Source organism: Nipponia nippon, unplaced genomic scaffold (assembly GCF_047370975.1).
Source record: "Nipponia nippon isolate SJK-2023a ecotype South Korea unplaced genomic scaffold, ASM4737097v1 scaffold_6, whole genome shotgun sequence".
Taxonomy (NCBI): domain Eukaryota; kingdom Metazoa; phylum Chordata; class Aves; order Pelecaniformes; family Threskiornithidae; genus Nipponia; species Nipponia nippon.
In genome coordinates this window covers 68,175,440-68,445,600 of record NW_028262380.1, presented here as the reverse complement: position 1 = coordinate 68,445,600, position 270,161 = coordinate 68,175,440, and the positions used below count along the sequence as shown (strand labels likewise).

Below are 270,161 nucleotides of genomic sequence, written 5' to 3'. Positions count from 1 at the left end.
TGAGAATGCCGCCTCTTCTGCACTTCATCACTTACCCCTCACTGTGGCAGAGCATCTCTGAAATCTCCAAGAAGTTTTGTAAAAGAATTTAGGGACAAGACCCATTTAGGGAATAATCAGGGATTTTTTAATTATTACTATTTTACAAATGATAAAAACCCCAGTTCATATCACAGGCATAGATTTACAAGGGAGAGAAGACTGAACAGAAAAAGCAAAAAGCCATCACACGAACTGCTAAGAAAACAGCCCCAACATAAAAATTACCACCTGAGAGCTAGGAGTTATTTCTTTTGTTTTTCAAAATCCACCTGTCAAAAAAGATCAGAGTAAATCCAGATCTGTTGATGGCCACAGGAGCTCTGCCTGCGATTTCAGTGGTGCCAGCATACCAACCCACAGAGAGATTAAAATCTGATGAAGTTTAACAGAGTCTTTAGGAAGGCAAGTTCAGACGGCAATGGGTTTCAGTGGAGCGTGTGGCTATCATTGTGAGTTTTGAGCTTCAGCTCCCTGACAAATGAGTACCCCGACAAAAAGCTCAAAAGGAAGGATTTGTCAGATTATGGCACCGACATATTAAAAAACCACAAGATTAAATTAATCCTTTCATGCATCTTCTGAACAGGTAAGAGAAAGTGCTGAAGTGTTTTCTATCTTATAAAAGGAAATGAAAGTGAAGACGTGTCTGTCTTTGCTGAAGTTTTTAGTGACTACTGAGTTGTACAGAGATCTGGGAGACAGCTTTAAATCAGCCTGAGTATGAGCAGCAGTCTAGTAGTGGCATCAGGAAGCCTAGGGAAGCAAAGAAACATCTCAGGTAAGCCTGGGAAGCTCTGCATGGCTATTTGTAACTGCGACCACTCTCCTTAAAGCGCTTACTGACACCTCACCCAGAAATTTACGCTATTTGCTGCAGTTACCATTAACTGCAGTACGGACACAGCCAAAGACTCATCGTTGGTATCGTTACTGACTTAAGTAAAACCTTCCACAGATCAGAAAATAATTGCTCAAATTAACAGGGATGAATGAACAATTGTTAACCCTTTCATAAAGGGTAAACCCATGCAAACCAGATGTCTTCCTCTGTCTGTTTTGAAAGCTACCTGCTCAGGAAGAGCTTTCTATCAATTATCTGTAATGGGATTATAAGCACCTTTTCCCCAGTAAGTTCCTCCTCAGAAATAGGTAATGCTGATAAACTTTGCACAACAACTATAAGAGACAAAAGATTTTAAACAAATGAATATTCACTGGATGCAAACATTCAGATTAACATAATCAGGGTAGTAATTAGCACTCCTATACAATAACAGTGCAATATATGATAATGCTTAAAGTAAATAAACTGGATTTTGCCTATGTAAAATATTTCACTGATTTCAATTAAACATAAAACTCTCCTGCATTTTCTGCCTTAACAACTATCCTATATTTTCTACTATTCTAAAACAACTGCTACCTTGCATTTGAACCGCACAGATAGGTTAGCTATTATTACTTACCTCCTGCTTTTTAATGTGGTCATAAAAGCATGAGGTTTGGCCTTCTTTCTGTTGACTCACGGTGACCAAATATTTCAAATATTATTTTGGCTACAGCACAGTTTTGCACACACAGCACGTAAACTGCTTAGCCCAAAAGAGAAAAGGGATCTGCAGGCCCATTTCCTACCACTAGCAAGTGAAAAGAAATATAAAGTTTAATCTGAAAACCCAAAGAATTAACTGAACCGTATCAGATGTGCACACTTACGTACACAAGCGCAATTAACTCTTAAAATTTTGCATGCATAAAGATTGTACTTATTTGTAATCTAGAAAATCCTTCAGCATCAGCTATGTATGTATAAAATATACATTTATTAAAATACGCTGAAGCGATGCCTCACTTGAATACAGATGGATCAACATATTAAGTCTAAGAATATATCTGCAGAGGGTAGTCACATCTGTGAAAAACTCTTCCAATCAACAGGGATGGAAACATCTGGGAGGTGCTATCCAAATTGAAAAATTACGTGACGTGTTGCAGAAGATACTACTTACAATATCCCATTCTTAAAATCAAGTGGCCATTACATCACAGATATGACATGAAAGAATGTGTCTCAGGGGTTTTTTTGCATCATAAAACAAATTAAGGATCAAACTAATTTTTTCAGTTTGCTTCTATCAAGGAATGACCATAAGAATTTCCAAGCAATATGCAGGGGAATATTTGAGTAACAGGAATGGACTAAAACTCTGAGAAAAGGAATTATAACCTGATTTTTAAAATCGTTTCCACAGAAAATTGATGTCTGAACAACCTTGAAAGTCTGGGGTTTATTTCCTGACCCTGCAAATTGCCCTACTTGCCAGCTTTAGATATATAAGCAGTTGGAATGAACACATAGCATCTGCTTACAGATTTAAAAGTTTCATATATATATCATTTTCAGAATCATATCTTGACAATAAAAAGCTTCTTTTCATTCATGACTTCCTAGTGTGATACGATAACCTCTCCAATGTTCAAGATACAAGATGTGACTTTAAAAGTTACACAGCACAAAATGTGTTTACGTTTTTTTAGACATATTGGCCACTTACAGTAATTTGTTCTTCCTCTCTCTTGATTAGTACATATCCAAATGCCTCAGCAGCCCCAACATGAATGTGAATAGATAAGCTAAAATCTGAGAATTTCAGGAGTGGTGAAGTGCATGCTTTCACCTCTCCTCCTTTTAAAAGTGTCAAATGCTTGCTAACACGCTTAGGTCCATGGAAATGGAACATATTTTCTCATTACGTTAATTAATGGGTCTGCTTGGGTGGTATAATTCAGTATAAATTTCCTTTAGTATTCTGTCATACCTAAAAAGGATCTTATTTTTGTGATGTCTTTAAATTTTTATGACTTCTACTCTGTTTAGTCTGTGTGTAATCCTTCTTTTGAAACCTAATGTCCTAGAAAATCTGCAGGTTTTTCTCAAAACTGGCACACTCTCCAGTTTATAGTCATTCCTTTTTCTTGCCTCCTTAGAACTCCATGCGAGTCCTTAAGGTGTAGTTCACAGCTCAGGGAATTTATGATTGCATCGTCAATGTAAACTAAAGCACTGCGATATATTAAAACTGACAAGATGCTGTTCATTAATCTCTGAAATACGGCCAGGTGTGATGTAATGAAGAGAGGCTTCCAACTCAGAGAAGCCTAGCACAGTTCCTAGCTCAGCGTGATGGTGGCTTCCTTTACCTCATCTGGGAGAAGGACTGCCTGGGTGGGGACTCTCACTGGAAGCGTAATTTCAGAAAAATGAGGTTTGGGGAAAATGAGACAGGGTAATCCCTTGCCGTGCCAATGTTTCTCAAACAGCTCAGCTTCTGCTTTCCTTTCATTTCCAGGTTAGAACGCTAACTTGGTCGTACTGCAGTGAACCACAACTTCCCAAGGAAATAGTTTGATGGGCTGGAGGTACACTTTTATGTATGAAAAAGAGGAGCGTTTTAAGTACTGGAGCCTCAACTAGTGGAGAAAGCAACGGCAGGCTCGGAACACAGAACAGCAAGTGCTGCCATTTACACATGCATTATAACTTGATCAAAACAAGGTTTTAATTTCATTGTGATGGTTTTAGTCTTTTTTTCTTTTCTTTAATGAATAGTTGTATGTTTCAACAGGAACAGGGGCAAAATCAGAAGAGACCAAATATTAAAAAAAAAAGCTCAACATTTCCACATTATTAATTCAAACCTCAAAATAAATGGATAAATGTTGTTGCCTAATTTTACTTCATTAACAGTGTATGTGGAATATGTATTGAATAAAAATAAGACTTTGAAACTCATCCTTGCCACAGTAACATAAGAAACTTTGTGAATGGAACTCGTATTCCTGAGTTGAAAAAGAAACAGACGTTTTTCCAAACATGGAAATAAAATGTGAAACTAAGTTTTTAAACACTCCATGATTTAGCATTTTGTGTCCATGGAACATCGAGGTCCACATCCTAAAACAAGTTATGGCCATTAAATAGCTTTGCTCTCTGCAAATGATAACCAACCCGGGTATTGCAGCAGCGCAAAACTGATTGATTTTTACAGATTACTTGATTTGATCAATTTTATCCAGCTACAAATGACAGCTTTTGAGTATGATGAACACAGTTCCTACACTACATCCAACCTGGGAACAAAAAAGGCAGCTCTTCTCGGAAAAATAGGGTTTGAGTAACCTCTGTACTACCTTCGGAAATTTCTAGGAAAGAATGCAGAGCAAGGCTAGTCTTTGCATTTTCTTCTGACCATGGAGCAGTTACAAGGAAAAGGCTCCCCTTTTTAACTTCTCCTTCTATTTTTTGTTATTGTTGTTGTTGTTATTACTATATTAAAATCTCTCCTATTTATTCCAGAGAAGAGTACTGCTAGCTCCTCCTGAGCTCCTCATCCATGGACAAAGTGAAAAAGACAGGATAGAAAAGTAAAAAGACTGTGGAACTGGAAGCAGACAGACTGACGGGAAAAGATTAGGGGTCTGAAAAATGGCAAAGAAAAGTGAAATGGAATGAAGGATTATAAAGAAAGAAGGACCGATAGGATAACGAGCCCTGAAGAGAAAGTTAGGGATGTGAACAATAACAGTCTTCCTTATATTTCATTGCTGTGAAGTATTTGTGAATATGAAAAATGTAAATACTTTTTAATATCTACCTCTACCCAGGCATCTTACAGACTTTTTTTGCTGATATCACTATGGGACCTGGCAGTGGGTAGTACCAGTGGCAAAACCAGCAGCCATAGAATCATAAAATCATAGAATCGTTAAGGTTGGAAAAGACCCTTAAGATCATCGAGTCCAACCGTTAACCTAGCACTGCCAAGTCCACCACTAAACCATGTCCTCGAGCACCACATCTACCCATCTTAAATACCTTAAATATTTAAATACCTCCAGGGATGGACACTCAACCACTTCCCTGGGCAGCCTGTTCCAGTGCCTGACTACCCTTTTGGTGAAGAAGTTTTTCCTAATATCCAACCTAAACCTGCCCTGGCGCAGCTTGAGGCCGTTTCCTCTCATCCTATCACTTGTTACTAGGGAGAAGAGACCGACCCCCACCTCCCTACAACCTCCTTTCAGGTAGCTGTAGAGAGCCATAAGGTCTCCCCTCAGCCTCCTCTTCTCCAGGCTAAACAACCCCAGCTCCCTCAGCCGCTCCTCCTAAGACTTGTGCTCTAGACCCTTCACCAGCTTCATTGCCCTTCTCTGGACACGCTCCAGCACCTCAATGTCCTTCTTGTAGGGAGGGGCCCAAAACTGAACAGAGTCCTCAAGATGTGGCCTCACCAGTGCCAAGCACAGGGGCACTATCACCTGGTCCTGCTGGCCACACTATTCCTGATACAAGCCAGGATGCCATTGGCCGTCTTGGCCACCTGAGCACACTGCTGGCTCATGTTCAGGCAGCTGTCAACCAACACCCCCAGGTCCTTTTCCGCCAGGCAGCTCTCCAGCCACTCCTCCCCAAGCCTCTATTGTTGCATGGGGTTGTTGTGATCAAAGTGCAGGACCCGGCACTGAGCCTTGTTGAATCTCATACAGTTGGCCCCGGCCCAACAATCCGGCCTGTCCAGGTCCCTCTGTAGGGCCTTCCTACCCTCCAGCAGATCAACACTCCCGCCCAACTTTGTGTCATCTGCAAACTTACTGAGGGTGCACTCGATCCCCTCATCCACATCATCAATGAAGGTATTGAACAGGACCGGACCCAGTACTGAGCCCTGGGGAACACCACTCGTGACTGGCCGCCAACTGGATTTGACTCCATTCGCCACCACTCTCTGGGCTCGGCCGTCCAGCCAGTTTTTAACCCAGTGCAGAGTGCACTTATGCAAGCCGAGAGCAGTCAGGATCATTGGCAGTCGCAGTTTCCACCTCTCTGTCAAACCGTGTACTGCTCGAAGCCTCTTTGTACACTCCTGTGTTGTAGTAGCAGCAGTTGCAAGTCCCTTATCTAGTTTGCACAGAGCTATCCAGGCTCTTAGATAAGTCTATCTATTCCCTCTTACCAGAATCCAAATCTTAGTAAAATATGACCCTCCTATGTCAATTATTAGAATGTATGCCTTCCTCTCTCAACTGTTTCTATCCTACCATGCATGCCCCCAATCATTGAACCCTATCTTCAAAAAAGAAATTATGTAAGTAGATAGATATGAATACACTGGAATTAGTCTGCAGAAGAATATTATACCTAAAATCTTAAGAGTCTAATGGATTTACTGTATCTATGCTCAGGACTTTGAACTATTTTTTGCAAATATTCTGGCATTTTACTTGCAGAAGTGATGTAGAGAAAGAAAATTAAGCAGATACTGATGAACATTCCCAGAAACTGAATCACGTACTTAACAAGAAATCAGATTCTCAGAATTGTATTCATCCATTGGATTAGAAATTTCTCTTATTAGCTATGTTACCTGTCAGAACTAAGTTTGAATATGATATCAAATAAATACTGCACTGATTTGTTGGTTGATTAACTATATATCTCTTATTTAACTACATTAATTGAATTAAATGTATAAAAAAATATTAAATGACTCACTTCAACCACTAAGCTCGAGAATATCTTAAATCTTGAGAATTACTTTGAACTCATTCACAAATAGACAAAAAGGTGAGGTATATCAAATTGAATATCCCCCAATAAGAAATCACTAGGCAATGGTCAAGGTACTGTTGCAACTTCCTCAGTTAAGATGATATTCTTGCCATAAGTTAACATTACACCCGTTCTGGACCAATTCCTGCCTTGTAAGATAATATGGCACAAGAATTCTTGCTTTTGCTAGGGTGTACCACTCGTGTGCAGTTATCCCACAATACTTTATGCAGAGCCACCTCAGTCTTTAACCAGAGTGTTTTCTATTGCAGAAAAGGCATTTGCTAAAGAAAGAAATATTTCTTGTTAGCTAAATATTTGAGAAAGCAGTAATTGTGTAACAAAAGTACTCCAAAACCGACACAATATTCACCATATTTTGACATAACATTTTTTTGCAGCATTAGCCAGATTTACCATACTTCAAGACTGAGGATGAAATTTAAATTCTCTTGATGCCTAGCCAACAATCTTCATTAAACTGCTGAAACTTGTAGGCTGGTGTCTATACTAATGCTACATTCATTAAAAAACTCATTAGACCAAAGCATGATGATAAATGTGTGGTCAATGATTTCAGCTAAAGGTGGACCCAAAACCATTAGTGAATTAGTTAACTAATCCCAGGCACTGTAGTAACTTGGATCCAGCATGAAAATAACTGGTAGAACAAATCTTTAGATTCAAAGATACATACTCATACTCTCCATCAGGAAAATATTAAACTGAAAATTTTGTCCATGAGAATGAAAGTTATAGAAACTGGCTGTAGCCTTGGTTGCAATAATCAGGAGCCACTTCCTCAGTTTCATTAGGTTTTATTTGATAGACTGTAGATTTTTTTTTAAGCTAATATGAGTCTGTTATCCTTCAAATACAAATCTGATTTCCAATAAAATGATAACAGAAGCCTATGAAGTTCATGTTAATTGCATACAAGTTTTTTTGTAATTGTTCATAGATGTTGATATCTATTAGAAGGGATTTAGTACAATTCCATTTACTTTAAATCACCATTATCAAATGATACTGCAGGAATTTGAAAGCTTAGATGTTACTACTTAAGGTCTTTTTAATATTTTTAAAACATTAAGATTTATTCGGTTTTTTGAGACACTAATCGAATATCAAATTGCAGACATAAGAAATAATGCAAGAGTTATTCTGAGCCAAGCTTTACACTCAAAAGTTCACTGATTCATGGTAAATGAAATCTACCTCTTGTATTCTTCTATTATGTATGTATTTCTACAGTCTTTATACCTCCCCCACAGCAAAATGATATTCTGATGGTTGCATATTTAACACCAACTATCTAAAAATAAAGCATTAGGCAATAACTCAGGATACAACAGATTACTGTAACAATTCATGCTCGTAGTCAGGAAAGGGATTCACTGTTGACGGTCTTGGAGACTGTCAGAAATACCCTTCATCTCTTAAAAATGTGACTGCTGCCCCAGATCCCAGATGGAAAAAGACAAAGCCCCTATGAATTCCAGGTCTCTTGCAACCACGAGTGACAGAGCTGTCTCAAAATCTTTTCAAGACTACAGTGTTTTCAGTATCGTTGGCCAACAAACCCAAATCTCAGCCACAAGCAGAAATTAAGATTTAACTAATCACGTCTCAATAGCTACTACAGCTATTGTACAGATGCTTTATTCAGATAAATTAATAGCAAGTCAACACTGCCTCCTGCACATAAAACCTACTGTTAATACCAGAAATAAACAATATTCCTCAAGAGTATGGCCATTAAGACTACCCTGTCTCTCTTCTATTTCTCCTTTGCACTTGGCTACAAAAAGTGTTCTGGGCTAATTTTTAAGTTCTAAAATTAAATAATTGGTACCTCCATATCACCTTCCACCCAAAGTTTCAGGTAACTTTAAAAGGGCTAATTAATTCTCTAATATTTAATAAATATTAGTCACATCTTACAGAAAAGAAACCAAAAAGAAAGCTGGCACAACAAATTTGAACCTGATTTTCAGTGCTGACTATTCTACCCTCTGAAAACACACTGTTTCTGTTACTGGAAGAATATTAATATAGATATTGAAAAACAACCTCTAAGTTTGAAAAATATACACTAAAACGGTCCTCAATAGATCAGGAAAAAAAACTTGATTGGCATTATCCAATAACTTTTTCTTTCTCTGTGTTATCTTAATCATTACTCTATACTCAGTTCTGTATGAGCTTCCACCACTCACAGACAGGTTTTGTGGGACAATCCCTCTTTATCTGAAAAGAAACCATTTTCTCTGCAGAAGCCTGTCCTGCTCCACTCTGAAGGTTCCCCAGAGCACAGCCGCATGATTTATGGAAAAAGGTTTGAGATATTTATTCATGTGTGCTTGCACTCCTCACTACTCTTTGCAATAAGTTTAATATGAAACCTCAGGTGAACCAGAAGGCTTTTCTAAACATCTGTGCAAGTTTGTCATACCTATGCCCACAAACTATTTGCCTGTTGAGATATCCAAAAGCTGTCATGGTCTTAAAGCTAGCTTCTACTGAAGCAGAATACTTCTCTAAACAGAGTGGGAGGTTAACCAATTTCATTCTATCTGCTTCTATTCTTTGATTTTATCTCTTAATATTAATATTCTTAAGACCACCCATCAGCTAACCTGTTTAACAAAACTTACTCCCCAATCACAATTGCAGTGAGGTATAACTTCCTAAAAAGATGCATGCATTTAAAGGTAATTATTTAATTACATTCTTATATCATGGATCATTATATCTCACTTTTTTATATAAATACTCAAAACAATATAGTGGATATAAGTTCATGTTTAAGATGGTGTGACACTATAGCACCGAGACTTGGTTCAACAAGGTACTTGACACCAAGTAGTTCTATTCAGATTAATTTCCAAATAGTAATCCTCAAATTTCTTACCTTTAGGACTAATTAAAAAAAAAATCATCCTCTCTAAAATTTGAGAATTAACTTGATGTGATTAAAAAAAAAAAAGTCCTACGCAACATACAAGATTTACTGAATTATCTAAAGGAGTGCGAGAGGACTACTTGTGGTGGATTTGGTAGTGTTAGGTTAATGGTTAAACTCGATGATCTTAATCCAACCTAAATGATTCTGTGATTCTATTTTTAAAAACTCTGAGGGAAAAATAAAAAAAAACAAGTGTTGTATCTCTTTATCCTACATTGTATATGCTATTTGTTTCAAACAAATTCCAAATGAAGGAAAGCTAAAATGAAGCACTGCTGAAGTTCTATGGAGCCTCAGAAGACTGTAAAGAAAAGGGAGTTCACGTGAAAGATCAGCTATGAAAATAGCTGACATTTTAATTTGGATAGCATACTACGGTCTAAAGCATACGACCACATTCTGAATGTATTACTGCTCTGAAAACGTAGCCTCTGTTGCACGGAAGGAAATACAGGCTTAATAATGTTAGCTCTCAGGGCAAAATTTACGACTTGTAAAAGCACACAATGCATGCTATACATTGATTAAATAAAATTTTTTCCATACAATTTTATTGATGTATTGACAACACCGTGTCACCAAGTCTCCTAAAACGTGCCACCTAGTGGAGCATATGGATAAGTTCGACAGTATAGAAGCAGCAAGCCCTGCACCGGCACAGGCTTTGCCGTCTGGTAAAGCCTTCTGCTAACCTTCCAGCTCTCCTCTGGAAGACCAGCTCTGCATTTACCACTTCTCACACTGCCCATCACCCATTCTCCTTAGCCCACCCTGCAAACTTTGCTCTGCTTAGAATTAGGATTTAACTGAAAGACTTCTAAAATACCTACTGCTCATTACTAAAAACATGTACCCTAAACCAAGACCAAAAATTAGTTGAGCACAGAAAACGCATAAACAGGTAAAATGAAAAGCAGCACATTCTCCATTGTCCAGCTAAGAATGGAATCTGCACGAGATGTTATTCCAATATAGATATCCTTGATTTTTTTTTCCCCCTAACCAGCAGAAGCGTACAATTGAGAAGATGAGAAAACAGCTACCCACAGCGAAACAACAAGACAGACACAAGCACAACACCTTAGTTTAGGAAAATTAATCTGGAGCGTGAAGAAGAGAGATGAGACCAACCAACATCCAATTTCAGCTGTCTAGATAAGAGTAACTTCTGAGTCTAAAGACTACTTTAACATGCAATTTTCCAAAGAATTACTTTATTTAAAAACCCCAGCATTTCAGATATCAGTACCAGCTAATTGCTCTTATAAATTTACATTACAAACCCAATCACCTTCACATTTCATCAAAAACGATTTGATTTTTTTTCTTGAATTTGAATACCAAAAGATATGGATTCTTTCAATCTTACATTATAATTTCAGAGTATAGGTTTTTTTCTAAAGTGTAATCATATTAAGTTATAGGAATAGTGCAGCATAGAAGGCACTATGGGAACAAACAAAAATTACATGACTTTAAAAATATGCAAGTTATGAGTTGTATACTATATTCAGTTAAAACGATGAAGTTCTTACTGCTGAATTTCTCTTAGAAGCATACATATAAGACATATCCATAGGTCCTAAAAGACTCTGAAAGTTGTTGTGTGCCCTTACCTGTTTTCTACTGCAACAGAACTTGAAGGTGCTAAAAATAACTGATGGCGAGGTGTAGTTTCACCGTATGCTTTTCTTTCGCTTAAAATTTTCTGAGTTTAAGTATCTTTATTTTGTGTAGTGGAAGGTATGGTACACAATAAACCTAAGAAATTTCAATAGAAGTAGGAAAAAAAGTCCAGAGAAATATAAGGTACAGTTACATATTGAGATTCTCTGACACCTGTGCCACCATGCATTTTTAACAAGACAAGACCCATATAGACCTTAGAAGAATCACTTATAGACCATTTCCCCCCCCCTCTTCTTCAAAATTAGTTGTAAGTAAAAGTGACGGTGAAGAAACAAAGGAACATAACCTACCCTCCACAAAGCACTGCATGAAACCATTTGGGACTCTGGTCTAACACATTACTGTTACAACTGTGTTTTTTCAGAAGATGTGTAAGTATGTATATACGTGAGCGTGTGCATGTGCGTTCTCACGCGCATCTACACATTTACGTAAGTATAGACATTTGCTTTACCAGTCAGAGATTTATGGCGGCGCACAGCTTTTTAACACAGATCCAAGACAGCGCTCTGTTAAACTCTTCTTGTTTATGCTTCAAGAAGGAGCAGTTTGTGCAGAGAAAACAGACTAGGTTTGATGATAACAGGGAAAAACAGGCATTTGAGAAAACATCTGTGTGTTAGGATCACAGGGATGAATATTAAGCATCTGCTGAGGAAAATTAATGTAAGTCAGATTTTATCATCATGCCATCTATACTATGGTAGAGCCCAAACACTCCATTTGATTTGCAGCTGCATTATTCCAAACAAATAGAAAAACAAAATCCTTGCCACGCAACCAGATAGTCTAAAAGACTCCACTGGGTGAAAAGCCGGGGAATGCTTTCACGCTCTGAAGTAAAAAGAAAACCCCTGCAAAAGAAGGTTGGTTTTGTTTGGTGACCACCCCCTGCCCCCCGCTCCGAGATACAGCATGTTCTGGGCAACAAAAAGAGGCTACCTTTGTCATTTCTTGTAAAAAATAAATTCAGATGGCTATTTTTTGCTCCTGTCTTCAAAAGCCTATGCACTTTTCCTGCCAGGACCCTAACTTGTAGATTGGAAAGGTAACATGCTTTCACTTTAGGCAGATGCAAATACGAATAAGATATTCCACAGTAACGTGGCAGCTGCAAAATTACCCGACTAGTCTCAGGAGCATTAATTTCCTTTGCTTCCAGGTTGCCAAATGGTGATTTCCTCCTCTTATAAGAATATTCAGTGTTTTGATAAGTATAAGCAGATCCACAGTATTTTGGAACTTCATGCATCTCTATTTTCTCCCACGGGAAGTGACACACTCCTCAGGTTTGTGAGAGCTAGAGAAACTTCTAAGCTAAAATGAAGAGCCACTTTTAATGAGAAAGAATCACCAAATTAATCATTACATCTCTAATGGTTTCCCCATACACATTTGCCCTGAGCTGTCCAGTACTGTCAGTCCCCACAGTCAGCGTGTGCTTTGAGAGACACGTGCATGTACACTGCAGTTACTGTGGACCAGAGCATCCATTAGTAATTAACGAGGGATGAGCAAAGCAACTGGTAACAGTTAAAGCAAGTGTTTGCAGACCACTTTGAATGGGTTGCTCTGCATTCTTTTGGGAAAGCTGCGATTGGCTCCATATGACTGGCAAAGGTGATGACAACATGACTTATGAGCAACCTGCCAAAAAAAGTATTTATCTAGCAATATATTACCTGTACATAACCAAAGATGCTCCTCTAGAGGCACATCACACGGCAGTTAAACACATAGTTTAGGAAGGTGATTATAAAATCACCTTGATACTCGTGTAAGGAAAGAACTTTTACAGCCACGAGGCAATCGCAGATAGCAGAGCTGTGAAGAAAGTAGTGTTGTTTACTCACTTCCCACCTTTGAAAACAGATCTCTCAGACCTCGCAACCAGCACAACACGCCAAACTTATTAAGCAGGTATCAGAGAAAGTGATAGAACTTTCCAAGTCCAAAGGAACAATCGTGTTCGTGTCCTGCTGCATGCCACATTACCACAAAGCTCTCCTCTTGGCTACTTCTGATCTTTTCCAATCTATCGTAGTCTGGATTCTCTCTTACTAGTTGCACTTCTGGTTGTTTCCTCTTTCAAGTTAGTTTCCAGATGTTGTTGCTTACCCATTTTTTCTCTGCCACACTGCATCCTTTGCCTGAACTTCTACACCATTCCCTTCTGTGTTTCCCCCCACCGTTCAACTCACCATCTAAGTCAAGATTTTGAAATCTGTTGTAAATTACATTAATTGGCAGTTCTTTCCTGCAGCTGTGTGCATTTCTTAAGACCACATACTTACAGGGCTTGGGGGGGGTGTCTTTTTTACCTTCTTTGGACAAATTTTATACTGAACCAAATCGCATCTGGTTCCAACACCAGCTGAAGAGTCACGCTGGTGCCTTTCAGGGGTCCTAGCAGGGTCAGGTTTTTAATTATTTTGTACAGTACTCAAATGGGAGAGAGAGATCCACTGGAAACTTAAAAGGAAAACTGGTTTATGCATAACATGCTTGAATACTTCATGCTATCATGGGTAGCTCACCAATCATTTCCTACTTGCTAACTGCAAAAATACATTAATGAATAAAGAGCTTTAAAAAATGTGAGTCATGAGGTTGTCTGGAAAAAAAGTGAGGCTGCATGAGCATGGACAAAGAGTTTTATTAGCCCTGCGGGAAAGTTTCTCTCTTTATTTAGAATCAACTCGACCTAGATAGCTTAAAAAAATAACTGTTTAGAAAATAATTTAGGTTACCTTAAAATTACAGTATTAATTTCCACAGTTCCCTTTTTAATATGGCCTCAAAAATTAAAAAGAAAATCCTGAAAATATTCAAAGAAAATATGATTAAAACCTAGAAGTCAGACCACAGCATTGCAGCAGGCCAAAATAAAATCCTGAATCTGTCCAATATCTTTGAGTTCTAACAAAATCATTCAAGAAAAGATGCACTGTTTCTTTACATTTGCCCTACAAAATCAGTAAGAAAGTAACTGGGAAGAGAAAATTAGTAGATAACACTTTTCAGCTTAGATATTATAGTCACGTTTTCCATTTTAAACCAGAAAGAAACCCTAGCTTTGTTGGAAAATGATAAAGTGCCATCAAAAGATTTTCATTTATACATATACCTGAACCAGAAAGCTCAAAACCACTGTGGCAGAATGTCTGTAACTAGTAAGGTTGACTAGGAAGGCGCATGTACTCTGACCTCTAATTCGTTTTCCCCAGTAAAGCTGACCAGTCTAAAATCTTAATTGCAAGTCCAAGAGACATCTACAGTCATGCAGGGCAACTAGAATTGTCTCCACCTGCTCTTTGTGTCCCACATATTTTCCAAGAATGTCTTCCCAGAGTAAAAATGGGTGCAGCCTTCTCCTGTCCTATATCCCCAGCCCTGAAATAGCTGAAGACAAGGAAGTAAAAGATATGGAGAAGCTAAGGGTCATACAGATAGAAGCAGAGAATAAACCCAGTGACAGATATATCTGAGGTCCTAGTCCCAACGTAGCCTACTGTATTCAGTGATCGGTGAATAAAACGAAGCCCTGCTCGTTGCAAGATCTGTGCCCCCTGTCCCCCCTTCCCTTCCCCTCCCTGGTGTAGTACTCTGGGTCTCTCCTCTACCCTTTCTCCTCTTCCATTCATCACTTTCCCTCTTCTGATCTCTTCCCTGAACTTCTTGTTCTGAACATATCAGAACATTTTTCATAGCATTTGTTAAATTTTCTTTCCTATCCCTCTCACCCGCGTAACTGGAGATACATCACCCCTCCCACGCCAACTTCCGCTAGTAGCTGGTTGAACAGCAGCACACGCTAGGGCTGGCTTGGACGTGCAGATGTGCTGCCTGGCCAGTCAGCACACGTTTGCTGACTGACTGACCGACCGCTGGAACAAATAATACAACTGACTGTCAGGTTCAAACAATTTCCACAATGATTGTAGGAACATAGTATCCTTCAAACCTCTATTCTTCTGCCAAATCGATTTTAGATTAGTGTTTAAAAAAATATCACATTTGTTAAATTGTGGAAATAGTGAAAAATGTAGTACATACAAATTGTTGTCTCCATGCATAGAAAAATACATTTCATAGACACTCTCGCTGCATTTCACGTTCTGTTGGTCTTTACTATACATTTGAAGGTAAACAGAGTGACAAATAGCTTTCTCTTCATGTCCAATAGAAGAATGATGCCTGCCTTACTTCAATTCTTACAGCTCTTTGAGCTGCGAGACTCTGCTGGCAATCTTTTCACAACTTTTAAATGACAGTACACTACCCAATTTGTAGTTGAATACTAAAATGCATCCAAACTAAAAATAAGTCAATCTCAATTGTTTTCGTCTGTTTTCACAGCAGATTTCATACACATTTCCTCCAAGAATACATATTATAAAATCAGGCCAACCAATGCACTATCAAAATGAGCACATATGTAATCGATTTAAATTTTCCTACAACTTTTTCTTTCACCTGCTGTGTTACCAGGTTTCTAAAGCAAAGTTCCTGCAAACAAGGAGCTTGGACAGGGTCTTCAGTTTTAATTGACAAATGCTTGTATGCAGTGAAGCTCCACTGTTTCACACCAGCAGATCTAAGAGATGTTGTGCACAAACAAAATATTGCACTTTAAAAAGTAATGTTGTTACAATTAAATTAACATGTAGTAATACAGAAATTATATGCATTTTTTAGGATTACATACAAAACCCTGACAAGTGTGACTTATCCGAGGCTTGTCACTGCCCCAACATGGCTTTGCAGTGATTCACCAGCCTGCTAGCCAGTCTATAATAAATTAAAGAGCTTTGGTTGCATCCAATGTTCAAAAATGCTTGGGTTCAATTATCATCAAATCAACTAATAAAAAAGATAAATATTTTTATTTTTTAAAAGAACTTGCATTATCGATTAGACTGTGTGGTTTAAATCAGCTCTGGAATTTGGACAAACAAATAAGAAGCGTTTTACACAGTCAGCTGCACATCAAAAGTAATTTTGCAACACAAAAATTTTCTGGCCAGACCTGCCTTTTAGACAGTTATAGATCCCAGTGGAGGCATGGGAAGACCAGAGTTCAAATTCAGTTTACTATGGCAGTTCTCCCAGCTCTGAATCTTAGCCATGTGACTGGCAATGCTTACTGTCACCACAGGGGAGTCTTAAAAGGGAAAAGTGGTAGCTCCGACATTCAAAGAAAAAGCAAATACTACCATACATAACTCACATAAGAGCAGAATGTTTCTCGGTAGAATTTCAAGCTATTTCTTAGCATTGTGCAGGTATCATTGCTTGGGAATGACAGCAGACACAGAGTAAGTATTATTGCACAGGAAAGTCCATTTATCAGCTTATGTGCTCAGACCCTGAATAAACTAGATACACCATGAGGAAAAGGTAAGAGGTACTACAACTACGCCTGCATTAGCAAGCGGTGTGGTACAATAGAAGTGGGTCTACTGCAGTAACTAACATTGAAGTCTCTACTGAAGTAGCAGCTACTGTACTGACACCATCGAGGACCTGACATCCCTGCATATATATGGCTTTTGAGGGTTTGTTTCGGAATTGCTCTAGTTTGGGGTTGTGGATGGAACACCAGCAGAGTCTGGAGTGTATTAGGTGCACTCCTGGAGCACACGTTTCGCTTGAAAGGAATCCAGTTTTTGTCCTCTGGGAGTTCACTGTGATACAAACCAAAAATGCAGCAAGTGGAGACCACTGTGAGGTTTGTTTCAAAAGCATGCTCATGATCTGAACTGTAATATACCCGAGGTTGAAAAGCATGAAAAAGTGTTCCAGGGTAAAAAAACCAGCACCTATTACAATAATTCTCAAATCACGGATGTATATCATCACAGCAACGTACCCATGCAATGGGTTGAATATGTCTGTGCCTGTCTTAATGCCAATGCAATATTTGCCATTTGCTTGAATAAGTGGCATTTAATTTTTTTTTTTTTTGTGAACTTTTCAAGTCCTTTTTTCCCAAATTCGACTTTATTCCACCACTTTTACCAATTGCTGTTCTTTTGTATTTTTTACATGAATTATAATTTAGGGAGACTTCTGTTAGCTTCTTTCAGTGAATTATTTATACTGTCTTCGGCATCATGAACTTAAACATACAGACAACATGTTTATATCAATATAACTTGAATATTGTTAACCGATCTGGAGTCAAATAAGAAAAGGGAGCCCTGGCATTGCAACTTACTATTGGTCAGATTTACCACTATAATACGTTTCTTATATACCTATACACCAATAAGCAACTGTAACACAGAGGTTAGCTACAGAGAATTTTAAGGGACCAGGCAAAGACATAGCACCTCTCCACAGAGGAGGAGTGACAATAAATCTAAATTCAGGATACTGCCATTATACTGTACTGGCTGTTTGTGAGATCAGCCAGTCTATACTAAATAAAGCAAGTGTCTAAATCTGGCCAGTGCACAATAAAAGCCAAGATGAGTATAAATGCTATTGTCATAGAAGCTTGTTGAGAAATCAAAATACAGCGTAATAATGCAAATGGGGGAGTGCGATTTGTGAGGAAAAACTGCGCAATTCCCTAGTTGATTTCTATTTAAATTTTTGAGGGAGCTAAGTATACAGCTTTCTATGCCAAAACCACACCAAATATAAGCAGATTGACAAGATACTTATTTTGTAGCAGTTTTGGGGAGCAGCCACCAGTACTGACCCAGTACTGACCCAAACAACCTCTATTTAGATTCCTCGGTTTTACTCATTCATACAACTGGAAGTAATGACCTCTTCTCAGCTTTAGCATAATGGTGGTTAAGCATTTAATCCGAAGCTCTGGCAAGTTAGTAAACATAGCTAATCACAAATTGGAGGAACTGATGTATTCACAGGCTGACCCTGCAATAAGAAACATCATATACTAACTCTTCTGCCACTTTTGAAACTCTACAAACTTATAAATGCAAAATCATAACCTATAATAGAAGATTACTTCTATTACTTCTAACAAGACAGGCGCTTTCCATCCAACAAATTATTGAGATTTTGTACAGGTCTTTTCATAGTCAAATTTATCTAGATACTTTAAAAACAAATGGAAATAATGTTGTCATATGGCAGCCAATTTGTACAGCATACAAACAGACTTGGAAAACTCTCCCTGCAACGATCTTCAGCTTTGCAATCTTTTAATAATTCAACATCCTTCTCAACAACAATACAAATGCTATTGACACATCTCCTTGTGAATAAGTGTCTCCAACTCTATATTGTAGAGTCAGTGACAGTTATGACAATACGGCTTTGGTATTTAAAAGTGTTTTCGCTATCAGGAGAAAAAAAGCGTTAAGCTGAACAGAATGTTTCAAGAGTTTCAGAGAATACAGGGATTTTTCCTCTTTAGGTCACTCTTCCCCTCCAGCCAGGCCATCGCTACCTGGTGTGACAGTGATTCCCGTAGAAGGGATTGGTCTTTTAACAGTAACTAGCAGACAATTGACCATATCAATAAAATTATTGCTGTAGTTGCCAGCATTTGTGAAAAAGCCAGCCAAGAGTTCAAAGACTGCATAGGCATAAAAAAACCCCCAGAGATTATATTTCTTCAAATGACTTTTCTAATATATTTTAAATCTACGCTGCTGACGGCACTACAGTTTAAGTATAAAAACATTTAAACTTGTTTCAACAAGCTAACTCCAGGACGAGAAACAATTCTGCTGAGGTATCAGCAAGCATGGTATTTGGTTAATTATCTTGCCAAAAAGCGGAGTGATTAACCTAGCTAAGTGCCAAATATGGGGAACGTTGTACAAACACTGCTACGTGTATTGAACCTGTTCTGTACAATCACCAGACTACAGGACTGTCAGCCTGCTACGTGCAGAGCCTAAATTCATATGCAAAACAATGAAAAAGCTGGTCTACACAAGATACGTGCACAGAATAAAATCATGAATTTTGGCAGGACATAATTGTAATTGCTGAGTCAAAACTGTAGTCATATTTCTTAAAACAATTTAAGAGAAATATTTCTGACATGTAACTTATACATAAAATCATAATTAGGCTATTGCTCCCTATGCACTACTGTCGCTTATTTTTAAAACCCTTGCAAAATTTCTTTTCAAAGAGAAAAGTAGTGTGCCATTTTTACCCCTCAGATGAAGAAAGTTCACAAATCTCAAAGTTCTGAAAAAAAATATTACAAACATGTCAAATGGTTTCTTTGCATTTTTTTCATCTAAATGAAATTTTCAACGTTCCCAAATTGTAAAAGTTAGAAGGCAGTAGGTTCATAAGGAAGGCTACTTCAAGTGCTTCACAGCTCTAGCTATTTGGGTTCCATGCAGTACAAATTTTTGTCTGTGGCGAGATTATATTTCGACGATACAGCTTGGCAACTGCACTAGAAAAAGCTACAAAGATGAGAAGGTATGTCACCAGATCACAGGCCTCCAAAAGAATAGGACTATTACTCTACCACAGGTAGTCACCTACCAATGTGATGGCAAAATAAGCATTTCTATTATTTTTAACAAATCAAAAATGTCCCGTTAAGGAAAATGCAACTTTTTTTTTTTTTCGTTTCTTGTTAAGGTATTTTCTATAAAGAAAACATTACTGAGAGAGACACACCAATTTTTTCATTCAGAAAACATAAAAAGAAGAGTAGGTCATTCTCCACATATTTTAAATTCTATTTTCAGTGGGCAAAATATAGTTTACATATAGCATACTTAATATTCTTTCAGATTAGGAAGATCCCTACTTGGTATCAGCTCTTCATAGTTCAACGGCAACAGTCAAACTGAGCCTCCGTGTGACCAAACAGGCTCACCAAGGTATTCATAAACGAAGGAAAGGCAAACTTGTTAAAAAGTTAACAAAGTTAACAGGAGAACATATGTTGATTCATTCCCCTGGTTGCACCACAGCCAAAGGGACTGCTGTCCTCATGGGGAGAGTGTAAAGACACTGGTTTTATAAAAGCCCAGAAGGCTAGAAGTGGATAGCAACCAAAAGTGATGGCTTGAAGCCACCAGTACATTTCCTTCATTTACAAAAAGAACTTCAATATGTGCTTGAAATACTTTGTTTTAATTTGTTAGCTGTTCTGCAAAGATCTCTTGATAATACAGAATGTTTCCACAATAAATGTTGGCCAGAACAAGTTTACTCTAGAGTTTTACTCTATCACTGAGCGTTTACAAAATAAAATAAATTTAAATAAGTAAGGTTGGCCAAATTCAAACCACAAATCAGAAAACCACCAAGTAGGACCATCCTCCCTGCCAAAGCTTAATGTGACCTTATGGGAGAGCTGTACGAGGTTAGAGTTGGTTTTTATGTAGCTTCATGTAATATTTGGCAAACCGAAGGGGCTGGGCCAGGACTCCTGATCCTTAAACAAACATTTGATGTAATTTTTTTTCCCTTTTTCATCATAGTAATACTCTGCATTCTGCCCTCCTATGACCTCAGCCCCTTTTCCCCAGGGTGGGTCGGATTTAGAACCTCCTTCTTCACTTACCAGTGCCATTTGAATCAGCCCCTACCAGATGTGTTTCACCTCCACCCACAACAGGCCCTGCAGGTCCAGCAAAGTGCAGAGAGGGGAAGGACCGCAGGGAGAAGGAGCTGTGCCCTGGCAGCACATCAGTTGGATTGCAACTTCTCACTGAGTTTATTATTCATAGCACTGGTGGGAGGGCAGGGGGCAGGGTGACTCACACAACATCTTGTCTAAATTGAAAACCAATACCAATCCACACCCCCGCAACGGAGAAGCAGAGCTGCGGTGGGTCACTGTGGTCAGTTTTGCTTCCAGTGGACGTCCGGGCCCCAGGGACTTGCTGCTCCAGGCTAAGCAGGTCACTCGCTATCACTAAAACAAGAGAGAACGGCAAGTTTATCTTTTCCTCCAACCCCTTCAAAGAAGCGATCTCCACTGCCTGTTCGCTCTGAAGGAAGCTGGAAGTAGTGAGAGCCAATCTGAAGACTCTCAAATTATCTTTTAATTTGTATGAAACATATAGAAAACTGTATAAAAAACCCCAGCATTCCAATTTAGTGCTACTCTAATAATATGTAAAATTACAAAACCACCTTACGAGCATTGATTCAACTAGAAAAAGGAATGTTATTTAGCCTGAACTCCACAATGTTTCAAATGCAAGTGAACAAGAAAATTATGGTCCTAACTACAGAGTGAAAGAGTAATGTAGTAAGGCAGAAATAAAGTGGTACTTTCTTTCAGGTACTGCTATCAAAAAACCAATAGTTTAACTGTATTGAATTTAATAGTAAAGCATTTGCCTAACAAAGTAAAAGTTAACACACTGTTCCAATCATTAATTAAATTTAATTTAACTTTAAATTAAAAACTCCAGTGTTTTTGCCACCATCAGAGAACTTCACTACTTCAAGATACGTCTGTATCTTCAACAGCAATTATATGACTTTTTTAACTTGTCCTGCTGTCCTGGCTTTCTCTCACTGTTTAACAACTCTGTTCTGTATAATTTTGTCTTCAATTTATCCCCCAGTGTAATTTTGGATGACCAAATACCTGATCCTGTTGTCAGTGCACCCTAACCTGAAGAGGGGTAAGGGTGAATTAGAGAACTACATAACCCCGGCACCTGCAACAGGTGCTCCCAGCTGGATGGGTAACTGGGATGGGGATCCATCGGCACTAGTCCAGGGCTGCCAGGCAACCTGCTTAGTTGAGGAGTGCAAGGAAGTTCCCGGGATGCTCGAGGTTGTTTCAGTCCCTGGAGCAAAGCAAAGGGAACGAGGACAATAGGAAATGGTCCTGCCTATATGCTGCTGCAACTTCGACCTCCCAAGAGCTCCTTCCTGCCTGGGATCCGAAAGGGAGGAGATGCTCCACGTTTCCTGCTCAAGAGTGCCACAGTGGCCCCAAGTGGTAAATAGGGAAAACTTCAAGCAGAAACCTGCAAGTCTTCCTACGGCAGAGCCAAATCCTAAATTAAAGGAATGTGTGACAAAGCTGCCAGAAGTGTGACACTTGGCAGCTCTCCCAGCTGCCTTCTACTACTTCCCTTCTAGCCCCCAAAGTATCTCGGATGTGAGTAAGGGGCACTCTTAAGTAGCTGCTGGCCCTTTCCCACTGCAACTGCTTGGAAGAGGACTCTTGGCTTCTTCAGGCGTCACTGGGTTAGGGCAGAGAATGTGGCTCCTGGGCCCTCTGCCCGATTCCTATTCATATGGTGGAAAGCAGCATAGGAGATGGCTGGCTCTTTCTGAATTGAGGAAAGCTTCTAACAAAATTAGGCTCCTTTCTTCACAAAACTACACAGAAGAAAATGAAGCATCAGCCAAAAATCTCTGCCCTTGCTTTCTCCCAACCCTGATGTCAATTGGAGTTAACTCCCACTGAACTATATACCAGCTAAGGACAGGGATATCGCACTCCCTCCACATCTGTTTCACAAACCAGTGTCCACCCCGAGGTACCGACTGTGCCTTCACAACCTTCTTTCAGAACCTTCAATCCCGACACCTTGGAAGTGCGATATGTGGACTTTAGCTGTTTTCCCTGTAGGTAGCACACTCACTCTTCACCCAAGTCACAAAAGCCATAATTAGAGAAAAATCTCTCCCACCTCACCCTTGCTTATAAACTGTTTCCATCTGGCTAAAATTAAGTTAAAATTCTTTCTTCTCAGCTTAGATTGATATTTCTAATATTTCATTTCCAGAGGGGGGAAAAAACAGCAAATTACCAAAGTGTTTCATATTATGTTACACCCTCCATTGAACTGAACATCTCACTGACTCCTTTCCACGTAAGGATAATTGTGTTTTATCCACTAACATTAAAAAAGTGTAAGTATATGCCATCTTTTACCCCCAAAGTAGAGCACAGTACAAATATGCAGGTATTCAATCAACACAGCTAGCTACAAACCAACGGAAAATGACTATTTACGCATGCAAAAGACACCTCACAGAGGAGCGGAATAAAAATGGAAATATATCATACCTAAGTCACCAAAAGGATAATTTAATTATTCAAAATACTATTTCAGTTGGCACAAATACAGACACACAATATTTATAAAATGTTTGAAATGTGTGGGCAATGCTTTTGTATCTTACTAATATCATGAGGGGGCACAGGCATGTGATTATTGATCCAGAGGAAAAAAAAAAAGCACTGCATTATTTCATGTTAACTCTTGCAGCTCTTCAGAACATCCCATCCTGCTACCGATCTGACATTACTCTCTTGAATCTGAGGTATCCGACATACGAAATAGCCCACCGTGACAAACAGTAGCTCTTTATTTTGTAATTTTTTACAGACCAGAAGATACAGCTTGGTCTAGGGATTTTGGTTCTTATCCCTACTGAGTCATTGGCTAATGGTGTGAAATCAGCAAAGTCTATTAATCCCTTTAGTAATCCCTATTAGTAAAAAACTACCTTTTGTGACCTCTGAATGAGATGTAAGATATCGTTATTGCTGAGGTGACCTGAGGAATTTACAAATAAGTTTAAAATTGACAGAGCTATGCTAGGGAAACAATTTTATATTTCTAAACAATAGACAGATAGACAGATATTTATACAGAAAACAGAGATTAGATATATTGAGACCCAAATCCATTCTTTGAGTAGCCTTTGAGTTTCCTAACAGGGAAATGTACAGACTCTAGTTTAGTATGGAAGACAGTCATTCATCTGCTGGAAAGAGTAACTATGGAAAATCACATATCTTTCCTTTTCTAGAATTTTGGGTCTCCATTTGGGTCTGAATGCCAGAAACCAAAGGTTTCTATTCCTACCTGTCATCCCTAAAGAAGTAACCATACAAAGAAATTGTACAGAATTTTTATATTCCTCACAGTTCTGTAAATGCAGCCACTTTCCATCTTCCCAAATTCAGAGACTTCACGCAAAAGTTAAGGCTGCTGTTTTCCAACGGACTATCTCCCACTTAGCGACACAAGTTCCTTCGGAGCATAACTCTGCTGAAATACTCAAGCTCTGTTTGCCTGCTTCTGCATCTCAGGAGCCATTCCTTTTTGAGAGGGATTTCAAAATGGAAAATTGGCCCGCAATCAAGATGTGACCATTGGCCCGCCACACAGTGTTCAGAGCCTAGCAGAAAGCTGCCTCACTGGAACTAGAAATTGGAAACTGGAAATAGGGAATCATTTTCCTTATGTATATATTTCTGCCCTTAGTATTCTTTGAAATACTTAATTTATAAGCAGATGATAATTTTTAAGTAAGTATATTTTTTAAGGGTAGGGTTGGGATTTTTTTCTTTCAGAAATGGAATTTACTCCCTTTTATAAAAATTTATAAGATTTTTTCAGGGAATGGGATACTGAGGAGTAATGCTCCAAAATAAAGTGAAGACTACACTGGCCTGTACTCAGGTCTCTCATGAATTGGTGTTTAATGTTCAGTGGCCTCCAATGTAAACTTTATCATATGGGTGAAAAGCAGCGTATCAGCATAAAGTACAGATGCTTCCCATGAAATCACTTTGTTTCAGAACCTTGAAAAACACCATAGCTGAGATTGCTACTTACACCACAAATCACCTGGGCATGGCAACCCCAAAAGAGTATGAAAGCATGGTGATGATTACACAGCCTGTTATTGTATCACAGCACATGAAAGACAGGGACAGAGAGCAGTAATTTTTTACAAGTGTACAGAACATTCAAATCCAGTTAAACACAGAGATTTTGTAGAACAGGATCAGAGAATTAAAACTGCTATTCTACACATCCCAGACAAAAGTAGCTCAGCGACACAGTGGTACCATAATTGCACTGGGGGCCCTGTCAGAAAATTATTGAATAGCTGAAGCATTAGGTATTTTTAAATTTATTATATTTTGTGACCAAACTGGCAACTGCAGAGGGGTTGGGACTATATTACAGTGTAATAAAAACCTCATAAAACATTTAAACAAACTCACACATCTGCAGAGAGATGGGAGGTATTATGTAATGTAAGTCATTGCTAAAGTCACCTCTCACCCTACTAGCTGCTGCAGGAGCAATGTTCAGTATAAAGCGCCTCTGTGGTTTCTCACTCTCTGTCTCGCTGACCTCCTACCCCCAACACACACACACGCTCTCATGCGTGGATGTTATTTACAAAAGTGACATCCTGGTTTTGGAGGTGGTTTGGTGTTTTTTTCAAAAAAAAAAAAAAAAAAAAAAAAAAGAACAAACCTGGAATGACTTTAGTTTCAAACAAACAAGTGTAGAGGCAAAAGAGATCCAAATCTCATTTCATCTTATTCCCCATAGTAAGGAAGTCTTGGATACAGGTCTTCCCTTTAACCCATATCTAACAACCTCCAGAGGATTTCACTGGATTTAATAAAGAATATTCCATGGACAAATTGTTGACCTACATCCTAGGCTGGCATTCCTACTGTGTTTGTTCTTAGAAAATTTAACAACAGCTCTACAGCATTCCTTTTGCAGATTGCCAAAAAGCTTATGTCTCAATTATATGCAAATGTAGATGATAATGCGTGAGGTAGGATCCACAATTTCACTCAAGGGACTACCTCAAAACCAGGCCAACAATCAACAATCCTCCGTCCAAACCACAAAAGACAATGAGAGATGAGTGCTTGGAATGTTTTAAAAAATTATGGCCGCCAAATTGTTTGAAGGCAGTCAGGAATGTATACTGAGGACTCATTAGAGTTCCTCCCTGGCTGCTCTCTTCACTGCAGCATATTCAGATCAGCTCCCAGAAGGCCCTTGATGAAATATTAAGTTACTGAGCTGGAAAAAACAAATATCTTCAAAGTTTCATTTCTTTCATTCTTGATTTCATACTGACCTACTCTGAGACATGACACAACATGGGATAGGGAACACTCTGCAATGCAAAACAGCATAACCACCACCTTTCCTACTATTGAAAATACGGTTATTTTTGCCAGCTGGAAACTGAGCAGAAGCTTTGTAAAACTCTGAAATCCTTTGTAGCCTGGTGGTTTATGTGAACAGATATTATCTTCGAATACTGAAAACTTCCATGCACTTTGTTGTTAATTCACTTCTTTTCTCTCCAGCTTTTATCTTCTAACTTGAAAATCACGTTTTCGCTTATAAAGGTGCAGACCAACAGCACCAACAGCCCAAACTCTGTAAGCAGTAAAGCCACGCTGTAAGTGGCATTATATGCTTATTCCTCCTCTCCTAGCAACATCTCGATAATAAGAGTATTCTAGCACAGGATAAAGAGAAGGGGATGAATGCCTGAAAAATTCTACATGTAATGGTGATTTCTAGGCTGCTAACTTGTTCCTGAAGAACAACTCAAACACAACAATTCTTTCCCACTTTGAAAACATTTTTCAGAGCTATCATAAGATAAAACAAGCCATGTATTAAAAAAGATGCTGAAGACATCTAAACTCTAAATAACTTACCTACGTCTCTCCCAGCTACCAGATCAATTTGAATATACGAAAGGATAAGCTTGCACAGTATCTCTTGTTTACCAATCTACTGTAAAATTAATTTGTGATCATGGATTGAAGGACTTCTGAACTTTTTAATGATATCTTGAAAGACACCTTGAAAGAGGAGTTCCAGCTTTATCAGCTTAACTAATGAAACCAGATTAGCTCTTCTCTGAGACTCTTCCTCTTAAATCCCCAATAGTTTGTTCTTTCCAAAGTCAAGTGAGCTCTGTGCTTCACTGAACAGCTCTCCATTACACCATACAGTGTAATGGAGACACCTGGGTACAATAGTGTTTGAATATGAGGGGCATTCACTACATCTGCTTTTGGGAGTTCTGACTGAAGACTTTTCAATGCCTGTGATTGGTAAAGCTCAATTTCTCCTTCAGTGGTTTTGAAAGATCAATGTACACTTCAAAATTAGAGTATAAGACCCCATAAAATAAGCTCCTGGTACTACAATTTTGGGAGCTAGCCTAGCTGGGCTCTGTAGGGAACGTGTTATCTCTGCTCAATCCTTTAGGCAGATCATTGCCAGTATGGTTGCCACAAGAATTTAAAATAGTTCTAGATTAGCCATAGCTTCACCAGTTTATAAAGGCATTCAAGGAACCAGTATGCTGGTTTGGGAGTACAAAAGCTTAGCAGTACTGTTGCCATCACGCCTTCTTTCCTAATCACCTCTTGATATGGCTGCTAAGAGTGATTTTATGTCAATATTTCATGATTGTCTCTCAGCAGTCCAGCAGATCCAAATTAAGCTTCTGTCCAAGATACATATACAAAACCATAGCTTTAAATGACCTTTGTTGACATTAAAAGATGTGAAATGTCAGCGATGAATTAGCTACTTCCTAGGGTCCATAACATTTTTCTGTACAGAATATTTTAAATACATCATTGTTAGTCTTCTAATGTACAGAACAAAACAAGTCATATAGACATATATACGCGCACATATATATATATATATATCCCAGTACCCTACCTGAAAGCAGTCGTGGTGAATGTTTATGGAAAAAAAAATAAAAGAAACCAGCAAGCATAAGCGATACTTCTCAGACACGCTCCCCCACATCTAGTCATGTGTGACTTAGAGAGTTTCTGGGCTATTCGTGTCATCCTCCTTCCCTTTCTAAAGGACAATTAAAAACAATTTACAGCTCATAGACTACTTACAGTTCTATAGAACAACTTAGTGATCTATTTCCTGACTGGAAACAGGAGATTTACAGTTCATTATCATATATATAAAATCAAGGTCAACAGATAATAGAATACAAAAATTCCCCCTGAATTCAATGGAGATCATGAATGTATTATGGTCCTGTAAAGGAAAGAGCTTTGAATTAAATACATACAAAATAATTATAAGAAGTATAGTTCAAAATATTTAACTCACAGCAACTTAATTTAAAAACCTGATGTCAGCTGAGAAGTCTTTTGTTAGCTTCAGCATGAGATGGATCAGGCTCTAAAGATTTGGGTAGCTGATGCACAACACAACTACTACATCTTAATTAATTCTAGAGTAATATATGTTCAAGTTATATCAAAGAATTGCTAACATTCCTAACAGACAACAATCACAGTGTTTTCTTATCTGTGGATAAACTGGTATTTTTTATTTCATTAAAATGAAGTTAAAGTAATTAGTCATTGACTTCCACTTTCTGTTGGAAAGGCCACTTTTTAAAACTTTCACTGCAAGCTCAGTAAGTTCTTCATATCCCATGTAAGTAAAATGACATCTTTAGTAGAGCCTCTGGTGGAACTGTTTATATATTTTTCTAGTGTAGAAACAAGCTGCTTCGATGAATTTTTCTTTTCATTATTGTTTCATGTTTCATCCCACTTCCTGGCTCAGGCCTGAATACTCCGTTTAAAAATCTTTCTCACAAGTTGCCAGTCAGAGCACACTTCAAAACGTTTGCCGATTTTTTTCTACCTGCTGTCAAGTACCACATATAGGCATATGATGCAAATGCCTGCTTGTTAGAAAGATGCATCAAATGCATCAAAGAGAGACCTTTTTTCAGCTCTAATTTAACATTTGCTCAAGAGTGCAAAAGTACCGATAATTTGATGTTCGAGTATGTTCTAAAATGATTAACATATATTTATCAACAAAAGCATGTGTTCATCTTTCTAAGACAGAATATCAACGAGTTGCATCTTAGAGCAATGCATACTCCAATGTTTCATAGTAGCACGGTACATGTTGTTACCATTCCTGTACTGAAAAATGTATAAATAGCATTTGTAACACTGAGGTTAATTATGAAACACCCTCAGAGCTGCCAGAAAAACAAAAATCTGAAAAGTAATGTGACATAAAAAATAAAAACAAATACATAGATACTCAAGGAAAATACATTTTGCCTTAAAGGGTTTAATCTCCTTTAAGTGAGACATTTTGCACCCTGTTGAGATTGCAGAACTCCTAACTTCCAAGCACAGACTATACACAGATTCCTTCCAAACTAAATAACATAAGCTACATGTAGAAAATTGGTCAGTAATGTTTTTTATTGTGCATTCAAGAGCAAAGAGAGACTATGCACAAATATCGCTGTCTTACTATTAAACGCCACTTACAAAACTATTTTGTAGAATTGTAGAACTCACACAATGTAGTTTAGAAGACATTTTACGGTATTCTTGGAGGAAATAAATCACTGTTCTCAGTAACCAGTCTTGTTCCACTAATGTGCAATGAGCAGCACAAGGACGCATCACTGTTGTACCTGATCTCCTTGGCTGCTGCAAATTATAGTAATTCTGTTGTAGTCAGTGAAGCCACTTCAGTCAATATAATTATACCAGTGTAAACCTGGCATCAACTGTGAGAAGATTAGTCTAGCTTAATAGTCCTTCAAGTAGGTATAAATTGATATTATCTAAATTAGTATATACAATATTAATATACTTCTATAGGCATATATAAGATAGAAATGAGGACTGGAGTTGATGACTTAAAAGGTGTCTTCAATCCTGTATCTCTATCATTACCAAAAAAAAAAAGTTTCTATGACTGTGATTGTCAAATGAAATTCTTAATCAATATTTAATGATGTTGCTTTGTTTGTGAGTTAGCAAAAATGACAAACAACAGGAACAAAATTAATTATGAACTCTAATTTAGGTGCCACCTGCTTGGTTGAGAACCAGACAATTGGAAGGTTTCTACAAAAATGTCTTTAAAATTACATTAAAATGGAGAATGCTATTCCTCCATAGAGTATGGAAGGAGGATAAGTACCCCACAGAATAATGTATTAGTCTATTAAATTGCAACTTGAAAAAAATGCTGTAGAATATGAGATATTTCTATTAAAGTTTTGTGGGTTTTTTTTAAATCTCTTTCTGCCTTCTTATTGCTAAGCAATAGAAACATTAGAAATTCTAGACTTCATGGCAGCATGTCAGCTTATATTAGTTGAGGACACACCCTCTTGGGAGAAAACGAGTCCTGGTAGCATCACCAGTTCAGTCTTGCAGTTTCAATAACCCTTCATTACTCCACTTAATCCAGATCCCAAATTCTGAACTGTTAGAGAACAGCACTTCACAGAACTGAAGAAAGGAAGCAAATCTCATTTTAAATAGAAAGTATTCAATCTCACTCCACCTACCACCAGTAACTGGAGCTGTTTTCGGCAGCTGTTGATCATTGTGCTTGTATGCCACACCACCTCTCCTTTCACCAGCAGCAAGCCTTAGCAGAATTTGTGAAGAGGTGATGCAGGGGCCACTCTGCTACACACACAGGAGAACATCTGTCTAGCTTTTCTACCTGCATAAAGTATGCCACAGTAGTGTCCAGCAGCTTATCAGCAGGCCTAATGTCTGCTGAGTACGTAAGGAAATTAACATTTTAAAATTCTCCAGCTATTAGTAACATTACTCCTCTATAAGATGAGAGCCTGACAAGAGCTTTGGAACAGTTGTGTTGAAAGTGGGAATGAGAAAAGCCTAGAACTGCAGAAGCTCACCCAAATATCAATTATACCTAAAACTTTGTTGATATTAAATAAGATTGTGAATGAAAGAAATGTAAGTCCATGTTCTGAATTCTTCATTCATATCAATTAGACTAAGTAGTATTGACGCACCAAATTCTGTATGAGTGATACAGCTAAATCCCCGCTGATTCAAGCATATAATCTCAGTCAGCTGGGCCTTCTGCAGCAAGAAAGTAGTTTTTTTAATTATTGAGAGACTTATTCTATTTGTACATAAAAGAGGCAGGACAGATGATAAGTTGGTAAGTTCAAGCTTATTTAGTTTTTTTTTCTTGGACCATATGGACTATCTGCATCAAAAACTCATATAGCCAGGGGCTTAAAAGATTCTTACTTGGTGATTAAATGGCTAACTGCATTCCCACTGCCCTTTAGAAGCATGAGAAATCCAGGAAAAGAGGGTGGAGTAAGCTGAAGAGAAGCTGTTAGCTGCTGAAGAACAGTTTATCCCAATTCGAAAGAAAAATTAGAATTATTTCCAAAAAATGGGAGTATAAGTGAAAGCCACAATCTCTGCTTAATCCATTTGTGTGGGATTTCACAGTGAGGAATGTATTGTTTACCTTTCAAGAGAAGCAGCCATCATTACAGTAATCTCAGAAATATATGAACTCTATTAAAACATATTTTAATAGCAAGACCCATAAATTACCACTCCTATTCACAGAACAGTTTTGTACAGAGTCACATTATGAAGGGGCTTTCCTCCTTCCCTTTTAACATATCTTTCTCCTACAAATAGAGCTGTGGAGACCATCCCCAAGATCCATCCTTGAGAAGGATCTTCTGAGCTTAGTCTTCTGCTCATTTATAGACGAGGTCTCACCAGCCACTGTAGTAACATCACCTTTCCTCAGGGCTTTAAACCAAAAAAGGGTCAAGAAAATTCAAATTGTTCCCCCTTTCCCAGCTTATCAGAGCTTGCCAGACAACAACACTGAGCCTGAGTCACAATAAACATAAAGATGTATCATCCCAGAGCTTTCTCAGAGAAACAGAGCCATATCACAGAAGGTACTCACTGAAACAGCTCCCAAAACTTTGCTTTGACGCTCAGTGAAAACCACAGTCCCAAACTGGCTACCTCAGTTCCCTTGGCAATGTTTGGTGAGAGACAGGCACTTCAGGAAAGTCCTCAAAGGGAGCAAGTTGAGCTTGGAGCCGTGTAAGACTTGTCTACAGCAAAAGCCTTGGAAATGGATTTGCTTTTCTCCTGGAACTAGAGTCTGTTTACGCAATGCTAACAGAAATCCAGCCTGTAAATCTACACCACCAGTATCTGCATTGTGGTTTCCAGTACTGATAGCTTCAGGATTGGTGTGTAGACAGAGCCAGCCCAGAATCTGAGACGGCGGTGTAGTTATGCTCTTAAACACCCAACTCTGGCCTACAGGAAGGAGTACTCCTCGAGAAGGACCCTGCCCTGGGGTTTCACTGGACAGTGGAATTCCCTCACCTTTCACCCTCACCCACCACCAATGCACAAGGCCAGAGTTTACTAACCTTGCTGATCCAGAGTTATTTGTATCCACATCCATCACTTGCATGGCAGGTCAGAGAGGACGCAAGAAGGAGGAAAGCAAAGAAAGGAAAATAGTTTCTTGATTTTTCATGTTAAACTGACCCACTTGAAGGAAACATTCATTGGGCCAGCACAGGGAAGGGAACACAATTTTTCCCTGATCCTAGAGACATGCCCAGACAACTAGAGTGTTTTCCTCTGCTCTTTTTCCTAAATGCACACCTGTGACTCATAATAATTGCTAATTAGAATCAGATGTGGGTGATTCCATAGATATCAAGAGGAAATGAACCGGTGAAAATACAGGTCCTATGGTTTTTTGATACAGCCAGATAACAGAGTGGGCTTTCTGAAGATCAAAAAAGTGTATTAGGAAAGAGAGGATGGCTCTTAGACAGCATTTAAGCCTCTAAATTGACTTCATGATCTAGGCCAGAGCTTTCACATAGATACGGAAATAACTTAAGTTCCTGGGGCTTCACAGGGCTCAGATAAGCCCAGTGAAAAATCGCTGTAGGTTTTTTGGCACATGTACCTCTTGGAATTTTGCTCACCTTAACTACATTCCAAAAGATGGAGAAATTGATCCACTGTTGTTATACCTACTTTATATAGCATTTCTGTCAAGTTCTAAGTTATCACAGAAGAAGAGAGAGCTTTAAAGTACCTGAAGGGCCATGACAAATCTAGCAAAACAGAGCATTTTTCTGGCATTCTTAGGTTCACCTCCCATGCACAATAAGCACACTGAGACCAGATCCTCTGGTCAACTGAACAAAATTGATTTGCCATTAATAGAAACTCTGTTTTTTCCTGTCTTCTGAAGCCAAAAGAGCGTTGTCTCCTCTCCTCAAGAAAGACTGTCACAAACTACACTGATAATAGCCTGGCCTTCAGAGTATCTTACATTAAAGATGCTGATATTACTTTTCGTGCTACTTTTATAATTATATTTTCATATTGCAGAAATTATTTTATTTTTCTCTTGGCTTCTTATTTCCCATATGGAACTTTCTATAAGTGATATAGAGCTTCATATGTGCTATGCACATGCAACTAATGGAATAACAAGAGACTCTCTCTTTTTCTATCATTAGATTAAAACTGATCAGACATTTCATGTCAGGAAAGGAGTTAATATGGTGCGATTTACCAGCACCAATCCCTTGTCTTACTCACAGTTTCTCATCATAGCCCCTTCCTCACCTTGTATCAGGATCAGGGAGACAGCAGGTATAAGAGAAGGCAGACTTCATTAGCTTTCTGCCACGTAGGGAATATTTTTCCAATGAAAACTCCTACTCCTAAGTTTTCTTTCTATTGTAAGCCACCTCAGCAGAATGGAAAATTTAGTCTTTGGTTTTGGTACAGTTTTGACAACGTTGTCCATAAATGTCAAAGCTAAGCACCTGTAATGTTCTGCACATTTTATACTCTCTGACAGAAAATCTGATGCCATTCTATGACCTGTACTCCTTATTTCCAGAGCAATAAATAGAACTTTCCACTTGATAGGAGTAAGTCTTGAGCGAAGGCTAGAAATTAGGTCTCTGAGATGTCAATACAATATATTAGATACAGATTAATGAGATTGACCTTAGTCTTTAAGTTAAATAATTGATGCACTTGCAACAATCCTTTAAGACAGTTCCGACAAATATTGTGTGCATTATTTCATGTTAATTTTAGTTGTACTACTGACTTTTGTGAGACTGATTCTGCTAAACACATATGAGTAACAAAAAAAGTAAACTGTCGTTATTTAGATTAGTATGCCAAGACTAAGCAACTTTAAGTGTAAACTGAAGCATTCGGTATCACAATGCCTTCTGCATGGTCCTGCAAAGACACAAAATAATCACACAAATCCTGAAGCTGTAATTTGTAATTAGAAGTGAAGTTCTACAGAAAAAGAAGCCTGCTTGATTTTCCCTCCCTATAATAACAAGAGGAAACGGTAAGTGTGTGTTTAGGGAACATTAAAAAACAAGTGTCTGCTGAGTAACAGTCACAAATGTACTTCAACTATTTTATTTTCTGTTATTTTATATTACAATATAAATAATCTGGAAAATGCTATGTTTGGACTTAATGAATAAACCACTGTAGAAAGTACAGTTCATCATCAAACATAATTTTCATTACACACATTACTTGTATCTTCTTGCTTATCAGCCATCGCATCCCTTTACTATTATTTACACAGAATTCTTTGAGAACGATACAGCACAATGGTATCATGCTGTCTCATCCACTCATAGAGTTAGTGAAAATGTTTACATTACAGCAGTTTTAAAAAAAAAAAAAGTTTTTGTCCTAACCCTTTGAGTGGAGGTGTCCTCAAGCATGCTATCACTGACAAAAAACCCTGATTTTGAACGCTATTTTTTCAGCATTAGCAAAGTGTAGCCTAACAGTGCCTTTACTGTAGTCTTGCATGAAAGTAATCACTTTTCTGTACTTTTCCTATGACAAATTTATTTTTCCTATATGCTTTTACTGGCTGGTGCAGTTGGCATGGCTTGACTGACAATGAGCCAGAAAGATGTGAGTGTAGGGAAAACTCACAGCTCTCTCAGCTGTTGGCACAGTGGAGGGTAAGAGCATAGCAGAAGTGATGCATTCAAGCACAGCCCTGTGAGTTAGTATTACCTGCCTGCCAGCTTGTGAACACTACTGGCAGTGCATGTAAATGCAGATTATTCACACCCTTGTAAACTAAGGGAAGGTGTTGGAAACTAACTGCGTAGAAAAACGTAACAAAATGTTGTAAGTATTCATCAACTGTAGGAGCAAGTGAGCGCTGTTATTTGATCCCAGGATTTTAAGAGGTGAAGTAAGTCGATTTGCAAACTAAAATGCATCCTGAATCACGCTTAAAACAAAAACTTTTATTAAGGATATTAACAGCACATCTAATGTTTTATTGTGTATTGTTACCAGAATAGAATTATGGCCCTATTAGGACACCAATTTTGTGTATTCTTAGCATTTGGGAGACCATCTTTGAATCACGGCCATAGTTGTTGAGTCTTATGGAGAGCATCTTAATAATTCCATCTACCTACTCTGAAGGTGATATAACGCCAAAGGAAACACCAAAGTTAGTGGTACTGCATAATAAATTCGTATGACAACAACTCATCCTAAACCTCCAGAGTCCCAGTTCACTACTTGCTGGGCATTAGTGATTTGAAGGTATCACTACTTACATTTTCAAGTTTTAAGACTACATTCAAGAAATACTGTTAATTTTCATTCATGCGTATGAAGCAGAAATCATAAAATATTTCTCTACTAAACTGGTTTCTCTGCTTTCTAAACAAATCCTAGTTATTATGCATTGGCCTTCAGAAAAGTAACTTAGAAAAATCTCAGGAGTACTGAAAACACACATTAAGGAAGTATTCTCATACTTTGTAAAAAAGGGGGGGAAATCCTATTGTCAGATGAAACAACAAGTAGCTTTGAATCAAGGAAGTTGAATAAGAATACACCTATGTTTTTTATGATTTAAGAAAGCCCAGCAGACTTGATAATAACACAGGGCCACATTACAGGAGATAGCACAAATATACAAGCAAGGTAAGCTGCTTATCCAGTCCAACAAATGCCTATAAAGTTAAAGTCGAGCTATAGAATCCAGGAGAAAAAGAAAAAAAGCACGCTGTAACCAGAAGAAGATACAGTTCAAGAAGAATGTATTTCAGTAAATGCTAAAGTAGACACGGACAGACAAATACATACATTAAGATCAAAAGCAGTTTCTTTCTGGAATCAGTGATGACAGAAAGCAAAGATGAATACGACACTATCTCACTAGCCTAGGTTTAGTTGTAAGCAGCACTGGCCAAAACCTGCATTTAATACAGTATATTTAAGACCCAGGAATGTATGTGGTTGAAGAGGAATGGCAGAGAAGAATATAAAGGGATCTTCTGCAAATACAGTCAAGTAGATACCAAAACTAGAAGTGGAAAAGCTTTAGAAACTACACTATTTGTGATATTTTTGAGAAGTGGGAAATGACAAGTAAGTTCTGTGGCAAGGAGTTTATTTTAATGGAACAGCAGTAAAAGAAATGACACAGTGGAAGCATTTTGTGTGGTCCTGTTCATATTTTCACTGGATGGACAGAGTGCAGATTCCACCATAAGCTTTTATTAACAGCCAAATCCGACAAAATGTGATTTTAAGCTAAAATATATACATATATAAATTGTTTATTATTTAAATTTCAAAACAAGCATAGCATTCAGACTAAGAACTAAGCTCTTGCCAATTTTAGAGAACATAACACTACGAAGGTTATATATCAGTCTAAACATTTTCTCAGTGTACTGTGATGAGAAAACAGTTAGGGTCTTTCCCTTCCCCTTTCTTAAACATACTCCTCCCTCAAAAGTTTGCTTTTTGGGGTTAGAGAAATGCAATGCTTAATTCTCAAATCACAATGTTTCTACTCGCAGTTGGCTTCACATTCTAAGCAAATTTTGCCAACAGCAAAATGTTCAAGAACTTAAACTGCTGAAGAATGTACAAATGGCAGCATCTGGTAAAACCACAAGGTCCATTTAGTTCAACAACCTGTTCTTGATAGGAACCCCCTGGGAAGTATCCACCAGGTCCTTAGGTATTTTCAAGCATTTTCTAGTGCTTTGGAGGGTGCTCTGAACAGCATCCCCCCCACTTCTTTGTTTTTCCATCTTCGATACTTCGAACCTAACACCCCTTCCTTTTATCACATTTGTTGTCCCCTGTAGTCACTTCGTTTCTTCAAACTTTTGTTTCCGTTATCCCTTCCTCCTTTTCCAAGGAAAAGTTCTTTCGTCTTGCTATGGCTTGACACCATCCTCCTCCTAAAAAGGAACTGGTATAGACCAATGCCAGGAAGCAAATGCCTAGGGAAGAGTGTAATGGTATTTCACCCAGCACCACAGAAATCTCCAACAACTTATGGCCTGTCTTTTATATTTCATAATCTTCAATGGATTCTTCTCCCATGAATTTGTTCAGTCATGTTTAGAAACGATGCAAGTTTTAAACATCTACCACCTGCTGCAGGCAGGAGCTGCACAGCTCAAATACAGCTTTGAGAACAATATTCTTTTATTTCTTTTGAACTTCTCATCTGCTGACATAACTTGATATCCTCTCATTCTTGACTGAAAAAGACATTGAAGGAAAAAAAAAAACCAAAATCAATCCCTACTCACTCCATAGTATTCATTATTTTAATCAGTTAATTTGACAGTGCTCAGTTTTTAGCAGACTGCTTAACAGGTGTGTGAAACAAGAAATTATATTCAATGGAGAGATTGCCTTGAGGTAGCACTCCTCTATCCCAACTCACCCATCCAGATGGTAATAGGAGCTAACATGAAATAGATAGGGTAAGACTTTCAATGCCTTAATTATCTTCCAGGGTGAACTGACATCTTTTCTTTCTTTTCTTGCTGGTTGGAGTGCTTCAGGACCACCGGAGCACAAAAAGGCTCCATATGATCAGATATGGCTTTGTCAAGTACTTCCTTGCCTTCAGCAGAGCTTTTGGCTTTAGGAGGTTCAGAAACTCCTGATAGTCCTAATGTGCAGTATTAAGTCATGTATTTGAAGGCCAGATAGATAAAGTACATGAGGCTTGCACCTGGAGACAATAGAGATGGTTGGAACATCTATCTAGCAAAGAGAACCTTGCACAACAGAAGATAAGGGCTTTTTAACAGTTTTAAATAGATTGGCAGGTCACAGCCATACACCAGTAATCAAGAACCATCAATTAGCCCAAAAAGGCCTGCAGTAATGAAGGTAAGCCTGGGTTGAAACCCAGTGAAAAGCTGGGGGGGTAAGAAAGAAGAAAGAAGAGTTAAATAATGACAGAGCTTGAAAAACAAGCGCGTGAATAAGTCTGGCTCACACAAGTAGTTAAAGAGAACTGGGCAGGAGGAGTGTACTTAGCTTCTTTTATTACCATACGGCCTGCACGCTAGGGAAGCAGATTCACAGCATGGTGCTACAGACAGTGGTAGGTTAAAACTGTCTAAGAGAGCTAGCTCTGTGACAGTGCTACTCTAGCACAAATCCCTGGCGTAAGCTATAAACAAGTATAAAAGAACCGAGATATTTCCAATACAAATGCGCCCCTGACAGACTATACCTATATAGAAAGCTACTTCAACTAGTCTGGGGAAGCAAATAAATTATTTTAAAAACTCTTGGACTCTATAAACCCCAAATAAAAATAGCTCTTCTACTGTACTGAAGCTTAGCTAGTTACTATAGAGAACGAATTTTAAACGAAATGGGAAGGTCCACACAAAGTGACAAAGCATATTGCCCAGAAGACAGTATTTGGTGAAACGTGAAACATTACCCAGGGTTAATTCCCTCACAAATCTCTTCTGAGTTTCTAAAAACTTAGCCAAATTGCAACTCCTTTAGCTGAAATTTCCCATACCAGCTGTCTGCCTCAGGCTGAATTTATTTTGGAAAACTCCAGCCAAAACTATTCAGCCATTTCAGAGAAATATTCTCACAATCTTTTATTTGGAAACTTTTAGCACTCTAATGCTTTACAGTAGAGTTTCTGAAATTAGATGGGAAAGGAGAGAGAATAGAAGATACACCTATAAGCATTTATGAAAGTCTGCCCAGTTTTGGCCAAGCCTAAAAATGCACACCCCGCAGAACAATCCTGAACATGATCTGGTGTGAAGCTATAGGGCAAAGTCAAGCTTTTGCTATAATAGCTGCTTCCAGGTATTGTATCCTTGGACTGGGTTGACTGCTATAACCAAAAGCAGAAGAATCTCTGCCCTGCGCTCACAATCTCATCCTCTTGTTACTTCAGCAGGATGGGAAGAGAGCTGACAGGCAGAGTAAGTATTACGCAATATGGGGAGGAAGCACGTGGTATTAGCTGGGACTAGCTGGGAAAGGAAGGAAAAATCTTCAGGATTAGGGAGGGAAAAAAATGGGAAGATTAGGGGATTTGGGGGGAAAACTGAGGAAACAGGTACTGGGTGAGAAAAATTATGACCAAACAGGATACAAAATGCTGCAACAGTGAATCTGGGAAAGGAACAGAGACAGATGAGAGCTTTGAGGAAGGAGAAGAGGAGTGAGGGAATAACTAAAGGCTAGGGCGGGAAAGCACTCAGACTTGGAGATGGGTCTGGGTCCAGTTTGAAGACTGGGGAGGAAACAAGCACTGCAAATGCAGGGTCCAGAGACGACGACTTCTAGAGCAAGAAATTTAGGGCTGCCACTAGAAGCCAGAGAAACGGACTAAGTGAATGCAAGCTTTTGTCCCCAATGTAAGTGAATTACATTGTTTTTAATTCAAAGATTTTTTTTTTTTATTTTTTTTTAAATAGGCCAACTCTTTAGCGGAATAGAATGGATGATGCAAGCAAACCTCTGCCTTCAGCAACATCTGAAAACACCAAGTACTTTAGAAAAATCTGAACCAGGGTTTCAGAGTAAATCCTCCAAGAAACAGACAACTAGTGATTGCCTATGAAAATGTTGATGGATTCCAACTTTTCAGAACAGCAATCTGTCTTAATCACAAAACCATGTCCTCCCTTTCTGCAAGACTTCACCTCATTCACTCTATATTTTCCAAATTTCCAGATGCGCCGAAGGCAACAGATTGCTTTCACTGTGCTCTTTTGATTCATTCCTAAAACAAGGTGGGGAAAAAAGAATAGGTAATTATATAAAGAACACATCATAATTTATGGGAACAAGAGGATTGCACAAACCATGTAGATAATCCTAATTTTTGTCAACATAGATAAACCTAATTGTCACTGCAACTTTTGCAAGATACTTGTATCAATCTTTTTTTCATTTAATATGCAAGACCTGACTCTCTCCTCACTTACACTGTTCCACTGGTTTAATGAGGTTGTCCTTGCTTTATGTTAACATGAGAGCACAATTAATTCTGTGATCTGGAAAAAATGAGAACTACAGTATCTGGAAGAAAGCAGTCTAAACAGATATTTGATGGGAATGATATACTCAGAAAAGAGTATTTCTGAGAGATCCAGGGATGACACAAACACTTTGTTGGTAAATACCAAAGACAAATCATGTGCTTTTTTTTCAGGTATACCCAGATAAACTATTCCTTTTAGAAATACCACTACTTGATAACAAGCCTTCATAAAATTGGGGGGGGGGGGGGGGGGGGGAAATCATGGACAGGGAAGAATCAAAAGCAAATTGCTACTGGAAGTAGAAAAGGGAGGTTAGGGAAGAAGACAAAACCTAATAGAAAAAAAAATTTTATTACCTACATCACTGCTTTATTGTGTGGGGTTTTGAGAAAGCCACATTGAATAAAAGTGTGAAAATACAGTAGGATTGGGTATGTAGGAACCAGTAAGAAGATGTGGTACATGTGCTTTCACCGAGGTTTACATATCTTGAGACTTAGTTGAGAAGGAACACAAAATAAAGACTCTCTCCTGGTTTTTCCAATACATTGAAGGGTAGAAAATCGAACATAATGAAGGTATACATAACTCATATTGAAAGATTAGCTAGCTCTGCTAGAAGATTAACAATAGCCTATAAGCATTTCCACACACAGATTTTGGTTTAAATCTTTGCCCCTTTAAACTACCACTCACATCGGTGGTTTTCCAATGGAAAATGTACCTTTAGAAAGTGCCGTAATTCTCCACTGTCACCTGCCAAATAAGGGGAAGCATAATGTTTGAAATATTTAAGACTAGTCTTAATTAAAAGTAGAAGAATAAGCTCTAAGACTGAATACAAGCTATCACAAGATCCTGGCCTAGCAGTAGGTGTTATATTAAACATGACATTGGGTTTAAAGATTAAAAAAAAAACTTAAAAAATCAAAAATCACACCAAACAGAATATAAGGATTAAAGACAATTGAAAGATTAGATTGTGTGGGCTTATTTGTTCACGAGTAGAAATTCTCTCCAGAGATGCGTGGTCCAAGATTAAAGATTCTACCCTGAAGCGCCAGAATGAACACCTATTTATTTCACAACTGATTTTCAATGGCAGCAGAGCAGCAACCTGAAGGAGCTGTATAGAAAACCAGACAAATAATATCTTCATGAAGGAGCAGTAAGAGTTTATAGTCCACCTTTGACTTGACATTTCTAATCAGTTTAAACAGAGTGAGAAACACATTTTTAAAGGAAATGCACAAATGCAGAAAACAAGACAATTCCTTTCATGAGGTGTTTTCTAATTAAAATGCCTAGACATTACTTTTTCATAATTTCATTGCTTGTCATGATAGTGCTTGTTCTAGGGTGAATGAGAATCAATTTTACAGACTGCTTTCTCCTCTGCTGTTTTATATTACAAATTATATGAAACTCCAGTACAAAAATATGGTAAATATTGAAATGAAACAGCCATTAGCTATTTGTTTGGTGAATTCTGTAAGCTACATATTGTTCCCCAGGCAATATTACAGTCTTATACTCAAGAAACCTAGGTAACTCCTTTTGTTAAATATTCCTTTTAGTTTAGTAGCACCTTCAGTTAGAAGGATATGAGTTTGCATTACAAATCTCATTTTGTTTGAATTGATTAATTAGCTAAATTTATATTAGCTTCAATTTTTTTACTCAAGTTATAAACATTTTTTTTTTTGGGGGGGGGGGTTATTTCCCTTTATTATTAAAGAATAAATTGATGAAAACTAGAGAATTCAATTGTTCTTACTAGCTTGGTTTCAGTAACCAAAATCAATTCAAGGAATTGCATGAATTCCCATATATTTCTCTCAGTGAGCTTTTTACTGATATGTAGTATCAAGCTCTCTGTAGAGCCCAAACCCAGTACTTTTCCTTCTCAACTTGTGTTAGTTCAACTGCCAAATTTCAGTTCAAACAAGCAGCAATGAAAAATTTACGCACTGCTAATGCTAAAAACATACGTCCTAGCTCTATATGCAGCAACAGCAAGACAACTGCATCAAGGGCCACCCTCACCTGTAAGCCAAGTCACTCATCACAACCCATCCCACCAGCAGTTACTACCTTTCAGGTACGCCAATTACACGTGAGTCATCTCATACGTTGGAGATCAATTCCTAACTCAATCAAAAGCAAGAGGTAAGATTTCAACAAGCGATATGTTCAATGCTACATTTCATGTGTCCGGAACTTACTCCTAAAGGAGTTTTGTATATTGAAAGAAGCATTTGAGAAAATTTTCAAAACTGCTTCAGGTCGGCCTATTCTTATCTGCATCACTGGGAAGTCCCTGATCCCATTTAATTTACTTGAATTAAAGTATTAAATATTGGCTTAACTGTTCCCTACTACAATTAACAGTGGTAATTCACTTCAGTGGGATCAGAGTTCAGATATTTAATGCTTTCAGTGATCCCAAACTTACTTTCTCATTTCATATATAATTATGTCTGGATTATATCCTCTAGCAGCATCCAGTATTAGCATCACTTTCATTACTTGGTGTTTTTTTTTTTCCTCTCTTCCATTAAACTAAATCACTCTAATATTGTTGACTGGCTGCAAGAAATGTTTATTCTTTGGTGCAAATGGAGAAACTGTCACGGGTAATTGTTAGGCTGACGTAAAACAGCTTGTTGAAATGTCAGCCTGGAACTACAGCAAATATGTCACGTGAAGGATTACTTAAAATTTACTTCAATGAACAATGTTTAATGATGGTTTATACAGTTTTATAAAAGCACCTTAACACCTTTCTGATCTAAAACAGAACACTTAAGTATTCCAAACCAACAGCAGACCACCCAATACCGTTGCCTGGAAGCCTCAGCAATCCTGTCTTTGGAGGGCAGTGTACATACTCTTAATACTACGAACATTTTAATTGCATTTAGATTATTATCTCATGCTCCAGCAAAAACCTATTGCATTTAATTAAAGAAGTAATGTGGTAGTTAAATAAACAGCTATTTTTGTGTATACATGCAAATGAATGCAAAGCATTCTTGTAATCAATCAGTGTTTAATAGCAATTTACATGTAATGACAAAATCTAGGACTAAGAGCCCAAAGGTTAGCACTGATTAAACAACTCAGGCTCTTGAAGCACAACATTCTACTGCATGTTATAACCACGTACCCTTCAGAGCCCCAAACCTGCATTTCCCCCATGTAGGCCAGCATGTGTTGATGTCAATCTGGGGTCGCTCCAACGAGCCCAAAGAATTCTGATGCATTCTATTTAAGCTGCAGAGTTAGATGGTAAATTCAAGAAAAATATCCACTAAAAGTGATCTCTGTAATTCATTCACATACCAAAACACTGTAACAGTGATAACGACCAGTTCTTCTTTCAGTTAGACCTGGCATAGCAACGAACTCACTTTTTGTATTACTAACCCAGATCCATCCTGAAAATAGGAGTTATAGAAAAACTCACTGGTCATTTTGAAACAAAGACACATATTTATGGCTGACAATGTCTAAAGTCTTCAGGATTTCCTGAGAAGTTTACTACGCTAACTTCTGACTCTCCTTCTTCCTTTATAGGACGTAATATGATTCAGCTGTAATTACTAGGTCCAGTCTTGTCACCCTGACTTACTGCAAGTGGCACTCTGCTCTGTAGCTCGCCCAACTTACATCACAAGGTGGTGGAATAAATCGCCTGAGGACCTGTTTCACTTGCAGTTCGTGACTCAAGACAATTACAATTATTGCTGGCTATTGCTTTGGGAGAGGTGTGGATTTTTCAAGCAATGGCCTGCTGCCTAGAGATGCGGCTCACTTCATATTAGGTGAAGTGATGATTTGCCTTCCCAATAACCGGTAGCTCTCCATGGTCCTTCAGTCTCTTCAATCACTTCATTTATTACACACAAGCTCATGCATTTTTTTGCTAATCAGTACTGGCAATCTGGACATCTGGCTCTCTCTCTAGCGTATAAACAGATTTCAAGCCTAAATCATGTTTCAATTACCTCCCTTAAACTATTATAACACAGATGAAGAAAAACAAGACTCAAGAGTAAGACTCACTTCAGTTCCTTATCTCTTATACTTCGTTCATGTCAGATTAAGCCTTTGATTCTCAGAAAACTACCTACATGCCAACTGTTCAGTCAACACCTAGTCAGATAGTCTTCATGTTGGGTTATCAGTAACTTGAGCTTGAATTACAGCTCCAAGCACCCCACAGCCTAGTAGCGTGCCTATTTGTGAAGACTAGGGCAACTACAGAATTAAGCAGCAAGTGATGCTTTAAGCATCATGTCTAAGCAACTGAGGGTCTGGGCAAGAACCATCTGAAGTCTAATGTACAGAGTAGCTATACAAAAAAAATTTAGAAGTCAATAGAAGTCCAGTATTCTACATTTACACCAAACAAAGTGTGGAAAATGGCATGTACGCAGATCTTTGAGCCAGACTGCAAGCTAGTATTGATCTCCTGTCAAGTATCCCACACAAAATGTAAGGTAGCTTATCCCTCTTCCACTAAAGAGTATGCTATGTCTTTTTGGTAAGTTAAGAGCAAGCACCAAGGCAGCAACTGAAGACCTTCAGTAGTGTACCTATAGACACAGTGTTGGCAAAAGTATTTCCCCTACAGATTGAACTAGAACACCAAAACCCAAAATATAGTTTAAACTTTAAAATGGAATTACATATAGAAATTGCATTACTTCAAAATTGTCTTTAAAACAGTATCATTATCTGAAAATCTGCTTCACAGTGAAAGAAGATAGACAAAGGAGCTTCAAGGCTTCAAGTTCCAGCTCTGCCAGAGACTCCCTATGCGAGCTTAAGCAAAATATAAATGTTTTGCTGTTCTCCATTTTAGAAACCAGGAGCAGCAAATATCTCTTTTCTTCCTCTCCTGTCATCTGCCTTTTTTGTTTACACTGCGGTACTGAGAAGACACACAGACATGACTTAGTCAAAACAGAGTTACTCTCATTCATTTCAACAGGAGTTCCTCAAGACCCTGGTCACTCAGTTACCTCCCTCTTCTTAGTGTCTACATAGAGAATTAAGCCAAGGTTTAATTTAAAAAAAGGCCTTTTCACTTATGCTAGGAATCACATTGCTGTTCTGCAAGGCCAAAAGGCCTAGTGTGGTATCTTCCACAAAGTTTTAAAAACCCTAAATTACTACTATTTGAAGTGATGATTCAGATCACTGACAAGTCATGATTTCTTAGAACAAATACATCTTCCATTTTGTCTCTCATTTATTTCAATATTGCCTTAATCTTATACTACTCAATATTTATCACATGTTTCTCATACAAGAAAAAAAAAAAAGAGAAAGACGACTTAGCAACGCCATCTTAGATGACAAAACAAAAGGTATGGAAAACACAATCCGGTAATCAAGGAGTGATATTTGCTATATAATACAGCTAATCATAGCAATTCACAGATAATACACTAATAGTCTGCTATTTATCCCTTTTTATGGTACTCTAGTTTTCCAGTGAGTCCACTTAGGATTATCAACTGCTGCCTGCTTTGACAGCAAGGGACAATGCTCCAGCTACAGCTATAGGGGGAATAATAAAAAAAAAAAAAAATCCACACAACACATGTTAAAAACAAGATGATTCCTACCTTTCATTTCTCATCTACCCTATAATTCTGCTTTTGATACTGCAATTAAACATGAAAGTTCAGGATATATTTTATACCTTGCCTGAAGTTAGAAAACTGCCAACTTTTCAGCCATGGTGCAACTTGCAATTCTCTTTTTCTTTAATACTAACAAGTGAAGACAACGTAAAAAATGCAAAATTTGAAAGACTGAGATAAAGTCATCATGAGATAACACTACTAGTCAGACTACAACAAAAATTTGGAAACCTAAGACTTAAAAGTAACTGTAATTCAATATGCAAGAGGACCTAACCCAATACTCTGTTGAAATGAATGAGCACTATTCCATCAATTTTAACAGAAAACAAGTAAATTAAGTGTTCAACCACTTATCAGAGTGCATTTTCAAAAAAGCAAAGCAGGCTTTAGAGATAGCGTTCCAAGTCTTAACTTGGAATTTTTCTATAAGTCATTGTTAAACAACAAGAGAAAGTTCATGCCTTACTAGCTTTTATAAATATCTCTGTAGTTCCCTCCAGTTTTCACATTAAATTATCAAATATTTTAAAGTATGACCACAATAGGCCATTACAGAATAAAGGTGGCCTCCTGGCTACCTCTCCTCTCCCTGATAGCATTACTCTCAGCATACAGCTCTAAAGAGTTTTATAATGCCTGAGAAACAAACAATTCTGAACTCCCTTGGTTCAGCTTCTTGGATAGTTGCTACTTGATAAAGTAGCTGATTTTGATACTGCTACAATAATAACACAAAATCATCCACTATAATCTTAGTCCCCAGCTGGAGAAGAGCACCAGTGTAAAGAAGGCATCTGTCTTTATAGATGAGGTTTGTAAAAAAAAAAAAATTGGGAAATTACTTATGGGTCTGCTGGGAAAGTCTTGTGATCTGGGGTAAGGGAAAACAGTCAAAGCCTCTGAAACATCTTTCACATAGGGACATACCTAAAGTATACTGCTCAGAGCATTGTTTTAGTAAAAATAAGTTACTCAGGAAGCATTTAACCTTTATTAGCCTAAAGTATTGGCCATTATTGAATACCAATATACACACACTTCCCCTCTCTAAAACCTTTAGATCAGACATGTCACTGATTTGAATTCAATTCTAAACTTTGAATATCTTCAGTTAGTAGTTTGCTTGCTAACAACAATGCTGAGATTGTATGTTTCTACTTGACAAATAGCAAAAAAGGCTTTTCTGAGCATACACCTTGTAAAATTTTTAAAGTTTTATAAAAGCGCTCTTTTTTCCATGGATCAAAGTTATTTAAGATCAGTTGTCCTTGTAACCAGTACACCTTGCTCTTTCATATTTGGAGAAGCAAGCCAAAATACTCACAGAACTACCCTAAAGTTTAGGCACAGAGTTATAATTCTTAGCAAGCCACGTTTATGAATATCTGATTATTTTTTCCTCATCACTTTGAAGAAGCAGTCTTATTTGCTCATCATTAAAAAAAGTATGCTTTAAGCTGGCAACAAGTTGACAACCTGTCTCTTCTTAACATCCGCTGAAGTTAACATTTGTAAAACCACCTTGTAGGGTAAATAGGTCAATTGTTGACTTTATGCTTTTTAGAGATATAGCTCTGTATTCATTTCTACTGAGAAGCTGACAACTTGGACATACTAAAGACTACAGATTCCCAGGACTTGTCTCCTTCCAAACAGCAGCCAAAGTGTGCAAGTGGGGAAAAATAAAATAAAAAAAAAATCAGTTATGAATGTAAGGTATTGTTAAACGATGCAAAGGAAATTTCTTTTTCGGACTGAGCGGGAAGTGAATATGAGAGACAAGTATATCAAGCTAAAATGTTATTCCTGTTTTCACTAAAAATCTGCAATTCATGGTCAACATCAAAATGGTTCTAGTATTCCATCAGCAGTATTTATACACGAGTCTAAGAATGTTTATTTTTGTGAATTTTCACTGCAAAGGTAACTCATTCTGGCTTTTCTTTAGGTTTGCAATTTTGGATCTCTAGCACACATTAGCAGTTAACTGTAATTTACAGCACTTGTTGACACCTTCCAAAGCAGCATGTGGCTAGGCAATATATAAGCTCTAACTAAATTAACATTTCAAGAACTTTCTCTTCTCAAACTCAGTCTTTGGAAAAATCTGCATGCTCAACAATTTTGCTGCTTAGTCACGTAAAATTGCTCTTTCAACTGATAAGATCCCAGACAATTGTGTGCCTGAAAAAAATGAGCAAGAAAAAAAAAGTAGCAGCTAAACACAACGTAAGTGTAGTAACTTCCTTCAATAGTTTCCAGATCAGTTTGTTTATACCCATTCAAATACCAAGTACTGTATTAATACACAAAGGCAGTAGCTTGCTTTAATTTTCAGACACAACCCTCTAGCATCTCATCACTTAAAAATCAGCAGCCTTATGTGACTAAGCACCAAAAATGTTAAAAAACAAACGTACTTGCAGAGATGTTAAATACCAATGCAATGTACCTACAATTGTAACAAAACAACATAGAAAAGATTTAAGACGGATTAAGAATGGCCACTGCACTTGTTTTCAAGTAACACTGAATATCAAAGAGCGAGACACAAACTGTAGTAATGAGTTTGCATTTTTATACTGCCTTTCAGGCATGGTCATATGTTATTTTGCCAGCAGCAGTTGAAGGAGTTACTAGTTGTATTCTCCCTCTTAATCTACTCCCACCCTCATCATCATGACTCACTGTTCACTCCCATGGTCTTACCACAGATCACTTGCTTCCACCCAATACTAAGAATATACTTATTTTAAAGGGCCAAGGAAGGACTAAGGATCTAAGTGTTTCACAGATGCAGTTTAGTGAACAGCCATGGAAGCTCCTGAAGAGGCTCAACCACGGAGATGGTAATTTCTGGCAATAAAGTAGAAACAAAATATTGGAATGTGCAGCTTCAGACTAGATCTGCTGTTGACAGAAGAATAAAGTATAACTACAGCCTTAACGTTTAAAAAGCTTTGCGCACCTTAACATCTACTAAAAAGACTGCATTACATTTAATTTGCAAGTACAATTTCCCTCCCCAACAATAAAGCTTAACAACATCCAGTTTAACATAGGTATCGTAAGTTCTTAAAACCAGTTGAACACCATCTGTGATTTCAGAGTAGCAGGATAAGTAGTCAAGCTAGGTTTCAGCTTATTCAACTACACTGTCAGGAATAACAGTTCTGAATTTTGGAGACAAATACTGGCACCTATCCTGCATGGACACAGGAGCCCTGAAAAATCAATAAAAGCAGGAATAGCTCTCTAAAGATCCAAAAAATGATGCCTAGTGAGGCAGGGCAGAAACAAGCAGAACAAGACTACACTGACAGGCCTGTTCCTAGTCTGCTGGATAATGTTCGTCATAGAGCAGTATTACTTTGACTTCATTAGCCTAAAGATAATGGGTGCTGCTTTGAAATACGTGCCCTTAACTTGGACACATTTAATAGTTTATGGAACCCTTGAACTCCTACCTGAACCATCTTTGGAGATGGTTCATGCAGAATGTGTTTGTGTCCACTTCCAGGACTGGTCTTTTGTGAACTGATGAGAAAATAAATGCATATATTATTGAAGTACGTAATAAATAATGTAGAGTGACATATAAGAGAAAAGAATACTTAAAATATTTTAATTCGAAGAAACTTTGAAGTGTTACTAACCAGAGTTCAGAACTACCACAGAATTATCTGTGATAGAATCATTAAGTGGGGAACAATGACTTGACAACAAAGCTAGGATGGATAACTGCAATCTTACCTTCCTGGAGAAAAACAGGAAAATTGCATGCCTAATAATCTCCTTTCTTAAAAACCTATCAATAACTTATCAACAAAAGAACTGGATAAATCCTTTTTTGTGTGTGGTTTTTTTTTTTTTTGTTTAGTTAGGGTTTTTTTTTGACAGAAAAATATGAAGCAGTATATCAAAAGTACAAACTCTACTTCAAATAAGTGTATAGGAATGTGCAACTCCTTGACACTACATAATAAAATCTGCTGAACTGACAGACTTGGTGCAAAGCACAAGTTCAACCAGCTTCTGCTGAACAGGAACTGTGTTGATACATCCTTTACATGGAAAGGTAAAGTACTATTAAGGTCCTCCTGAAACGATTGAATCCACATTTAAATAGAGAACTTGAGCTAGTCATGGACTTCTCTACAAGCTTCATGATCAGGAAATGCCCATTTTAATTACCCTCCTAAAGACTGTGGAATTCAGCCAGAGGACAAAACTGTCCAGTAAACAACAGCTTACTTCATTAAGTATATAAAGGATTTCAACAGCTGAATCTTTATCCTTTGACAACCTTCCCATTTTCCTCTATTTCACCTTCTTTCTCCTCTGGAGGATGCTGTATCTTTGTTTGATGAGCCTCCACTATTACTAGCCTTTCCTTGCTCACAGTTAAGAGTGTCAGAAGTTTTCCTCGGCTGAGATTAGTCTGGATTTACCATCAACTTTTATGGTGCTAGGAGGAAGAATGGGTTTGACCAGTACGGAACATTTTAAAAGAAACCCTTGTACTTCAACAGTCTCTCTTTCTAAAATCTACTTAATCTTTTTAAAAGGTGAAATAACTAGTAATTAGATTATGAGACATTAGTAGAGGTGTTAAATATTCCTACTTATAGCAAGTAGACGAAGTATACATTTTTCTTGCAATGTTCTTTTCTTTAAAACACATGTTAAAGAAACTCCATGCCATGAGTCTGAGATTACCTTGTGTTACACGCTTCAGTTCTCGGTACTTTAGAAGCTGTATTGGAGCTTCAGATTCATTCCTAGTGTTATTGTATGATGTTGGAGCATTCCTAACTCTCCTCCTGTTTTGAGCAGCTATCACATTTAGACGATCTATACTCAGTATATCTATATTAACATATATACACTATATTGAGTAATTTGGAAAGGTTCAGTTTTCTTCATGTCATTGTCATCTTCATTTCATTATCAGTCACTGGACCAGGCTCCCCAGGGAAGGGGTCACGCCACCAAGCCTGTCAGAGTTCAAGGAGCATCTGGACAATGCTCTTACTCATATAGCTTAGTTTTAGGTAGTCCTGCAAGGAGCAGGGAGTTGGCCTCTATGATCCCTATGGATCCCTTCCAAGTTGAGATATTCTATGGTTCTATCATCTACTTCACAGTTACAAAGAAGGCTAAATCCATGCAGACAGTTATTAAGCAGGAAAAAAACCTATATAGAAAAGGGTACAACACATCAACATAAGCAATGACAGGAAAATACTACTGGTAATGTCTTTAAACCATATCTGTTCAAGAAGAATGCTCTTTAAAAAGAGCAACTTTTAGGTAAAGGAATGAACAGTAACATTATAGAACGAACTATTTCCATGCATCATTAGGGGAAGAAATCACCTGAAAAAAAAGAACTGTATTATATCAAATCAATTATTGATTCCTGGTCACAAATACGTTCCTTTAAAGTGCCCAGTTGTTTTTCCCTCTTAGATAGTACAAGAGCACTCAAAGACTCCAAGCACAAGTAATGCAAAATTACAGACTACAATATACTGTAACACAAGATTATCTTTATTTCAAAATCATACAAAGTATAAACATGAAGATATAATTACACTGAAGTAAACCCTGCTCTTTAAGTATTTGAATACTTAAGCGATGATACTGCCATCAAAAAATGCTTTTATTATTTCCTATTAAGAAATTTTATCTTATGGAGCGATACATCATGAAATCAATTGTTGTACATCTAGGAAATTTACCAATAGAGCTCTCTTCCACCGGGGTGTACACTTTGATTTGCCTCATGTGAGTGTCTCTTCCATTTTGGTGATTAGCTAGAACAGCAATCTGAATCATAAACGTGCGAATAGGCTTCTTATGAGTATCTGTTAAAGGAACATGAATCCAGCCACTTGGTTCCACTAATTCAAGTTGCTGCCAAAAACAAGACAAAAAAGCAAAACATTCAGAAACAGTTAATATACTAATATAACTGATCACATACTAAACCTGTTTAATGGAGCAGAGTCTTGCAAATCAGATTTTAGTTACTTTTCAGAATGAATTTGAAATAGTACAGTTGAATACTCATAGCTAATTTACTGCTGGTGTAATTGGATACAAATTAATTCTGTTGACTACAGTTGTGCTTGCTTTTGCCTTTCAGATCTACCCCTCATTTTGTGCCTTAACCTTAAAATAAAAAGCAATACAAAAATATACAGACGTGAGTATAAATTTAAGAAAGTCAAAGCAGTACTATTTGGATCTTGTTACTGAAGTACTATTTGGATCTTGTTACTGAAGTACACTGCTCAAAGATGACAGAAAATATGCACCTCTAAATTGTTTTACCTAGGCACTCTAAGCTAAAATATGCTAGAATGAATTATGTAGGAAACTAAATCCACACGAAGTCTGGGTTTTCAGAAATTCCTTAGATTATTAGGGGGACTGGGGAGGAGGAAGAGGAAGCTGACAGAGGAAAAAATACAGGATAACTCACGGACTTCATCTCATCTATGTGTCAAGACAGATGCCTGGCCAATTAATAATCGCTGCACAGCCATTTAGTCACATTCTAAGGTCCATTTTGACTTGGCTTTTATACAACAAAGTGTAATATGAGTATTTTTTTCTTTTTAATTTTAATCCTACAGAAACCAATGTCAAAGCAAGCAAAGAATTGCATTTCGTTAACTCTAAACCACATCACTGACACATCAGCATGCTGAAATCAAGCTAGATGCTATGCAGAAGTGTGGTAACAGCTTTTGTTTAAAGCTAGTTGCCCAACTTCAAAGCACAGCTCAAAACACATATGGAAGAGCACACAAGTAAACGGAAGTCTTGGGGGGGGAAACAAAACCCAAAACAGTTGTCCACAAGCAAGTGGATTTCACACAGCTAAGCAAATAAGACTGCTGTTCTTAGCAGCCGAGTTCCTCTAAGGAAGATCTATGCTTTGAGCAGCTCAAAATTCCCATCTTTCTCCTGAAAATACTGCATGACAAACATCCTGTCAAATACCTTGCCTTTGCTGAAGCTTTCAAAAGACCTATCTGAGATCTACTGTTTCAGAGGCAAACACCCTGAGGGAATGACCCAAGAAACAAGGTGGTTTGGTGGGTTGTGTGTGTGTGTGAGTGTGTGTGTGTGTGTGAGAGAGAAACACACCTCTCACACTTCCACCTTAAAAAAAAGAAAGAAAAAAGAAACCCAAAATCCAAAACTCTCCACTTCTGCAGGCTCTCCAACAAATAATTTCCAAAGTATTAAATTCACTAAACCTTAGCAGCAAATCTTTTCACTCCAGGAGCTAGACACTTGCACAAACACACATTCACTTATTTATTGTAACCCTGTCCCTTTCAAAAAACCTACAAAATCTTTTTTTACATAGGAAACTTCAGGTAACAGTTGGCTTTACAAAGTGATAAAAATGATGTACTGTTGAAGCAGCTTTACAAAGGGGCAATTTGTCATGGTGAGGTAGTAGTCAACGGATTGAGCAAGTATGCTTTCCATCTCCACAGTGAACAGAAAGGATGAGGATATCAGTAATATTTTATTCAACTAGTAGTAAGGTAAAGTGACCATGATTTAGAAGAGAATTAAGAGGTTATTGCTAAACTTGCATTTTAATATTATCCTCACAGTTTACAAATCTTGACTGATGATTCAAAGTGGAAAATTTAAGTTCCAGAGCTATAATATTGGGATTTTTAAGCTTGGATCATTATGAAATGGATTAGTTATTACAGGGGAAAAAAAAAAAAAGTACCACTTTCTGTAGGTTGACATCATTGGTTTCATACAGATCCAATATAGTTCAGGTTTGCATGCTTTATTGGGAAAGACATTGCGAAGAGTGAAATAATGACTCCACCTCCAGAACCAAGAGAGCTACCAAGGGATTGGCAAAATTGGACTATTTGTACAAAAGAAAGTTGGATGCTGCTTAAGTTCACAGAGAAAATAATGTCTTTTATTAAGAGAATTATTAGGGTCATAAAGGTAAGCATTGGAAAGTTAAGAGTTGCAAAGGTAATTTTACTAATGTAATAATATACCTGTGTCTTATTACATAAATAAACTTTTGATTACATATTTATCAATGCTTTATTTCATCCCTGATCAATAGGAGGTGGTCATATGCTTTATTTATAGCATGTTATTTTTCAGTCCTGCTACAAAGGCAAGCAATTTCTTCACCAGCTTTTCTACAGAGATGGGACAAGTAATTTCTACATCTGTAAAACAGGCAACTGAGGCATTAGGTTAACTAGATTAAAATACTCCCTGATTCCAGATGTCAAATTTCACGTACTTTGAACCTGATTTTTACTGTCCTTAGTAACATACAGTATTTTACATGAGGTTTAACTCCCACTGAGTTAATTTGCAGTTGTAAGTGTCTCCATTTCTACAAATTGATAAGAGTTCTCAAACCAGCCACTAGAACACAGAGCATGAGCAGCCACCTAGGAACAGTTATTTGAGTGCATCATGTAAAAAACTCATGACTAAGCACAGATTCCACACAATTCATCAAGCAGCATTCAATTGTCTTAGCCACAAAGCCTTTTTTTTTTTTTTTTAATTCCTGAAATCTCTGCTTCACTTGCTCCACATGTTCCAACTGCTGTAACAGATGAATACACATCCTTTACTGTACAAATCCTGGACTCATCCTCAGAATAGACCCCTTTCCCCATTCCAATCAAATAGTTGCCTCTTGGACAAAGCATGTGACACTTGCGATGAAGTTGGAGGCTGTACTACAATATATTAAGTATAAGAGGTCTGAGTTAGACTTAAATGTTTGAAAAAAGTGAGCTCTTGATTTTTGCCCTCCAAATAACATTATAAATAACATTATAAATATAAATAAATTACTGTACTGTGGCATTTTGTGTGTCTAACTTTTTTCATAGTTCAGTAAAATGATTAAAGCCTTGAGACCCACTCAACTACTGAAGTTTAAATACAACAAAGCCTAACGATTATTATCTGAACATCCACTAGAAAAGGAAGTAGTATTTTGCCAGTATGACACACACATTTTCTGTGACCAAAGGAATGGTACAAACCAGACACACACACGCTCCTAAATTCTTCTCCTCCAAAACTGTCATGCTCTTTCAGATGAACTGAGACAGTTTCTTTTTCCAGAGGGCCCAGGTCCTTTACCAGGCAGAAGGAACAGGACATGGGAACAGGCAGTGGTGGTACAAGATAAAATGCTGCCCACTCTTAGTTCAGTGTCAACACCCAGATCCAGCCGTTACAATTCCTAGAAGTGGGATGAAATATGCAGCTCTGCTCTGCCTGGAGCATTCCCAGTGTGAAGAGAATCTAAAGGAAACTTACTGTGAAGTTTTAAGAAATTCCTATTAAGCCCATGCAAATGGCAATCTTTCAAAGCCTTGTAAACCGGTCTGGAAATTTGGGTGGATTTTTACAGGGAGGCAAAAGGCACATCCTCAACACAAAGGCTGAACTATTGCCAAATTTCAAATCCTTGCTTCAGAGCTTGGGGGCACTGGAGCATCAAAGAAGGACACCAGAATATTCTCACACAAGCAAAATAGCATACTTTTCACTAGCCTTATTCTTGGAACAGAACTGCTTCGGCTGAAACTTTCAAAAAAAATTCAACCCAAAGCAGACATCTGGCATGGAAAAATCTGTCTGAACTGAACTTTGGCAAAAGTTATAAAGTAACTAAGAGTTAAGCCTTAAAATGGAAAGGGTCATGCAACCTTAAGTACAGGTGGCACTAGCAGCTCTACCTATAGTAAATATTATACTTTAAATCCATTTCAGTTGACTTTGCTGTCAATCCTGTTCTTTAAAAGCACTAGCCACTGTATATACATATGTACGTATATATACGTTTCACCCCAACTCTACAGCATAAGTCCACTATGAGATTAAGTTTCCTCCTGTATTTTTTCCTCCTATGTAGGTCATTAAGAATCAGTCACAATTAACTGGCTTCCAGGAAAGTTTTAAAAAATCAGCTATATTATTAGTTACCTGAGTGACATTAAAAATTGGAAGTTTCTTTCTGCTATATGTTTTACCAGAAAAGGTTAAAAAAAGGAAACAAAGGAAAGAATCAATGCAAGTTCAATATTAGTAACTCAGGACAGTTCCTGCGGCTCTAGACTAATGTTACATATAATATACTAAAAGCCTAGGTTTTTTTGGTTTGTTTTTTTTTGGTTGTTGGTTGTTTTTTGTGTTGTTGGGTTTTTTGGGTTTTTTTTGTGTTTTTTTTTTTTTTTTAAATTTGCTTCTAATGCTATAAATTCTGTGACAATTGGTAAAGAAGAGCAAGAAAGTAAAAATAAAGGAAAAAAGGGATAAAAATTGAAATAGAAAAATCACTCACCTGTCCTTTGCTGCTGTTATATACTCTTATCTATCTCTTCTCCTGCTTTCTCTCCATTGCTTTCTTATTTTTCCTGTCCTCTGCGTGCTACAGCTTTACCTATGGACATATACTCCCACTCCAGTAATCCATGTTATTTTGAAAGCCAAAGCAGAAATAACATTCTCAATGGAAATCTCCTCTCCAGCCAATTTAATAGCCTGTTTCTTCACTTTATTGTATAGTCCAGAGGTTCTACAGAATTCCATACACATTTGGCAAGGCTACTATTGCAACTAATGGGTGTTCTACACCATAGAAGATGCAAATGACACAAAATTAATTAAAAAAAAAAAAAATCAAGGCCAAAACAACTTGAGGCTACACTTCAGAAAGATGACTGAACACAAGACCAGAGCTCTTAAGAGGCAGCTTGTTCTACACTGGTATTGCCGGCCTCCTTATAGGATAGGAAATTATTTATCTAAAGAAGGCTTTTCTATTATACTTAATCCTTCTTAAATTGAACATTGACCTCTTTTCCATACTCGGCGATATTCTGCTTAAATTCTGTGGTGTCTTCAAAGTGGCATATAACTCAAACTGCTACTTCTACTAGGCTTGCAAACCCAACCCAAGTTGTTTGCTATATTTACAGTGAAACAATACGTGATTTTTGTTGCCCTATGAAGATATCTTTTGTGAAGGTACAGAAAGGAAGAAAAACACTAAGTAGTTTCATATTCAGGGTCATTACAAACACATCCCAGAATGTATGCTAGACAGGGCTCCCAGATTGCAGGGGAATAAGTTTTTCTACACATATATAGGAAGAAAAAGCAGCCTGTTTTCTTCCCCTGGAGAAAAAAAAAATCCTCTTCTGCACACATGTACTGACAGAAAGCTGAGAATTACTGCTGCCATCACAGTTTCAGCATGGTACAACATGATTCCGAGATGTTGGTACCTCATCACATCTCCATTTAATCATCTGTACTACTAGATCCAAATGGCAACACATATTTCTAAAACAGGCTGTGAAACCAAACAGTATTTGATTTTACTCCTACTTTTCTCGTAAAACTGTTAAAGCTGCTTCTTTTTATTTTAGTGACTTAGCCACCTTTGAAATTAAAAGTAGTGGCTAGACTCTTCTTCACAAATATAATTTTGCCTTTCTACGTGCTTAACTAGTTCTCGCCATACAGTCATATAAAAAACCCTAAGATTTTCAAAGTAGGTGTTTTCAACAAATAATGTATTCTTCCAAGCAGAAGATTATAAAACTAAGTTCCAGAGGAAATAAATGCTATTTTCCAAAATTAAGTATTTATCAATACACAGACTTTCTCCAAGCTGACTGAACAAATATGGGAAAGGCTTTTCCCTGCTTAGCCATTGTTTTTTACAGCTATCCAAATATGTTTTCACAACAACTGGCAAGGAGAAATAAGGCTGGCTAAATTTCCAAAATTCTCTTTCCGTAACTGCCATCTCATACCATCCAGCTACCAGGATTCAGAATCAGTAGACCTCTGCATAATTCCAAGTATTGGAACTGTCAACACATGAAGTAGCAGAGCTTGGGCTTCAGCCATCACTTCACTTAGGAAGGAAGAGAACCAGTTAATAGCAGTGATGCACCAGTTCCAGCAGAAAAATGAAGCATGTCCAAAAGAAACTTTGCAAGTTCCAAGTGAGTCAAAGGAGGGACACCACATTAGCAGCTTAACAAGAAACACAGAAACATGCTCAAAGGACCCACTGTGAAAAGCACACTTCTTTGCTCTAACGAAGCAACGACCACCTAAGGAGGTGGCTCTGTGGTCTTAATCCAGTCACCTACTTAAACGGTCAAGAAATCTAACTTCAGTCCATTAGGTAAGAGAAGTTTTCCATTCTTCCAAATAATAGTTCCTGAAGAGCCTAGAGGAGCACAGTCCATCCCACAGGAAGATTCAACTATGGATTTGGGCAGACAGGAGACTAGTTACAGAATAAGCCATATTAGGCAGTGAAGCCTGCAAATACTAAAAGTTCCTATCATATATAAGCTTTTTGTTCAAATGAGCTGTAAGAAATAACTTTTGGGAAGACTAGGAAGGTTGAAAAAGAGAAAGGTCCAAAAGATCCTTGCAAAAAGTTTTATAGAATCTCCTTCTTCAGACTATTCTGCTCGAGATTAAAACAGTAAAAATTAACCAATGCCCAGGTGTTAGAAAGTTGTGTCTGATTAAAATGAAGACAACTAAACACACAAGCCAAGCTAGAAAGAGTAAATAAAGTTTACTAATATAGATTACCAAAATAAATATTTGTCACAGAATATATATCTGAGCCTAGAAGTGGCACAGAAGTCAACTAGACCACAGAGACCCTGAAAATAGACTAGAGAAGGGCTCAATCAGCTCAACATAACAGGGAAACACTATAAAAAATGAAAAAATATATTAGGCCAAATTTTCATGAATGTACTAAATTTGACTTCATTTTGCACAGATTTGTTTTCAACACATCTTGCCGAGTTTCTCTTGGAATCATTTGTACCCATATAAATAATCAAATGCATCAAGCGTGCCAATTCAGTTTATGCAATTAAACTGTTTGTAAGTGACAGTGTATATATGTCCAGAATCACCCATAGCTTGTCTTCATTTCACTCATTTCTGGACTGTTGAATTAAGTGGTAAGAAGTCTTGCAAAAATTAAATATTCTTTAGAAAATGCTCTGTAAAGCAACACTCGGGCTTTATTATGTCAAGCAAAAGAAGCTCACCATCACCTTGAGGATCTTTCACTGTGAACTCCTGGTAAAAGGCAGACATCTAAAAACTGTAGTTATAGCCTCTGATGGGGAAGGAATCAGCTAAGACAACGTTATCCCACTATGAGGATCTCATCCTTTAAAATATGATCAGCTAAGTTTTAAACACACTTGACAAGTTGTGAAAGAGCAACGGACTGAGGTGCAAAAAAGATTCAAACCCTTTTTGAAGATTATTTTTTGAAAAACAATACTCTGTAAATAGCATAAAACCATTAAATTGGAGGCTAGTGTAATGCTTGGAACTAAAAATATAATGCTTCTACACAAGTATCACTGAAAACTTGCAAGTAGTTTTTACACGAGACATGCAACTGCATGGATGGAGATCTGCAGATAGATCACTGATAAAATGCAAAAAACAAAACAAAACAAAAAACCCAACAAAAACAACCAACCACTACTGACAAACCTGTCTGAACTCTGATTGGAAATTTATGCAAACCATGCCCCCCCCCAGCTCATTGCCATCATTGCCAACTTGAGCATCAGTGAGTTTGTCATGGCTATCCAACAGAAACTGTGATACAGAATTGCCAGTGGGCATCCCCTTTGGGCATCACCTCAGCGACACAAAAATATGTTTGAAGAACTGGAATTCCTCTAAACAGTGTCATGTATAAGTCCTATATTGCCTAGTGGTCCCCTACATAAAAAACAACCTTGACCCATTTGTATTTCCTTATGATTTAACACCTAAATTCCTATGGTTTCTTAAAACAATGCAGGTTCAATCATAGCAGCTAAACTACACCACCTCCAAGAATCACAGTTACTGTAAGTAAAAAGCTACTCTGCAAAAACGCATTGATAGGTTCCCAGTGTGGGTAACCAGCAAGTCATATCCTTCTTGCATGGTGGGCCAAGGATTAGCATCTATGATGCTCAAATAGGGATTCTTATACTGCCTTTCCAAATTTCATGTTTGGATTACATAAGCAGCTCAACATGTTGGACAATGTCAGTGGGTTATATCCCATTGCCACCTTGTAGATCACAGATACAGGCATGTTTCTGAAGTAAGCAGATTAGGTCAATTGAGCTACGTAACCTAAATTTCATTTAGCAGAAGTGATTCACCAGCCAACTCATGAAATGGTTTCAGTGACTGGTCCGTTTTGATACTCTTTAGAATGAGGTGTCCCGATTAGAATTTCGCTATACGGTAAAAAAGCAAGGATTCTGCTGATAAAACAATGCAATCTCTTCCCAGATATACTTCATTGATTCAGACAGAATTTCAGTACTACAACAGGAATAAACTTTGGAAGAATACAGCATTGAAATTTAATCCATGAAACATTAAACAGGGAGAGTCAGGTTTTGCATTATTATTGCCCTCATAGTTTGTCTTTGAAATCTTCTGAAATCAGATAAGGAGCATGTAAGAGGACAACGATTAAGTCTTAGACATGAGGGGAGTCTCTGGTGAGTAAGTACACACAAGACTATTGTCAAATGGGAGAAAATGGGGTACAGTTGCACATGCTGTGAAACACCAAGAATTTTATGACATGGACTCACAGAAAAAACATCTGTTTCAAAGCATTAAGTGATAAAGAATCATCAGTACTGATGCCTGCAAAAAGGTCAAGGCTGTGCTGAACCGCCCACATAAAAAAACTCCTGACAGATGAAGTCACTTTGGTGGAAGACCCACAGGTTGATACACCGATGGCCTGGACACGTGTGGAGGGGCCCCTGTCCGTGGTACTTAAGCAACCACCACCCTGCCCATCACACTGACACTACTGCATCTGCTCACAGGACTTGCCGGTAACACTTGTACAGTCAGGTACCCGCAGCCTGAGAGACAAATAAATAGCCTGCCAAATGCTCAGCTACCGTGGATTTGTCAGCCAAAACTGTCTCACTCAATTGTAATTTTAGAAAAAATTGTCTGTTAACTCTGAGTGCCAGAAAAAGAGCAGGCAAAAGGAAAGAAAAAAAAAAAAAAACCAGACAACAATCTTTGAATACTTGATACTCTAGAATTTGGCTGAAAACAACTCTTCATTCTATAAAAATGTATCTGCAAAAACCATCAGGCATTTGTCACAGATTGTTTGCTAGGAAAGTCTCTCTGGAAAGAAAGGAACACTGTTTTCACATTTGTTGTGCCATATACACTTTTTTTTGTGAGGGACAATGCATAGGCAGCTCAAAATTAATTACAAAAGTATATGTCTCAAGATGTATATAATGTTTCAGAGAAGGCCAAAAATGTTAAATAGGCTTAGACAGTTTGCTCTCAAGTCCCACGTCTTTAAAATCCTATTTTTTTGTTGAATGAGGTCACTTGAACTTTTACATAATGGAGTTTATGCTTGACACATCCATAAATTAAATCTCATTAGAGAAGGACCGCCTCTCTGTGTATGTGTTAAGTGGCAACCATCCTATCCTCTGGAACTTAATAAAAATATAAAAACCTTCTCCCTGTCCCATTGGAAAGCAGAGTGATCAAAGCAGCAAATACAGAGTGACAATGCAGTCTAGCATGGAGTTTCATATGTGCATGTATGGAAATAAGGCCTAAAACTCCAAAGCAAACCTTCAACCCACAGCAGGAAGTCATCTAAGTTTAGTTTGGTTTCAGCTAAAACAGATTCCATCTTAACAGGAACTGTTGCTCCAGAAGAAATACTGCCTCTAACTGAAATCAGTCATAACAGCTGTGAAATTTTGGATCCCTGATTTAATGAAAAATGGTTTTCATAATTCATCTAAGGATCAGTCAAGAGTAGAGGAAGGGAAGGCAAACATATCCTAAGCTCATTAGCATTCTCCTGCTGGGACCTACGTCTCATTAACCAGCTGTCACAATAGACAGGAATGCCATACCTTTGCAGGTGCACTGCCATTAAACTTTGAGAAGACTCCTGGTATCAGAGGAAAGCCTTCAGACCTACAGGGACTTGGCTCCAATGTGAATCTCAGTTACTTCCCTTGGGCTTGGCAGATAGTATGCTGAAGCTGAAAAAGCAACAAAAAAAAATTCTTGAGCTTATGCTCTAGAGTGGTGGCCTGGCTGACAGTGTCAAAAATAGGTAATGCAGCCCAAAACAAACTTTCTGCTTCAGTTTGCCTACTTCTGGTACCTAAGTTGTTTAAAGTCTAAGTTGCAGACATACTGGAACAGACTGCATCTGGACAGTCTGGTCCTAAAAATGAATGGTAGAAAAGCTATGGTTTGCTGCAAGTCTTTAAACTTTCTAAAATTCCAGCATTCTGAAAAAGGGATGAGGGTTTTCTTCATTTATTTATTATTATTTATTTTAAAAAACAGGGTACTATCCAACTAAAATTATCTGTAGCTCAGAGTATTATAGATGCAGATGGGAGAAAGGAGACAGTACATTTAAAAAACAAAAAATTACTAGAAAATATATAGCCAACACTGCACATTAGAGAGACGGGCAAATCTCATTTAGTGAAATCAAACATTTTGTACCTTTTGGGAAGCACTTCAAATCATAAAAGCTTATCTCACTGCCATGTTTTTTTCATTTTACAGACAAGTAACTAAGGAGGAGGCCCATATACACAAGGTACCAGGTAAGTATCCTACTAAGTAGGAGTCTGGCAGATGATGACCAACTGATACAAGTAATTTTTGGTATGCTGTGTGACGATACAGAATAGAAACAGAAGATTCTCTAACTCAATCTAAGGATCAACTGTTGTAAAAATGGAGCAAGTGACAGCATAAACACGGCAAATGGGATTCATAGAACTGTTTCTTTGAAAACCCTTCCAGTAACTTTTACCTGATGACAGGAAAGAAACACGGAGACTGCTTTACAAAAAAAAAAAAAAAGTGTAAACGCAACAAAACAAAACACCCTAAAATTTCCCAAGTTCATTCCAACAAATGGCACTATCTGCATTCAAACTTTCCAGTCACAACACAAAATAGTGACAGAACTATCAAAAAAACCCCATCTGGTTAAGTATGTGGACTAAGGTTTTCATAACAAAGGAAATGGGGCACAAAGTTCTTAAAAATTACTTAAGATGACACATTACTAGCCCTTTTATTTAAATTCTTATCTTAGTCATGAGTTTGAGTTCCACTCTGCCCCACCAAAAGCACTGAAAAGCCCTAGGATTTTCCAATTCCTGTACTAAGATCTAGAAACCTTAGTCCCTCTTCAAAGCAGCATCCATCCAAACTAAGGATATCGTCTCCTACGATTTCCAAGTGAGTCAGGATGCTCTCAGGGAAGACAGTAGCACTTCAACCATCTATTGAAGAGAGGTAGGGGAAGCCAGGAAGTAGGATAGCAGAAAGTGAAAGAGCAGACCGCTATACAAAGAGAACAGAAAACAGACTGAACAAGAGCAGTGGAACATGCTACAGCAAAGAAGTCTGAAAATATATTAAAAAACACCTCTGAAGTTCAGGTTAATGTACTTTACAAATGGGACTGCTGACCAAAGAACAGCACAAGGCGTTAATATTGGCAGCTGCCTTTTAATGAAAGGTAACAGAAAACCACAGAATCCTACAAGAAAGGAGAGAATAAGCAGAATTTCCTGTAAGCAAAGAAACAAGTGCTTTAAAAGAAAATCCTACAATAGTTACTTGTTAAGTGATGGCCTTATACAAGGTAACCTTAAGGCAAATAGAATTAAGACATCAGAAACCAGGACATAGAAGAGCATAAAGGAAGAGGTTCTATCAATTTTTCCAAACCAGAACTGCTGGGTACAAGCAGAAACAATATAAAAGCACTGTATGGATGCACTGCATAAATTTATTGCAAATGGAAGTTAATGACTGAAAACACTACTGGAAAATAACTAATCTTACAAAGGTGCAGAGGTTTGCAAAATGGATGAAAACTGTACTTCCGATATCTGCAGTTCCCATTTGTTCTAATGTATATCATGGAATGATATTATGTTTGTGTGAATGTGCAAAAAAAAATCAGCTCATGATTTACCTTCAGAATTGTTTAGCCATATCCAGGAAATATGTCTAGACATAGCTACAGTTAAATTATACAAAGAAAGTATTTGAAAAAAAATCAGATTATGCAATGAATAGTGAAGATTTAAGTGTCTGAAAACTAGCCACACTGAGTTAATCCTATATCAGATCATCTTGAATAACTTAGCAGAGATAGCCTAGTGATTACACTTCACGCCTTGCACTTTGCATCCCAGCGAATGCTGGAATGCTTCAGAAAATTAATATGCAAAATGAATAAATATAAGAAAACAGGAATATTACGAGATTTTAAAAAGTCAATAGCAGTAGTAGCAGACAGCTGCTAGCTCTCAAGCACCCTTTATAGGTGAGGAGAAGACAGTATATCTAAACCAAAAGAAAAACACCCCCCTCACTGAAAAGGGCTCTTACTACACATTGAAGAGAACTAGATTTCTGATCTTCTACCAGAAGACAGGCCCACAAAACTACATGGCTCTAACATTTTATCTGTTACACAAACATGCAGTTCCTGAGTGACTTTAACTGTTAGAAAAAGACTGCAATAAATTATACTTGAGAGCTACCAAATTAAAAATATCCTACTTATTCTTTACCAGCAAGAAGACAAGTTGTTGCTTTGTAAGACACAAAAACCACTGGTGTTAAGTGAAAGCATTTCTCCTGGTTCCACAGGAATGACTTGTTTCTGAGGAAGGAAGGAATGAAAGAGGGTTGACTCTCCTAAAATCAAGGAATTTAAAGACCCTAAACCTATGTAAACAATCCCCAAACCTTGCATTAGTATAGCATACAGACAAGTAAAACATTTTTGCATCTAGATAAGCACTCAATTCACTTCCATTAAAAAAAAAAAAAAAAATTAGTGAAGGCAAGCGGGGCAAAACCTGATAAACTGTAACATTACTCAAGTTCATTACAGCATGCCAGATTTCAATAAGCAAAAGCAGAGTAACATTTCACAGGATCCAGAGCAGATGTAATGCTCAACCCAAGGAATATTTACTCATTGGAAACAAATGCAAGAGACTGTTGTGAAAACTATTTGTGTAAATTTAAAATGTAATGCAATGTCTCATCTGAGAAGGATCCCAAATTCATAAACATGTCTCACTGGAGATATATTTTCATATGAATGAACTTTAAAAGTGAAGAAATAGGAGTATATCTGTCAGAGGTTCAGCTGGGTAGTTTTATATGAGCCAGAATACACTTCCATAAATTCACAAAGCTGGAATCAGGACTGTTGCCCAATGGAAGCATTTAATTTTACATCTACACACAATTTCTTGTTCTTTAATGTACTGGAGCAAATGCAGTAGAGTCTTTACCTTTCACTTGTGCTTTCTTACAAATCTATATGTAATTGTGTCCAGAAAAATGCAAGCCTGTGTTTCATTGTTTAATGTGGAGGTCAGACTCTGGACTCTGCTTCTCTCAACCTGGATGAATTCTATTTCTTGACTTCTTTCTCGGAGTCAAAGATTCCTCGAGTCATCGTTCACTCAAAGAATGTACAGTTCAAAAAGATATTCAGGTGGACACATACAGTGTTGGGCTAACGACTACCTTACTGCAACAGCATGTCTACTATAAACAGCAGCCTGGAATAGTCTTAATGCTACATTCAACAGATGTAAGAATATCAGCTCTTCAGCATAAACTGTATGAGAATCAAAATAAAATTACATGTATGCTCCTGAAGAATGAGGGGGCAGTGGAAAAAAAAAAAACACCAACCAAAAAACACAAGAATGACATAATTGAAAGCTTGCTTACCAATGGGCCTATTAAGTCCTAAATCTAGAGCTACTGTTGGATATCATCTTACTGCTTAGAGATATGAAGTCAGTAAGAAGCTGATGGAATTGGATTACAAATGTATGTGACTTATTCTATACCTTGAAGTCCTGCGGGTACATATGCTCCTCTGCTTAATTTAATTCTGCTATGCGAGTAAATCTTTATCTCCTCATGACAGACAGTATAAATAATAAGAAGAAAGCCTAATAATTCCACAATAGAAGTTCTTATCCCAGCAGTGCTGGATTTACCCAAAGCCAATTTATGAAAACCACTCCATTAAACATGGTGACCATCATAATCACAACAGAGACCTGTTCAAACAGAGCTTGTAGAAATTATCCAAAAAATCCTTCATACACACAGTTGAATTTGACCTCTGACAGATACAGAGGATCAAAAAAAAAATTTTAAGAAAGGAGCATAATAAGTATTAGGGGCTAGACTCTCATGGTTCACTCAAAGACTGCGACTGAGAACAGCATTCATAAAAAGCCTCAATAAAAACTGTATTTGTTAACATTCCTTTAATATGAGACATAAAACGCTCCAGAATTCATTCTGAAATAAAACACGACTGTGAGATAAACCTAGTTTAGGAATTGGATGAAGAAGGCTAGAGAGCATGGGTCCTCAAGTCAGACACATATGCTACATTATCACTCTCATTCCACCCTGTGGTGTGTGTTCCTGCAGAAAATGGGAAAACCCTGGGAAGGGTTTTTCTGATTCAAATGCATGCTCTCTGTTATCTTATTCTGTCGTAAGACAGAGAACAGTCCTCAGAAAGAAATAAATTATACTTCAGATCTACAGAAACATTTCCACGCACTACTTGAGATAAGGAACAGGATAAAACCACATTTTATTTCTGCCCTCCACCCCAGAAAACTTATCAAAGAAAAGAGGTGTAGATGTGGTGCTTAGGGACATGGTTTAGTGGTGGACTTGGCAGTGCTAGGTTAACGGTTGGACTTGATGATCTTAGAGGTCTTTTCCAACCTAAATGATTCTATAGACACTGTCTAGCAGTGTTCTCATCAAAGCTCCTAGCAGACACGTGATCCTTGACCAAAATAACATTTCAGCAATCAAGGGAGCCAGACCTAACTCTAGAAAGGACTGTCATGATGATAGCTCTGAAGCAACTGAATCTCTTGCTCAAGAACTCTGTATTTGTTCTAGATGCCTATCACTTGCCAGGTAGCATTTTCTTCTGAACGTCAAGGATTGCTTTAACTTGTCGTGTGAACAGCATTCCTGTCCATAACTACTTTCTTTATGACACTGAGAATAATCTCAGTTTTCCACTAAAATGTTAAGCTTCAGGAATTTGAAAGAAAAAAAAAAAGGATGATTGTAATGATAAAATCCCCTCATGTGCCTACATGATATACATTTGTTTATCTACTTTTACCTGAAGAAAAAGTCTGTCTTTTAATTTTTAGAGATACAGCATAATATATTCTTACTACTGTTGATGCATGCTAACACTACTTGTGAATTTATGGAAATTTTTGGTTGGTTGTTTTGGTGCTGGCCTGACATAAAGCATGGCACTGCATTTATGGATTTGTTTGGGGGTTTTGTTTCGGTTTTTTTTGAAATCTTACTTAGTAGCAGCACCTGATACAATAGTTACTACAAATAGTTAAATCTGATTGAATTTGTACTGACACAAATAAAGACACCAACACAGAAGCCACACATAGTCAGAAAATAATAAGCCGTGGACCAATTGGCTCCTAATTTCTTCTATATTAGGGCCACTTCGTCCCCATACCCCATTGCTAAACTGTTAAAGAAGAGTGGTTAAGATAGTCATAGGATGTTCCCAGCTGCTGTTGCCTACAAGTTGTTTAAGTGAAACAGAAAATAAGGTGTGGTGCGCCAGTTGACCAGCACCAGTTGAGACGCTGGCACAAGACTTTCTCAGTTCTTAGGTATCCTAGAAAGTTCCCATTCCTTTTATATCTTCTTTTCTTATGCTTAACCCAAATTAAATGTCAACTGCTGGCTTTCCTCTTTGAAGGATTTTAACACTGTGTTAATAGTAGCACCCAGAGCGATCAGAATCTATCTTTGATTTGACATTTCTGCACGTATTTAGCACTTCTCACTGTTTGAAATTATCTAGTACTCCTTCTGAGGATTACTTTCCACAATTAAGTCTGTGAAGACAATCAGGTAAATCAAAGCTGATTATTTATAATTCACTGACTTTATCCTCCCAATCCTGATTTGTTTGTGGAAAAAAATAGCTTAAATGCCACTGCAAGATATTTCCAACTGGGTAGCAACCTCTCCGGAATGAGAAAAGCAGGAGTGAGTGAGCAACATCTTACTATCATCTTTGACACAAAAGAACTCGGTTTTAAATCTTTCAAGGAAGATGCTGGCATTCAGTATTGAACTCCCACGATGTTCTTTTACACATGGGATCCAAACCCAGAGCAGATTACTTTGGATTTCTCGGGTCTGGGGAACTTCAAGGATGAGAAAGAGCATGGTTGTAGAATGTGGTAGGGGGAAAGAAAAAGGAGATAGGTAAACAGCCCTCTATTTAACAATTTCCATGCAGTATGCAGGGCCCTTTACTACAGAAAAACACCATTTCCCTTTCAAATACAGGTCTGCTGATATCAGAAAGCACTTCTGCAAGATCTCCTCCCTAGCATGCTGCTCCCTAGAGATTAAAGAAGAGTCCCTTATTCCAGACAGTTTCTTCAATGGTACCTACCTTCTTCCTCTGCTAAGTAACTGTAAGGTCAGGTGTCTGGATTCCTCCCAGAATACTCATCGTTTCCCCCCACACTTCCCCAACAGCCAATAAAAAGATACAGCAGGCAAACAAAGCAAGCAAAGATTTTCAGCTTTCCTTAGCTCAAACCTTGAAGCCTTATGTGACCAGGAGCCTCTTCAAACATCCAAGAAAAAAACCTAACTGACAATCCACACAGCAATTTCCCCCTGGGGACACATGCAACTAAAATTGTTACCAGAGCTTCCCTTCAAATCTTTACAAGCAAGGAAAACTAAGAGAGATGCGTGATGTTGTTACAGCAATTAACACTGTATGGAAATTCAGAGTGTAGGCATTCAAAAAAATCTAATTCTGTACCCAAACAACCTGTTCACCTAATTTCTCCAATGGATTCTAGCACATTTGTTCAGAAGAAGTTATAAAAACAGTAATATAAACTCTTAAGTAATTTGCTGTTTAACATAGAAGAGCACACCCGGGTGGAAAAGCATTATGCTTTAATCTGAAAAAGAAATTAAGGTAACCTATACCTAAGAACCGGCCCATTGCCATATTGATAAGAGTAAAAAGGAAAGACATACACTTTTGCAATTACTTCACTGAAGGAAAAGACACGTATATAGTTCTGTGGTCATATGACATGATCTTAAGCACAGTTGAGGGGGCAGGAATAAAAAAAAAAAACAAACACTAACCCACAAGTGAAGTCAGTCTGTAATATTTTTTTAGACAGATAACCAAAAGCATCATTTCTACACTGGCAAGCATATACTGACATTATTTGCCACTGGCAATTATACTAGTAGAAGGACTTTAGCAGTGTTTATTCAGTCAGATAAATAGATAATTATCTTGAGTATCATGGTAAACTATCACGCTTTACCTAGCTTGAACCTTATAATCTGGTATAGGAGCATTTCCTTTTCTCTTGACTTTTATGAATCTAGCAAAAGACTAGAAACTGTAGTCATCTGTCCCTGCATTAAACAGTTTGCCTACCAGGGTCTCCAACAATATGCCCAAGTGCAGAGAGATTAAAAACAAATGAGAAAATAGATGTTGCTACGTGCTACAGTTTGCAAGTGAATAGTATTACACACTTTGTAAACTACATTTAAAAGGAATTTTGATCAACTGAGGGGGGTGATCTGATCGAGCACCATGAAGACATTGTAGATGAGCCTGCACACTGAAACCCAGTATAAGCTGTAATGCTGGATGTACTTGTACTGTTTTAAAGTGTCAACCAGAAAACATGTTTGTGTTAAAAAGGGGAGGGGGGGAGAGAAGCAGGGGAGGGGGAAGGAAGGAAGGGGTTAAAATATTGAAGTGGGGAAACTAAGTATTTGAGTCTCTTCTGTCATGCTATCAACTCCCCCTCCACCCACCCACCTGATTCCTCACTCCCATGTTCAGTCTTCAAGCAGAATGCTTAAATGAAGGGAAGAGCATCGAGCTCACTCTTAATATAGTTTTTATGTTGCCAAAACCAAATCTCTGCTTGCTTCTCTTACTTCTGAAGCATTAATGATTATCTGCAATAAGTATCTAGTGAGCCTACATTGGTAAACTGTAATTAGAAATCCCTACAAACTCTGAAAAACCATTGACCAACAAATATCGCAGTACACTCTCCAAACACAGAACCTTTATTCCAACAGGAACTTTCAGTAAAAAATGATGTGTGAACAGCAGACACTGATGTTCACACAAGCATACTGCATACAACCCAGCAGGCGATTTTTCTGTTTTTTTTGGATTATGCCCTGGAGGTGCTGGCACAATGGAATTTCAATACCATAATTGCTTATTTCTCTGTGTGCCAGCCTCTGAAATAACAGGTAAAAAGAAAAAGAAAAAAAAACAAAAACAAAACAAACATTCTCTTTTCTAAATTACAGGAATCACAAAATAAAATGTTTTTAATTCTCTAGTTCAAACGATGTAATTTATAACCATGACACAAATAGAGAAGAAGCACAAAAGAAGGGAAAATACAGAAATAACATAACGTTCCCAAGGTTCAGTTTACAAGGACCTCACACAAAGTTTTTTTTTTTTTTGCAACTCTTACTAGAAACAGTATTATTTGCTAAAAATGCAGTAGCTGCCAAAAGCTATGATCCATCTAAAGCAAACATGTTTAAGATGGAAATAGAGTGTTAATGCTGAAGAAAGACAGAATTGAGTATACAAGTTTTCTTTTAAAAGTGTTGAAGCAACTGCAGTACAGCGTTAAGTTTGTTTTTCATCTTTCTGAGCAAAAACCGATTGCATTTGCAGATAAGCGCCTACATTAGAGAGAAGTACATTAAGACAATAACAGAAGTAATCAAATTTCAAACTTTCTAATTAAACCTCTTTTTCCTGCAGAAGGTTATTGGGAATTCAACACTAGCCTTGGTTCACATGATAGAACAATGGGAAAATTTTCCGAATGGTTGAACGCTAACCCTGACAAGTGTGGAGAGCCAACTACAATACATTATATGGTAGCATAACCTGCCACCCACGTTGCTGAGAGAACAGCTTTCAAACACATGCACCGAGCTGTAAAACCACAAAATCCCTTATTACACATTGTCCCTTACTTAAGGTGAAATACACTATTCCCCCCCCTTTTACAAATTTTCGTGCTTTTTTTAAACCTTCATCTCTAAAGTTTATTTAGCAGCTAACTAGACTGTTTTTCAGACTTTTTTTTCCCCCAAATGCCCTTTTTCCTGTTTTGTTTTCTAACCAAAATAAAAATTGTGTTTTTATAGTACACAGTGAAGCCTGTTATGTCTTTCACTGTTGCTTTTTTTTTTTTTAATACTACTTCCACCTGTATGACATTACACAACTTTCTAAAAGGAAATCCGATATATGACTAATTCATTTGTGAAGACTTATTTCTGGAGTGAAATATTTTCCTTTTTTTAATAAGAAGATACATGACTTATCATTAGTAAAGTAAAAAATGGTTCCATGATGCTTTTGATTGGAAGACCAGATATTGTTATTTACTGTGATTCTTTTCCATTGTTATGCAATTTGAATATATTCAAAAAGATAAACTGCCACGGTATGTGTGGTTATAGACTCTGGCATTCATGTAAGTGAACCATTGCTGTAGAATGACAAACATACTCCACCCTCATTACGACATGCTGTGGTTACTAGCCAAACATCTTTGCCTTTTCTGAAAAGGGTACATTATAATAAAAGCAGACCAGCAAAACAAATAATGCAAGGGGACCCGAGATATGGTAAAAGTAATAACAATTGTTAGAAAACGTAACTCTGAAAATGGAAAGTGAACTACTTAATGATTTTAGGAATGCATATAACCTCATGCTACGAAAAAAGATCACTGAAAAATGCTGGTATATAAAACTTTTAGTTAATGACTCCCCCCCACCCCACATGTCTGCTGCTTGAATCATTGCATTCCAAGATAGTTAGAGGATATACACAGTTTCTTCAGGGGTTTTCAGTTGCAACTTTGCTGGCAATGGGAATTTTATTTGCAAGTGTTTCTATTCTACTGACAAGGTCAATTAGTCCAACGAACTATTGGTTGTTCTGTCTGATAGCTCAGTGTATTTATTCAAGCAAGCACTTTTATAACCCACAATTGAATGCAGACAGTTATCCTTGTAAACACAACTGTCCACAGGGATTTTCACTACATTTTGGGCACGTAAAAGAAAAACATGCTTTTCTCCCCTCAGCCTGATAGAACATAAGTTTGATTACAGCTTGAATTTCAGGGAGCGAACGGCGGGGGGGCTACTGTTTTAAATATATATGATCTATTGTACCTAAATATACATATTTGGACCAATTCCTAGGAGCTAAAGAACACAGACATTTGATTGATCTCTCTAGGAGCTCCAAAAATTTGGTAATGCTATCAAAGAGAGACAGATCAGCATCTCTGCTCTATCCAGGCATTAAAAAGAAAAAAAGCCATGGTTTAAAAGCAACAAAGAGATGCTATATGCAGCACTAAGGGTTAAAGGCTACATAAAACGCTTTCACAAAAGCCAGAAGCACAGGGGTGGGAGGGTAGAAATCAGCTGCAGAAGTTGGTATAGTTAAAAAAAAATATATATATGAATAAAGAGGACTGTTCCACAGATCTAGCTAGAATTTTTGTAGGTCAGCAGCATGGCCACGCCATTGACAAAATGTGCGAAGCAGAAAAATGGCAGACCCTAGTCTCGCAGAAGGTTTATTAATACATATATATACTCCCTTCACCCTTCATATGAAAAATCTTCCTGCAAAGAAGAGTCTTCATTTTTACTAGTTAGGAATGGTAAAGGGGCTAGTCTATTAGTACACAGCTCTTCATTATTCAAGTCTTCCCTGAACAAATCCTTCAGGGATATAAAGAAGGCAAGAAACTATCATGGAAAACCACCAATCTTTCATGGCTGTATTCTACCACTTTGGGTATTATACAGATACTACAAAAATTGAAAAGGCTACTGAAACCATCTGAGAAGTCTATAGTACAGGAGACAATCACAGAGATAATCAATAAGGAAATATGGATTCCATAAAGCAGTAAACTTGGTGAACAACACAGAAATATGCACAGTATATTAAATCTCTAATAGCTATTTAATCAATATTAAAGCACCACTGAAAACAAATAGCTTTTCTGAAAAATGTTATCAAGAAAAGTTGAGTCAATAGAACAAGCTGATGAACAAATGGGAACAACAGGTTTCAAGGACTGGAAGGGGCAGTGCTTTATTTTGGCTTAACTGAAGAAGGAACTTATATATAATAAGTGTGTATGGTGCTTTACGTTGGTGGTTTTTTGGGTTTTGTGGGTTTTTTTGTTTTGTTTTGGGTTTTTGGGGTTTTTTTTGTTTTGTTTTTTTTGGGGGTTTTGTTTGTTTGTTTTTAGGTAGATGTAAATTATACCAGTGCAAACCAGGCAATTCCAGACAGAACTAATTCATTGCGGGGGGGAGGAGAAGTCAAGCACTCACAGTCTGGTACCAATGAACATCACAATTACAAGTTTCAATCTGTCAGGTATAAACTGGACACAACACGATGTGGACTTTCACTTGGGATACTGGTTCAATAGCATAGATAATCTGCATAGACTACAAACAAATCACTTCACCTTCCTACAAGATGACTAATACTATTACTGTTCTACAACAGTATTATCATCCTACATACTTCAAAAGAGTGTTGGAGAATATGCTCATCTAAATTTGCAGTTGGTTTCCTATACTGTTCCACACTTGCTATAAGGCCACAATCCTATCCCTACTTTTTTAAAAAATACCAATATGAAAAGCTCAAGTATTTGGCGCTCTCCCTCTCACACACAGAGCACTATCTGCCACCTGCTCCTGTCCACCAGAGAAAGGACTGGAATTTGTTTATAGTATTGTAATTAGAATACACTAGTGGAGGCTTGCATCAAAGCCTATCAAAAATTCCCCCATCATATTGGAGGACAGTTTCCCTGCATTGATATCATACTTTTTTTTTTTTTTAAGCTGAAGTTTTAAGCCATCCATACCAGAAAGATTTTTACAGAAGTAAAATACATAACGAACAAGCCTTTTAAGAAACCTCTTCAAATCCTCCCCCTAGAACTTCATGCACAGAAAAGAGATGAAAACATGTAACCAAACACTCACTACAAAACAGGTATGACACAGCATAACATAAATGATTGATGTCAAATTGATTAGTAAGCGATCTTGCCTTTTCTCATTGGCAGTGGAGAGAGAAGCTCATTCACTTTTACACAAAAAATCATACACGTTTTCTAATTCCTTTTCCATGGTGAAACTTTGATCGAGTAATCATGAAAAAGGTTTAATTCCAGGCGAGGCTTTCACATATATGTAAAATTTTGTGCTTCAATCAGTTCCTAGCCTCTATATTCTTGAGTTCCCTCGAGGAAAGCTCTGTACTTCATCAAGTTCCTGCCTTCCATGGAGCTGTTGCCACTTTCTTTCACATAGCTATTCCTCTGCTTCAGAAGGCAAAGTCAGACTGACAGCATTAAAAATACAGGGCCTCTTTAATGTACCCTTGCCTAATTGAGTCCCTCTGTGGCAAGAAAAGGTTCCTTCATAGATTTGTTTTTGAATGCTGGGATACAAAACAAGAAAAAAATATCTTTCTACATGCAACACATGTCACAGCACAAAAACAATGCTTAGTTTTCCTCTTTTTTCTTTAAGATCCAACAGAACAGATGCTTATTTCTCTTAAAATACCATTTCAGAGCAAGGTAAGATAATAATGCTTAACAATTTTATGATGTGTGGACCAAAATAATCTCCCATTCTTCAGAATTCTTCTAGATATAATGTGGCTCTCGCTATTTGTACACACATACTTCATATGCACAAAAGGCTATTTCAATAACTGCAGAGCAAGCTCCAGTCCAATGTATTACCATTCCAGGGTACAAAAAGCAGGAAAACTGCAATCCTGTTCATAATTTCCACAGTTTGAAGCATATATTAGTTGATTTCCATAAGCATAGGAGTGATGAGCAGGTCATATCATCTACAGTGATGATGACATTGGCGGGAAACAGTGATATTATGTCATTAAATTAGTCTTTTTGTAAAGAGGGCTTCATGTGCACATCCCAGCTGGTGACTCACAAAATACCCTCTCTGCTGGAAGGTGGAAATATGGAGTACTAACTGCATCAAATGGAAATAACCCTGCTTCCTAAACTCAACTCCTACCCTTGACATCAATCACAAGGCCTAATAACTAACCAATACCAATGGATCATTCTACTCCCCTGCTTTGCAGATTTCCAGCACTGGTAAATTTTAGATATAAGGAACAGGTACTGTCTGCATCCTGATGAACGAAATCCATACCCAACTAGCATAACAGCAAGATAACAATCAAAATGAACAAGCTGATGTGATGACCTCACCTGCAGAGCATCCTAAAGACAGCCAAGAACGACTACAGTTTGAAATTCTATAAAACTAAAGCTTACTCCCTGCTCCAGTGCAGAGTCTTTCAAATCAGTGAAGAAGTGGCCCTGTCCGTGGTGCTTGGTCACAACACCATGCCACCAGGGAGACTGCTGTGCTTGTGACAGCTCTGGAGCACCTGGTTACAAAACACCAAGACCAAAAGGGCTAGAAAACAAACTGAAAACAAAATAGACAGCAACTCAACAAAAGACAACAAAAAGTTGAAACAAAGGACTCGCGCTGTTGCCAGCAAAAATGCATTAAGATAACAGGGCTTTCACCCGAGTCTTCAAAATCTTCAGAACTGAGTCCTGTTGAAAAGGTTATGCAGGCTTTTATTCCAGGTAGAAAGCATACAGCAACTGAGTTACAGCAGGCCTCTTCCAAAGCAGTGTTTAATACTCTGTATCATTCTTTGACACAAAGGCTGCTACATAGGAAAAAGACACTTTGCTACTGGAGGTCCTATGTAAGGGCTATCCATCGCTGCCCAGGGACAGATCATTGCATACCTGTGAAGGCTGTTAACCAAGGAAGTTACTCTGTTCCAGCAGTATTGTTTCAGACTGAATGGCTTCCCAAAGAAGCAAAGAGCAAACACCTTGCTTACCTGGGTTACACAAAGCCATGATGCTATCTGTTTGCAGATTTGCCCTACTGCATAAAGAGAGCACATTCACAGCCAGCAGCTTCCTGTCCCCGGCTCCAGTAGGGTATTTATGATCATTCCCTTTTAGGCCTGAACATTAATACACCTTCTCTGCCATGTGGATTACTACTACCCTTAAGAAATCTGAAAAGCAAAGTACACACAGCAATGCCATGCGCTAGCAACGGTTTGGCCCTCTCACAGAGCTTGCTAGTTTTTCTCTGAACTACACAAATAACTAAATGAAAAACATGTCCTACTCCAAACCAAGAATCATGGGAAAGTCCAAAAAGCGTGCTGGAAGAACTAATTCCTGCGGGAATAGGAAGCAAATTATACCTGTCCAGTTGCATCTTACGTAGCTACAGCCACGACATGCAGGCCACATTCTGTTGTTGAGTCCTCTACAGGGCACAGCAGAATAGAAGACTTTGTCTCTTTAAGAAGGGGTTCTGCCTATTAAAGCAACTTTAATTTTGGCATTAAACGCCAGTGGCTTCTCAGATGTGAACTAATGTGAGAAGCGAGTAACTAGTTTCAGAAAGCCTGACACACACCTTCCCAGTGTCTTTTATGTCCAAAGATGTAGAACTGGTTAATACAAGAGTTTACAGGTGTCTTGCTTTGCTATGTAGAGTCCCTACATTATAGGCTGACAGCAGAAGCCGTTGAAACTACTAGGTGAACATAACCTGAAATCCTACCTGCACTTAGCATCATAACACTTAGTCTTTTTATGGCAAGATGAACTGCTGACGACCTAAACGTCTTGGAGAGGTACAAAGGCAACAAGCAGGTGAGCATTATTTGAAGACACCAGAAATCTCTTGCAGCCAACATTTCACTCGCATCCTTTGTGGTGGGTTATTTTCATATCGTGAGAAAGCATAATAACTTAAATCACATACTGAAGAGTCTGGATTCTGTTCCAAAAATGCCTGTATAGACTATCTTGTCCATCTAGACTGTTTGCACCATTATGTAGGAGAACTCTGAGACTGGAAATGAGAAAATACTTGCTCTCCAAGCTTGACAGCTGTGATAAAAAGGCACTTAAGTCAGAGGAGAAGGCTTACTGCACACATCTTAACTGTAGTTCCTGCAGCTGAGCAAGGGAATAATACTGCCAGATTATGATGGCTGTTCTCGGGGGGGGGGGGGGGAACAAAACCAACTTTTATTCAGAAAATAATTTCATCTTAGGTTCCAAAAATGACATACCTACATACTAGACCACAAACTAAAGCTAATAATCTTGTATTAGTGATAAAACCTAGCCTAACATTGCATTGTTTTGAAAATTAGACCATTAGGAAGAAAACACATGGAAGCATCACAGGACTTTCATTGGACTCTATGAGCTGGGCAAGCATCCATGGAAAAATATAAAATGATTTAGCTGGATTTTCCACCCAGTTAATCAGTCCTGAAGCCAATGGAATCATTGTATAATTAAGCAGATTTCTCTAAAGAGCTCATAACAGTTCACACTGCTTTAATAACCTGCCTATATGTCAGAGAAGCTGAAGAGAAAGTTTCAGGACTGAAGGAAAATTTAAGAAATGCATTCTGAGTATCAAGCAGTTTAGGAAATATGAAAATTGATAGCAATATTTAACACTGCAGTGGCGACAAAGTCACTACTATTTTACAGCATCAAAGTATTGTATCTCATTAGTAAGCAGCTTGACCATATTGTCATCTCAGTTTTGAAGTAAAAAAGCAAATGACCACGTGGTATGCATAAGAATTACTGCTTTCATGCAACATATTACATTCATATTAATACACTATAAAAGATACTAGTAACTTGTTTCATTTAGGAGTGCCTTTTTTAACTAAACTACACATTATGTATAGAATCCTGTGTTTAGCAAGATAAAAGCTAAAGAAATATTGCCTGAGAAACTCCAGAAGACTAATATGCTTATTACACATTTTATTGTTTCTCTAGATCTTTAATAACACATATACCCTCAAAAGTGGAAGGTTACCATTGTATAAAGAAACTTAAGTTATTGCAGTTGTATGTATAATGCTGTACTAAACATTTTTATAAAAGCATAATCAGTTATTGGAAGAGTAGACGCCAAGCGCAAAATCAAACTGATAATTAAGGACAACAATGACATCTAGTGGACAGACGGAAAACAGACCCGTAGCCTAACACAAGGAAAGATCCAGCTGCTGTTATTGTTACACGATGTGCAACTCCCAAATTGCTACGATGCAATTCAGAAGATTAAAAGACAGAATTTGCAGCTGATGAAAGTCAAAGTAATGTGATGACTCGTTTCTTTCAAAAGAATATTTAATTTAAAAAAAAAAGTCAAGACCCTTCCATTTAAGATTTAGGATAAAAGTACAGGTCAAAACTTGAGAGAATATCACAAATCCTTGAAAGGATATAGACAGATACATAGCGCCAACATAATAGAGGCATACATGTTTACTACACTTTCTATTCCCACTGCATCTACAACCTTCGACTTGTAAGTTGCTCCTGTTGGGGCTTCAAACGCTGAAAAACAAAGTGAAAACAACAAAAATCCCAAAAGTAAAAATTCAAACCACTATTTAGCACCTCCCTTTTCTCGTCATTCTGATCCTTCTGCTATTCTAATACCTGCCATATAAGGGAGGTAAGTTAAACTTTCCCCATCTATCAGACAGTAGCTGCAGAGCTCCAGAGAAGAGGGATCTGAAACATCAGGCTAGCATAACTCAAAATTTGCAAAGATACCTGCTCATGAATAACCTGATTAGTTTACAAGGTAGAGTTCTACAAAGATCATTGATTATTTTAAATCTGCTTTTACTATTTATCAAAAGGCTAGCAAAACTAAGCAGTTAAAGCAACTCAAATCTGATTTCAGTTGTTCCGTCAAAGAAACTTTTTCTGGCTAGAAATGTCACCATGAAGAAATACTGGTTTTGACTATTACCCTTCTGTAAATAAAAACATTAACAAAACACTACAAATCTATGTCCCATTCGAAGTCTTAAGCATCAAATGTCATATCTACATAAATGGAAATTGGATTTTGCATCTTATTGTTAAAAACAAAAAGACTGCATCACTTCCAAAATTTCTACACCTCAGTGACTGTCCGGAATAAAAAAAAAAAAAAAGCATTGCAAAAGATTAGAAACTATACTCAAAAGTAAAACATCATTCATGAACACATCTGATTGTAATTTACATTAGACTTCCAATTTAAATTGGTATCTTGCTTACTTTGCGCATGATTTTGGAAAAGTTCGTGTTGCAATTCCCCTAGCTCTCACCATTAGTAGTGGCTAGAGTCAGCTATTAGCAAATATGTAACAGATTCTCACTTATATGAAGATTCTCTAACTAGTAGAATACAAAGAAACCTTCGTCTAACTGATGATCAGGCCTTGTGTCCCAATTTCTTTTTGCCAGGTTCTCAAAGTGAGCTTTGAATCCAGTGCTACTAGTTAATAAGAGCACATGCAGCCTCCCAAAAATGAAATCCAGACTACAAAGATATTTATGCACCATATACAGCCATAACTAAAACCTGTAGTTTTAAATTCTGATTCCTAGTGAGACTCAATAGCTGAATGACCCATTCGTGAAAGCGAAAAAAAGACATGAATTCAAGTTAAGTCTAAAAATGCAAGTATTTAAAAGCTAAATCTCCCTTTTGATGTATGCAATGCATAAGTTTTGCAGATATTTTAAGTGAGATCAAAGTTTAACCAATTCTAGACAGCCCTGTTCTAGAAAACCCCACTCTTCATTCCATTACAGGATCTATATATCATCTGTTATAACCATGTTAGTAATGGACCCTGATAAAAACAGAAACCAGCCTAATAAATTTACAAGACAAAAATTAAAAGCAAACATCAAAAACCCAGCCATTTCCCCCCTCCAAGCACAATGCCATATTTTACCTCCAAAACCAATTTTACTACATCAGATGTTCTAATGAGAAAGGACCATTTTAAGACAGAAAGCAAAGCATCATTGACCTACCCGGATTTCCTGGAGATTATGAAAGTTATTTCCTACTCTGACAGAGATTTTGCTCGGAGTGTAACTTTCATCAGATTTGTAGTCTGCATAAATACATAATGTCTTCACTGTTGTTTTTCTTCTGCAAGAAGCAACAAAAGCTATGTAAACATCGTAAAGAAAAATATTCAGGATGAGTTTGTTGCTAGTTTGTAATAACTAAGGATTTAAATGTTCTAAAACTTAATGTAAGTAAGTGTGTCTACTGATTTATAAGGAGCCTGCTGTTAAAGCAACTAGGTATTTTTCCACATTAAGTTATGCACACAGAGTTGATTTTCACTGTTCTCCTTCGTCTGTCTTCAGAAGCGTCAGTATACCAAGAAATACAACAGAAGGCCAAGATGCCAATTAAACACTTGCATGTGATGAAGCATATGTTTAGCTTATCAAATATGGGCTCTATTACTCTACCAAAGAGTTCTCCAGAAAGCAAATAAAAAAAAAAGGTGACAAACATCTAACCTCATCTTAAGAGTTTGGTTAAAGAAAAAGCACTAAAAGCATCCCATGTAGAACAGAACAGGAAAAGGTTTCTCAAACAATCAGTTGTTAAGTCATACAGAACTACTTTAAGAACAGTCATCTACTCTTCGAGTTACACTCAAAGACAGAAAGCCAGGACAAAAATGTCACCTTGGGTAGGTAAATGTGAAACTGTTACAAATGACATACTATTAAACATTCCTTCTTGTTGCTTATTTAGGCATTTAGTAACCATAACATTTGAAAATCTCATTTTCATAAATGCTATCTCACTGGCTTCTTACCAGTTGGGTAACAGGATTAACCCAGGAGTTCTTGCACTTCCAAAATTCCTATCTTGGTGAACAGTAATCAACACAAAGTTATACAAAACACCCTAACCCATACAGAGTAATTTTTAATACCTAAATTGGATGTTCACCAAATGAGGCTGTGATCCATCTGACTGCCAGTAAGTTTCTAGATTATCATCTCGTAACTGATCCACTCCAAATCCTAAGAAAAAGAAAATGTGATAGTCTTGAATATCCTATTTCTGTGATGCAGACATCACAGACATAACTTTCCTTCAGCTGTTACAAACTAAAGTATGTATCCTAAGTTATAACATAAGGAAATATTTCTAGATATCCAAGTTGTGCCTATGCTTTTGTGACACAAAACTGAAACAGGGGAATCTGTCAATCAAAGCTCAGTACTCGAGTGTCATTACATTCTTATCTCCTATGGAAGTCTGTGGGGTTTGAAACCATTCAACATGTCCTGGAATTTCAAATGGCTAAGTAGTAATTCATACTAATTGCAAGAACAATACTTAATTGTTAGGCTTCTCCACCTATTCTATAATGTTAACTGCTGAACTAAAGGAAAATCATTAGCAAAGACCATTCATTTATCATAAAATTTTAGCCAAATACAACATTTTCTTTTCAAGTAGTCTCCTGAAATATTTTTACTTTTTCAAGTTAGTATCTTGAACAAGCAATATATGCCAAAAACAGTATTCCTGAAAGTTAATGTTGTCACATTTAAAGAAACAATTCCAAAACTTTATTTTTCTGTTCCCTCATTATCTGTCATTTTACTAACCACATCCTTTTATTGATTGCCCACACTAGCTGCAGTTTTAATTCAGCAGTTGAACTTTAATCTGCAATAAAAAATTATCTTCACTCTGTTTGAAGCGACTAAACCATATGATATTTTTCTCCAAGTAAGATACCAGGACATCAGACCAAAGACATTCAGCCTGAGCACAATATCGTGACATAAACAGATCATTGACTCCAGGCTGCAGCAAGATACCAGATCAATTCCCAACAGATATTTCTGAAATAGCAACTCAACCACCTCAAATGAAAAGAATACAGATTTTCAGATATGTTGAACAGATATAAGCTATCATTAACTGCACCTCAGGACCATTTACAATAGCTTCATTTTACTTGCAGGATTTTAGGGAGCTACTTTTGGCCGAGTCCAAAGTTTGGACAAAACATTTAGGTCGCCCAGCTGCATGGTTTTTCCAAGTTAAAAATTGAAGATACCCAGGCAAAATGACAAAGCATAGAAACAATTACACAGTGCTGAGTATGTTTCTGCTCACATGGTTTAGTTTGTTCACTGTGCAAGTAAAAAATCCAACTTAGTATAAAATCAGTAAAAGATCTGTTTTGTTGATATGAGATGTTTCCTCATTGTAGGATTTCTGATATAGTTATAACTTTCATATTGCATCAAATATAGACTAGGCCAAAATTATTCGTAGTGGCTACCCATACAGCTTACACTACAGCAGTTTTACTGCCACACTCAGTATGTATGTCTTCTTATCAAAACATAAAACCTAGCATATTCTAAGAAGAAAAATGTACATTCACCTTTTTACATCATTTGTTGTGATATTACCTGGCTTACAGGATGAGAGAGACCAAACTGCTTGTGAGCCTATTTCTCTAACAGTACCAGTCCTCTCTAACTGCTTTGGATCAGCACCAGGTGGTGTCTTGTTTGGGGTAGTCATTTCTAGTAAAAAAGAACAAATGAGTTAGTTGATACATTTTTAGCTTGATGGGAAAAATTAAAGGTTTGTGTTTGTTCATATAGACACCTTAATTCTTTGGTCTCACACATATAATAGTCTACAGAATATGTGGTGCATACATATATGAATACATTTTTGCATGTCTGTACAATCTTTTATTTTTTATATATATAATAATACATATAAATAAGTAAAAAATAAAATATATCTTTAAATAAGAGGCTCCACATACATGTAAATTTTGTGTCCTTAAAAATTCAATACACACATGGAACATTCATAAGACATATTTTACTTGTATCATTCTAATTCACACGTACAGACTTAGTCGGGGTTTCAGAATTTGGTTTTTTTACAGTTTCGTTTGTTTGTTTTAAGAAACTAAGAGACACTGTTGATTTAAAGGCTAGCAATATAACTTCATTTCTCCCCCGCATACACTTAAGAGTGTTCTTAATCTGCAAGTTCAGAAGCCTATTCAGAAGCTAGAACAAGCCTGTCCTCCTGGAGATACTTCTTAAAAACAGGAAATTAGAGTTTAAACAAATCATATAGTCCCTAATTTGGTAGGGTTGGTTATTGCCACATTTATCCATGGTCCATTTCCTTAACTTCACAACTTCATCTGGAGTCATTAACCTGTGACTTGCACTGCTCAAGTAACCACACTCAGCCTCAAGACCTAGACTACTGCCATATATACTACAACATAATCATGTTGGTTTTCATTTACTATAGAGCACCTTATTACTTCCTAGAAAGTAGCTTAAAAGACTTTAAAAAAAAAAAATTCCAAAGAAACATAAGTTACATGCAAGGAACTACATTAAAGCTTAAAAATTAAATGTAAAGCACTCAAGAGTCAGGGAATTAGAGAGACTTCTAATCCTTTGCTTACATCCATGACATCATAGTATGCTCTGCTAAATCTCAGAAAAAGTCCTCCAGCACCTCTCCGCAATAGCAAATGACGTGCTGAACTACGCTGATAGGCATAGGATCCAGACCTTACCCTACAGAAGTGATACAAGGCAGAGACAAGATTTTCTATGCAAGAACAGCTCTGCAGCTACAAACTCTGTTGGACACAGGAAACCTGAATTCTGTAGAGTAAATTGCTGTCCACTCCAAACATTTTCTATTGGTCCTTGCCTAAATTTTAGTGGTTTTTTTCATTTTGCAAACACAGGCTTGAGACAGACTTCCAGCTTTTTTTTGGTTCTTTCTCATATACAAGACTGCAGTCCTGACTACCATAAAATAGAAATAATTACATGTGTAATAAAATCTAAGTACTGACAACAGCAAGTGTCACAAAAGGCCACAAACAGAAAGCCTTGCTCAAACACCATCCTCTCAGAAAAGGGGGCTGAACACTCACAGATAATCCTACAGATATCACGTATATATTCATATAATTCACAGATATACTAATTCTAATGCCATCCAATTAAAAAAAATCCTCATGCTTTAAAGATGCTTTAAAGTTCTTGCCCATGCAGAAAAATTTTGTTCAAAAAAATATCAAACTATTAAAAAAAATATGAAACAGGCAATCCATTTAGCCATTCCTATAACTAGACACTAGCACATAAATCTTCCCCAGTCATGGTATTTAAATGTTGCATTATCTGTTTTAAAACTTTTATCAGGTATTTACAATAGGCTCTGTAAAACATAGCTGTTCTTTATTGAATTAGCTAAACCATAAACTTGTTAATATTTAGAACAGATTATAGACTAGAAGAGAAAATAAGTAACTTACTCTAGTTGCTACTTAATATAACTTTAAATTTATTGATAGCAACTTCAATAAAACACAATGTTACGAGTATGCTAATCTCCTAAGAATTTTAAATGGTCTTGGGAAAAATTACAAAACACTGAGTTCACAGCTACCGGAAAAACAAACATTTTTCACAGAATCACAGAATGGTTTGGGTTGGAAGGGACCTTTAAAGATCATCTAGTCCAACCCCCATCCAACACCAAAATTCAAATTATGTTTATTAAGCATTGGGGAAACTATTTTCCTGTACTCATGAATTTTAAAGTTCAAATCACCTACTAGTCCAAACTCTGCACTATTTTGTTGCTTTTCTGACAGTGAATCAACTAAGAGAGGTTGAGTTGCATTCATTTTAATTCTCAGATTTATATAGAAACCAGTAATGCTGTTTTCCCCACCTCTAAAAATATACATAGAAAATTCAACTTCACAGAGTAAAGCTAAATTATTCTTTCAATATGAAACATCTCTTGAATATCATCACCAGCAAGCCTTCACACTCCTTTATTATTTTGACTTCAAGAGAAAAAAAAAACAAAAATTCCAAATCTGATAGTCACATCTTCATTCCTAGAAAGACCTATTGTCAGATTAATGAAAAATCCAACCTTAAGACATAAGGAGTATGCAAACATCCCATCAAAACCCACCAAAACAAGGTAAATCATAGAAATCACATTGTACACTCAAATTATCTCAGAAAGTTGATTACACATGCTTTTTAGAAAAATTACTAGAATTTTACGGTATGCAGAATCCCTTAAGACAACGATGTTAAGATTTCTTGTAAGCTTCAGCACACACAGGGCCTAAATACCTTAACGCTGCCAAGATTTGCATTGCACTGGTTCACAGAAGTTTGAGGCATACATTCTGGGGGTCTGAAATGTACAGCAAGAAATGCCATCCAGGTTTCCTACTGTCTTAAACAGAGCTTGTTTCCTTCTATCTACTCTTCTATTCTACTCAAGATCCAGATTTCAACTCCAAACCACTGTTGGCAAATAAGTAAGCCACAAATTGTGCATTAGTGATGTGAAAGACTGAAAATCTTTAATGTTTGAGCTGAAGAGTTGAATTAATCAAGTCAGTTTTTCATGACAGAACTTCTGTTTAACCAGCCTAGTAACAATACATTCTGGATAGCTTCACTGAAGCTTCCCAATACTCCTAAGAATTTTAGAAGCAGAAAGCTGACAGAAGTACCGTGGATAAATAATACAGCAACAGGGCAGCTCACTCAAGTAACACTTTTGGACATTTTACTAGCAGAAGTACAAGTACCTCACTTTGGACAAGACACAAATACTTAACATTAAAAAGTAATTCAAGTCACCAAATAAAATAAATAAAGAACCCCAACATTTTCTTAGCCCAAGAAGATAATGGAATGAGATCTGTTTTTTCCTATTTTTTCAGGCTGTGTAAAGACACGTAATCCGTCTAGAAGCCCTTCTCCTTGACACGTGCTGAAAAATGGAAAGACACACTGCGTCTACAGAAGCATTGGCTGGAAACATGTCTAATTTTCCAGTTCAGTTATTCCAACAGATCATTAATAGGCTGCTGTTTCCTTATTAACAACATTAATATATTAATGCCTTAAAAACATGACCAACGTCACACTTCCACGTTGCCACTTTCCACTACATGGTATGCACATCCTTTGATCAAGATAAGAGGGCTAAGCTTTTTGTCCCCTCCTTGAACTCTTTATCCTTCAGCATCTTGCTTAGAGAAGTTTGCTCTTTTCCAGACAACATCCCTGTGAAGTAGCAGCCATTAAAGATGATTTAACAAACATACAGTTTATAACCACAGTGAAATGGATTTAAAAGGTTTCACAATCAAAACAGATCATTCTCAGTATACCAGTGGAAGACACTTAAAAGGTGCATACCTGAAAGCAAACCCTTTACTAAGCACACACATACTCTTCTGCAACACACTGAAGAGGAGATACAGAAGGATACATCGTGGTCCTTTCCTCCTAAGGCTCCATGAAAATCCAGGCTCAAGGAAACTTTTGCGGATTCCAAAGCAGTTTTCTCCAATTAAAATTTCTAATTCCACTATGCCAGCATGCACAAAACTGTTTAAACACACACCTGTAAGGACCTTTTAGAGACCAGACTATCCTCAACATATGTCTGTCCAGTCATTTACTTCACCAAAAGAGATTTCACAATCTTTGTGGACAGCCAGCTTCAGTGTTTCATCAACCTAAAAGCCAAATGTTTTGCTTTAACATCCAACCCAAGTATTACCTTCCAAAAACAAGCATGATTTCTTCTATTGCCCTACAGAGAACCCGAAGACTAGTTAATCACTAGCCTTTAAGCAGCGACCCTTTTATAGATGTGAGGGGACTCATCAAATTTGCTCTTAGTTTCTTCTTTTCTAGTGTGCCTATGCCTTTCAAGTTCCCCTCACAAACCAAGTTTTATAAACCTAATATTCTTGCCGAGTCTAGAGATCTACATACTATGGTTAAAAAACAGCCATGCCATTTTAGCTAAGGCCTTACTCAACAGAGCAATCACTTCCCTTGTCTTTGTATTTAATCACACCTGTTAACATGGGAAAATAACATTTGTCTAGTTGAAATGACATCATATTACTGATTAATATTTAATTTATTATGCGCTGCAGTGCTCAAATGCTTTTTGGGGATACTGTTTGCTGTTCAGTAATAGCCTTTCCACTAATTACGCCTTTGATTTTTCCTCCCTGTGTTCTCTTCCTTCCTCAGTTCTTGTTAACCGAGCTTAATTACACTGATTTCCAATCTGCTATCAATCTTGTCAAGATCATTTTGAATTCTGAACCTGAAACTGTACAGTGCTTGCAATCCTTCCAACTTGGCAACATATCTATAAAAATAGATATGTTCACCATTACAGAAAACAATTAAAATCCATTCAAAACAGAACTCCCAGGATAATTCATGACATCCCTGTTTAAAAGTGAATTATTTACAAGTCAGCTTCAAAAGCAATTTTCAACCAACTGTACAAGATCTCACAAAAATTATTTTTAGACCACATTTCAGTAGCTTGTATTTAAAGTTAACCCAGACAATGGCAGAAACCCTGTAAAACTCAAGACAAACCACTTCTATTCCTTCCTCATTAACTGAATTGACTACTATTAAAAATAAGTTTGATCCAGCCTGTCCTTAACAAACAAAACTAGTCCATTTTCTGTTTGTACATTGTTTTTAATTGTCTTCTACTTACTGACAAATTCACCTCCCAAACCACCTCCTCAGAATCTTTCAGGGGATCAGAGCTCAGCTAGCTTTGCTCTTTTTCTTAAGTTGTTATTCTGATTGCATTCCCATCATATAATTTTATTCCATTTTAGCAAGTATCTGCCTACAACTTTCGCAGCAAAACTGAACAAAGGCTGCACTGACTACTCCAGCATTTTTGCAACATCCATGACTTATAAGACTGTTTTCCCTGTTCTTCCTAACAGGAGGGGATTTCGTACCTTAGATTCCCTGATTTTCATACTTGCACTGCTCATTTTGCCTCACAAGCTCTTTTCCCTGCTCTCATTTTCTTTGGATGGACCCCTGTTGGTTTAAGGCCTTTAAAGATCCCAAGATATATCCAGAAACTAGTCTCTTACTATGCTTCCTATTTTTTATTCAGATGGAAGATTAAACAGTAACATTGAACATTCAAATTACTAATGTTTAATTAATACTTAATACTGATAGTAACTCTTCAGTAGCACCCTATTTCAACAATTAGCTCACCTGTACCTTTGATCCCTCAGATTGTTCTCAACACAATTTTAAACACCTATGATTTTTATTCTGCCTTCAGTATAACCCTATTAGTGAAAATTACTTAAGTCTTTCATCATCACAAACATAAATATATTTCACTAAAAATAAGGTAGAGAATTACATTAGCATTTTTTATACATGTATCCCTAATCAATCCAAACAAATACATACTAAAAGAATGCATCTTTGTACAAGCCCAGACTTCCCAAGTTACCTAGTAAGGATATGAGCTGTCGTTTAAAGCATGCAAGCACTTCTTTACAAGTGCTTATATTAAGTGAAAGCAGTCTTTAAAAAACACCGTAACCGGAGGATGAAGCCGGTTTGACAAATCAAGCTGCCTTCACTCAGCCCTCCTTGGCAGCCCTCCCCTACGGCTTCTCTGTAGGAGTTTTAATTACGATTTTAAGTCTAATGAATTAGTTTTACAACACTGTGCTACGACCGTGTCCCCCTAGGCCTACAAAACGCTTAAATATTGGAAATAAATCAGCAACACCTACTCACGAAACACATCGCCTGTGCTTCATCACCGGACCGCGCTCCCCTCCCCGGCTGGGGGGGTCAATGCAAACACACAGGCTCGCACTGAGGGAGGCATCCGCAGGAGGTACCCGGTTAAGCAGCCCCCAGCCCCTCACCGGTGGCCGCTCCAAACGCCGAGCTGCCGTGACACCTGGAGGCGAGACGCGGGAGGAGGAGCCGTCCCCCCGGTCCTGGTCCCCGTCGCCGCCTTCCTCCTCCTCCTCCTCCGCCCCTCAGAAGCAGCGTCCCCACCCGATCCTCGAAGCCGCGGCAGCGGGTGAGGGGGCGGCCGAGGGGCAGCAGGGCGGGCGCCTCGCGCGCCCCCTCAGCGCGGGCAGGGACCTCCCCGCCCACCCCCCTCCGCGCACGCGCAGAGCGCTGTTTAAAAGCGAAAGGCGGGAGGGGGGAAGGGGCGGAGCCCGCCCGCAGCCGGCGGGGAGAGGCGGAGCTCGGCGCGCGCTGGGGGCTCGGGGCGGGGCTTGTCGCCCCCGGCGGCTCCCCTCAGTGCCGAGCCGCTATAGACCGTAACGGCCCGGTCCCCGTCGTCCCGTTCCCCCCCCTTCCCCCGCCTCACGGAACGCCCCGGGACGAGGGCGGGGAGCCGGGACGGCGGACAGACCTCGCGCCTAGCGCGCCTCTCCGGCGGCGTCACCCGGAGATGGCGTCACCAACCGTCGCGTCCTCAGCGCGCGGACTGATACCGAACGCCCCGCGCCCCGCCCCTCTCCTCCCCGTGGCGGGAGGCGCCGCTCTCTCTCCGAACAGGCGCATGTTCTCTATGGTGAGCCCCCCCTTCCTTCCCCTCTTCTCTATGGTGCGCGCCCAGGCCCCTCCCTGCGGGGGCGGCGGCCATCTTGGCCGGGTGGCGGCGGCCGGAGCACGTTGCGTGCCGGCCCGCGGGACAGGGGACGCCGTTCCCCGCTGCGGCCCGGCCGGGGAGCGGGGCCGCCTCGCTCTCTCCCCCATCTCCCGGTAAGCGGCCTCCGGACCGGGCGGGTGGGGAGACACCGGCGTTTTGGCGCGGGAGGGGGGGTAGGAAAGGGCCCCCCTCCCCTTGCCGGGAGCCGCCGCCGGCTTCCCGTGCTGCCGGCCCTGCCCCCGCCGCCGGGCTCGGCCTCCTCCCGCGGCGCCGGGGCCTGGGGCTCGCCCTCACCCACCCCGTGGGAGCGGGGCCGGCCGGCAGCTCCTCGCCCGGGCCTCAGGGCCGGCTGCTCCCGGCCTGGCCCGGCAGGTGGGCCGGCTGCGCGGCGGCGCCCAGCCCCCCTGAAGTCGTTGCCCCCTGGCTCCAAGGGAGCCGGGCCGCCCGCTCCTCTGAACCGGGGCCTCGGTCCCGGCCCGGGCAGAAAGATGGGCCGGTGTGGGGCGGGAGGCCGTCCCTTCCCGGCCGGCGCTGCCCGCACATGCGGTTCGTCGTCTCGGGCGAGTTGTACGTCATCTGCCCGTGCTTTGCGTTTGTCACGTCAGGCGCCCTGTGCCGCGCCGCAGCAGCAAACCTTCCCTTCTGCTGCGGGAATCGCCTTCGTGCGGGCACCCTGCGCCGGCCCTGGCGCGGCGGGGGCCGGGGAGGGGAAAGCCGCTGGGTTTTTCCTGTGAAAGCAGGGATTTCCTCTTCTGGAGGAAGAAAAAAGCCATGTTTTGCCTTATTTTGGGGAAAGTTCATATCCATGTGCGTGCTTGTGTGGTGAGGAGGTCAAGACATCTTGCAGATTTGATAAAATAATAGGGCGAGGCTGCTTTTTACAAGGTAAGTGGAAAAGGCAAAAGAAAAACCTGGCAGGGCTTTTCTCTAGGACCATGGTAGTCTTTCCTCTCTGGAATGCACTTCGTTATTTCACCTGCAAGTTTCTGTGACAGTTTTCAAGCTCTAATTTAAGTTTCTCTGCTACGGTTTCCTAAACTCTAGTCCTAAACGAGTGGTCGTGAAACACTTCTGTAATGTTCATGTGGTAGATTGCTAATTTATGGGTTTATTCTCATTTCACTTCATGTTAAAAGGCAATACTAAAGACTGAGTGGTAATTAATACTATTCAGCACCAGCTAAACACACCCGCTCATTATGCTGCGTCAGTATATTTGACTGTATGCTTTTCATGTTAACGTTGTATTTATTTTCATATTCATGTTGTGCCTTATGAGTAATATAATGAGTTAAATACAGTAGGGAGATTTGGGGCTTGTTTAAACTTCTTTTTGTACGTTGTCTCAGTTTCTAAAACGTTAAAACCTTAAGCATAGACTAGTTCTTAATTCTTAGTAGATTTTGTTTGTTCTTGTAGCATTTACTATTATTTCTGCTTTGGCACTTACAAATGTAGTGATCTCCCATATGCAGTTTGAAAATCTGTTCTTTGTCTTTCATTTAAATTTAAAATGTTAAGTCTTTTTCTGCAAAGTAACTAAAGTGTGGCTGAATTCTGAACACAGATCTTACCTTCACATCATTTAATTGAATTGCGTCTGTTATGTTTCAGCCTTCGTTTATTTTTTTTTTAATGTTTCTTTGTTTAAGTCTGAATAATTCAATGCAATTACAAATCCTTCTTAGTCATAATTGACTGGATTTAGTAAATTCTAATATAACTGTAATGCCTATTAAAAAAAATGTTCCTAATGCAAGTACATTACATTTGTTCTACAGATTGTACATTACTGTTGCCTTTTGGAATAAGTAGCAAGGCCTGCTTATGTGCTTTTTTTTTTTTTTTCAGTTTCTTCTGGTCTGTCAGTATAAGAATGCTGACTTAAAGTGCTTGTGATAACGTTTTGTGTCTTATTTTTAGACATGTTTTAGTGTTTGTATTAAGTCTCATAATTGGACTTAATGGACAGCTTTTGGCTTCAATAACTGATAGTCAAGGTTTTTGGAACTTTTTTTTTTTTGCTAGCAGTTATTCCTCCTCTCGTTCTTTCCCCTGTGTCCATCGTTCTGGAAAGATTTTCTGTTGTCGCTCCATCAGAATTCACTAATTTAAAATAACACGTTACTCTTGTGGTTAGTAACAAGTTAATATTTTCGTACTTTATTTTTTGTTCCGTTCTTCTTGATTTGGAAGGGAGAAATACAGACATGAACTTAAATGCTTCTGCATACCAGTTTCTCCTGCCCTTAAACTGCTGACTATACTTAACAATTACTGGTATGCTGTATTGTAGCGTCTGCATACTGTATATGTTGCTGACCTGTGTTCGGTGTATTGAGAGTTCTGCTGTCTGCACCTTGAAATCAGACAATCCTATTTGGTACATTAAGTTAAATGCTACCGAAGTAACTGCATATAAATATGTAACTTGAGTTCAGTCTGGTTTTGGACAGTGTTGTTTAATTTGCGCTAAACTGAATTATCATTATTATTACTAAATTATTATTTTCTCTTGCGGACAGTTATCATCGAAGGCATCAGGACAGTCCTAGAAATATTGCAGAAGTGACAGAGGTCACACATATTTTTTTTTCCAAAAATGGTTTAAGAGACACTGGCGAGTTTTGGATACTCTGACACTTCCATCATGTAGATGGGAGCAGGGAGGCACAAGTGTATGTCTCCATGTTGGTTCATTAGTTCTCCCCCCCGCAAGTACTTTATAAATGCTTGGTGTACTTACTTCTGTGGCCCCTTCAAAACTCTTCACCACAGATGGGCATTTTCAAAAACTTAGGCTGTTTTAGTACTTACCAACCATGGTCCGATTCAGCAATGGGTAGTAGTGTAAACTTCAGTCTGGTTACCCCACCAAGACTGGGTGGAAAGCTTGCCGAGGTAGGTGGCAAAAACTAATCGTTTCAAGCTATATTTGACTCGGTCTTTTAGAGCAACCCCCATCCCATTCTCCTGCTTTGGTGCTTTAAGCTACACACCAGGCTGGAAGGGTGGATGGCTGAGGGGAGAGTTTGTCTGGTCTGCTATCTGTACTGCTCAGGCAGTACCCTCCAACGGAGGGCTGGGAGGTTGGATACGGGAGGCGAGCTCCTGAAGCACGGCAGCTTTGTCTCTAGAGCTTGCTTTTGTAACCCATAGAAATAGTTTATGTGCTAGTTAGAGCTAAGATAACTAGCAGGGAGAGCCCTGCCTGGCAGACAGACAGCGTGGTCTGTCTGCTCAGGGTACTCAGCCACACGGGTGGTGTTGGAGAAGGGGCTGACCCAGGTGAGGTGTTTCCCTCGGGAAACCAAAGAGTGAGCGATCCACCCCCAGATGCTCTATGCACTGCAAACTACAGGACTTTTATGAAAAGGACTGGGATATGTCCCCAGAGAATGTATCTTTATTTGAAGCACTGACAAAATCCGGCACCTGTCTCCTAGAAAATTACCCCGATTCAAACATCCTTATAGTTTTTAAGAATAAGACATTCAGTTCCTTGTTTTCTTATGTAAGAAAAGTGTATTAAAGTGAGAATTGCAAACCCATTATTCTGTGCCTGTTGGCCTGGCCTATGGATGTAATTGCAGTGTTTGGCCCTGCTTTGCTAATCTGGTCTGACGGTACAGACCTGTAAAATCACTTTTTAAATTTTTTTAAATATTCAGTCACTTACTTGAAAACATCAACTACGTTATTAGGACTTTTTGGCTTAGGAAGTGTTAAAAGATTAAAGAAAAAAAATTGAAATATTAGAAGTAGAAAGTGCCACAATAAGGTTGGCAGCATGACTAATAATTGCATTCATTTATATTCAATGAAGAATATCTTTAGACATTAATTTAAAAATACTTCGGAAATTGAAAAGAGGAATAAGACTACCATTTTTAAAAGGAACCACTTAAAATATTCCTAACTATGGTAATAACAGATTTAAAGATACAATAACATCTTCATTTCTGACCTTTGCTCCCTGTTAGATGCCAGTCTATTCCTTTCTTTGATATTACAGTAGTACCTGTAGGATTCCTTCCAACTAATGTTCACAGGTGGGGTTAGAGAAGGATGGAATTTAACGTGATAAATGTGGCCTACACCTGTTTTATTTCTGCTTCTTTCAAGAGATTGAAAGTCACAACTTCATACAATAGCCGTATGTAGTAAACAGTCTCTAAACCACTGCAGGATACTTTAGTTTGGTGCAGCAAAGACGAACTGGACATCCAACAGAAAATACTTTCTTTAATAAGAAATTCTGGAATCCTTTTCTTGGAAAGAAGTGCTCATGCGGACTGTGTGTAACCCTGAAGTATTTCAAGACTCCTTCCGAGTTATGTCTTTGAACTACTGATACCTATTGCATTGAATTGAAATGATTTTGAATTGGCATCATCTGTAGGGAAGCCATCACTTTATTTAGTGGTGTTGAACTGGAAATGCGTTGTACTTTATTTATGGTCTTTCTTTGGACAAAAAAAAAAAAATAAATCTGTTTGTCATCTGTAATGTCTTGTAAACTGCCGAGAGCCTTGTAATTCAGTTGTCTTTGTTCTGGAGCAGGAGTGAGTGGAGGGAGTTGTCCTTAGGTGTGTGTTGCTCATAGGAAGGTAAAGTTGTTGTTATTATTGTTATTCTCAGTACTATGTGTTGTGAATATGGTAAAGGAAATATAAATGCACTTTAAAATATATTCCACCTTTTTTTATCTGTCAAGACTTAAATTTAAAATTCTTTATCCTTCCTTCCCTTCTGCTACAATCGTTGACATAAATTCCCAGTACAATCCGGTGCTTGTCAATGCGCATTGCAAATATCTAAGCAAGGGAAGAGACAGTTATGTAGAGGAATACAAGTAGTCATTTCACTTCTTTGAGTGCATTTATTTGTGATTGCAGGAATATTTAATTGTCTAGTACTCCAAGACCTTTCTCTTATAAAAATAATTTTATGAAGAATCTTGCTTATTTTTATTAGAATATAGTATAGTCATTGATACCATGTTAGGAAAGGCAGAGTGCAAGTATAGTTATTCAAATACTAATGAAACTCAAGATAAAAGAATCAAACCTCCTCACGTATGTCTGTTCACATTGCCTGGATTACTTTTCTACGTGCAACTACAAATTTTCACTTTGAAACTGTTTAAATTTTACAGTATTTTAATCATTTAATATAGAACACTGGCATACAGTTTGCAAAATGAATGTTGTAATCAGATTCTTGGAGTAATAGTTGTAGTCACAATTCGACTTTACCAGACACTGTAGCATGAACAAGGGGACTTTACACAAGGCAGCTTGTGAAACTGAAATTTGCGGCAGTATAGATTCTTCTGTTCGTCCTACGACATGCTTTTCTTGGAAACAAATACATGCTCTGATATAATCACAGTTTTATTTTGCAGTGAAGAAATAGTAATGGAGTGGAAAGCTGATGTTAAAGATTTGTGCAGCTATTCACACATCGGTACCCTTACTATTTGTATCTGAGACTTTGCCCTGTTTGCCATCTTGCTTACAAGAGGAAAAAAATCAAATTGTTTTACTTTTTTCATCTTTGAACTCTGCTAGTAATAACTTCAGATAGGTATGTTCTCTGGGCTGTCAGTAATCATGTTCTCTTTTTTTTTCCTTTTTTTTCCCCCTTTTTTTTCCTTTTTTTTCCCCCTTTTTTTTCCTTTTTTTTCTTTTTTTTTTCCTTTTTTTTTTTTTTCCTTAAGATCTGGAAGACTCCCACTACTGCTCCTCATAATTGGTGTATGTGTTTAACCCTAAATTGTGCATTATGGCAGACAAATTAACAAGAATTGCTATTGTCAACCATGACAAGTGTAAGCCAAAGAAATGCCGTCAAGAATGCAAGAAGAGTTGTCCTGTGGTTCGAATGGGTAAGAAATGTACCGTAACAACGTATTTAAAACTTCTCCAGTTGCTTAAATAATGTTCTGCTAGAAGGAACTAGTTTTTTGTAATTGCTAGTTTTTTGTTTATCGTTCATGCTTTGTTTCATAAAGCCTTTAGAAGTATCACTGAAAGCATGAACAATTCATAGTAATAATGCCACTTTTCAGGTCTTCGGATGATCTGAAGCTTCAGTGAACATTAATCAGTTACGTGTTCCTCTGTGTAATTTAGTAGTACTGGCAAGAATTCTGATTCATCAGAAGCCTTCTTGAGCTAATCTTATTCTTTTTCACCAGGAAAACTTTGCATAGAAGTCACATCGCAGAGCAAAATAGCATGGATCTCAGAAACACTTTGTATTGGTTGTGGTATTTGCATCAAGGTAAAAGTTAGGCTGCTTTATTTAAAGTGATAAAATTTCCTTATTATGCTATTATACTTAGTAATGCATACTGTAACTTCAAAAAGCAATTTTGTTTCCCTGAATAATCAGACCTTGTTAACTGTTATTGTTTATAGAAAGTGCAGTACTGTGTCGGTTTACTGAACTGGTTGGGTTGCGGGGTGTGGATTGTAACTTTTTTCTTATGGCTGTAGACACCTAGCAGTAGAAAGATGTTTTTGTAAAAGAGCTAGAGAATATATGCAGTGTGCCTTATTTGTATTGTGGACTGACAGTCTAAATTGCTACCTATTTAATTTGAAAAATGTGGTATAGAACTTCTTTGGAAAGTTGACTGTGTAAATGAAAGTGAAATAATTTGGTAAAAGTTCTTTTAAAATATTTAAATGCACGGCTGGGTGCAGTACAGAACGTAGCATTTTGTTAATAAATTGTTTGTGTGCACTAGTCATCTATACGTTTGTTTCAATTACAGAAATGTCCTTTTGGAGCCTTGTCAATTGTTAACTTACCTAGCAACCTGGAGAAAGAAACAACGCATAGATATTGTGCCAATGCCTTCAAACTTCACAGGTATCTTATTTTTCAAATCAATGTAAAAGAGACAAAATATTCAAGTTTTTGGTAGTCTAAACACAGTGCGCATCAAGGTGTTCTTCGTTATTACCTCAGTAGCTTCCTTTTTGAATGTTAATTACTTTTTTCTTATTGAAAAGTATTATAATGAAATAAAATTCTAGTGCTCATTTTACAGAGCTCCTGTTTAAAGAACAGACTGCTCTTAAATCTTTCTTATGATCTTCTATTTTTAAGGAATATTGATTTAACTTCAATTATATATTGGCAAGTTAACGAAGTAGGCTGAAATAATCGGAAAGTCTGAAAACAGGTTGTAACATTTGCTTTACCACCAAATGCTGGTGTCTGATGGCATTAATATAATGTAAAGTTATCAATGTTGTGTACAGGTTGCCTATCCCTCGTCCAGGTGAAGTACTGGGATTGGTTGGAACCAATGGTATTGGAAAATCAACTGCCTTGAAAATTTTAGCAGGAAAACAGAAGCCAAATCTTGGAAAATATGATGTATGTATCAGCAGTAAAATAGAGTTGGCGTTATATATGGCCATGGTTATATTTTTTCCACTGAACTTTGGTATCTGTGAATACGATAAAATTTGCAAGGACATTGGCACTTCCCCTGTTGACAGCCAGTGACCCTACTCCATACAGAAACAATAGTAGAAGGATGTTGTTAACAAAGGCTTTTTTTGCAATTTCTATATATCTTTCCAGAAAGATAAGGACACTAATTATAACACACTAAAATAAATATCAGAGGTAAGTTTCTGTCTTTAAGTCACACTTAAGGTTTGGGTTGGTTTTTTTTTTTTAATACCGGTCTTTAAAAATGTCAGCTTTTTTTTTCCCCTGCGTAATTTACCTGTTCCCCATCAAGGGATTTAGGTAGCTCATGGTCTGGAGTTTCTTCTAAGTCAACATTGTTTTTATCTGAACAGCTCTGGTGTCTATGAGCACTTACCGTGTATCCTTGTGATTTCTTAGGCTTTTTTGTCTTTGATTCCTTTGAAGATGATCTCTTATAAAATCTGTTGTTCTGATAAGGTGTTGTTGAAGATATTTCCCACTGTACCCTTTAATACTAAGTTCTGAAAATCCTTAGTTTCTTCATGTTGCTAGATACGTAGAAATTTTGATAGTATTTTTTGAGAACCAGACATAGAACAACTTGTCATCTCCTGGTCGTCGTGGGAGATCATAACCCATTTTCCTATGTATTTATACTAAGTCAAACTGTGCAGCCAGCAAGCAAAATAATTTACAGGGGTTTCTTTACTTAGCACTATTCCAAATTGACTGTTATTAGAGAAAAGACACAAATAACGATTGTGACTCTTCTTATCAGACAGTATTGCAGTTATCACCTTCTCTCCTTCAAATTACATGGTGACAATTGAATGCTGATGCTCCCTTTTGTCCTTCAGGAAGGACTTGTAGGAACAAGTGTGTTCAAAATTTCTTCATCAGCTTCTTTACCTGAAAGAGTAGTGTTTTGATAAATTATTCATTTTGTGGCTGCCACTTAAAACTGCAAAGAAGTAATCATTTCCCAGCTACATTTTCGATTCTCTTTCAAGTTTGGTTTATATTATTTTGTGGACTTCTTGTTTCAGGTGGTAGTATTGCAGAAATAGCAAAACTTTTGACTTTCTGAATGTGCACTTAATTCAATTACCATGCTTCCAAAATCAGACTTTCCTGTGACGAGCCAAATCATTATGACCACAGAAACACGTGGTATGAATTGAATCTTCCGTGTTGCTTCTGCTCTACAACTTATGAAGCATTTCCTCTGTGTATTTGCTTGGTTTGGAAATATGGCTGTGTCGCTCTGTTTCCATACTGTTTACCATCAAAATAATTAACTCGGCACCATTCAGAGTAGTACGCTGTGCAAACCAAAACTGTACAGGTTGGGACTTTGTCCTGGGTGATTGCTCTGAATGGTTCCCTCTTTTTTTTTTTTGTCATTTTTCCTGTCTTCTCCTTCTGCTTCCTTGGAAATGTTTGCTAGAAACAGGGAAAATTACCAAATTTTATTGCGTCTTTTGTGCAAGTTGATTTTATCAGTCCAACCCTTTTCCTTTGGATTAGCTGGATGAGATAGTTAATAAGTGCGGTCACACTAATCCACGCTGTCATTTTCCCCATGAAGTTTCACTCGTAGCTTCTCAACTGTTTGAGGACAGTTTTGGATGTCCTAGGTGCAAATTTAAAATGCTTTTTCTTGAAAGGGCTAGTGACACTTGGGGGAAAAAAATCTGAACTTCTGCCCTCCATTTTGCAATTTTATAGTTTTTCTATTTTTTTTTTTTTAATGGAAACTTTGCAGAGGAAATATAACAGTTTGGTAACTAGCTTTTATCCAGGCTTTTTTTTTAATCTTGCAAGCATATTCTATTTGTTGTATTGATCAGAATTTTCAAATTAGATATTTTTATGATGTTTTTAGAATGGTGTAAGTAAACATAGACTTCAATTTTGTCACAGGATCCACCTGACTGGCAAGAAATTTTGACTTATTTCCGAGGATCTGAATTACAAAATTATTTTACCAAGATCCTGGAAGATGACCTGAAAGCTATCATTAAACCTCAGTACGTGGACCAGATCCCTAAAGCTGCAAAGGTGAGAAATTTTGTGAGCTAATAGAAAGCTGGAAGCTTCTCCTGTAATACTTCTCTTGTGTTTAAAGATGTTATTTAGCAGCATAATTCAATGTCGAAAAACCACTACTATTTGAAATTTTTAATGTTGAAATAATGTTGTGGGGGGTTTTTTATTATTTATCATGCAGGGAACAGTGGGATCAATTCTGGATAGGAAGGATGAAACTAAGACACAAACTGTTGTATGTCAGCAGCTTGGTAAGTAATTTTGCAAAGTCAAACTTCAAAGCATTTGAGAAATTCACATTTACTGAAAAAATAAAGTTACCACTAATGTGATAGTAAATTTAAATTATACCAATTTAAAAAAAAAAGAGAAAAAAGTAAAGATGCTTTAGTTTAAAGCCTAGGGCTTGCTGTAAGCATGTCTGAACCAATGCAAGTAATACTTTCTAGTGGCAAAGGCAAACTAATTGATACATGCTAGTTAACAGAATCTAATGCAGTTTCTGTTTCATGGTAGAAAGTGTTTATTTTTAAATCTGGAAAAATTCCAGTTACCATCTGCTGCTCTTGCTTACAACTCTGGCAAAATCTTAGCATCCCCTCTTGTGAGAACCATTCCATACAGAAAATATTATCCAAATAGAAAAACCTTCCCCCGCGCCCCCACCCCCCCAAAAAAAACCTGTATATGGCTAGTAATAATGGCAGTAATACTGACTTCTGAGAATAATGCAATTAATAAGAACATCTGCATTTGAATTCTGAACATCTGTTTGAATTCAGTTGTTATTAAATTTAGGTGTTAATTTAAGCAACAGGGTTCTTTTTGGTAGATCTGGGTGGCAAAGGTGGTGGGGCTGCATTGTGCGACCAAGAGCGTGGTCTCTGAGTGCCACTTAACTTATTAGTGAAACAGTATATTTGTGAAATTTGCCGTTCATAAAGCTGATGAGAAAATGCTGGCTTCACCCGTTTGCTGTAACGTTTGGGGGACTTGATTTTCCTGCAAATCAGAACTCTTCAGCCAGGTCTAACAGGAAACGCTTTTAAAAGTGGTATAGTTTCTTTTTAGGGCCAGAAATCTTTACCAAATATATGGTGGAAAAACAAATAGAAATGTAATCCTTCTGCATGATAAGAAGCAGCCATGCAAATTAATCGGCTAATGCTGCAGAGAAGCCGTCACTTGCTGTGACTCACCAATAGCATTATGATGCTTCTACATAAACTGAGCGCTTACTTTACTTCTTTCTGTTTTTTCCTCTGTATAGGATGTCTGCTGTGATTATACATGTTTCTGTAGGTAATAAAAATATGAATTGTTGTGCTGGTTATAACATATCTAAAATTAACCACTTATTTGCAGACTTAACCCATCTGAAAGAAAGAAATGTTGAGGACCTTTCAGGAGGAGAACTTCAGAGATTTGCTTGCGCAGTTGTTTGCATCCAGAAGGCTGATATGTATGTTTAATTTACTTCTGTTACACATTGCTTCTAAGAATCTGTCTCAGAATGTGGTCCTCTAACTTACATTTATTGTTAGAAATAATACTTTTGTTTGAAATATTTAAACAAATTGATTTAAAAACCAAAGTTTTTACCAACTCAGCAGTCAAGATCTGTATTTGCTCCGTATATAATCTCTGGGTTTTTTATACTTTAATTCATCTGACTGGAAATAGCTAATTTCAGAGGCCAGCGTTAAATTTCGGCATCACAGCTTCATAACCTCTCCCTAATCCCAGACACGTGCATCCTGTATGACAGCGTACCTCACTTAGCCTCTCTGAATAACAAATGGACAGATGCTTCCCCACCTCTGGGAACTTGGGTCCCTCTTCTCCTGTCCTGCAACCAGGAAATCACTGCCTAGTCTGTGCTGTTTCCTGACTCCTTGGCACCAAGAAACCCAGATCAGAAGAGTTACGGGGTTATGGTTTTTTTGGTTTGTTGTTTGTCTGGGGTTTTTTTGGTTGGTGCAGGTTTTGGGTGGGTTTTCTTGTTTGGTTGGGTGTTTCGTTTTTCTCTTTTGGAAGATGTCCTTCTTCCAGTCTCCTAAAGTACTTTTGCACTTTTCAGTTCATGTGAAATTTAAGCTGAATCGGAACTGAGTGCATGGGATTCCTAACTGATTGCTGATTTCTCGTAACATTTGAGAACTTTGTCAGAACTTTTGACAAAGTAATACTTAACTTGAACCGTTTAACAATTTCATGTGACAGTCATCAGAGATTCAAGGCAGGTGTCAGTACGTAATTCTCATCTTTTGTCTCCCTTTCGCAATATAAAAAATGATTTTTTTTTTTTAATTTCTGTGTATTTAATGGTTGAAACGTTAGTATTAGGTTTGAATATGTACAAAGCTTGCATTCACTAAGACTTCGTTCTTTCTTTTGGGGCTAGCTTCATGTTTGATGAACCTTCCAGCTACCTAGATGTCAAGCAGCGCTTGAAGGCTGCCATTACTATTCGATCCCTAATAAACCCTGACAGGTAAATACAAACTTTAAATGTTTTGCTAGACTGTAATAATAGGTGGCTGTTTACAGAGGGAAGAAACATCCAGTCCATCTCCCTAGAAGTGCTGACTTCTCACTATGGTACACTAGTAGATGTTTAAACTATTCTAAGTCAGTAATATGCTATTCCTTTGCATTTCGGAAACTTATTTCCTATAGTTTATGTACTATTTCAGCATTTTGTAATAAGGATGTGAAAATATAGGTGGTTATTTTTCAGCTGAATATTGGTGTTCCATCCCCTTCTCACAAAGATACTATTTTTTTCTTAAAATGTGTTCAGTATTTTTTGCTCCAGTCAATCAATATCCTTCCATTTACTGTACATAAAGAAGCTGCCAGTTTACACTGAAGATGGACTTTCAATTTGTCATTCACAATGTCTGTTTATTGGACAGTTTAAAAAAATGCTTATCAGAGATTGGAACTCTGTCCTTATTTAGTGTAAAGCTAAGAAACCATATTAAATGAAAATGATGTTGATAGCTTTTGCTTATGCAAGACCAGAGTACGACAAAAAGAAAAAAAAGTTTCGTATTGAAGCATAAAAGCATCTCTTTGGCTCTGTTTTTCAGGTACATTATTGTTGTAGAGCACGATCTAAGTGTGTTAGATTATCTCTCTGACTTTATCTGCTGCCTGTATGGTGTGCCAAGCGCTTACGGTGTTGTTACCATGCCTTTCAGCGTAAGAGAAGGTAATTCTGGCCATATTTCTCTTTTTAAACGTACTCAAAAAAAAAAAATCTATGAAAGACGAAAAAGGTATCAGAATGCTAGTTGTCTAATCGTGTGAACATGTCTTCTTCCTGTTAGAGTTCAGTAACGAAAAAACCTACTGTTCTATTTTGCGCAGAATTTCTGTTTTACATGATCCTAAATTCATAACTCAACCCAAAAGTCTTAATTATGAAATGCCCTTTGTCTCTTGCTATGGACATAATTTTGATACTTGCAGGTGTTTTGTAAACAGTGGAGTTACACAAAAGACCCTATAAATAGTAGAGAAAGGGCAGGAGACAGTTTGCACAGTGCAGAGGTACGTAGCGTTCACCCGCATTGACCACACCTGTAGCACTGAGACTCAGTAAGAGCTGTTTTTGTGAGAATGGGTCCGACAGCAGTAGCTGCTTTCAGCCCTGCGCACGTTACTCTCGGTTTTCAGGAAGAGCTTCTCTAGCCTTTCTGTAATTGTAGTAAGATTTTTCTGCATTCAGTTTGCATAATGTACGCGCTTTCAAAGAGGAGGTTTTGTTGCCTCTTTTAACACGCCATTTAAAATCCAACGTTCTCCTTATCTGATTGGAATTTACAGCCAAGAATTGAAATTCATCTTGTCTTGCTTTGTTGTAGACTTTTTTTAATGATCTTTTTTCCTTCCTTCATAGGCATAAACATTTTCTTAGATGGCTACGTTCCAACAGAAAATCTAAGGTTTCGAGATGCATCTCTGGTATTTAAAGTGGCCGAGACAGCTAATGAAGAAGAGGTTAAAAAGATGTGTATGTACAAATACCCGGGAATGAAAAAAAAGATGGGAGAATTTGAACTATCCATAGTAGCTGGAGAATTCACTGATTCTGAAATTATGGTGATGTTAGGGGAAAACGGTAAGTGCAGTTCTTGTTGGAAACCGCTTCTACGGCCCTAAAAAAGCTCCTAAAGCCCTTTTTCAGTCTGGGAGCCAGGCTTTAAAATTCCTGGTTTTGAGTCAGGTTGAACTGCTTGTTTCTTAGTGGAGATGTCACGCCATGAGCTCGCTCTCTAAATAGCGGAACTTGAAGTTATTGAATGTTCAGGATGCCATTGTGTTTGTCTGTTACCTCATTTTAAGAACTTAGATTGGCAGGATGATGATTGGGCTGGTGAGCTAAGCCACAAGTCCGGACTATTGTCGCTTTAGATGTCTCTTCCGTTCGAAAAAGCAAGTAATAGCAAGTGCTGCTTGCAGGAAGTGAATATAGGAATTCTCAAAGCAGTCGAATTTTAAAATGTATTCTTTATGAAGTCTTTATTTTTTTTGTATCAGTGACTTAATTGTTAGAGGTCTAAGTTACAAAAAAGTCTGAACTAATATGTAACTTACATTTTGTTTTAGGAACTGGCAAAACTACGTTTATCCGAATGCTTGCAGGAAGACTTACGCCTGACGAAGGAGGTAGTGCTTAATACCTTAGTTGAAACCTATCCTGAAGATACTGGAAAGGCTCCTGTTTTCATTATAAATTTTATCTTTTTATAGGTGAGGTCCCAGTTCTAAATATCAGCTACAAACCACAGAAGATCAGTCCTAAATCTACGGTACGTTTAAGCCTTATTTATTAAGTATTGTGTTTGCTACGAAAAGCATGTTCGTAGTACAGAGGTAGAATTTCTTTATGCCTGGAACAAAAAGCTCTACTAGTTCTATTTCTTCTTGTTTTCTTGCAACGTGGTGCATAAAACCGAGTGGCAACATCTTTCTTCTAATAGGGAAGTGTCCGTCAGCTACTGCACGAGAAGATCAGAGATGCCTATACGCACCCCCAGTTTGTAACTGATGTCATGAAACCTCTTCAGATAGAAAACATCATTGACCAGGAGGTATTAATTGCCTAAGACAACATCCTAACTTTCCATCTTTAATTCTCTACCTGTACCTGAACTAAATCTGGCCTTATTCCCCCCGCCCCAATAGGTTCAAACATTGTCTGGTGGCGAGTTGCAGCGCGTTGCGTTGGCTCTGTGTCTCGGTAAACCTGCAGATGTCTACCTAATTGACGAACCCTCAGCGTATTTGGACTCTGAACAACGTCTAATGGCTGCTAGAGTCATTAAACGGTAAAGTATACACGGTGGGGAAAGTAACTGAAATTTTCAGTAGTTTTACAATATGTTTACATTCAGCTCTCTCATGTTTTTTTAATTTCTATTTCAGTTTCATTCTCCATGCTAAAAAAACAGCTTTTGTGGTAGAACATGATTTTATCATGGCTACATATCTTGCTGATCGTGTGATTGTTTTTGATGGTATTCCTTCCAAGAACACACTTGCAAACAGGTAAGAGACTTGTTTGGATTAGTAAGCAAGATAAAGGAGGACAACGTAGAAATAAATTGTTTATCAGAAGCCTTAACAAAAATAAGGAGGTGAAGCATCCCTGACTACGGAAATTTAAGCTGCATTTAAAGTGATCCAAGAGTGTCCCAAGGGTTCTGGCTTTTGTTTGGAAGCGAGGATAAGAAAATGGGATTGACCCACTCTTAGAGGCTGCCTAGACACAGAGCTGGGGCATAGTTGGAGAATGTAACCAAGCCCTCAAAAACTAGACCGGTTCCTGGCTTAAACTAGCCTTAAGCAAGTGCACACCAATTCAGTTCCAATCAGAGGGGAACAAATAAGTGGCATCGATTGTAAGGAATGAAAAAAAGGGCCAATTGTAAACTATGCTTATGAAAATAACTTTCAGATGTATTAGAAGAAAGCGGTGTACTAAGGGTACCTGTATGCAAATCTTGTGAAGTGCAAGCCTTGACAGCAATATATAATGTACACTGTCGATGGGTTTTACTCTTTCAACGCTGTCCCTTTTGATATGTCTGCTTTTGTTCCTGTAAATAATTTTGTGTAAATTAATAAGGTTGCTCATCAAAAAGTCTCTGTAGAAACGAGGCTTTTAGAACAGTGTAATTACCAAGTACTTTAACGCAAGCCAGATAAAGTAAACACATTGGTCTAGCAAGGTGTTTACTGTATTTACAGCACGCTGCTAGCCTGGTTTTGACGGTATTCCCTCTAAGAACACACGTGTTTGAATTAAAAAATCATGATCACATAACATGCTGAGAAACAGTTACGATCTTTGTTATATCTTGCTAATGGTGCAACTCTGTTTTTTTTTTTCTTTAAATGTAAGTAAGTTTGCCGGCACACGCACATGTGTGGATACAAAGTAAAAAGAATATAAAGATAGCAGTCTGAAGACTTGTAGTGCTGTGCTGAGACACTGCTGAAAGAGGAGAGTAGTTATGACTTCCTTGAGACATGATTTGACTGAAAATGTAGCACATTCTGGTATGTCAGAGAGAGCTCACATTTCTGTCGCCAGAGCCGAATGAGCTCAGGGCGGAGATCAAAGCTGCCTGTAACCTGCACGGTGTAGAACTTTTGAAAATCTCGCTGGAATGTTCTTCTCTCTTCACAGTCCACAGACTCTTTTGGCTGGAATGAATAAGTTTTTATCTCAACTTGAAATCACTTTTAGAAGAGACCCCAACAATTACAGACCAAGAATAAACAAACTCAATTCAATCAAGGTAAGAGAGAAGCACCTTTACAGTAAAGAAGCCGTGACTGTTTAATATGAAGCCAGGTTTTAAAATACGGAACAAAATGACGACTAACCTGGCAGTTTTGCTGTGCTGGAAAACAGCACCTGAAACGAGCAGTAAGAGTAGTAAGTAGAAAGGAGCTTAGATAAGTGTCTTTATTTCAGGTATGTTCAAGTCTGGTAAAGACTACTTCAAGTAACATTGACCTTTTTTCTCTTCCCAAGGATGTGGAACAAAAGAAGAGTGGAAACTACTTTTTCCTGGATGACTAAATATTGAATCTGAGCATCTTTCTAACTGGCAAATAGAAATGTACATTGGAATCTAAACATTTGTGGATGAGAAGGCTCAATCAGGTTTTGGAACACTTAATCTTTTGGAGCTTAAAATCTTTTGCTGCGTGTAACATCTGAGACCAGTAGCAGTGTAAATCCTAGTCTGAGTAAAACTGCCACTTTCTATATTTTGGTGACACAGCCCTATTTTCAGTGTAATAATTTCAAAATAGACCACCTTGAAATTGTGCAAATGAGTCTCCTGATTTTTCATAATTGAAGGGAGGTTTTCAATTCAGTATCTCCTGCTCACATACCAAGTACTGACTGCACTTCCTCATTTTAAAAATCTTTGAAGCTGTTTTCTGTGTAAGAGAGCAGCTTACCAAGAATGTCAAGCTACAGAAGCGACTCTGTTTTAAAAAGGTTGAATCTCTCTGGATGAGGGTTTCATAAATAAATATCCTCCTAACTTACAGCTCTTCTGCTCCACCGTGCAAAAATTCTTGAATTACCAATTCAGAAGTGTGTATATTTAGATGATGTTGCCACGCACACCTTTTCTCACACACTGTAGAAAAGAGCACACAAAAGTTGGAGTACAAGCAATATAAAGGAAAATATCTACACCTTTTTTAGTCATCTGTCCCTGTGCACCTTCTCAGACCTAGTTACAGGAGAATAATCAACCAGTTAAATAAAGTCTTAAAGAAAATATTAAAATCCTTTCAGTCTTCTGTAACTTAAACCTACATAGTGGAGAAAGGTTAAGGACTCTTTTTTCCCACTCATTCCTCCATCGGCAAGTGCTGGCACCTGCCATCTTCCCATGGAAAGATTAAGTTAAGATGCCAGAATTACTTTTGCCTGAAGCAAAAGCTTTGATCCCTACTAGAGACAAAAAAGAAGGTAAATAAGAAAATAGCTTGTCAAAAATCAATTTCCATATAAAGTAAGATCCTTCAGGGAGACAAGAGGGAAAAGTGCCTATATTTAAGGGTTCCTACTTACTTGTGTAAGTTAGTTTTGCAGACATGTAAAAATAACTTTCAGCTATATATCTTAAAAGTAAGGAAGGGTATTTTCCATGCAACAGTTGTCTGTTCTGCCTTCATTGGCCTGTGAAAAATGTTACGAGAGAGCAAACAAAACAGGGCTTTGCTCTTTATTTACATTTTTGCCTCATAAGTTACAGGAGAAGGCAGTGGTTTGTCTTTTTGGTTTTTTTAAGCCATTATGTGTGTTAGCAACTTGGATATTTTATAACCTTGGCAGTGTAATTAAGTCATGCGGATGAGTACAACTCGCTTTCGACTTGAGTTCTGCATCTTCTGTTAATCAGTCGTAATTAGGGTAAGGTAAGGATGCGGTTTAGCAAATACCTGAAGCTGTACATCTCAGTTCAGGATACGCTAAATATTACATCTAGTCCCCTACTAACCAGTGGGATCCTGCAACTTAAAACATCTTGCCCCAGGGAAAGGGTTTGACCAATCAATCGACAAGTCTCTTGGCAAAACCAGAGGAAACCATACTTACTTTATTAACAGTGAAGGTGGAAAAAAATACTGCATCTGCACATTTCAGTCCTTAACTGTCCTAGAGTAGCAAGGCGGGGCATAGGCCCAGCTTAAATACTTAATTAAGTTAATTTTTAAAAGTAAATTCTAAAAGCATAGCCCTGCCAGTTACCGCCATGCCGACCTCTTCCATTGTTTCCCAAGAAGTTTCTGTAGAAAGCCTTTGTTCTTGCAACAAAGCTCATGATTAAATGCCTGCTGTAGCGCTGAATGGTTATTTCAGTGACTGCTGGACAGATCTGGGCTACGACGAGTTACTTTTTAGAACCTCCCAGGGAAGACGACAAGAAGCCCCTTTTAAGTCTTTGTAAGTAGCAGAGGTAAACAGACGACCACAGTGGTACCAACTGTTAAATCCCTCAGTGCTTGCATAGATCTCAACCTGAAAAACTGAAGATTGCCTCTTCCAAAATCCTGCATATGTTTCTGAATGGAAAAGTATTTAGATGAAAAAAATGGGGGAAAAAAAACCCGAAAAACCCCAGCACAGCCCCTACCACTACCATTTTGAATAAGAACTAGAAATCCAGTTTACGTCCCCCTGTAGTTTGCAGCTTGCCTACATATTAACTAGTTGTTTATAGTTCTGCTGCTGTCTACAAGTGGCTCGATTGGAACAAAACCCATACACTTATTGTCACTGCAACAGTTTCAAAAATGTAAATGTAATTTAGAAAGAAAGTGAAAAGACAAACATTTCTTTTAAGTTGGGTTTTATACATGGCATGCATCTGAAAAGAAATTCTTTATCACATAACTATCACTCAAGTCTCCTGATCAAGGGTGTACAGTCTCAGACATGAATGACAGGGTACCATCACCTACGCTAGTATATACAGAGATATAAAAATATACACAACAGTTAATTTTACAGAGCAACAGAGCTGAGTGAATACCGTGCACGCTGCACTCTCCGAGTTTGGACAGCCAAGCATCCAAACTGCAAAGGCAACAGGAACACTGCAGAGATCGTTATTGGGGGTCAGAAGAAACAGCATCAGAACTCTGACACAGTGTAAAAATATAAGGCAGAAGCCACTTCCTTCTGAATTGTAGGGAAGAGCAGAGCACACCGAGACTCTCCATCTTGCTTTTAAAAGTAGTTCCAGCAAGGAGTTGTACATGCAAAACACAAATTTGCATCAACAGTGCAACAACACAAGAATACTGAACAGTAGCTCAATCATACAAACTTAAAAAAAACTTAACATGTACTTTATGCTTCTGTCCTCACAAAATATCTAGGATTTGTCAGTGCATTAGTGTTAAAGTGGCATTAAAAAAACTTCTGCTATTATAACAGATGCAGAATTATTTTGGAAATGCATAGCATCTACATTTTTATTGTCTTTGTAATTATTCAGTTGGCATAGGCACCATTCTAGTCACACCAGCATTAAGAATTCTTGGTGGAAACAGCCATTCTTACCAATTCATACACAGCTATTCTTGACTGCTTGTCTTGATTTTGATTTCAACAAATAAATGCTTTCTAAAATTCAAAAATATACCCTATGAATATGAAAAGAACTATATACAACATACCTAAGACACAGGGTTAGCTGGCTGCCATACGTGTAACACACTGAAGAGAAACATTCAAGTTTGACAGATTTTTTTTTTTTTTTTTTTTTTTTTTTGAGATGAAAGGCCTTTGGGTTGGAAGCATATCAAAGACAACAGTGCAGTAGGCTGAGAATTCCTTTAGCTCAGTTCAGAACTAAGGCATTGTATGATAAAATAGACATTTATATTTGGTGCAATGTTACCGTCACTTTTAGAATCTAGATCACGTCAAATGCTATAATTTGTCACTCTAGTAAATGTACGTATCCATCTTCTATCGCAAACTCAAACCTTTGTGGGGAAAAAAAAAAATTATCAAACACTAAACCTATATTGTTTTTTTCTAATTTGACAATGAGGAAAAAATGCTAAGCCAAACAAACTCTATAATCCCAAAAAAAAGTATGGTAGGAGTTCACATCCTCCTAAGACTTTATTTGCCAAAAGTTAAACATATCCTTGAACGTTACTAAAAAGAAAGATTAAGATTTTTAAACTGCTACTTCAAATTACTTTTTGTGTTTTAAAATTTTGAATTATCCGTTCATTCTATGCTTGATGCCCCCTCTGATTATCTCCCAGTGTTGCCCTTCTCCTGTCGTTCCTATACGGCCTCCCTCTAAAGTTTCGCTGATACTGGTAGCCGTCATCTCTGCTTCTGCCGGGTGGTCCTTTCCAGGCTTCCTCGTTTCTTTGGAACTGGTATCCTCCCCTGCTGGAATAGCCCCACTCAAGTCTAGGCCTTCTGCCTCCTCCGTAAGTCTGGTTATAAAATTGCTTGGATCTACCGCTTCTCAGCATATCGGAAACTTCACTCTCATCTTCAGAGCTCTCTTCCCTCGTTCTCTGTGCCCTGCTTTCTGCCTGCAGATTGCCAGCACCCTTGGAATCTCTACCTTTATCAGTCTTCTCCTTACGACCAGGAATGCTATTTTTCAGTTCATTTTTCGGTGGTTCTGCCAACAGCGGCGGAGTGTTGGGCGCTGCTGTCTGCCGCTCAGTCCCCTGTGTCTGCGGAGAACGATTTTGCTGCCCAGCTGTTTTTTGCTTAGCAGGAGAAGCCGAAGGACAAGTTTGCTCCAGCTGAGGTGCCCTAGCTGAAGTTTCTTTTGGGGCGCTACATTCGCTGCTTGCGCCAGCCACGGGGAACGGTACGCTGTTCGAGCCGCTGCTGCCGCCAGTCTTCTGAAGCTGTTCTGCACAGTTCACTACAGGAACCGGAGGGCTGCATTCCTTAGGCACGTACATGGTCGCGGAGGTGCTAGCTGCTGCCTCTTTGTCCTCAGGCGACATGACGACGTTGGGTCTTGCTACTGAATTTTCAATGAAACCCTGAACCGGGTACCCATACCAAAAGTGAGGAAAGAAAGGAGGTGCTATCGGAACAGCTCCTAGAAAGTGATTGTGTCCAAAGGGTGGCTGTGGGAACATGCTTTTCCCTCTCAGGGACTCCTCATAGTTTGCATGAAGAGCTTGCACCGGATTCTCCGATTCTACGCAGACCTGTCCTTGACTTTCTGTCACCTGAGCTGTAGGTATAATCAGAGGCAGTGATGGAGACCTGCTATCAACCTGTGGAATTTGACCGTTGGATCTGGCCTCGCTCTGAACAGGAAAGTGCCTGTTTGTTCGTGCAGTTTCGTTTTCATTCTGAGTCGGCAGAGCCTCCTGGAACCAGGGGTTTTGCGGATACACGGGAAGGGACACGTTTGGGTACATTCTACAAGCAGCTAAATAGGCCTGGTGCAGGGGGTACAAGTAAGAATGGGGTGCCCACATGGGACAACTGTATGCCTGCAAGACAGGGCAGGGGGAAACAAACAAACAAACAAAAAAAAAAAAGTATTTGGTCTTTTGAATGTTCAGACAGCCATAATAGCACACAGGTCATTTACCATTTTGAAACAGTTAATTACAGGAAGTAAAGGTTAGTTGTTTTTTACAGTGACTGCCCTAAATTCTAAATATCTAGGACTCCAGGCTGATGTTCTCATTTTTTCTTTTCCTTCCAAATGCAGTTGCAATGGGCAACAGTTACGACCGGTAGGAAAACTTGGTAACAATTTCCTAGATAGTTAATCTGAACACATGATGCTATTAAGTCAAGCTTTAGCTATGCATTTGAAGACACGCATTTCAAATTCGTTTTCCAGAATCACAATTATTAATTGGCAATTTGCCCTACTAGCTCACTTTTGAAAATTCTAAGGGATAACAACCAAAACAAGTCATACCACGCACACATTTACACTTAAAAAAAAAAAAAAAGAGACTACACCAAGACCCAAAGTTAGACCATTTCCCCAAGGACAATTTGTAAAGATTGAAATCCATATATAAACACCCAAACCCACAGATCAGCTTTCTTAGAAGCCCTTTCATAAAGCAGGGGGACATGTTTCCTTAGAATATACAACACGCTTTCTAGCTGCTGTGGGAGTCACGCAATGGACACACACCGTTTTCAGCCGCAACCTTTTCTGTGCTGTTAGCGAACGCGAGCTACGTTCACAACACTGGTCATCCACCTCAGGTGGCGACCCCCTTCCCTGTCCTCTCCTTCCATGTTAACTAACTAGCGCACAGTGGCTTATGGCTACATTGCTCAGAGTTGGAGTTTATAAACACAGGCTTTGTGTTTGTACTATGGTACATAGCAAGGGGCCCAAGAGCAACACTGTAGACTATTTTTATAATACAATGTGCCAAATACACGTATTTCAGGCCATACAGAACACCATGCGAGGCTGCTGGAGGCACAAGGCTGTCTTAAGAAAACATTGGCGTAGGTAGAGGGCAGAGGACAGTCTCGTCTGTGCCATCTGTAGAAGCAGTCCCTGGTGCGAGCCATCCTGAGAAGCCTACCCAGACCTCCTCCCAACGGGAACTAGTCGCTTCACTCGGAACGGGCAGCTGGAAGGGTGTGGATAACAGCATGGCAGGACCTGGGACCAAAGCAGTAGACAGGGTAATGCAGAAAGTAGTTCCCAGGTCTACCCTACTATTTGGTCACCAGCTGAGGAGCACAACTACTAGAACAGGGTACTTTGGCCAGCAGATGGTGCTGAAGCACAAAATGACAGACTATATCCCAGATAATACAAGGTACCAGTAAGGAGAGTTCCAAATATATGTGGGCTTATGAAACAAATGCTGTTTAAATATATTGCAGTGACACTTGCTAATGACTTATGGATCTTCTATTAAGCAAAGAGACTTGCTACATAGTTATCAAATCTAAATTTACTTCGTAAGCTGTGCTGAACATTCCCTCTTTCCTTGCACAGACACCAAAGAACATCATTACTTATAGCCAAAGTCATGTGGAGTAAGCCTGAGAGTTCTCGACACCTTTTCCAAAGTAGCCTGCCTGACAGAAGGAGTCAGAGAAGGTAGAAAAGGAACATTTTTACGTGCAGAAGGGAGAAACTAAGCAAAGAACTAGTCCTTAGGAAGAAATGGAAAATGTTGCCTTTTTGGATGAGCCTCTTCCCCAACCACACATACAGATTTGCACCACATATACACATCAACCGCTATTATAATTACTTAGAAGGTTAAAAGTCAAATACTGTTGTCCTTAACCTGAGCAGAAAGGACAGACGTGCAGGTTACTTAAGGGAATGTCCACAGGGAAAGACATACTAGGTGTTTGTAGTGCAATGGCTTTGCCAGTACACAGACATGGTCAAAGTCGGGGGGCCTTTTCTCTTTTACTATACACTGCTTCCGAAAGAACGCATCTTCAGACTCAACCGTTTACCTGTGAATTTGTAAAGCACCATCTGTTGACTGTATAGCCACAGTTGGAAGCCAATAGTTCTCACTATCACTGCTGAGATAAAATTTATTTCTGTTGACTTGAACTGCAATGTGGACCACTGTTGGGATCCCCGTTAACAGAAGACAAAATAAGAAAGTATTTCAAATTTAAAGATTAACTTGAAGCGTACAGCTGCAGCAACCAAACTTCTGGACTGTAAGTACTACCAAATACAAGCAAATACAAAAACATAAGTAAGTTTGAAGAGTTACCTTCACACCAAGATTGAAGAAAAATCTAAGAATATTCTTATCTAGGGGAAAAAAAAACAAACAGAAAAAGATCTATGAAGACCTAAAATATTACACTTCATCTGATCCAAAAATCAGTCCCTGCAAAGAGTGCCATTTCAGTAGAGAAACACTGATATCAAGTTGCTGCTTGCATGTCTTTGAGTGATTTGAGTTTTTTTTCTTTTTGCCACAGTAAAATATCTAGAACACAACTGCAGTTAAAATGTCAGTTTTAACAGTTTGTGGAACTGAACTTCTAGTTTTTAAAGAAACAGTTCAGTAAACAAACACCACCGTGCAGTCAGACATGATATGTTCTTTATGGGCATATTCCATATTTGTAGCATGCCAAAACCTTTATTTTCCCAGACCAGTAAGGAAATACTCAACAACTTCCAAGCTTTTGATTACAAGAGAAAATCTGTTACTGTAAAAGGAAGCAGTTCTCCAAAGAAAATCCTTTACATTCACAAAACCTCAAGCTATGGTGGGTCAAGCTAAGAACCACAAAATGATCATATCAGATTTCCAGGTGCAACCACTTAAAATACTCACAATGTTAGCACAGCAAACTGAAGAGTAACAACTCTTCAATATTCCCTCCCACGCCTTAAATCATGGAATGACAACAATTAGATCTTTTGACACAGACTAACAACAGGACCAAAGAAGTTGTCTTTATCTACATTTTAAGAACAGAAAACCTATTAGGAAAAGTGGTATAAGACCCAGACTTTCTTCTAGCTTCTCACCTTTAGGTAAGTCTTCCCCAGTATTGCACAGGGAGTAAGAGGGTGCAACGGCTCTTTCTCCCTTTTCACTAAAAGGAAATCCAGGGTATAGTGGATCCTGGTAAGGATTCAGAGTCTGAGGCAAAGGCATTAAAGGCTGGTTAACTGCTTGTAGCGACACAGGAACTCCAGCAACTGGAGCAGATGTTACCTGAGCCTGTGATACAATAGAGTCGGGTCCCGTTGCTGGGGCTGGCATCAGTGAAGAAGCAGGTATTTGGGCTGGAATACCTAAGGGAAAAAACACATTTTTATCTCTCTCTCTCAACTATATACAATCACAAAAGAAAACAACAGCAGGAAAGCAAGTTTCAAAAGACAAAAGAAAAAAAGAAAAAAAAGGTATTCAGGAAGACATAGGAGGAAATTCTTGAGTCGGGAAGTTACAAACAAAAGAAAATTTGGCTAAATGCAGAGAACAGTTTTCAGAAAGAGTGAAACAGTTAAGCTTTCCAGCAATAGCTGAACCCTTCCCATATTTATTTTTAAAATTATGAATACCAGAAGGAAATAGGGAGGCAAAAAAAGGGGGGAACTGAAACTTATATGTGCATCTCTGCAGTCCTCATTCTGAACAGTCATTTACAGTCAGCCCTGAATCTGAGTTCAGATTAACTGGGCTATGTATCTTCTGTCACAGATGCGGTCAAGTATGACAGGATTATTACCATATCATGTGAACATAGTATGCTGATTTGAAAGCTAGTCCTTGTACAGAAACGCAACAGTGGGAAAGAAAATATAACACCTGATCTAATGAGCATTACTGAATCTAAGCTAATTCCACTTATCAGAAGATATGCACAGCATACGGTTTTGCAGCTCATGTCCAAATGCATCTCGTTAGTTCCAGACATACCAGACCCAAGCTGAGTCCTCAGTGAATCCAGGAGCTTATTACACGGGACACAGAGCACAAACACATACCAAGACAACGTGTTCTACTTCAAGCAGATCTTCAGAATAAGCCCCCTCAAAACTCAATGCTATCCCACTCAGGAGAAAAACAGAGACTTGAGTACGCATCCTTCTTCCACCTTCAGGTAGGGAGTAAAGCAAACTATACATACGGGCAAAGATCTACTAGAACTCTCACTAGCTTTTGGCAGTGAGAAACTATATTCCTATAAATGACTGCCTTTGGAATGTGAAGTTACATGAAACAGTGTCTCCTGGAGGCATCTTCAATTTAGCAAGACAGTGAAAGTATTTTTCAGGATTAGCTGTTTCTGATTTATGTTAATATTTCTTCAAACCTGCTGGTCCATAGGTTGTTGGCTCACTTGGCCAAGCTGGCACAATGGCTGGTACGGAAGGCACTGATGGAGGTAAATGCACCTCAGAAAAGACTGGTGAAGGTGTTGGAGTTATGCTTGGTAAGCATTCTGTCAGGTTCTATAAAAACAGAGATCACACAAAATTACGCTAAATCACCATTGTTGGTGACCCCTAATGTGTTCGACTTCTACCAAAAAAGGCTTGACGACTCATTACTATCCAGACTACCACCATCACCATAGCAAAATATTAACTAGTAACATCAGGCTGTATATGTGAGAGAGATCTGAGGTACATTACATCACTGTGTGAAGAACTCTGCACTGAGCTCTATCCAGAATGTGCCTGTACCACAGACAGCCATCAGTGTTATAACCACCTCCACAAGCATTAAATTTAACTATCATCTCCCATCCAAAAGAAAAGCCACCCTCACAAACAATTACCAATAACCTTGGAGAAACCTGAAAAAGCAAAGGTAAAGAATTTAAAGTGAAAAGCATGGTTATCTTAGCAGAAAGATATGAAATAACCCCTCTCTCAGAAGAGAAAGGATATACTTTTACTTTTCTATCAAGGGTTGCCCCTTTTACATGCTTTATGTTGGACATAACAGATTCCTAACTGTAAATACGAAATCTCAGTATTATCGCTATAGAAATGACTACATAATTAAAAGCCAGTATTATAATACATACGTGGCTGTGATGAAGCTCCCCTTTGTCTGAAGTCTCCTGACTGGAAAACTTTGAAATCAAACAAACATTTCTTACTTGCTCAGCAAGAACCGGAGAATCTGTTTTTACTTGTTCCAAAGGAGATGAAGCTTTTGGATAACTCTCATCTTGACTATTCTTCTAAAGCAAAGTTAGAAACAACAGACACAGCTAGTCTAATAGTAAGATTTACTTTTCAAAGAGGCATTCAAAGTTATTAAACCACACTACATACAAAGTGGGCTAAGCACCCAATCACTATTACACTAGTGTAACATTTTGCTCATTGAACGGACAGCAAAGGTTAAAAGCCAACAAGAGGCCACAAATCTTCACTGAACTTCAGAGATCATGTCTGTTAGCACAGTAGCTATTATTAAACGTCAAATCTTCTGTGGTCCCATTACACTGAAAGTACAAACTGTACTAAGCAATTACAAATCCAGATTCGTAAGTGCTCTCGATAGCCCAGATTTGAGAACTTAGATTGCAGCTATAAGTACGGGTTACAGGGGCTCAGGAAAGCTGACAGCAATACAAGCCTCCAACCTTAGAAGTATTTCACTAAAAGCTGTAAAGCAGCAGCAGCAATCACAGCTCTAAAGGCAGCTATTGCTCTGCTAATCATGTATCAGAGAAGCAATAACATTAAAAAAAAAAATTTGGTCTTTTCTTTAAGATTACCTCAGATGAATTTGGCTCAAGCTTCTGACTTAAGTGGATCTGCCTGGAATTTGACTCTGTAACACCAAGACATAACCTAGTAAATGAACCATTACACCATTTATGGCTATCATAACTTAAGCCAGTTAAAAGTTTGTCTTTCCAAAGTTAAACCTTCAAAACAAAACCTACCTCAGCACATATTACCTCAGAAAACTTAAACTTCAATTTTTATCAAAGATCAAAGCATCCTAAAGTAAACAATTGTTGGGGCAGTAACAGAGCAGCTACTTCAACCTGGGTTTTCAAAGCTCTACAGTTCTTTACTGAGGTTTGTTAACCATTTCGGTGATGCTTGAGGGAAGCAGGAAAGAAATGTAGCTGTCTCTTTAAACACATATCATTCATCCTAAATCCCTCCTAGTGGAAAATAATTAAGTTGGTACTTTGCTTAAAACGAAAATGTTTTGGTCTGCATTTCCATATTCAAGTGTTAAGATAACAGAAGCTTAAAGTCTTCTCTACTCTTGACTTGAGTAAAAGATAAATCAGTGTAGGAGGTTTCAATGGTTCAAAAGATCTAGAAAGTTTTCAGACTGATGCAGAAAGTTTAATTTCTCAAGCACCAGCAAACACTCGGTGGGGGAGATGGTGCTGAAAAACAGTCACGGCATCATCTTCATATAACAAGATCTGTACAAGTTCTTCACATTCTAGCTTGTGTTCAGATCTGGTCACCACTGCTTGTCAACCAAACTCATGCATGTAAGTTTAATAATAGCTGCTAAATAGATATGTATTTTTTAAAAGCTTAGTATATGCACCATCACAACTAGACAACAATGTAAATTAAAACAATATTGATCATGAGAATTACTGCCAATTCCCCAAGCACTACTAGGAATGTCTAAATACTCAGAAGGAAGTACAGTTTATTCCCATAGGATTTTTAACCTAGTTTCAGAAGAGGCAATAGAATCCAGAGCATCACAAAAGCAGAGAAAGCTGTACATGCCGCACACTTCAGCAAACTCTATCATGACACTGTAACAAAGAGCTTTCTCTACATGAACATTCTTTTTGGCATTGCTGATGAAACAAGTTTTCAAATGAAAGAAGTAGTTTTCAGATGTTTGGTGAATGAAAAATAAGTAACATCAGTCCTTGTGAGACCATTCAAGAAAGCATTACATGTTGTAAGAGGGACTAAGGAGCACAAGTATCATACGCAACAGTAATGCCTCTGCTGTTGCCAGAGATAAGGGAACAAAAACTTTTCAAAAAACAGAGGGAAGGAACAACTTCTAAGAGGAGGCTAAAGAGTTTGTATTATTTAGTCGGGGGGTGGGGTGGGGGGGTGGGGGTGGGGGAAGTGAAATAAGCCAAGATCAAATTCAGTGTTTAGTTATGGCAAAGCTGACATGACAAAAAATAAAAAACCAAATAAAAACCCCTATTAGCTGCATTTAGCGAAGATTTACTAACTACCTCCTGACAGCTACAGCTTTCATCTACTACTGCCACATTCCACTCCCTCACAGAAGAGGAAAAGCTTAGAGTCAATGAAGAGAAGCTAAAAAGCGTTATATCAGATTGGGGGGAGAAAACCCAAACAAATTTTGACCATGTGACAGCTCTTTCTACTGCGGGGGGGGAATATGTGTGTGTGTGTGTTTCAACTCTTCTGTACACCATCTTCTCCTCTCTTTCTGTACCATTGTATGCTAATTCTTAACCATGCCGCTTTGAATACTTTTACCTGCTTTTCTCTTAACTGACTCCAGTAAGCACTCTTAATACTCCTCCCACTGGCACTTTCTGCCACACTCACTAGAATTTCAACAGGATCTAATTTAGGGTAGCTCTGACAGCCTTTTCGTTTCTCTCATTCCTCTTCCCATTTACTCCAAAAATCCCAGCAAGGAGCCTGCTCTCTTAGCCACATTCACAAAGCAGGAAAACATGTACTTTCTTCCCGAACCACACCTTTGCTACCTTGAGCCTAGCTTAGTTTGGCACTATTACTCATGGTAATTTTCCCCTCATTGCCTAAAAAGATGCCCTGTCTTGAATAAATTCTGAGGCTCATAATAAAAGCAAGCAAACAAAAAAAAAACCCACACGTGATCCAAAAACATTTATTTTTACCTCTGTCCTTCTGCTCTTCCACCTCTGCTGTCCACTTGCTGTTTCTTCTCTCATTATTTGAGAACTTTTTCTGGTTTAAATTATCCACAGTCTGTGTAGCAGCCTGACAGACTGACTGATTCTAAAGAAATTCACAAAAGCGGAAATATGAATTTATATAAGAAGTATGATGACACTTTGCCATCATCTGACATGATACTATTATGCCTTCATGACACATAATACTTATCTCTATGATAGGCAGAAAGGGAGGGGAGGGAGGGGAGAGAAGCAATCTTGATCAGTATTGTTCAGATTCATCCACTCTGTCATTCAAAGCGTCCTTTAAAAGCATTCATGTCATTAGTTTAGATGACAAACAAAAACTGCAGACCATATCTGCTTTAAAATCACATCCTCCTCCAGCAGGTGAGCAAATACAGCATATTGTTAACAACTGCTCAGAGAGAGAGCAACCTCTGCCCGTTGGGCTGCAGTCTTAGTCTGCTCTTTGCAGCACAGAAGAGCTGTACATGTCTCTCGATTACACCAATGTAAGTAATTAACGCTCAAGAACTGAAAGACCCACCGCAGGAAGTCACTTCCACAAAGCAAGAGATGTAAGGCCCATCTTTCACCTACTCATTCTTTCCAGCCTGGTTCTTGTTTCTCTTTGCCCTAGGATTTAAATCCAAAAAGCCCCACAGGTCTCTAGATTAAACCTATGTAGGCAGCAGCTCTTTACCCACAGGATCTGCTTGCTCCCTGGGTGTACTAAGAGTCCAATTCCCTTCCTTTAAAAATTGCATCAACAGAATAATCTCTCAAAATCAAAAGGTCACATTCGTCCCTCAGACACAGACAAGTCCACTGAAGCCAGCTCAACTCCACAACGGTAAAAGAATTTGCATTACTTATAACACCAGGCAAGCTCACGCACCAGTAAGTTCTCAGGCTAAAAAGAAAAGTCACTTATAAATAAAACAGGTTTTATTTGAACCAAATCAGAAAAAAAATCACCTAGTCACCTCTGATACTAATTCAAGCACCACACTGCCATTTTACTGAGCTATTTCTCAGCTAAATTAAACTGTACTCTAGAGCAAGTTCTGTCCTCACCTCTGATCCCACCATACAAGAAAAAGACAACATCTGAGTAAATTTTAAGGCAGTGCAAAGCCTTCCAAAGACAGGAGGAACACAAAGAAAGAAGCCCACAGCTTCAGAAGCTCATGTGTCTTACCATATTTACATGCCTAAAGAACTGTGTATGGAGGACGTTAAGTATTCCCAGGGGAAACTACTACGTAAGTGTCTTCTCTTGAATATATAAAGCATTGGAGATTCACGTATGTCTATGTAGAAAGTGAGTGTGAAGAAAATATCTCTAACTTTCGAATTGTATTGTAATGCAAGGACAGCAAAACAAGAATTGCTAATTAAAGGTTCATGGACAAGTGTGAAAAATGCACTATTAATTACAATGAGAAAAAGCATACATTGGCAAGAGCAGGAAAAGCTTGTTCATCCCTCTGCTGGATCTCATAAAGCGAACGAGATTCTTCTATAGCTTGTTTCTCCCTGCGTTCCTCTGGAGACAGGCCAAAGTAGTTACAATCTCTGCTGCCATGGTTCAGATCCTCGGTTCTCTCCCGGTCTGGTTTTCTGTAAAGGAAAAAATGAAACGGGATCATTTCAACAAAGAAATTCACCAGTATCAAACACAATGCAAACTCATGGTTTAGAAGGAAGAAAGAAGATAATTACATAGCACTGCTTATGTGATTCCCCATATACCAGATCCCTTTCTGTCCACTGCAACTTACCCATACACATAAAATCTAAGGAAGGGAAAGAATGGATTTTGTCCATGATTTATTCAGTTCAATACAATTTTGAAAGACTTTATAACAAATGGTAATTATTAGATCATAGTAAAAACCAAAGGCCTACATCAAGTGATCTAATCCATTTCTGTGCCAACTGAGAAATGACCACCCCCCATCTGCTACCTATGAACATGCAAGAGAAAGCTGGGGAACAAGATTTCTGTAAATACAACAACAAAAGGGAAAATGCACTATAATTTTCAGTGTTTGAAGCATCACTACACAAAATGAATATCACTGTTTCAGCTGTCTGAAATACTTAACCAAACATTTTAGGACACTCATGTATTTAGGTTACAGGTGAAAGAAAAATGCCCTTAAGATGTTGCATGTGGCAGACTCCACAGACACCCCAGCCCCATTTATTCCACAAGGAGTTATGATAGAGAAGAGTGACAGAATAGACCACGAAGAGTTTGGGTTTGTAGCCAAGTACAGAATAGTCTTTTGGACAGGATAGAAGAAGAGTGGCAATGATGAAAACAGAAACTCTGCTGCAGCAGCACAATGAATCAAAAAACCACTACCAACAAATGTAGGCAAAATGCTGTTCTGGTACTCCTTCAAGTGATGTCATAACATGAAGCAGTCCTCTATGACAGGTTCTGCAGAAGCTGAGGGAAGATCTTAGCCGTGCCCAAGAAATGCTACATGCAACATTACTTCAGCCCCAACCAGAAAAAAAAAACAACATCCACTTTCCAAGAACAACCGCAGTTTTGTGTACAGTGCTTCCGGAGAAGATGCTGCCATGCAAGAAAAAAAGTAGGAGCTCATGATGGCAGTAATTTTGAAAAAGATTTATAAAAAAAAAAAATATTTTTTTTTCTTGTGCTTGTGTGTATTCTTAAGAACTTGGAACACTTCTTAAGAATTCAATGGGAACATATTTCAAAAGAGCATGTTGGAAGCATCTGAAGCAGGCACCTGGGCTCCAAGAAGCTCAGCCAGAGTTCAAGATAAGGAAGATGTTATTTGCAGTTTTACCTTACAGTTTGGGAAGGATTCCTGCCTGGAGCTTTTTGCTCAGCTGAGGTCTGATGAGGTTGGGGTCCAGAACCTAAGAACTGATGCTGCCTGGTTCCCACAGTATGCTGAAGTCGAGGAGGTAGTGCTGACTGGGGTTTTATAGACTTGCTCTGATTCTTTGGCCCTCTGCAATCTGCATCTGTGATAAAGACGTGATTTTTTTTTTTTTAATAATTTTTTTTACACTCTTTGAGACAAAACATCTGACAATAAAGATTCTGCCACACAAAGACAGGTACAATCCTACCGGGCTGAGCATTCTGCCCCCATGTTGGGAAAAACTTTTTTATCTTCTTCCCTGGCACAGTGTTCCAGCCCTCCATAGGAGAGGCCTGTGGAAGAGGTTTAAGGCTCTTCAGTGAGACAGCATGCCTAAAAAACAAGGAATTATGGAGGGAAAAATATCTTAAAGACCAGACTGGGGCTTGCATAAATTAATACCACATGTTTACTAAGATCGATGGATCTTTCCATTTTTCAGAACATTGCATTCAAAGTCCTTTCTTCTTTATCATTACACTCAAGCAATGTGTAGAAGAACAAACTTTTTTTTTTTTTAAAAAATAAAACTCTCTCTGATAAGTTGATGCAAGCTTATCCAGTCAAGAACGATCAGCCATTTGTGAAGCGAGTATAATAATGTCTTCAGGGCAGACAGAAAAGGAGAATGATCAGAAAAAGTAATATACACTCAGATAAACTTATCACAAACACTGCAATAGATGTCAAGACTGGAACACATTACATTGGTGGTTTATATCCCAGAGCAATTACTGCATTTTTAATTGAGGATGCTGTATGGATGTCCAAGCATCTGTTTACATTATTTGAAAGGAAGACATTAAAAATCTATAACACAGTTCAAATCAGGTTAAATCTCAATTTAAAAAGGGAACAAACTGTGAGACAATCTTCAGATGTCAAAACATTTTCCTTTTTTTTTTTTACAGAAGGAGATTGCATGAGATTAATGGGCATCCTTCTCCTTCCCTCATTTACCTTGACCAAAACTGTTTCCTCTTCCCCAACTACATTCAGCTGTGGGGGTTTTTTGCCCCAGAAGAGTTAGAGAGAGCTCAAGAAGATGTCTCAAACTGCCCCCTCCCCCAAATCAACAAACAGAAAAACCTCACCCCCCAAACAACTAAAACCACCACCACTACCACCCCAGAAAACAACAAAAACAGCCAACCAACAACACACGAAAAACCCCCACAACCCCCAACAACAACTTTAAACAGTTTGTCCCAAGGTAGGGCAAAGATGATGCTGATCTAAACAGCAACTTGGCACTCTGTATGAAATCAGGCAGAGCTACTCATCCAACAGAGAAGCTAGGTGATTTGATGGACCTTTTAATAGGAAAAGCTTGTCACAAATCTAGCATCTATTTATTAAGCGCAACAAGCGACATTTAGTTAGGATGGTGTCAATCTGTTTGGGATAGAATTTATTTTTGCACAAGATTCAAATACTAATGTAGTTACTGTTTTACTCTGCAAGTAATATCCAGACTGCTTAAGCACTAAAGAAAAAAAGTCTAAAGTGACAATCAATGTAGAACCCCTTTTTCCTTTTTTATTTAGTATGTTGTTTTCTTAACAATTCTGTGGTAGTACTGCTTCAAGTAAAGAAGTAAATACACTTCAGGGGCTGAAATTAACTCTGAACTAAAGTAATGCTGCCATTACCAAGGTTCAGTTTGGCACTCTTTTCCAAAAGAGATTAAGCACTTACTTTGCTCCAAGCTCTTCTACAAATACAACAACTGGCCCATTCTCTGAACAAACTTCTTGAATATGGGCATTATAAAATTTCCCATTATGGTCTAAGCGCACCTATAAGGAAAAAGAATAAGAAAAAAAAAAAAGGTGCATTAGCTTCAAAGAAGATAATGAGAGGACGTAACTCTTTAAAATATCAGCAATGTTAAAAATCGAACTTTTCCTCTGGGCAACAGAAGACCTGAGAAATAAACATCACGTAATTCAGTAAATGTATCAAAACCAAATCTTCAATCCATATTACGTCTTCAAAAAGAAATAAAAATACTATTAAAAAAAACCAACCACAAAACAGAAAGCTTGCCAGGTAACACTACTTAATGACACACGGCTTTCAAAGCTACATGAGAAAGTTAAGAGTAACCAGCATATCAAGGGTTTTCAGCTTTACTGAAACACTTTCTCTTAGAATAAAACCCAAAGCTTTTCCTTGTTAAAATCCATGTAAAGAAAAGAAAAATTCATTACTAACTTCAGTGAAATTTAGTTTAAGAACATAATGAACACCAACTATTTCTGAAGTTATTCTTCAGAAACTTTTTTAAAACAACCAAAAAAAGTTGTTCAGACATGATCATAGTGTTACTTGTCTGACTGACATTCCATGTTCTTAGAACTCTTCTGTTACATATAAAATAAATTTCATAACATTCTGCTACAACATTCGGCTTTCCAGCTGCATTAGTCAACTCCACTTTTCACTGTTTACTTCACCTTCCCTTCCCATGTTTTTATCCCATATATTTACTGTCTTGACAGGTACATAGAAAATTTGAGAGAGAGAGTACATTAATTGCCAGAGTTTTTTCTACTAATAGTATCTGTGCCCTTTAGTAAATACTACACAAGACAGCCTTAGAGTCTTAAATACAAATTTTAAGCCTGTACTATGAAGCAATAAAAAATCAACTCCACATTAGGTTGGTTGGTTTGTTTTGTATGGGGTTTTGGGGGTTTGTGGTTTTGGGGGGTTTGCGGAATTTATTCATTATGCTTAATTCCATTACACAAATAAAAAAAAGTACAAACTTAAAGAGCCCTCATGCTGCATGATAAACCTAACTGAATATTTTCACATGAATATTAATAATTTTAATAGATGGTCAACTGTCCTAGAAAGAACCATATTTAGCCCAGTACCACCAGTTTAGTTAACACACCTAAGGAGATTAATCTAAAATTTGAGTACTACAGATTTTAATGGCAAATCTTATTTCTTCTTAAGCAGCAATACATACTACAAATTTGAATAGAATTTGAAGAGCAATTGTGTAATACACTTTGAATACTTCAAGAGGAATAATCAGCCAAAACTTCAGGATCTTCAGGATCTGCAGTAACTAAAACAAGCTCTATTCCATTACTTGAAAGTAATGAGATTAGAACAAAGCCAATTTACCAACAGTAATCATAGAATCATAGAATGCTTTGGGATGGAAGGGACCTTTAAAGGTCATCTAGTCCAACCCCCTGCAATGGGCAGGGACACCTGCAACTACATCAGGTTGCTCAGAGCCCCATCCAGCCTGTCCTTGAATGTTTCCAAGGATGGGGCATCTACCACCTCTCTGGGCAACCCGTTCCAGTGTTTCACCACCCTCATTGTAAAAAATTTCTTCCTTATATCCAGCCTGAATCTACCCTCTTTTAGTTTAAAACCATTACCCCTTGTCTTATCACTACTGGCCCTGCTAAAAAGTCTGTCCCCATCTTTCTTATAAGCCCCCTTTAAGTATTGAAAGGCTGCAATAAGGTCTCCCTGCAGCCTTCTCTTCTCCAGGCTGAACAAACCCAGCTCTTTCAGCCTGTCCTCGTAGAAGAGGTGCTCCATCCCTCTGATCATTTTTGTGGCCCTCCTCTGGACCCTCTCCAACAGGTCCACGTCCTTCCTGTGCTGAGGACCCCAGAGCTGGACGCAGCACTGCAGGTGGGGTCTCACCAGAGCAGAGTAGAGGGGCAGAATCACCTCCCTCGACCTGCTGGCCACACTCATCTTATTAAATATACTCTTGAAGTTAACCTTGTGATTTTTTAATGCAGTAAAACTGTACTGATCAGATGTTCTATTACATGCCTTTCCTACATGTACGCTGTAAGTCATGAACATCACCAACAATTAAATAATGAGCATATGCACAGTTGGAAGACACAATCAAAGAATATTTAGAAAGTAGCAATTATATTTCAAAATAGTTAACAAGGAGGGAAAATAGGCATCTTGAGCAAAATGTTCATGTCTCTATAAACTGTAATTCAATACTACTTACTTTACATTTATCTCCAACTGAGTATTGCATGCCAGCAGCAATAGAAAAATCTTGTTTTTGCTGATCTGTAAATACATTAGCAGTAATATACTGTTAGTTTAAGTACACCAAAAGAGTTACTTTCCTGATGCAGTAAAAATGCAAACCAGAAGTTCAGGTCCTAAATCTGCACACTGACCCATGTGAGGAAGACCACTGCCTAAACCCAAACTCCCATTTGCACCACTGTTCTTCAAGAGGGCTTCGCTTTATACATCAGCTTGCAAAAGCTGTAACTTTTAAGAATTCAGTTACTTACCCCATTTGGATTGGAGCCAAACATCATATTCAACATTTCTGTAAACTGATGGATTGAGTGATTTAAGAACTTTTTTAGGCAAGACCAACAAGGCAGGATTCCCGTTGCTCTTAAGGTGCTGTATGAAACAAAACAAAGTGCTAAATGGTCAACTACATAATGATATACAGTTTTCCATTTTTCAATCACAGTGCTCAAGCTTTAAACTGAAATATAAAGATGCTGAAAACACATAAAGACCTTTGGAAAAAAAAAAATTCAGTAGTGTTCTTTTAACCATACCAGAACAAAATTAAGAACTAAGCAGCATTAAAAAGGACACTATCCACCTTTCGGCACATCAAAAGCAAACGTTACTTTTCAAAGAAATAAGTAGTTTTTAAGATATTACATGTTAGGAAAACTAGAAACTCAAGATCCTCTCATGAACCTTAAACACGGAAAAAGATAGCAGAGTACAAGTTATTAGGAAGAAAATAAATCTTAACATATAAATACCTTGTTGCCGGAAAGAGACTTCAATCCATTCATGTCATTAACTGTTGTAGCTTTACTTCTGCAAAAGGACAGAAGCAAGCTGCAGTAATATAGTATTAATAAGGCCTGGAAATCAGGTAAGAAACATCTTGGAAGTGGATAAAAATACTGAAACTACCACCCTCTACAGTTTTTTCCCCACAATAAGCATACCACAGAGCATCTTCATCTCTTAAAATGAAAAAGCTAAGTCTAAAAAAAGAACTACATTTCTATATCATATAAAGCTAAAAATAAGATTTCTGTTTCTAAGTACAAGTTTTAGGAAGTCTAACTTACATGTACTGACTTAGCCATCACTTAAGGGGGGGGGGGGGGGGAAAGGAGGAGGGGGCAGGCAAGGGAAACAAGATTCCTCTAAAATTTTTGCAAGGAAAACATAGCAAAAGCAGACACAAAAAAAACCCTCAAAACCAAAAACCACTCCATTAGTTAATTGGCATCAGGCACTCTAACTTACTCTTATTTTCTACACCTGACATCGCTGGAAAATTACTTTCCATAGAGAAAAAACAAGTATTTTTCCCTACGGCAGTTGTAGGCAACTGTCAGCATTAACTTCTCCCAAAACCAAAATAAACTATTACATTTAATAACAACATAATTGAAAAGTTCACATTTATAAAGTGAAAAATATCTTCTGGAAAACTAGGTAGTAAAACAAGCTGAAGTCAGCTTTAAGACAAGCAAAAAATTTAAGACTTCATAAACACAGCAAAGTGTTTGTAATTTGGGTTAACTAGGTCAAGAGTCACACACACTAGCTCTTGCATCATAAGACATATGGTTTAAATCAAAAACATTGAGTTTGATGGTCTCAAGTGAGTATATGACCTTCATTTACAAAGGTGCTCTGGAGGTTAGCAGTATATTTTCTTATGAATCCCAAAGATACAGGGTAATGCTACTGCATATGAAGCCCAGGAATGCTCCAAGAACAGAAAGGAATAGAGAAGGTTTCCACACTCTGACATTTAACTACAATAATTGTTCCCCGAGGCAGAAATACTTTGTATTTTAACTGGAAATGTTCCCTAGTATTTTTTTTTCCAAACAAGAAAGGAAGCTAATCCCTTTCCCAGAACTTGGTTTTCTTTCTGTGGCGATTTCCATCATCTTCCTTTCTGTTGTTTTCAGCTTGAAGAAAAAAAATCAGCTCCCACCGTCTCAAAGAACTTCTTCTGTCACATGCCACACAGACTACAGCAGAGCCTCCAGAAAGGACTTCAATGATGTTCAGCGGAAAGAGGCGACATGATGCACTAATATAGCATAATCTCCATGGCTTCAATGGAATTCCACACAAGCCAGGGTTTTAAGAACAGTATTAAACAGAAGAAAAACTGCCAATATGTAAATACAAAAATGGCACTGTCAAAGACTTACTGTGCAAAAGGAATCAGTAGGTCAAAATCTCAGAGCTAGCTAGAGCATCCAGGTCCAGCAAAAGGAATATAAACCCACAAATATAATCACTTCATAAAGATCAAGGAACAAAATAGAGTACATCTATATCTACGTCTACTATCTACATCTGTATTTCTCCATTAGCTACACCTCAAGCAGGCATTTCAGCCCCCAGATGCGGAAGCAACACAACTTGGATTAGATTCCTGTAACTCTACTCAGTTGCAAGAGTGAGCCAAGTAATTCTCATGGAGTTTACCATGCCAGACTGGCACACTGACAATTCTCCCAAAAGATTCTGCTATTTTAAACAGGAAGAGGGACATGTTGCAATGGCAATATTCCATTACGTAGAGACCCAAAGCTAGACTGCAGGAAAAACAGAGGAACCAGAACCCTGTACAGTGGAGATAAGATACTTCATTCTTTCATAGTTCTAGCCTTACCTCTTTGCGTTTCTATCCTTAGTAATTTGTAAAGGTTTTTCAACCCTAACTGTTAGATTCTCCTACCCACTAGGTATTCAGAAAAACTTATTCAGCATGTATTACTCACAGGCATCTTACGTTAACTTTTAAATTGGATTTACCTGTAGTTGTCATCTTCTGAATCTGAAGCAGATACTTCACTGCTACCATTACTTTCCTCTGTCACACCAACAGCACTAAGTTCTGCTATGATTTTCTTTACATCTGTATCAAATACTTTCTCGTACAGCAACTCATACAGCAGAGCTGGAGAAGGGGAGGAGAAAGCGGAAGGGCAAAATCAGTTACAAGGTAAATGAGATTTTACACCACCATTACAGATGCATTTCAAATTACTTCAATCAAAGCAAGCAAGCATTTTGATGTGTTAAGCGAAACAGTGAAGGCATTAGAAGCAAAACCAGCTGCAGCTACTATGGCTTAATGGGTATGAAGGAAACTACTAGAAAACAGGTCTCTTGACAGGCAGATTTCGCCTTAGCCTTGTAACACTGCGCACAGGCAGAGTTTTCATAAAAAAATGAGAATCCTTGTAGGGAGTGTCACAGTGACCCATCAAACCTGATGAGAACCTTTGGGCATTTCTGCAGTCTAGTAAAGAAAACAATAATTCATGAAGACAGTTATTTTTCACACGTGCAACCCCCATGATTTCTTTGACAAGTTACACATGCAAGGATTAATTTTAGCATAAACAATTAGTTTGCTAACATAGTCTGAAATACAAAATTAAACTAGAATGCTGGCCAAAGACAATGCAACAGATTATAAATTAGTACACCAACGTTTTCTGTTTACATTAGACCACCCAAATTCAAAGAGGCAGCTAGGTCTTCTCCTCCTGGTATATAATCTGCTTTGTCAAGAATCAGGACACAATAAAAATTTATGCTCTCGCAAAATCATAGTCATTGACAATTCAAATGGAAAACTAAGCTACTGAAGAATGACTATAATAAACTTTCATATAGACTCTTTTCCTGAAACCTGATGGTGATCATTTTAAGATTTTTGGTAAAAATACGTGCTTTTAACTAACCAACATAATACTTACACTGGCACAGAGCAGCCTTTTCTGAATACTCAATGGGATAAACAATATCATAGTGGTTTCCATTTGAGAAGCACAGCAATACCTATTAAAAAAAAACACACACAGGTATTTTAGGTTTTGCATCTCACTTGATTTTTCATATGAGCACTACCTTTTAAATTCAATTTAAAGTACCAGTGTGCTTTGTTATCTCTCAAGATCTCAAAGTATCAGTAAAATGACCAAAATGTTTAGTGGATGTCCTTAAAATCAGAAAGAATTTGACTGAAAGTCAAAAAGAATTTGACAGATGTAACTATGTGAGTTAGCACTTGTATATTGATTTTTACAGAATTTTAGATTACTAGGAAGATATACCACACCCCAAATATGGACCATCTATGTTAAAAGTGCCCTCTGTGTTAACAGAATAGCTGCCTTAAATATGTACAAAAGAAATTGTTAAAATTGAATTCTCAGAACATTTCACTGTGTTGAATAATAAAACTCACATGAAACTATTTGCTGTTTATAAAGTCATCTTAATTCAGCCTTTCACAATAGCCACAGGTTTGTTTGGTTTTTTTTTTACCTTATCAGAAAAGCCATTTTCAGTTACATGTGAAGGAGAAGCATTTGGTTCCCGGTATATTATGAAATCTTTCCTGAGAAAAAAGTAGCAGTTAAGAATTCATTTAAAAATTAGTATCAATAAAAACTGGAATATTCAAGTCAAGTTGAAGGAACATACATAGCCACAGAAAACACCTAATTGAAAAGAATACTGAAAAAGACGAGTACAACTATCACTGGTCAAAAAAAAGTCTTACTTTTATGAAAGAATATACTAGAATAAGATGTGCTGGCACAACATGCACAGGGTCAATGACAAGTAAAACAAATTTCCAGACACCGCTTTCTGGAGCTGTGTCTAGAAAGATGATGGCTCCCCAGTCCTGAAGAAATTCATTACACTTTGCCATTTGGAAACCCACCAGAACAGAGAGGAGGTTAGTTTTATGAACAGACAGGAAATAGCGGTAAGTTTCCAGAAGGTGAGCAATGGCTTAGGCTAAATTTGTACTGGCTTAGGCTAAACTTGTACTAGCACACTGATTACATGCACGCGAGAACCCTTTTTGGGCACGCAGGCCAGCTAATGGAACAGCCCATGTCTGTGCTCAGAAACCCTTCTTGCCTCCCAAACCAAGTTCTCGTGCTCAGAAGGGTCCACACCGTGTTTCTGCTCCCAAATGGTGGCCCAGCTGCCACAGCATGCTAAGGAACATGCCAAAAGCCCAACAGACCATCAGCAGGCTGAGGATCAGATATTGTAACCAAATCTCCAGCACCTCTGAAAATCATGCCCTCCACATGTCTGTTTTTTCACATGCAGCAAGAAGAATCTTTTCCTGCATTTTTAAATGGCTAATTCACTGCAAAGAAGACATTCAGAAGGCTGTTTCCCTTTCTCTTTAGATAAAGACTCCAGCAAGTGTGGAGTCGAACACCATGCTGTGTTTGTTAGACTCAAATTGCTGGATTTAAAGTGGCAAAGAAACCCCTCTGTTGTCTCTTCAACTGAGAGAATGGAAACAAACTTTTGGGGAAGCTTGGACTGAACCAGCAGGTAGCATGCTGTTGCAGTGTTGGCAGACACTCATCATCAAGCGTATCAGTCCAGCATAGTTTTTCAAAACGGGTTTAGAAAATTTTTTTATTGCTGCAAACTAAGTTTTGGTACCTCATTACATTTAAGAGGATTAAAAATACCATAAATGAAGAGTTGACCTACTACAGTTAGGCAAATTTAGAATTTACACTCCACACTTATAATTCTTTTTTTATCTTGTTAGATTAAAAAAGCATAAAAAGTTGAACTGGATAGAAAGTGACAAATACAGGAAAATCCACAACTGATACTGACATGACATCCTAAAACCTAAAAAATTATCAATCTTTGCTACTTGTTTTTCTGTTATAATCAATCTCTGTCATGATCTTAAATCTAATTTATCCATAATCCTCCCTTCAAATTCTTTGCTCAGCAACCTATCACTTCCTTCAACTTCTTCCTTGCTTACACAAGCAGAAGCTTAATTAGTCTTACAAAATGATTAAGTATATTCACAGGTGCAGTTTTTGGATTAAAAAAAAAAAAACTTTCTACAAGTAGTCAGAAAAAGCAATTCTGAGAGGAAAAGAATTTTATAGCTCAGGGACCCACCCGCTTCAAGGAGGCAAGGAAAATTTACTTACCGAATTATACTTCTGACAGATCTGAGGAGTGGAAATGAAAACAAACCTATTCACACTGCATTTCTACCCTATGCTCGAAAAGTCTGAAACTCTCTCTCTTCTCCACTTGGCACAAACAGGAAATTCATACTTCTGCTTTCCTTCAGTCCACCAGCATACAGGAAGGGAAGGTACTCTTTCCCCCAACCTGTATCACCATTCCTACTTTCCCCACAGCCTCTAAATTGCCTTTTTAATGGAAGCCAGTCTTCCCAAAACAAGTATGGCAGTAACAACTGTTATGTGTTCAACTCTGCAGTGAAATACTACATATAGTTGCAACTATGCCACAAGCCTCCTCACACTTCCAAAGGAAGTTAAAAAAAAAAAAAAAACAAAAACACAAACCTATTATTAACCTGGATTTCTCTCTGTATTCATTTATCAGCTGTGGTCCTGGATATCAATGTATCATGACTTCAAAATAAACTGCTTCAATTTCACGAGAATACATTTCTCATGGCCAGAAATACAACAAACAGAAGATCACGACCATCCAGTTCCAATCAAGAATGCAATTTTGTTGACTTAAGTTGAGTTACGTCCCTGTACACCCTGGCTCAATCGAACCATCAGACCCTCTCTGTAAGTTTCAAGCCAAGCCTTACTCTGACTTCCAGTTCAGTCCTCTTCCACCCATGCAGCACATGCCACTCTAAACTGTCCCATTAACCACATAAAATGCAAAGATAGAATTTCATGCAATTTCCTGCACTTAGCACTCATCTAAGTACCTGAAAGTAATTTAACTAGATTGTTTCTTTCCTCTTATCAACTGTGTCATCAAGAGTCAAAGTACAAAGAACGTCACTAATTTACAGTAAGCATTTTGAAAAACTGCATTTTTTAACTGGTTTACAAACAGCAGAAAGACAAGATGCTGTACTTCGCTCATTCCCTTACACAGTAATTAGAAAGCAGTTATAAATATTCAGCATATTGTTTCATACTACTTTGTGAAGAAAGATTAATATACAGGATTATATTTAATAAAAACACATCAGCAAAACTGTTCATCACCAAAAGGAGTGTTTGCCTGTGCACAAATACTGAAGGATTTCTTAAGCGTAGCTCAAGCTATATCCCTTGACAAACTCGCACCATTTCATCTATACCGATACAGTGGAAAAAGGAAAATTTATACAGAAAAGAGAATAAGCTACAGCAGTACACCAGGTAGTCTTATACCAGTACATACAACTTCATACCGGGGAGGGGTGAGAACGGCTTTCTAGCATACAGCCTACAATACTCACATCACTTAGCTACATCAGAGCATTTGTACAGAGATAAGAAAGAAATGGGTACAGCCCACAGCTTAGCAATAGGGTTAATATTAAAGCCTTGGTGAGAAATAGGAAGAAAAGCAATTTTAACAGAAAAAATAAGATATGAAAATTAATAAAATACAAACTGTATGACTCTACCCACAATCACTTCTGCAGGTGAGATGCATGACATTATTGCAAACCTGTATTCAAATCCCATTACATGTCATTTTCAAAGCTCATTTTTCTATTTTTATTTAATACTTTGACAGCTGCAATTTTCAAAGCATAATTTTCTGGAGAACTACGGCATAACATACAATTCCATCTTTGCTATTCCAACTAACAAAACAATTGAACTGATCTCAATAAAACATATTTAAGGGTTTTCTTACTTGTACATAAGAGAAAGGGCACTTATTTCTACTTGTCCAACCCATTCCTGTATTGAAAAGAAAAAAAAAAAGAAAATTAAGTTCAATCAAACACACAATGATTATACTTCCTGATAAGTAGATCAAGAGAAGCAAGAAATCACTGTCAAAAAAAAAAAAAAAAATCACCACTGAGCCTGGAGTTCAGCCGAGACACTTTGATTGTATTTGAAGGTTTTTTGAAATAACAGTAACTATTCCAGTTAGGTTAAGGGGTATTGGGTTAGGTAGTGGGATTTTTTTCACAAAGTAGAAACTGATCCGTGTGAAAACTGAGAACTAAAAACAATCACATAAATGCAGATCTATCCTTAGAGAGTATGATTTTGACAGGCGATAGTGTTTTTATTTTTTTTTCTTTTGTTAAACTTAAATGACCAGCAGTTTAGCTTTTCAAAAATGATTTTTTAAAAAAGTGTCAGATTTATCAAGTGCTTTTAAAAACGTTACTCTCTACCTTCAAAACTGTCTGGTTTTGTGGCCCTTTAGCTATAGATGAACTGGAAAAAGAACCTTGAGGCTTAACTCTCATGCCTAAAACACAGAAAACTTCCATACAAATGTCTTGAGAGAGTCTTGTGAAGTGCTCCAACACAAAGTAGACAGACCACTTCCAAACAGCCAAAATAAACTTGTGACAGTTAGTTCTGTTTCTCATGCAAGCAGCTGTATATCAATACCTGAAGACCAAATATCTGCCCTTTAAAGCTGTTAAACAGTGAAGTGTCAGTAACACCATAACCCAGACTCAAATCACAGAAAAGTAACTTGTTTCTTCCATTACCAGCCTAATCACTGTATTGTGCTCCAGTATGATGTGACTAGATTTTTCTTTTTTTTTTTTTTTAACTTTTTTTTTTCCTTTTTTAAATTCTTACTCAATTATAAATGACTGAAATTAACTTTGGGGCAGGAATTTGTAGCAGTTCAATTTTGTTTAATCATTTTTTAAATTCTCCTTACAATTTTCAAATATAGAATAACTTAATATTAACTTCCCTGATCATGTAAAAAAGCTACTGTATGTTTTATTTTTCAAAAAGATTTTTTTAAACATTAGTAGACATGTATGAAAAAAATTTTCTATACACAGTGCAGTGCTCTAAACCATTCACATTGGCGTAGTTCAGTGCAGAATAAGTTCTACTGGAAAACAGATGGTTTACTATTTAGCATAGCATATAACCTCAGGGATGCTGTAGGTATGGCAGGGCGGGGGAAAAAAAAAAAATCATGCTTTGATTTCTAGGACCAGAAAATTCAATAAAATTTACATACAAGTACTAAAAAAAAAAACTAACAGATTTTGCTATGTTGTACTAGATAGTTCCCTTTTCCCCCGCCTCAGCTTACACAAATTGTTAACTCCCTAAGGTCCTGCTTGACTAACCTGATCTCCTTCTATGACAAGGTGACCCACTTAGTAGATGAGGGAAAGGCTGTGGATATTGGCTGCCTGGACTTTAGTAAAGCCTTTGAAACCATTTCCCACAGCATTCTCCTGGAGAAACTGGCTGCTCATGGCATGGAGAGGCGTACTCTTCGCTGGGTAAGAAACCAGCCAGATGGCCGGGCCCAAAGAGTTGTGGTGAATGGAATTAAATCCAGTTGGCAGCCGGTCATAAGTGGTGTTCCCCAGGGCTCAGTATTGGGGCTGGTTCTTTTTAATATGTTTATCAACGATCTGGACGAGGTGATCGAGTGCACCCTCAGTAAGTTTGCAGATGACACCAAGTTGGGCAGGAGTGTCGATCTGCTGGAGGGTAGGAAGGCCCTACAGAGGAATCTGGACAGGCTGGATCGATGGGCCAAGGCCAACTGTATGAGGTTCAACAAGGCTCAGTGCCAGGTCCTGCACTTGGGTCACAACAACCCTGTGCAACGCTACAGGAGGAGTGGCTGGAGAGCTGCCTGGTGGAAAAGGACCTGGGGGTGCTGGTCAACAGCTGGCTGAATACGAGCCAGCAGTGTGCCCAGGTGGCCAAGACAGCCAACAGCATCCTAGCTTGTATCAGAAACAGTGTGGCCAGCAGGACCAGGGAGGTGATCATCCCCCTGTACTCGGCACTGGTGAGGCTGCACCTTGAATCCTGTGTTCAGTTTTGGGCCCCTCCCTACAAGAAGGACATGGAGCGTGTCCAAAGCTGGTGAAGGGTCTAGAGCACAAGTCTTAGGAGGAGCAGCTGAGGGACCTGGGGTTGTTTAGCCTGAAGAAGAGGAGGCTCAGGGGAGACCTTATCACTCTCTACAACTACCTGAAAGGAGGTTGTAGCGAGGCGGGGCTTGGTCTCTTCTCACAAGTAGCAAGTGATAGGACGAGAGGTTCACGGCCTCAAGTTGCACCAGGAGAGGTTTAGGTTGGATATTAGGAAAAATTTCTTCACTGAAAAGGTCATCAAGCATTGGAACAGGCTGCCCAGGGAAGTGGTTGAGTTATCCCTGGGGTTTATTGATCCGTGGAGGTATTTAAAAGAGGTGTAGGTGTCATGCTTAGGGACGTGGTTTAGTGGTGGACTTGGCAGTGCTAGGTTAACAGTTGTACTTGATGATCTTAAAGGTCTTTTACAACCTAAACAATTCTATGATCCTACGATTCCAAATACTAAAATTAGATTAGGGGGAAAAAAATAATAATTTTCCTTCAAATCAGTATCTTTGTAAAAGCCTGTGGCTACTGTTCATAATATCCCTTACACAAGTAAGCTTGTGTAAGTAAGGGATACATAAGTAGCTGTCTTTTCATCACCTAAACTTTTAGACCTTTACTCAAGGCTGTCTTCAAGTAAAACCTCGCCACGCTATGTTTCTTGGCATTTGCAGAGGCTAGAAACGTTTGGATACAATTTTGAGAATAACAGGTTTAAATCAAGACAAAAAAAATTCCCCAAATCATTTCACAATAGAGAGTACACGCATAAACATATATATTCACATAATTCAAAGACCTTAAGCTCAGTCAAATATTTTTGAGGGAAAAAAAATCCAATTACCCATCAACTTCAACAAAAGTATGGCTTTCTATTATAAATCAAGTTTAACATACCTGTGGATTTTCCAAACATTTTAAATACTCTTCAAATGGCCCCTCTATGAACTGTATTTAAAAAAAATAATAATAATTAGTTATTTTTATTAGCGTAGCATATGGAATCCCCAGTCTATGACCCCCTGTACCAATGGGAATGTACCACTGGAAATTTAAGACTATCCTGCCCTCAAAGAGCTTACAGTCTAAGTATAAAGTGAGGTAGAGATGAGTGAATAAATGGTCAAACATATAGGTTCACATTCCAGAAAATAACCACATAAACAGCTTTTGGAGTGATCACACAATCCAAAACAAAAACAAACAAACAAACAAACAAAACTAAAAGAAATCCAGCAGCCAAACGGGAAATCTGAAAGAAAGCAAAGATGCTGTCAAGTAAATGCTTATGGACAATATATCTTAGGCGTGCACAGCCTCACTGGAGAGAGCATGCGTGGGCTTATTCAACTATCTTGTTAAAAGAAATGGGCAGCAATGGACAATCAGAACTGGGAGTCACATTTCTGTAGTACCCAAGTAGTGATAAGATACAGTATAGGCAAATCATAAAGCACTTTTTCCTCTTTTCTGTACCACTTCAAACAAAATGCTTTTACTTTCAGTGAAAGGATGCAAACAATTGGGCTACACTGTAAGTGCCAGGCTAAGAATGTAATCCTTCAGCTGCACTCCTTAACACACATGAAGAGGCCAAATTCATATTTGTCAAGGCCACAGAAAGATGCTGCAATAATTGAGACATGTTAACTTCAAAGTGTTGGCCAAAGATGCTGGCCAACAGAGAGGCTGTATTTAAAAAAATGCTATTTAGGCATAATCTGCTTGATTTAGTTAAAATAAAGGTCCATAGAGGTCCAAACGAAGCAATTGCCGTTATGAACTTAAGCTACAAGCTGGATGGCCTTTTTACCCGTAGTGCTTAAGAAATGAGGTAATAAGGAAAACTGAGTGGAGTAGTGAGATTAAAAGTTCTGCTTTAGCCATTTTGAACCTGGCTGGGCAGTGTTGTTCATGAGAAGCATCAAGAAGTCTAGCCAAAGTTTTTAATTTAGACAGAAGCAATCAGGCATGAAGTTAAAAGGTGGATCAGTAAAACATGATCATAGACAGTAGTTGTTCTGTGTGTCAAAATTAAATGACCTAAAGATAATGCACAGAGGAAGAAAGGAAGGGCACCAGAAAGTTCTCACAGGAAACAGAAGAGTTAAAAAAGAGAATGAATATAAGACAGCAGCAAAGATAACACTTCAAGAAAGGATGAGGGTGAAAATGAAGATGGTGGTTAGACACAGTCACCTGAAACTTTGGTTATAGCAGTATCAATGGAATGAAAGAGACAGAAATCCAAGCTGAAATGGTTACAATAGACAGAGAGAAGAGGAGCTTCAGTGAGTACCACCAGTACATGTCAATAGAGTGTAACTACTAAGGCGGCAGATGACTAAACAGTTCAACTAAGAGATTACAGAAAGAGGCATTTGTTGTTTGGGTGTTTGCTTTTTTTTTTTTTAAGAGACATAAGTTAACAATGCTGTATTCCAGATGGAAAACACAAAGTATAGTAAGAGATATGGGGAGCAAAGGAGATCAGCAGAGCTGAAGTGAGGTACCTGAGGGAGTAGGAACACTAGGAAACGAGAACTGATATGAAAAACCTCAACCTTGTACATGACACGCCTATTCTGAAAAGTGACAAGAAACTTTTAAAAAAGAGACTTTTCAGAAGGACAGCAAAGATGGATAGAGGAGAGGTCATATCACTTGGATCAAGTCTGAGGAAAAGAAGAACAGTGTGACTGGGAGCTTCGACGAGAGCGACCAAGATAGTAAAACTAGCTAGGGCTGACAAAGCAGTTACCTGGCTGAGAAGATGCCAGAACTGAGGAGGGGAAACAGCACACATTTAGAGTCAAGAAGGGTCATGGTATTTCCAAAAACTACAAAATGCAACAAGAAAAGAGAAGTAGAGGAACAGATATTGGAGTGAGTGGGGTAATTCTGGAAAGAAAGATATTAAAAAATCAGCAGTGAAAAAACAAAATAAAATAAAATAAAGTAAAAAAGAAGGGAGAGAGATCTAAGAGTTGATAAGTCCTTAGATGGACTAGGAAACAAACGGTCCTGGCAAATGGAAATAGTCAAGTCAGAGCTGCATTCTCCCGGAGTGATTCACTGTATTTTATGTCATTCATTCTTGACAACTTCCACATTAACAGTGATCAGTCACACTTGAGCATAGGGCACTCTGTCAGAAATTACAGCAAATACACACACTCTTATTCCTGCTTTCCTTCTCTACCCTATGCCAACATGCATCTAAATCAGCCTTTTTATTTTGGGTCTGGGTAAATTTAGAACAGAAAGAAAGAGATGAATAATAATCCTCTAGTAACAAATGCTTACACATACTCCTGTTTTGGCTATCCTGGAAATTAGTTAAATGGTGTACACACTAGAACACATACAAACAGGAGCACCTTTATTTATTATTGTTCTTTTAAAAGGAAGAAAAAAAGGATTTTGTTATGTTAACACTGACAAGGTTGGCCAAATATAGATCAACATCAAAATATTTTATGTCCATGGCTGATGACAGAGAACTTTGTTACACATATTTAGAAAAAAAACCACAGTGGCAACGCATAATAAATTGTAGACCCTGAAACAAACTTCACTGATCTCATCAGTCAAATCCCTTATATATTGTAAAAGCAATTAAATAGCACAATAAGAACATTCTATGGCCTTTATTAAAACAGGCATTATACTAAAATAAAATCCAGATTTTGGTAGCTCCACTACAGATTATTAAAGTTTAAGAAAGCTTGTTTTGTTTTTTAATGAGCATTAAAAACTCTTCCCACCCCACCTCTCTCCAGCCCAAGCAGTATACAAGTCTTTCTGCAGGCTTACGAAAATGAGTTACTACCACACACGTGCCAATTAATTTAAGGAGCACCCACTTTAAAAAGCATCAATTAGTATATAGCTATGATGAATACTGTCACAAACAGCAGAATACACCTTAGAAAAGTGGAAGGAATAAAGTAACATTTTTTTAAATGCTCACAAAGAAAACAAAAATACTTACTGCTTCAAATTTCTCCCTATTTTTCCGAAGATAGTCTACACAAGCCATCCTAACATCAATATGCCGAGACTGAGAGTGTAACACCTGCAAAGGGAGAAACAGAAGAAAGTGACACTGGTTCTTAGGAGTTTTGATGACTGGTCACAAATAATTAATGACTGTTGTCTAAATACAGGCTTGGAAATACTCTAGTTTTATTTTTAAGAATATTTACAATGCATGTTCATTCAGTAACATCTTTATGCAGGTGAAACCTCAATTACTTAATCAAAAATTAAGTAACTGCAGAATTCACAGATTTACTAAATTCAAATGTTCAATTTTATGAGGATTTACTGAGCAAAAGGAATAGCATTTTTTGTCATTCTTTAACCAACTCCTTTGTAAAGGACTTCAATTAATTGAAGAAGTAAGTTACCACAGGAGTGGATGAGGAAATCAACTACCAACAGGCAATCGTTCAAAAGAAATCCAACCAAATCTAAGAGAGCGCAGGGTTACTTTCTCTCGACTTTAAGAGGTGTAGGTGTGTTGCCCAAATACTGATTTGGAAGCCAGGAATTCAGATCCCAATATGACACCTGCATTCAACCTCCTGTTCAAATCTATGCTGGAAAAATATTACTTTCATCATAGGCTCAGAGTTATCTATAATGCGACTTTGTCTGCATCCTCGTGACAACGTAGGAAAGCTCCAGTCAATTTAAGTTGCAGCCTCTCTTGCAATCCTTACACACTACCCTCAATTGAAAACACTTTCAAATTCAGATCAGTTCAGTTTTTCTGCATGAAGAGTAGAGAGATTAGGCCAAATTTGTGCATAAACACCTACTAACTTTGAATTAAAGGCCTTCCCTTTAAAAAATAAAAATGGGATGTTAAAAATTTAATTAATAGTTGAAAAAAGTTCTATATACGCTGGAATGTGGGAGAAACCTTCTATATATATATTAATTATTACAATTATAATGTTGTTATAATTTATAACATCAGAATGTCAATGTATATTCATTGATTATTCCCTTGAAATAAAAAAACCACTCCAGATCAATAGCGTTTGTTTGTCTGAACTTGTAAATTCAGTGGGGAAAAGTAATTTAAAAAAAAAGTGAACTGTGTATAATTAGCACAGGAATCTGGGCTCCCACAATCAGAAGCACCAGAGCTCCCACTGCTGTTTGTTTGTATTTAAGACAAGATGACGCTGTCACTTTTTCCCTTTAACAGTAACACTGAAATGGGGGAGGGGAATTCAACAGGAAGAACTGAAAAGAAATTCTCTAATTTTATAGTAAACTAATTAACAAAACTACAAACAAGGTTTTTCAGCTCTTTCCACTAAATTCCATTTCCTAAGTAGTCTCACACAAAGCAGCTGTACCCAAATGTTGAAATCTTACACTGAAAAAAGCTCTGAGGAGGCAACGGAAGGTCAAAACAGGTAACAATTTCTCGATGACAGACGGCGGCTCTACACACAGAACTTCTCTCACCTCACAAGATAGAAGTTATTTTTTTCCCTGGCACGCGACTGTGTAACCTTAACCTATACTCGTCTGCATTTTAACACTAATTATCACCCACTAATGAGATCCACTTCTCATGCTTTCATGCGAAGTAGCTTTGTTTATGTAAGCAGTTACCTGCTCGGCCACAGCCCTGAAAAGACAAGATCCATCCTTGGCAACTCTCTTTCTGTACAAGCCCTGAGATCGCAAATAGCAGTCCATAGAAGCGTCCCCAGGGGCGTCCACGCCGCTGCCTTGATGACTCTGCTCCCCGCCGTCGGGTTTGCACGCCGCCTCCATGTTTACCGCTTCACGCTGTGGAGAATCGCTGCACCTCTCCTAGCCCCACATGGCAAGGTAAACCCACCGAGCAGCTCTAGGGCCGGGTAAAGGAAGCAGCAGCAGGTGGGAGAGGAGAGCGCTGGCCCCTCCGCACTCGAGGTAGCGGCGGCAATCAGAAAAGCAGCTGGTCTCACGTTATCAACTTGCATGTAGGAATCGCGGAGAGAAACTGCAAAGTTTTACGCCGCGCTGTGGACTTCCAGCTCCATAAAAACCGTCGCTTCTAGGCTTCTCGAGAGGGCCGGGCGGCAGCTCCTGGACAGGGCTCCGGCGGGGTCCCGATCCCACTTCTCCCTCGGGGCGGCGATTCCCGGCGGCTCCCGCAGCCGGCCTGCCGGGCGGAAAACAAAAGAGAAAAGACATGTGCTACCGCCGCCGGGGAGAGGAGGGGAGGGGAAAAAGAAAAAAAAAAAAAGAAAAAAAAAAAAAAAAAGGCAGCGTAACCTGGCGTTTATTTTCACTTTCAGCCCGGGCGCTGCTGGGAGCAGTAGTCCCGGAGGAGGAGGAGGAGGAAGAAGCGGGAGCCGGGCGGACGCAGCACCCGGGGCCGGAGCGGGGGGGGGGGGGCGACACCCGCCGCGCCCCGCTTTCAGGGTGGCCAGGGCTTGGCTGTTAGCCCTGCACCGACTCAGGCTCGTTTCATCCCGTAACAGCTTTTTAGCTTTATAACTAACACCGGGATGCCTGACCCCAAATCCATAGGTATGTGGGGTGTTTGGTTTTGGTTTGTTTTGGGGTCCCCCCCAACACGTTAGATTGTAATATTATTTTTGAAATCCATCCACCTGCAGGAAAGAGGATGGAAATAAAACTGGGATAGTAAATGGAGGCTTAATTAAAAAGGGATTAAAAAAAGCCATAGCCATTCAATACTTCTAATACACTACTTTTTCTGTATACCACTCTTAGAGGTAAGAAACAGCAAACCTTTTTATTACAATTGCAGGACTAAATTTTGCTGGCATTGTAAACAGGCTTTAGAAGATTTTGGTGCACAAAATGTGACAAGAAAGGAAGCTTTCTAAACTTGTAAGGCTTTTTTTTTTTTTTTTTTTTACCATGGTTGTGCAACCTATCTAGGAGGGAGAGCTACAAAAGCTCTCAGTAGCCCTAGCGCTAAATAAAATGCTACCAGTTACTTCTTAGCTTAAATGAACAAATTTAGATGCAAGAAAGAGAGGCAAAGACAGAAGGAACGAAAACCCTGATTTTTACTTTCAGCCAACAGGAATAAGACCAGGGAGGGCTGTGACTTGAGCCGAGACCTGTATATAATACTAACTGATTGAATAAGCAGAAGTTACCAGCCAGGCTGAGTCAGGAGAAAGTGCTCTAGCCAGAAAGGAGTTGGTCTACTGCACACAAAAGCAAATTCCTGGGGAACTCTGTAGACAAGGAGAATAGAAACTGAGAGAAGTGAAAGTAAAGCCCTGACGCATCTGAACCTCCCCGACACAGAGCTGGTTAGGCAGCATGGGGATGTTTGAGACAAGGAGCGCAAGGTAAAAATACAAGCAAGGGGCTGGAGGGAAAGCTCAAACTTCTCACCAGAGGATTGGAAAGGTCATCTATCAAGACTGAACTATAAACAGTTGCTGCAACTGAGTCAGCTACCATATTCACTGAAGAAACTCAGACTAGCAGAGTCCTGCATCTGAGAGGTGCTTCTATAGATAAAAGTGATTTGACAAGATGCTTTTGAGACCTATCAAACTAGTGTCCAGTTACAAAGTTTCTCAGGAATATTCAGTTTTTCCTCACCCTATTTGTCCCGGTTAGAGACAGAACTATCCTCTAACATGTTCATAAATCTGTCTTCCCACATATTTGAGCCTTTTGTCATTGTGATTCTAAAGGCCGGTTAGGGGAAGGGCAAATGCCTTTCATCACATCTGTTAGACTCAAGAATGCCTGTACACACGAGGTCATCCAGTATGTGACAGAATGTAAATGTAGTTCTGATAAGTGAATACACTGAGAAAATTAAAGAATTAAAATCATATCGTTGTCAGTTTCCTAAAAGCCTGCTCTTTTTGCAACTAACTCCTGAAGCTCATCAAGCAATGGTGGCCCACAGATTTTTTTTTTTTCCAAGTACTGCTATACAAGAAGCAATCCATTCCTAAAAAGGTCAAGTACTCGTTGAAGACATCTAGCCTGTACACGCACAGTTTCTAAAGCATAAAGAGAAATGCATCCACTGGAAAACATCTGAAATACCTCAACATTAAAAGAAATGCTCCATCAAGATAAGGATGTCCAAATTATAACTCATGAGTTATTACCACATGTTCTACTTAGCAAGTAGCTTTATTAGCACTTTCAACCAGCACTTCTACCACAAGCAGCAGCTCCAGCCACTAGTTCCTCCTCTGCACCAACCCCTACTGCTCACAAGTGCTTCTGCTGCCCATATACTGAAACAGCTCAGGAAGCTGACTCAAGCTAAAAAAAAAAAAAAAAAAACCAAAAAAAAACCCCAGCAAAACAAAAAAACTTTATTTTTAAACTAAGATTAGTTTTGTGATTCAGTTCACGGCCTGCATGTGCCAAGACCTGGGCCAGCAAAGGGGAGGGCGGGCAGCCGCTGGGGGTGGGGGGCTGCCTTTACTCATCAAACTGCAACCTCGGAGAGAGGAGAGCAGTTTTCGCCCAGCTTCACGCCCGCTCGTTCCCGCTTCAGCCAGCGACGGTTCACCAGAATCCTCCTCCCAGTCCGCCAAGCCTGGCCTGGGCGACTCGGCACAGGCCTGGGACAGGCAGCCGGGCAGGGGCGGCCCCTCGGCCTGCAGCCCGGCGGCCTTCCGGAGCAGGAGCAGACCCACGAGGGCCCCGCCTGCTCGGCGGCCCTCCCTGGGCGAGCACAGGAGCCGCCGGGGCTGCGGGGCCGCACTCCCCGCCCGGAGGGGCCGCGGCGCGGCGGGGCCCGCGCCCTTCCCCCACCCGCTGACTGGCACTTACCGGCGGAGGGGCGGGCGGCCACCCTCCTCCTCCTCTCCTCCCCCCGGGCAACGGCTGCAGTGGCGGCGGCAGCGGCGCCGCCCCCTCCTCGCCTCGCCGCGGCCCCAGCGGCGGCGCAGGCAGTTCAATCTCCCGCGGCGGCCGCCCTGTTCGCGTCGCTCCCCGATGATGCGGCCGCTGCCAGCCCCGTCCCGGTCTCGGCCTCCCGCCTCGCCGCCTCTCATCACTCTTCGCCGCACGCGCGAGCGAGTGCGCGCGCCCGCCCGCACCGCTCCCCCTCCGCTCGCTGTTGGTTTGTCCCACCGGCCGCATCTGTGCGGGCTGCTGCGGATCGTACCATTTGCCGCACAGGGGAGGAAGGAGGCGGCCGGAGAGAATGCCCAGGTGTTGGAGGAGGGAGCGGCGTTTAGCGCCGGGCTGCTCCTCTGGGATTCGTCTCTGGGCGGCTTTAAGGATCCGGATGGTGCCGGGGCGAGCGGCAGTCGCCTCATGTCCCCACCCGCGGGAGGCACGCAGTGGTACAGCCCAGGGAGCGCTTGCCCCCCCTCCCCCCCCCCCAGCCGGTCCCAGTGCTCGGGTCCGCCGCCGCGAAGGGCGGGAAGGGGGCCGCCGGCCTGTCCGCCCTCACACCCGCGGGCTGAGGGCACCGCTCCCTGCAGCAGTTTAGCCTAGTTGTGAGCCCCTCCGACTGTGGGACACCACGGGAAACGTTTTTAAGATGTTTTCTGACAGGTAATTTTTTTAATGAGTTAAAGGAAGAACAGGTGTGGGACAGGAGAGGGGGGAGCCGGCAATCCCAGCCTCGCTGCCTAAAGGAAAAATTGTTAAACTGTGCCCTCGGTATGGGTGTGCAGTTACAGTAAGAGCGCATAGGAATGCTATAACAGGCGTGAAGAAATACGTAAAATGTCTGCAGATTAGTAGTGGGAAGGTTGTGAGAAGAGTAAGCAAGTGTGTAGCAAATTCAAATTTGATATCCCTCCCCCGATAAAATGCTTATTCAGGCGAGGAACTCGTCACTCAAACACATGATCTAAGCCAAAGTGTTTAGGGGGAATTCAATAAATAAATAAATAAATAAATAAATAAATATGTGCTTCAAGCTAGCTAGCATAAGTATTAATAGTGGTGATAAAGCCCGATGCTTAAGGGAACACGGTAAAAAACAAGAAATCTTTTTAGGTTGTCTATTTGCTTAGTAGTCCACTATGAGATTTTTGTCTTTGTTTGAAATGACCATTTTTGGTTGAAATAGAATATGAGGTTATATAAACCGTTAGGCTTACCTGGTAAGGCGCAATTCAGTCTACCTTTTCTGTGCACGTTAAATAGAAGTTAGCATGTGAACAGTACTTTGGAAGACAGTAGGCTAAAAACCAATCCAGTGTAACTGATTTATCCCTCTCTGGTCTTAGGTTTCCAAAGTTACAGAGCAGTACACGTTTAAGCTGGTAGTGCCTTCGTGTGCCTGCGTTTGTGCCGGACAGTGAATCACGCTGAGAAAACCGACCTGGCTGACAGCCAAGTGTTGCCCTGCAATATTTTTCAGTGAGATCAGGTCTTCAAACCATTTTGTTGTGCACTTGCTGCACAAACACCGGCATATGAAAGGGAGAGGGTGAGAAAGAGAAAATAGATGAAGACGAGATGACAGGTTTTGGTTCTGGTGTAGCACCAGGCCAGATCCTTGTCAAACTTCAACCTGAGAGACCAAGAATGTTGGAGTTAGAGTTGTCCCAAACCCCTTGTACCAAATCTGAACAGCCTGTTCAAAGTTTTAGTTTAACCCTTCCATGGTAAAACTGGTTCCCCATCAGATGTGTGCATTCTGACAAGTCACGATTACTTGGTTTTGGACTCTTTTGTGAATGTTAAGAATTTCTTATCCAGGTTGTGTTCATACTGATATCTACAAAACAGTTGTGCCCCTCATGCAGAAGCTTTAAAAAATACATATACAAAATAATTGAACAGTAAGAAAGAGATTCTATTACCTGTTGAAAGGAAAAAATACACTTTTCCTGACATCAAAGGTAGCATAAATAGGTCAGTGCAACATTTAATTGAGTCGGTAGGAAGATTTCTATTGCCATTAGTCGGTGATAGGTCAGGCTTAAATATAGAAGGATAAGAGTATCTTCAACATAAACCATTTTATTTATGGATCTCTGTATGTAGACAAACTTGGTTTTAATTCTGCTGATGAAGAATAGGCCTGGATTTCATGTCTGTCTTGCAGAACAGCAGTGCAATCATAGCAGAATATAGTAATGGTTGCATTACTCCTGCGTACTATTTATAGCTAACTGCATCTTTGTGCTCTATGCACGAGTCAAAGATCATACACTCCCAGTATTGTATACCTTCATTACATCTCAAGGAACTACAGAAATGCAGTCTACTTCAGTTTGAAATTATTATTCTTCAAAAATGTAGTAATCATAACATTTTGCCTTCTGGAGAGTTTTGGTCAAGGCTAGAACCCCAGCCTGATATTTTAACTGCTTTACTTCCATGCGGATTTAATACCACATCCAATTTGAGGTGCTTAACATTCAGGTGGGCAGTACCTAAAAAATGATGGGCTGATGGCACAGTCAGCAGCTTAATATCTCAGCACGATAGAGCAAGCAACAGAAGGGTTAGTTTGAGTTTGTGAAATGAATTCCTGTGAAAGCAACTAATTAACACTGTCCCACATAGAATGAAAAAGACAGGATAGAAGGCCTGCATGTGACATGATGGTCACATTTCTTAGTTCTCTACTAGAAATATTTCTGATGCTGCTGTAGGAGGTATATTCTGAGATTCTGGCCAGAATATCCCATTGCAGTCTCTAATCTGGGGAAGAAAATTTTCCTTGGTTGGATTTTTTTAGATAAATGGATACCATTCAGTGCAACAGAAATGATAAAAAGCACATTGTGGTAAAAGCTGTTCCATCTACCCTTGAGGAACACTTCTTCATAAAATGTCTTGAAGATGGTGGTCTGAAGTCATAGGTTTCTGTAGTCAACAAATATTGAGAGGTGAGGCAAGAAAAGTAATTTTAAAAGTTTTGGAAGTCATGAACGGTTGGATTCTAAGCATAGCTCATCTTGGAGCAGCAGAAATACTGAATCCTGGTATCCCACGGTTTTGTGTCTCCTGTCTTTACCTCACCTATACCCCGTCCTGCCACAACAATAGCACGAGCTTCCTGCCATGTTCCCTTATTTCTAGATGCCATGCACATTGCTCTGGCACCCCATTAGACTTTTAGCTCTCTGACATGCCCTGTAATACGTTCTTCTTCCCTCTGTGCTCCCAAAGTGCTAGCTGAACAAGAGGTAGCAGGTGTCATGCCTGATTCTGAAATACGCTGTGGTTCTGTGCTGGGGGGCTTGACGTGTGCTCATTATCCAGCCAGGAGGCCAAACAGGACAGGTAACTTCAGTGTTCAACAGCAACAGTAATTTGGGTCTTTCTCCTTGATTCAGATATTGATTTTCACGATACTTACAGAATCTTACCATCACAGAGACTTCTGTTCCTCTGTCATATTGATTCACAGTTTGCAGATTGATTCCAAACATGTATGAGAGAGAAGAAACCAACAGATAATCAAGCAGACAGTATAAATGATCCTTTTTTTTCCTTTTTTTTTTTCCTTTTTTTTTTTTCAAACTAGGGTAAAAGTGGTAGTCTTTAACATTAAAGACAAATGAAGGGTTTGTCTTTATGAGTTTATAATGCCTTTCACAGTCAGGTTTGGACTCCAAAGTCAGAAGATGTAAGTCTATCTGTAAACCTTCAATTAATTCAAAGCCACATTTGTTACCTGAGGTATTGGGTGAGCAAAAGAGAACAGAAGACCACAGGGAGAAGTTTGTGAAGTAGTTGGTACCTACACAGAGAAACATTACATGCATTAGTATAGGATTCTAGTATAGCTATGGAGTTAGATGAGGGGTCTGGAGTGCTGTGTGATATCGAAGTATGCTCTGAGGCCAGGAAAACTGATATGAAGCAAGATGGCAGAGCCATATCCATTTAAAAGAATGTCTTTAGTTGTATAAAGATAAAACATGACTAATTGGGTTCAAATTGGTGTAGGATATTACTGTAGGTAATGTGAACAGTTACACTGAACCAAAAAGTGTACTCTTTCCCCAGTTTTTTTATACTAACATAGACTTGTATTGGGTTTGCATGGCAAGGTTTTGGTAGTGGGGGGGGCTACAGGGGTAACTTCTGTGAGAAGCTGCTAGAAGCTTCACCTATGTCTGACAGAGCCAATGCCAGCCGGCTCCAAGATGGACCCGCCGCTGGCCAAGGCCGAGCCCATCAGCGACAGTGGTAGTGCCTCTGGGATAACATACTTAAGAAGGGGGAAAAAAACAGCGCAACGGCAGCCAGAGAGAGGAGTGAGAATATGTGAGAGAAGCAGCTCTGCAGACACTGAGGTCAGTGAAGAAGGAGGGGGAGGAGGTACTCCAGGCGCCGGAGCAGAGAATCCCCTGCAGCCCGTGGTGAAGACCGTGATGGTGAAGCAGGCTGTCCCCCTGCAGCCCATGGAGGTCCACGGTGGAGCAGAGATCCACCTGCAGCCCGTGGAGGACCCCACACCAGAGCAGGGGGATGCCCAAAGGAGGCTGTGACCCCATGGGAAGCCCAGGCTGGAGCAGGCTCCTGGCAGGACCTGTGGACCCATGGAGAGAGGAGCCCATGCCAGAGCAGGTTTGCTGGCAGGACTCGTGACCCCGCGGGGGCCCCAGGCTGGAGCAGTCTGTTCCTGAAGGACTGCAGCCCGTGGAAGGGACCTACGCTGGAGCAGTTCGTGAAGAACTGCAGCCCGTGGGAAGGACTTACATTGGAGAAGTTCGTGGGGGATTGTCTTCCGTGGGAGGGACCCCACGCTGGAGCAAGGGAAGAGTGTGAGGAGTCCTCCCCTGAGGAGGAAGGAGTGGCAGAGACAACGTGTGATGAACTGACCGCAACCCGCATTCCCCATTCCCCGTTCCCATGTGCTGCTGGAGGGGAGGAGGCAGAGAAATCAGGAATGAAGTTAAGCCTGGGAAGAAGGGGGGGGGGGGGTGTTTAAGATTTGGTTTTGTTTCTCATTATCCTCCTCTGATTTGATTGGTAATAAACTAATTTTTCCCCAAGTCGAGTCTGTTTTGCCTGTGACGGTAATTGGTGAATGATCTGTCTCTGTCTTGACCCATGAGCCTTTTGTTATATTTCCTCTGCCCTGTCCAGCTCAGGAGGGGAGTGATAGAGCGGCTTGGCTTGGTGGGCACCTGACATCCAGCCATCTTACAAAGAAAGAGTCCCACCTTTTCCCCAGGCTTGTTCCAGCTCTCTTCTCTTGTGCCTAGACTGTCCTTCATAAAAAGTAATTTGGTGTTGTTTTCAACAAATTTGTTTCATCTGGATCAGGGAACTGATGCAGCTGACTGCTTGGCTTCAAGTACGTTGATGTCAGTAAAAGGTGGACAGGGGAGTCCATGATATGGGTTAGGAAGTGAAGGGACACAACCCTGTTTGCAGAAGTAAATGTGTGACTGCAGCTAGAAAAAGTGAGGACTCTGGCAGCAGTATTTTGTTTCAAAGCAGAAAAAAATATTTTCTGTAACTCAGAATAAGTAAACAGTAGCATATGTTAGAGGAGTGGTTTAAATCAGGCATCATGAAAATGAATCAAATCAGTGAACAGGAAACTTTGATTTAAATGATTGCTTATAATCTTAAATTACAGTTGTATTTTTTCTTAAAGACTGATTTTTCACTTATTGGTAACCATTAAAATGCGCTGATTATAGTCTTTATGCATAATTTAGCATTTCTTTTTGCTAACAAAGAGGGCATGCTATATCTACATACATCTGAGACATTTCAGACTTGAACATAACATTTATATGGATTCTTAATTTTTACATACATTTTACTATTTTAGAAGATTAGGACTGTTTCATTTCTTCTTTTACTAGATAATTATTACGCTTTTATTTGTGATTCATATTAAACTCCTAGTGGATAAATACGGGAATAGAAAGAAAATCATGGGAAAAAAATTCTTTATAGTTGCTTTTAGTTAAATAAGATCACTATAAATGTATTTGAACCTTCTTCTTAAGAAGATTATCTAAGTATGTTTTGCATTGAAAAAGGTTTTATTAAAAAAAGGGAAGTATACTTGTAGGAAGAGAATTTAATTGGTTTGATCACTCAGTCTTTCAAGTGTGTAGAACTAGTAGAGATCATCCTGTCCTTTCCATCTGTTTTTTATTTATGGATGGAAATAATGAAAAAAAACCAGCTGGGATAAGATGCTTGTCAAAAACTGGTTTAACACTTCAGCAAACCAAGATTAATCATTCAGCAGCTTGACTTTCCTTATAGCTTGAACAGAATGTCCATACTGCCTAATAATACTACTTTTGTAGTATTTGTTTTATAAAGCAAGCATATTTAAAATTAAATCAACCAACCTGATTGCTTTTATTATTATTTTATTTTAGAGACCCGGAGAAGTTACCAGGGAAGAACAATTTTTTAGTATTACACTTAAATCGAGCACAAAGTCAGGATCCTCTAGAAATCAGGTACTTTTCTTCATGTTTAAGAAGGCTGTACATGATTGGAGGAGCTTATCTTTTAGCAAAGATAGAAAAAATATCATTCAAATATATAAATCTCTAATATTGCTGCAAAATATTCATTCTTTGACTTCTGATGTGTTTTGAAATGAGCAGCAGTTCATACTACTATCAACTTTGCTTAAAGTAAGTGCAAGTGCAATGAAATATTCATAAATAAAATCAGGATAAATCATGTTACTAATAAAGCTCTAGTGATAAATAAAAATCATGTACAAAGAGATGGAATTTGTATGAGACAATCTTGCTGAGTAATAAGTTGGTGGTTTTTTTTTTTTGCCATTCTGGCTAAAGCCTTCTGGTGCCTATGCTGTTCTCAGCAACAGAATAAGTGAAAATCTGTAGCAGTTAGATGTAGTGGTTTTCCTTATGGTTATAGGGCTAGTGGCCATATATTGTAGTTCAGCTTATTAGCCTTTAGATGGCATTAGCTCCTTGAACATTTTAGGTTTTAATTTTTTTAACGTGTTGAAATGTGAGATGAGGGAGCACAGCAGTAACTTCTGAACTCATATTTTGTTAGGGGAACACAGTCAGTACACTCAATGCATGCTGCCCCCTTCCCCCCCCCAAAAAAAAAAAAAAACAAAACCAAGAAAAAAAAACATAAAAAGAGGTTTTTGACTGCAACCATGAAGGATGCAGCCCAGCTCCAGAGCACAGAGCTGAGAAATGTCCAATTCTGAGCTTGGTCTCTCCCCAGGCATTGTACTACAACAGCTCTGAGGTGTAAATAAAGCAGCAGGGGACTGTCAGGTTGTTTTCCCATCTATTCTGCCTCTGCCAGCTGTATACAGACACAGAAATACACTTTTGTTGGCTTGATGCCATGAGAGGCTGTTTGCTCGCTGAAGTGATACATTAGTGGCTCCCTGTGCTGTGGCTAGATCTAGTTCTATTGTTGATGTGTGAAGTGACAGTATGGCAGTATGTAGTTGTGATTTAAGATTATGAAAAGAAGTATAACCAATAGCACACTGCTTTGCTGAAAATACTGTTGTGTTCCTAGGTTTTGTGAACCACTGCAAGTAACATTTGAAACTATAGATTTTCCACATATTGTGTTGCATTTCAGTAGGATACAGGGCTTCTGCATGGTTTTAAGTACAAAATTCATGTGCATTCTGTGTAAGAGATAGTACTAATTCAGCTGATGATGACACATACGGGCATTTAAACTGTGTATGCCTCTACTGCAGAATGTTTTCAATGATATGACAAATTAACTGAATGATGCATTAACTGAAAAGGAAAAGAATTGACTAAGGCTGCCAGTAAGTTCCTCCTTAACTGCAGACCTTTTAAGCCTTTTTTCGTCTCAGTCTCAAAGCACAGAACTTCTTTAACAAGTGCTGCTAGATCCATTTTGTAGATGAGGAAACTGGAACATCAAAATTTGACGATATGCACATGATCATCCAGGAAGCGTCTGACATATCTGGAAATGGAACCTGGGTGGGTTCCTCATCTCTATTCTTGTGCCTTAACTGCCAGATTAATTTTCCATTTGCTGTACATCTTTATATGGTAATAGTGTTGCTGTTTTCCATGAGATAGTCTGAGCTAGTGTCCAGATTGGAACAATGGCTATGACAACTGTTTTCTCTTTGATAGTGTACCATAAAAATGCACAGTGCTTTAAAGTAAGCACATGTGTCAACAGGGAACACAAAGTACTGAATGCTGCCAATGCCTGTTTCCTTGACTTAAAAGTGTCTCCTTGTGTGTGCATGAAGTTTAGACTCCACAGGATGCTACTCCGTGGATTTCCACTGTTTTTTCTGAAGTCAGTGAGTCTGTAGCTATATAAGTGAAGTCTGAATTTTGCCTTCTAGTTTCAAAGTGAGCATTTAGTAATCAAGTAGACATGAGAGTGTATTTCGTGCTGGCTTTTAGCTCAATGATATACAGCATTGCAGTTGAGTAGGCTTGCATTGCAGCTGCATCTCAGTTTGACTTAGTAAGGTTGCTAAAGGAATGTCTTGTTCTCATGCCATATTTGTCTTGCTCTTTTTTGTAATTTATTTACTTTAGAGAACTGAACCAGACTTAAGCATCTGTTTCTCAATGAGATTTGGGGAGGGGGGGGAGAGCTTTGACCCAGTATTACAGATGGTTTCACTAAAGAACGTAACAGTTAAGTGATTATCCCAAGGTAATTCAGTGAATGGCCCAGCCTTCCTGAAAATGTTAAACTCTTCTGGCTCCTTGTCTTTTAAACTAGTCTAGCCGCTAATCATATTGGCTCCTAAATGAAATGAAACTTTGAGAACTGGAAGTCACTTTTCATACTGTCTAATTGCCCATCTTATGTGGGAAAATGTCTGTAAAAATCCTGCCTGGGAATCCTACCAAATTTTTTTTTTTAATAATGTTAAACAAAGCTTTTTGCATCAAATAGTTTATTATCTGTTGACATTAATTCACAGGGAGTATACCTACGTAAAGTTGAGCACACGTTTTACTGGAACGAAGCAAGAGTGTGCAGCACCTGTGAGGTGAGGTTGTATGTGATCTGCCCAGCAGAAAATAGATGCTGTTTAAGAAAGACAGTTTATGCTATAGCCAGTATAAAAAGAAAGGGAAAAAATTATCTCAGGAAAGCATCTTTTCTTGTATAGTGATTTTTAAATGGCAAGCATTTCCAGTTACTCAAAATTTTCCTTTCCAAGTATTATTCCAAGGGTTTCTTCTCTGTGCCCTTTTCCCTTTCCCATTCTTTTTGTTTCAGCCTGGATAGTATTATGATGACCATGACAGTTTGAGGCAGTAAGTGAGGAAAGGTTTGCGATGAGAATCTGTTATTAGACTAATATAGTGGTAAAAAATGGCCATACTTTAAGGCACAGATGTGATCTGAGGAAAGGTTTGTTTGTCCAGTACCTTATCTGTATTTGTTACTGTGTCATCTGGTTTAATAATAAAAAAAACCCCTTGGCTTTTATTTTTCATTTCCCTGTCCAATGTCCCTGTTCATCCCTGTTTCTATTGTGAAAACAATTTGTGAAAACAAAGGGAGTCAAAATATGTAGAAAGTTGAATAGAAAAGGAATGCTAAAAGGGGTTTTTTACTTACTCACAGGGGTTTTTGTTTGCTTTTGGGAGAGGGAGATGGCTTCTAATAGCAAAACATTACTTAAAAACAAATCAGTAAATGCTACTGTATAAATAAATTGTGCATATAAATTAATGTAAGACAAAAATTATTAACTGAAGATATGCACCTTATCATTTTAAAGTTTTAACTTGCATCTTTGTATCTTTTAAAAAATACAATTTTATTTTGCATGTCAACTTTATAAACAAAATACATGCGTCTTTCAGTTCTGTGGCTTACAGTGTAATAATACCTACTGATGTAAAGGTATTTTACCCACATTAAATGCCAATTTCATACTTCTTTTAACATTCTTAAAATACAAACTATTTTATGTAAATACCTCTCTAAAGAAAAATCCTTCCTGATTTGCTATAAGGTGAAGCTAAAGATATATACACCTAGCTAAAGAATAACCTGAACCAAATTCTAAAAGTTAAAAATACTTCTGATCTGGGAGAAATCAGTGTTTGAATACCAAGGTTTTACACACCTCTAGAAGTGGATTGACATAACCAGCTATTCCAGGATAACAGCTCTTGCTTGGATAGGCTCTTGCAGAACAAAAAATGGGTTTATTCCAAAATAATCAACCTTTTTACAAAGTAGAATTACTCTTCAATGATTGGATTATTGTATGCTGAAATAAAATACTCACCTGAGAAGAGCTGGTTCAACCAAATAACCACTTTGTAACAAATGTTTTGGTTAGTTTCTCTGGGGTAGCTAGGGTAAGATGTTGGCATCCTGAGGTTTTCAAATAAGGGGAAATTAAGTCAGGTTTGACTGAAACAAGTACCTAGCTCATTGTATCACTCCTTACTCATCAAGACATATAGTATGAAATTTCAGAAGAACAATATTTGGGAGATCTTTCTCTAAAACAAAATGTTATGTTTCCGGTGGAGATTGCTTGATTTCTTGCTGTTTAAGCAACGTTCACATTCAGTTCTCTTCAACACTGTCATACTTACTCTGGCAACAAACTCAGCTGATGTGTTTGGCTGACATTGTGCGCCTCTGCTCTGCGTTTAGGCCACTGGAATTCTTAACATTTCCAAAGGGGTTTCCATCGGTTGTTACAGATTCAGGGCTTTTCCTGCTGTGATAGCAGACCATCGTCTCATTCAGATATTAATCCAATGATCAGGCAGCAGAGTGGTGACTGAGTGAGACAGATAGTGTCTTCTTCTACTAGATTAATCACATAATTGTCTGTCAAATTACTCAACTTTCCTCCATCGGCACTGGAACTGAGACTGTCTCTATTTTTGCCAAAGAGTATTCCCCTATCTTTGGCTATATTTTAAGCTTTTCCAACTTGTGCAGGCTATCTCTGCCTATTATTTTTCTGACATCATACATTTTGCTGTCAGTAATCCAGCAACACACAAATAATTTGTTTTTTATGTTTGTAATTTATGCTCTGGAGTTGAGTAAATTGCTGCACTTCAGACCCAATCCAAAGTCTAATGAAGTCATTGGAAACATTCCAGTTGACTTCACTGGGCTTTACATCAGGCCCATAAGTAGTACGTGCCTGCCACTGAGTCAGAACTTACAAAAGACAAACAAAGCAGAACATTTGTTACCATTCTTAGCCAGTCATGGTAAGGAAAAAGAGCAAACAAGAATCAGAATACAGTTTAAATTATAACTATATCAGCTGCTAGTCCTAAATATTGCTTCATTCAAAGACACAGTTTGACAATAAAAAAGATACTTAAGCATCACTGCATTGAAGGATTTGAGAAGAGGTTTCTTTTATTTATTTTTGATTTTTTTCTTATATTTTAATTGGCTATTTAGTGGATTCTACATCATGCTAACATGAGTAAAGCTCTTGTGATTGCTAAATGTTACTATTATTTTCAAAGTCTCATTTTTACATGTTATAGGGAGCAAAGTGCTGCAGCTAACACCAAATGTGTGAATCACTTGATGAAAAAAAAAAAAAACTTAAGAGTGAAGGAAAATAAACGGTATTTATTTTCTCTTCTACAGAATCCAAGTAGCACTGTGAGAAAAGGGGACTCTTTCTCCTCCTAGTAATGCTAAAAATTGCGTAAACTGTGAAACTTTTCTTGAAGGAACTGAACTTGAAATGTTTAAAAGAAAAAAAGCACCACACTATGACTTTTCCCCAGGGGTGCAGCAGCCTTTGTAAGGTAAACAAGCTGTAGCACTGTGCTGTGGGTGCAGGTGGCTAAGTAGTGCTCATCACTATCTTTAATCCCAGGGGAAGGGAGAAAACCTTTTAAATCTCTCTATCAAAAATTGAGGCAGTCAAGCTGCAAAGGAAGCCATGACAAGCTGACTGTGTAGAAGCTGTGTGAACAGTTAATTCAATTAGATCTTTAATGCAAATATATTTGGTATACTGTTGCATTTGCATATCCCTCAGCGAGGGCTTACGTCAACATTTTTAGTACCTCTATTGAAATTAAATTTGTGAAATATATATAACTTCAGCATCTAGAAGACAACAGATTGAAGTACCATTCATTTACTAAATGAAAAAGAAGATTAACTGAGTTTTAGGGTGCCAGAGGAGAATCTGGCAGAATCTGAAGAATCTGGTGGAATCTGCCAGAATCTGAAGATCTGGATTCTCACAATTCTAAACAGATCATGTAAGATCAGATTCACAGATTTAATTAGATGTATAATTTGTTTTTGGCTGTAATGTTATTAAGGATCTGGTCCCTAGTTTTGCAGGTCTTAGTTCTTTGGAGGTTTCTCTCAACAGCATGTCCTCAAAAATGGAAAAAAAGAGGAGGGGAGGGGAAGTGCTTTTAAAGTTGGATCAGCTCTCTGATCTGGTTTATTATTCAGCTCCACAGACAATCACATTATAACAAACAGGGCGTCAGCACAGGCGTGGAAATGATCAGTGATGAGGAAAGGGGGGCTGGGAGCACTTTGTCAGTGTGAGAAGTGGCCTTGGAACCAGAGAGCCTCATTTCCTCAGGCCTCATCTACACTACAAAGTTTTCTAAGAAAAGTTGTCTTGAGTTCCCACACAAGCTTGTAAGCTGGCAAAACATAACCCTTCCTTTGAAAGAAACTGTCTTCCCATACCATACCAGCCCTCAGCCCCCAACCACACTGCTAATGACAAAGCAGCACTGGCACCTAGAAGCTTCTGCCCCCACTCATAACAAACTTTTTTTAACGAGTAAAATTTCCTATAGGGATAGGCATGCTGCCCTGGCAAAGGCACCCAGGTGGGCATGTGCTCTGGTGACACAGCAAGGTCGGCAGATGTGAGCCAGTACAAGTGCTAGCAACAAGGTCTTCTGCTGCAGAAGAAGAATATCTTTGCTTCCCACACCTGGGAAGTGATGGGACTGGTACTTGCATATCTCACGGAGGTCTTTGGAGAGGTTATAGTAAAGCATTCTGGTACTGGGCTCTGTGTGAGCACTTTGGTTATATGGATAATACTTACTATGAAAACTACCCTTAATCAGTTTCTTGAAGACTGGCAAGTTCCAGGCTTCATCTTGAAATCTGTTGATTAAAGTAGCACTATTACTGTGAAGAAGGATTGAATTCAACATTTATAAATGATGTCGGTTTGTCCACGTCACAAGAAGTGTTGTTTTGTTTTAAAATTGTCAGGGATAGTTTTACAGTTGTAAGATCTTGTAATGCTTGATATTTTTCTTATAGGCCCACCTGTAATCAGGAGATTATTTAAAAATACCACTACTCCAAAGAAAAAATGTCTTTCTAGGTCTTTTGGGGGGCAGAAAATTTTGCAGGTATGAGCCCCCAAAAATTTGAACAACAACAGATAAGAAACCTGAAAGTTAACCAAAAAAGTAATGCAAACACTGATTTAAGGGGGAAAACAATAATGTTTTAGTAAAATAGAACTCAGTTGTTTAATTAGAGCAGGAGGGAAAGACGGAAAAATAATTTTATTAGTCGCAGTAATAGTAACATCATTTTGTACTCCCTGTTGTAAGGAAATGAGGATTTTGGTATTTCCAGACATTCAACTTCTCCACTATATTTTTGTTCTGTTTTTCTATGGAAGTGAGGCCTTTGCATTCAGACTGTTACTGCCAGTCTACCGTAATAATCTTTAGACCTATTGGTTAGCCAAACTTGGTGGAGAAGTAGGGGTGTCAAAGGCATTAGGAGACCCAAAGACACTGCCTCCATGGTGGGTGAAAGCTGTTCCAACCCATCATCTTTTGCCTGCAAGAAGCTGTAGTCAGTTGCCTCATCAGTGTGGGTATCAGTGAAGCAAACTGCTCGCAGTAACAACTCCACACCAGCCATAGCGCATATTGCCACTTGCTAATCCAAAACAGACAGAACACCTAGAAGAGGACTGGGAAATAGGGAGAGGGAAAGAAAGGAGCACCAAAAAAAACCAAACCAAAACAAGCAAACCAAAAAAAAACCCAAGAAGAGAGACAAGTAATGTTAGTTAAAGTAGGATGTCAGCTTGTAGTAAACCAGACTGTCTTTATTGCACTGGTTACCGAATTGGTTTGGTACCTGCAAACCATTTTCTGAGACCACCAATCTGCAAGTGTATCTACATTCATGAAATGTAGCCTCTCAGAGCATCGCCATACTTTAGATCAGGAAAATCTTACATTTAAAGACAACTTATTAATCATAGTTCTCACACATAGTTCTACAGAAATGTCCAAATTTAAAAAAGAGAAAACATTTTCTATTCCATTCATGTCTGGGAATGATAGGAATGAGAGGAAAACGGACTTTTATATCTATGAGCAGATTTCCAGAATTTCATTTAATTGTATTTGGGAGACTTGTCTATTGATGTTGTAGCATTTACACTGCCTGGTGACTGATACTGCACTGCTTTGTAACTGTTCGGTCAGGAAAAACAATATAGTACAAAAGTAGAAGCACGTGTAGTAAACCAACTTGGTGCACACAACAGCAGGAAATCCTTGTGAATGCAACAAGTGCATGAGGTAAATACCATAGCAAAGAAGCCAAAACCAGGATATTTTGTGGTGATTTCCTTACACAAAATACTTGGATCAGTTGCACTCTCCTGTGATTAAGCCAACATCATGTTTCTTTTCTGTCAATACTGACACTGGCAAGTGGTTATGCAAAGAGGTGTACGCCAGTGAAAGCAGCAGAACTGAATGAAAAGCCTGTTCCTATTCCCCACCTCAATATTCCATCAAATACACTAAATGGAGCGAATGGGTTTATTTTAAAAACTTTGTTGTATTAATTGTCTGAAGAATGTCTGCAACACAAATAGGACCACTGTTTACATTTTGAAACTGTTATTTTTTTGCTAAATTAATTCAGCTCTAAAAATGCTATGTAAGATTTGCACATAAGCATTCCAAATCCTCACAACATCCTTATTTAGTGGAAACTTGAAAAACTAGGCCTTGATATACAAATGCGTATGTCTGTACTAATATAGTCTAGGCTAAGGCTTCTACAGACTGTTGATAATAATTCTCATTCTGATGGCAGGTGCTGAGAACATTGTGGAACAGCAGTCTGATTTGGAAAAATAAGACCAAAATATGCATAATTTCAAAATTATGAATGCCATAGTCTCAAAATTCGGAGGGCTTCTGCTGTTGGTTTTCATTATTCCCTCCTTTGTGCAGGAGTATCAGTAAACACACTGTTCATCCTGATAAATTCCATCCTCATCATAATGAATGTCGTTTTCTCCTCATCCTTGAATACAGGGGTATAAGCCATTATTACGGAAAGCACAGAAAAAGCCAAGAAATCTTTTCATGTTTCTTCATTGACTCCATCCTCATCAAAACATGTTATTGCTGTAATCTGAACATAAATTTCCCCGAGTTTGTAACTTCTGGCAATTTTCTTTTGAGTTTAATATTAAGACCTCCTTTGCACTTATCAGATTGATCCTATCTTTCAACCAAAAGCCTTCATTCTGTGATTCTGTGATTATATCGATTCAAAATACCTTTTCTTCAAAACCTTTACCTAAAAATGAAAATAGCTAGTGTTAATAGATGTGGGATGTAATAGTATGGAATAATTATTTTGTATGATGAAAACAGATAGAGGTACTGAATAAGTAATTCAGCACTGCAGCATTAGCCCTTCTTTGTTATCAGATGAAACTTTAAAAGTACATACACTTTCAAATACCACTTTTATCTAGACTGTGCAAAATTTGAAAATAACGTAACTTAAAACTGAGAAATGTTTTCCCTGTCAGCTGCAGTGAGAATAATGTACAGGAAAAGGTGATGTAATGATCATATCACTTACATTATTCTCTCCCTAATGAATAATCTTCCACACTAAGGATGAGCTCACTTACTATTATTGGAGTCACATCTGTAGGCCACAGTACACTGCTGAATGTACTGGAGTTTTGATGCTGTATAATCTGCCTGTAGCTAACACCTTTCATTAGAACTGCAAAACCATTATATGCACTACATATGGAGTAAATTTTCCTCATGAGGAATCCGACAGAAAAAAAGAAACAAAGCTTTTATTTGCAGCAGTTGTACTTGGGATTCACACTCTTCCTAAGCACAGCTATATCTTTCTTTGAAAACCAGTCTCAGACTATTATTAGTTTGGAACATCTAAAACACGTGATGAATGTTTTCTGTTCTCATTTCAGCCAGAGCTCACATGATTGATACAGTAGTCTAAGTTTAATTTCAAACTAAGGATAGAAAATCCACTCTATTCCTATTTGTAGCTTCAATGCAGACAGTCAGTGTGCTCAGTTGTGAAACTGTGCAACTTATGTAATGTGCTTTCTGTAAATGATGAATCATGTTCTTATTTAAACCTGGTAAAATGAGTAAGGCTGGGAGTCAATTTGGAATTCAAGAAATAACATAATTAGAGCCACTGAGTAATGTAATTGAGTAATATAAATGTCTTGAATACACAAGCTTTTATTAATATTAATGAAGCAGGAATGGACAGAGAGAATATAGTGTGTGTAGAAAGTCTAAAAGAAAGAATCTCTCCCTTAGAATAGGCACATTCCCTTATGCCGTTCACTTTCCATGCATCTAATCCAATAATTGTAGTGGGCTGGAAAGAATGCTAGGAACATTTTAGGCTCCAATTCAGGAAAGGGTTAAGCAAATGCTTAAAGTTACATGTGTTTCTTTGTGTTTTGCTGAGTGCAATACTAGGAGCTGAACCTAGCAAACCAGATTCCCTTTTTGTGGTGGTAGTGTGTATTTGTGGCAGCAGTGATTCTATGGCTCACTGTAAGCTTCTCATTTAAGTAGCAATAAATTTTTCTCACTTCGGTGTTTTGTCTCCGTATTTATAAAACTGCTTTGAGAAATCAATTTTCATAAAAATTTTGAAACTAAAAAGATCTCAAGGATTGCAAAGGAAACTCAAAAATCATTCCTCTTCCAAATATGGTCCTAACACTATAATCTTGCCCCTTAGCTAAACAGCCTGTCGTCACAAATCCAAAACTAGGCGTGTGTATATACCCCCACGTACACAGACATACCCTTATATAAGCAGTAGTTACACAGTTTCAGATTCAAGAACTTTTCATATTTTACAGGTCATTAGGAAGAAAATTATTTCCCTCTCATTTATCAGTCTTCATGCACGTTAAGGGAAGCCCCGTGATTTCTATTCTCTTACACTTTTCCCACCTTTTTCCCCTTCTGTTTCTGCTTCTCATGATCGCCACAGATGTTAAACTTGGGTGGGGCAGGCTGAGAAGCTGGGAACTCTGCTGCCCAGGCCTTACACATGTCAGTCACCTACTTCCTCTCTGCTTCATCTCAGCTGCCCTTTACGTTTCTTTAGCTAGTCAGTAAGTTAACCAGCAGGCGTTTCCTGGATTCCTGCAGAATTCTTGCCCTTGAATTTAGTTTTTTTCTGATTAGTAGACAGTTCATTGTCGCTTTCTCCTGTGAAGCTACTTTTTTAACTTGTTCAGAATACTGTGATTTTTAAAAGAAATTAATTGAAAAAAACAAGCAAAAGCAAATAGGTTAGCATGTGAATGATGCCGATTAAACTTTTGAATACATTAGGTAAAATCTCCATACATCCTGCCTACCAGAGTAAGAACGCTCAGTCGTACATGTGGGATAATTGATAAGTTTACCTCCCCAGGTAGTATTAACCCACTCAGGCTCCCCCACATTGATACTCCGATGTGCCCGTTCTTACAATAATTGAGCTAGCTCCTAGTCCCCCTCTGACTCCTTTGTAGCATTCTGGCTCTCAGTGTCCCATAGCAGAATTAGTCAATGCTGCCTGTATGCATGAAGATGAAGCGAGTGAGTTGCTGGGGTGACCTGTGGTCCAGATATGCTGCTCTGTGGGAAGTTCTTTTCAGGTGACTCTAGCTGTAAGCTGGAGCAGCTTGTCAAATTTGTGCTGAGGTCTGCACCAGCCTCAGGACTTGCCCAACTGGGCTGTGCTAACAGACAAGTCCCCAGCTTAGATATAGCCTAAGAGGTACCATACCTCCTTGAAGACTGCATGTCATCTATCCCTATGGTTATCTGTAGAAATTAATATCACCAACAGCTGACATTAGTGGAAGCTTATCATGTATAGGGATTTTCACTTGCTTATGAACATTTGAACTGGACTCATTGCAGTGCAATGACATTTTGTCTTCCTCTCTTATGTTTAACTGCACATCTTTCTTCTGTCACTGTAAGAAAACATTTTAAACTTTAATTTCTGGGATATGGATGTTTCTTCTAGATTTACTAAACGGGGCCTACAGTGCTTGCCTTGACACATTTCATGAACATTTTTTATGTTCCGTTTCTATCAATCAGCTCTCTTTCTCCTAGCTGCATACCATACCCTTTCCTTTGAGAGACATCGAGATTGTTCCCCTGCCCCATTTCAAGACCTGAATAATTCTACAAAATTAATGCATGATGTCACCTATGGGTAGAAATAAGCCATTATATCCCTCATCGCTGTATTAACCATTGAATTATTCAGCTCACTCTCAGCCTTCATACAAATACATCACATTTTATAAATTTTCTGTCAGTTGATATTTTTAGTGGATAAACATCAGCCAGCAAAATAAACATTTCCATTCCATAGTATGAGATAGAAAGTAGGGAAATACGTTTGATTCCTCATATTAATTTCAGCTGTCCAAGTATTTTTTGTCAGAGTTTGTGTCTAGTCTTTGCCTCTGTAGCCATATTTCTGTAAATTCTAGAACAAATCAGTTTTGTTCTGTGCAATGCAACACCAAGTGAAAGCATCAGCCCCTAAACTGACAAGCCAGTGAGTAACTTTCCTCTCTCTCGGACTGCAAAACGTTCAGAAGTATATATGTATATATGTGTATCTTTTAACTACAAAATATTTCTTCAGGGAATGTGAAATTTCTGTAATCGCAGCAATGGTCACAGAGTACAGTAAAACAAGAGTACAGATGATTACAGTTTGCACAAAGTGGATGAAAGTTTGTTTCCCCATGGTGCAGCAGGTAAGGAAAACACATAAAACCTCCTTGTCAAAAAGAGACGATGTTTCCGCATAAATGCACAGCTTTTACTTTTACAAAAAGCACTTGTTTCGTCGATTTTCTTATTTAGCTTCACTTAAAAAAATCAGGCACAAGAAGAGTGAATTGAATGGAAAATAGAAATAAAACTGTTTTCTGTGGAGAAAACAGGGAAGGAGTAGAAGCCTTTCAGAGACACTGATCAGGCTGCCTTTTTACTCTTCACTCCTGCTTCAGCATCTACTACCATGCTTCATTTCATACCTCAAAGCTGAACTGTAGTCTACAGCAATCCTTGAAAGGCATTTTTTTTTTCCTCCTTGATTTGAACATTTTTGAGTCAATACTTCGTAAAGTGGCGAATAGCTCCCAAGAACCATGTGATGAGAACGTTGCCTCCTTGATAGGAGTATCTGACATCAAAGTATCTGACAGACAACCTGGAGTAATTTTTCTGTTTAGAAGATTGCTTACTGCCAGTCTTCCTCTTACGGCATATAATAAAGGACAGTCCAAATAAGAAGTGGAAGTCTGGTATTGCTGAAAAAGAAGAGAAGTTCTTTCAAGCGTAAAGATTATGGGTTCAGGTTTTTTCCAGTAAGGATCCAGAAGATTGAATTAGCTTCTGAAGTAAATCTAAATGGTTTAGTTTGAAAATCAGATTGGAAACCTCAACCTTTTGCATGATTTAAGTGCTTTCTTGTTTCATTTGGGTTTGACATACCACAAGAGTCAGACACTTTTGTGTTCACGTTTCAGTGCAGATGGTACTCAGGATAAATCAGTACATACACAGTTAATGTTAAAAGGCAGCTACTTCTGGGTTTAATCATGGTTACTGGTTATCAGTGCAGAGCAAAACTATGGGACAACTACAAGAGAAGTGAGATTCAGCTCAGTGGAATGCAGTTACCCAGATCAGTATTTCTCTATTCATCTTTGATTAAATCATATGTGCTGGACTCAAGTTTACTATCTTGTTCAAGGAATGGCACTTCTAGGAGCACAAAACTTGTGAGTTCATGATTTGTTCAGTGAAAAGAATACTGCCACTCACTACATAATCAGCCATATGAGAGCTTCATTTTTAGAGCTCTTATTCTTGGCACCATGTCATTACATCAAAATTAAAGTTTTCATTTAACAGGTTAGTTTATTCCTAATGGTTGCTAATAAAGGCATGAAAACATGACCCAGATGTGCTTCCTCCTATGATGTCTGCTTTCAAGATAAACCAAAGCTGCTACAAGATAAACCCAGTGCCAGTATTCTGGGAGTCATGTCTCTTAAGTAACTCAGCAATACTTTGTGCATAAGGGGGGGGGGAGAATTTCACAACAAGCTCAGCCTGCAAAGTATGCAGATACATACTTCAGCATTTTCACTAAACAGTAAAAAATTATGAAGGATTAACTAGCGCTGTTTCCTCTTGCTTTCTGAGAGGGTCTGTGGTGTCCTATCTCTGCCACTCAAAATGGGAGTAACTCCACACTGGCAAGCAAAACCATGAAAGCCTCATGTCCTGATGTGCCCACGACTTTTGACAGGTCGAGTCCAACTATGCAGCCACAATTACGTAGTCCTACACGATGTCTCCTTTCCTAGTGTGGGACCAGTTGTATCCTGCTTACATGCACGAAATCCACTGGTCCAGAACACAAAGGATATAGTGTCCAGCTCAATCATGCAATGATATTCACCATAAGAAAATTAAAACTCATCAGTGAGAGAGACACAATTTTCTTAACAATCTCTCTAAGGCACCTAAGAATTACTGCAAATCATACTACCTTCTTTTCCCTGTACAAGATAGACTTCTTGACCTGACTTCAGTAATATGAATATACAAGAAGATACATACTAAGAAGCAAATAGCTAATGAGATATTTAATAAAAACAAAACAACCCACTGCATACAGTTCTACAAGCTAAAAAAGTATCACATTTTTCATTTCAAAATATTTTTAAATTGTGCAATAGGACACAAGTAGGTTTAATTTCTAAATGAAGTAGCTTATTAGAAGAGCTGGTTTCACACACAAAAGCTGTGAGTGAATATTGTCTTTAAGTTCTACTTTTTTCAAGTGCTTTGAGATACATTGTCTCTGATAGATGACTAATATATGAATTGCACAGAGTAAGCTTTATAGATTTTATTTAGCCTAATGTATAAATTTATGTCTGATTTTCAAGTTCACTACAGGTAAGCGTCCATTTGCCAACTCTGAGAACAAATGTTTCAAGTACCAGAAAATTAACTGTAATTTTAGCTGTATGCTATGCAGCTAAACCTGATACACTGAAAATAAAAATATTATAACTACTGTTAAAATTCCCTGTACTACAGATAAGTCATCTGGTGTGCTTTTGTATTTAGATTATATATTCTGATCAATGGAAACTTAAATATTTAGATTTCAGTCATCTTTTTCATTTCACGTTCCCTTTGTTGTAACTCCTGACCTCTGACTGAGAAAGGATTTTTGAAGCCTTCCCCAGCCTTGGCTGGTAGGACAGCACTAAAATCCATGCAGCTACTGAAAATGTCCTTCTCTCTCTAGCTGCAGAAGCTTACTGCCTAATCCCAGAGAATTAATAAATCACATAAAACAGACAGTTAAGGAACTCTTGGACAATTTAGGAAGCACTGTCAGCCTTTCCCTCTGCCCATGGGTTCCCTACTGATGTCTACTCCAGTGGCCTACCTCAAGACTCTCACCAGATGTGATCAGCTGGGTTTCACACTCAGGGCGGTGGTGACACAGAGAGCCCATTCATCCCGCTGCAGAGTGCATGGGCAACTCTTACCCCCCAGGTGGAATCTCCAGGCAGCTCAGAGCCCCATCTGGTAGCCATTCGGATGATGTGAACCCAGCTAGTATTTGAAACGACTTCCTTCTTCTTTCACTATGCCCCATTGTTGTGATGAGACGTCAGGACTGCTGTGAAGCCCAAAGTTTATTTCATGTTATAGCATTAGCAGCAAACAGTTTTATGAACTTCTTCCAGCCTTCTCGGAAGCTTGAGGGATGCTTCAATGTAGAAGCTGTCAGTTTTCATCAAAAGTTTAGATAAATGCATAAATGGATATGTTTAAGCATCTGTAAGATAATTTATTTCAAAAACGTCTAGGAAAGCAACTGGCTAGTTATTTACCACTTTGGTTACCATCATTGAATGTAGCTGGCAGTGGAAGGCATTTAAATTATAGTTTTATCCTGGTGTTTGATGGATTTTACCAGAATGTGAACAGAAGAAATATTTCCATCACTGGGCAGTAGTATCTTTCAGCTTTCATTTTACAAGTCGATACTGTATTATAGAATACAATAAATGGGAGGAACTCAGAAGATTTTCTAGATACTTCTCTTACTGTCATTTCCTGTAAGGAATGTTACGTTTATGTAGTACTTAAGCTTACTCATGTAATGCCAATCTCCCCCAAATTTTAATCATTTTGTCAGTCAGATTGTTGTAGAAATAGGTCTGAAAACAGGAAAAAGTATGATATAATCAGAAGAGAAATGAGTCATATTTGCTGCCCTCAGGTCTAGACTGACCTAGTGCATGCCATTGTAAAATCAAGGATCTTAATTTGGTGGTCAATTGTAAAATGCACCTCTTGGTACATCTGGAGTCTTCCAGCTGTGTGCACAAAAGTATTAGATCAACCTAAGCTGGTTGTGAAAAGGATAAGATTTTTAACCAAAAATTTTAACTAAAGGTTAACTAGAGTGACTTGGATAAAAAATGAGACTTTGTAAATACAGAGAAAATTACAGTAGTCCTATGTGAAGCTTGAGAAACAAATGCCTCCTTTAAAAAGGTGAAGTGAGGACCAGAAATTAGGGTTTACCAATGCAGAATTTATCTATTTGAGATCTTGCATCTAAACCCAGGGAAACCTTCAGAGCTATAGGTCCATTATGGGACCCATAGGTAGTAGCAGTCTCCCTACAGACAAAGAAAGCCTTAGTCTACCTACATAAATTCCAAGAAAAAGTCCTGAAATGTGTAACTTGAAATCAGAGCTGTCACCACCAAGTTTCTTCAGGAAAACACCTGACTTCAATTCATTCCCTGAATACAAGCTTCACAAGTATGCTTTTCACCATGAGGCAGATCTTGAGCTAGAAGTAGCAGTTATCAGATACAGTTCAGGTATATTTCAATGCAGTAGAAATCCACTAAAGGATGTACAGGGTTTACATCAAAATTAATGTAAAAGCTCTTAGGATGATAATCCAATACAGCCAACTCCTACCTCAATTTTGATGTCAAATTTCATTAATTCGACCTTATCCTAGTCCTAAACTGTATACACCTTCCCATTGTGCCTTGGTAGAGTATATGTCATATATGAAACACCCTTGCATATTTAAAAGCCTAAGAGCCAGGAATTAGGACCAGTTGGCTCTTATGCCTTTAAATATGCAAGAGTGTTTCAGAGCACTCTGCTGAACTGCTGTAAAACTTCAAACTAAACCCTGTAACACTTCACCACTGCTGGTGCACTTAATCTTCCACCAGAATCTTCAAGTGTGGTGCCAGCATCATTTACACTAACTGAAGCTCAGGGGCAGTGCCAAAAGGGGAGATCCTACTGTGCCCCAAAGCGTGCATTTCCACAGCCTCCCTCAGGCTTGACACTGGCATTTGAGCAGCCAGGCAATATACCAGGTGACAAAACTGATCTGGCTAAAAACTACATCACTAGAAGAAAATAACTCATCTCAGAAAATTGGGGTGGGGTAGAACCCTTTCTTTAAAAATTTAGGTCATTTTAGCACAGTAATGATCCCCTAGACTGGACCTTCTATGCTTAATGGATAATCCCATCCTGGCTGCTTTTTAAGCAGAAGATCTACATGTTGAACAAGTGTGCTGTCTAATTTATTGCAGGAATGGAAGGGTAACTACAGTGCAGAACATACTATACAATAACTATTTTTAAGCTACTAATGTGCTGGAAATTTGCATGAGGAAGTGGATTCTCATGAGAAAGAGGATTTAAGATTTTAATTCAGATGGTCAAAGCCAATGAACTTTTTGCTCTGGCCACTGAAGTCTCCTAACTCTGTGGAACAATGAGCAACAGCATGTGAGTAGATTCTTATTTTGAGAATGTTGTTGCAACATAAATTTGTTTTATATAAAAGGTACTGCCTAGAGAGCTTTTTAACTGTAAATAAAAGAGCATTACTTAGGGGCCTATAAAAGCATAATTCACAGGACAAATATTTCATTTGAAGTAATGCAAAAAATAATCTGCTATATTAGGTCATAAAGGAAAATGAATATATAGTCTCTTTTCTCCAACTATTCCTATCACCAGAATATGAGATACTTTGGCAGAGCCCTATGCAAAGAATAATCTCTCCTCAAAAAAGCTCAGGATAGTGATAGCGGGAATCTTGCAAGCCAACAGTGGGAATAAGCTCATCAGTATTTGTGTGGGCACACACGAAGTCTGTCTGTGCTAAGCTTGGCTGAAGCCACTACTATGAGTCACTCACAAATTTAAACAAAAAGTCTTGTGGAAGATTAAACAGAGACTGAATAAGGAGTTCGCAGCCTTCACCATGTGTATTTAAGATCCTGTTCATTTTACTACAGATTCACAAAGTGAACAAAACAAGGGAGCATTTAACAAGTGTTGAAGACAAGCATCTTCAGCGTTCCAGGTTTTTCCTCATTCTCCATTTTACTCCCTGCAGCAATTTGAAGGCATCTAAAATAATTTGTTTAAAATGTGCTTTAAATAAGTGTTTTCTCATCAAAAACTCTCTTCACATTTCAGCGCAGCTAGCTGAGCTATATTGGTGTTGTAAAGATCAAAATTTAAGATGAGTTGTTTTGAATGCTTCTTGACAAATATTTTGAAAATGTAAGTTTCGTCATATTTCTTTCTGACTGAGGAAAGTGAAGAACTTTGAGAAGAGATGTCTTCGCATTTGTAGGTGGAAAGACAAAGTAAGATGGGGCATTCTGTCAGCTTTATATAAAACAAACAGAAAGCAATAACAAGGGATACAATAGCTGTGTTATTCTGTTACTCTACTGTACAGTACTCTAAGTACTGGTAGTTTCTGAAGGGTGTAGAAACAAAGGGATTCATTCTTCACCATACCTATTCTGAACATCAGATCTCTGATGTTCAAGGCCTGAATATTCGTTTTTCAGAAACAGAGGCTTTCTAGATATCTTTTAAAAATAAACATAGTTTAAGATACTAAGAAAATGATCCTATCTTCTTTGCCTTTTAGGTGACTATCTAGTTAAGTCTGTACTTACACTGTGGATATGTTTGTCAGCTGCCCCCCTGGAAGTAACGAATGCAGGAGATTGTTCCATTATCTTGTAAATTAAATTACATACTAGTTAGCTGAGATGTGACACCAGCAGTGTACTGCAGCACATAATTCAATCCAATTTCATTTTTCTCATCTTTGGGTGCCACTCGTAAAATCCAGATGTATTGCCAAGCTCTTCAAACACATTTCCAGCAGGAACATGAGCTGAACAAGAGCCTCTCATTCCTTGACAGACTCCTCAGGCAGCTGCGTGGGTGGCTTTGGAGTTTCTTTGTGGTCTTTCATGTGGTTGAGTTGCTGATGGGCTGTTTTGTCTGCTTTGCCCTCCTGGGTATCAGTTCCCTTTGGTTTTGAGGAATTCACACATCTTTATCCATCTGAGAATACAGTTCTGTGTAAAACTCTTTGAAATTATGTAAAATGTACTTCTTCATAAGAAAAATGTATATCTTCCAAATCCATGACCTGGATTACAGTTGGATTCCATAAAACCTTAAAATGTGACATTGAACATTTGATTTCAATTGTTTATTTATCTGTTTATAATAAAGGTCATCCTTAAAAAGCACAACCTGATTATAGTTTATGGAATATCAGTAAAGACAAAAAATAGAAGTTAAATGTTTTCCTGCAAAATTTCTCAAGCTAAATTTCTTGACTGCTGCATCCAAACAAATCCTATGTATAAGATACGGTTGTGTAGAACCAATGGCACCGAATTGTGTTTTTAAACACACTCCCAAATATTTCAAAAGCTGGCAAAATTTTAAGAGTCCTCTTGCTCTTCCTTCTCTTTCATCGGCTGCAGCTCCTGTCTGTGCTCCCAAGAGGTTAGGAGCACTGTTCTTTTCTACCTAGTTGCAAAATGGTACCAAATGTAATCACATTAGCTCTTATATTTGCTTGGAAAAAAAAGGTATACTATTTTTCTACACATAATAGATAACGCAGAGTTAAACCGCATAGTTAATATGCTAATGAAGATGATTAAAAAAATTGTTAAGATTAGTCCTAGACTCCTGAAAATCTTTACTTTGAACTGCTAACATATGACAAACTGTTAGATGTAAAATCTTTGAGTGTTACCACCTGATAGCCTGTTACTGCTTGTTACCGAGCTGCGGACACTGTTTTTTTTCCCTTAGGGTGCCTGTTTGTTAAAGAGAAGCTTTATCGCAGTAGGGTTCCTGACATAACGATGTTTACCATATAGCAAGAACAAATAAGTGCTCATGGCATCTGCAGATAAATACAGAGAATGTGAACAGTGATGACAGAAGGAGAACATGATATTTATGATAGTTCAGCTAATTAGTATGATTAAATTAGAAACAGATGGGATGGATAAACTGCAGCATACAGGCTAGTAATTTTTTTGACTCTGAGTTATTTTAGTTCAAATGATCTTCTAAGGGAAATGGAAGAAGCCTCTAGACTGAACAAAGCACGCTGCTGTAGTAAGTAGGATGACTTAATAAGTCTTTTTACCACCGTCTAACTCCTAGGCTAAATCTTTACAATCTAGGGATACAGGGACCTCCCTGACAATACAAATGGTAGCACTGAGCTTGAGAATATGTTTATTTCTCCCTGAGAGACTTGCTCTTGTCTACCAGCAAAACTTTATTTTGGAGGTCTGTTGAAATTATGATCCCATAAAGTGGTTTACGTACTGTTTAAAAAAAGACAAACTCCCAGTGAATTAAAAAGTCCTAAAGAACTGAATTTGTAAATGCGCACTTAACGCAGCTCCATCATAATAATGACACTCTCAGAGCTAGTTCTGTCCATCCATTAACTGTATAAACTGGGGTTTGTTGAAAGGGTTGCAGCAAAAAGGTGGGTTGCGGGGCTGCTTTGATATGCCACTGAAACCAAGGCTTATCCCTCTCCATCTCACACCATTAAAAGGTTTGTCTGGTTAAGGTGAGTACAGGTGAGAGCTAGCTAGAGATAAGTCTGAGGTAATGCCGGTCCACTGGAAGCAGACAAAGGTAAGGTGAGAATTGTATCCGTTTCTTTTATGGATGGCATATAGCTGCCACTTGTGTTCTTCATCTGAATAGTTTGAGATCCCCAAGGGCAGTAAAGCAACGGCACTCATTTCCAAAAAGGTTTATGTTCTGTCTGTCTCTAGTCAGAAAATAGGAATCAGTGTGGGCCTGTAGATCTTTAACATTATCTACTCATGGATAGATTATTGGAATAGACAATATAGGAGCTTATTCCATATATCAACACAGCAATGAAGAACTGGTGCAGAAATTACTTGCACTGCGTTTGGTTAGGCTACCTAAGCCTTTAACTCGGGTCTGAATTAAAGCTACGACAATCACTGAGTGCTATTTCTCCTCTGGCTCTCAGCAAGTACACAAGCAGAGAGGGGAAATAAAATGAATGCTTGTTCTGCCTTCTGACCACTGTAGTATATTTTATACTGTAGTAGTTCTGCCTGTATTGATAGTAGCTCTACCATCAAGGAGAACACTGTTTTTCAGTAATAGTGCATGTGCAATTGGATTTGGATCTGTCAAATTATGGCTATATGAGATGCTCAGACACACCGTCTGAGTCTGCATTTTTCAATTTGTTTTGGTGTTTTTTCAGGCAGATGTTGTAAATTAGCTATAAAAATATTAAAGGCAGGCAAAAATCCCTTCTGGTAGTTTCGAGTGTGATGTGGAATCCACACAGACTTGCTCACACAGACATTGAAACTGATACGACTCAGCAAAGATCCTGAAGTGACTTGGAATGATTTTCTGCTGCCATTTGCCCACTTCTTGGCATGCAGCATCAGCCACACATCTTATTAGCTTCCCAGAAATCTGTGAAGTGTTGAGCTCTGATGCTTTCCCTCAGCCACAGAGACTTGAGTACTTTAACCATTAGTCTCCTTTAGCACAGCCAAATAAATAGTCTAGTGAACGTAAGAGGAAACTTGTCAATATAGAGTTGCAGCACCATGGCAATTACAGTTTAGAAGTAAGATTCCTATGGTGCTTAAAAAGTAACTTAAAGGTAGCCAAAATTTTGCTCCTTCTTTCATGTAAACTTGACTAATTTACCTGCTAATTCACCAGTGAGTTATCAAGTGTTGCTTATTGAATACGTAAAAGATTGTCTCCAGTTATGATAAAACATGGACACTATTTTAATCAATATTGAAAGTAGTAGGATTTTAGCTGTATCTGCTGACAGATAAATGTACATGAATAATGTACACAGATATACTTATACTGCTCTGTCAACTGTCTCTTCTGTAAGCATAGATACAGGTAAGACCAAGTAGCTGTAGAGTAAGCAGTTTTTTGCTCCTATTATCCTGAATTGCTTGTATATACAAGTCTAATAAGCACAGTCCAAATCACGGTCTTCTCTTCAGCAGCTACATCAGTGTGGCCTTATCATTAAGCAATTGAGTTTCAGCTCTGTGATAAAGTAGCAGATACTTGTTTCCAGCCTTATACCTTACAGCACATTAAGTGTGTGATAGCTGGTGATAATGCGGTATGAACAATTGAATTCCCCTCCCCTCTGTCCTCACAGTAAATTGCTGACAGGCTTTCCTGATGGTCTCTTTAAAGTAGAAGAGATGCAAGTATTTTAAAAATACCTATTCTTAAGGGAAAATAGAGTCCGAAAAGCAGGGACTCCATGAGCATAAAGCTACTGTTTGAAAGCACTTTGAGTCACCATCTGTGTCAGTCCCAGAAGTGTCAGAAGAGGCAGACTGCTATGTGTAAGCAGTTTACCTCATCAGAAACCAAATGCTAGTGCCTATTTATTTGCCTTACTTTCAGAGTGATCAGGACACGAGTCTCAGTACTTTTTATGGTTGTGGGTGGAACGACAGAGCTGCTGCTGTGAGTGAAGCCCAGTAAGTATCTCTGAAATTATCTCTTATCTCTAGAAAGTCCCTTAAAGCTTAAGTTTTAAGAAAGTTGAGACTTTTACACATGAACACAAGGTAATTTAAGGTTTTTTTCTAGCATCAGAGGACAGACTATGTTAGGATAGAGATGTAACAGGAGTCTAGGACAGTACTGAATGCTTTCATCTTTATAATTGAGGCCTACTGGTTAGGAGAAAGGAAATAGTGGTAGTGCTACATACTAAATGTGGCACCTTCAAGGATATCAGTCAAATCTTTTTCTTTAAAATTTGCTTGTTTGCTACTGTATTTATGACAATCCTTCCAGATCTCCTTAAGAAAGCAGACAATTTCCTTGCTTTCCTATTCTTCGAGTGTGATAATGATTGAGATTTGAACATGGCTAGAGATGAAGTTTATTCATGTGCTTGGAACAGATTATCCTTTGAGAAAATGACGATATTTGAGCTAACTGGCAAGTATACTATTGTTGCTTGTAACACACCTGGCTAATGGACAAACTGTAAACTATACCAGTGTGGGTTACTGTGTTCCTTATTGTATGCTGCTGCTCTTATAAATGACTGTAAAAATACATCTTTAAGGAATTCCGTAATAAAAGTAACTATCTTGCAAGAAGTCAGTCTTGAACAGGAAGAAATCAAAAGCTTACTTTAGTGACTGAGACAAATAACCGGAATTCGTAACACAAGGAGCACTTCTGTTAAGCCAGCATTTGCTGTATATATATGTCACTCAGGAGAGATGCATACATAAACTTCCTATCAGTGTTTCTTTTGATTCATAGCAAACATTCTGTGAAATACTAAGGGATGCCTACGTAGCCATGAAGGCATAGCTTAGCATTTACAACACCTAGAAAGCAGGTAGTTAGCCCATCAGAATGGCTCAGAATACCTGTGTTAGGTACCCAGACCCTGGGTAGTGTCAGTGGAGAACAAGAGCTATTTCTGGACCTGATCAGGTTGCTGTGGTGACAGCATGAGCATAACCTGTGCTTTGGTTGTGGGATGGGGAGCATTTGTCCAGCCCCCCGCTTAACACCACTGTTGCTGTATCAAGTCCTAAAAAGATCACAACCCCCCCACATTTTGTTTAGCATGCCATCTTTTCCATGTGGACTTGCACATTTAACTGTGTGGGGCAGCTGCCATGGCCATTACAGGCCATAAACACCTCCTGTAAATTCTTGCTAAACCCCCAATAAAGGCTGTGTTTGTTAAACATCTAATTTAACATCCTAAAGGCTGCTATTGTCATGTAGTCTCACAATTGAAATGTGCTCTTTTTTAATCTACGTTTTTTCTGTCTCTTTTTTTTTTTTTTTGATACTTAGTCTGCATCTTTTAGATACTGATTTTTCTGCTAAGCTTCTTTATCTTGCAAACATAATGACAGCAATTGCAATGACTTATTAGGTGTATCATACATATATGTGCATGTTATGTATGGTTGTAAAACTTACTTTGTCAGCCTAGGTACTACAATGTTTCGGGTTTTTTTCAGTAGTATGTCTTTCTTCAGCTTATCTGCTGTATATATGCCGTGTACATAAGTTCTCGGTTTTCATCAAAGGGACTACCTTTTCCAGTGCTCTGCATGTCAAGAGACATAGGGAGAAGTGGAGGTTGATGAGTTATGCATGATACAATAACATCTCTTTCTAGCTCTTCTTTTAGTGGCTTCCAACTCTAGCCAGATAATCTATGGATAACAAAACTTGTAAAAATACTAACACTGGTAGTGTCATTTTTGAGATTTAAAGCCAATACTCAGCCTAGGGTGGCTCGAGGCAGTAGTACGCACCATTTCTTAGTTACTCTTCCCAGTTATCAGTATCCTTTATTAACATTAATTTTTACATAATTGCTTAACAACGATATGCTTGCCATAAAATAAAGATCTGAAGTGTTTATTACATAAAAAGAAATACACCGAGGATATAGCTATATTGGCAAGTCTGCAAACAACTGAAAACAGAGAGGACTGTTTCCTATTATGGTGATTTTCTTTATAACCAAAATAGCTAAGAATTTTCTTAAAACAGTGTCTAAGTTCTGTAGGACTGACATACCACAAGGTGGCTGCAAGAGAGATTTTAGTAATATATTCTTAGCAATTTTTATTATATTTCTGTGGTTGCATGAAACTGGAAACAAAGTCGAGTGGCTTTTTTAATTGGTTGGAAACAGAAGTGCCAAGGTATTAACAGGACTGTCTCCTCTTAACCCGCAACCAGGCCGTTTCAAAGAATGTTTATCAGTATGAAAATGGCTATCTATGTACGTATATACGAGTTCTGCATGACAGCTATTTCTGTCTCTAGATGTGTGTTTCTGATACCACAGCTCACTTTCAATAAATGCACAAGTAAGATTTGGATTATTCTGCAATTTATTCAATTCAGTGAATGGTAAGCTGCACACAGGATTTGCATTCCTGAAGATTGTATGAACTGTTTGTTTCTCTGCTTTTTTACTCAAACTCCCTCATTATCAAATATGCCAATTCAGAAAACAATATGAATCTCAGTATAAAGTTAAGCATTTTAAACCTCATTAGCTCCAGTAAATCTCCTACAGGCTTTTTAAATTATTTGCTGAATAGGAGAGTTCTCAGCTACATTAGGATTAATATGCTTTTCACTCTCAGCCTTCCTAAGCGGTTAATCCTGTGCAAAATCCACCTTCATTCTTCCGATAGCATGATTTTTTTTTTTTTTAGCTTGTTTATAGGAGCTTGTTGAGATTTTTTAAAATTCATTTGTACATCTAAAAATATTGGGATATCAGCTTGGCTATCACAGGTTTAACCTTACTGCTGAGGTTTGGTTATGTGCCATGGATAATGGAAAAAAAAAAAGTAACCATTCCACAGTGTTTTAAAGTTAAAGCTTAGCACCTTTGAATGTGTACCCAACTACAGAGGAGTTTATACCTAGCTGTTGCATTCACATCTACTACTACTTTTTCTGTTTATCTCATTTTTTCAAAACCAGTTAAGACAAATATATGTACGTATCTGTGAAGGAGATGAAACTTGTTTGTAAGTCACAGAAATTCTGGTGTAAATACAGCTGTGGCCTCTGAGAAGAATATAAATATAGAACAACATGAACATAGAAGTTATGACAGGTATCTTTCTGTTTATTTTATCCCTTCACTCTTGACTTAATCATGTGGCTTTTAAAACTTGTTGCCTACATGGTGTTACAAGTTATACAAAATAAACCCCTTAGGTTAAAGTCTAGCATGTTCATTTTCCTGAGTAAGCAGCAACACTAAAAAATTTTGTTACGTCCCAGCTAATACTGATAATTCTGGTAGTGACAAACTGTTTAACAATATTGATATTTTAATTGATACTGATAGGATTCAAGGCTAACACACAACAGTGACTTTGCAAACTTCTCTAGATGTTCCTGTACATGGACTTTGTACAGGCACAGATGGCTCCTCGATAACTGTTGATAACAGTTTAGATCAGCCTCCCTGTTTGCAGATTCGCAAAACATTTCCTGTGGCTGTGCAGCTATCTGGCTAGCAAACTTGCATTTGCTGGTTTTTCTTCCTTGTCTTTCTGTGAGCCCCCTGGAAGCAGTCCAGAGACATCTTGAATTCCATGCGTTCCTGCCGTTCTGTGGCTCACCGGCTGAAAATTGTTCTAGGCTCTAGGCCTATAAAAAATTGCCAGAAAGATTAAGTTATCTTGAAACTCCTTACTGTTTCACAATGCACAGACACAATCACTTTTGTTTTCAGTATAAAATTCTTTAGCTAGTTAAAATAAGAAGAGGAAAATCTATGAACGTTTTCCAGTTTATTTTCTCCTGGTTTTAATCCGCATTTAAAACTAAGAGGTTTTAAGAAGGGTTTTTTTGTTTTTAAATAAGCTGAAATAAAATACTGCTAACATAAATTAAAACACTTCATACTGCTCTAGCTACAGACTTGAGCTTTTGTGTTGAGATTTGAGAGATTTAAACCACCAATTCTGAAGTGACCCAGACAACAATAAAACTGCATATGGCTCTGAAAATCATGCTCCATGCTTGCCCGCCTAGCATTGTTGGCCAGAATTGCTATTCAGGGTAATTGTGCATACATGTACTGTCTTCCAAAACAAATCAATGATTTTGTGGAATAAAAATGTCACAGTGGGGAGTCATTCCAGGCTTACACCATCAAAACCATTCCAGAATAGCTGCACTATTCGCTTTTCCCATGCAGTCCTGCAGTGGTGTCCATGCTTTGTCTATGTTTTGTTGGCTTGTCTGATTAAAAGCTTCTACATGCTCATATAAACTAGATTTTAAAAAGAAGAGAGATGTTAATGGAAACTCCCAATTGCTTTACATTAACAACAAATATTAGCTCAAAGGCTAGGTCATTTAAAAACACTGACATTCTGAAAAGGTGCTTCTCTCTTAATCTCCCATTATATATGGTGACCCTATTTTTTTCATAGCATGTATCAATTATGTATCTCAGGTTGCATGTTCAGTAAGCAAAAGGTAACCTTGCAAAAACTACGCTGACAATGTGATTTGAGCAAAAGGCTTTGCTTAAAGCTAAAAATATTATCTCACATTATAAAACCTCTAGGTATTTCCACAGTGTATAATTCCAGTGTATAAATTACGTTTCTTTAAAGTGTTAACAGCAAAACAGGAGGATATCTCAATATAGAAGCTGTGGAAAGCACCAGGTATGCCTTATGACACAAACTCTGGAGAGTGATGCTAAAATTAGAGGCTGATGAAGACCTAGAAAGCAATTTGGAATGTAGTTAGAATACCTGAACATAAGAACAACTCACATAAAGACAGACTAATGCATGTAGCCTAACTTCCATTTTGGAGCAACAGTGGCCAGTCACAAATGCTTAGGATAAAGACAATAAGAATAAGCAAACAGACAGTGATATCCACTTGTTAATCCTCTGAGCTAGTCTGCCATCACGTTCAAAACAAGCTGGAAATTCAGGTGACCCTTGCAGCAGCATACTAGAGCATTCTAAATAATTCACCAATGTTGCCCCATTCAGGTGATAAGTCAGGGTATGATGTGCCAGTACAAACAGAGTCATCACATACTGGATTTGGAAATTAATTCAAAAAGCTGGTGTGCCAAGGCCAAAGGGAACCCAGTAAGATAAACCTGACTATTCAAGGTCGAAACCTAGGAAAATAATGACTATGTTATTCAGGCCAAGTGCTGGAATGAGATGGGCTGCTCTGGGGATGTATTTAGCTGAATGCTGGGATTAGTTTTCCTGTTGCTTTGCATCTTGTTGTTTGACATCGTGTCCAAGAATGTGCAAGATCTGACTGAGGTTTGTTTTTCTCATAGCTGAGGCAAAGTCTCTGGACAATATCCACAAAGGAGGACCCTGTGGATTCCAAGATGTTTAATAATTTTGTGCTTCAGCCTTTCCCTGATACATACCTGACAGGCATCCATACAGAGATATTTTCAGGGTCTTTGTCCTTTGAGCATTCCCTTTCTGCATAAAACTTAGTAGGAATGTAATTGCCTTGAGACCTCTATGCTTTCTCAAATCTAGCTGCCATTGCCCCATGGACTCAAAAGGTATTCAGGCTGGGAGAAAGACCTGTGCAGAGACACTATGATCATAATTATTTTGTTTCCATTAGGACAAAGAACAAAGAGAAATTTTATTAGTAATTCTTAAGAAGTTCAGGAACTTCTCAGCTTTCCGAAACTCTTAATGATAAAGGAAAAATCTCTTATGTATTAATGCAACATGCTTATCCTTTACCTTCTCTGTAATGGGCCTTGTCACAAAATAATCACAGCCGACATGTGGACGGTGGTTCAGCCTAAAACCAGAATTCCATCATTCTGTTAAAAACAAAAAAGTTCTCATTCTCAGACCATGCCTTTAGCTTAGTAACCACAAGGAGGGGAGAGATATATTATTGCTGAAGTGGGAGGTATCAAAATTCTAGCAAGTAGCTGCTCATCTGGAGTTTGCTCACCCCATATGCATCAAATTGATTCCTCTGTTGGACTCAAATCATAAGAGTCACCTAGACAATGGATCTACAGTTAACAAAGAGGGTATGTACATGCTATGAGTGGTATAGAGGGATGCTGGTAGTGCCTCTCCAGAAGGCAAGGTGTCACCATAAGTGGCATGTTTACTGTATTTAAGAGAAACGGCTACTCAGCATGATCTTAAACTCTAATTTGGGAAAGAAAAAATACAGTCTGGAACACATCTCTAGAAAGCTGTCGATCCTAGTCTTCTTTTAGCCATATAGGTATCTTTTTCATATATTATTGATTAGATTATATTGGTCTGCAATCTGGATGAGCTGCTGTGGAAGCTTTTTAGCTCTGACAGCAAAATCATTATAACAGTCATCACAATTATTACCTTTACTAGTAGTCAGAGTAGGAAGATAAAGTATCAGCTGGAAGCTGATTTTGTAGCTTACCCAAAGCCTGTTGCTGCCTATCCTCTCCAATTTGCGAGGCCTGGAAGACGAAAGAGATTTTAGAATGTTTCTAGTCTTTCTCCTTACAAAGAGAGCCTTGAAAATATGGCATGATTGAAAAAAAATAAATCACTGAGGTGGAAGAGTGCTCACAGATTTTTCTGAGAGCTAACAGGTTATTTGCAGTTCTCCATCAGAAACTTAGTTCTGGAAAGAAAAACATAGCTCTATGCCACGGGATTGCAGGGAAGGCAATCTGTGACGCTGTCAACCAGAGCATGAGGCTACGGCAAGCTCCCTAATAGGTAGCAGGAAGGAGGATCTCAGTAACACAAGATGCAGTTTGACCAGGGGGAGCAGACAGCACTGATAGTAACTACCTGGCTGACCAATAGAGGTCAAACATAATAGAGGCCAAACATTCAAAGGACCTGAAATTGCATTATGTATGGTATTACGGTATTACCGATTACAAGATTTTCTTGTTCCAAACAGCATTACAGGATAGGAAAGCTGGATTTTCTCTTACTATGGAAAAAGAATTAAGGTTTCACTGCTGTTTTATGCAGCAGTGTTGGCAAGTTTTGTAGGCATTAGACTTTTGGAAGATTTAGGACGAAAATGAAAAGTGCTTCTTTCTGGCAACAGGGGAAATACTTTCAATACTGAGCTTTTATTCTGCAACCAGGTATAAACAGATACATTAAGAACAGCTCATAGTTTGTGCTGTGCAGGCTCCTTTTTACAGACAGATATCTTTCTTCTCTGTCTGTACAACTCTCCCCCGTGGGCACTCTGACCAACTCCACGTTGCTGCTCATGCCACTACAGGCTGCTCACAGCTGAAACTCAGCTGTAGTTTTTCTTCTGAGCTGGCATATCTGCAGCCGCTAAATGTATATTGACCGGCTATGCTGCCCTGTGGGTACCTCTTGCTATCAGTCTCCTTGCTGTCACTGTATCTTTGCTTGCCTGACTGCTTCTACAAAAGGTGCGATTTAATTGTGGTGGCAGCTAATTGTTGGGAATTCGATAGCCAAACACTGAGATGCCAAAACAAAATAGGCATGTTTGAAAATTTAGGCTCTCCATCTTAATCCCGTGACAATATTCTGGCATCAGTGTAATACTGAAAGGTTGCTGAAAGCCCTAGACCTTTGTTACTGGCCACACTTTGTTGTCTCTTGGATTTCTTTAAAGTGTTGTTCATCGTTTTCTGCCAGTCACTCTTGATGAAGTACTTTTCCCACTAGCGAGGCAACCATAGGTGTACTCCTGCCTGTCTTACAAGCCAAGATACACAGCAGCATGGAGCTAACGCTGCTCCACTAGGAACTGCCTGACATGACTCAGAAGCAACAGCATGAGCTGAGTGATACTACCAGTGTTAAATCAAAACTACATGTAGAGGCAGCACTGAAGACATTTGGGGCCCATTTCAAAACAGTCGTGGTCAAATGGCAGGGAAAGGGTGTAGCAGAGAAATTAGCTTCTCACATCTAGAGCAACAGCTGAAGATAGGTACCAGTACATGCTGTGGAACTGGAAGTACTGAAGGTACATTTATGTTGTGAACAGTATCAACTATAAATCTTAATTGTCTGTAGCATTTAATAATCTAGAATTCAGCTGAATATGTAGGCAGCTTCTCTTCACCTTTCACTGCTCTTAGCTCAGGCTCTGGCTTGTTTGGAGAATTGTCATTTGAAAATATTATGTATTCCAGCAATTATACCAAGCTGTTCTGTCAGTAGAGTGGATCAAGTAGTCAAAATGATGCACCATTTACAAAGTACTTAGTTTCTCATTTGCTTACTACAGCATATGAATAAACATCAAGCCGTGGTCTACACTGAAGAAAAACTTTCCCACAAATTCTTAACACTTCTAACCTGTATTTGTGAAAGAGATTTGAAAATCGTCGGTGGTTTGTAGTTTCAGCTCTGGAGACACATTGCACTTGCAAAGTGTTTATCAGGTTAGGAGACCCTTCTTCACTCTATTTGTTTCCATTTCAGGATACTAATGTCTCTCGGGCTTTGCTAACAAAAGGGTTTCCTTTCAACAGCACTGTGGGAAAAACACAACTACATTTGAATATTGTCTGTATGACAGCTTCCTCAGGCTCTACAGCTGACAACTATACTGATTAAGAGTTACAGATTCAAAAAATCTCACAGTAGGCCAGGCCCTGCTGACTTTAATAGAAGTTACTCACATGTTGACTACAAAATCAACAGTTGTTTTTCCCATATAAAGACTTGTTTGAGAAAACAGGTCTTCATGAAGACTTGTTAAACACAAACCAAGTATTGGATTTTTTTTAAGAAGAAGCTACTCAGTTCACACTAGTACAAAGTCAGAATCATTCATTCAAGAGGGTTTTTTTTTTTGTCACTAAAACGCTAGGTAGATTAGCAAAACAAAAGCATTCATAGCTCAAGGTCCTTTCTGCCTGTTGTAGCTTTTAAACAAACCCATTTTTGAGTTGTCCCTTTGCACCTTTTCCCCTAGACTGATTAGCCAATGTTTGTTGTCTGTAGTTTTGTAATTTCCACTTCTTGGAAGATATGTAAATTAAGGAAACTTTTATTATCTTGGAGCTTTGTATTTCCCTGAAAAAAGCAAAAGGTTTACTGTTAAGGTTATGTGTGAAAAGTCACCTCTCATATGTAAAGAGCTCAGCCTTCTGTCTTTGTTTTGATGTGGGTGTGGATTAAGCGTTTAACAAAAAGTGTTGGTAAAGTTCACACTACTTAATGCTTTTGTGAAGTCTTGCTTAAATACAAACTTTCTAAAATAAAATGTAATTCAAATCTTCTCAATAAACAAACACATTTTAATTCCTTCTTTAGCTCATTGATACTCACCTGGGAGCCTTTGCTCAGTTTAAATACTGACTACATCAAAAAGGAGTCCCGTCTTTTATATTTGAAAGGTTGGGTGTTTTTCCCAACTCTAACACTTGTCCTAATAAAAGACATTACCTCTTCCCGCAAACCTTGCTTCATTATATTGTAAAGCATAGCAGAAATAGAAGGAATTCAAGAGGTTATTACAGAGAGATTTCTGAATGATAGACCAAAAAGATCAGTACTTTTTTAGAGAGGGAGCCAAATACCTGACAGAGGTATAACAAATCAAAAAAAGGCAGAAAGAAAATAAATTGAACACACCTGATTACCTCTGGCACTCTCAGAATGTCAGAACAAAGGTTTTGCAACTAAACTGAAGAGCAAAAATACAAATGCTTGCTTTTCACTGGGGAAAAAAAAGATTTTTTTTTTCCCCTTCTATGTCTTTACTTAAGATTTCCCCTGTCCTTATTGCCTATTAGCTCCTGGTCTCTGTTGCAAGAACAGATGAATTTTAATCCTTTTGCAAAGAATTTTCAAAGTTCTACAAAGATGTCAAATTTAATTTTATCACTCAATATAGTCTTCCAACTGAGTGCTGATTTTTCTTTCAGCTGCTCCCTCACATTTGCACAGGGCCTAGGAGAAGGAGCAGCCTACATTGTTCAACAGTGATCACTTCAGCAGCTGGTGAAGAAGCAGCATGGAGATGCCATCACCAACCTCATCTGCTGAGAGGAGGTTTGCAGTGGGTTTTAATATGAATATTCAGTTCTAACAAGCAGCTGCCTCTCTAGGGAATGGCGTATGAGACCACACATCACAGTGCAAAAAGAGACAACATCCAGCAGTCTTCTTGGGTGCTAGCAGTCCTACCCATATTTTCAGATATGTACTCCTTGCCTTGTTCTCTGTTATTTTTTTATGTACTCTATGGGTTTTATACTAGGTAATAAGTAGCAGAAGAAGCAAAGCAGCAACTGCTTTGCCCTTTCAGAAAGCACTGAAGTAGCCAAAATCTAAAAGCCTTTTGCATCTAATTGCCCTGGAGATACATCTAGCAAGGGCATTGCAAATGCAAGTCTACATAGATCCTTCAGGGTAAACTACTGTCAACTGTACTGATGCCTGACAAGTTCTTTGCTCTGATCTGTTTTCATTGCACATTTTATAGCCTGGTGATCAGATTAAGGTTCGTGTTCACCGTATTTCTGTTGCACTGGAAATGCTCTTTGTGTTAATTTTATCTTGATTTAGTACAGCAGCATACAGCATTTTCTTTGAAATATGAGGGATTAAGAGTTTTACCAGGAAGCTCCTGTGATTTGAAAACTCCCCGGAGAAAGGTTGGCTTCCATTTCTTTCGCAGTCAGATTAAAGTCACTTCCTACATCTGCATGGTTATATCATTCATACATTACGTACATAGGTAGGTCATCATGATTTGTAATTAGGTCATGGTTTTGGGACCCAGGAAGGTCTTATTTTCCAACACCAGCTCTGCCACTGATTTCATGAATAATTGTGGGCAAATCATTTGGTCTTTCGAATTCAGTTGCTGCATTTATAAACAGGAATAACATCTGATGAGGCTGAGCGTGAGTCGATTAATTTAGGAAGGCAGGCACAATTGTCCTTATATTAAAAAATGGTGGAAGTTTGTCTGATAGCTATTACAGGCAAAATCATTACAGACTATGAACTTCTTAGAATATCAATGTGCTTAGACTTGGGAATGCCTTCTGAAGTATAACAGTAAGGCATTGACAATTTTGCTGTGGGTTTTTTTTGTCTTTAATAGGAGGGAGAGCCAAGCTTGTCTTACTCACACTTTTGATATCAATGTGACTGATGTTTTGTAGGATGGGACTGGTGACTTGCAGAGTAAGAGCAGCAAAGTGTTGCCCTATGAGGATAACTTTTCTGCAGGATGCAAAGGAATTTTGTGATTTCTAGCAATGCTAATGGCAGTCACGGGGTGAAAAATATTGCACATAGGGCTGGAGACATAGGGGCATATACTATTCATTTTGACTTACAAAGATTTTTTTTTTTAAGTTAATATACATTATTTTTAACAAGAATTATATCCATAGTTCTTTGCATTAAAAATAGATTTGTAGGGGAAATAGGAAGAGTCTGTCAGGTTTTTCATGTTCACCAGGCTAAACCTATCTGCCTAATTGCATACCACAGCATCTAAACTGTAGAATTGTTTTAAAAAAAACAAAACAAACAACAAACTTCTCATTGCAACTAGCTTATCCTGTGGCATTTAAAACGTATCTTTGTAGAGTCTAGTAAAGCAAACACTTCAGCCCTTAGTAGTTATCATGAGTAATTAACTGTTAACAGTGTTCTCGGGTAAAGCGTGACATTTTGTTAATGTTCTACAGGAACATATAAATATTACCAAGGGAGAAGTTTGTTGTGAGCATCACAAAGATAGCTGACACAGAAGAACAGGGATAGATTGTAATGTGAGAGAAAAGGAAGGAATATTAATTACTAATACATTTCCTGACATTCACCTTTATAGTCTCAAATCTTGTGGTAGCATCTCTTCTCCAACCTGTGAAGGGGTCTGACTCCCTTAAATTTAGTGAGTTTGTACCAAAGATGTGTTCAGTGGATAGCATTTTATGTTAAAATGAAGTATTTCTCTTGAGTTTTCAGAAGCAATTGCCGTTTCCAAGTGGGTGATTTCCATTTGACTTCCAGTACAGAATTATTATTTTACTACCTTAGTGAAAACTCTGTAGTAATTGAAACTAATATTCCCATTTCGGTTTTCTGATACTGACTGTGGTCTTTTTTAGAGGATATTCCTCTGCCAAGAAGAGGAAAAGGATTATGACAAAGTGATACAAATCTCATAGACAGCTTTTAAGTGCCAGGCCACTGTCTCGCTAAGGACAACACTGCATATTCCTGGCAGGACACTGATCTTATGTGTATTTATTTCGGTCTTGCACTTCTGTTGGGTAAGGGTATCACCTCCCCAGGGAGGTCTGCCTAATATTGGAAGAAGCTTTAAAGAGGGAGAGAAAATAATGTGCGTATCCTGGGAGAGGAGAAAAGAGAAGTGGGAAAGCAGAAGGGGCAGCTGACTGGCGAGAGTATGCCAGTAGATAGCATACTAAGTTGAAATTGGAGTGTAACATGGCTCATGGAAAAAACCTTTCCTTGCAAGTGGCTGGAGTCAGAGAAAATGGTGACAAACATCAAATATGATGTTAAAATGGTAAACACAAAGCTCTGTTGTTATTCTGCTTGTGATGCTAGCAGGCGTTCACATTGGACGGGGTAGAAGGAGTGGCTCCCCCCACGAGGATGCAGGAAGGCCATGAATATTCTGTCCAGCCTTTCTTTTCCCTCCTCATTTTCTCTCACTCGTTCTCCAACTCCCTACGCCCCACCCCAAAATTTCCTTCTTTCTGGCAGTTTTGCAAAGAGTGTGACATTTCTACCAGCCCCCTCAGGATGCCTGGAAAGGAGATGAACGGGAAGAAGGGTTGCAGTTGGGGCTGAGCTGCCTTCTGTGCACGCAGCAGTTCTAATGGGCTGGGAAGAAGCTGCCTCCTCTGCCTCTGTGCTCTTCCCTCTCCTGGCCCAGGGTAACCCAATCTGCTGCTGCGGTGCTGGAGGCCCAGCGGTGCTTCCTCTTCTGCCAGAGCCCAGGCTCACCGGTTTGGGCATGGCAGCTGTGGAACGGAGCTATGAAGGGCAAGGCTGTAGGGCAAGAGGTGGTTGTCTCAGGAGGTGCCTTTGCAAGCAGAAGATGCAGGTATTAGGGAAATGAGGGGAAGGCCCTGGAGGCAGTGCTTTGATGAGGCTCTGAGGAGTAGAGAAAACCAGCTAGAGGTGCAAGGGGCCCTTGCTGTAACATGGGCAACAGGATTTGAGGAGCTTTGCCTGGATGGAGTCTGCACATACTTTGCTGTATACTTTTACATGCAAAGACTTGGGGCGGGGAGAACAGAAAGTTTGCACTGTTTCACTCAGAGAACTGGGACACCTGGGTAGGGGCAGGCAAGAAAGTGGAGGTATGAATAAACAGGAACAGAACAAAGAAAGATGACAAAAGCACTGAAAATGTGAAGAATATTTTTAAAGAACAAACAGGAGTTGGTAAACTTCCCAAAGCTGAACTGATTGTTATCAAAAGGTTGTATCAGCCTTGAACTCCTCTTTTTCTCTTGCTTTCAGTAGCAGGTCAAGACTGTTTTGGAAAGCAAGGCTGGAGGTAAAGAAACCACTGGTCAGTGGCTAGCTTAACTGAAAAAGTGGAACAGCTTTCTGGCTAGCTAGGGATGGAAGAAGCAATTTTCTGTGTCTTTGTTTCCCCAGAAATTATGTTTGGTCCTCTCAAAGTACTTTGACGTAAAATCTTTTATGCAAGCAATGCACCACTGTGATCTGCTGTCCAACAATAGTGATGACTTTGTCTTGATTGCAAGGTTGTCTTTTTGTGATACAAAGTGGTTAGGAAATACACGCCCCTTCTTGTGAGGCAGCTCAGTGAACAAATGCAGGAATACCTTACAAGACCTGCATTTGTGTTATTTAAAATAGATCAAATGTCCCAGCTGCTTCAGTGGGCTACTATGGCGTGGGAGCAACAGTCAGTGGCAGGAGCAGAGGAATACTTTATGCCAACATTTCTGCAAAATCCACATAGTTCTCTGAATCTGTGTCATTTAGGATCCTAAACTACTCTTCCACAGTGGCTAGATTAGAATATTTGCAAGTTCCTCAAAATCTTTCCTTCTTACTGACATCAGTTTCTTTTGAATTTGCAGATTGCTTTTCCCACCATCCCACATCACCATCTTGCTAATACCGTCTTTCTCATTGACTGTACCTGAAACTGCAAAAGCATGAATAAACAGATGATTATCACCTGTTTATTGGCAAAATCAATATATGAGCCTGTGGAATCTCTCACTCTTTAGATGTGCTTGTCTAGACTTGGATAAAAGATGAATTTTTGAGAACATGTTAGCTAGCTTCAACCTAATTATCTAATCCCATGAACATGCTAATGAAGTTTGCCTTGTCAGTATCAGAAATTTAGACCATGTTAGAGTTTACTTGCCAAAAGTAACAAAATAACCCCTGTATTCTTGCACTAAAGGCAAAACTGGACTACTTTGGGGCAGGTGATATAAAAGAAAGGGGGGAATCTTGAATCTTAATGGACTCTGCGTAGTAGAAAGATAATTTAAACTCCCCACTTCCATTGCTCTCAGGTGTGTGTTCTGTCCCCACCTTTGAATCATTTCTGATACATGTTGTATGCTCTTACTTTCTTTGTTCAGATCACTTGCCCAGTAAAAGACTAGACGCCTCCTTTTTTTCCTGGATCACTTTTCTCCTAGATTAGTGATTTGAACTGGCTCAGGAAACAGGTCTGACAAGCTCTGAGGACAGCAGCAGGTAAACAGAGTAATCATGCTGCTGGGAGAAGAGCAGGGAGACTAGGTGAGCAGCAGCAGTGAGCTGTGAGCTGCTGGATCCTCTGACCCCATCTTGCGTAACTTCATTTCCACAAAGGTATTGAACATTTTTGGAAGGTTTAACAAAGCAAAGCTGTTCTGACAGCAGTGGAGTCCAGAGACGAGCTGACCACTCTCTTTTAAGTCCCACTCACAAAATGAGCCCTATTCACATGGGTCATGAAAAGGCAGTAGGTTGTGTTGCTACTTTGCTTGCCTGGGCATCTTGATTTGGCTTGAATATGTTTTGAGTTCCACTGAACTTCTTTCTTGGGAGGCACAGAAATCAGGGTATCTCCCAAATATCATTTAGCTGTGGCACCAAAATGAGACATTGCTCACAGTTAATTGAGCAGATCTGTGACTTTATCTCCTCCCTACTGCTGAAATAGTTAACGGTGTTGACATGTAAATTATCCTTACTGTTTGTTTAATAAAGAGCAGAAATTGTCTCTCCCAAACAAGTACAGTCCACCCAAGGAACCATTACACAAATACCCCAGGACCTGCTCCCAGCTACTTGGTTGGTTAATTATATGCCCCACCTCTTCCTTATCAGACTAGGAACCCTATTTCATCATCAGGAAAACTATCACAGACACAACAAAGCCAGCAGCGTTTATAAGATAACTGCAATCCCTTCACCTAACATGCACTGTCAAAACACTGTTGGCCAACCCATCGTCAGAGTACACCGACTGTCATACTCGCTGTGGAGAGATGAGTGCTATGCAGAACCTGCCACTGTGCAGATTTCACCAGGGGTGTGATATTTGGACACAGCAGAATTACCGTCTCCACAGCTTGCATACTTTCCAGTTGTACTTGTCAGCCCAGCGACCCTGGCAATCAAAAATGACAACAGTAATGGGAAAAAACCTCTGACACTGTTTGCAGCTTCTGTATCCGTACCAGTCAGATGAACAACTACCTGCCTTTGGGCTCCTGCGGTACTTCTGGAGCCAGTTTAACTGGTTCGGATATGGCACAGTCTGCTCTGCCAAAGCCAATAATGCCTGGGGCACCCCGGACAGCCTGTTGTGCCTGTTGGTAGTGCAGAGGGTGCTTCACTCTTGCTCAGTAGCTTTTCTTTTCTATGCTGGATGATCTTGTTAAGAAGGTCACTACAGATTCAGATGCCATAGATTGTTTTGTGACTGGGTGAGTTCTGGGACTGTTTTAAACCTTGGCTTGTTTAAAAATAAAAAATGCCTGCGTAAAGGTAAGGTGGATAGAGGATTTCTGGGTTTTAGAGCTACCTACCTGCTATTATAGACTTTAGCATAGAAATCGAATTACCTGTTTTCTGGCACAATGCAGGATGAAGCTCCAGGATGGGAATATGCCACTGGGGACATGAAAGGAAGAGTGGAGATCTCCGTAAGCAAAATGCCTACAAATATCTGTTTAACCATGGTCTCAGTCATATCACCATATCATACTATCTGGGTACCTTTGCTGTGCACCAGAGAAGGGAATTAAGTGCCTTTAGTTCTTTTTCTTTCCCAGACTATGTTACAGCTTGATAGGTCCTTTATTCCCATCCCCAGCACAGCCCAACACCGACGCAAGGGAAAGGGTGGTATAAGTGAAGTGTGGGCACATATAACCTGTGTGTGTGCAGGGGGGAAATTACAGTGTTTGGCTATACAATAAGCCAGTATTACTGCTGAAACTACAGCCTGAGGCACTACCTCCCCAAAAAAATAAAAGTGGGCAGCTGGAATATTTTTATCGTGTCTGAGTTTGGTTATCCACTTTGCCATGTAGCCCCACAAAGTGGCAAAGCTGAAGGGCCAGGATGCAGCAGCGTGAGGTCAGGACAACCAGAAGCGGGGTGCTGGGAGTTCCTGCAGCCGGCAGCGACTGCACAGGGAACCACAGCCTCAGACCTCTGGTGAGCTGATGAAGTAATTTATATGAAGGCTTGAACAGTAACTCAACACAAATGAAGTTGTAGGTGTAATGATGTTTTGAATCAAAACAAACTAGTTCAAAATTTAAATCAATAACAAGTGCTTAAAGCTATCATTCAGGAGAGAACTACTACTTGCATAATGGTCCACATTTCTGAAATGCAGATCAGTGAACCTCTCTGAAGGCCGTTTGTTGGGCTTCCTGTGAAATTATATGTGGCTCCTGAGATAGGGCTTTAATGCAAAATGTATATCAGCATATTCTTAACTGTAGGTATGTGAATTGCTCATTGAAGTCTTGCTTACCTACATGGCTGAAATGAGACATAAGATGTTGTTTCACAACACTTTTAGCTGACATAAGCCAGCACTGCTGCCCAAAACAGCAGTGCATGGATGAAGTTAGAAGATCCAGTTGAGCCAAACTAACAGGTCATTGCTGCTGAAAGGGGGTGGTTCTTCTGTCCACCCCCTCAACCTGCCTCCCTGCTGCTGGCCGTGCACTACTCCTTACACTTCTCTTGCCCTGGCTCTGCTATTCCTCTGATCTTTCAGTGAGCCGTTCAGCTCCCATGCAGTTAAAACATGACAACAGTTGTCCCATAGTTTAATGAGCTGGGCTGGCTCACTGCAAGGTCACTTGGGCTTTAGGGCTGTACAAGGAAGAAGGACCTGGCTCCACAGTTGCAGACAGGTGTAGAGGAGAGGGGAAGGAGGGTGTGGGACTGATGTTTTTGGCAGCAGCAAGCTATTAAATTGGCTTGGCTGCATCTTCTAGCTGCACCCAGAGCTAACCCTGCTGCAGTCCCACCTGGCTCTTGTTTTTAGCTTCCCCACCACCTCCCTCCTTGTGCCAGCACCAGCATTTGCACAGCCAGCTGATGAACTGCGCCAGGCGTCAAAGCCAAACCAACAAAACCATTGTTTAGCTTTAACCAAGATCAGCTTTACAGATGAGTGGCAAAGGGGCAGGAAGGAGTGGAGTATGGGAGTGGAGGGAAAGACTGCAGGGGGTTTTTTCAGCAGCAGTGACAACTTAAGGTGTTACTGAAAGTACATCCCTGAAGGCCTGGTGCTGTGGTTGAGCCCTAGAAAATGAGACATACTGAGTTTCCAGAGCATATTTTCAAGAAGCTCAAAGGGGAAATGCAGTGGATTTCTCTGTTTCACATTTTGTTTGCTGGCTTCTTCCAAAGGGTAGTTTGACCCAGTTATCCATCTCAGGCAATCCCAGATTTCTCCTCCTATTAAAATCACCCTGTGATTTAGTAAGGGGTGTGTAAATGAATCACCTTGTCAAACAAGTGGAAAAAAATACACTGACTTTCACTTTTTGAAATACATCTGACCAGTTTGTTTGCTAGATGTTTGTTTTAAAACATATTAACTGTTATTACTGCTGAGATAAATACAATACGATGCCAAAAACTAAACTGGATTCGTTGTTGATTTTACATTTTTAAGTTCCAGTTACCCAGGCTGTCTGTTTTCAGTTCCAAATCATCACAAAACAAGCAGATTTAACTTCTCAAGAAATGCTGGATGTACTTGAAAGAACTTTGTAGATATTAAGAGGTTGTTGGATGTGTTTTAGTGTTGGCTGTAATGGCTGAAGTTTAAAAGCTTGAATTTTAGATTACACAAGACTAAGGAGCATAGAGGAAAAAATGGAAAAGCTGGACTGATGATGTGAATGTAGCCCACACATCGGCTGCAGAGCTGAGTACACAATCACACTTTTTCTTAAAAATAGCCCTGACAAGCTACCCCACAAAGAGTTGTCACGACATGACTGAGGAGGCAGGAGAGGATAGGAATGAGGTGGTGGAGTTGTAGGAGGAATGGGATAACAGCCGGGCCCCTGAAAGAAATGTCTGTATGGCTGTAACCTGCAGGGATGTCCTGATGCGCTGCAGTCAGAAAGAGAATAAGTGGTGACGCGGAGGGTGTAAGCAGCAGCAGTGATACAGTAAGGCTGCCACCAAACACTACCTTCAGGGAAACCTCACGCCAGCCATGGCCTTGCTTACAAGTATTTAGGATAACTACTTTTCTATTTATGGTTGGAAAAAACCCTCACTTTTCCGCATTACAATCTCTTAACTGCAATTCAGTGAAAAGTTTGCTATAAAAATGGGACCAACTATAGTAGCCTTTTTCTGGTTACGTGTTTTGTTGGTTTATTTCCTCTGATACTGAAAATTTTTTTACAACATTTTATGCACATTTATGAAGCTCTTTCTTTGTTATTTGTTTTATGCCAATGTTTAGTTGACTGTTATTGGCCAGGTATACTATTTTAACGTGCAGGTATTTTTTTCTGCAATATCTATCCTTGGATGTGAAAATAAATTGAGCTTCTGCTGCTGTTCCTGCAGGACACTGAAATTTGCTATCTGTATACATGTATACAAGAGCAGCTTCAGTGTTCATGGGGAAAAAAAGAAGGTTCAAGAAAAAGGATGAAGAAAATTAATTTTAAAATTTAAATTCACTTTAGATTTGTAATTTTTTTCTCCGCAGTAATCATGCTTCTGCGTTCTCTTGCTCTAAGTAATCTGCTCCATTAATTGAATATGGGTGTTTTCAAATTAACCCTTGGAATCACAGACTAGCTGAGTTCAGGGTAATTTAAAGATGTATTTTATAAGAGTCAGAGCTATAGTTATCACCAAATGCGATGCAAGAAATTGTTATAAGTCAGTCAAAACTTGGGCCAAGTAAGTCCAAATCCAAAGTATTCATTCCACAAGCAGACCTCATCCTTAACATCAGCTTAAGCCAGGCTGGCCATGTACACAGATTTTTAGCATGCTATAAAATGCTTTTAGGAACAGACCATCTTTGGGCAAGGTCCACTATCTTACAAGAAGCAAGAAGAGAAGAACTTTTTCACTAAAGAAAGAAATATCGTGAGTTAGGTTCATATTACCACATTACTAATGATAATGATGAAAATAATACTGCATGGTATTAGAGCTATTTAGAAAGCATATCCTCAGTGAAAACAGCTTGCTGGTTTCCTTCAAAAAAGTTGTTAGATTCCTTCAGACTCTGCCCACTCTAGAGAATTTAGCTGTGCCATACCGTCTGCTGCCAAGCACTTCCACTGCCTGTCCTCTGTGGGACTGAGGACACCAGCTCTATACAGTAGCCTTTTTGTACATGGGGAGGCTTATTTTTGGAAGGCTATGCCCATCGAGCAGTGCTTGCCAAGTAAGGTGCCAGGATGCTGTGGCGTACAAGTTCCTATTTGTACCAGCTCCTTATTGTTTCATTGCCCCGTAGACTGGTCTGATCCTAATGGAAGTTTTATGTGTTCTCAGCAGCAGTGTGCTTGCTTGCCTGTGTTTTCCAGTGCCCTCAGACTGCCCACTCAGATGTTACAGTGCGGGCCAAGCAACTTCCCCCTGAGCTTTTGCCGGGATCACTCTGAACCCGAATGTTTGACACATGACTGAGACCACCGTTGCTTCTGACTGGTGGCCTTCCAGCTTATCAGACAGCATCCAAAGCAGTGGCTCCTTTTTTAGTTGTCTAAACCAATCTTGCTGCTGCAGCCCTTCTTTTGCACTAGTGCTGACATTTGTCTGAGTTGTTCCGTTACGCTAATCCAGCAGAAAATAAATTCAATAGAAAATAGTTTTCTGCCACGTAAGGAGTATCTCTATTACCTTTCACATCTGTCACCACTACTTTTGTTTAGCTTGTGTCTACAGTCCCCTTCTCTATTCTTCTTGCTGTAAGGTACAAGTTATATGGGTGGCTCTCCAGAGGGAATCACACAGAATTTCTTCAACTTGCCTAATGACTATAAATTGAAGTTGACTTTTTTTTTTGTTTATGTCTGTGCATGCACACATATTTGTTTGATTTTGGTTATATATTTATGACTTCGTGTCCTTAAATCTCTTAGTAATTAAGATTAGAATCATAGAATCGTTTAGGTTGGAAAAGACCTTTAATATCATAGAGTCCGACCATTAACCTAGCACTGCCAAGTCCACCACTAAATCATGTCCCTAAGCACCACATCTACACATCTTTTAAATACCTCCAGGGATGGGGACACAACCACTTCCCTGGGCAGCCTGGTCCAATGTTTTACAACCCTTTCAGTGAAGAAATTTTTCCTAATATCCAATCTAAACCTCCCCTGGCACAACTTGAGGCCATTTCCTCTTGTCCTATCACTTGCTACTTCAGAGAAGAGACCAACCCCACCTCGCTGCCACCTCCTTTCAGGCAGTTGTAGAGAGCAATAAGGTCTCCCCTCAGCCTCCTTTTCTGCAGGCTAAACAACCCCAGTTCCCTCAGCCGCTCCTCATAAGACTTGTGCTCTAGACCATTCACCAACTTCGTTGCATCAATTTGAAATTTCACCTTTTTTTAACCTTTTTTTATAGTTTGATACTATAAAGATATAAAAGAATACAAAATTTTTATAAATTAAAAGTTCAACTGCTCAAAACGAGGGCAAAAGCTATTGCATTTTGATTTCGTTGAGTTTCTTTATACAAGCTCGGGACATAACTTAAGAACAACTCCCATATTTTCCAGGCACGGGGCAATAACATACGAATATCCCACTGACACCTGAAGATTTAGAACCGTATTATTCAAGACTGTTATACTTTAGGGATTTTAGTACTTTCTGTCATGCATGCTGCTAAAATAAAGGCATGTTACACCTATGCAATTTCATCACCCTGTCATTTAGACTGGACCATAACATAACCTGAGATGATGCAGGCAAGGGAAATACAACATACCACTCATTTCACTTACTCACGTGCTACATGCTGAAAAATGTTGTTACTCCTGTTGAATAACCCTGTCATGCCCACTTCTATTAAGGCTTCACAGTTTAGTCTTTGGAAGTTGCTGGTGATGTTGAAAATGATGAAGAATTATGAAAATACTGTATGAGCTAAACTGTGAGAGTCTCTCTGTCCTCTCTCAATCTGTTCCCACTGTTGCTTTCACTCACACATGGTGTTGTAAGGCAATTAATATGAATTGAGTTTATTCATTTTGCTCATCCCAGAAGTATGAATTTTCATGCATGTATGCCAAACTTATTGTCTCATATACTGTAGTTCTGTTTACCCATGTTTGGAAGTTTCAGAGAGCTCATCGGAGGGAAATATATATAGTTTTTCCATTGTGCAATGGAGCAGGCACAATGTTAGAACAATATTATACTTGTCACAAAGAGAATATTATACCTGTGTCCCATTGTAATATCTTTGTTGGTTTAAAGACCCCAAGTCCCTCAGGGAGTGTCACAAATCCACATAATGTCCCTTTGTGCTAGATTTTTGTATTTCTATCTCTGATTTAGTAGACAGATGTGAAAAAGCATACGAAGCCAGATAACTCCCTAGTAACTACACAGCTGCAGATGTTGAAGAGAGCAAGTTATTCTGGCTAAGGTCAGTATTAATTTATGCTCAAAACTTTCCTTCCAGACATGCCATTTTTTGATGGTATAATATATCTTACTGTTATTTTGGGCTGATCCCTCCCACATTGATCAAACTGCTTCCCCATCTGTGGCCTCTTCTAGCATAAAGTTATAAAGCATTCAGATCCTAGTATTTGCTTTTCCTGGGCAAGGGGAGTAGTCTTAATTCACAGACAAAAGCAACAGTAGGTTAAAAAAGTCTCACGATGGCAGAATTTCAAGGCTTTATGATATCTTACACCTATGAGAGTTTGCAAAAACAGTTTCTTCTCTACCTCCATCTTGTTATTTCTGTTCAGAAGGGCAAGGCAATCAACAGAAAAAAGTTTGGTTTGCTTTTGTCACTGGCCAAATTCTGAATGTTCATGTCTTTTTCTCCCCTCCCTTTGATCTGTCTAAAATTCTTACCAAATTCCCACTCTGCTATGACCCCAGGTTTGGCAGAACCACAAGTTGAACTCTGTATAATATAAACAGATAGTACAAAATAAAGTGCTGCTTTATAGTCAGTTGGCATTAGCTAGAGGTCATTCACGGCAGGGTAACGTGGTTGCCTAATGCTTTAAAATTTGAGGTGGGTTAGGTAACCATGCAGTTTTAAAAGCTATTTTTAAACTATAAACTGACCTCATTTAGCTTGGACAACTGCCTTTCCCATAAAGGAGAACATTAGTTTTAATTTTTTAAAGTATATTTTAAAAGATTCTAGGTTAGCAAAGGTCATTCAGAAGTCTGAAAGCCTCTTCTGGCATCCCTCTGAGTTTAGCTGGAGTCTTTCCACTTTTTTCAAACGTCAGTGGATGTTGAAAAAGAACAAGCAGCTGGGCTTCGATGGGAAGGCTTCATACACAGCATGGTACATTGCAGGCATATGCCTTTTTGCTATCAACCAGCCAACAAAGTTACAGAGCTGCCCTAACTTGGCACTTTTAGCTGTTCTTACTAGTCTCAGCTCAGCACCATGCTAAAGAGGCTGAAGGGCTTGGAGCATGAGCAGGAGCAAATTGCCGTCTGCACAAAATACGTTTTTTAGATACACCTACAAAAGATTGCCCCACATACACATTGTCAATGCCAAATCAATCTATCACACTAGGACAGTATCCCAGCAAATGAGCTTATGCACTCTGGGAGTAAAGCAAGGGGAGTTCCTGTGGAAAGGAGTTGATTCAGGTTCAGAAAAGAATTGCAAAAGAAATGTCGTAACCTATTGAAGCAGACTAAGAATGGTACCAACACTACAGTTATGGTACCAACACTAAGTTCTCCTTGGTATTATTTCACAGAAATGAATTATGTCTTGAGAAAAAGACCTGTGTAACATATGTCCTGACTCTTCTCTCACATGGTACAGAAATACCAGGTTCCTCACTGGAGAATCTCAGTATTGGCCCATGATCATGACTGGGAACAGACTTTTTAGTGCAGCCTGTAGCAATAGGACAAGGGGTAATGGTTTTAAACTAAAAGGGGGTAGATTCAGACTAGATGTAAGGAAGACATTTTTTATGATGAGGATGGTGAAACACTGGAACAGGTTGCCCAGAGAGGCTGTAGATGCCCCATCCCTGGAACCATTCAAGGTCAGGTTGGATGGTGCTCTGAGCAACCTGATCTAGTTGAAGATGTCCCTGCTCATTGCAGGGGGGTTGGACTAGATGACCTTTAAAGGTCCCTTCCAACCCAAAGCATTCTGGGATTCTATGATTCTATATGACTTGGCGTCACAACACACAGTGTTGTGGTGTTCGTGCCTGGTTTTGGAAACAGCTGTTTTATTTTTGCTACTTACCAATTTTGCCTGCAGGTTTTCCTCCATATGCACAAAGGTTCAGTGTTTGCATATAAGGCAGCGCAAGAGGATTTTTTTTTCCTTGTAGCCACTTGCACTGGAAATGAAAAGAAAAAGTCAGGAAAAAGTATGGTCTCAGAGACATACTTTAAGAAAGAAAAAAAAAGCAGCTTGCTTTTGCAAAATTCAGATCTGGGGGAAAAATACAAGTAGACTGTTATCTTTTATAATTCAGGGAGTATGGTTATTTTGGTTTGGGTCATCAATACACAAAACCGAAGTATTTACTTTTTTTGAAATGAAAAATTTCACCCCTGAGAAAGCTCTAAGTTATCTTGAAAAAAGATAGCATAGCTCTAAAATGGAGATATCCAGCAATTCTAAAAGAATCTCTATAAAAGTCATTGGAACAATTACCATTGATTCCCACTGAATTAGAGTCAGGTCTTAAGAAACACCAACTTGCTTAACTTATAAATATTCCCTTGATAGAAAGCTGTCATGTAGTGTTGAGTAAACAGTAAATAAAAGTTGCTAAAGTAAAAATGGCTTGAATGACAATCATGCTCTTGGTCTCCCAGCCTCCTAGACCAGGGACCTGGCCAAAGCATGCCATGGTTCCCTCTCAGCTAATGTGCCTGTGTTTCTCTCCCTGTAGTGAAAGACACAGTGGGAGCCTGATGAATGTGTATGTATGTCTCACTCTGATCGGAGGCTGTAACGTAGCTGGGATACACGTCCAGGAGTTTGGGAGTATTCTGAGTGCTGAAGTTAAGGCATAGTTACTGTGATCTTTGGATACAATAAACTAGCAAGTTAACCAAGTGGGTTTAGTATGGTTGTAGCCTTTTGAATTCTTTGGACTTTGTTGTTTAAACTAGAATTTCCTAGTATTTTTGCTATTAGCTATACTTCTAAGACACTCCTTAGGTCCTCCTCAGTTTTATTAGTGTGTCTCTACTGCTTATGCTAGTGGTTGTATTCTATTCTTAGAGGTGTTACTTTGTCAATATACACTGCCCCTTAAAATCACTCTGATTTATTGCCTACAGCATACATGTAATACCCATCTCTAGTAATTTGCAGATGATCTCTCGGAAATGCTGCCAAAATTCCAGGAAGGCTTCAGGATGGTCCCCCTTACTTGTTGGATATAGTGTTTAATGGCGAACCCATTTCATAAATGCTTGCCGTGTTTTTTCAGCTGTGCACCTGCTTTGGAAAGAAATCTGAAGTGGAGCCCGATGTTGACTTCACAAGATAGAGCATGCTAACCCCAGGCGCAGTATCTTGCTAGGCAAGCAAGTCAGCAGCAGAAATTCCAGTTACCGTGTTTTGTAGATGCCAAATCTTAAGCTTCAGCTCTCTAGCACTGAAGTGCAATGTGCCATGGATCTCCTGCCAGAATTAAGGTTGCCTGTTCATAGTACAGACATGTCTTTCATGTTTGAAATTATGTCTAAGGAAGAACCAGAGATAAGACAGATATTGGCACAGGGAGAGAGGACAAGGGAATTTCTACATTTATTAGTCACGTTATTGAAGAAAGAAGAAAGATTTTATCATGTCTGTCTTGCTGAAAGCAAGGCTCTGCGTTCACAAGATCTGCTGGTAACAGTGCATAACCGAGTCTGTTTTCATACATGTTAATGCTAGAAGGCTAACATCGCTTCCCTTTCAATAAAGAGGAAGAAAGTTCTGTCCTCAAGGTGTTTGCTGCATGTATGCCTCTGTATGCATGACCAATAAGTGAGAATTAAGCTGGCATTTGTCCTAACCATTAATAAAATGTGAGTGGGGGGAACACAGCGCTCATCTAAACAGGGATGGGAGGAAAGCTATGTAATGCACACTCCGCTGGCCCAGCCGGATGAAAGGGCTGAAGTCCTCCTAACTACCCACTGCTTGGTAAACGTGTACCTGGTGATTAAAGTATTTATCGTGAATGAAATGAAGACTAATGATGTGAAAAGAACTACAGCATTCCTACTTATGGCAAGCCCTTTAATGGAAAAAAACCCAAACTTATTAACTAATGGGTTTGGTTGTTTTACTGGTAAGAGGAGCATGGTCCCTTTAAAAGCCTTGGCCTCCTTTTCTAAATGTTGTTGCTGAGCTGTGCCCCACCCCTGCATAAGCAACACCTGCATACCTGCAGGGTACTTTCTTCTTGATAGCTTGTATACCTTGATAATATATGTTGGTGGAGTGGTCTAGATTCGGGGTGTTTAGCCATCCATTTTATTAATGTAAGGACATTGATCTAACATTTGCCAGAACCCCAGTGATGTAATAACTTCTAATAGTGCGTCTAATATCCTTTTTGCCGCATTTGTGTTCTTGGTAGCCGCTGGGCTGATAAGTTTTAAAAGGAAAAAAAGACACACACACCCTCCAAGACACATTCAAATGACAAATGCTAACAAGAAGAATACAAAACGATTCCAGATAGCCTGGCACTGTGGGAGCTGTATGCAACAGTCTTTTCAGCAAACTGATAGTCTTTCAGAGCAGTTTCTCAGTGTTGACTGACTGCTTCTGACATATGTTAAACTGAATTGGGGGTCTGTGCAATTGCTCTGGATACAGAAATGTGTAACATGTCCAGGAATCCTCAAAGTACAGATCCTACGGGGTCTGAGGAAGCCTGATGGATTTTAAGGAGGCATGAGACATTTGGGAGTGATACAATATCCAAGGCTTCCAGAAATCTTTCTTCACCAAGCTGTATATATGTATACCGCTCTAAGAAAAAATAGTTAACTTGGAGAAAAAAATGCAGAGGATAATGTTTGTTGCCTCTTGACATGCATGCTGTTAAAGTTGTACAAGGGACCAGACTGCTGCTCTCAGGAGCCGTGGGTTTACTAACAGGCTTAAGGCTACTTTCAGCCACTTCAGTTTCTCACCAGTGGTGTCAAAGGGGTGCGAGCGGAGCATTACTGCTGTACTCTGATGGTTATCTGCTTCTGGTAAGATCCACCAGAGTAGAGCAGGCATCCCCCAACAGGTATTTTGGGTCCTCCGGCACACTCAACACACAGGCAGTGTATTGGTAGATTAAGGTCATGTTTTCCTTGTTCAGTGGAGGAATAGGGAACTCAAGGCCATTGCATTTTCAGTTTTTTACGCATGTAAAATGTGAATGGGGTAACTAAGGTACTCCCTTGAAACAATTAATGAGATCTTCATTATGTGGCAAGGAGGGAGAGAGAGAACAAAACGTTAGGAGTGAGACCAGGGAGGTAAATACATGAAGGAGAAAAATAATCATAGAGCATAGGGACAATGTAAGCTGCAGAAAGAGGCAGGGGAGAAACAAATGTGGGACTTACTGAGTTAGGACAGCAGGAGGCAGGGAGATGGTTGGCAGAGAAAAAAATGAAGGGATGTGCATGCCTACCAGAAGGAGCTGCACATCTATCAGCTGGGGAGGAGCTGCTCTTCCCATGTTTCACAGGATCAAAGAGCAAGTGCAGTATTTTGGTGTATGTTTGTATAGTGTATAACACAATGCAATTCCAGTCCTGATTACTATTAAAAGATAGTGTAGACACAATCAAAAATTATCACATACAGGCCCCAGTAGGAAAGACAAGAGAAGGGCTTGGCAAGCCACTGGCTGACCTAGGCTGTCACTCCTTATTTTGTTCCCAGTTATTCATTGTAGAGCGAATTAGTGGCATATTGTAGAACTGAGGTCATTAAGACTTAGACCTCTTTGCATCTTCTCCAGCTAATTTTAAAACCAACTAGAGTGTTATGGTACCTTTCCTTTTTGTAGACAATGCCACTGTATTCAACCCCCCCCCCCCCCCCCCTTTATTTTGGCATTTGCACATTGCCATTGCCATTAGTAGGGCTTCCTTTCAACAGAGAGCAATGGCTAGAGATTTCCCAGTGTAGACATGCTGCTGTTCTCTTTTCTGGACTATCGTCCTTGCCTGGAGTAGGTGGGAGCAGTACACAGATTCTGCCCCACACGCTTCATATCAAAAGGACCTCACTTGGGTGTAGACTGAGAACTGAGCTGCACTAGAGAAAACTCCAAGGATGACAGACAGCTCTGGAAAATCAAATCAGCTTTAAAGAGAAACACACAGCATTTAGCTGGCTCTGCACTGATAACAAGCATTTACAATCACTAGATCATGACAACTGCACCATGCAGGGATAATTGTCTGTTATAAATGGTGCTGTAGTAAGGAGGAGACCAGTGATCTGTCTTTAACGTGATTATACACCACAAATCAACAATAAGGCAGGCATTGCTTCTCTGATTCACTTTCGTCAAAGATGAATGACCATAAGGCAAAGAAAAACAAAAATCAAAACAAAGCACATAATATGTGGATGCTTTTCAGCCTAAAAAAAATCTAGAAATGAATTCTTTTGTAGGCTGATAGACTGATACATCTGAGCAATACAATCAATAGAGAGAATGCACGGTTTATAAATTCATTTTGGCCTTAGTGTTCACTCTGCAGCATCCTGCACCACAGAGCATGCAGGAGGTGTTACACTGTGAGGGAGATAGGAGAGCAGCGTCCTGACCACTGTGATTACCAGAATCCTCACAAGCATGTTCCTCTTGAGCCAGTGGTGTCATTTCGGTGTCCTGACTAAATTTCAGTTTGATTAGTTACATTTTGACTACTTAATTTCCCAGGAAGCATAGTTGTCAATGTCTTTAATTATTTGGAGATAAAAATTTGCATGGTTTTTTGGAGCATGATAATTACATATAAAATTCTACACGCATACTGTGTTTTGCAGGCAAAGAAAAAAGATACAGGATTTGAACCAAGGAGCTTAAAATCAACATAAGGATGAAACCACATTAGAATAGCATCTGGGGAAATGAGTTGAGGAAAAGGTTGGTAAGTGGGAGTGTGAATGGATGGGAAATGTGAATGTAAAGGAAAAGGAACATATCTGTAAAGCGATAGATGATATAATTTGCTTTATTTTGCATATGTCTTGCTAGAAAGTTCTCGTGATGTTTGCAGTCTTAAAGGAATTTAAATTTCTTGCTTTTGGTGCTTTAATATCGAAAAGCTTTAAAATGGGATTTTGCAGAGAGAGGGCTAGCAGGTTGTACCAGGATCATAGAAACCAAACAAGCTCCCTTTCTCCATTTATGTTGCCTCTGAAAATGCCATGTCCACAAGCAAAGACACGAATGATTTATTTAATTAATCACAAGGCATGACTGTAATTTTATTTCTCATCTGAAAAATGAGAAAAATGGTTCAGCAGTGCAGTGTCCCTTCTACATGACAGACCAGGGACCTCCTGGGTACCTCAGACATCTGGGAATCTAGCCTAAAATTGGGACAGTGCCTTAGCAGTTTTGTCAGCTGAATCCTAAATCCGAATCCTAAACTGTTTCTTACAGTATCTCTGTTTTCCCTAGAGTGTATCTCATCTGAACACTGACCAAGCTTGACCTATTTTGTTCAAGATTTGATGAGATCACAGTGCAAGCCTGTCTAACTGCAGGCCATAAATTGTTGTACTCCTCCATCTGGCCGCTCTCTGACAACTGTATGCTTTGCTTAACGAGGGTGATACAGTCTATCAGTGCTGTCTTCTAGGTGCTGAAGGCCTTAGGCACATGAGCAGCATCAAGCTGTAAGGTTCACATACTGTGCAGAAGCCGGACCAACTGTGCCGTGACTGTAAGGCCACTCCCAGGTTGCAGGTCTGCAGCTAGAGTAAGGCAGCATTGCCGTCTCTTGCTATTTGCGGCTTTCTGGGGGCCTTCTGTGGTGATGTCCATACTGAACATTTGGTCCTTGTCTGTAAAGATGATACTTTTAGATGTCCAGATAAAATGCTTTACACTGGAAACTACTTTATGCCTAATTGTCTGAAGAGGCAAATAGGTGCCTTAATTTTGCATTGGGTTGGGTTTTTTTTTTTTCCTCCCCCATTTTAAAGAGCCATTGACTATGGTATTTAGAAAACTGGTTTCCTAAGTGTTGGTAAGCCATGTAGTCCGTTCCCTTCTCTCTGACACCTCCAACAACAGCAGAATCTGGATATGCATAGCATGCTTTGGTCCTTTAAACTGTATTATTAGTGGACTGAGATCATCACTTGTAGTTCATGTTGCCCAGTATTTCCTACATTGAGACGATATTGATTTTATGTGTTTAGAACTTCATCAAACATTAATTGTCCTCAGTGTGGGCTTCCGGCAGAATATGTGTAGAAAATGTCAGCGAAACAGTTCAAGTATTTCTGAAAACAAGATAAAGAATAACTAATTAATTTGCTGGGGCTGAAAATACTAGAGAACTTTTCTTTGAGAGGCTGTAGTGCTCCTGTCCACCCAGGAAGAGAGATGAAATTTGGCAGGGAAAGGAAAGATGAATTTTGTGTCAAGAGATGAGCTATGAGCTGTAAGCCAGCCTCCGTTAAGTCTCAGTTTTGCAACTAAATATTGCAAAAACAGTTTTTATAATGGCTAGCTGCAGCATGAACCTGGGGAGAAAAAATCACTCTCCATTTGACCACTGTTCTGTTCACTGAGCGAGACAGGGGTCTTTAGGAAGGAACATATATGAGCACGCAATTAAAGACAGGTACCAGGATGCACCCAAACTGAATACTTAACTAAGATTATACCAGCATTTTGCTCAGTCGCAACTTTTAAGCGTTTAACTTTTTTTTTTTTTTGCAAGTTTTACTTACAGTGAGGATTTACAGATGCGATTTGTGCAATAGTATATTAAGTGTAGAGGGGTTCCTTTTAAAGCTGCTCAAACTTGTTTGTAAAAAATTTGTCTATTTTTGGTCAAGCAAGGAAACAGTGGAGTTTAAAATTGGTCTAAATGCTCTTGTCATGTGGGCAAACTTTTTCAACACTTTGTGTGACTGCCAGGATGTTTGAAACCTACCAGGTAATTTCCTCCTGAAAGTGCAAACAGGAACTAATACAATGCATGTCCATTTATTGTCAGGGCTATCTGTTATTGAGAGCTCACTAAGAACCCATTGCCTTGGGACGACTAATTAAATACTGATTTACTTACTTATTCTCCAGAGTTCAGTTTCTTCCACACCTTGGGCAAAGGAAAACTCTGGAATTGGAGAGTACAGGAAAGAAAAAAACATGGGAATGCAGGCATACCCGGTGCCCAGGTATCGGCTTCTTTAAGCCAGCTGAGCACAATTCTGCCTTTTAAAGAGTCAATTGATAATTTTTGTTGGGATCCTTGCGACTCTTTGGTCTCTGTTGGTTCATAAACAGCAGAAGGGCAACAGGTTTTTTGCTTTTTACCATATAATACAGTGTCCAACAGCTGCCTTTTCTAATAAACAGTGATCACACCAGCTCACTTAATTCCTCAGTCCTATCATGCCTTCTCCTAGCCTTCTTGTTATTCACCAGTGAGCCCGGCTCCTATGCTTAGTGTAGCTCTAAAACCACGTTTGCAGTTGTGCTCAAACTGAAAGTATTTTTCCTTGGTTAAAAGAAGGCTCACTAAGTCTACCACAGTTTCATAACCACTTTAAACAGGCTGAAGCCAACACCACTATCAAAAAGATAAGTTTTGCCCTTTCTCCCAGCTCAGTCCTGCCCCTGTGCAAGATCAGCACAAGAATTTGGACAACCACACAATGAACCAGATCAGGGAACTGATTCAAATTAAAAATGAGCTTGGCCCCTGAAACATTTGTTTTCCCCAGCCAGATCAGTTCTCTAGGCCCGTTCAGTTTGCAGCTGCACCAACAACTGTGCCAGCAGAAAGGGGGTGGGTGACACGGGGTTAGGGATGAGCAGCCGCTGTGGAGGAGGAAGGGTGGGACTGTTTTACCACTGACTTATGCAGCCAAGGGTGACACTGAACCCAGGCAACGTGACTTAGACTCGCACCAGTGTAGAAAAAATGAAAAGAGCTTTCTAAATTACTCAAGATAAGTACCATTTATATGGGGAACAAAAATAAGACATGGTGCCTTTTTCTTTTATGTTTTTAATCATTATATAAAATGGGCTGAGTATTTTGTCACAAAATATCAACAAAACGTGGAAGTAAAGGGATGCGTTCAGATGCAACGTGTGCGATTTTGTTAGTCTTCCAATGGCGTAATATAGTTGTCTCCTCTTCGGGTATAAAGGAGATAGAGCCCTGTATCCAGACAATTACCATGGTTTGCCCAGCCTTCATCCATCGCTGCAATCCAGTCCTGCCCCGAGGCCTCTTTAGCTGGTGGAGGCTAATGCAACCACCCGGCCATGGCACTCCCTACCCTGCCTGGCAAGCTGTGACACACGGCCGCTTGCACGGCACCGGTCATTAGCACGCTGGTTGTACAGCCAGTGCAACTGAGTGACCAAGCAGTAAGAGCACAGGATTGCCAAACCACCTTTGATTTCTTTTCTCATAGAGTTATTAGCTTTAATTTTGTATCTGCCACCTGTCTGAATAAATTTTAATATATCATTCTCTGGTGGTTTTTGCAACAAGATGTAACTGGGACAAGGACTGTAAGAACTTGAAAACAGTAATTAAAATGGGAGATAAGATTCATCTTAGCGGTGTCTTCCAAGAAACCAGTAATAGAGCTAGGTTATTCCAGTTATGTAAATCTTTTTAAGCTGAGCGACTGAAGAGAAATTTGATTTTAAAAGAACCAATAATGTTTGGTTACAAGGAATCCATTATCTCTCGCTGAGGTGATAGCCAGGATAAAGTGAAACTACCTTCAAAAGCTTCTACATGGATGCAGGCAAGATCCAAAGGGAGAATTTCCTTCTCTAGAAAGTACGATACTGGTGCAGTACAGTGGGCAGGAATACTGTGCTTCGTGGCAGCACGTGATTAGCAGTCAGAACAGAGTGCAACCTCCCTTCTTTACCAGCAATGTAATATTGCTGGAGCAAAGTCCTTACATCAGCGTCTATAGAGAAAACAACCAATAAAGGAGATAAGGGAGTGCCCTGCTTAGCACTTTGTTTCGGCCCAAACCTTTTGGATTCATAACTTTTAATAAGCATCTTGGCAGCTTTAGCTAGGTACATTAATCTTAGGAAAGTAATGAATTTTGTTTGGAATCCCATCATCTCAAGGGTGGAAAAGAGGAACGACTACTCAATCTGATCAAAGACCTTTCTGGTATCTGCAGACAGATTTACAGCAGAAGCCTTATTTAATGTAACAGAGGGAAATACATGTAATAACCTTGTAAAATTATCAGTTCCACATTTATTCTATATAAATCCCAGTTAATCATGGTGGGCCAGTTTAGGAAGAACTTCTAAGTGTGAAATGGGTTCTTTGTTCTTTTGCATATGAGAGTGAGTCAGGAAACTAAGGCAGGTCCCAAGTAGATATTTGACTCTACAGAGAGAAACTCACGAAGGGTTCATTCTAGAAAATGGCCGGACACACCAAAGCAAGAGTATAGAGAGCCCTCATGTCACAACCTCTGTCTTCAAGGCCTTTCACAACTTAGTTCCTCTTTGTTTGTGTGTAACCTACACAGTGCCAGCTCAAAGCTTCTCTTCAGTGAGGGAAAATTGAATCTTGGCACTCACGGATGAGGACAGATCAACTTCTGGCATAAAACAGCTTACTTTGGCTTCCGCTGGGAGGTGCAGAAATCACTTCTGTGAGGACGGCACCAGAACAGTTTCCCCAGGCACCAGCCTCCTTAAATAGCTCAAGGTACCACCACCCCGATAATCCTGCATCCCCACTGAAGTGCTGGTGATGGGTCTCTGTGCTCAGCCCTGCTCAGTCAGCCTTGGACGGGTGCTTGGGGCTGCTGAGGCTGCTGCACTTCTGCTGCTGGGGAGCAGGGGAGTTGGAAGGGAGAGAGGTGGAGGGGAAGGAGAGCAGCCCCAACAGCCCCTTTACCCAGCTGCGCGCAGCTGCCAGCAGAGCGCTTGGCAGCGCAGGTGGGCAGTAAAGAGGGTGGACACTGGGCCCTCTGTAATGGGGCCAGGGTGTCGGGTGAGCAGCTCTGCTGCTGCTATCATTTTGCTGCCCCGTTCAGTCTGCCTCTGGAGGCCACAGTTCAGTCAGCCCATGCCACCATACCACTTCTGCTGTCGTGCAGGACTGAAGTATTCAAACTAGCTCAAACCCAAGTGCCTTTCTCGACAGTGGAAATCAGCTATGAACTCCGTGCTACTGTGGCTAGACAGGTCCTTCTATCCACATGGGTTTGGAAAACCACACACAGCTCTGCACAGTTATGATGACCTCCTAAAAATATTCCTTACCTTCTCCCACATGCTCTTTTCTGCCTGAGGCATCTTTGCCAAACAGATTTGTGTAGCTGCTAAACAGTCTGCGTATCCTATTTTAATAATGCTGAGGTGGGAGGCTTGTGTAATACCTCACCTATTCAAAGAAGAAGCAGACAAGCCGTGAAGGACAGGGGTTGATAAATTTTACCAGCCAGCCCAGGAAAGAAGGAAATAATGAAATCAAGTATCCTTAGAAAGCTATTATTCTTGACAGAACTGCCTCTTCTCTCTGAAAATACTGTCGGTATTTTCCCACGCTAGGGCAACACTGTAATGGCTAAAAAGAAAATTACTCCCGTGATTTTAATGTAAATAATAAGTTATGTCTTTGATACAATTTAATTATCTGTGCAACTCTACTTTCTGGCAGAAACCTGGTGTACATAAAGGTGAAGCAAACTTACTGAGTCTGGAGCTAAACTATCTCCAGAAGGCACTCTCTGTCCCTGGAACCTCTTGAATAAACCAGATGAAGCCTGGCTGAGGTTAACAAGAAATACTAAATCATAATCTGCATATAAACGCTGATTTTAGAGGAAGATTGAAAGCTCATAGTTGTAGTGGAAGTATTATTAGTAGTGTTTCTTAAATATTTGTTACATAATATAATAGTATAAAATATGCAGCATCATGAGTATCTTTTAGCACTCTGCCTTCTGATAAGCTGTTTCTGAGACACAGATTTTAAAGGTGATTAGGCAGGTGCTTGGTGAGATGTTAAAAAGTGTCTGTGAGGTTAAAGTTTTCTTTGAGAATCCTATTATTAGAAGCTTATCTGCATAAGTGCCCAAACACCATTAAAATTCAGGTTCACAGGCCTTATGACTGATGGTGTCATTGGATTGTACACCTCCTCTGATGAAAAGTCAGGCTGTTTACAGAAGGGATGGTTCTTCTCTTTCTTCATTGCCCCAGCCTCATGGCCTGTTTTCCTTGCACCAGTCTGAATGGTCATGTAGTTGCAAAGAAAAAAGAGGAAAAAAAAAAAAGTTCTCTGTCGCCTCTTGAGATAGCACAGTTATTCAGTCCAATGCAGAGGAGGAGCACTGTTGTAGGAGTAGCATCCAGCTAGATACCCAGGTGCACGTGCCCCTCTGCTCTCCTTCTTCTTCAGTTTCCTCATGTAATTCAGAAAAGGTAGGTAGATGCTAATGATGTTTAATCAGGGTCTATTAAAAGTAGCCAATGGAGTTAGAAGTGGTGAATGTACAAGTAAGACACTGCTGATACTACTCACACACAGAGTAATGGGTTTGGACAGTTAGCTATGAGTTGAACATCCTAAAGTGGGCGCAGACTTGAAGTTTTGACTCGGCTGTGTACCAAAACAGCCTGGCCAGGGAAGCCTCGTGGCAGATTCGACTATGGCACAGTGTTTCTGCTTGCCCTCTGGTCTTCTCACACAACTCATGTGTCTGAAGCCAGTTCTAACCAGCTCTCTCCAGAACAACCATTCTGGTTATTAAACATCAGCAAAAGGCCATACTAGGCTGTTTTATAGCCCTTTTTAGGTAAAGGAGCATATTAATGTGATCCTCCCCAAGCCTCAGTGTAAGTAGAAAATAATTTAATTCTCTCATGCCGAAGCGAACCAACCAGTCAACCCTAACAACAACAAAAGCAGTAAAAATGTGGTTCTAACAAGACACCTGACAAACTGCAGTGCTTCCCTAATTATCTTCTTGTCATATCTGTTTAGCGTGAATCATGCACTGAATAGATACTTGAGCAACAAGGATCCAGTGGATGGAGCTTGCCACCCGCCCCAGTCCTGCCAAGTCAGCGTGCTGAGCAGAGCAGAGCAGAGCAGACCTCGGGCACATGTAAGGCCTTTTCCGTGTATTTCTCTGTGTGACCGGATCACTGAGACTGCCAGGCTCTTGGGGCAGATACTGCTGCTGCATCCACCACTCTTGACCCAGGACACTTGGCCCTGATTTAAGCACTACCACAGTACAAAAAACAGTAGCAGTCTCACATTTCTTCTATACCTTGCTTGCAAATATCTTCATTACACTGACAAAATTTAAAGACATTTTAGTTTGTCTTGAGATAAACCTTTACCAGTTATATCTGCAGCCCAGTGCTGCACTGTATCTGTGCGTGATTGCACGTAAACAGAAAAGTTTACTTGCTAACTGTAGTTGCATACAGTACAACCACAAAATACAAGTTAAAGCTGATTACCAAAGTTCACTCATCTTGAATCATTTAAGGTTCAAAACTTAAGCAGTAAAATACTAATTTTATTCCAGGCATCCCCCATCAATATTATGGCATCATTCTGTGTAGGAGTTCCTCACTACGCTTCTGTTGTAGCATGCTACCTAACAACGTGGTACAATTTACCCATTTGCAGTTTACGTAGTATTTTCGCGACAAAGAAATGGACAAGTTTTAGACTATGAAGTCAGAAAGAAGTGCTGATAACCTCACAGCCATAAACCTGGGTGTTTTTTCCTGCTGCTGTCATGCTCCTTCTGTGACCTCGGTCAAGCCATTCCAGTTCTGTGTCTTCAGACTCGTAATGCACCTGGGTGGGCAGGTGGGCAAGCCCAGGACTACTGTTCATCTGGTAAAACTCTCAGGGCCTTAACTTCTCTGGGCCTCAGTTTTGCTGGGTTTTAAAATGAGGTTAATACCATACCTAGAACTTCATATACACGTGAAGATTTGCTGGCATAAATATAGAGATGTAATTATGCCAGTATAGGTGTATCATAATATTTCACCATGTAGCAACATCTTGCACTTGTTACTTCATATCTCCTTCCAGGAATGATGACTGAGTAAAAGCCAAAGTCTTTGTTAAAGAACCGGTTTCAGTTCAATCCTAGTTGTGCTACGCGCATCTGAGTACTGTAAAGATTCCTGCAAACACAGTAGGCAAGAGAGACTTACCGTTCCTCAAGTGGGCTGCAAACGCTCGGCTAGATCCACTGTCGAGCAGACACTTGCAGACTCAAATAGAGTGCAAATTCATTTCAAGAGGGCCGTAGGGGTGAGACTTCATTACCGCGTATCCGATTGCACAAGAAGCCTCATGCACTTTAATAGGTTTACTTGCATAAACGAGGAGTAACTGCAACAGTGTGTGTGGCCAGGATGAGGTCCGCATGTGCAGCACCTGGGGATACAGAGTGGGCTGTTATTGGAAGGTATTATAGCAATTACTTCGATATTAAGAATAGACTAAGTCAGGGAGCGAATTGCCTGTAAGCAAGAGGCAGGATGGCACCCAGTTGCATCGGAGCGTTACAAGAAGTAACTTTCCTTGCAAGTCTCGCAGCACTGGGAGCTTTCCTCACACCCCAGCTGCCGCAGCTCCGCCGCCGCGCTCCAGCGGGGACAGAAGCACCCTTTAAACCTCCGCCAGCCCTGAGGGCCGCCGAGCGGAGGCGGCCGAGGCTGGGCCCGAGGGGCTGAGACACCGGGACGAGGAGGAGGAGGAGGAGGGAGGAAGGAAGGAATAAACCCACCCGAGCGCCTGGCCGCGCCCCCGCTGCGGGGCGGCCGTTTGCCGGCGGCGGCGGGCGCAGCGCTCCTAGCGGGGCCCGGCGGGGGCGGTAATTTGGAGAGGATCCCTTGCCGGGCCGGTGCGTGAGTGCGTGTGTCCGTCCGTCCGTCCGTCCGTGTGTGCGTGTGTCTGTCTGTCTGTCTGTCTGTGCGTGCGCGCGTGTGCCGGCGAGCCGCGCGCTGGCAGCGGGGCGCGGGGCGGCTCCGCCCGCCTGACGCCAGCGAGGCCAGATCGATCCCGGCGCGGAGGCAGCGCGAGCGCGGGGCTGCCGCCGGCGGCGCGGAGCCCCCGCCCGCCCCGGCCCCCCCCCACCGCCCGGCAGCCGGTAACAACTTCGCGTCCCCTCGCCTCTCCCCGCTGCCCCCGGCCCTGCCCGCGCCGCCCGCCGACCTCCTCCTCCTCCTGCTCCCTCCTTCCCCCCCCCCCCCCCGCTCCCCCGGTGGACCCCGCTCCGGGGCCGGGCCGGGGGGAGCGGCTCCTCCGTGCCGCCAAGGGAGCGCAGCGCTGCTCCGCTCCTCCTCTCCTCCCCTCCCCGGCATGATGGCGTCCCTCCGGCAGCCCGGGGGAGACCCGGGGACGCTTCCCCGCCGGCCCGCTCCCGGCTCGAAGTTTGTGGGTAGGTGCCGCGTCGGGCCCGGCGGGAGGGAGAGCCCTTCCGCGCCGGGAAGCCGCCCTCCTCCTCGGCCGAGCCTCTGCCGGGGCTGCGCCGCAGCCGCCGCCCGGCCCCGGCCCCATTGTGCGCCCCGCGGGGGACGCGGCGCAGCCCCGGCCGGCCGGGGCAAGTGCCCTCCTTTGTTTTTGCGGTGGAAGAGCCTTTCGCCTCCTACCTCGCCCGACCCGTATCCCTCTCCGTTTACTGTTGGGTTTTTCCCCCCCCCCCCCCCCCCCTTCCTTTCTTTCTACAGCCCCCTTCCCCTCCTTTTTTTTTCTTTAATGACAAATCTGTGCTTAGAGGTCAAGGAAAGTTCACTTAATTTTTTTTTTCTCCTCGCTGTTAGAAGGTTTGGATGCATGAGATTTTCCCCTCTTCAATGTAGTTTCTTCATACACTGGGGCTCTACAGCCAAATAATCTTATCCTGAATATAGGTCTTTAAAGCTTATTAAAATTTACTGGTGTGGAAATATTCAGTCATGCATTTGAAAGGATCCGGGCCAAATCCTGACTTTTTTTTTTTAATAAACTGAAGTCAGTGGGAGTTCTGACTGAGGAAGGATTGCTGTGCTTGCTCTTTTGTTCGTAGATCAATCTGAAGAAGATACGTGGTCTGACCTTACAGTTTGCTTTTACGGTATCTGAATAATTAGAGCCTATTCTGAAAAATAATTATTACTTTGGTGTTTTTTTAGGGAAGAATGATGCTCACTGCATGTAAAAAAGGTAACAGTTTTATTTGGGGAAGGAGGAGTATTGTTGGGTCCAGGTGGGGAGGAGTAGAAGTAGATGTGTATTTCAGATACAAGCAAATGGGAAAGATCATTGCCTGAAACATGTCAGTGTTTAATGGATGTCAGTGTTTAAAGATACAGCATCTTGAAACTAACATGCTTAGGAAGAAGCTGTATTTCAGACATGTCGTAGCTGATAGTTCAAATCTCTTCTGCACACAGAGGTGAAGTCAGAAAGAGAAAACTTTTGTTTAATTCCCCCCCCAATAGTTCTATGTGTTTTTAAGCGGCAAGAGTAAGACTAAAAACTGAAGCTAACCCAGCCCACAGAGACCACTTTTCTTTGCAGGTGTGTGTCTGTAATTCTGCCAGTCTTCATGTGGCTGGCTGTCTGCACCTTGTCCTGTCAAACAATAGGAGCAAATCATGTGAGGGAACCTGAGGTGCTAACGTTGACTTAATTCTTTTTCCTTTACTTGTCAGTAATTGCTCTGCTGAATTATGGGAGATGAGTTTGTAGTTGCCACTGATAGATACTCGTTTTATTTTCCCATTGAACCAGAGAGCAGTGCTATGAAGCTTTTTTAGAGCTTCTCATTGGATTTTAGTGCAAGTTTTGAGTGCTCGCTTCTTTACTGTGACTGGAAGAGCATCCGTATGAAAATGAAAGATATGTAGCCCTTTTTCAAGTTCTTGCTCTGGTCTTAGGGGTGAAATCTTGCAATTTACTTCAGACTGTAAGTAGGCGCTTGAGAGAAATTTCCCTTGATTTGGGTGATCCAGAAGCCTTCCACAGCTACCGGAGAGGATCAGTTCAAGGCATGATCAGGTTACCCTAAGGGTAGGGATTTGTCCTTGCTTTGGTTTTGACCCCATCAACCATTGGATATGTAATCAAATACATTTTTTTTTTTTCCCTGCTCTGTCCCCTTCAGCTTGCCTTTTTGTGTACCCTTGAAGACGTGATGATCCAATACATTTGAGAAAAGTGACTGAATAAACAGATGGAGATCTGTTTCTGTATAAATATTAACTATCAAATCAAATGTTTGAAAGCTGATGAGTTTAGTGTTTGCTTTTCCTCTGTAGTTTGAACACAAAGAGTTGAATGTAAAGAAAAGCAATACAAAGGTTAACAAAAGTGTTACTTGTGTTTCTGAATCCTGGGAAATTATTCAGACTAAATAATGAGTTTCGTTGCTTGGTATAAAGGTTTAAATTTAAAAAATGAAGGGATTGTGACTTTTTTTAATTGAAGTATGAATGTACTGTGTATTATATGTAGCCAGTGTTCTGCTCTATGAAGCCCAAGTTGTGTGTGTAAAATAAAAGCTCATTTGAGTAGTCTTACAGCCTAATGGAGGCATCATCTCAGCTTTATAAATAATGTAAGTTGTGTATAATGTGGAGTCCCCAGAGACTGCAGAGAAAGCATCATTACCAGCCTTTTCAACCTGCTGGAGATCTTAAATTGATTTACAGCACTGAACTGGTGCAAAATGATACATCAGAATGACATGGGGTCAACCTGTAAAAGTCTATGATGTGAGCCCGTTAGTTCAGTCATCATAATTAAACCGTATTATGAGGGCAGCAAAGCAAGTGCCTGTGACATGTCCCATTGTGCTTCAGATATGCCTGGTTTAAGAATCAGATAAAGAGAGCACCGTGTTTATTACTTAAGTTATGCAAAGAGTAGTTGAAATTAAAGCTTGTGGCCTTGTGAAGAATAAATGCCGAACCAATTTAGTTTCACTCTTAACCTCTTTCTTGCAGTCATTAGCAACTGAAATAGATGAAGGCATGTGCAGCTTGGAGGTGTGTGTGGGGGAAGTGGTTGTGAGTGAATATCTCTGAATTTTGTATGTCCTTTCTCAAGCCTCAAAATCAGCTAGACTTCACCTGCGGACTGTACTATCGGATATGAAAGGGACAAGCAAGCAAGCTAATTGTTTGGGGTTTTTTTTCTAGTATTTTTATCCTACTGACGTTTGTAACTGCCTGTTGAAATGTTCCTGCAGATCTGAGTTCTTGTATAAGACAGAGCATCTTAGTCATATCTTGAACTATATGACCAAACTTTTATTTTAGAACAGAGACTGTAATTTTGAATATGGATTGGCATAGGTCACTCTACTCTTCTCAGTGAAGGCAACTGTGGCTTTGGATTCATGTTTCTGCTCTAAGTAGCTTAGAAAGTAGCATGCCACAGATAGTAAAACATTTATTATATACTAAACGTCTTGGGTCTTGCTTTTTCTGCTGATAAAATCACTATGAAGTGTTTTGGGAAAATCCTGTTAAAACTCCTTTTTCTTCTTTCTACTAGTCAGTGTGCTGCTTGGTGATTTGAGGGTTTTGCACATATTAGTGGTTAAACCAACTCTTCATAGCTGAATTGGTGTGAACTCTGCACTGCATCTCCTGAGCCTCTCCCAGCCAAGAATGAAACATCTCTTATTTTTAGTCACAAATGTAGCTAAAAAAAAAACTTTTGAAGGATACAAGAGAAGCAGAGAAAATAAGTGTTCACTCGTGGTGAGAGATCCATTAGTCTCCAGGTTCAGTTGCATCTCAACAGGATGTGCTTTAGCTAAGGTGCTTTCTGAGTGGCAGATAAAAGAATTAAAGCTCGCTTTTGGGTGCAGCATCTTATAAAATGTGGATATGGAGCTCTCTTCTGCTGTGTCAATGTGGATTGAATACGTTATTGAACAGAGCCATAAAATCTGTGAAAATGAAAAACAGATTTCACAAATTGCTTTATGGTTAATGCAGCGATTCTACTAATTTTTTTTGTTGTTGTTGTGTTGGTTTTGTTTTTGTTTTTGTTTTTATTTCTGGCTTAGGTTTTGATGACAAACTCGCCGAGTTGTGCTTTCAGAGTGGGGAAAGTTTGGTTCTGCCCATAAAAACTTCATTTGTTTCCCTCTAGTAGCTGCAGACTGGTGTTCTTCCACTGGCCTTTCTTCTGTGTATAGCAGTGTCTCAAAAAGTTTAATGCATACAAGTCTTAGTAAAGATGATACGCAATTCCTGGAAGTTAACTTTTGAAGTTTACTGAACAGAGAATTCAAGTTTAAAACATAAACACTGAATTGGCAAGCATGGCTTGACATGCTGGTGACTTGAAGGGTTATCTACGCAGGCATCTTGCACTTCTCTAGCCATTTTGCTCAAGCTACGATGGCATAACTATAGAACAACATAGAGGATTTTTGTGTTAGAACAGCAGGTTTTGCTTGGGATGGGACGGAAGTTATTTTAAATTGATACTTTTTAATTGATAGAGTTGTATCCCTGTAGACTGTTGTATAACTAATTCCATTAGAATGTCGCTATTCTTCAAGATTCAAAATAACCAGAGGAAATGTTAGATTGGGCCTTTTGTGAAGGGCTTTGCAGAGGGTGGATTCAGGGGTGAGGAGAAGGACACTCTTGGCTGCTAATAGCTGCCACAAAGATCCCTATCCTCCTCGGAGGACAAATGCTAATTTGCATTACAGAAGCTTTTCGGTTTTGTGTGTATTTGAGTGGGGGGCGTCTTTGTTTTTTAACAGGATAGAGAAGCCAAACATTTCATAAAATAAACAAGCTAATTTCAAGGAATGTAAAGCATTTTCCAGAATGAACCCAGATCGTGCAGGATCTCTCCCTGCTTCAGTTTTATGCCTGCATGTGTTGACTTTGGAAGTGCCTCATAGTTGAACAGGAACAAAGATCGAGCACGCTGCTTCTAATTAGACTGTGTGAGGTCAAGTATTCAGTGCACGTAAGGCTGAACTCTGCTGAGTTGTGTAGATGGGTCCGTTTTAATTTTCTTTTTTATTTTGGGGAAGGAGGGAGGATGTGTATCAGGTACTGGGATTGCTATGGTGGACGTGTTGCACAGCTGCGTGACCGCAGTGCTGCCCCCTGATAGTGGTACTGTCAGTATGTGACACAGCTGCTGGGTTGAGCTGTCATTAAATTACGAAGGGTTTTCTTCAAGTACGGATTCCTTTACTCAGTTGTACTCTTCTTGTGAGTGCTGTGTCTTGGGAGACTGTGTAAAAGCTGAGTTTAGATCAAGAGTTGAAGCTTTTTTTTCCGCTCTAGACTTGCCAGTGCAGGAAACCTGACCAGTACAGCTATTCTGGACACTTGCACAATTCAGTCATTCTAACATAGCTCTGTAATTGCTGTGGACTGTATGTCACTTTTATTTCAATATGGGGTATCCACTTGGGAGAGTGATATTAGAATAGATGTCACCAGTCTTTCTCATTTTGTTTTCCCCCCACCCTTTCCCTAGCATGCACATGCAAAGTCTAGAGTACAGGGAGGAAAACAAATTATTTTTAAGCATGCCTTTATATAAGTCATTATATTTAGGCACTGTTCAAAGCAGTATCATCCAAAGGCAACTATTATGTTGACTTGGCATGTAAGCAAATCATTAATGTGGTTCACCAGTGATTTCTGAAGCATTATTTCATATTCCTGTGCTTATAAAGGGAACGCTTTTCCCAACGTGGCAGCAGATGAGACTGTCTGAATAAGTCAGCATAGACAGTCTGAATTATAGCACTTAATGGTATTCAGAAGTATTGCAAAACTTGCAAGTTTTTGTCATTAAAATCATTAAAATGCCAATCCACATCAAAGTGATCTATGGACTATCAATCCAATATTGGGTAACTTGGAAATAAGATACCTATTAAAAATTTTTTACCATGCTAAAGTGATTATAGACAGAATCGCGAGAGTTTTCACTGTCTCCTTGCTTCTGTCGCCAGCATGGGTGTAAGAATCACGTCTGCCTTCCAGCTGGGACTGCTGAACCCTCTTTCAGTACTCACAACCATCATCCAAGGGGAAACTGAAAATTTATCCTCTTAATACAGATTTTGTGCATGAGTAGAAGTTGGATGTCAGGATTTACAGCGTTACAGAGTTTCTTCTACAGAGGTTGCAAGACTGATGTACATGTTTAAAAACTTGTCTAGGCAGATGAAAGCAAAAAAGCATGTGTGCACACAGAGCTAAGACTTGACGCTTATGTAGCAGGTCAAAAAGTTTTCTATGAATTCAGAGGATCCTTTCTGTTCAGATTGCTTGGGGCATGCAGTGACCATAGTTGATCATACTTTTGCTTGCTTTTCTTCCTCACTTTGTTCAATATTGGGAATTAGTATCTCATTCTTCTGTGTTTACATGAAAGACTGATTTACTGAGGATATTTTTCTTATAAATCATTTCTGATTTCAAGCATTTTAAGGCATTGACAATAATAGCAGCATTTTGTCTGGTGTAGTGTGATGAAACCAGGGCATGAGGCTCTTAAAGATACCTTATTATTACGCTGGTATGTATGTAGGGTTATTCACACTTGATAGGTATGCTGTATGTGCGTGTGCACATATGAATGCCTAAAATAACTTTCAACGGCAGTGAATGTTAAATTCTTTGGATCAGATGAAGGTAGACTAAACCTATATATAGTTGAGAAGAGTCTGTAAATTTATCAAGGTGTGTGTATGTAATAACTATTTATATGTAAATACTTAAATGCTTAAAAGCATAAAATCAGTTTTGGTTAGAGATGAAGTAAATAACTGGAGAATCATGTTGCAACAAATTGTGGCTTCCACTTAAATGTGTTACTAAGGGCGATAGGAGGAGGAAACATCTGTTGTTTGGTCAGATGCTGTTAATGAGTTGCATATTTGACTTTATTCTACCAATATATTTCACCTTTGTATCTGTTAGGTTTCATTTGAATATTGATGTGGGAGGAATTAATCAAATGTCCTTGCTGTCTTACATGTACCTTACTAGTAAGGACTTCCATTCAGCTGACATGTTGAGGAACAAAATATGTGACTTGTAACTAGCTGTATTTCCTGAGGCAGTGGAGAGAGGGCTCTGAAAAATTTTCTCCAAGACAAATTTGAAAGTGTGTGTGTGTGAGAGAGAGGGTGGAAGGTGATGCGGAACTGACATCTCCTGCTGTTTCACTTGATGGTTTAATTCTCTGTGGTGTCACTGTAAATTATAAAGCTGAAGAATAGTAAAAGTGTATGGGTTGGGGTTTTTTTGTTGTTTGTTGGTTTTTAACACTTTGTCCTTCTTTTCTTTCTAGCCTTCCCAAGATGTTGCAAAACAAGCTCTGCTAGTGTTTTGGTAGGACAAAAAAGTTGGCAGAACACCTTTGCTCGCTGTTGGCCATTTGTCTGTTTTTTCAAGGGTTTCCAAGCTGTGTTGTATGAAACAAGAAAGTTACCTTCAAGTTAGGCCACTAGCACCTGCTTAGCAGTGTAGATTCTGCTCACAGGTCCTGAAAAGTTACTAAAACTGGATCATCAATAAAACACAGTGCTATTTGATGAAGGGTCTTTCTCTTGATATCTAAATGGTCTGTTGTGAAATTTGACATACTTTTACTACTGTTGTGGTTTCCTGACTGAAATCTACTATGGGGAAGGCAGTTTTGTTTGGTTTTATTTTAACCTAGGGAGGGCTTTCTTCAGGTTAGTACAACTACAGGCTGTCTGATGATTCCCCCCCCCCCCCCCCCCCGCCCCTGTTGACCTTACTCCATGTATATTAAAATAATCCATCTTGCCTTTGCAGATAGGCTGGGAGACAAACAATACATGAACATGACAAGGGTTAGTCATGGTTGCTTAAGGTATCTGGTGCTATAGTGATGAGCATGGTATGGGAACCTCTGTAGATCAGAATTTTTCAGTAGCTCACAAGCAGTGAAAAAAGGGGTGGAAAAGTGGCTTCTTACCAGGGCTGTATGTGAAGCAAGGTGACAGTGGTGAGGACTTGCGTTTTAATGGAACAGAGCCATACATGAAGCCAAACTTCAAGGGTACAAGCACTGAAGGAAGGATGAGTGAGGCAACTTGGAAGACTTCTGGATGTTTTAAAAATGTCCTAGAAGTTATGTAAAATTTTGAGAGGGATTATTTCTCATGATATTTTTCTCTGCTTTGCCTTCTGCTCTCCCTGGTTTGTATTTGAAATTCTTAAAAGAAGTCCAGTAAGGTCACAGGCCATTGGAAATAGGACATGGTGACATGGTCAAAATCAGGGAAACAAAGTGATCTGATTTGAGATTTTCATCATAATTCATGAGAGTCTATTCTTTGTAGAATTCTGGACAAATCTTTTATCCTCTGTTGAAATGTATGATTTTTGATTAGTAGCACTGAATACATTGAGTTTGACTTCCTGGTGAAAATACCATATTACTTTAAAAAGCGTTTCTCTTATGCCTGTTTCTCTTCTGCCTATGCATGGCAAATAGAGCTCGGTCCCTACCTCTATCTAGTAGGACTTGATGTGATTTTGTATTTGTGCTGAAGCAAGCAGAGTTCTACCTGGTTTTCCTGAACCAACTGTTTTTCTGATGTGGACCAAATTCTTGTTTTCAAATGATTAGCAGGTGGTTATTTTGAGAACTTCACAGAATCACAGGATGGTTGAGATTGGAAGGGACCTCTGGAGGTCATCTGGTCCAACCCCCTGCTCAAGCGTGGCACCTAGGGTGCCCAGGACGATGTCCAGATAGCTCCTTTTTTTCCAGTTGTATGACAACAGCATTATTGTTTTGTCACAACAGTGATGAAAGTAGATTTGAAATTTACCTAGACCTTCTCATAGACCTGACAACATGTACGTGATGGCTTCAGGGATTGCTAAATGCATAATGTGATTACACTGGTTTCATTTCAAATGTGTAGTCTTTCAGGAATCTCAAACACATCTGAAGTGTGTGCTTCCCTGCACAGGGAGGGACGAGGGAGATGAGGGAGACAGAGACTCAACTCGTGTGGCTTTACTGAGGTCTCACTGTGAATCTCCAACGTTCAGGACCAAAGTTTCATCTCCCTTCACACAGTCTGCTGGTCTTTCCTTTTGTCGTCAGACACTTCTGCCTTTTTATCACTGAGGAGGTAGATGGATAAAACAGACGCTGGTTATGTCTTTGTCCCTGTTCTGCTAATTACCCGGTGAATGCAATGATGAACCATGCTATTTTGAAAAATGTGACTGTTGACTTTGCTGAATGTCTCGGAAAACCTGGCTTGCGTATAGGTTGCCATCTCAGCTATTACAGGTTCCTGTTTTGCATTTTTGCCTGCTGCTGGCTTTACAGTCAGGCACACTTAATAACAGGCCCTTTATTATCCATGCTAGCTAGTGTCAGTGTTAAGTGCGTCCACTTGGATGTAGTAGCCAAAGGAAAAGCCTTTGTCTTTATTAACTTAAAAACTTAAGATAAAGTAATTATAGTTTCTGTAATGTGTCGTATTAGATTTCATCTGGAAAATATTTTATGAATACTCTCAGCTTAAAACTGTGTAGCCTGTGGTGTTTTTGGACAGACGGATATGAAATCACTCTTCTTTTTTCTGAAGTTTGCTGTCTAGTTACCTAGAGCAGAAGACAGTGGTAGCAGAGGGGGGTTGAAGTGCTTGCTAGAGTGTTTGGTTATTCAGAACCAGCTAGGGCAGGGCTCATTGCTCTGGGGATGAGACAAGGTTTTGCAAACTGACTGAGGTACTCATGTCTGAGTGTGAGCTAATCTTTGTCCTGGATATCATTTAAAATTAGGGGGGTGGCAGCTCCACGAGATGGAGAGAACTCTTAAGAGTTTGGCTCCTCTCAACCCCAGCCACAGATTTCTTCACATATGCTGGCTGGGTGACTTCGGTGCTCGTCCTGCTCTGAGCTGATCCAGCTGTTCTGCAGAACATTTTTTTTCTTTGTTGTTGTTTTTGCCAGGTTAGGAAGGTGAATTGGCTGACAGACTGTAAGCAGAGGGGAAATTATGTTGGAGTACCAAAGCTGGAACAAGAGAGTGAAGGGAAACCTTTTCTTTCTGGGTGGGAGCAAGCCGTTAGAGCTGCTCATCTGCTTGTGGACCTGTGACCTTGCTGGCCCAAGGCAGCTGTTGGACGTAGCCAGTTATAAACGAGTACTGTAGTACTCCCAGATGAAGACTTCCTTAATATGCTTGCCAAGGAAAGGTCTAATTTACAGAGTTTTTTCCCAGATACTTATGTTGGTGATTAGCATGGTGAGGTTAGACTGCCAACAGTTACGTCAGTCACAAAGCCCCAGTGTAGTTATATTGGCAGCAAAACGACAGTGATTAATGATACAGTGTGTTTTATGGGGGGTGAGGGAGGATGGATGGGGAGGAACACTTAAACAAGCTTTTCTGGTCAAGTGCTGTTTTGCTAGTATAAACTGCAAGCTATATTAGAAATTGTTTTTCTAGTTTAATGCAACCGTACGAGCAGAGCACATCTAGTGCACCTTCTGTATGAGATAGGACAAATGTTTTTCCTCATGGGGAAAAGAATGTCCTCCAAGTTTAACTTCTTAGTAGTAGAAACTTTCTTTTCCTCTTTAGAGGAAGAAATAACTTGAAACTGGCAGACCAGATACTGTTAGCAGCATTGTCAAGAAAATGGAGAAAAGCTAAATATTAAATCCATTAAAAACTTCTGTAAAAACAGGCTGGTGTTACCAGAAATCACTGCCAGTGAAGACAGTTAGGGCACCCAAAGCTGATACATGCTGTAAGCCAGTGCACTCCTTGTGGCTTTCCTGGGTTCTGCATCACTGCAGAACACACTTGGAAATTTTTGGCTTTCAATCCACTTTTCTCAGAAGAAATTTAGAAAGTACTTGTTTTAATGGTATATGGTAAATGTGTTTAAAACCCCTTACTTCTTCTTGTTAGTGCTAGCTATTTAACATCTTCAAACGTTGTGACTTTGTAATATATTTCTTAACTTCAAGGAATTAGACTATATACAAATTTAAAATACAAACTTTAGGTATTTTCCCTAGTGGCAGTGCTGGAGCAATGTTCTCACTGAGTTCCCTTGTAGCCTTCTGCTATGCCAAGGAACTATCCAGACCCTTGTGAACCTGACTGCAAGTCCTGGAAGTTCATCCTTACAGTCTCACTTTGCAATGTATTCGGGGCTTGGAGTCCTTCTGTTCTCTGCACTAGGACAGCTATGACTGTTTGTTCAGTAGCAGGCAGCAGTGGAAAATTTGGGAAGCATTACGGCTGTTTTAGGTAGCCTGCTGCTGACCCTGCAGAGCATGTGGTGTTTGGGAAATGCTGTGTTTTGGTGTCTCGGCTATAAGATTGCAGTACTGCAACTTTGCAAAACCTGAATTTTGAAACTTTAAACTGGTCTTGGAAAATTATCATTGAATGAATAATACGTTGCCTTAATTCCGTATGCAGAATCATATAGGTTCTGTAAATAAAAAAAGCTCACAGATGAGGAAAGGGTACTGAGTAATTCTTTGTGGCTTGATTCCTCTTCCAAAATCATAAAAAGCTTACAGATAACCAGGGGATCAGATAGCTAGATAGATTACAGCCATTTTGTCGTGTTGTAAAACTTCCGTATTCCCGGTAAGCAATGTAGGAGGATATCTCCCACTTCCTTTCAAGCTATGCGGTTGCCAAGTGCTGTATGAACTATCAGTTCCTATCTGTGGGTTGAAGCCTTTGTACAAAACCTCCAAAGCCTTGATCTCAGGAATATGAGAAAACAGTCTGATGTGAGATTCTGCAGATGTTCTGGCGCAGGGCTGTGACGGCTGCTTTTGCCTCATCCCGCAGTTTTTTTGGTTCTCTCTGAATCCTCACGTACAGGGGTGCCCTCGTTTTGTGCTTTTAGAAGGCAGAAGGTGTGTCTGCAACTTAGCTCTAGTTAGGAGGCACTATTGGTGGCTGTGGGGAGTGCAGTAGCGCTGGCACGTGCCCCAGTGCCTTTGCCCTCTGGCCCTTCGCTGCAGTGGTCATCTGTTCTTGCTCAGGGCAAGCCACAAGACAAGTGACTTGCTGCCCTCGTCCTCCATGGCGTGGAGGTGTTGCTTGGGGTAATGGCACGTGCTCTCACAGAGCTGTCTTGGTGCTGTCCTGCCAGCAAACGTTTTGTGCCGGTGGTCAGCGCTCCGGCTTTCTTTGTCTAATACTTGCCTCTCAATCCATAGCCTTCAAGAGTTTTGTTCTCCACTTCTTAGCAGGAGAAGCTAAGGCTTGACGTGAGGGAGTGGCTTGCCCAAAGGAAATGGGAGCTGTGTCTCCTGAGCAGCAGCCCAGCACTCTCCGTGACAGTACTCCTTCTGCTGACAAGGTTTTACAGGTATGGCAGGAAAAAATTGCACTGATAGCCAATTCAGTTGCAGTCAGTAGGCTTCTTTGGATTAAAACACTCCTGAGAACGGAGCTTTTAGACTTGATTGGTAAACCGACTGCTATCTGGAAGGTTGTTGGCCTCCAACCACTGCAACGTGCGATACCTGTTTTGTTCCAAGTGTGCCTGCCGGTTCAGGGGAAAGCTAGTGCTCCTGATGCCTGGTCTTCAGTTGAACCAAGAATTGTTCCTTTGGTTCCATAGAGTAATTGTCTGGATGAAAACATTTGTAAAAGTAAGAGATCATGTAAAAGCCTTCGTAGTTGTGTGTCAATAGCTTTATTCTTCCACAAGTAAGTTTTTAATATTGGTGAAATTGTACCCTGTTCTAGGATTACGTTGGGGTATAGTTGAAGGCAGTTCAAGTTTTTAGTGTAGGCAAGCTCAGACTTGTACCTCACATGCCAGTAAAGGCCTTGATCAACCTAGATCTGTGTTTGCTGGTGTATTTTAAACACAAACCCAAAGTTTCCTTGACCTGATATCAGGAGGATCCCTATAAATTTGTATTTGCCCGTAAATCGTAATCTTAAAGAGAGTCTTATTTTCTTGTGTGTAAGCTGAAAGGGCATCTCTAAACACTGTGATCTTGGTTCCTTCCATTTGTAAAGGCAAGTTCAGGTGGCTTGACAATTACGAAGATCCTGCCAGGGAGTAATTGCTGCGATGTGGTGGTGCAGCTGCTGCTCACTGTCCCAGGGACTGGGAAGCAGACTGGGTTTCGTGTCATCTGAAGTCCAGTCCCGGTTTTCAGAAGGCCACTTATGGCATGCCGTAATTAAACAATGTTTCATTGGACGGTGGAAATCTGGCAAATCCTGATGTTTGTTTCTGGGTTGTATAAACTTGGCTTGGAAAGTTGTATCATCATTGAACACTTTCTCTGTCCAGAATGGTAGTTGTGAATTGCAGGACACTTCATGAAATTTAACGTAGCTATTTTGCTCTGCCTCTTGACATTTTAAAGACATGATGAAGATACAGTGTATTAAAGGTCATTTAAAGGCAAAAAATACCTCCTTAGTTGTTGCAAATAACACAAAAAAGAGGAAAGCTAGAGGAATCCTTTTTTAAAAGTAAAGCATGCATCTCATGAAATGCATTGAAATGTCTTCAATATTGGCAAACTGAAGAGGCTATTCTTATTTCAAGTGTATAAATGGGTGGGGGAACTAATCTGTGAAAAGATTTAATTATTTATTTTAACGACGTTCCTTGTTTGGTATCATTTTCATCAGTTACTTCTGCTTTGCTGAGGCTTGACCTAATAATGCTTTTATTAGTGAATAAGTAATTTTTCCTTCACAGTTTTTGTTGTCTCTTTCTTTGGTGAAACATTCTGCTTTAAAGCTGGGGATCTTGAGCTGTAATTTAACATCTTTACTTAATCTCTGATAAATGAGGTCTGGGTCACAGTCTTTAGAAGTGGTTTAATGCAGCTGATGTAACTGTATTGGTGCATGCTCTTGGTAAAATGAATCACTTGTAGGAGCAGTGGCTTGCATACGCCAGAAGCTGAGCATAACTGGAGTGCATTTGGTGGGGTTCCCTCCATAAATGACAAATCCCTTTCTAAATCCATGCAGTCTCTGCTGGGCTGTGCCGTTCTGTGAAGACGAAACACATCTTGCATTTTATGAGCGTTACCCAAAAATTGTGATGCCTGAGTGGCGATGGGCATTTTTCTTTTTGTTTTCAAAGTTTTCCCTTTATGCTGCAAATGTATGTTTTAACTACTTCAAAAAAAAAAAACAAACATCCCTGAAAGTGACATGTCAGTAAATTTTCCCCATCTCACCTGTGAAGGAAGTTCCTCCCGCCCTGTGCTGATGAATTGGAGGGAAATGCTTTTTTCAGCTGATAAAAAGAAATAAAATTCCATGCCCTTCCCAAAGGAGGAATTCAACAATTGGACAAGTGGCGTGGGACCATGTGTTGGTTTGTAAAAGGATATAGTTTGTAAAGATGTTTCCTTTGATGCCTGTGATGAATATGGACGTGTTTCCGTTGGAGAGGGTTTTGATTAAATTATGCAATTAGAGCTGACCAGACAGATCTAAATATAGGAAGAGGTTTCAGTTATCCTGCCTTTGTGTGTATTAACACACCCACACAGATGTGTGTTTGTTATTGTTGTAAACAACACCTGTTTTCTAAAGACAGTTCAAAAAGTCAGGAAAGGGAATGGTCTTTGTGGAAAAAGGGAGTTATACAGGAGTTTTATGATTAAAGGAAAAAAAAAAACCCACAACTGTTTTTCCCAGCTTTTTGACCTTTTAGACTTCCAACTTCCTTTAATAGCTAGACTAGTCACGGCACCTTTGTGGATAATCCATATTCACAAAGCCATAGCCAGTGCTCCAAACTGGTCTGTAGGTTGCTCTGCATTTTTCAGGACTTGGCCTGTGTCGTCTAACGATGCTGACTGAGCTCCTTGCCCTCTTCTGTGCTCCTGAGCACTCCTGGTGCCTGGTGGGACAACGTGTAGAGTTCAAATACCCTACAGCACAAGTGAATTGGATAAACGTGCCCCAAAGATCCACAATGAAATACCACTGTGATGGCTGGTAATTCATTCTTGTCTCTTGATGACTGTTTGTTTGGATAATTTTTGCTTTTGAACGTTTTGTCTTAATTTGAGGATTTCTTTAAGAGGCTTTCAGCTTTGAGAGAGCATGAAAAATGAAGAGTCTCCTCCTTCATAGCATTTAGGGAAAAAAAAACAAACCTCATGAACACCATCCTGGCAAGTTTTGTGGTTCACAGCACTGTATTAATCTTATAGGTTGTTTTAGTGAAGTTCATAGTTTTGTAATCCCATCTGTGCCAGAGTTTTTTGACTGAATCATCAAATTATAGTTCCTTCCTGATTGCAGTTAAAATATTAAGTGGTGGTTTTAGAGATAATCTTTGATAACACATCCAATTCAGTCCAACTGCTTGCTGACACCAGAAGGGATTTGCCCACACCTCGGTGTACATTTTGATGTGTCCTACTTGTACTAGCTCTGGTGTGCACCAGGCTTCTCCAGCTTCCTAACCAAGTAACTTGGCAGACTTGGTGTTAGTTTTTCTGTAGTCTTGGCAAGTTAAGTCAGCATGGTGAGGACACCAGCAAGCATTAAAGGAAGAGCTGGCAGTTCATGACTTTGTGGAGTCTCACGTGCATCTGAACACAGGAATGAGTACAATTCAGCAGTGCAAACTAGAAATTTACCATTGTTTCTCAACTCTCATTAAAACTGCACAATTTGAGGATTTGGTGATTAAGAGGCTGTACGTATTAGTGTTTCTTGTAGACAGGGAGGAGCTGTGCTTTAATGAAGGTGTAGATAAGCCTCTTGCAAGATGTGGTGTTCAAATTTGCTTTCAGGAGTAGAGTTTTTAATATATCAAAACAGTTGCAAAGGCATTGGGAAGAAGTGTTCTTAATTGGAAGAAGGGCAAATTTAATTGTTGATGCATTTCTGTTAAAATTGGGAAAGCACCTTTGCTGTGTTCTTAGCTTTTCTCACAGTTACGTATTTGCTTACAAAATCTTTTATGCCATTTTAGTTGGATTGTAACACAGGATTCAGTTTCTAACATATATATGGAAACCATGTATTTTCTCTGGAGAAGCAACAGTGAAGTTACCGTAAGTGTCTCAAATCCAGTAACTTCAGTTTGAGAAGGCAAAGTACAAGTCCAGAAGACCCGTAAGAATTTGCTATTGTTTTACTCTTGTGATAATTGAGACTTCAAGGGCAAGGATCGGTGCCTTGTCTGCCAGAAGCCGGGTGGGTAGGCGAGTGGAGGAAAAGCTGCGGTTCATTGTAGAAACTGGCTGGACACTGTGTACTTGGTTTGAACTGTGGTGAGCCTTGGGAAGGAGCTAGCAGATATTGATAGCATAAGGTTATTTCTTCATGCTGTGGAGTAACTGAGCAGTGGGGGTTTTGTCTTTTGGGTCACTGTTGCCCTCCTCCCCTCCATCGGTAAAGCATACATTGGCCCTACTGTCTCGTTTGAGCAAGTGGTGAATCTGCTCTTTGGTGCTGAGGTCACGCTCAGAACTCATGGATTTCATTTGGCTTATCAAATAAATTAGAAGTTGTGCAAGTCCTTAATCTAAAGGCAAATATTACTACCTTGTTGAGAACAGTTAGATATTTCTTACAAGAAACTGTATGGGCTGCTGTAACAGCAGGGGTGCAGTCAGCACTTCCTCTTTACATGACGCTCTCGCTTTCCTACCATCTGCTGAACTCAACGGTGAACATGGGTATCTAAAAGGTTTTTCTCTGTGGGCTGACCAATGATGTATGAGAGGTTTTCTTGGAGGGGCAGTCCCCCAGGTAAACAGCGTGAGCAATGGTCCTAGAGGAGGTTTTGCAGGCTGGGTGTTTTGGTCTGTCTCTCAGGATCCAAGGCAGAGGCTACTTCGCAGAAGAGGCTGGAGGTATCCTCCTTGCCCTTGATGGGCCTAAGTAAGGAAGTCTAATGCAGTGTCAAGAAAAAAGCTCCCTACTTCTGTTAAGTGTGTTGGAGTATTTACAACACCAGTGAGCTCCTCTTTCCTCGAACAATATGATACGTATCAGAAATTAACACAGGATTGCATATTTAAGTCTTTTCTTATATGTCTTCTTGGCATGGTAGAAGGAATTCAAGAGAGTTTTGTTTTTTTTTTTTTCTTTCTCCTTGTCCTTTTCAGAAATACAAGGGAAGCCAAGTCAGGTTCTGTATAAACTCTCTAATGAGTTTTACAGCACTTTGAAATGAAACTTGCTTTCTTTTTGCATGTGTATTGTAATGCCACTGAGGCTTCTACCGGATTTCCATGCATTTTTCCAAGATGAGCAAGATCTGATCTTCAACCATAAGAAAGGGCAAAGAAAGAACTCTTTGATTAAAATCAGAATAATTCAGCAAAAGACTCTGGACTTTTTGTTTTACAAGTCACTGTCCTGGTTTCAGCTGGGATAGAGTTAATTTTCTTCTTAGTAGCTGGTATAGTGTTGTGTTTTGGATTTAGTATCAGAATAATGAGAAACCACGACAGTCACATCGCTTGAAGAAAGAAATCGAAACTTTTTGCTGCTTGCTCCAAGAATAGGGAGCCAGAGGAAGTTAGTGCGCAATCTGTTGTAACACATTCTAGCATTACAGCTGCTTAGACTTCATGCTTTTTAGTAATACGTGGAAATAGTTCTTGCAGGAATGAAGTGACAGGTCCCTGGCTTCTATGCCAAAATCTGATCTTTTTTCTTTTTTTAAAAAAGGTCTAAATATTGTACTGAGTACATGAGTTGCTGAAAAGATGTGTCTTTCAGAGAAGGTAAATTACTAAACATTTTCAAAGAAGCAAATTAAGATCCCTCTGCTTGTTATTTCTTTATATTGTCAATAAGTAATGGACACTGGGAGGAGATGAATAAAACAAGATAAATTGAATTTTAGAAATGTAGTCAAAGACTAGACAGTTTTCTCCATTAACAATTATGTAGATTCTCCTCACTGTGGTTCCTGCCCCTTTTTATGTCTAATTGGGCAGAGCATATATTAAAAATATTTAATAGGATCCTTTTTGCCTGCATCACTGGGCCTGTAATACAAATAATGAAATTAGTAGAAGAGTTAGAGCCGTTTCGTGTTTGCCTGAAACTGGGGCTGGGAGTTGTTTCACTTCCCCCCCACCGCGGGGAGAGGATCATCTAATTGTCCTAACCCTTTCCCCACCCACCAAAACCAGTCATTTATGCAAAGTGGGACAGTTTCCTATGGGATCTCCTGTGGGAATTTGAAAACAGTCTCATTGAATATTTTACTGTCTGCTTAGCGTGGCTGACAGAGTAACTCTCTCTTATTTGAGGGCTAGGAAAATAGAAGTTCACTCTTAGGTATTTTGCCTAAATATGTTTGTTTAAATACAAGGCTGGCTAAACAGCTATGTATATAATGCTCACTTTTTTATAGGCTTCTTACAAGCTGCGTGCAGGTTTGTATGTTAGTCCAAAGATCACACAAAAGATAGCAGCAGGGAAGGAAGACAAATAAAGCAGCATTGGGATTTAAAAGAAGTTTGTTCATTCCAACTCATCCATCAGCAGACAGAAGACATAATAAAAAGTGCATGGGTTTTGATGTGTAAAGAGTGGCTGATAAGTGGGTAACAACTCAATTTCCAGGAATTTTCCAAATATTCCAGGCTGCCTTTTGGAGAGTGTCCTGTTGTTTGGCCTAGGTTTCTGTTTTACCCGTACCTCTTGAATAAACATACCCTTCAAGGGCTGGTGGTCACTCAGCTATTGGAAAGACTAACTTCCACTTTCCCAGAAGGGCAAGAGTATTTGGGGAAAAGACATGGACTGTGTCATCTGCTGACTTATGGTTTAATCTTTATTTTGCGCTTCCAGCTGATAAGACCACTTTGTGCAAAAGGAATACAGGAAATGATGCACTGCAAAAACCAAGAGTGGCAGAAAGGGAAACGGAATGTACTGGCAAGGGCTCAGCGCTGCGGACGGGCTCTCTGCTTCTTGGAAACAAAAAAACTCCACCTACACTGCCTTTTTTTTTTTTTTTTTTTTTTTGCTTAAGGCTGGTATTGGAGCTTTGTGTGAATAGCATGCAGAAGCCCGTGGTTTTTCTTCCCCTTTATCTTGTGGCTTGTTCAGGGCTTGGAGTGTGCTTAGACTTTGTTAGGGCAGGCAGGACTTCAGCAGGAGTCCCTGGGCTGAAGGCTGGTGGCCAGCTAGGTCCTGCTGCATTACTTCCAAGCGTATCTACAAGTACTGTGCCTAATGCTACTCCTCCTGCTCCCAGCGTATTTCTTGCCACAGTTGTTGCTACAGAGATGCCCACTGTTAATACCCTAGATTGTGATGGTGAAATGTTTTGGAGTGTATGATTGTGGGAGTGGGACGTGTGTGGTGCAGGGTTTGATCCAAAATCTTGAGAAAATGTGTTCCTATGGTCTTGACTACTTGAGGCTGCATCTGAATGTCATCTTAGTCTTTGCAGAGCTTGTGTACTAGCTCACGGTAGGGTTGTATTTTCAGGCACTGGTATAAACATACAGTCTTAGTAGATGGGACTTTTTTTTTTTCTTTTTCACAGCAAGTAGGTTGGCCACTTATTTTTAAAGCAGCTTGGTGGGAATGGGTCAGGCCTAGGTAGAACCATGTCTGCATTTATTATCAAAGTTGAGAGAAGTTTGGATCGAGATTTAGACTTTGTACTTTTTTTTTTATTAGAACTTCAACTCAAATCTTTTAAATATTTTTTGTTTAATTTGAATGGATGTGAAATAGAAAGCTTGACTTGATTACTTGGTGATATATCACTGGAACTTGTAACTTTTGTTTGAAGGATACAGAAAAAAGATATTTAGAATATTGACTGAGATACAGATTATATAGGAGTTGAGAGTAACTCCGTTAATTACAAACACATTTGAAGCACATGTACTGGGATTCTGGTAATACGGTTCTTAAATTAGCACAGCTATTTAATAGAGCACTTTATAGTGCGTGTAAGGTTAAAGTATACCTGGGGTACAGTCAGTGACAGTAATGGAGTTTCAGTTCATTTAACAGTATAGCACATGCCCAGGTAACAAAATAAATTCTTAAATTTGCCCCAGGCTCATGCAAATCTTCCATTGCATTGGCATTATTATTTCAAATACAATTCTTAGCATAAAAGGAATGGGAAGTACCAGTACGAAGTGCAGGTAGACATGGTCTGTGTCTTAGTCCATAATCATTATTCACATAAATGTATTTTATGCATTCAGCCTAATAAAACTGAACCTTTTCAATTAGATAATTGGTTTAGTGACAAATTAATTTGAATCAAGTGGATGGTTTTCAGCTTAAAGTACTTCAAGTATAGTGGTACACTATGAAACTGTTACAGTGCATGACAGTCAAGAGGGTAAGTGTGGCATAGCATTTACAATTTTAAGATCTGCAATCTTTTCTTAGTATAACTATGAAACTCTGTCTGACGTGGGTGTGCTGATACCTTCTATTCCGTGTCTGTATAGGTTGCTGGTTGGGTGGGATTTTTTGTGCCTTTCTGATGGCAACAAAAACATTCATATCCTTTTCCCCTTCCCTCTTCCTCTGCAACCTGTTGGTATCCAGTCCAGGATACGTTTCCTGTCTGTCTTCATGCTCTGTTTGAAAATCAGTGGTTTGGTGCTCTTTGTCTCATTTTCCCCTCCCTGCCACTGCAGGGTTTCTCCTACTTGCCTTGGCAGAGCCTTTTGCCTGCTCCCAGCCTGGGCAGGGATGAAACTTGCTGCTCACAGCAGGGGCTTCTTCATAGGTGGAGTTCCTCCCCCTCTTCACCCACCACTTCATCCCCATTCCATGTCTCCCAGCTCAAGGACCACTGTGCTGCCTAAAATCCTCTTATCAGGACTTCCTCCTCCTTCCCACTCCTTCATGTGTCCTTGAGTACATCAGACAGGCATTGCAATGGGAAGGGTCAGGATATAATCGGTGAAGTAAGTTCATGATATCTTTCCCTCACAGACTGCTTATGAGCTGTGCAGGCTTTTTGGTGGGGTGGGGAGATGGAGTTTTCTTTCTCACGTGAGATGAGTGAGGGCAAGGATCTTTCTAGTTTCCTTTCTTCTTTTTTGGTTTGTTCCTCAAAGTAAGTCGGAGGTGAAGCTGAACTGGTTTTGTTTCAGATTGTGGCATACGCAAGCCTAGTGCAGTGATTTTCGAGCTGCATCACTGGCGGTTTGGAGAGGGCTGGGTAGCACGGTGCTGTTGGGGCATATTGCTTCCAGCTGCTCTCTAAAATAAATAAGTAAATAAAAAAGCACTAGTGATCTTGCACTGGTTCCTTGGGACGTTTTGCTGGTTAAGGTTGCAACAGCTGATAGGCAAAGGGGAGTGCCCTTCACACTTACCGGTGAAAGACAAAATCTGAGGGAATGTTTTAGGCTAGATTTAATGTGAACTACATTTCTAATATAGGACCCTTGCCCTTTTGGGGAGTGTGTGTGGGAATACAGCCATGTCTTTTTGTGTTTTGGCTTTTTCTATCGAGCTTCTCATGGTACTAACTAAGGCCATGCTTGGGCACTGAGCAGAAGTATTGTTTGAAGCTGGCAAATGCAGTTGCTGTCCCCCTTGCTGCGTGGCACAAAAATCACTGAGGCCACACAGCAAATTGGATGAGGGAACTGAGCTGATGGGGAATTGTCCCACCACCTACTCCTACCCCCGCCCTCTCCTCCCACTAACCCACTCTCCCCAACCTCTTCTGGTTTTGTTTATGTCGTGTCTTTATTTTCCAGGGTGATCACCTCACTTATTCAGGGCTGGTTTGGGGAGAGGGATATACAGTGTTCAGCAGCAGGCCCTGCTGATTAAAAGTTTTCAGTAGATGTGCCTTGAGTCCAGTTCTGGAGGCTGTCAACGCTTTGTTGTTGGGGTTTTTTTTTTGTTGTTGTTGTCTGGTTTTTGGTCACACCACTCTTGTGGGTTGGGGGGGGGTGTTTTTAACTGCTGTATGTTAATTTAAAATAGTTTGTGGTTTTTTTTTCTCTCCCTCTGATATTTTCCTGCAGGTTCTCGGCCAGAAGGGTTTAGAATAATGAGAAGGTCGTGTCCGTCTGGGGGGGATGTCAGCACTGCCTTCCTGGGACTGGAGGACTGAAGAGGAGAAAGGACAGAATTATTTGATACAGGCTGCTTTTGACTACTGACACAATCTGCTCTACCCTGGTGGTGGTGGAAGAACAGGACAGTCTCTTCTGCTTGGTTCTGTGGTATCGCGACAGTGGGGTCACCATGAATGTGACAAGTTTATTCTCCTTCACCAGCCCAGCCGTGAAGAGGCTGTTGGGATGGAAGCAGGGGGATGAAGAAGAAAAATGGGCAGAGAAAGCTGTTGATGCATTAGTGAAAAAACTGAAGAAGAAAAAAGGTGCTATGGAGGAGCTGGAAAAAGCGTTAAGCTGTCCCGGTCAGCCCAGCAACTGTGTCACAATTCCTCGTTCCTTGGACGGCAGGCTTCAGGTTTCGCACCGGAAAGGGCTACCGCACGTAATTTACTGTAGAGTGTGGCGCTGGCCCGACCTGCAGAGCCATCACGAACTGAAACCACTGGAATGCTGCGAGTTTCCCTTTGGTTCAAAACAGAAGGAGGTTTGCATCAATCCCTATCACTACAAGCGGGTAGAGAGTCCTGGTAGGTTCTTCCTTGTTTGTACCTTTACACCTTATCTGAACAATGCAAAGTATGGCAATTAATCATGTGACTCATCAGCTTAAATAAGCAAAAGTGGCTGTTTGCACATGTCAGATTATTCCTCTGCAGTTTATCTGGATGTAAGCATTAATTATCAGTTCTCCCTTTCACATGGCGAACGCTTCACTTGTGTAAATGTTTTATCACTATACAGAGGCATAGTCTTAGTATATGCCTGAAGCTGCTGGGCCTGGTATCACCTGGTTTTGTTGGTGACCACTATCCCTCAATTTTTTTTTTACTGAATTGTGCAGATCAGTGAATCTGTATGAAACATTGCAAACTAACATAAAGGATCATAGCAGTCTGTGCACGAAAACCATTCTGACATATTGCAGTGGTGGTATTATTTCCGAATTATTATTTCACTTCTTTCGCTTTTGTTTCTTCATCCCCCAGAAGGATTGTCGGTAGGATCTCCCACAATTTTGGCCTTTTGAAAAGACTGTGATTTTAGAAAGCAGAATATAATCCCCTGAACTTAAAGCTTTGATAGCAATGTTTGGTTGTACGTGAAGTTTTACTGTCAGCTGTTCTGTAAGCACAGTTTGCTTACCTGTTACCCGCTTCCCCACTTCTTTTTTAAGGTGCAACCCATTCTCTCCGTCTCCTCTTCAAAGGCCAAACCTTTTTTTTTTTTTTTTTTTTTTTTTAGAAATCTGTGCTTAATTTTACTTATGCAAGTTTATTATCAGGGAATACTTCCAGGGACTAAGATGAAATGTGCTTGGATATATCTACGCTAGTCTCCAGCTACTTGTGAGGTTGCACAGGGACATCTGCAGAAATGCACTGCAGGCGTGGGTGGACTTCCCTGGTTTAAATTTGGGAAGTCCATCTGTGTTAGGCATTTCATAAACTGTGAAGCTGTCTCTGCAGAGTGGCATGGACACCTTAAGAACCACAGTGGAAATAAGATTGTTGCAAGATTGTTTTTCAGTGGATGGAAGTTGCATTTGTCTTGGATCTGCAACACATAGTGCATATCTACATGTTAAATATTCCCTTTGGTGTGTTAGTATTAACTTGGAAATCATGTGAACAGCAGAGGTAATACCCATAATGTATGTATTTATGCAGTAGAAGCTTGAACAAAGGAACTCTGCACTGGAAAAACAGTTCTTAAAAATTTAAAATAAAAAAAAAAAAGTTAAAATTCTTGACAATTCCATGTTAAACAGAAGTGGGATAGTAAAATAGTCATGTCCTTGTACTGCTAACTGTTTGCATATGTCTACGCTAGTTGCTTGCATTCAATATTCCAAAATACTGAAAATTAAGATTCCTGAAAGACATCTATTTCCATCAGACTGAGCAACAGTTGGGCTTTTACTGTTACCGTAATGTCAAATGACATGTTCTAACTCATTTTGCTTTAATCTTGGAAACAATTACTGACTTTGAGAACATTCTCATTTGGACCATTTATACCATATTTAAAAACAGGTGTTTGTAAGTGTTCTGTCACTTGAATGAGGTATGCAAGGTAAAAATGGAATAAAACTTTCAAAAGGTGTCTAACTAAAATGTACATTTTAGCTGAGTGCTTCTAAGTAGTTTAAGTGGTTGGAAAGCTGGGGTTTGGGTATTAAGTCATCTTATGAATTTTGTATTTGGGAAGTGGAGCAAAAAGTTATTAACTGTAAGCCTGAATTCTGGATTGCTCTTTAATTGTTTTTGGATGAGATAAAAATCTCTACATTCATGTAGCTACAGAATTTTTGCTGAAAAAAAAATCCAAAACAGTAACTTGATTAAGTTGGAGATGGTAGAAATAAAATGCTTCCTTTTGTCCAGAGAGTACCCTTCTTCAGGAAAAGCTACATATTCTTGGTCAATTGCCTAATAGGCAACTGGGCGGTTTTCTTGTAAACATCAGGGCTGTAGTCAGTTTGACAGAGCTGACAGAAGTATTCAGGCTTTCACAAGCTCAATGTGCTGCTCTAACCACTTAAAATATTCTGGAGGTAGCTGCTGGCCAGGAGCTAGCATTCACTTCTGCTGAAGTGCCCTGTTAAATCAGGGTCTGGAGGTACAACATGCATGCCGAAGTTACGTCTTGAACTTTTAACAGCTTGCCAAAGTGCGAGAGTGGGGTTGAAGCCCACTGTGGTCTTACTGAAGTCTCTGGGCATGTCAAGCAGGAGGGGTTTATATTTCGTCAGCCACAGGTCTGCCATTGTTTTGAGGGATATTGCATGGAGATGAGTGGGAAAACGTGGCTTTTGGAAACAGGTGGTAGCTGAACTCCCATTGGGCTTGGAGAGCTGTGCTTCGTAACTTCTTTTTTTCCTGTCCTTTCCTTGTTCTTGCTGTCCTCCAAGCATCGCCTTTATCTTCATTTCCTGACAGTCACTCCCAAATTCTGCTAACCGTTTTTTCCCATTTTTGCCAGGACAATAAAACACCATTATTGCTGCATAAGTGCTTATGCTTCGAGATTAATGGGTAGTGGGAATTCATGCATGAGTCACTGTTTCCAGCAGTCTATGGACTCGAGCAGATATCAAGGTTTGTGTTTCCAAGGCTATCATCGCAGCCAGGAGGGTTAGAAACGTACTTTCTCTTGACAAAACAAAATTGGAAGCTCAGATTGTGTACAATGCGCGCTTTGTACGCAAGGTACTTTGTGAAATTCTGGATCTGCGTGACAGCGTGGTCTGTATTTAACTGCTTTGTGCAGATCCAGTTACTGGAGAGCTGAAGCGTACGGTGCATGCATGGGATAGCATCCATACATTCAGTCTTCTGCCGGTTGTTGTGTGATTTGTTTCAGTGTTGTGTAAGTTTTGAGGAACAGATTAGCGGTAAATGCTCAAATATGTAAAATCACGTAATGCTCTGTGTTGGGAAATTGGTGCTATGGATGCGTCTCAGTTTTCATGGTGCCAGAGGGATGCATGGATTTTCTGCCTTGGTGACTTTATTCCATCCTTGCTGTTCAGCTCGAGAAGATAAGCTTGGAAAACATGAGAATTGGCATGCTGTGGTGTGTCTGCCGGCTACAAAGCTACACCTGAATCCAAACGAGATTTTTCTGTTAGCCAGGCTAGATAGGAACCAATTGTAAACAGTCGAGAGGAGGCAGAAAACTCTCAGCAGTCTCAAACAGGGAGCCTCCCAGGTGTCCCTGAGTGCAGACTGTGCTGCTGCCCCTGCGCCAGGAGGGGAACGTGGCATCTGGCCGGTGTGTGGGCGTGACGTGGTGGTACCGTATTCCTGCCTGACCTGACTTAGAGGCTCTGCGCAGGCACGGGTGCCTATCTGATCCAGCGGCGAGGTGATCAAGAAAACCGAACAGACAGAAAACTACTTTTTGGCACGGCTGGCTTGGGAAGCTCGGTGCCCTCGGCTCGCTCGCTGCGGGGTCAGATGGGGGCACAGGGGGGAGGCGAGGAAGGGTGGCCTCCCTGTGATGGGGTGACACTCGGTCAGCCTGGTATCAGCGAGCCGCCCCCCAGGTGATGGAGACCCGATCCATGGCGGGGTGCATAAACAGCTCCCGCTCGCTGTGTTGTGCCAGCACAGCTGTTTGCGTGGCCTTGTGCTGAACCAGATCACAGTCACTTTTTCCCTCCCCTGCTGTGTTATCTTCCAGGCTGATCAGAGCAGCGCCGGGGCTAGCCGCACGGCTGCGGGAACATCTGTACTAACACAGCCTCGCGGACGACATGTGGGAATGCATGGAGGTGGTGGGAAATGAGAGGAGAAAGTAGAGGCTGTTTTGCTGCTGGGGATGCGAATACAACCTTGTACTTGACTGCCAGGAAGAAACACCTCATTGAGATGTGTTACAGTAGCTCACTGCTGCTGTTTCATACGCCTGTTGTGTGCAGAATTATTTCTGGTGCAGGGTAGTTAATGGCTGTCAAATTTCTCCCTTGGCAAGGCAAAGCAAAGCTTTTAATTAAGGAGGGCAGGGTCTGAATTTGATGCCTTTTAAAAACTGGCACGCTCAGCTGAACTGGTGCGCTCACTTGGCTGAATCTGCTTATTCTCTTCAGTTTTATTTTTTGGTTTAGGGATATCTGGAAATCAGGCTCATACCTGGTTTGGGACTATCTTTAAGTATGATCAAGACTTGAGAAATAATTAGGTGTAAAGCATACGTAGAGGCTGCGGGGGAAAAAGTGAATGTGATGTTCCTCATCTCTCTCTGAAAATGCCGCAAACTGACCTCTCGGGTTTTGCTGGAGAATGCGTGAAATGACATTTGGAAGTCCTTCCTGAGATACTCCCTTCCCTTCTTTTATTCCTTTGGTTTCTGTGGAGATACAGCCTCTGTCCTCAGTTATGTCAATGGGATCAGGTGAAAGATGTCATCCAGCATTTAGGGGAAAAAAATTGCTTTTTTTAAGCCTGGATCCCATGTGCTCTTAACAGCAAAACAAAAGGAATGGGATAGGGAGCAGGGAGGATGAAGAGGTGCTTAAGTTGACACTGCTATTAAAAAAATAATAATAAATCACACCTCTAATGTGGCTTTAGGGGAGGAGGTTCAGTTCTTTTGCCTTAGCTAAAGGGAAAGAAGATGAAGAAACTGAATATTTGATTTTCTTAAAGTACTAGTGAACACTAGCTCTCGGTTCCATCTGATGCAGAATTGTGTTAGTTTGCCTTTACTAAGTGTCCTTGCTCATCAACCTGCTAGGATTAAAGAGGATTTGAGTTTATAATATGTTACAGAGGAGGCAAAGAGGAATTAAAGTCTCTTTTATGCTTCACGTATGGAAGTGGTTGAAGGTGCAGAGTATTTATGTAAATGGCTACCCCCCACCCCGCAACTGAATGCTGCCCCCGAGAGTGTCCAGAATCTGCTGATACCTCCTCAGGGGTCAGGTTTGGGAGAAACCTCCTCTTCATTGATCTGAGTGAGCTTAAACCTGCCTTGGGAAATGCAGCTGTTAACTTTTCGATACTCATTTCTGGAGGTGCTTACTGATGCTCCGCTGTGCTTGAAGCATGCAATGCCAGGGGGTACTAAAACCAGTCAGTCCAGAAGCAGCTGATCTGTCCTCTGAAATATTCTAGTTGCATGGATCAGCCCATTAGCACAGCCACTTGGAGGCAGAAAATAACTACGCTGGTTCAGGTTTTTTGCAATTACCAATAAAGCGTAGATAAAAGAGGCTGGATGATTTTCCTCTGTTAAGGTTCTCTTCTTTGGAGAGCTGGCTGCAGTCTGCTCTACATCGAGGGGCTTTATGAAGCTGATGGTGCTCATGTTCCACCCGAATCGGGGGATGAGTAGCAGTTGCTTTTTTGTAATGCGGAGAAATACACTGTCAGAATGATTGAATTTACCATTCTGCCTAAAGATCGTGATGTTCCTTTCCATTATAACCATGATTTCAAAGAGGATGTCTGCTTCAGCAAGCTTGTTTTTGGCAAGAAACGTTTTGCCTAAATGTACAGCTGCTTTTTGCCACAAGAACAGGCCAGGTCCCCAGGCTCTGAGGAGAGCGGTAGGTGTGTTGTGCTGTTTTTGCTCCCGGCGCGGACTCCTTGCCTATGACTTTAACCTGATTGTTTTCATATTTGTCTTTGATCTCCTCTGCTGTTTGCTCTCAGTGTGTCTCCGTAAGGCTGCACACCTACTGCAGGCACCAGGGGTGCAGAAGGAAACTTGAAACGGTGGAAATCCTGGATAAGGCAGGTTTAGACTCACGCGGTCCTGGAAGCGAATGCTCCTTGAATGCTCCCCTGTACAGTGCTGCAGCTCTGGTCCTCAGCGAAAGAAAAATACGGCATATTTAAAGGAGCTTTTAAATGCCATTTGAAATCACACAGGTGTGTGGTTGTGTGTATTGGTCTGGTCATGCTTGTGAGCTCTCTCTAGGTACCTTACAGAAAAATGAAATGGATCAGTTGGTCATCCCTGTCTTGTCCCCCCTGTATTTGACTGGCCTAGGATCACTACATATAAAATTAATATTCTCAAACTGTTTCTAGACAGGGTAAATTGAGGAGAGGATCTTTAAAAACCCATCACGGCGTACTCCCCCTGCACTTCAAACCTGACGGAGCCTGTTGCAGTGGCTCATCTCTTGGATCGCTAATGCTGCTTTCAGCAAGCAGCAGGGTTCAAACGCAGCTCCTGGGACCATCAAATTGGCAGGTGCCGCGAGTCCGTCCAGATCAAATTTGGAGCCAGGAGAGAAAAGCTGGGAGTAAGCGGCGAGTCCCTTTGGGACCACGAGCTTGCCTGGCTGGGCTTTTTGGGGTCCCAGGGCTTGCTTGGTGGCTCCCACACCCCAGCACCTGGGGGAAGGGGGGTCGGCGTGAGAGCCTCCGTGCCGTTCCCGGCCAGATGGAAGAGCTTTGATGGCCCGGGCTGGAGGGAGCCCAGCGGAGCAGCTGCCGGCGCAGCTCCCGCAGTGCCGGGCCTGGCGGAGGATAACGCCGACAGGGCCAGGCGTCGGAGGGAGGGGGAGAGGGGCCAGGGGAGCAAAGGCAAAAGGGAAGCTGCTCCATGGGATGTAAGGGAGGGGAAAACCGGTTGCATCCCTTTGGAGTTAATATGTAGAACCAAGTTAGAAAAATCCTAGTTCCCACGTGATTTCCATAGCAGGATTTCTGCACCTCTGCAGGCTTGGGGGTGAAGGAGCAGAGAGTTTTGTCGCTGAGAAGTTTTGCTGTATCGCTGTCTAACGCTGCTGTTGGGCGGAACTTTAAAAATAGCATGCTACAACAGGTGGGCACAATTATAGGATGGTTCCCCAAAATAGCAAGCAACTGTCAGTTTGCTTGGCAAGTAGTATAAAACTTTCTTCATTTCAATTCTGCAGAATTCAGTTCTAAAATTCCCTACCAGAACTGACCTGGGGGAGAGGAATTGAAATAGGGAGGCAGAAAAGAGGGAATGGTCTAACTGCAAGATTTTCCTTGTCTAACCTCACCACGTGTCAGAAAAATGAGCTGCAATAAAGGGATAAAAGTTGTCAAGAAGGATATGTTTGTCTTTTTTTTTTTTTTCTTTAAAATTAACCAGATGCAGATGTTTTTTCTGACTTAAAAGACCAGACTTCCAAGTTTTAACCTACTCAGTAGGATGGTGACTGTGGCTTTCGTAGAGGTAATTTGAACTCTGGTCAATGTAAATGTCTGAGTTAATATACACTATCACACTGTAACTTCCTCCTGTATCAGGACTGCTTCTCCCCCAAATGTGCTTTCAAGAACTCCTTCACTAATGTGCATACAATTAGTACTAAATTCTGAAATTGGCCTTGACAAATGTCAGGTTAATAAAAATGTTAACTTATCAGAGCATCCGCAAATAAAATCTAATGTTAGCTGAATATTGTAATGCAGGAAATGTACTAATACTACTTGCCAAGTGCATTTAGACCAGATGTCTGATGTAAAAGTAAAGTCAGTAAAGCAACAACTGTTTTGCCCCCCCCCCCCTTTTTTTTTTAAACACAGTCTTCAGTTGTAACTATGTAAAATGACAAATCAAGCTGTGGGGTCTATTGAAACTGCAAAATAAAATTAAGAGTTGAGAAGACAAGACAGCTCTCAGCTTTCTCCTGGAATAGAAGGTCTGGCATGTTTGTCCATCTGTCACCCAAAACAAGCTGCTGAATAGCTATTATTGAGCTTTTTCACTTGCAATTACTAGGGCATAGGTTTGGAGCAAAAGTCTAAAAGGCTGACATTTCTGCTTCTGAGAAAACAGTAAAGCAAAGCTGTGCTACCACAGCCTTGCTTAAGCCAGGTGGTATTGGAACAACATAAAGTAGCTAGATCCTCAGAGATTGCTTTTGCCACAACACAACTTCTTTTTTTTTTTTTTTTTAACCAAGAGTAAGCTCTATACTAAGTGTAGACATGTAAGTGTCTTTGTATGTGAGAACTTGTCCTCTGGTCAAAGAATATTCAATTTTGCCAGGTCTTGTTTTAGGCAACACGGGAAAACCTAATGGCATTAAAACTTTTCTTTCTACTTGGTGTTTGATTGTTTACAAGCAGAATCTTGGCAAGACCTTTCAGTTGGCATGCTTCAGTGACTCTCTAATGCTACAGACAGCAAGAAAAACTAAGCACGTTCAGCTGAGCATACAGTGGTACCTGCTCTGCTCCCACCGTGGGACTGGACTGCTCACCGGGATGCCACAGCCAGCTTCAGCTGCTGTGGCCTCAAAGGCGGGAAATGAAGCCAGGAGTCTTTAGGAGGGTTGAAATTGGTTAGCTTAACACTGTTGCTGTGTTTTGGGTGTTTTTGTTTTTCTGGGTTTTTTGGGTTGTTGGTTTGTTGGGGTTTTTTTTTTTTTTCTTCTTCTCCTAACTCTTCGTTTGTCTTACAACATCTTTGCAGGATTTTCTGTCCAGAGCGTGGAGTACAAGCTGCAAGTTCCTCCCCCTGCCCCACGTTTTCATACCCATTTCCAGATACATGAACTAGTGTGTGAGGATTTCTCTCCTTCCCAACCTACAGTTCTATTTTTCTAGTAAAACATAAGTGGCTTTGCATAAATTAATATGAAAATACGGCTTTATGATGCTTGGAAATTAAAGTGCACTGTCTAATGATAGCACCCTCGGGTCTTCATTAGGGCTGAGGGCCCTGTTGGTGGTATAAGCCTGTACAAACCCTTCTAAAGAACATACATCGACCAAGTCGTCATGCTTTTTAAGAGCAGAAAGTGCAGCAGCAATTGCTTTTCTTTTTATTTTATTTTATAAAGCTCACAGAAGAGATGATCAAAGTCTGCTTTCTTATATGTGGCCCCAAAGTATTTCATTACTTCGCCTTTCAATTTCCAGACATGGAAAGAGAGATACCTACCCAAATCTTCATGTGACACGCAAAGCGGGGGGGGGGGGGGGAATGAGCCCTTGAGGGAAACTCACTGTCATCTGGGCTTGTGTGAGATAATCAAAACCCATCTGGATAGAAAATATGCTACTTTGAAAGTACAGCAGGTCCTTTGGCTTGGATTAGGGTTTGGGGTTTTTTTAATAGAGAAACTTTTTAAAAAAAAAAAAAAAGAAATTACACTAGTAAATTGGAGACTTTCTATGCTTGCTAAAATCCTAATCTCTGGAATGTGAAAATAGAACAAAAAAGAAAACCAAGAAAATCTTTACTCTAGGACTGCACACCTGTTAGTTTTCTGAAGGACAGGATGACATGCTGGAGATACAGAGAGTAGAGATCAGTAGCTTGCTTCAAAGGCCACCATTACATTTTCATAAAAGGATTTCTTTCTTGGTGTGGTTAGTTGGAACATTTATCTGAACAGCCAGGTTGTCTTTGGTCTATCTTCTATATTTTTGGCATTCTTGGCTCTTAGATGAAATGGCCCTGTGGGTGAAATTGCCCTGGAGCTGTAATTTCTTTATTACAGCTCCGCTTGTTTGGTGCGGGCATACTCTGGGTATTATTTGCATGGTAAAAACAAGCTACCCAATTCCCAGGCTGCCTTGACAGATACAGGATCTCTTTTTAGCTACAGCTCCACAAACATACCCAGCCTGGCTTCCAGGTGGTTTATCTTCCTCTTCAACCATTACTAGTTGCATTACTAGTTATGTATTAACTCTCAACTCCAGGTCCACATCGACACAAAATCTTGGAGCAAAATTTAGCCACGGTATAGACCATAAAACCATTTAATCTGGTGTTTGATAAAAGTACAGAAATCAAGCTGTCGGATAACTTGTGGTTCTGCTCCATTAACTGGTTTGAACCATTTTAATGAGGTTGAATTTGCAAATCTGTCGCAGTAGCTTTTTAAGACAACAGTGTATTTAATAGTATGTTTCCTTTAAATATATGCATCCCTACTGAACAGAAACAAGGTAATTTAAAAAAAAATAATCTTATTTTTTTTGTATCTGTGTTCCCTTCCTCTGAAGAAGGCAAAGAGGAAGGGAGAAATCCTGTCTGCAAACTGTTAGAGCAGCATCCTGCCGAGATCTGCGCAGCAAAGATGTGCGCTGCTTCATTATTTTATAGCAACAGGTGTGCTGGCTTAGCACAGAATAACTCTCTCATGCTTTCTCCCCTTCAATTATACCTCTTCCTGGAGCTGGCAGCTGCAACAGAGAGCGGCCTCCTCCCCTGCTGCACTGAGCCTCAGTAATTTGTTATTCCATGTGGTTGAGGTCTGCAACCTGACCAGAAGCTCAGCGCCTTACACAGGGGCGAGGGGAGCAAGAAGGGTATGCATCCCCTTTTACGTTCTGAACTCCTGGCACCCTTCCATACTTGCGGAGGGCCCGGTCCCTGCTCGTGTCTTCACTCCTGAGTGAACAGCATTCAGATTAACTCCTCTGTGACTCTGGTAGGAGCAGCTCGCCTGCAAAAAAGCCCGTGAGCTGCAGAGAGATCAGGTTATAGCGGTGAGTGACTGTCTTGGAGCTGGACTAATTGGAGCGCTGTAGTCTCTGTCCCATCTGACGTGGCCTTTCAGGGCTTTTCCTCCTCATTTAAGCTTGTCTGTATGCAGGGGAGGATACGAATTAGGGGCAGCACTCAAAGTAAATTCTGCAATGATATTTTTGAGCTTATTTGTGCTGTATCAATACCAGTTGTATTCTTTTTTCCCCCCTCCCCCTTTTCCATGTGTATTATGAAGAAGTTGGTATTTCATCATTTGATATTGAAGTAGTTGAACAAAAAGTGTAGATTTGTGTGAGGGAGAGCTGGGAAGAGGAGACTTGTTCTTATTTTGAGTCCTTCTAAACTTCACCACTGGTTCTGCCCAACAGGAGAAAACATGCGTATATACCTTGGGAAAATCTGGCACTGCTTTATTTTAATTACAGAAAACATACAGAAAATATCCTGTTCTCCTGCTATTTTAAAATGCTATAAATTGTGCGGCTTCCTGTGATGTCATGTGTGTCATTGTTTAATGTGAGGTAGGGGATGGGAAAGGTGGGTGATGTACTTTCTGTACAAATTAACTTGAGAAAAGTTAATGGTTTGACCTTCATCCATAGGAAAGGAAGAGATAGGAAAGCTGTGTTTTTAATGCTCGGAAAAGTAAGAAAGAATCATAAAGACAGGAAAGGGAAAATACTTTTTAACACATGATCTCATTGTTACTTTTTTCACTGGTGATTTATTAGCCCAGCAAATGTTGACTATGACAATTAAACAGTGCTTGACCTCACTGCAAAAGGAGTGCTAGGTCTAAGAGAACAAGCTTGATTCTGAGAGATCCTAATAGTCAGAGAAATTGGGTTTGACATTTGCCGTGATGTGAGTGAGGGATTTGTGATGTCCACCTGAATGTCGAGTAATTTTTTTTCTTTTTAAATGGCTTTTTCCAGTGATGTGTGAGAATGTCCCTTGCCTCTAATGCAACCCATCTGCACAGCTGAGGGAGAAGCAGCTTCTGGGGTGTTTTGCAATTGAGAACTTCCATAGAATAGCAGATGGATGTGTTTTGTTTCAGAAAATGCCATAATTAGGAGCTTCATCTCTTCCTGGTAAAGTGGAGTTGGTTAAAATTTTCACATCTGAACAAATCTACTTTGGGATGAAATCTGCCTCAAATATTTGAGATCTGTTGGAATCTCAAAGAAGCTGCTCTAAGAAAGTGTGAGACATCAGATTAAATCTTTAAAAGCTGCTTCTGACTCTCAGCGGGCAGCCTTAATTTCAGTAGTGATGGGATTTTTTTCATTTTTTGTTCAATGAAGATTTCTGGGATCAAACTTTTCATGCATTAATGCCACTAGCAGGCAAAAGTCCAGTGGCTTAATTTCTCTCTTAGGCATATGCCCAAAAAAGAGCAAGGGAAACCTGATTTTTTTTTTATTTTTTTTTTTTTTTTTGTTAATCTATGACTTGCTTTGGGAATAGAGAGTGAGTTTTGTGTGTAGCATCCTTTTGTATCTGTTTTAAATGTGGACCTAGACCTTAGGCCCGGTCTATGCGCTGAGTGGTGTCCTGGTACTCTTGGACTCCAGGACGCTTGCCTAAGTATCTGAATGTTTCTGTATAAGCAAAGTGCTGGAAGAGTAAAGATGCCCCAGTGTCTTGGAAGAACCTATTTGTCTTGGCAAGAAGACTTTTTTTTGTTTTTTGCAATTAGTTTGTAATTCAGCCTTTTGGTGAAAGCAGCTGTCTCCAAAACACCTTTCTTAATCTGAGTGATAGTTATATCTGTATAGGCTTGTCGTGTATATATGTTCCTCTTCTGTGTACCCACCAGGTGCTGGGGACAGGGCAGGAGTCCTGGGGTGGCCTGGCTTGTTTTCGCTGTTTTTTGTGTTTTTTCGGCACCTTCCCTTGAAGGCAGGCTGTCCTGGGGGTTTCTTCCAGTCCTGCGTGGCCATGGAGCTGGGAAATGGAGGTGCTGACGGGGGGCAGATGTGAAGAGGAATAACTTTTTAATTTCACTTCCACTACTTTGTGCACGGATCTCCTTCTCCCTGCCCTTGCCTCTCCTCTTCCCCATCACCCAAAAATCTCGATCTATAACAAGACTAGCTTTTAATCCTTTGAGTAGCTTGGACTTTGCTGTGAGGCATTCAAAGATAGAAGCTGAGGCACTGGAAAAAGAGCTGATTCTTTTATCTTAGTGTATCTGGTATCATGTTCATATTCCCAGTTAAAAAGAGACCTTTGTTTCCCTGCTGGTGAGGAGGCCTTGGGAGTGTGGTAAGACTAGTAGTTTCTGATGTGTGCTCTGATCCCATAGCAGCATATAGTTGGAGCTCAATTGCTGCTCAGTTGGTTTTTTTGAACTACATAATTTTGTTTAAATTGCACATTTTGTAAACTGACTTGAAGAGTTAATAACTGTTTTAATACTAACTTGTAAGAACATAGTCCAGGTTAAAAATAACATTACAGCTGTTGGGACCAGACTGAGTTCAAGGCCTATTAGTATTAGTATTGTCTTCAGAAAAAATATCTGTCCTTATTAGCAAGGTTTTGGGTTACAAGCCATTACGTGATTAGCAGGATCACAAGTGCAGCAAAATGAACTGCATGTCAGCATTGTAACATGCTTACTTCCCAGCATTTTTTTGTGCAAATAAAACTAAAATGCAGAATTGCGGTTTGTTCTTGGCTCTTCTTCACTGGCCCTCTGTGAAAACAAGCTCCCATCTGGCAAACCAGGTAGCTAGCACGATCGCTATGAATTCAGGCGATGCAGTCACCAGGTATAAGGAAAAGAGTTCTTGCTTAGACATGCACTCCTAGATCTGACTACCTTGTTTTTAAGACAGATGTGAATATGCCCTAGGGGAGGAAGAATGTGTTGTGTTTTTTTTTTTTTTTCCCCCCTGTATAGCCTAGTCCTTCAGAACTGAGTCTCTAACGCTGTGGCTTTTCCCTTTTTCTCCCTTTCCAGTCCTTCCACCGGTGCTGGTTCCAAGGCACAGTGAGTACAACCCTCAGCACAGCCTCTTGGCCCAATTCCGCAACCTGGGACAAAATGAGCCCCACATGCCGCACAACGCTACTTTCCCGGACTCTTTTCAGCAACCCAATAGTCACCCGTTCCCCCACTCGCCCAACAGCAGCTATCCAAACTCGCCTGGAAGCAGCAGTAGCACCTACCCGCATTCTCCAGCCAGCTCAGACCCGGGAAGTCCTTTCCAGATGCCAGGTACAGTCAGCTTCGGTTCCTCTTCAGAAGGGAGAAGGTGGTTGGACATCACTGGTATCATGATTTTTTTAACTTAATAATACCAAATTACCAGCCAACACTTGTGCTCAATAGTGAGCTGAGAGATGTAAGGTGATAGAGACTATGTAATCGCTTTGTCTAGTAATAATATTGAGGGGTTTAATATTGTGCCTCTTTCAAACACAGTTAAAACACCGCAGTAAAACTCTCCTGGGGCGGGGGAGGGATTCAAAATGCTTTGGGGACCAGTTCAACAGTTTAGACCACCAAGCATAGCGTTTAATGCACAAGAAGTGTAATGCTACAGATCATCCTTGCTTAGGAAAGTGATCATCATAAATTCAGCACAAGGCTTTACTTCTGCAGAAGAAGGATGTTTCTCAAGGGGATTGTGCTATTGCTCCTTGATAAAATTTCTTCGCGTAATGAGGTAATTTCAAGAAACAAATATACTTCAACTGAAAAACAGTTCCTTAAGGCCCTGAAAAGAAATCTTCAGGCTGTTTTACTTCCTGAAGTCAAAGAAGTAACAACCTTGCTTTGTTGACTGATGTCCGTAGAAAATTCTGTGAAGCTGTCTTTTTTTGGTCTTTACATGCGGATGGATAAAAATACTGCAGAAGCAGTCTGTGACGGATTTCTTGATGTAAATGCTAGGAGAAGGACTCCATACAAATGCTTACTGATGTTCTGTTTGCACGTTTTCTTCCAGCGCTGAGGGAGGGCATGTGTAAACAAAGCGGCAGACTTGTGAATATCTGTTTTCTATTACATGAAATTAACATCCATAGATTTCTGCTGCTGATAGTTGTTTCTTTTGAAAATTTTTCTCTTATGAGTGAAGACTACTGAATTTGCAGAGTCAGGAGGGAAGGGAAGAGAGTTTGTATTGGCTTTTCTAAAAAATGTGAAAAGTTGCTGCCAAATCAGCTGTCTGTCTTTTTTTTTTTTTTTTTTTTTTTTTTTTTTAATATGATTGTTGTGGTTGGGATTCTTCCAGCACAGATAAAGGCTTCTCTAACAAGGTCTTCCTAGACACTGGCTTGTGGAAGTTCACTTGATCTTTGAGGGTCTGTTCTGTCCACATGCCTGTAAAGACAAGTCAGCAGCTGCAGTGAAGAAATTGAATTAGAGGAGAGGTCAAGATGCTGATGTCCTTGATGCTTGGCTCCGGACAGTTGTCTGTCTTGCACTAATGGGGAAAGAGGCTGACTTTTGGAAAAGACAAAAAAGGGAGCAAAGCAGTTATCCAGAGATCTTGAAAACTTTCTAGATACTGACTAATTTGTTGCCTGTGGCCTTACAGTCTTGTTTCCCTATCTGTGCATCACTAATGTCATGTTTGCACACACACGAACGTTTAAGGCTTTATAAAACATGAGACTTAAACTCCAGTGGAGACTGTTAAGCCTTTAATGCAGTCCTGTTGTCATCTCTGTCGTTCTCTGCTACCCTGTCGTCCAACTGAGGGTATCCAAGTAAGGGAATTAGCAAGGTACCTGCCAGCATTAGATGTAAAGCTCTCAACAGAATGTCTCCTAAACAATAAGCGGTTAATAGATTTCATTAGCATATATTTTCTTAAAAAAAAAAAAAAAAAAAAATCCCAAACCACCAAACAAAACACAAAAATCCAAAACTTACAAAGCAGTGGTATGATTCTCCTGCCTTTTGGTGATGCTAATTTGGTTTTCAGGGTTGAGACCCCTGTGATTATTTGCTGTGGTAGTTTGCAATCCATGCTCTCAGCAATGGAAGTAAATGTGGGATAAGCAGCAGCCATGTTCACCGGAGATAGTACAGTGGTAATCTAATCTCAGCTTTTGCAGCGAAAGCTCGCAGGGATCAGGCAAGGGTTGCTCTCCTTTGCATGTACCTCTGTGCAATTGATTTGGAGGAGAGTGTCCTCTGGTGTATTGGGAAATGGTGACATTGGCAACCTCCTGAAGCTTCTAAGAAGCCATTTGGGAAGGTTTCCCAGAAGCGAAATAGGCGGCTGAAGGGCAATGTGAGTACCTGGCTGGGACACTTCAAACAGGGCTGAAAGCAGTGTATTAGTGAGTACGGTCATTGTGCATGGGCTAGTTTTATGCTAGTGATTCAATCCTGAACGGGGCAGTGCAGCCAGTAAGAGACACTGACAGATAAATTCCAGACCCAGATGGCTGCTTCTGTAGGATTTGGGTTCCTGAACACTTTCTGCTGTTCCCAGTCTAGGGAAACAGAGCAAATACATGCAATGACAATAATAAGGTCCTGGATGTACCTAGGATGTTTGCATACTTTGCTGATAGAATCATGTTGGAAACAGAAGAGTTTGAACTGAAAGTTTTCTGCTCCAACTTCTGTTCACATTTACCATATTCGATACCTACTTCTGGCCTGGTCCTGAGACCTCTTTGTGTCTATATGGCACTTAAAACCTGCAAAAAACGTGGGCTGGAAACATAGCTGAGCTTTCTTTTGTGGCTCGATGGTGGGGAAGTGACTTGTTTTTATTGCAGTTGTGCTTAATATGCACAGTAATTCTTTGCTTTCCTGATTCAAGGTCCATGATTGCTTTCTCAGATTTCTGGTGGGTGGAAGTTTATAGCTGAGTCAGGCTGGAAGCATTTCCAGGCTAAAACTGTTTATGTGGGTATGTATATATACTTTAAAGAGAGGAAAGGACTCGTCTATCTCTGACTTTTCTATATTTAGCTGATACTCCCCCTCCTGCTTACCTGCCTCCGGAAGATCAGATGACACACGATACCTCCCAGCCAATGGATACCAACATGATGGCACCCGCAATTCCCCCTGACATACACAGAGGAGGTAAAAACACTTCCTTCTTATCTTCTGCTTCACTTCTTAAGCGTAAAGAACTTTCAGAACTTACTTTTAATAATTGAGTTTTAATTTTGGATGTATGTTGTTTATGGAAATTTTTAGCTGTAGAAGAGGGAAAAAAAAAAAAACAGCCGTGTAATTTTTTTGTGTTGTTGTAAGGGATGAAATAGTAAATCTGGAGATAAAAATTTATAAATGTAAACATTTATTTAGGACAAGATGCTATCACGTGATGGTTTAAAAATGTAAAATGTAGGGGGTTTATTACTTTCTTATTCCCAACCAACTCAACAACCAAAGTAATTTTATGTTTTGTATCTGGACCTTCAACTAATAACCGAACAGAAAGAATTCCTATGATGCTGCACATTTCTGCATGCAATGCTGAAATTACATGTGTGCAAGGAGAGGAATCTCTCTCTTATGATTACATTGATTTATTGGAACAATGCAGTTAATGCTATATAAAGCCTACTGAATTGTGGATAACAGTAGATATGGTCAAGTATAGCTCTCTAAGCAAAGACTTGATCAGAGGATGGATGGTAATAGTGTCAGTTATGTAAATGCCCAGAGACATTTTACATGGGCAACTGGAATATCTGTATTTTTCCCTCTGACACAGTACATCTCATAAAATTGTCTTCTCTTATTATATTTTTGTTCTGAATTCTAAAATTCAGTCCTTAAAGAGTATGCTCTGCTTTTAATAATTTACCCTTCTCCTGGTCATAAGGGAGTTTGAGGGTTTTTTCATATTTTGTGTTGTTCCACCCTCTCTCCCCATTTTTGTTCCATCTTCGAGTCATGCAGTGATAGTGCTTGGTTCAGAATTCAGAGCTGTCTGCCTGAGGTGTGGCTTTGCTACAGACTTGAAAAATCTGTATTTAAAAAAACCCTATTGCTTTATGTACGATGACACAGACATCTTTTTACACGTTGCTTTTTAAAGCCTTTGCAGCCAGCCGTGACTGCTGAGTAAAGGATTTAGTGCATTCATCACATTGTGAGAAATAGCCCCTTTAGAGAACACATAAGCTTAAACAGTTGTGGCCCGTGCCAAGAAAGAGCAGCAAGCTGGATGCTGTGCCAGAATGATTATCAAGATCACAAGCGTACGAACAATTTAACTGTTGTTTGATTTTTTTTTTTTTTTTTTTTTACTCGTTTTGTTGCTAAGCTTAATGTCTGGTTTCAGGAAGTATATTTGCCCTCTTAGAGCAATATGGATAGCTTTTGTGCTAACCTATTTACTCTCTGCGTGGAATGAGTTTTGCATGTGATAAACCCCATCTGTAGCATTTCCACTTTTCGGTGATCCAGTACACTCTGTATGTATGTATACTTGCTGGCCCAAAGTGTGTTTATCAATGTTTATGCCTAACTTCAGACCTTTGCATGTTTGTCCCTCTCACAAAATACACAACTACTGTAGAATTCCTCTATTACATACATGAGAGTTGATAAAGAGAAAAGGGTTTACATTTCTCTTCTTGGTTTTTCACATTCAACCGTTTCAAAATAAAAATTCTGTCTATTAGTACTTTTCCCTCCTAGTAATTTAGTACAATGGATTTTAATCTCTGTCCCTTCATTTAAAAAAAAAAAAAAGATACCTTACTTCTATGTGCCTTCACGTGTTTATTATTTGTATGTGTATGCTGTAATTGCACTACTTTAAAAAAAAAAAATGTGCTGCAGGTTGTAAAAGAAGTTTTTACTGTAAACGTACTGCAGCATTTTTGTTGCAAACTTTTTAGAAGCATGTTCTTCATGGTGATTTGTTAGTCTTCAGAGATTTGATTTAACAAGCTGCATCCTGTCAATGAAGTTGGGTAATTTCCATTGTTGGCCCATGCTGGGAATAGAGAGACTAAACGCACCTGCTCTGCATGTCTTAAAGCAAATGTAAGGAAGTTAGTATGAAATCTGTGTGAGAGAGATATGATTCATTCTGTAAGAATGGCCAGCTGGCAAGATTTCTTCCTGACTTTGAGAACTGGGGCAAAGCTGCAGCTTTGATAATTGCTGGCATCTTCATGGGAATTAAAAGTGTAGTAACCTCTAACTAATAATTAAGGACTGATTTTTTTTTTTTTTTTTTTTTTTTTTTTTTACAGTGACGTGAAAGGGTAGAAAATGCTAGGGTATCAGGATAAGATCAGCTCCTTTTTACCAGTGTTTTAAGCAAGTTATTGGTCAGCAGTAGACATTATGCTCAGATGTAGGATGTGTTATCCTGCTTTTGATTATTTGCCGCCTTCTGTATCTGCTATGTACTGCTGGTTTGGGGGGACTTTTTGGTTTTTGTTTTGCACGTGTCAGAAAACTCATAGTGCTGTGATCTGTGCACAGAGGAAAATACGAACACTGGTCTTAGTTGGATGATTTCAGTAAAGACTTGGAGCTGGGAAAAGGAAACCTCTGGCCAGAGAAACAAGTTTTCCTGTAACACCAGTCTGATTTTCATTTTAGCACTTTGACCTGTAGTTGGAGCTTTAATCTGCAAAGTTGGTATCTTAGCAGCAAGTCCAACTGTGCTAGGCTTAGCAGCGCAATAGTCTCCATTTAAAGAAACCACATAAAGCAACCACATCCCTTCACTATCCTCCTTTTATTTGGAGGCAGTTTAATAATTTGTAGCTGTATTTGGCACTTGAAAGAATGCCACTGGGTGGAGATGTCTGAAGAAGCCTATGCTGTTGTTAGACACCCACTGGGAAACTCTTTTTGGTAAAGACCTTTGGTGTTATCTGGAGAAATTGTTCCCCGAGCACAGTCACAAGTGTTACCTCAAGACTTCTGTGTGTTTCTAGAGCTTGATGGTTAGAAGTCCATGAACCAGGAATTTCCTGTCAGCATTCTGCACAATTCCCAGCTTCAGTTAGGAGCTGCTGAGGAGGAGCTGCTTGTTACCAGAGTCTGGAAAACCACATTCTGAGAAATCCTTGCTATTACTCAACAAGTACTTCTTTTGGTGATGAACAGTTGCAGATTTTGCATTTGGTAGCACTTGATGAATAAAAGGTTCTCATTAAATAATATCTTCCTCCATTTCATCTGCTCTTCAGCCCAGCGTAATGGTTAGGACCCTGCGCGTTATGCCCTTGTTCAGCTTCCGATCCCAAGCAGTATCCGTTCATATTGAAAATGTGCTTCATGCATGTTGTGCAGACAAATGTCAATCTCTCTTAGTTTTTGAAGTCTTCTACCTTGCCCCCACGAAGCCCAGGAGAAAGATTTGTGCGCACCCTGAATGCTGAAAGATTGATCTGCTGACTGTATATTTAGCCACCTTGCTATACTTCTTGGTACCCAAAGTTATAAATGGTCTCATGTGCAATTGTGTGATGCTGTTTCTCCCTGTCACTATACAACTTTGCAGTAAGCATAGAGGTGACTTGTAATTTTGTAGCTGAGTAAAATGAACTGAAGCAGAAGTTCATTTACTAAATTGGAAAGAAAGCTGAGCTGTATAATTGCAGCATTTCTCTGCTGTGTGGGCCCGCACCATAGCGTGTTGTAGAAAATGCGGCAGGGATGTTGGGGCACTGGTGGGTATGTGCCCAGGAGCTTCCTGCACTTTTCTGTTGATATCTAGTGCCAGCCTTAGTCTCTTGTGACTCTTGTGCCAGTAAAGTTGAGGTGAAATTATTCTATTGTATGTGTGTGGCTATGAAAAGTTCAAAAATAACTGAAGATAGAAGAGCCTTCATTTAGCTGCAGTTGCTTATCCGGCTCATCTTTCAGTGATCTTCAGCCAAAATCTGCAGGTTTATGAATCTTTATATCTTGAGCCTGTATTCCAGCGCCGTTAGATTGTAACGTTTCCATTGTTGCTTTACAGACGTTCAGGCAGTTGCTTACGAAGAGCCGAAGCATTGGTGCTCCATTGTCTACTATGAGCTGAATAATCGCGTCGGGGAGGCGTTCCACGCTTCTTCCACCAGCATCCTGGTGGATGGCTTCACTGATCCTTCAAACAACAAGAACAGGTTTTGCCTGGGGCTGCTCTCAAACGTTAACCGCAACTCCACCATTGAGAACACTAGACGGCACATTGGCAAAGGTGAGCTTTGGATCTTTGCATCTGTTTTTTTGGGTTAGGGGCGGGGGGGGGGGGGAGGGCATTTCCCCTAGACATGACAACCTGGGCCACTTGCCTCAAGAGCAGACTGGTCTTCCCAAGTACATGGGATAAGTGCTTGTGTTGGTAAATATATAATTTTCTAGCCAGGTCTTACGAGCAAAGTATTGTTCTCACCTGGTGTGTAATTACAGGAAGCTTTTACCCTTAATCAATTTTTAATTGCTCCAAGGCTATCATAATCTTAATTAAAATGAGCGCTTAAGGCAGTTTGTCTAATGAAATGTCTTGATTTGTCTTGATTATTGGTGAATATGGAAATCCAAATTATGGTTCTTGGCACCAAATTTTTAGCTGGCCTTAGTTCCAACATAAATTCATTATCCTAACATGTATTTAGAGAGACAACCTGCTAAAACAGTTTTTCCAAATGCATTTTTCACAGGCTGGTGATTTTTTCAGTGGGAATTTTGTGCTTCTCTTCTATGGCTGTGACAGTGTCCTGCAAAAGCGAAAAGCTTCTGGTTTACATCTGACTTAATACAGTCCTCTTTTCTGAGAACTGGCCTATGATGCAAACTGACATTGTCCCCTGCATTGGGGAATTCCTGCCAGACAAATTTTTTAGGTGTTTACATCATTAGTAAACTCTAAATTTTCTGAGACAGTTGAGGGTTCAGCATGCTCAGGCAGTGGGGTGTATGTTGTAAGTGCCAATTAATGAAGTATTTTCCTCCTCCTTAGAGGAGGAGAGAACTGAAACTGAAGAGAACTGTCAGGTCTTCAAGTTTGAGGCCTCAGTCTGGAGAGCTTTTCTCTACATGAGGACTTGTGCAGCTCTCAGCAGTACACCACACCTGTGCTGTGCCACTCAAGTCCTAATACTTCTGCCTTCTTTTCCTCCCCATCCATCTTACCAAGTATCAGGATACTTATTTAACACCTCATTCATTTTCCTGTTAAATGTAACCCAGCTGCAAGCAGAGTTCTGCTGAAGCACTTAACTGCGTATGTACTGAAGCAGAATGTGGAAGAGACAAGGATGCTGTTGAATAAGTAAATGTGTACAACTAATGGTGATGTAGAACTGTTAGTCTTTGAGGAAGGAGGAGTAAATCCCAAACTTGAAGATATAACCATAAATGTTTCTGCAGATCAGGTGGGAGTACATATGTACCCACATAGGTACATGCATAGTCAGCGGTAAAATCTTACATGACGGAGCACAGTCAAGGCTTTCTGACTGGACTTCAGTTTAGTTTGTAAATTCTGTGTGTTCACTTCTCTGACTCATGACACTGTGGGAGGTGAAAGGTTTAAACAGCAAATAATCCATTTTTAAACACAAAACGCAAATTTTCTTGCTTTCTCAAAGCCTTTGGAATTGAGTCCTCTCCAGCAAATCTCCATGTTGATCTTCTGGGGCTTGCTGCCATCTGTGGCGGGTGAGGGAGCAGGCAGTAGAAGGGGAAAGGACTATAAAATTGGTGTGTACCCTCATTTGCCAGATACATCTGAGGACTATAAGGGCCATTTTCTTTTTCCAGCTTTCTGGAATTAAAGTGAGCTGAAAAAACTAATTCAGGACTTTTCCAGAGAATCCAGCTTGAGGCTGCTATCTACAAATTATGCAGTAGGTTTCTGCTCTCTCCTCTTGCATTCCCAATTATTGTTTTACACAAATATAACGAGAAAACATTCAAGTGGTCAAGCCATCAAGTTCAAGTGGTGCTGCACCAAAACTACTGTAGTGCTTGCTAGTTTGTTGTTGTTGAATATGCAACACGTTAAAATGCAGGAATTACTGATTTCCCTTATATATACATACATACACACCCTCCTTTCAAATCACCTACTGATGAAACAGAAAAGTAAAAATCAAGTTTGAAGACAGACAGATGATGGTCTGATATGCATTAATGTTTATCTCTTTAAGCAGAAACGTATCTCTGTGGAGACAGAGCATGAAAAATAGATACACAGTGTGAATTCGTCTAACCTCCTTATGTCAACCTTCTCCTCCCAGGTGTTCATCTCTATTATGTTGGTGGGGAAGTGTATGCTGAATGTCTTAGCGACAGCAGTATTTTTGTGCAAAGTCGGAACTGCAACTACCATCATGGGTTCCATCCCACCACGGTCTGCAAAATCCCCAGTGGCTGCAGTTTGAAGATTTTCAATAATCAAGAGTTCGCTCAGCTGTTGGCTCAGTCTGTGAACCATGGCTTTGAGACAGTGTATGAGCTTACTAAGATGTGCACTCTCCGTATGAGTTTTGTAAAGGTACGTGAAAATTTGCTTGAAATTATTTTGTAAGCAAATAAATTATTTTTTCTTAATGTGGTGATTTTGAATGGTCCAGTGCCTCCCTCCATCAGCCTGTTAATAGCTGTTGAATTTTAAGTATGGAATAATGTTCGTTAAGTGTAAGACATCTTAATGAAACAAAGTTGTCTTTGTGGACAAAATCTGTGGACACACATGCTTTGAAAGCTTGAGGTGACTTGCAGAAAGTGTTTCTTCACATAAGTCTATAGTCAGTTGTGAAGCATTTATATCGTGTCTGTTAGCTATTCTAATTTCATTTGGTTGCCTCTTGTAAATTTTTAGTGTTTCAGTTGAATTCTTGTGTTTAATATGTGTATAGTGTGTGTATATAGAATTATTTGCATAATTACTCTGGTATTACAGGGCTTGTCTTTTTAATTTTGTGGGATATGTCAAGATACAGTACAAGTAAGTTTTGAAAAGAATTGAGTCATTAATTACTTGGCCTAAAAGTGGAAAAGCCACCAATTCATTATGTAGCATCAGCTTTTGCCCCTTTTTTTTGCCCATTGTTACGGTCTATGCCATCTCCTGCTCTGTGAGAGGCCAAACTGAACTTCATGCTCCTGCTCCTGGGTGGTATTTTTAGAGTTGAGCTGGGGCTGCAGTGTAAGTAGTGGTTGTGGGAGTGTAGATAGCATAATCCTCTAAATCTGTCTTGACCAGAAGCTCCCACATTAGGAGCTGCAGTAATTATTTAGAATAAGATACATACCTTTCTATTCTAGGGGGGCATGCAAGGTCAAGATTTGTGATGTCGCTGTGTCAACATAGGTACTGATATAAAAGGGCTAGTCACATATATGAAAGTAGTCAAATGAAGATGGTAATATGCTGAAGTGCTCTTCTTGATAGGAGGATAGAAACTTTCAGATGTGTTAGGACAGGAGTTCCTAAAATGAAATAGCTTGTTTATAGCTCTGCATCCTATAGAGTTGTATGGCAGTGTTGCCTGAACAGTTGCACAGGACCTCCTGCATATTGGATGTTGCACTGCACAGTGTTTAGAGCTGCTGCCACCTGTGTTGGGAGCTGGGTAATCATTTCATTAGGGCTTAATTAGAGCAGAGCAAACTGCACCTGCTACTATCTTAGTCTTGTCTCCAGACCCACCCCAAAAATGGTTCACTTTCAAAATTATTTTGAATGCTGTTTAAATATCTGCTTATATCTGTGGTGATTACTGTAACTGAATCAGGTGTGAGCTGAAACAAAACCTATGTTGTCTTAACTTGAGAAACAGCCTGCTGGGGAATGACCATGCCCTCTTTCTCCAGAGAGGAATGTTTCTGACTTATTGCTCGGTTTATCGTGTCCATTCTGCGAATGATGCTTTGGTTCTTGTCAGACAGATGCCTCACCCCCACTTCCATAATGTAGGTCTATGACCTCATTTTTTAATTTGTTGATCTGTTTGGCAGCATTTCTCCCCCAGTTTGTTCTATTTTTGGTCTTGGCAGAGAAGACTTGATTATCCCCTCTTCAGAGGCTTTATGGGGACATCATGCAGCTGGCAGTGAGGTATGGGGAAATTTTGCACTGCCACAGGTTATGTCTTTAAGAATTTAAAGACTTCCATTCCAAGAGGTGAAGAGATCTCAAAATGACATTTCCTCCAAATTTAATTCTTTTTTTTTTTTTTTAAACTTCAGATCTCTTTGTTGAAATGTGATAATAGCGGGTGCATCAAGGGTGTTATGCTACCCTGCTGATAATGACTGTTGAAAGCTAGAGTATTTTGGTAAAAAAGAAAATGATTGAAGTATGCTTCTCACATATTTGGTATTATAAAATAAGGTGATTCTTTTTTTTCTTTCCCCACTTACGATTCTGTTTCCAGGGTTGGGGAGCTGAATATCATCGCCAAGATGTAACGAGCACTCCATGCTGGATAGAGATACATCTTCATGGTCCCCTTCAGTGGCTGGATAAAGTACTTACTCAGATGGGCTCTCCTCATAATCCTATTTCTTCAGTGTCTTAAAAGGTCCCAAGCTCCTGCATTTTGGAAACAATTGAGCCTTGCATGTACTTGAAGGACGTATGAGTCAGACACACACTTTTTTCTTTTTTTTCTTCCTCCCCCCACCCCGCCCGAACTGGCAACAGCTGAATAAGAGCCATGAAAATATTTGACTTCTGTGACCAACTGTTGGATTCAGAAAATACAAAAAAAAAACAAAAAAAAACCCCAAAAAACCCAAACCCTTTGACATACTGTTTGGTATCAAGAATTTTAGTTTACATTGTAACATACTATTGCAAAGTTGATTTGCAGGGCTTAGTGCAACGGGGACGACCGAGCCAAAACCACAATCTGTCAGACTGAACTCCTGAAGGATCTTCCTGTAGCTGGCACTCTGAGATTCTCTCTTCTTCCTTACGTTCAGTGCTCGCTGTTTTCCCCTGTGTCCTCTGCGGCTAAGAGCCGATGTTGGTGAAGTCTGCTTTTTGCAGGCTCTCTGCAGTACTTTTTAAAACCATTTGTCTAAGTTAATGGTTGCTGTTCTCTTTAAAAGAAAAAAAAAAAGTCGTAAGGTTTAATCTGAATAACTGTGTAATAATCTTTGAAATTGTGTCCTGACCATACTGCTGTAAGAATGTTAGGTATGTTTTTTTGCTAAATGTATGTACGGTGTATTTGAAAGTTTAGAAATTAATTAGATTTAGACCATAAAGGAATTAGGAATATTTGAATGGGGGGGAGGTGGGAGTGGGAAGGGAAAATGACAACTGAAATGTAGAATATATTGTAAACATAGCTTGTTAGTTTAAACTGAGGTCTGAGTTTTGCTGTGCATTTCATTTTTATAGTAGCTTCATCTTGTTAATTCTGACTATTTTTGCCTCTTCGTTTTCCCCCAAAATTGCGCAGCTGGTTAATTCTTTTACCCATGAAGAGGACAAAATGATTAATTCCTGCAGTTTGAAGGCTGCAGCTCTATGTATTTCAAGACAAAATTGTACAGAGTGCTCTTTAACTATTGAGCAGTTTTATACAGTTTATGTAACAGAAGTAGGCTTTTAATTTTGTAAGAGAATCTTGTTTTGCCAAACCTAGTAACTGTTAATTGTTTGGAGGACTTCAAAATCCCTGTGTGGGTCTATTTCAAACTTTTAAAAAAATATATATTTTTAATTCCCTTTTTTTTTTTTTTTTTGTTACTGCTTGGTTTATTTTCTTCTCTTTGATCTTTTATATTCATGTAAGCTGTAGTACTTTAAGTACCTTTATTCCAAAACTAGTGGGTCCTCTTTACTGGAAGTTTTGAATAAAACCTGTTGTTACTGCTTACATTTGATTAAAACTTTGTCTTGTTGACTTCTTAGTAGGCTCTTAACAAACCAGATAAAGACATGGTCTTGGAGGAAGAACTAGAAATGAAGATTCGCTGAGCTTAGACATTTATGATTAGTACAGGTTAGTAACCCTACTAAACTCGGTATATGAGATAAATGAGTACTCTAGAGAGAAAGATTTCTCAACCAGGCAAGATTAGAATGGATGCGGTGACACTGAAGTATCCTAGCCACTTAGTTAAATTTTTGTGAGATTTCAACATACAATATCTGTATGAGAAGAGATTTTGCTGAGGTTGCACTGTCAGCGGGCTCTTGCTGTTCCTTGCCATGGTTGTGATTAAGAGTCTCCATGCTCCTTTCCCCACACCTCTGCCTTTGCTCTGCGGAGAGGTGAGGGAAGCGCTGTCCGTTTGCAGCTGTGCAGTGTCTGTCGGGTGCTGGGACGATGGACTTTGAGAGGCCGGGGGTTGACTGGAGATCCAGTACCTGTGCCTGGCTATAATGGACCATGCAGCGCTAACAGGAGCATGAGGGAAAGCGGAGCAACAGAGATGAATGTGTTCAGCCAGATGTATGCATGTGTATGTCACTGTAATGAGTAATAGCCCTTTTTGGAGAATGAGTCAATCCGATCTTTTTTTTTTTTTTTTTTTTTTTTTTAAGTTAATTCCATTGCTTGGTTTAGTATACATTTTTAAAACCAACCCTTCTTCCCCTGCTAAGGGGATAAAAAAAAATCCATGATGTTCAAGTGCCCTATTTAGGAGAACTTGGTTAGTGACTTTTTTGTATTTGTAAGTTCCAAGAACAGATTTTTTTTTTATATATTCAGTTTAACATATATGTTTCATAAAGAAGCATAGCACAAATATAAGTCTTAAAAATAAGTAAAATTTAAAGGTGACCAAAAAGAGAAAGAATGTTGTTTGCTGTTCAGTCACTGTCTCTGTTTTTTCCATCTTCAGCCCCTGCTACATTAACTCCCAGCTGTTCCCAACCAGTTTCCTTCCTTTTGTTGGAATGCAGCACTGAGGTAGTGACTTTTTTTTTTATCAGTGCTGTAACTGTCCATCGTGCAAGTCTTAAAAGTGTTTCTATTTGGATGTTTTCATACTTGGATGATTCTGTGCTAGTTTTGGGAAACTTTGAAATTAGCTTTGGAGTAAGAAAAGACAGTTTTATGTTGTGACTGCTTTTGAATGTTAGTGTCTTGTATGTTTTGGGCTGTAATGCCTCTCTGTTTTTCCTAAACAGGGATTAAAATCAGAAAATACTAGCTCTGCAGTGTCTCAGAAACTTTCAGTGGTAATACTTCTGCAGAGTCCCAGTTTTTGTAAGTTCCTTCTGTTGTGAGTTTTTCTATGCTGTTGAAGTGCAATGTAGATAATATTTTCTTTATCTGTTATCCAGCTTTTTGTTTGTGGTGAGGAGACATTAGGTGTAAGGAAAAAGCGCACCTTCATGTGATGGCACAGACTATCCCAGCTGCACTTTATTAAATAAGCTGAGTGGATTGGAGTAGCACCTGAGACTAATAGCCAGAAAAATAGGAGGTAGGACAGGAGTTACCTTGGAGGAGGTAACTGCTAGCCTGAGGCTCTTGTGAAGATTTTTAGAGCATCTTGGAGAAGTTTTCTTACTCCTTTGCCCTGCTTCAGATGGTTGCAGTCAGAAAGCTGGAAAAGGCACAGGACAAGACAGAAGGAAAAGAGTTTCTTGATCTCTCACAAAACAGAGAATGATGAGAGCTAGAATCTCAGAGAAAGCCTACAGTGTCAACTCTGTAACCAGGTGAGTCCCTCCTGCCTATTTGGTGTTATTTCCCCATAATTTTCTGGGCCTACTGAACAACAGAGTTAAACACAGAAGACGCTACTTCAAGGTAAAAAGCCAAGATGGTCCCTGTTAGGAGAAACTGAAAAGTTATGGATAACTGTTTTAGAAAAAGAATTGAGGAAGAGCAGTGAACAGTAGATGTGGAGACAAATACTTCCATGGACCTGAACGTGTTTTGAAATCTGTGCTTTGGCTTCTAAGTGCTGGAAAGAAAATAATTCTCCCCAGGTGGAGATGACTTTTTAACCATTTAAAAGCCTCTGGTGAACCTTTAAAATCTTGATGAAAGCTAAGAGAGGTAGCCATGGTTACTTGTGTGGTTTTAGGAAGGTACAGAAAGAAATAATTCATGTTCTAATGTATCCCATATCAGAATCATGGGCCCGATCTTCTAATGCTCACTAACGTGGTATTGCTACCTAGTTTGATAAAGCCATTCCCTTAGTGAATCACTTCTCTTGTTACTGTGGCTATGTTTTCATAACTTTCATAACATTTCAAAGAATGCAGTTCTGTGACTGTTGTCACTTGAAGACAGTAAATCAATGCAGAGATGTCGACATTTATATGGCCCTTTCTTGGTGTGTCTATCTCCTTGATTTTTTTCCTTCATCTTGCCACACTTTAAACCTTTGATTGACATCTTGGAAGTTAGCTGTGTTTTGATGGTCTCTTTATTAATTGCTGCTGGTTCGTTCTGTTCAGCACACTGTAGCCTCTTATTCTGCTCTTGAGATTCATGATTCATAACCTTGAACTGGCAGTCACCTTTTTCTGGATGTGTGCCTAAATATACAACATAACTCTACCATCACCAGTCATGGTAGAGCAATATATTTTTTACGTGCATCATCTCACAGTTCATTTTCTTGAAATACATTTGTAATTCTGTGCGGGAGAGAAGTGAAAATGGCTCTTATTTTACTCTCTCCCCTTCTGTCTTTTGACTTAAGCTCAATGAAGAGAGACACCCTTGTCATGTTATCCTTTTAGGGGACATTCTCTCTTCTCGGTTCCCTAAGCCCCGCTCCCTGACTCCTGTATTCTTGATGACTTTCCTTATTTTTTTGAACTCTTTGCAAATAGCTTTTTGTCTGATTCTTTTCTCACACCTGCTGGACACTGTATGTTTCAGTCAGACAAAAAACTCTCTACAGTATGCTTTCCAAAGGCAGGTAAAGAGTTACGGGTTGCTGTAGGCACTGAAAGTCACCCATAAAGATACGCATGCTTCACAGGCACCACTTTTTCAATGCCTGCTGTCTCAAATGCTTTTTGGAAGAGGAAGGTGAAGTGAGACAGGTTCATGCTATTGGAGTTCACTTTTGCTTGGGATTATTGTTTAAAGGTTTTTACAGTTACTAAGATTCCCTTCCCTCCTCTCTACAGTGGTACGTCACTTGGTTTGCATCTGACTGAAATGACAGAAATTGTCAGCCAGGGTGCTCAGGCTTTGAATTTAGCAGTTGTATTCTCTGACTGCTGCCTTCAGCTTCACAAGCAAGCCTTGCACGTGTTCTCGTCACCTCTCTCTCCCAAGAGGCTCAAGAATAAATAACTTGTGTGATTTGTAGAACGAAGCTCCTGTACTCTCTGCTCACCTTGGTGACTGGCTCAGAGGGGAAACCTCTGCGGGACAAATGAAGCTGTGTAGCTGGGACCTGGCTCTCATTCACAGGGGCCGCTGATATGTGCAGACTGGCTGAAGGGGTCCTAGTTCCCAGGGGCTGCCATCCTCGTGAGGTGCTGTGCCTGTTCCTGTGCCACCACAGGTCACAGTCTGTGTAGTGCAGCAAACTGCTACCGGTTTGTCCACGTATGTTCATGTGCTGCTGAGGCGGAGGGCTCCAAGTTCCCACTTTTGTTCAGTTTAGTTGAGGTGACTGACAAGGTGGCTTCTATTTCATTCACCCCAGCTGTGCGGGATGATGATCTCTTCAGCTGCAACAGCTATGTCTAACAGGGTATATGGTGAATTGGTTTTCATGAAGCAGTTGCAATGGAGAGACAGCCTCCTGATCAAGCCTGTTGCAAACACAAAAGTAACTCCAATAAGATTTATAAGGTAAGCATCCCCTGGGCTTGATGTGGGTACAAAGATGAGCAGGTCTATTGCAGTGAAGGGACAAGATGGGTGTAGTTTTCACTCAGGTCTGATAAATGCTTTACAGTTAAAAATGGCATGTGGATCCTCAGTGTATGTTAACTTGTCATGTGCAGCTGAAGTCATCAAAAGTAATGTCAAACGTCAAACAACCCCCAAATATTACAAACAGTCCAGAAGTCTGGAATCTGATTCAGTCATCTTTCAGGAATGTAAGAATTTTTATTCTAATGGGTGCAGATTCCTAGTTTTCTCTTAGGAATTGGTTTGCAGTTTCCCCTTTTCATCCTGCTGCTAAGCTATGAGTTGAAAAATCTGTATCATCTCTTCATGATCCTGCCAGCTCATCTGAGACTTTAAATCTGTAAAACTCAGAGGAGGCTGCTCTCGGTAAATTTTGAAGAACTGAGCACCTTCACATGCTTCAGATTGTAGATGGGACTTAAGATCTCTCATAGCAGTGATAAAAACCTGCCACTTACAAGTCTGTAGTGTAGTAAACGTAAAATGAGCTATTATTTTGAGTATTAATGCATATTACAGAGGGGACTCTGCACATGCCAAGTGGGCTTTCCTTACTCAAAGAGTTTTGTTTAAGTGGACAGGTCACTTGCTTAGATGTGGTGGGAACAGCATGGTTTGCCTCTGTAAAGAATATTCTAATTTTCCTACTGCAGCTTCTTTCTTTCCCCAGTATCCCTGTAACATGTTAAAAACATTCTTTTATACAAAGAAGAATTGTGTGCCTAATTTCCCCTTCCCTTACCCTTCCTTATATGATGACTTTGAACTTCTTGGTCTTCTGTTCCTTTAGATTACTGAGTCAATCTTAGTACAAGCAGGAGAACGAGACTCTATGTGTGTAGTGCTGCAGTAAGACTTACTATTTTCCCAGAGCACTTGGTCCTTGGCAGGAAAGCAGGGTCTGTCCCATCTCTGAGCCCTTCACTTCTGCCTTCTCTTGATGCTTTTGGGATTGGTAACCCTGAGCGTTTTCAGATATATATGTGGAGACTGAAAGATGGCTGCTGTCCCATCAGATATTTCTTCAAGCTTGTCGACCAGTCTCCTCAAGTCAAAATCACCATAGGCCGTAGCGCTGGCAACAGCACTATTTAAAAACTGGATCCAAGCATGGCTTCATTTTGAACATGACTCGGGCAATGGTTTGACTACAAACAAACTTTATAAACCTCTCAAACACAGCTTGATCCCTGTGTCTGTTGGATTTGGTCCATGCTGTTTTCTAAAGCAGTACAGAAAGAAGATACCTTGATCTGCAGGCTCTGAAGACTTAAGGTTCCAGGAGTTGGATTTTTATCTTGTGCCAGGAGAGTACCTTTGTAAATACTCTTTCATGGGGTAGCCTTTAATTTGGGTGTGGGATTTCTTTGTACCCCTACTGGTAACGATTGATTTGGTGCTAGTTCAGAATACATTCTGGGCATTGTGGCCAGTCTGTTTTCTGACCCACTGTATTGCTCTTGGTCTTTCAGGAGTCATGTCGTTGCCCTAAGTGTTCCTGTGATTTCCCCAAGTCACAGGAGCAAAGTTGAACAGATAGAGCAGTAGGGCTTAGTTTGAATTCGATGAGCTTACATTGATAGAAAACAACTGTTTGCATTTTTATAATTAAAATATTAAACTTTCTAGAAATTTATAATCTTCAAAACGGTTCCTAGAAGAGCGCTGGGATGTCTCAATGTTGTCATGGGCACATGAGGCAATTTAAGCAGTTGCCTTGAGGTAGGAACCTCAAGTTTGAGGACCCTGATTCAGCAGAGCATACTTTCAGTAAGGGGCCACCTATTCTGGCTCATGGGATCTATTAGTACCATGCAAGCCCAGATTAATCCATATTTTGAGTAATCAACAGAAGCAAAGCAAAAAAGGTGTGTGTACAGTGGCAAGGGAGGGTTCATTGAATTTGGTGAATTTTTAAATTTTTTTTTTTTTTTTTACAGTCTGGGCTGTTAGGGTTAGGGCTACACAACAGCAACTGATTTCCTGATCCTTTTTCAGAGGTAGATTAGTGTAGTGGCCCCTGATATTTACCCCCCCAGCATCCCCCCCCCCCTCAATTGGACATGGGCGTGGTGTTGCGTTTATGATAAGCAAAACTGGTTAGGGAGATGGAGAGAACTGAAAGCTGTTCTTAGTGTAATTTCTCTCCCTTCCCTGCCCCAGTCACCCTAAGAAACTCAAGCCGGCACTGCAGCGGCGACTGCCTTGTCAGGGAGGAGCCAGAGGAGCAGCAGAGGTGAGACTGATGCAGCCGGGGAGCTGAGCTGGTGAAGAGCGAGTAGAGGAGGAGTGGCTGGCTGAGGAAGTACCAAGGGAGTGTGTTCACAGCCAGGTTTTCTTACCGTGACTCGAGAAAGTACAGGGAACGTACCTTTCTGTGCCAGCAGCTGTGGGTGGGTGACTGGGGTATGGCTGTGCCGTTACACGGAACAATCCCAAACATGTTGGTCAGACCTGGAATTTCACAGCTGAACATGCATGGAGGTTGTCTGGCATGTGAGCATCATGTTGGACTAGAGTGGGGGGAAGGATCGCCCAATTGCGGTGTGAGTGATCTCATTGTGTGTGGTGTTTTATTTCCAGTGTTGTTTCAGAGTTATCTGGGTGCTCTTTTGCACTGTTTTTCCTTCAGTAGTAAGGTGGATGAAAGCATATGCAGAGTATGTGGCCTTTCCTTTGTTTTTCTCCATGCTCTGGTCACCCCACGTGTTTTGTAAAACATTACTATGTCTCCTTGCATGGGAAATCACCGTGGCCTCACACAGGTGGTGTATACAAGAAGCCCAGTCAAAATTCATTATTTCTACAACTGTGTATGGCATGCCTGAAAAATGTGACATGCCTGTCACATAAACAGGAAACAGCCCTTGCAGGGGACAGAGTGTAGCTGAAAGCCTAATCCAAATAACACTGTTAGTCATCTCCATGTGGGAACCTTTCAGTGCCACGCAAGTTTGGGAAACGTGGTTGTAACTGGCTTCCACATGCTGGATGAATGTGTAGGTACCAGATGTTGCCTTACACATTTAAGTCTTTTTCTAATATCGATCTGAGACACAAATATTTTATGTACAGCAGTTGTGAGTGAAAGCCTGCATGCGTGAAGGTTATTATTTACACAGAAACTGGGCTGGACCTGCAGCACTAGAAATAAGGTTGGGGTTTCTCTGATCGTCTGAAGTTTCTGATGACAGTGAGTAGTAAAAAACAGAGGTGGCATAAGACGTAGTTGTCAGAGATGGAATCCAATGTACTTTAAGCGCTGGCTAGTATGTCAGTAAAAGCTGGCTTCATTTCCCCAAAAAGAATACCACATAATACAACAATAGACTGATGATATCCTCTTTAGGCATATATAATAATTAGACACACTCAGTTTCCTTATTTTCACATGCGTAATCTATGGATTATACTGTGTCTGGCTTTGATTTTTCAAACGCAGAACCAGAACACTCTTTGTGAAGTTCCTACTTCTCATTCCTTGTAGCCTGCTCCCTCTTTCCAAAAACCTTTCTTCCTCAGAGCTCTTACAGAGGTTTTTGAGAGCATAGTAAAAGGGCTCGTTAATGAAAGAAAGTAGAGTACAAGTTAATGTGGAACCATGAGAAGGTATTTAGTGTATACCTGGAAAAACAAATAGTTGTGTTCTTTCTTTTTAAATATCCTGTTGATTGTTTGTGGAATGTTGGGAGTGTAGCTTCCATACTGGAAGTCTGACATAGTTAACCTGGCATTGCTGCTTCACTACTAAGGTACAAATTCTGCGATTGGAATTAAATTTTAAATTCCCTTTCTTTAGAGAAGGCAAGTTCTATAATACCCTGTTTTTAAGGCACAGGTGAAAACAGAAAATAGTGATTTACTTTGCTCAATACGGGTTTGTTGTGCATGGCAGTTGCACCCTTTAGTCACTTTTCAAAGGAGTGCAGGTCTGCGGACAGCAGCCAAACAAATGGGTCTGTGATGTTTGTAGGAGCTGACTGTGCTTGTTGCTGCTCTCTAGCAGCATCTGTCCTGAGCTGTGTTTGTGTTTCCTCTGACTGTCAAAATAGTAGAGTACCTGAAACTACTGTACCTGAAAAATGGAGCTCAGTCCCATTTTTATAGTACTCAGTAGCTACTAACTGGCACAGCCGTTGCACGGGGCCCAGGTCTTCATGTGCTCCTGGAGTTCTTTTGCTCCATAGGTGCTTATACTCTTTAGATATACCGTAGCACCTCTCAAAGTGATAATGGACTAAGTGTTAAGAAACTAAAGTGGAGAGACTGTGGTGTCTGACAAAATGAAACATGCATAGTGTGTAGAATCAAACCCAGGCTAGGTTGGAAGTAATATTAACATGATACAACGATTTGGAAATATACAATGTTAATGACAGGTCCAAGCTTGGGGTGCATCACTTTATTTTATCTCATCAGATTTAGTAATGATCTCTTGTGGGTTTGGGTTTTTTTTGTGGGTTTGTTTTTTGTTGTTCTGTTTTGGGTTTTTTCCTGGAAAGCTGGATGAAAAGAGCTGAGAAATTATAGTCCTGATATTTGGGGAGCGGGAGTACAGAGATCTGCTTCACTTCCTTCCCTGCAACCTCCCCCAGATAAATTCTGCCTCTGTAGGTCTTATGGGAGGAAAGGGAAAAACCTGGAGGGACTTGCTCCATGTGGTTTCCTTCTGGCTAAAGCTGACCCAGCAACAGGGGGAGATCTCACAGTAGAAGAGATGCTGAGTTCTTCAGAGGAAGTATGAATTTCAGCCTCCTAAAAAGATCAGTGTAAAAGCCTGCAGGCTATGAGGGGAGGGAAAATACTTACAAAAAAAAAAAAAAAAAACAAAAAAACAAAAAACAAACAAACAAAACAGAAACAAAAAACCCAAAACATAGCAATGTTTTGGTTCATAAAGATTTGAGAGAAATTCTTTTAGGAATGCTTCATTTGAAGCGTATTTGAGCCTCGTACATGTTATGCATATGCAGAAGTGCAGTAAATCCCAGTCAGGTGATGGGCTGGCTGCATCATGCATGCTTTCAGGTGGTATATGGTATAGACAGAAGGACTTTGTACAGGG

General features: G+C 39.6%; 4 protein-coding genes and 1 long non-coding RNA gene across 32 annotated transcripts; 2 read left to right on the top strand and 3 right to left on the bottom strand.

Annotated features, from left to right (window-relative positions):
• Window positions 1–51,478: 51,478 nt before the first annotated feature.
• ANAPC10 (anaphase promoting complex subunit 10) lies at window positions 51,479–89,671 on the bottom strand. 11 transcript variants are annotated; one of them, XR_015699868.1, is made up of 9 exons: window positions 88,941–89,288; window positions 82,714–82,830; window positions 81,210–81,300; window positions 80,281–80,401; window positions 78,758–78,795; window positions 64,678–64,769; window positions 61,969–62,100; window positions 56,322–56,420; window positions 51,727–51,856 (listed from the first exon to the last, which is right to left on the bottom strand). XR_015699868.1 is itself a non-coding variant. In XM_087737135.1 (7 exons), the coding sequence occupies exons 1-7, from the start codon at window positions 88,951–88,953 to the stop codon at window positions 51,849–51,851; spliced, it is 480 nt and encodes a 159-aa protein (XP_087593261.1). In that variant the 5' UTR covers window positions 88,954–89,288; the 3' UTR covers window positions 51,714–51,848. The 11 variants fall into 11 exon arrangements, 7 of the variants coding, with proteins under 7 accessions (XP_087593259.1, XP_087593255.1, XP_087593257.1 ...); XR_015699867.1 differs by lacking the exon at window positions 56,322–56,420 and having other exon boundaries at window positions 51,720–51,856; XR_015699870.1 differs by lacking the exon at window positions 78,758–78,795.
• ABCE1 (ATP binding cassette subfamily E member 1) lies at window positions 89,490–106,687 on the top strand. Of its 4 annotated transcripts, none has more exons than XM_087737126.1 (18): window positions 89,490–89,743; window positions 95,544–95,711; window positions 96,024–96,109; window positions 96,606–96,703; window positions 97,099–97,216; window positions 99,203–99,340; window positions 99,510–99,579; window positions 100,694–100,790; window positions 101,733–101,822; window positions 102,424–102,545; window positions 103,236–103,457; window positions 103,946–104,005; window positions 104,090–104,148; window positions 104,320–104,430; window positions 104,525–104,667; window positions 104,765–104,887; window positions 106,032–106,143; window positions 106,383–106,687. In XM_087737126.1, exons 2-18 carry the CDS (start codon window positions 95,609–95,611, stop codon window positions 106,428–106,430), a joined length of 1,800 nt encoding a protein of 599 aa, XP_087593252.1. In that variant the 5' UTR covers window positions 89,490–89,743; window positions 95,544–95,608; the 3' UTR covers window positions 106,431–106,687. The 4 variants fall into 4 exon arrangements, with proteins under 4 accessions (XP_087593252.1, XP_009467035.2, XP_087593254.1 ...); XM_009468760.2 differs by lacking the exon at window positions 89,490–89,743 and adding an exon at window positions 89,797–89,934; XM_087737127.1 differs by lacking the exon at window positions 89,490–89,743 and adding an exon at window positions 90,458–90,706.
• A 2,392-nt stretch (window positions 106,688–109,079) lies between these two features.
• Window positions 109,080–145,163, bottom strand: OTUD4 (OTU deubiquitinase 4). 10 transcript variants are annotated; one of them, XM_087737115.1, is made up of 23 exons: window positions 144,894–145,145; window positions 141,726–142,263; window positions 140,083–140,166; window positions 136,986–137,036; window positions 133,904–133,950; window positions 130,535–130,607; window positions 129,964–130,045; window positions 129,011–129,155; window positions 126,976–127,033; window positions 126,478–126,595; window positions 126,180–126,244; window positions 123,866–123,966; window positions 122,376–122,500; window positions 122,087–122,267; window positions 120,710–120,875; window positions 119,232–119,352; window positions 117,105–117,160; window positions 116,403–116,561; window positions 115,683–115,821; window positions 114,578–114,657; window positions 114,388–114,502; window positions 113,615–113,655; window positions 109,080–111,373 (listed from the first exon to the last, which is right to left on the bottom strand). In XM_087737115.1, exons 2-23 carry the CDS (start codon window positions 141,888–141,890, stop codon window positions 110,129–110,131), a joined length of 3,417 nt encoding a protein of 1,138 aa, XP_087593241.1. In that variant the 5' UTR covers window positions 141,891–142,263; window positions 144,894–145,145; the 3' UTR covers window positions 109,080–110,128. The 10 variants fall into 10 exon arrangements, with proteins under 10 accessions (XP_087593241.1, XP_087593243.1, XP_087593239.1 ...); XM_087737117.1 differs by having other exon boundaries at window positions 114,388–114,657; window positions 116,478–116,558; window positions 144,894–145,163; XM_087737113.1 differs by having other exon boundaries at window positions 114,388–114,657.
• A 31,111-nt stretch (window positions 145,164–176,274) lies between these two features.
• LOC148051541 (uncharacterized) lies at window positions 176,275–212,207 on the bottom strand. 4 transcript variants are annotated; one of them, XR_015699705.1, is made up of 7 exons: window positions 212,071–212,207; window positions 211,493–211,718; window positions 198,325–198,421; window positions 180,797–180,836; window positions 180,115–180,197; window positions 179,781–179,959; window positions 176,275–178,009 (listed from the first exon to the last, which is right to left on the bottom strand). It is a non-coding gene; the product is annotated as an uncharacterized LOC148051541 (long non-coding RNA). The 4 variants fall into 4 exon arrangements; XR_015699704.1 differs by having other exon boundaries at window positions 179,781–179,946; XR_015699707.1 differs by lacking the exon at window positions 212,071–212,207 and adding an exon at window positions 211,805–212,016 and having other exon boundaries at window positions 179,781–179,946.
• Window positions 212,067–261,124, top strand: SMAD1 (SMAD family member 1). 3 transcript variants are annotated; one of them, XM_087736677.1, is made up of 7 exons: window positions 212,067–212,187; window positions 234,299–234,921; window positions 248,304–248,561; window positions 251,283–251,399; window positions 255,262–255,483; window positions 257,528–257,784; window positions 259,670–261,124. In XM_087736677.1, exons 2-7 carry the CDS (start codon window positions 234,522–234,524, stop codon window positions 259,811–259,813), a joined length of 1,398 nt encoding a protein of 465 aa, XP_087592803.1. In that variant the 5' UTR covers window positions 212,067–212,187; window positions 234,299–234,521; the 3' UTR covers window positions 259,814–261,124. The 3 variants fall into 3 exon arrangements, with proteins under 3 accessions (XP_087592803.1, XP_087592805.1, XP_087592804.1); XM_087736679.1 differs by lacking the exon at window positions 212,067–212,187 and adding an exon at window positions 212,351–212,433; XM_087736678.1 differs by lacking the exon at window positions 212,067–212,187 and adding an exon at window positions 212,568–212,724.
• Window positions 261,125–270,161: the final 9,037 nt, after the last annotated feature.

Excerpts from the sequence above, each read along its gene's own strand:
- ANAPC10 (XM_087737129.1), bottom strand. Across the intron at positions 81,301-82,713 it reads TCTCTCATCCTGTAAGCCAG|GATTTGGAGTGGATCAGTTA; the intron begins GTAATATCACAA and ends TCTTTTTCTTAG. Across the intron at positions 51,857-80,280 it reads ATAATCTCCAGGAAATCCGG|CAACTTGAATTAGTGGAACC; the intron begins GTAGGTCAATGA and ends TGTTTTTGGCAG.
- ABCE1 (XM_087737126.1), top strand. The coding sequence starts at position 95,609 with ATGGCAGACAAATTAACAAGAATTGCTATTGTCAACCATGACAAGTGT. Across the intron at positions 95,712-96,023 it reads TTGTCCTGTGGTTCGAATGG|GAAAACTTTGCATAGAAGTC; the intron begins GTAAGAAATGTA and ends CTTTTTCACCAG. Across the intron at positions 104,668-104,764 it reads GCTGCTAGAGTCATTAAACG|TTTCATTCTCCATGCTAAAA; the intron begins GTAAAGTATACA and ends TTTCTATTTCAG.
- OTUD4 (XM_087737113.1), bottom strand. The coding sequence starts at position 141,890 with ATGGAGGCGGCGTGCAAACCCGACGGCGGGGAGCAGAGTCATCAAGGC. Across the intron at positions 130,608-133,903 it reads GCCCTTTCTCTTATGTACAA|GAAAGATTTCATAATATACC; the intron begins GTAAGAAAACCC and ends CTTTTTTCTCAG. Across the intron at positions 127,034-129,010 it reads TCAGAAGATGACAACTACAG|AAGTAAAGCTACAACAGTTA; the intron begins GTAAATCCAATT and ends GTCCTTTTGCAG.
- SMAD1 (XM_087736677.1), top strand. The coding sequence starts at position 234,522 with ATGAATGTGACAAGTTTATTCTCCTTCACCAGCCCAGCCGTGAAGAGG. Across the intron at positions 234,922-248,303 it reads CAAGCGGGTAGAGAGTCCTG|TCCTTCCACCGGTGCTGGTT; the intron begins GTAGGTTCTTCC and ends CTCCCTTTCCAG. Across the intron at positions 248,562-251,282 it reads AAGTCCTTTCCAGATGCCAG|CTGATACTCCCCCTCCTGCT; the intron begins GTACAGTCAGCT and ends TTCTATATTTAG.